We start from the raw sequence: 260,397 nt of genomic DNA on the forward strand, positions 1-260,397 counted from the left end.
TGACATCTGTTTGCAACCTTGCTCCTCACAGATTAGACTATGGAGCCACAAAAGATGTTGTGACATCATTGTTGGATACGACAGACAGCCATACTGTGGATTTAAAGTATTATGGAAGATCAGAAATTAGATTTGTGATATTCAAATCAGGGCTGTCAAACAATTAAAAAATTAATCATGATTAAACATGAGATTAAATAAATAATTGTGATTCATTGCAGTTTTAATCACACTGTTAAACAATAATAGAATATCATTTATTTAAACATTTTAGATGTTTTCTACATTTTCAAATATATTCATTTCAATTACAACACAGAATACAAAGTGTACACTGATCACTTTATATTATTTTTATCACAAATATTTGCACTGTAAAAAAAATAAAAGAAATAGTATTTTTCAATTCACCTCATGCAATTTACCATAGTGCAATCTCTTTATCATGAAAGTGCAATTTACAAATGCAGATTTATTTTTTTACATAGCTACATTCAAAAATAAAACAATGTAAAATTTTAGAGCCTACAAGTCCCATTCAGCCAATCACTAAAGCAAACAAGTTTGTTTACATTTAGAGGAGATAATGTTGCCTGCTTCTTATTTAGAATGTCACCGGAAAGTGAGAACAGGTGTTTGCATGGCACTGTTGTAGCATTGTAAAGTATTTACATTGCCAGCTATGCTAAACATTTGTGTGCCCCTTCATGTTTTGACCCACCATTTCATGAGCACTGTAGGAAAACATCCAAAAATATTTATAATACATTTAAATTGGTATTCTATTATTGTTTAACAGTGTGTGATTAATTTAAGTCGAGCTAATTTGTTTTGAGTTAATTGCTTGAGTGAACTGTGATTAATTGATAGCCCTAATTCAAATACATGAATGTACTGTATATATGGATTCACTCTGTCTTTAACCTTTCAAGGCTTTTAGGCCTTAGGCATGATGGAACCCACATTTAAAGCAAAACTTAAACCTGTCTTTGGACTTCATTTACGCTGTCCATTTTGCCTTCCAATTTATGTGGTTAGAAGTGAAAAGAGGAGGGATTTATTTTTTGTCTCTTTTGCAAAATCAGGATTGAGCCACTAAACACAACAGAGGTAAGAAGCTAGATAATCATGTGTATGTCAGAAGGTATGAGAGAACTGCACATCTAATCAATGATGACTATTGTCAAACTTGTCAATCCCCAACTGAGCAAATTTTTGCCAGTGTATCTGGCAGTATCACAGTCTTATTACTGTGTTTTGTTAAGCATGTGGTAAAGCAATAAAACAGCATTGCATTATACTTGGTAAAAGAGTGTGAAGCTACAGCAAAATGAGTCTTTCAAGTGCTTGCAGTACTTACTTCAAGACTTTTTGGAAAATATATTGAATAAGAACTAGGTATAGGAGAATTGGCAATGGTCAGTCTATTCACAGATCCTGTCACAAGTACAAGAATGCTTTAGAGAAAGATGTAAAATCCCCACCTACCCAGAAGCAGGAGGTAGAGAGAGAAAAGAAAGTTACTTGTATTAACAGCACAGCACGTTAATACATTTTAAAATGAAGGGGGAGGGGGGCGGGGGAACGACAGCAGAGGTGAGGATGCTAATAGCTGCCATAGTCCTGTAACACTGGTTAGGACTCCAATTCTTTAGAACAAGTGTGCAAAGCCAAGGGCTATCCTCTCAAACTGTTAGTAGCTCTGATTCAGGGAGTCCTTTTAAAAATAACAAAGTATCCTGCTCTGGAAAGATTGTGGTTTATCAACGAAAGTGCTATATCTGTGTAACATAGGCTGTGTTGTCTACTAGGACAATATTCTATGCACGGGGGGTGGATTTGAAAAAAACAAATTTATTGGAGCACCATCTCTAACTCCTGTGATCTTGTATACATGGAGACACACGTTGCTGTATAATAGTTAACTGATTCGGAATTCCTTATTTCTCTTGTAAATTACATATGGGACACTTTGGGACTCAGATGAATGATGCCCCTCGCAATGAGGTTAGGTTGAGAAGGTGTAACTGCCGGATAATGATTGTTTTCAAAATGACTGTTTGGTTTTGATTAATGGTGGGAATCTACTAGTCCTAAGTGTTCATCAGAGCTTATTTAAATGACCGCATCCCTCAAGTGTCATCACGGGGCCAGTCATGTGGCAAATGTTAAGCACCGCTAATCGTCTCGCCCGGGCTCCCTTTCTCAAGCCGCAGCAGCGAGCCTTTCCTCCCGCCCCGGGAGAGGCGTGGTGGGGACAGCGCTGGAGCATGGCCATTGCTCTCCTGCGAAGCGCCCGGCTGAGCGCACGGTGAGCGGGAGGAATCCAGTCCGGGTTTTGGGGCAGGGGACGAGCGGGCTGCCTGCAAGGAGAGGCGAGTAAAGCAGGAACGCACCGCTGCCGACAGCTGGGGCAGAGCAGAGGGGACGGGCAGGGCAGGCCCGCGCCGAGGTGGGGAAGCCGCGGGACTGGGGAGTCAGTGCCCCCCCCCCCGAGCCGATTGCACCCGCCTGTCCCATGGCTGCAGCGCGCCCATTGCGCCGCCCTGCTGCCCCCTCCAGCCGCTGTGTCCCGCTGTGAGCGCCGCCGGGTGTCTATGAGTGGCCGGCGCGGGGCCGCCGCCCTGAGCTGAGGCGCGCCCCGGGCTCCGTACCATGCAGGCGCGGCGCTTAGCCAAGCGATCCAGCCTGGGCAGCCGGCGGCGAAGCGTGCCGCTGGCAGCGCCCGCCCCGGACGGGGGCCGGGTCCCCAAGCCCGAGAGCGGCTGCTGGAGGCCGCCCCGCCGAGAGGGCTCTGCCGCGGCGCTGGAGGAGGAGGAGGACGAGGACGTGGTGGTGGAGGTGGAGGAGGAGGAGGAGGATGAAGAGGAAGGCGGCTTGGGGAGCCCGCCCGCGCCGCTGCCCATCCCCGCCAAGGGAAGCCTGAAGGTGCGTCCCGGGCCGGGGGGCTGGAGTCCCGCCGGCCCCCTCCCAGTTAGGGAGGGTCTTGAGTGCCCTCCCTGGCCTCCCTCTGCCCCTGGTCCCGTGGGAGGCGTTGGCGAGGTGTCCCGCTCCCGCTCCGGGGTGTCGCTGCCGGCGGGGCGGGGCCGCTCCCTAGTCCGGAGCGAGAAGCTGCGCGCGGGGGCGGGCTGCCCCCCTCTCTGGGATGCGGCCTGGAGGGGTGCGTCATGGGTGCTGCCCCCCGGGTGCTGCCCCCTGCCCGTGGTGGGGTGACGGAGCAGGTCGTGGTTTGGGAGAACTGGGGTGTTGGGGGCAGCACCCGTGACCCCACCGCACCTCGGGGGGGAGGGGGGTGAAGATGGGGAGCGTGCTGTGAGTGCCACCCTCTTCTCTGGGGTTGGGCATGGGTGATAGGGGAGGGGCAGAGGTGCTGCCCTTCTCAGGCTGGAGGAGGGGAGCTTTGGGGGTGAGGGTTATGGGTGCACTTCAGGGCTGGGTGCACCACCCCTCAGTGCCCCAACCTGTCTCTTTCTCCAGGGTGAGGCATGGGGGGGCGGGGGGATGTGGTGGGTGCTGCTCCATTCTCTGGTGTGGGTGTATGTGTTGTGGATGCCACCCTGTTCTCCAGGCTTGGGCTCAGAGAGGGGCATTGTGTCTGCTGCCCCTTCCTCTGGGTGAGAGGTGCTCTTTTAGCTTAAAAATGCTATTGAAAACTGCAATAATACACAGTCAGAAAGATATAAACTAGAGAATCTCAACATGTAAAATAATCCATTGTTTAGCTACAAGGAGCTATATTGTTGGCTCACTGCTGTTCCTTAGCTCACTGAAACAGGAGGGGTAAGTCTGGGTGTAGCAAATGAGGAGCTGTTTTGCTGTTTATAACATTAACAGCTGTGATCCCCTTTTAAATCTGATTCTGTACTCAACAAGTATTGAAAGTAGTGTGAGCTTTACTTTACTAGTGCTCAGCGTGGTAAACAACAAAAACAAGCGGGGTTGTTTTTTGTTTTTTTGTTAACCGTATAATTTTACAGGGGATTGTTGGTTTGTGAAATAGTGGGTACAGCCATTTTTCTGAAGTAGGAATTAGCATTTTATCAGGGATTTGGGAAAAGCAATCAAAGTCATGGGAGTCTTACAATTAAAATGGATGTGGTGATGTCTTCTAACATTTTAGGTGGTTTAGAATACAAAAAAACCCCACAAATATTCCCCTTCTTAAATGTATGTCTCAAGATTTATTGTCAGATGATGTTGAGGGATTTGTAACTTAATTTTGACCATCACTTTAGATTTTTCAGGAGTAAAGCTGGACATATAAGTGCCCATGTGTCACATGAGACACAATTGCCAAGAAGTGCTAGGATATGAGGGTTACAGGTAGCTCTGGTAAGCTGCATTAAATGGGTGATTTTAAAAAAAATGTTTAATTTCCATATTAATTGAATATTAAGATTTACTCAATGCCTACACAAGAGGTTTTCATGGGGTGCGCAGAGGAATGTTGAGCGGCAACGACAGTCCTGCGTGGCGGGGCTCGGGGAGGGAGTGCCACCTCCACCTCGTGACTTACCTCAGCAGGCCACACAGCCTGTGGGTCAGTGTCAATGCCTCCATGCCCAGTTCTCGCTCTATCCCCAGAGACTGTCGCACTCACCTTCTCCCACTCTGAAAACCCAAGGCGAGAGGGGCAGGTATTGAGGGAGGGCACACCCAAAAATTGTGCCTCAAAGAGGGGAACTCAGCTCAAAAAGTTTGAAAACCGCTGGCCTAGACCCTGTGTGGAGGCCTGATTCAAAGTCAATGTGATTATCTCCATTGAGCTCAGTGTGCTCGGGATCAAGACTTGTCTGAGCGTTTTAGAAATGCCTGTAGGCCCTGAACCTGCAAAGGTTTATGCACTTGCCTAACTTTACTAGCATGAGTAGCTCTATTGATTTCAATGAGACAACTCATGGTAAATAATAATAGTAAATGGTAGTAAAGTGAAGCATATTGCATAAAGTAAGTCTTTGCAGGATCAGGGACACAGATAGGTAGAGATGTTGTGGGACATTTATATTGAAGCCAGATAATTATATACACTTTTTTTTTTTTTAGTTTTAACAATTCTATTTAATGATTTTCTAACAAAGAGGAAAAAATATGAAAACCTTATAGAACTTGTGAAAGGTGCCAGGTTGATATTAGTCCTTTGCATATCCACAGAAAAAAGCAAGACAAAAGCATCAACAATGCATGATACCTCTACGCTATTAAAGTGTTTCAGTCCTTACTCAGAGGGATTGTTGTAGGAGTGTGAGGGTAAATCCAAGCAAGTTCAATCATTTGGCCTGTCTGCAGAGCCTTTCGCAAAGGTGTCAATTGGAGTGATAGTTTTTGTGACACATCACTGTGATCTGGACTGAGACCACCAATCCATATTATTCAGGTTTCCAAGCAGTTGACACTTTGTAGCTACTTAGTCACTACAGATCTATGTGACACTTGAACTGGTAATCTAGAGATGAAGGGCTCTGTGATCGATTACTAATCCCATGTATCACCCCATTCCACTGAAGTTACAATTATTAAAGTCTTTGCATGTGGCATGGAAAGTGAATCTTTTTAAAGCATATGATATGAGGCAAATTACATCTTGTATCACATCGGAGAAGGAAGCTAATGGGGAAAGACTAAAGTGGAATACTGGTAAAATTAAATATTATCTGGATTATATAGCTATAAATTGCATACAGCGTGGATTTCCTGAATATACTATTTGCCAACACAGAAAACATTCTTTTGAAAAGTGTGTTATGTGAATACATATGAAAGTATTCAGATGTGAGTGTTTCTGTCTTGCATTGATTGTATGTATGTGCCTAATGTTCACTGACAAGCACGTGAGTCTTATAGATCAGATCACAGTAGTAATTTTGTTTTTTGATCAGATACTGTTCAATGTAGTTTACTTGGTCTAAAGTGTTATCTCTTTCACTAAATAGTGGCTTTCATTGAGTAGTAACATAGGTGTTGGTATATTAGAAGAGAGTATGCATAGTTGTCAAACTGCATTGTTTCAGTGTTTTATTCTTGACTAGTTTCAGAGTAACAGCCGTGTTAGTCTGTATTCGCAAAAAGATGTATGCATCCGATGAAGTGAGCTGTAGCTCACGAAAGCTTATGCTCAGATAAATTGGTCAGTCTCTAAGGTGCCACAAGTACTCCTTTCCTTTTATTCTTGACTAAGTATTATAAACAAAATATTGAGTTATAATTTAACACATACAAGTATATAAGTGGGAATGCCCTTGTTTATAGACTGATAAACATATGCCCCCATGAATCAATTCTCAGGACTCTAATAAAATAATTTTAAAACATAACACATTAAAAATAATGAAACAGACAAAATGAACTCAGAATAGAACTCCCGCTCACTCTGACCCCGAAACCATAGGAGCAAATAGGCCTTGCATCATGCACTAAACGTCAGAAAATTTAGATTCTTGGCAAATACGTAGCCAAGGGCCTGTGACCAAAAACATTCTATCTCCTGTTCCCAGAACTCAGAACTGGGAACTCTTAGCAAAACTGACCCCAGTTGATGTCAGCTATTGAGATGATGCATAATAGATGTTTCAGATGTAGTCAGGACCTAAATCATGATGGGCTTTATAAATAAAATTCAAAATCTGGAAACAGTGGTTTTCACTGCATTCCATGCAATGCGGGTGCAGTGTGTTCTGTCTTCAGAGAACACCATTCAGTAAGAGGGATGCAACATTGTCATTGTCTCTTGTAGGTATCTAAAGTGTGTTTATCAACTTGATATTGAAGGATCAAAGAACTTTACATTAGCTGAAGATTCAATGAAGTGGTCTTCATTGAATGGTTTATGTGGAGTGAATTGCAATAGTCCAGTTTGTTGGCATGGGGGCTGCACTGGAGTTAGGGCTTGAAAAAAATTATTTTATATCTAATTACCGATTCGTGAAAACTGCTTGTGCCACCATACCCCCAAAGCCATGCCCTCTCTAATATAAAGAAATAAAACTGTTGTATACTGTATTTACCGGTGACAACATCAATCAGCTTTCTATTTAACATATTTTAAAATGTGGAGGGAAAGAGGATGACAGAGACACTAAAGAGAAGTCAAGAAGTCATATGCCACAATGTGTTATAGGAAAGAAAAAGTAGAGTGACGTCAGGGAGAGAAAATAGATAGAACATGCAAGCAAAGAAGCTATTGTAAGTACGGCTAGTGGAAAATAAGGGAAAAATTGACTACATTTGATTTTCACTAACGCTCATCTAAATATATTTGCTGACTAGTTTAAAGACCTTATTAAATATGAGTTGATGTATAGTGAAATTAATCAAATATCTATTTCTGAAGTTGTTGGTTTTTTTTAATGAGTCCCTTTTACCTTATCTCTTTTTAGCATGTGACTCATCATAGTATTTTCTTGTCTTCTGTTATGGTGGGAAGTGTTTGGCAAATAGGTTGGTCTTGCAGCATGTACTGAAGATGGCTAAGCTTTGGCTCAGACTTTTTTCTCCTCCAGTAACATACTCCAGTGTAGGGCATTCTTGACCACAGACACTTTATCTCCAGCTCTTATGAGCTTCATCCTAGGCCTCACTGCTGCATTTTCCCCAGAAGAGGTCCAAGATAGAGAGAGTCGCTGAGTTAGCTGGGACCTGACCTCATGATAGCCTTGGTTTTAATCTATAAGGATTTGTACCCTCCACCTCCTTTAAATGCCAAATCAAAGTACAGGTAGGATGTGTCCTCGTGAGGAAGTACACTGCCACAACATCGCACATAAACTGAAGCCTCTTTGTCATTTGCACCTTTAACCCCAGATATAATGAATGGCAATAGTCCAGTCTGGAGGTGAAAAATGCATGGGTCACTGTGGCCAGATCTTGCCTAAGAGGAAAGAATTGGAGGTGGAAGAAAGCCTTGGGGGGAAGGCACTTTATGCCACCTGGAACCTAGAAGAGGCATGAGGGTTGTATGTGGTGGAAGAGAGAGATGGAGACTAAGGGAATAAAGAGGGATAGTGAAGTGACCTTTTCAGAACCTTAAAGATCTTGTTTAGTGAAGTTTCCAGGGTCTTGTGTTATCAGAACTAGTTTATCCACGTGCATATGAGAACAATAAATACTAGGTTGCTGATTGTATAACTTCAGTTTGCCTATGAAACTGTTCTTCTGTGCCACAGCTGAAAATTCATCTTCAACTATAATAGCAGCCATTTGAAATTAGTCTGAAATTAATATATTGGAGTTGTCGCTAGTATTGAATATCTAGAAGTGCAGACTAATTTTTACTGTGCCAATCTAATTTTCTGTGTGAAATCCTCTTGAATCCCTGTGCATCCCGCAATAAGTTAGAGTAATTGTTAGGGGCTGTGGTGTTGTGGCCTGTGCTGGCTACATTAAATCCCACGGGATCATAAATAATAGAGTATGTGTATTGAGGTTGCACTCTTCATATGATAAGATTATATCAATACCATACAGTTTTTATGAACAGAGAATTGGAAGGAGGACTGGCTGGCGAGAATTCCCTTGGTGAGTAGGAATACTAAAGGACATGTTCATCCCTCAGATACATATACGTTACTCTCGTACATACATAAAGCCAATGATCAGAGGGGTAGCCGTGTTAGTCTGGATCTGTAAAAGCGGCAAAGAGTCCTATGGCACCTTATAGACTAACAGACTTATTGGAGCATAAGCTTTCGTGGGTGAATACCCTCTTTGTCAGATCCAGTATGTCTGTTAGTCTATAAGGTGCCACACAACTCTTTGCCAATAAAGCCAATGGGAGTTCACTGGGCCTAAGGTTAGAATTTAGTCCTAAATGTTCATCAAAGAACAGAATTTCATGGATCTCAGTTTCATTTCATTTTGCTAATGAGCAGGTTAGCTTGCATAGGCTGGCTCATACGTCAGCTCTGAAGTTTACTGCTACTTTCTGCTTAGTTTTGTAACTGAATATTTTAGGTACTGTCTGGTAGGGGTTGAACATTGAGCAGTTTGGAAACATTAACTGCAGCAGTTTGGAAAAGAAGCCTTATGCATGGATTGGCTAGAAAGATTTGTACATCATAGGCATTCCTGATTAGTAGAGATGGGTGAACCGTGTTGCATTCAAAGGGTCACAGATCTCCACCTTATTTTTATAGGGTTGTAAAACTAGTTAGTTTTTGAGTCTTTTCCCCAATAATTTCATGTTGTGTGCATGTAAGTATTTAGAAGATTCAAAATAAAATAATGAGCTATAAAACCCATTTCATATTTATTTTACAAGACAGTGCTTTCAAGGGGTTACATTCAGCAATCTTTCCACATATAAAAGTCCTCCCCCACTTGCTTCCGCCAGCCAAATTAGCATTTCCAACTCCAACATCTCCCACAGCCATCCCCCACCCCCATTTGTCCCCAAGAAAGGCCTAGAAAAACAGATGAGGCTTGCAGTGGGTCTTGAGGCTAAAATTTGTCTTCTGGAGGAAGACAGGAAGCAGAATCCAAAACTGAGGACCCCTTGCTGAGAGTGCTTTGCTGCCAGCTTCTTGCAGTTGTACATGGAGCGGGCTGTAACTCTGAGCACTTACTATGCCCTCAGCTGTCACAGTAATGCACACTTTTTTAACTAAAGAGAAGCCTATGTTAATATATTGAAGATAGAAGAGCCCCCAAACGTAGGCTGGCAGCCTGTATTTTTGTCGGAGTTGTGTGAGGGGTGTGTGTGTAAGGGTTGTTTTTGTTCTTTCAGTAGCATTTCTCTCTCTTTCCCTCTGTTCCCTCTTTCGCAGTCTTTCTAAAGCACCACAGGAATTCAATACTTTTTGTAGTAGATCAGGCCTAGATGGGTTGATGTAAGTCCCCTTGCATCGAACTGTGTGTGCATGTGTCTATGTTCAGATTTGTCTCCAGCCAACATAAGCGCCCTGTTACAGTGATGCAGTAAAACCACCTCCCAAAATGGCATGGATCTATGGTCAACCTGCTGAGGTCGACTCTGTGTGAGTGAAGATGCTCCATGACCTCCGTCAACCCTAACGGTCCTCCAGCAGCTGTCCCGCAATGCCCCATTCCATGCGACCATGATGGCTCTGGTCACAATTGAAAACTCCACTGGCCAGGGGTCACAGAGACTGGAAACCACACCTGTTTCCCTCCAAACCTCAGCCTGTTTTTGAAATGCCAAGCTTGGCGAGCACGCCTAGCTGCTCACCCTTCTTATGAGCAACTGTCCAACCAGCTAGGCTGGCTCCATGCACTAGATGCGCTCCTGCATGGAGTAGACAGGGGGTATTAGATCTCCTGGGCCTGTGGGGGGAAGAGGCAGTGCAGGCACAGCTATGGAGCAGCTGTAGAAATGTGGCAATCTACGAACAGACTGCATGGGGAATGGAGGCAAAGGGATACGTTAGGGATCAGCAGCCTTGCCATGTGAAAGCAAAGGAACTTGGTTAGGTGTCCCACAGGACCTGGGAGGCCAACAATCAATCTGGTGCTGAGCTGCAAACCTGCTGCTTTTACAATGAGCTGCATGCCATGCTTGGCGGAGATCCCACTACACCCTGCAGGTCACTGTGGATACCTCGAAGGAGCCAGAGAATTCTGCTGTGCACAGTGAGCAGAGGGGAGCTGATGCAGGGGGTTCCAGCCACGCTGAGAGCCAGGAGCTGTTTGAGATTCTGCCACAGTCTAGCCAGTCCTGCAAGGGAGCGCGGGTGAGCCTGATGAAGGGAAAGGCAACGCGAGTAAGTGTGCAAATGCATTTTTGCTTATAAAGTCTAAATTTAAAGATGGTGCCGAGCCCATCCCCAAGTTAATAAGACACAGGTATCAACTTTTCATTATTTTACTCATATGAGAAGAGGTAGAGGTACAACAAACAGAGGTAGAGTTGGTTTCTGCTTTTCCCTAGTAAGCGGGAGTGTGGGAGAGCCTGCGGAGCACTTTGTTTATGTACATAGGGTCCTTTTATCCTCCTGAAAGAGACCCTGCAATTTTCTCCTAAAGGTTTCTATGGACGGCTACCTTATATCTTCCTCCATGGAAGGACATTTTCCCATGCCATTCTGAGTTTGGCTGGCGTCATTGCAGTAAACAAGCTAGCGGCATATGGGTCTGGATGGCTTCGGGATACCAGCAGCAGCTCTATTCTCTGTGCCTTTGTTAACCTCAGAAGTGAGATATCAGCTGAAGCTGCAACCACCTGTGCAAAATAATACGAGTACTCAGTGCTATTGCCCAATATTAATACGCATGGATAGGGACTGAAATTGTATTGTTTTATGCAACAGAAAAGCGTCTCCCGAGCAGGCCACACACACCATAGCTGGGGCTGGAGAGCAGTGCGAGCCGAGGCACTCCAAAGCCGAAGTGAGAATAAGCATTTTTTATTAAGTGTTTATAGGAACAAGGGAACTGAGCTTTGAAACTCATCTTTCCCTTTCCATTGTGACTGTGAATCCAGTGGCACATCTCTTTGTCTTTATCAGCAGCTTCTGGCATGAAAACCTTGAGTGGTGCTCCCTCTATGCAGAACGTCTGGCCCTGAGGAGGAGGGGAAAGAAGAGGAGTAGGGAGGACATGTTCTGTGAGATACTGCAAGCCAGTGTTCCATCAGACCATGATCCAGAGGCTTTGAGGGCCAATATGACTGACAGCATGGAGAAGGAAATAGGACAGGAGAAAATCCCAGCAGGAAAAGGAAGGGGAAAATGCACGAGGACATAATGGCTCTTCTGCGGCTGGAAACCCAAATGTTGCACATCCTGGTTGACCTACAGGCCCCAAAATCCCAGACTCCCCTCCCTTTGCAGAACTCCATGGTCACTACTTCCTACTCCCCCAACATTCCATGTAGCATCATGGGCCATATCCTTACTCTTAGCACTCCACACAAGGGGACAGCAAGGAAAACCACAGCTTCACATACACTCACCTGTGAGAACTGCCAGTGGCATATATGTAACCACAGTGGACTACATCTGTGCACCAAAATGGACAGAAATGTTTACTTTTCTTCCAATTTTAAAGTTCCACTCTGCTAATGTATCTTAAAAGTTTGTATTGCATTGTTTTTCTGCACTGTTTTTCCTACTCATAAAGTTCTATTTTTTGAGAATCAAATTATTTTTTAGTTCACAACACATATTGCAGAATGCATAGTGGTACTCAAAGCACACATATTTGTAAATGTACTGCAAGCACTACACAGTTCTTAGCAGTGCCCAAAGTTCCAGATCTGGAGAACTGTCTAGCACAGAATGCTACTGTGGCTGACTGTTAAAGTGCTGTGAAATTATACAGGACACAATAGGCAGCTATAACCCTTGGGATATTTTTCTTGCTGAGATCCAATCAAGTGAGTAAACACCGCCAGCCTCCCTTCAATTTACCAATAGCACATTCAGCTGTCATTCTGCACCTGCTGAGTTAGTCACCTTGATCAATTGGTCCTTCAGCCTTCATATAGATTGCGCCAATCACAACATGTCTTCCATTCTTCTTGTATTCTGGCCTTCCTTCTCCATGTGCAGCCATGTCTTTTCACGATAAAATCTTCCCATTTCTTTGGAGGTCAGCTGAGTGGTTGTTTCAATTCCCGTGGGTACCACTTGGCGACAGCTGAAGTCCATTGATTGTCAGTGAGCCTCGCTGTATGCCCGGCCCATCGTATTTTACTATGCCTGCTCTCAAGGATGACATCCTGCACTCCATTCTGCTGTCTGATCGCTTCACTGGGGACTGGATCGCGGATTGAAATTCCCAGAATTCTTCTTTCCATCATCCTCTCAGTGACAGTTGCTGCTCCTCTGTCTTCGTCAGCGCCCATGGGCGCTGTGTTAGTAGTTGAATCTTTCCTTGGTGCAGTCGAGAGGGCCAATATATGGCTTCATGAGTCCGGGGAGCCAAGGGGAAGGCTGGGTCCCCCAGAATCACTATCAGCATTTCCATATCACCAATTGAAATCCACTGGTTGGGGAAAAAATGCCACAGCTTGCAGCTTTCTGAACTGTCCTGTATTCTTAAAGATGCAAGCATTATGCACCACCTCTGACCGGGCAACATTGATGTTGATGAAATGTCCCCAATGATCCACCAATGCTTTCATAATGGTAGAAAAGTAATCCTTTCTATCGATATACTCTGTGGCAAGGTGGGCTGCTGCCAAAATAGGAATGTGCATGCTATCTACTGCCCCACTGCAGTTTGGGAACCCTGTTGCTGCAGATCCATCCACTATGTCCTTCACGTTGCTGAGAGTCACAGTCCTGTGTAGAAGGTTATGATTAATGGTTCTACATGCTTGCATAACAATGGCCCCTGCTGTGAATTTTCCAGCTCCAAAATGATTTCCCACTGACTTGTAACAATCCAGTGTTGCAAGATTCCAGAGTGTGACCACCACTCAGTCCTCTGAGGACAAAGCAGTTCTCATTCTAGTGTCCCTATGGTGGTGGACTGGGGCAAGTTTGGCACACAGATCCAGAAATGTGGCCTTTTGCATCTGAAAGTTCTTCAGCTACAGCTTATCATCCCAAACCTGCATTACAATGCAATCCCATCAGTGCTCAATTTTTGGGCCTAAAAGCGGTGCTCCACCACCTGCGGCTGCTCCATGAATGCGAATACCCACCTTGAACTGTTTTTTGCCATGTCCCTCAATAAATTCTTCTTGAAGAAATTGTTATGTCTTCCCCCATTGTTGCCGTACTTCCTTTGGGTCTGTAGCTACAGGCTGAAATCTGTGTCTGTATTTGCAACGTTCATGAGAACGGTGCAGACCTTTGTGGGCTCTATGCTTCTGTCAGAGATGGCAGACACCGAAAAGTGCTAAGCAGGTTTATGGGGTTTAAAAAGAAAGCCACAAAAATTACGGGATATGGATGGCATTATGGGATGGAGGAAGTTGCATGCTGGCTCCCAGAGATCCCTGGATGAGTCATTTCTGTCTCACAATACATTGCCAAAAAATTCTAAAGGCATTGTACTAGATGGCTGCTTGTGGTACACTGTGCATTGACACATCCAGTCCTTGTGAGTATGCACACTGCTGATGCACGTATGCATGCGCCTAGGCGATTTACAGAGTTCAGCAGCTATACATGAACACAGCTTGCATTGATCAAAGTTTGTAATGTAGATATGGCCATAGTTCAGTTGAAACTTTTAAACTTATAGTGTTTGAGTGGGTTCAGACTTGGGCAAAATGAGTTAATGCGTTGTTATTGATTAGTCATATGCTCATTCATTCAGCTTTCATGTGTACTTTGCAATATACTTATATAAGGGGAACTTACAAGAGACAAACTTCTGCAAACCCAAACTCTTTATTTCAGTGGGTGGGATTTTAGCCATGTGGCTGTTATGAACAGTGATGGGAACTGGTAGATGAAGGCCTTAATAGTGAGTTAGGATTGTGCACTGCAATTAAACTGACCAGAGAAAACTGAAGTATATTCGTTTTGAGTATTGACTGTATAATAATTAGCAGTAGTAATTAAAATAAATTGTGCATCAATGTCAATTGACATAGCACTTTACAAATACAAAGTGTGACACATTCCCTTCCCCTAAAAGAAGGGCTTGTAAGTTTGGTATATTTTGCAGATTTGGGGCGGGGAGGTATTTTTCGTGCTTGTTCATGTTTTTCCATTAGAAATTCAGGCATTGTCTACTCTTGAAGACTATATGGATGTTCTGAGAGCAATTAGGGTTATGACACTTTTGATGTCAAAGAAACAAAGCTATTCAGACTGTTCTAATCTTGGCTTTTGTTTACTTTTATTAATATATATTTAAAACACATAGGGAACAGCTTTTTTTGGTTATGAATTAAACTTCCCACTTCTTCAGTTAAACAGATTTAGCCTGTATCTTAGTGGAGCTTTTCAATTGTGTTAAACTAATATGATTGAAAAACACACCTTTTTGCCTGTCAAGACATAACCCAAGTTAAATCAGTGCAGACTAGACCAGCCTGGAGAGAGCTTCCAGTCTGCATTTGGGTCAGCTAAGAAATGCTCCACACAAAAATGGAAATCCTGACATTTCTGGTATTTCTAAGGAGAAAAACCCAAACAAGCAGAAACTAAACTTTGATTTTCAGGCTGCCTCTGTACACCAAAAAAAGCAAAACTGGTCACAAACCCTATTTCTATTTCCCTTCACACTATAGGACACATACCAAAAAAAAAAAAAAAAAAGAAAGGGTGGAGGAAGGAAACTGTGTGTTAGGGCATGTCTACACTACAAAGTTAAGTCAATGTAAAGCAGCTTATGTTGACCTAAGTATGTAAACTACAGTGTTCCTCCCACCACTGTAACTCGCCCTCTATGCTGACCTAATAAATCCACCTTGATGAAAAGTGTAAGGCTTAGGTCGACGTAGTTTGGGTGACACATTGTCTATATACACTGTGTGACCGAGTCAGGCCAGATGGCTACAGAAGAGTAATAGAAGGCAGATATATTAGCCCCAAGTTAAGTAGGTCCCTTTTCCCTGAGTAAGGTAACAGGGAAGGTTTCAGAACAATCAGGAACTTTCTGGAGACAAGACAGACAGGCTGACTAGAACACCTGCAGCCAATCAAGAAGCTGCTAGAGTCAATTAAGGCAGGCTAATCAGGTACCTGGGTTTAAAAAGGAGCTCACTTCAGTTTGTGATGTGTGTGTGAGGAGCTGGGAGCAAGAGTTACTCGGAGCTGAGAGCGAGAACGCGGACTGTTGAAGGACTGAGGAGTGCAAGCATTATCAGACACCAGGAGAAAGGTCCTATGGTGAGAATAAAGAAGGGGTTAGGAGGAGGCCATGGGGAAGTAGCGCAGGGAGGTAGAAGAAGAAGGTAACTGAGATGATCAACTGATACCAGGACATATTTTCAACCAAACCAGGTCGGACCACTGAAGCATATCACCACATTATCACAGACCCTGGGGCAAAGGTAACTTTAAGGTCCTATTGGGTCCCAGCGGCAAAAAGGGAGGAGATCAAGGCAGAGATAAAAAGGATGTTGGAGCTGGGAGTCATCGAAGAGTCCCACAGTCAGTGGTCAAGCCCGCTTGTGTTGGTGCCCAAACCCAATGGCACCACTAGGTTTTGTAATGACTTTCGCCGGCTGAATGAGATCTCCAAATTTGATGCCTACCCCATACCCCGTATTGATGAGTTAGTTGACCGCCTAGGCCTGATTTTTGAGCACCCTTGATTTAACAAAGGGATAATGGCAGATTCACCTTGCCAAAGATGCAAAAGAAAAGACAGCATTCTGTACACCAGAATGTCTGTTTCAATATACTGTTCTTCCTTTTGGATTGCATGGGGCACCTGCCACCTTCCAGCATCTTATGGACAAGCTCCTACGACCCCATACCAGTTATGCAGCGGCATACCTGGATGATGTGATTATTCACACCCCCGACTGGGAAACCCACTTAGGAAAGGTGGAAGCGGTCCTGGACACGCTAAGACGGGCTGGCTTCACAGCCAACCCAGCCAAGTGTGCTATAGGGCTAGCTGAGGCTAAATGCCTTGGCTACATTGTAGGAAGGGGCATGGCCAAGCCCCAACTAAACAAACTAGAGGCTATCCAAAATTGGCCCTTGCTGAATCAGAAAAAGCAAGTCCAGGCATTCCTGGGTGTGGTGGGGTACTACCGATGATTTATTCCCCATTTTGCTACCAGAGCGAGTCCCCTGACAGACCTGATAAAAGCCCAGGGTCCAGACATGGTGAAGTGGACAGATGCCGCAGAGAAAGCATTCATGGATCTACGGACAGCCCTCTGCAGTAACCCTGTGCTTATAGCCCCAGACTTCAACGAAGAATTCATTTTACAAACAGATGCATCTGAAGTAGGATTGGGAGCTGTCCTATCGTAGATGGTCGGAGATGAAGAACACCCAATCCTCCACCTCAGCAGGAAACACCTCCTGAGAGCAGAAGTATGCCGTGGTTGAAAGAGAGTGCCTAGCTGTGAAATGGGCCATGGAAACACTACAGTATTACCTTCTGGGATGGATGGTTTACCCTTGTGACCGACCATGCACCCCTCCAGTGGATGCAGTGAAATAAAGAGAAGAACGCAAAGGTGACCAGATGGTTCCTGTCCCTACAACCTTTCCAATTCACCATACAACACCGGGCTGGAAGCCACCATGGCAATACAGGTGGTTTGTCACGAGTACACTGCCTGACGTCTCAAGTTGCCCAACCCCATAGTGTTGAGCAGGGGGGAGTGGGGGAATATGTGACAGGGTCGGGCCAGATGGCTACAGGAGAGTAATAGAGGGCAGATATATTAGCCCCAGGTTAAGTAGGTCCACTTTCTGGAGACAAGACAGACAGGCTGACTAGAACACCTGCAGCCAATCAAGAAGCTGCTAGAATCAATTAAGGAAGGCTAATCAGGTACCTGGGTTTAAAAAGGAGCTCACTTCAGTTTGTGGTGCGCGTGTGAGGAGCTGGGAGCAAGAGGTACTAGGAGCTGAGAGTGAGAACACATACTGTTGGAGGACTGAGGAGTACAAGCATTATCAGACACCAGGAGAAAGGTCCTATGGTGAGAATAAAGAAGGGGTTAGGAGGAGGCCATGGGGAAGTAGCGCAGGGAGTTGTAGCTGTTGCACAGCTGTTCCAGGAGGCACTCTAGACAGCTGCATTCCACAGGGCCCTGGGCTGGAACCCGGAGTAGAGGGCGGGTCCGGGTTCCCCCCGAACCTCCCAACTCCTGGTCAGACACAGGAGGAGTTGACCTGGACTGTGGGTTCACAAAAACAGCCAAACTGAGGGCTGCTGTGAAGCTCCAAGGTGAGCAAATCCGCCAATAAGTGCAAGATCCACCAAGGTAGAGGAGGAACTTTGTCACAACTGTTCCTTGCATCGCTTGTTCCCTGTCAGGGTGGCTGACAGCCAAAGCTGTTAAATTGACAGGAATGTCAATTTCAGTGCTGGTAGGGTTTCTGTTTTGAAACTGAGGGCAGCGGATGGTCCAGCTGTGAGCCCTAGCAGTGCTGACAGCTGGAGCCTCGCTGCCCAGCGCTGAGAGCCTGGGCTGTGGGCTCCCCACAGAGCTCCCAGGTGGAGCCTGGCTGCAGCCTGGGCTCTCAGCTCGCCGTGCCACATGGAGCTCCCAGCTGGGAGCTGAGCTGGTGAGCTGAGAGCCTGGGTGACAGCTGGATCCCAGCTGAGAGCTGAACTGGGGTGGGCTGAGAGCTTGGCCAGGAGCCCAGGCCCCAGCCGGGAGCTGAGCCACAGTGGGGGGGAGGTGCCTGGGCTCTCCGCACCCCACATTGCCCCTCTTAAGTTGGTGCAAGTGCTCTGGGTGAGTTCATGCACCAGCAACAGGAGGACAGTGTGGACATGAAAAACCAAGGCAATTACTGCAGGGGCTGTAAATCAAGCCAAACTATGTTAGGTCGACTTGTAGTGTAGACATGTACTTAAATTCTGTAACTAGCTATAGTCCCAATTACGCTTTTGAAGTTCACAGCACATTATGGTGGAAGGGCAAGTTCCCACCTTTGCTTCACCTGTTGTCTAGCCGGAGACTTTTTTTTTCATGATTTGTGTTATAAAAGCTGTATCTTTGTTATGGAAAAGATAGAAACTTTACATTAAAATGTAGAATGTGCAGCATTTTATACAATGTAATAAAAATTGCAGATTGATATTAAAATTATGGAATACACAATTTTTCCACCCCAGTTTACTTTTGTTTTTTATAAGACTGTTTTTCTTCCCATTTGTCTTTGGAGGATGTTGCTTTGTGTTTTATTGAAATACGTAAATTTTCCATCATGTAAAAATCGCTCCAGGAACATGAACAACACCTACAGGGTACTCTGTCAGGACAGGGAGGATTCAGGTGCAGAGGGAGAGGAAGGATGTTCCAATGGTTAGAACACTAGACTAGGACTTGGGAGACTGGGGTCCAATCCCTGCTCCACTGCAGACTTCCTGTGTGACCATAGGCAAGTCGAGTAGCTTCTCTCTGCCAGAGTTCCCAATCTGGGGATTGCAATACCGCCCTACTTAATGGGGTTGTTGTGTGGATAAGTACAGTAAAGAGTATGAGGAAGTAAGATGCTACAAGGGTGGGCCATAAAAGTACCTTTGATAAATAGATGTTGTACCAGGGCAATTCATGAATTTCTGCTTACAGTCTTAGTAGTTGCCTGAACAGGATGTCCAGAAATTCTTTTTTGATTGCTTGTAACGTTAAAAAAAATCCTTTTACCAGACACAAGAAGAGACTCTAGTCCTCAACGAGAAATTGGTATATTCGTGCTACATTTGCTAACCCTAGGGTTAAATCCTGGCTCCATGTGAGTTAATGACAAAACTCTTATTGACTTTGTTACTAACTTTTTTTTAATGTTCTATATATTTTTCAAAGGGGGGTGAGGGGGCAGAAAAGGAAGGTGATGGCCGGGTGTGTGTTTTCCCTCCACTTTCCCATAACTCAAAAGAACAGTATTTATCTGACATTAAAAAAACAAACAAAACAAAAAAATAAACACACACACACAAAAAAACAAAACAAAACCAACCACCCCTTTGATTACAGACAAAGCATGAAAATTTCAGCGCCAGAAGAGAATGTTTTGGAAAACTACAAATGGGTGAAAACAAAGGATTGTAAGAGAAATAATATAGCAGCTTTAAATACAGTGCTGTGATGGGGTGTACCTGGCATTTGCCGCTCCCTACAGGTGGCACTGCTACAACACACCACAGGAAAGGAGCAATAAAGGTGGGTCCTTGAGGCCTGCCTAGAGAGGCCTCACAGAAGTAGCCAATCAGAGCCCAGTAGGCTCAGATAAAAGGAGCTGCAGGGGCTTAGCATAGAATCGTAGAAGATTGGGGTTGGAAGAGACCTCAGGAGGTCATCTAGTCCAACCCCCTGCTGAAAAACCTCTAAGGATGGAGATTCCACCACCTCCCTAGGTAACCCATTCCAGTGCTTCACTACCCTCCTAGTGAAATAGTTTTTCCTACTGTCCACCCTCGACCTCCCCCACTGCAACTTGAGACCATTTCTCCTTGTTTTGTCATCTACCACCACCAGGGCCGGCTCCAGCATTTTTGCCGCCCCAAGCAGGGGAAAAAAAAAAGGAAAAAAAACCCAGATTGAGCTGCCGCCGAAGTGGAAGGGAGGGAATGAAGGACTCGCCGCCGAAGACTCGGACGTCCTGCCCCAATAACTGACTGAGTGCCGCCCCTTTCTATTGGCCGCCCCAGACACCTGCTTCCTTCGCTGGTGCCTGGAGTCGGCCCTGGCCACCACTGAGAACAGCTGAGCGCAGTCCTCTTTGGAACCCCCATTCAGGTAGTTGAAGGCTGCTATCAAATCTCCCCTCACTCTTCTCTTTTGTAGACTAAATAACCCCAGTTCCCTCAGCCTCTCCTCATAAGTCATGTGCTCCAGCCCCCTAATCATTTCCGTTGCCTTCTGCTGGACTCTCTCTAATTTGTCCACATCCCTTCTGTAGAGGGGGGACCAAAACTGGATGCAATATTCCAGGTGTGGCCTCACCAGCGCCAAGCAGAAGGGAATAATCACTTCCCTCGATCTGCTGGCAATGCTCCTACTCATACAGCCCAATATGTCATTAGCCTTCTTGCAACAAGGGCACATTGTTGACTCATATCCAGCTTCTCGTCCACTGTAATCCCCAGGTCCTTTTCTGTAGAACTGCCACTTAGCCAGTCGGTCCCCAGCCTGTAGCAGTGCATGGGATTCTTCCTTCCTAAGTGCAGGACTCTGCACTTGTCCTTGTTGAACCTCATCGGATTTCTTTTGGCCCAATCCTCCAATTTGTCTAGGTCCCTCTGGATCCTATCACTACACTCCAGTGTATCTACCTCTCCCTGCAGCTTAGTGTCATCTGTGAACTTGCTGAGGGTGCAATCCATCCCATCATCCAGCTCATTAAAGAAGATGTTGAACAAAACCGGCCCCAGGACCAACTCATGCGGCACTCCGTTTGATACTGGCTGCCAACTAGACATCGAGCCTTTGATCATTATCCGTTGAGCCCGACAATCTAGCCAGCTTTCTGTCCACCTTATAGTCCATTCATCCAATCCATACTTCTTTAACTTTCTGGCAAGAATACTGGGGGAGACCATATCAAAAGCTTTGCTAAAGTCAAGATATATCATGTCCTCCGCTTTCTCACTATCCACAGAGCCAGTCAGGTTGGTCAGGCATGACTTGCCCTTGGTGAATGCATGTTGACTATTCCTGATCACCTTCCTCTCCTCCAAGTGCTTCAAAATGGATTCCTTAAGGACCTGCTCCATGATTGTTCTGGGGGCTGAGGTGAGACTGTAGTTCCCTGGATTCTCCTTCTTCCCTTTTTTAAAGATGGGCACTATATTTGCCTTTTTCCAGTCGTCCAGGATCTCCCCCAGTTGCCACGAGTTTTCAAAGATAATGGCCAATGGCTCTGCAATTGCATCAGCTGACTCTCTCAGTACCCTCGGATGCATTGCATCTGGCCCCCTGGATTGTGCATGTCCAGCTTTTCTAAATAGTCCTTAACCTGTTCTTTCACCACTGTGCTCACCTCCTCCCCATACTGTGCTGCCCAGTGCAGCAGTCTGGGAGCGGACTTTGTCTGTGAAGGCCGAGGCAAAGAAAGAATGTCTGTTCCTGTCTGAAGCTAGAGGAGTGAAAAAGAGTGTGCCTCTCTGGCCAGAGTACCCTGACAAGTAGCCAAAGTTTATGGCTGGCTGAATATACACTGAGATTGCAGAGGGAGAAGGCCCAGAGGATGTTGGCCCTGAGATAGGACTGGCAATAGACAGGGTCGGTTAGGAAGAGGCTCAAGGAACTAGCAGTGAAAGATTGAAGTGAGCAGTTTGTGGCTGCCGTGTGTAGGGTACCTGGGTTGGGGCGCGGAGTAGTGGGCAGGCCCTGGTTCCCCCACTGCCACAGGTAAAGTGGCATAAACCTCCAAAGGAAGCAGGGCTTATTTGGGAGCTGAAACAAAGGGCTGCATTTAAACAAAGCTGGGCTGAAGACCCTAGCCAGGGCAAAGAGACTTTTATTTGCTGGATTATTTTTAATACACTGGAAGGGGGACATTTGGACTTTGTGACATGGCTGAAGGGGCCAAATCACTGAAAACACCTCCCAAGCCTGCGGGGGAGAGGGAAGAAGGGGGGTGAATGCCAGGGGCAAGAAAAGGACTGTAGTACCACACCCAGCCACTAGAAATCATTCAAGAGGGGAGTGCCCCATTGCAAGTGTTTATGGGATCCTGCTGTTGTTATAGCATGGAGTGAGATTGAGAGATTAACTCTTTGATCTTGGTTTGTTAGTTTGTTTACTATCAAGCTCATTTTAAAATTGTTGGTGAACTGTCTTTTGAGACATGGGTACTGTATGGTAATAATTCTATTGAACAGTAATAGACACTTTCCTCACAAGTGAGAACATATGTTGTACTGCTGGTTTAAAAAAAAAAACCTTGTGAGTATCTAATAAAGTACAGGGATACCATATTTGTAAAATTTCCAAAGAAGTGCTTTGTTTTTAAAAGAGTAGTAAGCAGTTGGGCCATTCCTAATGCTTAAGTCACCCAAAAGAATACTGAAAGGTGGTAAAGTAAGGGAAAATCTGGACTTCACATCTCATATTTGCAATTATATGTGAAAAGAACACAATAGATTAAAAATGAAAAGTGATTGAATATTCATCAGCTCACCTCTCGCAGACTTGTACTGTCACTGTAGGCTGTAGCTCCTTGCAGAACAGAACATTCAAGTATTTTGCTTTTTTAGTACTGATGAACAGTGTGTAATTTGATCGCTTTCACCATTTGGCAACTTGCCAAACTTTCTAACTTGGAATAATAATGATTGTGATGACATTTGTCTCACAGTATTAAAAGTACATGGCTGGGTGGTACACATTGTTTGACAATAAAACTAATGAGGGCAGGAAATTGCGATACTGTAGATCAACTACTGTTGCTTGAACTTTGTGAAGAGCAAAAAAAACCTTTTTTTACGGTCACTAATTTTTTGTAAAGAAATAATCCAAGGGTGAAAATCCCAACTGCAATGAAGTCAGTGGCAAAACTCCCATTGACTTCAGTGGGGCCAGGATTTCACCCATGAATGTATAACACCAATCCAGTAACCACATAATTTTTTTTTAACAATAGCCTTAATATTTTCTGTTTTAAAGTATATCTTCAAACTACAGTAGACAGTACCAAATAATCATTAGGCACAGGATTAAAGAAAAAAAGTAAAATGCTTATGTGATTAGATCCTGAAATGTGTAACTTTATAGACAATCATTTCAGAATCATTCACTGAGCTTTTCTTAACATAATTTCAGAAAGGTTGCTTGGATTTTTGATAAGCAGTGCGATTATGACAAGCAATCAGAAGACTGAATTTGGTATTGGATGGCTAATTAGGAAATTATCTGCTTTAGCAGATAGTGGTTTATGCCTGCATCACATTTCCACGTGCACAAATTGTATGATGATCATACATTGTAAAGGTTATAAACTAAATATTTGACCTGAGTTGATCATTTTACATACTCAATATCACTTTGGAAATAACTTTTAAAAGATTAATCTTCTGGATAGCAAATATTTGTGATTGCAGTGCTGTCTTTGCAAGCCAAACTTTTTCAGAGTTAATCGTAATTAATGTAAGACCATCAAATGAACCAAAAATTTGAAATTAGATTTTTACTATATGAGATAGTATACTCCTAAAGAAAACACTCTCGCTTGGGTACCTGCTGCTCTCTGTCCAGATAAGTATCCTTATTCAAATGTACTGAGGTAGAGCAAAGAGATATGGATATTTTTCTTTTCTATATATTGATAGCTCCCTCTGCGAACGCATTGAAGCACCATGTACTTGATGGAAGCCCTAATGTTCTCTTTCTCTGGGAAGGCAGGTTGCTGTCTGTGTGCTTTCTGAAGCCCCTTTTTCAGTAAAAAAAGTTTTTCTTTCCTCCAGTTTACCAGCAGTCATTAGGAAGACAGTCTCTCTTTTCTGGAGCAGGGGAAGAAGTCTGAGGTCTCCCCTAGCTGTAATGGTGGCTTCTGCAGTGCTTCCAAGTGACAACAGCCATGCCCAGAAGTGAAATTGAAGGGCCTCCTCCTTCTGCTCTCAGACTCTTGTACTGGGACCCTCTTCCCCCCTAAAAAAGCAGAATGACTCTTTTGGGGCAAATGGATCTTTGGGGAGCATCTTTTGGCTGTTCAATTCTCTTACCAGACAGTCTCCTTGCTTGTTCAGCTGCCGTAAAGAGCATGTCTTTCACTTGTATCAAACAAGGTAAATCAGAGAGGAGAAAATGTGTGATGTGGATCCCCCTAAAATTTTCCCTATGGTGCCCTCTAAAAGGGTCTCAGGGCACTGAGATCAGTACCCAGTATTGACCCCAGTACCTTTAATTGACAGTACCTATATATTCTGGCTGTTCCAACAGTGGGACACAACTAAGAACCAGCTCAGCCCCTCCTCTTGCACTGGAACCTCATTGTGTAAACAGCCTCATTGATTCAGATGAAGACGACTTCTCCCTCCTGTGGGCCAGGAGGTTAAGATTTCAGATCCTCGTAAGAGGTCCTGACTCCACTCTCTGTCTCCCATCTGGCCCTTTGCAAATTCAAGTAACGTGGCATCTCCTGGTCTCAGATTTTGAAGACCTGTCCCCAAAGCCGACCCTCTCCAAGCCTTCAACAGATCTTGATGACATAGCCTCTTAGCCTTTCTCCCCACCTTGGAACTTGATCTGGAGGCCTCCAGAAAATAGATGGAATAACCTAGCATTACTTGCTGAGTCAGTTAGGTGGTAAAATCACATCTGCAGGGGAAATTTCTCACTCCTTCTGGGATCATTATAAATGTGATGGCTTTTGTTTCCTCTCCCTTCATGCAGTTATTGTGGATTTGATCGACTTTATCAATTCCATTTTAGAGACAGCAGAACCAACCTCTCAATTTTCACTGACCCAAAACCACTAAAGGTGATAAGAAAGACAGACACAGCAGCTTTTCCTGTTACTTGTGGGGAAAGAGGAGTGGTCTTGAAATGCTTGAAACTGGAGAGGAAGAAGGGTAATTAGCACAGCCTAACTACATAACTGTAGTGCTCAGGGCATGACATTTTCCACAGCCCTGAGTGATGTAGTATTAGGTGTAGACCAGGCCTCAGTCACGTCTAACGTATGTTGTGGTCAAACATAAGCCAGAGTTAAATAATGACAATATATTCAGGAATGTTTGGTGTGCGAAACTGACTTGGGCACTCACTGTAGAGGCAGAAAGAAAGGGGTTATGAAATTGTGTATGCCAATAAACATGGTATAAAATAAAAGAAATAACACACGACAAGTAGGCTTGTTTTCTGTAAATAAGGTCTGTCACATCTCTTCTTTAAAAGTTTAGCTAGGAAGCCAGGCTTATTGGTGGTTCAGAGGATCTCTAATGACTTTTCAAAAAAATAAGAAAATCCAGGCTCTATGTATTTAGATCCTTCCGGAGTTTCTAGTTGCAAGGACCAATCTTTAGATAGATCTAGGTATCAGAATTTGCAGGACTCTGATAAGAAGAGGCTTTTGTGGATTTTGGTGCAGGTAATCCGTTAATCCACTTCAGATCAATATAAATTCAGGTACAGAACTGGTGCCAAAACTATAGACTTTTAAAAGCTGGTTTCTGGTTTTTCACCCACATTTTGAAGATCTAAATATTGAATATTATTTGTTGGAGTCATTTTCAACTATTGTGACCTATTCTCTGGCTTCCCTGCATTCCACTATTTCTGCTTCCATTCATCCTAAAGAGTTTATGGCGGTCATCTTCTTTGCCATTGCTAATTTACATCTATGCTCATCTCCTCCTACAAAGCCTTTCACTCTCTCTATGCTTTGCTCAGATTTGTCTCCTGACTGCTCCTTTTTGTCTCTTTCACTCATTTCCTTCTTCTGTATTGCCCCTTGTGCTTGAAACTGCTTCCAAGTTAAGGATCTCCTCCCCAAATTACAATAATATGTATGCAGTATTGTAGCTGGGTTGGTCCCAGGATGTTAGACACACAAGGTGGGTGAGGTAATATTGTTTATTGGACCAATTTCTAAGAGAGGGAGACAAGCTTTCAAGCTTACACAGATCTCTTCTTCAGGCAGATCTGTGTAAGCTCGAAAGCTTGTCTTGCTCACCAACAGAAGTTGGTCCAATAAGTGATATTACCTCACCTATCTTGTCTCCTTAATACTATACAAATTTTGTATATATTATAAATCAGCATTCAAATGTATCTAGTCAAGAAGGGTTGGCAGAAGACTTCCATTCTGAATTATTTCACCTCCACCCAACCATTTTATAGGGTTGTTGTGGGGTGCTAGCATTGGTACCTGCTTATCTTTCATATTTACAGCACACATAATTATGTGCCTTAGTAAAAAGCCTACTAAAATAATAATGTATATGGGAAAAGGGATCTGTAATGTGTTTCCTTTCACATCTCTTCTCCTCTGTCCACAGCACATATATAACTCTCTGGAATGGTGGAAACAAAAGGCCAATGGTGTATGTGAATCATTTTTGTTTGTGTGTGTCGGAAAAGGAGATGGCAGAAAGGGGCTCTATTGGCTTCCTGAAGTTTTTCTTGGATCCAGGGTATTATCATCTGTCCTCTCTGCTGTCAGTTCTCACAAAAGACTTTATGCAAAAAACAGCATTTCCAGTTATCTCCAGCTGCTGGCTGCCCTGCATGGGACAGGCATGTGCCCAGGTGAATGATGGAGTCAAGCCTCTGCCCCTTTTTGACCTGAATGTCTAGTCAACATTTGGCCCTGGGGATGTTCCAGTTGGGAGTAGAAATGTAATGCTGGAGTCTGCTACTTTTCTTTGATGCCGTCTTGCTTATTTACAAGGGAGGTACAAGGTCCTGCTTCTTCGAACACAGGAGGAACGAGAAACAAAAAAATAATTTCTTAGCTTACAGCCAAGTCTTTTTAGTAGGCAGCAGACACAAAAGCACTGTTTCTCTAGCCCCTCACGCCCTTCCCCCCAGCTGTACACCAGGCTGACAGGCTGCTCCTGGCTTGCTTGCTTTTTCCATCTAATTCTGTTCTCTCTCCGTGTTCTCCTCCAACCTCCCCCCCTCCCGTCCCCAACCATTGGAGTGGTTCACATAACCCTTTTGTTCACCTGCCTGTCTACAGCCCCACTTTGGTTTTCACTAGCCTTGGTTACTACTTACAGGATAACCCCAAACACACTTCCAGTCCCACTTTTTCACCAAAATGTGTGCTCTGGTCCTCAGCATCCAGCCCTCTCCTGGACAGTTCAGAGAAATAATGATGATTCATTTGCTCCATGAAGGAGACAAAACACGTCTGTTTACCACATGAACTGAGCTGACATTCACTTCTCCACAAACGCAGCACTGCTGGTTTAGATTAACAGTAAAACAAGTTCATGAACAAAGGAAGATGGGATTTTAAGTGATTTCAGGTATAAGAGATAAAGTTAAGAAATGGTTACAAGCAAATGAAAGTGAAAACACACACATTAAAATCTAAAACTTAATCTAGGAAGTTTTGGTTCAAGGCTTTTTTCAAGATGGTCTTTCTTACCCACAGTCTTCCAGCAAGATGGTGACTGACTGTCTCCTTGGTCAGGATCTCTTCCAGAGCCCCAAAGGTGCTGGTGCTTTTGTCATCTTAGATGAAAGAGAGAACTAGGTGTTCTTTACCCCTTTATTTTATACTCTATTGAACCTTTGCAGTGGATTAGTTTTAGGGTGACCAGATGACAAGAATAAAATATCGGGACATGTGGGGGACAGCCACAGGTTCACAGCCCCCACCTCACTGGAGCCATGGAGGAAGGAGGATACATAGCCTGAGGAAGCTGCAGGTCGGGGGTGCATGGCTTACGGCACCCGCTCCAGCCCTGCTGCAAGCTGCGGGTTGGGGGCGCATGGCCCCAGCCCCTGCCACAAGCCCATGGCCCCAGCTCCCGCCCCCAGCCCCATCGCAAGCTGTGTGTGGAGGGCCCCAGCCCCGCCGCTTACCTGGGGGACGGTTCCCACCCACTGGGAAGCACCTGGCAGGTTCCTCTGGCTGCTAGGGTCAGCGGTGGCCAGTGGGGTCTCCACTCCATGTGCTGCGCCTGCCACAAGCACTGGCTCCAGCTGTCATTGGCTGGAAGCTGTGGGGACGGGACTTACTTGGGGGCGTGAGTAGCACACAGCGCCCCAGAGTCACCGGCAGCCACGGGGGGTCTGGCCCTGTCCGTGCCTGCAGCTTCCATTGGCCGTGATGGAGCCAGTGCTTATGGTAGGTGCAGCATGCAGAGACAACCCCCCGGCCGCCCCTCTGCCTTGGGGCCGCAGGGTCCTGGTGCGCACTGTTTCCTGGGAGCCACCCCAAATAAGCACCGCTGGGACTCCAGGTGATTGCTCACCAGTGTACTCCTTCAGCCGCGAGCCAAAATATCGGGACAAATGGCTTCCTGACCATATATTGGTCGGGACGTGGGACAAACAACTAAATATTGGGACATCGGGTCACTCTAATTAGTCTGAAGGATACTCCTCAAATTAAAGTTTATTCAAACTGTGAGGAAGATGACATGGGGTCTGGTGGCAAAGGAAGCTCCATGCTCTTTCTTCTACCACTCATATTTGCTGAAATGCACATTGTTCTGTTTCCTGCCATTTCCTCCCTCTGCTGTCTTGATGACCATATTTGCTACTTACATGTAAATTGAGGTAAACGCATATTCCTTTGTTTAGAATAAACCTGTTTAACAACTTTGCCTAGGCAGGGCTGTCTGTTTTTGAACATGTGCTAATAACTTTATGGGGGAATTCATCACTTTACATATAATGTTGCTATATACATTTCATTATTATTGACCAGGGAGTTGTTAGTTTTCAAATGATACCTCAGAAAGCATATTTTGTACAAATATTATTACAATAGGGTGTTAATTCAGGGGTGCTTTGCATCACAGGGGGTTGGTGATTAACTTCTCCTTACTGTTATGCTAATTGAAGGGCACATTCACACCCATCAACCTCAATAAGATTTTAAGTCTAATCATAACAAAAGTTTTACCCAGGTCATAACATATCCGTGTGTGTGTACACATTCACTTGGGTATGTGTCTGCTCCATCCACGACAGCCAGTTTGCCTATACTAGTATCATATATGTACACACACATACCCAAAAAAAAGTAAAATGATGAATGCTGACTCCAAATCTTAGTGCTATAGTTTGGAAGGGGGTAATATTACACTGTTGGATGCCAGGTTATTCTATTTTTAAAATTACTAAAAATATTTAGTTTAGAGAAACAAAGAATGGTAGGCTGGTTCTTAAATTGTTTCTCTTACTGCCAAATCAGGGACAACCAAATCAAAAGGTAGTCTTCTGAATAGTCTGTATCAATAATTCCTATTTTAGAGATTGTGGCTCCCACTGTTTTAGTAACAGGGGTTCTTTTACATATCTTTAGGGGACACCAGGGTCAAGACCAAGCAAAATAGCCGTGATTAATAATTGTGCTTATCTTATTAAAGAGAGAAAAAGAAAACATTAGACAAAACAGAAGACTGTACACAAATGATGAACTGGTTACTTCAATTGCAATTTCTTCAATATGTCTCTCTGTGGAGAGCTTTTAACAGAGATTATACCCTTCAGAGTGAACCATCTTGGAGAGGGGGGAGCACTTTGGTAAATTACCAAAGTATATTGTTACCCACAAATGATCATGCGTCCATTTGTTAGATGTACATCCTTTAACAACTAAGTGTTTATACATGGGCAAAATTTTGTTTCAGGGCAAGTGGACTTATTGGTTATTTACAAGGTGACCAAATAGCAAGTATGAAAAATTGTAACAGTGTGTGTATGGGGTGGGGGGGAAACAGGTGCCTATATAAGAAAAAGCCGCGAATATCGGGACTGTCCATATAAAATTGGGATATCTGGTCACCCTAGTTATTTGTAACCAGCCAGTTTATAGTTGGGTAAAGTAAACAATCTTATCTACATCTTGTGAAATAGAAGAAAATATTTAAATCCGTTACTTAGAAAAAGCCATTTAAGGATCTGCGACAGGCCAGTTATGAATATTAAGAATCTTAAATACTACTAAATCCCACTGTTTCTCTGTTTATAAATGTTGAGCCCCTTTCTCCTCTTCAGAAGTACATGGTCTAATCGTCTGGAAATTACTAGGAGAAACTGTTAATATTTTAAGTAACAACAACAAATTCATGTCCCAGTGAAACCATTACAAGAGTTTAAATCTAATCCCTTGGCAGCATCTTAGTTAACTTCCTCTCTCCAATCAATTCTGAAGTTTTGGGGATGTTTTCCTAAGGTTGGTTTCTTCTTGGGTCTATTTTCTTATGTTTGCGGTACCTTGCTTGTAGAGATGGACAGGATGAGTTGTAGAGTGCTTGCTGTCCAAGCATGGTAGCAGAGGGTGGATGTGTGTGTGTGCACATGTGCTTGCTTCAGAGATTTTTAATAGTCTCTTTCTGATTTTCAGGAAATTTATAGGAAAACACACCATCTTCAGGCTTGTTTGCATTTAAAGTTTGTTGCTGTCACTCTCACTGGCTACATGCCTCTGGATTTGGTGTAGCTGATTCCCTTCGGCTCCTGAATATGCAGTCTGTCTAATGAATATGCAAAGTTGTTTAATTGCCTTTGTTGTTCTTGTGGTAGGAAGGCATCCAGTTAACTTTTACAGTTTTAACTTTTTTTAAAAAAATTTTTTATTCAGTCCATTTTCTGAAATATTCTTTCAATTTTATTAAAATTTGACAGGAAATAAAATTTTATTTTCAGAAAGTTCAAACACTCCAATTCTTGATATAGAAGCTTTTAGTTCTCAAAACAATCTTTTAAAATAAAACTTCCCAAGAATTATTTAATCTTAAATTGTTGATTGTATGTAACAGGTTTTGGAAACATGATTTTTTTGTCTTCCTGGATGGATGAGAAATGCTTGAGGACTACCAGTAATTAATTAATTTTTCCATTAATATAAATATGAATACTTAAATGGCTTCTTACATTAGTAATTAGTTTAGTATCAGATGACCTTGATATAGTTATACAAACAAAGGTTTTCATCTATAAGTAGAAAGAATCAGTATCTTCTGGAAAACATTTTCCCACTATAAATGTTCTCCAGGTTTAAAGAATGAGGATTTTATTGTGTTTGCAAAATAAAACGATTTCAATAAGGATACTTCTCTAGAATTCCTTGTGTGGGTTCAAACTAAGGTTTTTCTTTGCAAAGGTGAGGTTGAAAAGACTCACTTTAATGGCTTGGTTTACAGCTCTGATAAAACGTCCAAAGCATTACTTCTTTTTAAAGTTTTTCAAATAAAACATCCACCTGTTCTTTGCACAACCAGGCATTCTTCTCAAACATAAATATCGTACAAAATCTGTTTTCTTCAGATAAAGATCATATCTATACCAAACTGATATACAAGAGGGATGTTGTCCTATTCTTTGATAGGTCACTCTGATTGGCTTGTTTGCTTTTGAGCAAATGGCTGCTACATTTACAACCTACCATTTGCAGTATATTGTTGTTAGACTCTTATCAAATATTCTATACAAAGCGTAAAGCACAATAACACACTTATACATCTTTCAAAACTCCGTATAAAATAAAATAGTATAGAATGTTTAAGTGCAATAGAAGTTACAAAGCTGCATTCCAGAATCTGTGTAAATGCCCTTGGAGGTAATAAACTCTCTTTAGCCATACAACCCTGTTTATCTTTCCTGACATTTGCTGGTTCTTGGGAGATAAGGTAGAAGCCTCCTGGGATTCTTTTGGTTAGCTTGAATATTTCACATAATTTAAATAAAAATATATGCATGAAGTATTTTCCTCTAAGCACTCTGTGCATGAAAATAGTAACTATATCATAAGCTTCAGTAAAGGCATAGGCAAGCTTAATGACAAATAATTTTATGCATATCTCTTCTGCATTAATATTTCTCTCCTACAGTGCCATAGCACTATCTTGTGAAGCCAACGGATATGTATTTAGTATTCAAAAATACAGATAACTATTAGTTCTTATTCAATCAAAAAATTAAGACATGGATTTGTCTTAGCCATGGTTTAAAAAAAAAATCCAGTCCCATTTATATATGAAGAGAACACTTACAATGGTCCTAATAATGCATTATTTCATGTATTGTTAGCAAGCTGGAATTTACAAATGCTTAGAGTGATTAGACTAAACTGACTTGGTTTCTGTGTAATGAGCACCCACTGGTAAGGCAAATAATTAAATGCAAAATGTAGTCCAAAACGTAGTAATACATTAACATTCAGGGCAGAGCTTTCCAAACATCGTTACTAGAATCTATCTTACCTAATTGTATTCTTGTGTGAATAGAGAGTTCTGGCTGAATAGAAATTCAGATAGTACAATGTAGTTCTTTCCTTCCAATGTTGCTGCATTCTCAGGGAGGCAAAAAATGAGACTTCACCTCACATGAACATTAAGAGAGCTTGAGCTGGAAATACATTAAAAAGTAACTGGAAACCCTTATTCTTCCAGGAATTCATTTTTAAAGAGTCTGTTACTCGTTTAATGTTGTCTTGGCAACAAGAGGTGCCTATCCTATGCTTCTTGTTGCTGCTAGTGATATTTTGCTATGGACTGTACTTCTATTTTTTTCTTATATAGGAAAAGAGAGATGATTATTACTGACCCCACCACACAGCTATGTTGACTTAGGCCTGGTCTATACCAAAAAGTTAAGTCGACCCATTTATATCTCTCAGGGATGTGAAAAATCCACACCTCCTGAGCTGGTGTAATTAAGCTGACCTAAGCCCCAGGGTAGACAGCCTTTAGTGAATGGCAGAATTCTGTCAACCTAGCTAATGCCTCTCAGGGAGTTGGATTACCTGTGCTGATGGGAGAACCTCTGCCATCAGTGTAGGTAGTGTCTACACTGAAGCAGTAGAGCGGAGCAGCTGTGCTGCTGTAGTGCTTCAAGTGTAGACAAGCCAGGAGACCAGATTGTGACCTAAAATAGTCTTACAGCCATCTGTCACCTTTTTTGGCTAAACTTTGTGTGTGTGTGTATGTGTCCCATTATTATTATACTGGAAGATGCTAATGGCTGCCAGCAATTTGATTTATAGGTGATTATAGACCTCCTTAAAGCTGGTGGCCATGCTAGCCACTCTTCATTCAGGCTAAATGAAGGAAACAGTTAAGCTCCTTCATAGAATAAGATAACTGGAGAGAATAAGAAGTTACCCCACAAGGGACTGGGCGCATGGGAAGGCCTGAGCAACAATTAATTCAGGGGAAATAAAAGGGGTTTCCCTGGGAGTTACTGCAAATGCAGGAGCTGGGGCTTTGATTGTTTGCAGCTCTATGTGTCAGAGGCAGGGAAATTTGCTGAAGGCAACAAAAAGGAATGAGGGAGTAAAGAGGACTCCAGCAGACATGAGAGAAGCAGTTGTGAGTATGGCACCAAGAGGGAGCAGAGACAGAGCTCCTTGGGGTGCAGGACTGGCTGGAAAACAGGCTTGGATTTCTGCTCCCTGTTTGTTCCTACTGTGTTCACAAAGCCTTGTTTCCCTGTACATTCTTTGTAAATGAACAAGATTGCATCAATGAAGTATCCAACTCATACCAATTTATCCTCCTACCAGAAACAACCCGGCAAAGCCCCAAGTATTGACTAATCTCTTGGGACAATGGGACAACAATATATTAGTCCCTTTAAGGTATATGAGAAAGCTTACAAGTTCAACCTTGGCGTGAAGTTTTTTTTGTCAGTATTTTCTGCATTATGGGTTACTTGCAAAAATTGTGTGGCCCCACTTCTTCCTATTATAGACCATGTGGATTTTTGTGAATAGCCTATAATGCAAAGAACACTCTCAATCTTTTCTTAAAATTTCAATGCTGGCTTGCATTCTTAAATGTGTAATACATTAATGGGACCTCCTGATTTGTTAACCAGATAGTAAGTGTGTCCTGAACTTATGAACTTCCAAGGACACAGGGAGAGAGGTTTGTAGCAGATAAACATCAAAGCAGAAGACGGGTAACTTATTAGGGCTTGAAAAATCCACTCAAAAAGAAGGATAATATAGCAAGAAGGAGATCTGGGATGGGGGAAAGAATTTGGAGGAAAAATAGGAGATAGAAAATACATGGGAGGAGATAGAGAATGCTATATAGGCAACAGGAGTGGGAAAGAGAGAGAAGGGAATGGAGGGAAGAGAAGGAAAAAGGGAAAGACTCTGAAGACAACGTGTGAAATCGTACACCAGGATCAGTTATAAGAAAGAAAAAAGAGTGAGGCTAAGAACGGAAACCGCTTACAAACAAAAGCAAGAGTGATGTATTAAGTAAAGCTGGCTGAAGAATATGGAGCCATGCTGTGGCGATTAGTGTTTTCACTATTAATTGGAAGGAAGTTTAGAATGGAAACAGACCAATAGACTTTATAGTGACTTGCATGAAAATTAAGAATCGCTGTTAAACTAAATAGCATCTTGCTTTACACTCAAATCTTTTTAAGGTTGTGCATAAACCTGGGGCTCAGAATTAGATTGCTGATTATTGATCAAGTAGACCATGTTAAACTACCCAAAATAGGGGAAATGTGGCAGCGTTGTTACTTGTGAGCCAGAGGAGCTCAGGCCCAGATCCACAAAGGGACTTAGGTGTAGTGATGCTCAGTGTTTTGGCACCTAACTTTTAAACCCCTGGGAAATCACTGGAACAGCACAGCGATCCACAAAGCCTCAGTCAAGTGCTAGGCTCTCTATACAATGCAGGGGAGAGATGGGCACCTTAGAATGTGGTCCACAGAAGCCAGCATGCCAGGAGGGGAGCTGTCTAAGCTAACCCAGGGGAGATGCTCATGAGAGAGGAGTCTCCCATGGAAATAGGTGCCTGAGGCTGATCTGAAGGGGGGTAGCTGTCTGTGCTTGTGATCCATGACCAGGAACCCTTCTCCTGGAGTCAGGTGGCTTAGGCACCTAAGTCACTTCCTATGAGAGTGAGTTAGGCACCTACCTCACTCCACACAAAATAGCTGGAGGTGGAGAAAGTGGGGGTGGTGCCCACATAACTTTTTGCCCACTTTGAAAAGGTATTGGAGCAAGAGAGCTGCTCGTAGGTCTCCCATTTTCCAGGTGTGTGCCCTAACCACCAGGCTATAGGGTCAATCTCTCTCAATGCCTCTTTCATTTTTTTTTATCCAAAGTGGAACAGTTTCAACAGGACAGATGGAGGGATCCCCATATGAGACTGTCCCAGGGGTGGGCAAACTTTTTGGCCCGAGGGCCGCATCTGGGTATGGAAATTGTGTGGCGGGCCATGAATGTTCACGAAATTGGGGGTTGGGGTTCAGGAGGGGGTGAGGGCTTTGGCTGGGGATGTGGGCTCTGGGGTGGGACCAGAAATGAGGAGTTCAGGATGTGGGAGGGGGCTCCAGGCTGGGGTTTGGGGTGTGGGCTCTCTCGGGTGGGGCTGGGGATGAGGGGTTGGGCGTGCAGGACAGTACTCCAGGCTGGTACCGAGGGGTTTGGAGGATGGGATGGGGATCAGGGCTGGGGCAGGGGGTTGGAGCACGGGAGGGTGTCAGGGCTGCAGGCGCTCACCTCAGGTAGCTCCCGGAAGCAGTGGCATGTCCCCTCTCTGGGTCCTATGCGGAGGTGCAGCCAGACAGCTAGGTGCACTGCCCCGTCCTCAGGCGCTGCCCCTGCAGGTCCCATTGGCTGCCAGCTTCGGGGGCAGCGCTTGAGACGGGCAGCGTGCGGAGCCCCCTGGCTGCCCGTACGCGTTGGAGCCGGAGAGGGGGGATATGCTGCTGCTTCTGGGAGCCGCGCAGAGCCACGGCACATGCAGAACAGGGCAAGCCCCAGACCCTGCTCCCTGTTGGGCGCTCAAAGGCTGGGTTAAAATGTCTGAAAGGCTGGATGCAGCCCCCGGGCCGTAGTTTGTCCGCCCCTGGACTATCCCATAGCTCAGTGGTTAGAGCGCTCTCCTGAGAGATGGGCTACCCCTGTTCAAATCCTTTTTACCCTTTAGGCAGAGGGGGGAATGGAACCTGGATCTCCCACATCCCAGATGAGTGCTCTAACCATTGGGTAAAAGTGATAAGGTAGGAATCACCACATTGTCATCTGCTCCCCACCCCCAAATATATGCCTGCTGGATCAAGCCCCATGGGTGAGATAGGTGGATGAGCACCTGTCTCCCTCCCCGGTTTGTAGATTGCTCTGGGGCTTAGGCAGGAAATGGGCATCTGGATGCCTAGAGCAGTGGCTCTCAAACTTTTGTACTGGTGACTCCTTTCATATACCAAGCCTCTGAGTGCGACTCCCCCCTACCCCTTATAAATTAAAAACACTTTTTAATATATTTAACACCATTATAAATGCTGGAGGCAAAGCGGGGTTTGGGGTGGAGACTGACAGCTCGTGACCCCCCATGTAATAACCTTGCGACCCCCTGAGAACCCTTGGCCTAGAGTGAGGCAGCACTGCACATACTCTGAGGAAAGAACTTAGGCACCTAGGGAATTTTTACAATGGACAATTAGATTGAGCGAGGGTAGGCAGCAGCCATGCAGAAGTTTTGTGGACCACAGTGATGCCTAAGTACATTTGTGGAGTTGGACCCCAAAGAGCAGCTGAGTCTGGTTTATGAGGGATCTTGTTGGCCTTAAGTAGGGGTGGAGTAATAGAATGGCTTAATTCACCCATGGGCTGTTTGGGTTCTGGCTAAAAGTGATAAAAAGTGATAAAAGTGATAAAAGCCTCATCTTAGGGGCTCAGAGGGAACATGCACATGCAGGGGTTTCTCTAGGCAGTTGTTCCCTTGAAGCATTTTCCCTACCAGGGGTTGTCACTAGAGGCATTCCTCTGTATACTTTCTTTATCCCTTATAGAGGAACTGATGTGTAGTATAACAATTTTGATGAGTTTCAGAGGTATGTTCTATCTTTGTATGATGTGACACTCCACCCCTGAAATTAGTGCAAGAATGGTCATAGCCTTGAAGCTATCTAATTTACTCCATCCCTGAGAAGAACTCCCACAGCGTGTTGAATTGGGGATTTTTCGGACCTCATTTAGCCATGCCAGAATCCGATAGAAATCTGTGGGTAAGAATGAGAGAGCTAAATTGCCCCTGGAGATCAGAGAAGTCTATTGGCCTCACATTGCCAAACGGCTGCTTGCCAGAATGACATAAGCAGTGTTCTGTCAGGCTTACATATGCACATTTCTTCTGCAAGCAGGATGCTGTAACACATGCAGCCATGTCCTCTGCTTAAGTAAAATGGTGTAACTCTACTGGATACTACATCCGTTTACACTACATAAAGCCCTGGTCATGGTTATTTATGTTGCTTATAAAATTGACAGTGTAGCGTGATGGGTGCAGTGATACACTTTATCATATATGCTGTTTATCATTTCTATGGCTCCATCAGTATACGTAGGACTTCACCAAGAAAATTAAAGAATAAAGTTCACTGTCCCATACAGTGTACACACTGGGTATGTCTACACAGCAAAGAAAAACCCATGGCTGGCCTGTGCCAGCTGACTTGGGTTGCATGGCTGTTTCTTCTTTGAATGCTTGCTCATGTTGATTCCAATTAGTTGTGCACGTGCTGCGTGCACAGTAGCCAGAAGGTTTTTCCCCTAGCAGTACCCGTAGAGTCAGCTCAGGCGCCCCTAGTGTTGCACCTTAGTAACACCGTATATAGGGCCCTGCCGACCCACTGCCATTTCAGTTCCTTCTTACTGCCCATGACACCTACGCTCATTCTCTCTTGCTTCGGCAAGCCTTCTCCCTAGTAATCTTCACACTGTTTTTTCTGTAAATAGTTAGTTAGATTATTCGTTAGTAGTTGTAGTTAGTTTCGTCATTATACCGCTAGAATTCCAGTAGGGAATTGTTCTGGGGGTATTCTCTCCCCCCCCCCTCCCCCCCGGTATTGGGGCATGCCTCGGTCCCTGGGGTTTAAACCCTACGCAGCTTGTAACAAGTCTGTGCCCAGGAGTGAGCCTCCCACTTCCTGCTTGAAGTGTCTAGGAGAATCACATCAGAAGGACCATTGCCAGTGGTGAGCTGGAGCCGGTTCACTAGAACCGGTTGTTAAATTTAGAAGCCCTTTTAGAACCGGTTGTTCCGCGCAGGACAACCGGTTCTAAAAGGGCTTCTAAATTTAACTGGCCAAAAGTGGCGTCTTAGGGGTCGATTCCATGGGTCCTCCAGCCCTGGAGCACCCAAGGGGAAAACTTGGTGGGTGCAGAGCACTCACCAGCAGCTCCCTGCCCCACCCCCGGCCCCAGCTCACCTCCACTCTGCCTCCTCCCTTGAATGTGCCGCCCCGCTCTGCTTCTCTGCCCCACCAGGCTTCCTGCAAATCAGCTGTTTGCGTGGGAAGCTGGGGCAGGCTGAGAAGCAGGCTGCGGCTTTCCACTCAGGCCCAGGGAGGCGGAGGTGAGCTGGGGCAGGGGGGAGGGGGCATGAGGAGGGCCGCCCGTGCCGCAGCAGGTAACCCCGGGTGGGGGCCCGCGCAGGGGAACCTCTCCTCGCCCCAGCTCACCTCTGCCACCCTCAGCCTGAATGTGAAGCTGCCGCCTGCTTCTCAGCCCTCCCAGGCTTCCCGCCGAACAGCTGATTTGCGGGAAGCCAGGGCGGGGGTGCGGAGAAGCAGAGCAGGGCAGCATGTTCAATGGAGGAGGTGGAGCGGAGGTGAGGTGATCTGGGGCCGGGCGCGGGGTGGGGAGCTGCCGGTGGGTGCTCTGCACCCACCAAATTTTCCCCATGGGTGCTCCAGCCCCGGAGGGGTGGGGAGCGGCCGCTCCCCCTGCTCCCCCCCAGCTACGCTCCCCCGCCCCTAGGAGCCAGAGGGACCTGCCGGATGCTTCCTGGGAGCTGCCCCAGCTAAGCACCTCCGGGACTCCCCACCTCGCACCCCAGCAGGTGCCTCTGGCTCTTAGGGGTGGGGTGGGCACCCACTACGGTGGCCCACGAGACCCTCCTGCCTGGTTCTGGGGGCAGTCAGGGGACAGGGGAGGGGGGTGGATGGGGCAGGATCCTGGGGGGGGGGGGGCGTCAAGGAACGCGGGGGGGTTGGATGAGGCAGGAGTCCCAGGGGGCGGGCACCAACCCCCTCGTGGGGTGAGAAGGGAACCCGTTGTTAAGATTTTGGCAGTTTATCACTGACTGTTGCAAGATCTGTAGGGGATTCCGCCCCAGGGCTCAAAAAGAGAGGGACCAACAGTTGAAGATCCTTCTGATGGAGACAGCCCTCTGTCCCCACTCGGAGCCGAGTCTGGCTGAGCTGACGCCTAGCACATCAGCATCGGTGTGCAGTGCTCCGGCGTTGACGCAGGGAACTGTGGCGCTGAGAAAGGACTCAGATAGAGATGCTCAGCACCGACAGGGCTCCCTGCGCAGGGGCTCCACGCATGGCAGTACGCGGCACCCTTCCCAAGCCCTGGTGCACTGCAAGAAGAAGAAGCCAGACGGGGGCTCTCACTCACATGAGACTAGGATGGAAGGACTTGGGCGCAGTGAGACCCAGGTTGGGCCACATAAGTGCGGCCCCACCTAGCCTGGCACCGTTGACTCCAGTCCTGAGAGGGGGACAATTGAGTCCGGCTCCGCAGAACTCCCCTCCCTGGGAGAGATGCGGAGAGGTGTTGGAGCTGCCCTCCACCCCAGAGACCTTTGAGGCAATGAGAACTCATCACCTTCACAGCACCGCCTTCCCCACTTAGGCAAGACAGGGCACTGAGCTCAAAAGCAACGGTACCCCTGAGACCCTCGTTGTCATCCCGAGGCAAGCCAGCGATGGTACCACTCAGTCACCATCACCTCCGCACCGGTCACTGCACCAGTCCCCAGTATCCCAACACTGCTCCCTTTTGGTCCTCCCACAGTTAGTCCTCCCAATCGGAGGTGGTGGAGTCCTTTGGACGGAGCCAGCACAGATCTGGGAGCCAGCTTTACCCTGCTCTGCTGTGAGAACCCCCACTCCTCGGCTGTTCACGCACAGCCTCTGACGTGTAATCTGCTCCCAGCTACTTGCAAGCGAATGACACTAGCCAATATCTCCAGTCCCAGAGGCAACCCTAGGAACCTCCGTCTTGCAGTGTCCAGTAATGCCCGCTGGACGCTGCAGGCTTTTATAAGTTCTTCAGTTTAACAAAGAAATTGATATGTACCAGGCTTGTTACCCCAAAGGGAGTCTCTGACACACTTCAAACCAAACACACTGCTTCAGGTAGAATAAACAAACAGATTTATTAATTATAAAGAGAGATTTTAAGTGATTATAAGTTAAAGCATAACCAATCAGATTTGGTCAAATGAAATAAAAGAAAAACGCATTCTAAACTGATCTTAACTTATCTTTCAGTGTCCTTAAAAACTTAGATGCTTCTCACCACAGGCTGGCTGGTTACTTTTCAGCCAGGCTCTCTCCTTTGATCAGCTCTTCAGTCGCTTGGTGGTGTCTAGATATAGGTGGAAGAGAGAGAGCATGGCAAAATGTCTCTCCCTTTTATCATGTCCTTTCTTTCCTCCTGCTTTGTCCCCCCCCCCCCCCCCGCCCTTCAGAGTCAGGTGAGCATTACCTCATCGCAGTCCCAAACTGCCCAGAGGAAGGGGTGACTCCCTTGAGTGTCTAACAGATTCTTCTGTTGCTGCCTAAGCCAGTGTCCATTGTTCCTGTGAGGCTGGACTGGGTTTGTCCCATCCATGCCCTGGCGAGGTGTGAACTGCCTCCCTGTTCTTGGAGAGTTTTTGCAAGGGCTTGCTTTAAGCCATGAGGATACATTTTCAGCCTCATAACTATATACATGAAATTATAACCTGTAACCTTACTATAACATTACTATAACAATTACTATAACATCACTATAACGACCATGCTCAGTGCATCATGAGCCTTCCGAAGACACCCAATATGACAAACTTTGCATTGGATACCACACAATCATTTTATAAAGATGAACATGGGGGTGAAGGTATAGAGCGTCATAGCGATCATGTACTTAAATACTGTCATAATGTAGCACACACAGGAGCCAAATTAAGATTGTGCAGGCATTAACTCTGACATTTTGGGGGGAGGGGGTGTGTGTGTAAATTCTGATCCCACAGCAATATTGTTGGAAATTGAGGGCACTAATGAGGCCCTTGAAGAGGGACTTCTAGTCTATTTTTTAAATGTTTTTTTAAATATAATCACCATTACCACAACCAAATTTATACCATCTGTAACTTATTTCTTAGTTCTAGTTGTTTACATGTTGAGTGTTTTGCTTTCCAAGACAGTGGAGAGGCAAATTTTCTCAGTAGCATGTCAACTGGCTGTGTGTCAAGAAGTATAAAATGACTAATGCTTTCTACTATTTACATTTTTAAAGTAACTGTTCCAGTTTTCTGTTGAAACTGCCAATAGTCCTGCCATGGAAACATTAGGATGAGACACACATTAAATCATTTGTCCTAAGTATTTATGTGCCTGTGGTGACATGTGCTTTTCATAGCAGAACAAATTGGCATAATTATCTATCCTGTGAACCGAAAATAACATACCATTCTTGTACCTGCCGATGTTTAAAAACTATACATAGAGATGTTTGGGAGAGACAATCGTCTTTCTGCTCTGTTATTAATTTGTCAGGAGACCTTTTTTGGAGGGGAAAAGAGGTAGTTTACTTACCATACGTCTACATTAGAAGTTTTACTTGTAAAATTTCCACTGACATACAGCTGCTAACATGGCCATCTCACTAGAGTGCAATCTCATTTATCTGCATTTGCAAGTGAGCCCATCCTCAGTGATGTGTTGTATTGGCAGAAGATGTGGCTGGGTATCCCAGTGTCCCCAGCACCACTGGCCTGTACACTGCCTTCTGGGAAAAGATTGTAGTGCATTATGGGATACCAGTACTCCTCTCAGGGTATTATGGAACTTTGGGGTCAAATTCTCACAAGCGCCACTGTACCATCCCATAACCTGCTCTTCCTTGTGCCAGTTTTCGATCTCTGCCATCTTACTGAGAAAAGTATAGATGCTGAACGGATCAGCAGAGCTATCATGTCTGTTTTAGAGACCAAGTAACTGATTATACTGTGTTTGCAGAACTCAGACAATTCCTATGACAGCTGGGTGTGCAGCAATGAATTGGAGATAACTGAGGATGTCTGGATGATGCAGGCAATGAGTGGCCTTTGCTAGTTGCTGCAGCCATTCACTGACCTACTGCACATGGTAGAGTGGCAGTTCTGGGCTCACGAAACTAGCGTGGAAAAGTGGAATTGCATCATGATGCAAATATGGGCTCATAGCATTGGCTGCAGGATTTGTGGAAGGCCACATTTCTGGAGCTGTGTGCTGAGCTTGTCCCAGCTCTTCAATGCAGACACTCCAGAATGAGAGCTTTATTTGACAGTGAAGAAATGGGTGGCTATTGTTCTAGAAGCTTGGAACCCCAGATGGCTATCAGAGGGTGGTCAATCAGTTCAGTGCTGGAAAAATCTATGGTGGGGGTGGTCATCATCCAGGTGTGCCAGGCCATTAAATGTGTTCTGTGGCACAGGATGTAACTCCAGGCAATGTGCAGGAAACAATGGATTCAACAAAATGGGCTTCCCTAATTATGGTGGGGCCGCAGATGGGATGCATACCCTGAACTGTCCATTCCTTCCCTCTCTTCCTCCACCCCCCCATCCCACTTCAGAGTACATAAACAGGGAAGGGGTACTTTTCTATGGTTGTGCAAGCATGGGTAGATCACCATGGATGTTTCACTGACACTAACACTGGCTGGTCAGGAAAGGTTCTTGATGCACGCATCTTTAGGAATACAGGATTTCTTAAGAAGCTGCAAGCAGGGACATTGTTGCCAGACTGCCATATCCACATTGGTGGGGTTGCCATGCCAATCATGATACTCACTGAGGGAATCTTTAATTGCACACTTTGACAGGGGGCTGCAGCCAGACAGTGTACTGCCTGATGTGGTATTTTGTTTTACCTTGTGAATTTGCATTATCTCTGTATTATGAGATAAAGTAAGACAATCATGGCTTTCACAAAATAGAACTCTATTATGCAGAAATAAACAACAAATGAATTACAGTATTAATTCAGTATACAAAATACAGTATAATGTGGGCTGCATCCCACATCAGCATATGTGTACTCATAGCAGTTCTCCTTATTGTTCATTGGAATCATGTGCTGGTACCTTCAGGGGGTATGTGGTCCAGGCCCCGGGAAGAAGGAATTGTCCATACAACATAATGGCTGCTGTGATGTAGGCTTTGGGATGTTTTGCTCCATAATACTTTGGAGCACTTGTGTTTCCTATCTAACGAGCTGCATGAGGTCTTGGTGCACATTTCAATGCATAGCTGCTGACTTTTATTTTTCCTGTGGGGTGCTCCATCCCCACTCCTCCCCGCCCCTACTCTGCCCTTTCCCCAAGGCCCCACCCTCACTCCACCTCTTCCCACCCCCCTCACTCTACCCCCTTCCCCCAAGGCCCTGCCCTCTCTCCGCCTTGCTCTTGTGCTACTCTGCCCCCTCCCTGAGGCCCTCGCTGCTCTCTGCCCTCCCCCAAAACCCTTCCCCAGTCGCCTATCAGCTGTTTGGCAGCACCTTGGATTAGCTGATCGGGTGGCACTGCCAAACAGCTGTGGCAAGCGGGTGCTAAGCACCCACTATTTTTTTTCTGTGCCTGCTCCAGCCCCAGAGCACCCACGGAATCAGCACCTATGTCTCAGTCCACCTCTCTGTCCTTCTGCCTTTCCCCTGTATGTGTTCCCTGGTTTCACAGGTTTCGAACTTGGACCTCTACAGAAGTTCCAAGAACAGGTCCCCTCCTGTCTCCACCCCCCCCCGCCCCCCGATCAACGTCAGTCTTTCAGCAGGCATGGCCGGGGTGGCCCTCAAGAATGTCCCAGCCGAGCGGTCACTGATAAACAACCAGAAAGGCAGCCATTGTTAGATTTAAGGGGTTAGCAGACATCAAAAAATGAATGCCACAGCTGCTTAAAATATTTCACATAAAGATCTGTGTAAAAAAAAATATGAACAGGATCACAGTCACATCTGTTTGCTTCAGGCTCATGCACCAGCACATGCCATGGTGAGTGTATAGGGGTACTTTTGAAACCCTTTAGGAGTGATGGGTGCAGGGCTAGATGTGGGGTCCAGGGTAAATGTAGGGATAATGCAGTAAACACTGTTGAACTTTGGCAATGGGATCCTGGCAGCTATATCGCTTTCGAGGATACAAAAGGCCCAGAGAAAGCAATTGCTCAAGATGGCTCGAGGTTGCCTGGGCCCATACACATTTGGCTTCTTCACAGTGATCATACCTCTGGAGCTTATTGCAGAGTGTCTTATTGCAGTGGGAGAAACAAGGCTGCTCTTCCTAGAAATGCACGGGCAAAGATCAGCGTACTTGCTGAAAGTTTCCCAGCAGGAGAGTGAGTTTGTATGTGTGTGTGGGGGGGGAGGGGGGGGAAGGGTGAGAAAACCTGGATTTGTGCTGGAAATGGCCCTACTTGATGATCACTTTAGATAAGCTGTTACCAGCAGGAGAGTGGGGTGGGAGGAAGTTTTGTTTCATGGTCTGTGTGTGTATATAATGTCTTCTGCAGTTTCCACGATATGCTATGCATCCGATGAAGTGAGCTGTAGCTCACGAAAGCTCATGCTCAAATAAACTGGTTAGTCTCTAAGGTGCCACAAGTACTCCTTTTCTTTTTACGAATACAGACTAACACGGCTGTTACTCTGAAACCTTTCCCCAACACTGTGCCAGAGGACAAAAAAGGATGTCTGGGCCAAAGTAAACCAGAAACTCTGCAAGCGGAGGAGAGTTGTGGTAGTTGGCTATTTCTGTGAGCCAGTCCAAACCCCATGAGCCAGCAGCGGTTTCTGCCTCTTTCCTGAATGTATGCACAGCATGCAAATATTTTGTTTTGTACTTGGATTTTCAGACATGAAATGCAAAATATTGTGTTTATGGTCTAGAAAACCTTCATCTCATAAGCTTAGAAGAATATTTCTGCAACATCATGTAGTGAATGCCCAGGTACCAGATTGCTTGCAAGCATTGTTTTGTATTTTTGATGTATTTATTTTAAATGCTCAGGTATTGGTTTGTGTATATGTCTTTTCTGGTTTTATTTTTATTTTAAAAATGTTTTTCCTTTGAAAGGCTTCTTATCAAAGGCTTCTGCCAAAGCATGTGTTTGGGAATGTTTTTTGGTATCTTAAAGAATTTCTGTTTTTGTTTTTTTTTTGACTATTGCTGCCTTAAAATAAACCACCTACTTTAAAACAGAATCCCTTTGTTCTCTGCTACTTGCAGTTGGCAGCCATTTTGAGAGGGAGATAGGGGCCAGATAAAGGGAGGTGAAGTGTTGGGGATCATAAAGAGAGCTTTAAAAAGTATGCATTAATAGGGGCAGTAAAATACGCCTATCTGAGTCCCTATCCCTTTCCTTGATGTGTTCTGTCTCTGGGTCCAGCTGCATCTCAAATAGCTCCTGATTATCTGTGGGCTCTGCATCCTCCATATCCCCCTCCTCAATGAACTCTTCCTCACTGTGCATTTCTGGGGTTTCTTCTGCTGGATGTTGCGAGGTGTCCACTGTCAGAGGTTGGTGATGGGGTCCCAGCTCAGTATGACATCCAAACTCTGCCTAGTAGAAGCATCTCAGGGGGACAGCGCCAGACGAGGGTTGACACATTTCCAATGGTTGGTAACCCGACCCCTGAGGCCCTGCCCCCTGCCTCGCTTCTTCCCCTGAGGCCCCGCCCCGGCTCTGCCTCTGCACACCACATGCTGTTGCCGCGAGCCTGGCCCCAGAGGTGGTGGCAGCGGCTGCTGCTGAACTGTCTCCTTCTGCTTAGGGTTGTCATAGATGAAAAAAACAAACAAACCTGACATCGTGGCTTGTCAAACTCAGACACACAAGCCAAAGCCTGGACTCTCCGGGTGAAAACCGGACAGGTGGCAACCCTGCACCGGACTATTTGTCACCTGTCTTTGCCCAGTCTTGGAATTGTCCCTGTCATACCCCAGCTTCTGCATCTTCTTTGCAATGTCCAAATAAACATCCAGGCAGCAGCAGCGGGAGATTTAGTTGTAGCTTTATGTGGAACCATACCTGTCGGCGTGCAAAGATGGGCTAACAGGAATAGAGATATTTCCAAAACATCCTGAGTGTTTTAAATGTGAGAATGGGGAGGATGGGCTTCCAGACACCGTGACCCTGGGCAGCAGAGAGCAAGGATGCAAGCAGAGGAGTCACATGTGAGATTACTGCCAGGACTGTTTGTGTCCTCCACTTTACTGATCAATAAGAATTCAAGTGGTGCATAGGCATTCAAGAAGTCAGCCCCCAGATTTCTACAGTGTGGCCTTGGCATCTTCCTCTCTATTACAGAAGTGCAGCCACTCAGATCAGGATGACCTGTGGTTTCTGCAGGCTGCAAGTCCACATTAAACAGCTGCATTCTGGTTTATTTTTTTTGCAGTTTGAATGCATTCCTTAGGCTTCTGACAAGTGACCAGTTTGAGGGTTCAGTAGCAAAAGTTTGGGTGCCCTGAGGTAACATGATCAGGCCCTTCTAACTAACTTCCTGTGCCAGCCCAGCCCTGCTCCTCCATTGCCCAGGAGTGGGGAAGTTGAGAGAACGGAGGAACTGGGCAGAGGTGTGATGTAAGGCTGGCAGGGGACACTTGTAACTGGGCCTGAGAAAGTTAATGTGTATGTAATGCTGATAGACCCTGGTCGTCTGCGGGTGGGATCGAACCTTGGGCCTCTGGAGCTTAGTGCGTGAGCTTCTATAGCATGAGCTAAAAGCCAACTGCCTGTTAGCTAAAGCGGTAGAGCAGACTTATTTAACTCTCTTTCTAAGTGGTCTTGGTACCACTAGATGGGACAGAACACCACACCATGGAGGTATGTGGGTTACATGTTGAGCTGGTAAGAGTGTTGAAGGCTCCTCCACTCCAGGAGCTGCTAGCATGACCCTCTGGGCTTTTTTCCCCGGCCACAGTCCCAGAGGGTACTCTTATACTTGGAGAAGTGGAAGTGTCTAAAGCGGGTAGCCCTCCCTTTTGTAGCGGGGGAGGCTCAGAGTGAATACTGACCACCCTCATGTATTTAAAGGTCACAACTTTTTTGTAACCCTGACCCATGTTGTGTGACTGGAGTTGAGAAATAAAGGCTGGTCTCTTAACAGCCCTCCTGTGTGTTTGCACCTTTGCAGCGCGAGGGTCTGAATCTCCCTGTAGAAGAGGCAGGTGGTGGCAAATTATCATAGCTGCTATGAAACAGCCTCTTTGGAATGGCCAGTTTCCGCTTAATGGTCAAACAGGACCTGGCCAGTAATTCATGCTCTTGCAACCAAGAAGCAGGCTCTTCTGTGGGGAAAGGGGAGAGAGACAGATTTAAATATGTTATCTTTATTTTCAAGTAAAACACAAATTATTAAATTGCTTCTTAGGAGCCTCCCAGTTGTTTTCAGTAATATATACACCTGGAGATATAAAAACACACTTCACATTCCTTCCAAATGATAATATTTACAGTTATGCTGTGCCATAATCGTAGTAAATATATAAAGTTTTGGAGGGCTATCCATTTTGAATCATAGCACCTGTTCATGGAGAAATCCTATTTTTTCCCAGTTAGCTGCTGTCAGAAGTTTTTTAATATTGGTTAGATTTCTTGGTTTCATTTTAGAAAGATATCTATATAAATTGTGAATTCTCCTGTTTATTTCCAAATAAATACACTCTGTGTGTGTGTGTGTGTAAATACATAATATTTATTTATTTGATTTATTCTTAGGTTAAGAATTATGAGTTATCTGAAGCTGCTTACCTTATAATGCAGTCAGGAATTGCTTCCCAAAACAGTGATGATATTGTCTGGACTGCCTTTGTCACTAGTAAATTTTTGAAGAAAAATGACAGCAATTTTAGAGTCTATGAAGGGCAAAGAGGTAGTGGCCTACTTAGTGATGCTAAATTGAAATGGCTGCCTTAAGGGTGTTGAATTTCTTCCCCTTTTAAGATAAATAAAGGAAAATGTAATAATAATTGCTTTTAATTTTGCAGGCAGGCAGCATTAAGCGTGAAACGACCTTCACTACATTTCAACAGGATGACCTAAAAAGTGACATCAGTCAAAAATTACCAGACCAACAGTTTCTCCTGTTGGCCATGAGGGAGGAAGATTTAAAAACTGCAGACACCAAAAAAACAAACAGAATTCATGAGCACGAAAAAGAAAACACTCGTTCTGTCTGTCTTCTTGAACAGAAACGTAAGGTTGTTTCTTCAAATATTGATGTGCCTCCAGCAAGGTAAGGACAGACTTTTAAAAGCATGTTTTGTTTTGTCTTTTAATGGAAGAGGGGAGGAAAGTTTGATTACTGGTACTGTTGGCATAGTGAGGCTAATCGTCATTCTCCAGCAGGTCATACTAAAGCATTAAACCGTTCTTCTGAAGTGTCTGCTGGAGAACTAAACATACCAATAACAAAAAACGGAAACTGAAAGCATTTGAACCTTACCAGCATGTGTTGCTTCTGCTCCCTCTCTGAATGGTTGTGCAGGGTATAGTGAGTTTCAGTCCACTTCGCTGCACTGCTAGTAGTGTGCTCTGGAAAAGATTCTTTAAAAAAGAGAAACAAATATTGAGTGACAATAAAGGGAGGTGGGGGAGAGCAAAATGGAGATGGAATAGTATTAACAGAGAAATGGACATAAATACAGTGTGAGGTTGTCATTTTACATCCAGGACCAGTATGGTGTAGTGCATACCTGAGGCAACCTAGAAGAAACCTGGGGAAGGATCTGTGCCCCTGACAAGTAAGAGATTGATGACTGAGGCAAAGCCAAGGATCTTCGCACACCTATCCCATCTGCCTGCATGCTCGCTCTCCAGGAGTGGCTGAACGTTCCTAAAAGTGTGTGGGAGAGCCACTGGTGCTCAAATTGTGGCCCTGCCCCCCCCAGCTGCCCCTTCCCCCTGAGGCCTCCTTCCTGTGCTGCCTCTTCCCCCCCAAGATTCTGCCCTCCATTCTCTCCTCTCCGCCCCTTCCCCACATGTTGCTTGCCCTTACGGCCTGTAAAAAGTAAGAGGGCCATGGTCCTCTGTCCCCTCGTTCCAGCACCCCTGTTGCTATCTCACACCGTACCTGCACCTGCAACATGGAAAGGATACTCAAGGGAGCATGTGGGGTCTTACTCTCTATTACACCCCGAGGGCTGAGTCATCATGAGGCCTATTGAAGAGGGGAGAGAAAGTAAATGAATGAATTGAGGGAAATAAACCTGGAGGGGAAGGAGAAGGTAACAAAGGAAAGAAAAATCTGTGTGTTCCCAGGAATTGGGATGGGGTGTGGATAATTCAACTAAAAAAATTTCTTTGTGGTGTAAACAGTTGCGTGTACTTTTACTTTGTACATTTTGTTACACTTCTCCTGCCCACTGTGGAACTACCGTAATGCACACAAACGTAGTTGGTTAAACTGCTCAAGATGAGGATTTGGAGATAAATAACTGTCCTCCAACTTGACAAATGCCCAGGTGAGAAGGAGATGACACTATGTTTATTTGTATGTTTTCTGGAGTTTAAGTAACAGCTAGAGAGGGAATTTCATGCTGTGTGTCTGTAAAAATGGAGGAATATAGATGGTTTGGAATCTATGGTTTGGAATCTTCTGGAACTTTGTGAAGTCAATACACTGTTTAAGGATGAGAGCAAGAGAATGCTTTCTCTAGAAAATTCTGAAAATTAGAATGCTAGAAAACATCACGCACATATACACGCGTTTGTAAAGTTTCTGTGATGGTTCAAACTTCTCCTGATTCTCCTCTCTGTAATGGCTAAAACCACTATAGGTAATGTTGTAGTGAATGTCCTGGGGTCCAGATTAACCTGTAGTGTTCTTGTATGTTTTTTCTTTTTTAAATTTTGGCATTGAGGTTTCAGCAAAGGCCTTGTAAAATGTCTGCATAGTAAATTCATTTGTATGTAATAGTCAGTGGAATGCTTTCCAATATGTCTAGTTGTCCAAGTTCGTTTATTACAAGTTCTGCCTTTGAAGTATATTGTGGTACTGGGAGTGGAAAAAGGATGATGCGATTGAGCTGCAAAGTTCAAGACTAGATCAGAGCTTCCCCAACGTCTGAAGGGGGTGGTACCACTGGTTTTGCTCTGCCCTAGAGATAGAAGCCAACTGTGGAAACCCGTGAAGTTCACAAATGTTCAGAGCTGGGATTCTGTTTCAGTTCCATCCCTAATAAACAAGTGAATGTTTAAAATTTGACAACCATAAGGCCTAGTCTACACGAGGGGCGGGAGGATTGATCTAAGTTACACAACTTCAGCTACGTGAATAATGTAGCTGAAGTCGACGTACTTAGATCTACTCACCGCGGTGTCTTCACTTGGGTGAGTCGACAGCTGATGCTCCCCAGACAACTCTGCCTGAGCCTCTCACTCTGGTGGAGTACTGGAGTCAATGGGAGAGCGCTCAGAAGTTGATTTATTGCACCTAGACTAGACGCGATAAATTGACCCCCGCTGGATCGATCACTGCCCATCGATCCTGCGGGTAATGTAGACAAGCCCTTAGTGAATTTCAATGTTTTCATGATACTCATCACTGTATTATCTGAGTGCCACCCAAACATGACTGGACTTATTTCAATACACTGCTGTGAGTAAGGCAGTATTAGTATCTCCATTTAAGGAAACTGAGGCACAGAGCGTATGGGCCTTTTGTTCAATCATAGAAATATAGGGCTGGAAGGGACCTCAAGAGGCAGGACCAAGTAAACATAGGCCATATCTGACAGGGGGTTATCCAACCTGTTCTTAAACATCTCCAATGATGGGAATCCACAACCTGACTTGGAAGCTTATTTCAGAACTTAACTGCCCTTATAGTTAGAAAGATTTTCCTAATATCTAACCTAAATCTCCCTTGCTGTAGATTAAGCCCATTACATCATGTCCTATCTTCAGTGGACATGGAGAACAATTGAAAAATGTCCTCTTGTAACAGCCCTTAGCATATTTGAAGACTGCTATCAGGTCCTCCCTCAGTCTTCTTTTCTCAAGACTAACAATGCCCATTTTTAACTTTTCCTTATAGGCCAGGTTTTCTGAACTTTTTATCGTTTATGTTGCTCTCCTCTGGACTCTCCTACAGTGAGGTGCCCAGGATTGGACAGAGTACTCCAGCTGAGGCCTCACCAGTGCTGAACAGTGCAGAACAATTACCTCCCATATCTTACATGTGACACTCCTGTTTATACACCCCAGAATATCAGCCTTTTTAGCAACTGCATCACATTGTTGACTCCTATTCAATTTGTGATCCACTGTAACCTCCAGATCCTTTTCAGTAGTACTACTGCCTAGCCAGTTATTCCCCATTTTGTAGTTGTGCATTTGATATTTTTTCCTGCCAAAAATAATGCTTTGCACTTGTCTTTATAATATTTCATCTTGTTGATTTCAGACCAACTCTCCAACTTATCAAGGTCATTTTTAATTCTAATCCTGTCCTCCAAAGTGCCTCCCAGCTTGGTGTGCTCCACAAATTTTACAAGCATATTCTCCACTCCATTATTGAAGTCATTAATGAAAGTACTGAATAGTACTGGACCCCAGGACACACTCCTCCACAATTCCACTAGATATGTCCTTCCCCCCACCCCCCACCCCCCGTTTGACAGTTAACCATTGATAACTATTCTTTGAATAGTCTTTAAACCAGTTTTGCATCCTCTTTATAGTAATTTCATGTATATTACATTTCCCTAGTTGCCTATGAGAATGTCATGGGGGACTGTCAAAAGCCTTAGTAAAATCAAGATAGATGACATCTACAGCATTCCTCTCTATGCACAAGGCCAGTAACCCTGTCAAAGAAGGAAATTAGGTTGGTTTGGCATGATTTGTTCTTGATGACAAATCCATGTAAGCTATTTCTTGTAACTCTCTTATCCTCTGGTGCTTACAAGTTTGTTTAATCGTTTATTCAAGTGTCTTTCCAGGTACCAAGGTTAGGCTGACTGGTCTATATTTCTCCAGGTCGTCTTTGTTCCCCTTTTTAATGGTTGGTACTATGTTTGCCCTTCCCCATTTCTCTGTGACTCATCCATCCTCCATGAGTGCTCAAAGATAATCACTATCAGTTCCAAAATTGCTTCAGCTTAAGTACCGTAGGATGAATTTCACCAGGCCCTGCCGACTTGTATACATCTAATTTATCTAAATATTTTTAACCAGGTTTTTTTCATATTTTGGCTATCTCCCTCTTGTTGTTAATATTAAATTGTGTTAAGTATCTGATCACAACTTAAATTTTTAGTGAAGACTGAAGCAAAATAGGCATTAAAGACCTCATTCATCTTGATGTCATCATCTGTTATTAGCATTCCTTCACTGCTAAGCAATGGACCTATACTTTCCTTATGCTACAGGGTTAGGTTGACGTAAGCTGCCTTGCATTGACCTAGCTGTGGAAGTGTCTTCACTTAAATTTGGCTCCTGCCGACGTAAATGCCTCTCTATGCCGAGTTAGTAACACCACCTCCCCAAGCAACATAGAGTAATGGTGGATGTAATTAGGTCGATACAGTGTCAATGTAGAAACTGCATTGCTTATATCGACTGTTACTGGCTTTCAAAAGCCATCCCACAATGCCCCACATTGAGAATACAATTGATACAAGTGCTCCTGGTGAGGATGGGCACCTCTGACACAAGGAGCCAAGTACGCGTGCACACAAACAATTTAATAACTGTGGTGGCTATATGCCAACATAATTTTGTAGTGTAGGCATGGCCTTAGTCTTTCTTTTGCTCTTAAGATATTATAGAACCTCTTCTTACTGTCTTTTACATCCCTTGCTAAGTGTAACTCATCTTGTGCCTTAGCCTTGCTTGTCACATAGCAAGTCTGTTAGAACAAGGTATAGAATCTCTGTCTTCTAAGTGCGAGTGAAGTTTATTCTTCACCACCACAAGACTGTACTTCCTCAGTGAGACGGGGGTTTTATCTTCCCGCTGCAATAAGACACTCTGCAATGAGCTCCAGGGGTATGATCACTGTGAAGAAGCCAGCTGTGTATGGGCCCAGGCAACCTCGAGCCATCTTGAGCAATTGCTTCCACGAAGAAGGAAAAGAGAGAATTAATTTAATGTTTACAAGTACCTTAGTAAAACTAATTGCGATTAGAAGAAATACATCTGTTCATTTAGGAAACAGTGATCTCAAAGAGGGGTTTTGCGTGTGTGAGTGAAGTATGCTAGAATTAGCCTTTGTATTGCAATGGAAAGTGTTCTGGTTGCCAAAATGTCCTAAAAAGTAGTTTGATGATTCATTTTATGCTATAAGTAAGTAAATTAGATTGTTCTGCTTATATACATTCCAGTCAGCTAGTGTTCTAGCAGAATTAGTGAATGAAGAGGAAAACTAATCTAGATTTTAGACCTAGTAATACAATGATGGATACCTTGGTGACAATTGCTACAATTTTGAGGCAAATTCTAGTAGTAAAAGTTGTAATTATTTGGGACCTCATTATTTTCTTCACTTTGGACCATATTGTCCCACTCCTCCCTAGTGGACAGGAAAGTCTTTAAGGCTTTGCCAGGGGGGAATGTCCAGTGTCTTTTCCTACAACCCCCTCCAGCAAAGTGATTGTGAGTTCAAATCCATATTCTATGTATTGGTTGAAATTGCTGCAAGTGTGGGGGGCTCTGTGAAGTCCCTGTGCCTTTTCACATGGTCTCCATCAGCTCTCTCCTCTGGGAATCTTTGCTGCATTTGGGGAAATAGGGGAAAGGGGTAATTTCTCAGAGCAGCACTCTCTGTCCAGTGGTCCCTTGTCTGGCTCTGTTTGGTCTTGTCTTCTCCACCTCAGTAAATTTTAGTGAATCTACTGTATGCAAGTTGTTGCAAACTAAATGGCTTGTTTGTTTGAAGGATGCAATAAGAAACTAGGCAAGGATTGCAGTAATTTTGTTTATAGAAAGCATTATCTTGTTTATTTAAGATCTGCTTACAGTTTAGAAGAAAACACACAAACTTCTGCAACTGTGTATGAGGACTGAAGATAAGGATACAGACCACTACAGAAGTACAACTTATTTATTTTTTGTTTTAATAATGTAGTGGAGATTATTTAAGGGGATATAACTGAGGAACTTTGTGTTTTGTTTCTGGTGCCAAAGTCAACAATTAAAATGGAACTTTATAATAGCTCTGCAAACAAAGGGGGGAGTACAAGGGATCAGAGCTTCAGAGCCACACTGATAATAGTACAGAATCCTTAACACAGCATGCAAATATCTTAAAAGTAGCTCTTTAACATAAGCTTCTTCAGAATTAGCAGAGTACTCAAGTGAGCTAATATCCCTTCCTTTTCAAAAAACCAAACCAAACCCAACCACATATTGTTTTTCCCATAATATCTCCGTTATAAAGGTGTAGGTAAGACACAGAAGTTCTTTCAGTGAATAAGAATGAAGGTCTTAGTGAGATGTGTAAGTGTAATGACAAAGAATCATTCTGCAAATGCAGTCATTTATAAATGTCACTTGACAGATGAGCATCTGCCTTTGGACTTGCAACTTGATTATTTTGTTTGGGTTAGGAAACTTTAGAAATGTAGAAAAGCTTAAATCCAATCCAACAGCTGTTTGGAAGCTTAGTTCTGAGTTATGCTTTAGTTCCACTAGATGGCAATACAGAGCACTTTGGTTTTGTAAAAATGTAACTAGGCTGGCCAGAATACAAGAATTCTGTTTTGTAAAAAAACAATTGAGATTTTGAAATTTGTTTTATTATAGTGTGGAACAGAGACTTTTCTCTTATTTTTTCATGAAAAATTTTGAGAGGCAAACAGATTCCAGAATAGCCTGTAGTCTTGTGGCTAGGGCACTCACCAGGGATATGGGAGACCCAAGTTCAAGTCCCTGCTTAAGATCAGGCAGGACTTGAACGTGGGTCTCCCACATCCCAGGTGAGTTGCCCTAGCCACAATTCTTGACCAGCTATCAATGTAACTCTGAGTTTAAAGGAATAGTAGATAGATAGATTAAAATATATTTGTGTGTTTTTGAAGATCCTTTAGATTATTACATGTGAAAGAATTTAGAAATCTTACTTACATTTCAGCATTAATGGTGATTCTTTACTTTTTGCATTTGACTCCGATTGGACGCTTTCTGGGTCTCAGTGCATTATCATGATGCTGCAGTGTTTGGATTGCAAATGGGATTAAAATAAGAGAAAATCATAGACGCTTTATTGTTGATCTGAGGCCTTGTCTACATGACAGGGAAAAGTCGGTCTAAATTACGCAATTTGAGTTACGTGAATAGCGTAACTCAAGTCGACATAGCTTAGATCTACTTACCATGGGGTCCACACTACACGATGTCGACGGGAGAGCGATCTGTGGTCAATTTAGCGGGTCTTCACTAGACCCTCTAAATCAACTGCTGATGCATCGGTCACCGCGTGTCAATCCCCCGGTAAATGTAGACAGGCCCTTAGATTTCATTTTTGCAAAAAGTAAATGTGGAGCTTACATCAACATGAGAATTTCTTTTTTAAGATTATTACATTTCTTATATAACCTATGTTGCCATGCTAACATACAATGATTTGAGCTGGATATTTCTTTCTGTTTTAAATGTTTGTATAAATTTGACATAAGTGATATGGAGGGCTTTTTCTGTGCAATTTGAGGGAGAGGGGAAATGCAGTATTAACATCTTTCTAGTTCAACAACAGGATTAGAAAGAATTTGAGGGAACTGTCAGTCAGCTGCCAGCTGAATATCCCTTCCTGAAGTGTAGCTTTTTCTTACATGTAAGTGCCTTTGTGTTTACTTCAATTTTAGTCAGTCTGCTTCTGCTTCTGTATATGTGTGTGTTACATAATTGTTTTGGAGAGTTTGGGCCTGATACGTACAAGTTTTTCCAGTTGGACCAGGAAAAAATTAGGGGTTCATTCATGTAAAGTAATCTTTTCCTCAGCATTATCTTTAGTCAGCCTACTATTGAACTTGCTTCCACAATATCTCCTTTTATTAAACCTTCATGTGGCTCAACAGGTTGCAACTTGCACCAATGTATAAGGGAGTCTGAGTATTAGTATAACATTTTTAGAACCTCCCATTATTCTGAATTTATCCCCCTGGTTTTGTTCCTGTGTTTTACACTGTACTCCTGGGGAAATTCTGTGCCAATTTTTTTTTTTAATTCTGTGCGCAATATTTTAAAATTCTGCAAAATTCTGCATATTTTATTTGTCAAAATAACACAATTATACCAGTTTCAATTATTTTGGTAATTTATTTAAAAATACCTGTCAACAAGTAACAATATAGACAACAAAAAAGATTCAGGAAATATTTTTTGACTAATAGATTCCTTACTAGGCATATTAATACAGAACTTTGAGTAATAATTCATTAAAACTACAATACAGAAACATATTTCCTGCACCCCTAAGAATCGGTGCAAAGGGTTGGTGGAGTCAGGGGTAATGGAGGAGCTAAGGGAGAGGGAAGTAATTGCTGGGAAGGCACATGGGAGTGAACCTGGAGGGTTGTTGGGGGTCGGCGGGTGGGTGGGAGAAGTAGAGAATGTTTTTTCTTGCAGGGGAGGGATTGTTAGCGAGTTGGGGAGCCTCCCCCATGCAGACCCTGACTGGCCCTTACCTTCTCCCAATCGGTCGGGCACATCTGCCCCTTTCCCCATATGCCCCTGCACTCCAACTCTCATTCAGCCCTGGCTTCAGTCTGTCCCTCCCAGTAGGCCTTCTGAACCCCTGTTTAGGTGATACCCCCCCAACAGACCCGTGTGCCCTGTGCTATCTGTCCCCTTCTCCCCTCCTGCCCCCCATATCCCATGCTTCTTCATCTGGCCCCACAAACAGGGCTCTGTGAGGAACGCAGCCTCTGCTCTCTCCCTGTTGGCTGCTGACTGCTGCAGCCAGTGAGCGGTGAGCTGGCTGCTTCTATTTTGGTGTCAAAGCAGCCTCTGGTGGGCAAAAGAAGTAACTGCAGCACCTCCCCAGCAGAATGTATTTTCTGCAGCAAAAACAAGTCTGCAGGGCACATGAATTCTGCATGTATGCAGAAGCGCAGGATTCCCCCAGGAGTAACATTTGTAGGCTGGCTGTCCTGTTCTAACCCTCACAAAAATGACTGATCATGAAATTATCCCAGTGAGAAAAATGTAAAAATGGCAAAATAAAATAAATATGATCAAGTTAAACATCATAATGATGAAGTCTCCGATGTGTTCAACATACAGTTTGAGATATTTCTAAGTATAAGGCTTTGGAAGCAGACTTAGAAGATGTCTATTTATGTAATAGGTTTACCATTCTTCCAAAAATCTTCCTGTTGAGCACTGAAGATGGTTTACTATGGCCCACATCCACTTGTCTCCTTCTGTAAAAGTGGTTAGCACCTTATCCTACCATGAGTCAAGACAAGAGGCTGAATTGTTTTCACTGTTTGATTATACAAAGTTGCCAGCAGGACTGTGATCTCATTACCAAGCATATTCCAATTAATTCTTCTAATGTGCACAGAGGAGAAATGTCTCTTAATCAGCAAAGAACATTAGGCAGTGACTCTTGAAGAGCTGCAATCAATAGTCATTGCTGCTTTATCTATTAGCCATCAGAGTGAATCCATGTCTTGTTCTCAAACTTTAATTCTTCAAAAAAATGATGTGTAATTTCATAATACTGCTAAACAGCTGGCAATGTTCAATAAAAGTAGCTTCCTTGCGGTTTGCATTAACCATTGTTCAAAAAATCACTGTTGGAGTGCCAGACATCTGTGCTTCTCATGCAAGAAAAAAACCAATGAGTGTGGGTTTTAACTTTTGCCTCTATGAAGAAAACATTACCATGTATATGGGTACGTTTAGTATGTTCATGTCTATAGTGAATTTTTGTAAAACATTTTCAAATGGGAAAAAAAACAATTACATCCTAGATTAGACAGTAGTCTCTCATGTTATATCAGGTGGTCAGGAAAGATAAGATTAGTATTCAGACAGAAGATGTTACTCTCTATACGATACCAAAATTGCAAACAATGATCCTTTCTTTTTAACCAACTTTTAGAAGTTAATGAGTTTCATTATGTAATAGCAACTATGGTGTATTCTGTGCAAGATTCACTTTATTACAAACTGGAGGTAGGAAAGGTGACAATTTTGCATATTTATCATAATGTTGTATCTGAGATTTTTACATAGATTTTATTTATAACTGTATGACCAAACTCCACACTAATAAATGACCTTGCAACCTTATTGCCTTCACTGAGAATAGAGTAAAATTTGACCAGTGGTCTATATTTGATGAAGGGTCTATATAGATGAAAGGTCACCTTTCAAGGATTTTCTAATTACAATTGTTACAAGACGTTTTACATGCATTAAACATCCATTAAGGATTATTGGGTACTCAAATGCTGTAGTGATGAGGGACATATGAATCAGGCATTTAAAATAATCTGAACATCCATATATCAAAGTGACTTGAGATACATAGGTAGGTAGAATATTTATTATTTTAATGTCCTTCTCTTTTACAGAAGCATTCTATAAAAGGATATATTTATTTAAGGCAGGTACCACATCTTCCTCTATGTTTTAAAAGTGGCTAACACATTGTAGGCACTAATGCAAGATTAATAACAAATCCTCCTAGTCATAATAATCCACTTGATAGTAGTAAATATTTTTTACAGTAACATACAAGGCAGGAGTATTGTGTTAGATGAATTAGATTTGTTTAAAGGGATGCATGCTTTCTGCTGAGCTGCTAGCATTTTCTTTGAGAATATTATACTCTTGTATATTTATAACAGCACTTGCGTGGTTAATGTATTGTGCAAATGGAGTTAGTGAAAAGCTTTTTTTTATTTTTCAGTATGATATGCATATTCGTTTTCTGTACGGATGCATAACCATTTCTTATAAGCTTGCAATGGTAATGGTGGTTCTGTTTTGTTCAAGATCCTTTTAATGCACTTTACCTGCCAAATGGCTGCTAATTTACTGTATTTTTTTGAGAATATAATGGGCAACGTCTCTGGTTTTAAACATATTAGCTGAGCTCGTTGCTTAAGCACTTTGCATAGGCTTTTTATATCGAGTTCAGTGAATTCTCTCATAGGTTTGTCAGTTATTGGTCCAGTCAGTGGAAAATATATACCACGTAACTTTAATCAAACTCTAATTTCCAGTGCTTAGAGAAGTATGTACGTTCCATTCATTTGAATGGACAGTCTGTAGGAAACTACTGTTGCAGCGTGATCTTGTCTAAGTACTATTACTGGGGGAAGAACTACCTGCCTAATTTCAACATGGCTGACATACAAGTAATAGCAATTATTGAATAATAAGATGATGGTTAGCAAGCAGCAGCTTAAGCACAGGTGGTGGTGATGGTATCTGATCAGTTCAGGTTTCAAAACTTCTTGGTGTATATGGAGAAAAAGAGACAGGCCATAATTTTACAGATTTAACAGCTTTATGTAATGATCTCCATATTGGACATCTTGTTCATACACTTGACTACACACATAGTGCAAGTGCAAGCACAATATGAGAGCGTGTGTTCAAGTGTGTCTGAAATATCCACTGGAGTGTGCACCTGGTTCACTTACAGGCATATGTGTACACTGACCTTCAGCCGCTCTTTTAGGTTGGTGTTTATTAAAACCAGGCCCAAAGAATACAAGACAGGGGCTAGCACCGGCTCCCCAATCTGTTTTTTTCTGTAAGCAGTCAGCCCTTTAGTCAAACCTCATTGGTTTAAATCAACCTTTTTTTTCCCCCCACGACATATTTTTTTCGTTTGAAATTCATTCTTTCTCCCCGATTTTTACTTCAACTGAACACTCTCCCTGTGTCTCTCCCTTCATTTGTTTGCTTTGCTACTGGCTGTCTCCTCTTCAGTTCTCTGGTTTTGTTTGTTTTTCCTCCAGGTCCATTTGTTCCTTTACCTTACCAGCATATTGCCCTATGCTCTCTGTTTCCTCTTCCCATCCCAGGTACTCTGTTTTCTCTCTCATCTCCCTCCATCCTGCCTCAGGTTCTCTCTTCTGTTCCTCATCTTTGTTGCCCCCAGTTTTCTCTCCTAGTTTCCAGAGTCTATCTTCCTTTAAGGCTGCTGTACAAGGCAAGGAAGGGATAGTAAGAAAGGAGGGCAACACTGACCCTTTCCCCTGCACAGTGCCACTTACAGGGAAGGATGGGAAGGACTGCATCAGATTTAATGGAGGATGACTGCTCTTTTGGTCAGTTCCAGGAGGGAGGAGAGGATAATGGAGATGCTGTGCTTGGCCAACCTTAGTGTGCATTTTTGCTGAAAAGTGTCTGAAAATGGGACCCCCCTTACTCCAAGATCTGCTTACTTGGGTTATATAAAAAAAAAAAAAGACAAACATTTTATTCCATTTTACCCCAGAACCAGCATAGCTAAGGCCACGTCTGTACTACACCATGGAAAGGGTTTTTCCATTGCAGTAGGGACTCCACTTCCCTGAGTGATGGTAGCTAGGCTGATGGAAGCATTCATCCGTTGACCTTGCTACATCTACACCAGGAGTTAGGTTGGCATAGTGCTCCGGGTATGACTTTTTTATGCCTCTGAGTGTGGTAGCTATGTCATCCCCAGCTTTACATGTAAAACAGGTCTATGAGGAAGTGAGCAGAATTCTGTTCCCAAGAGAAGAGGCCTGCCTTTGGTTTCATTTTTAATCTTATCTTGGGAAACGTGATTTTGTGTCCTTGTTACTTCCAGTTCCTTGAATTAGTTCTTCTGGATCTTTGCAAACTTCTCAGTGTCTCTTTCTCTCCCACAGCCTTGTCTGGGTTTCTCATCCTCTCACTTCCACTCTTGTATCTGAGATACAAGATGGGTGACATATAGGGTTTCCAACCCTCCAGGAGTGTCCTGGAGTCCCCAGGAATTAGAGATTAGTCTTTAAAGTTTATGTCATGTGATGAACCTCCAGGAATATGTCCAACCTAAATTGGCAACCCTACTGAGGTAATATCTTTTACTGGACCAAGGTCTTCCTCAGTTCTGGGAAAGGTAGAGTGTCACAGCTAAATACAAGGTCAAACAGATTGTTTACCATAAGCAGCTAGCACATATTCTAATGAACCATTCAATGTGAAGTGGCCTGTTAACACCCCTATAGTTGTAGGACAAAAAAGGGAGGTTAGTGCATTACAGATTGTTGTAATAAGCCATAAATCCAGTGTCTTTATTAAGACCATGATTTTTAGTGGCTACCAAAGTGCTTTGCTAACTTTTTTCCCCCTAACTTTGCTAGATACTAAAAATTATTATCTTAATAAAGACACTGGATTTATGGTTTATTACAACAATCTGTAACCTAGTGATCTCCCTGTTTTGTCCTGTGACTACAGGGGTTTTAATGGGCCACTTTCACTTTGAACGGTCCCTTGTTTTACCAGAAGTAGTTAAAATATGTGCTGTTTGACCTTGTATTTAGCTGTGACATTCTGACTACCTTTCCCAGACCTGAGGAAGAGCTCAGAACTTTGGCTATGTCTACATTGGCAATTGAACAACAAAACTTTTGTCTTTCAGAGGTGTTAACCTCCCCTTCCTCCCCCTGCCCAAAGACAAAAGTTTTTCTGGCAACAAGAGCCAGTGTGAACAGCGCTTTGTTGGCAGGAGTGCTCTCCTGCTGACAAAGCAAATGCCAGTTGTTGGGGGTGGAAGTATTTTGTTGACAGGAGAGCCTACAAACAGCGGCTACGCTGCGCGACTTTTAGTGGCATGGCTGTAGCGACAGCCATGTCACTAAAAGCTGTGTAGTGTAGACATAGCCCTTGTCTCTCTCACCAACAGATGTTGGTCCAATAAAACATGTTACCTCACCCACATGGTCTCTCTAATATCCTGGGACTGACACTGCAGACAAGTCTTGTATCTGTCATTAGTCCTCTTTTATAAATCTCTCTCCAGCTACCTTTTCCACTGATTTGTTCCTGCAGAACACTTCAGTGGGATAGAATCGTAAGACTTGAGAGGTCATCTAATCCAGTCCTCTGCGCTGATGGCAGGACTAAGTATTATCTAGACCATCCCTGACAGGTGTTTGTCTAACCTGCTCTTAAAAAATGAAGAAGTGGAAGAGAGTGTTGCATGTAGATATTGCTTACTCTCACTAGTTGAGAGGAGACTTCTTTAACTTGGTGTGCCAGTGCACCTGCAGAACGGGCAGGTGAATAGGTGATATCAGTATGCTGTTTCAACTAGGGATTATGTTCTCATTATTACCCCTTTTTTCCTCACATCCCTTTCTAAGAAAAATGTGGTGGTCCCTTTGTAATTAGGGCCCTACAAAATTCACAGTCCATTTTGGTCAATTTCACAGTCATAGGTTTTTTTAAAAAGTAAATTTCATGATTTTAGCTATTTAAATCTGAAATTTCATGGCGTTGTAATTATAGGGGTCCTGACCCAAAAAGGAGTTGTGGAGGGATCACAAGATTATTGTAGGGGGGGGTTGCGGTACTGCTACCCTTACTTCTGTGCTGCTGCTGGTGGTGGAGTTGTCTTGAGAGCTGGGCAGCTGAAGAGTGGCGGCTGCTGACCAGGAGCCCAGCTCTGAAGGCAGAGCTGCCATCAGCAGTGGTGCAGAAGTAAGGGCCTGGTATAGCATTGCCACCCTTACTTCTGCACTGTTGCTGGCAGGGCACAGCCTTGAGAGCTGGGTGCCCGCTAACACCCATCACTCTCTGGCTGCCCAGCTCTGAAAACAGTGCAGAAGTAAGGGTAACAGTACTGTGACCCCACTACAATAACCTTGCGACCCCCCTGAAAATCCCTTTTGAGTCAGGACCCCCAATTTGAGAAATGTTGGTCTCCCTCATGAAATCTGTATAGAATAGGGTAAAAGCACACAAAAGATCAGATTTCATGGGGGTAGACCAGATTTCACGGTCCATGATGTGTTTTTCATGGCTGTGAATTTGGTAGGACTCTGTTTATGATGAACCAATGCCAACAGGTATCAGCATAAATTGCAGCACTGTAGTACTGAATAACTATTAAAGAACCATAGTCACATTTTCTCTCTTACACACACGTAATGTGCTAGGCTCTGTCATCTTGAGAAATCACTTACTGTATTTTAACCTCTGTGCCTCAGTTTCCCCACCTGTAAACCGGAACAACAATACATATGTACCTAACAGAGGTGCTGTGTGGGCTAATTAGTAAACATTTGTAAAATACTTTAAAGATGAAGAATGCCATTCGAGTGTTTCTGATAGTTTACTTTTAGTCGTATAATTTTATTTACAGTAAAAGCTGTTTTATCTGGCACTTCACCAACCGGAAAGCTCTATAAATTGCCATTTCTGATTTTCATTGAAACTGGTTTATAGTCCAGTTGGCGTGGGGCCAGCGAGGGGTTGGGAGGGGCTGTGGAGCATAGGCTCTGGGAGGGAGTTTGAGTGTGGGAGGGCACTTGGGGTACGGGAGGGAATGTGGGGTGCTGGATCCCAGGGCCACTCACCTTGGGTGGCTCCCCGCAAGAGGTGATTTGTCCCGGCTGCTGCTAGGCGGAGGCATGGCAGGTGGCTCTGTGCGCTGCCCCCGCCCTAAGCACTAGTAACACAGCTCCCATTGGCTGGAACTGTGGCCAATGGGAGCTGCAGGCGTGGCACCTGCAGGCAGAGGCTCAGGCAGTGCACAGAGCCTCCTGCCACGCCTCCGCTTAGGAGTAGCTGGGACAGGTCGCCGCTTGTGGGGAGCCGCTTGAGGTGAGCAGCCCCCGGATCTGGCACTCTGCATCCCTCTCCCTCACCAAACTCCCTCCCTCTTAGTTAACCTGCATTTTTTCACTTTTCGGCACCCCCATGCCCCCAACATGCCAGATAAAACAGCCTTTACTGTATTTAGCCTTTACTGATTTTACATTTTTTAGTATATATTTTTATTATTGTAAATGTCAAGATTACAAAAAAGGGACATTTAGAGTATTACTTTTCCATAACTATTTATTAAAGGAAAAATATAGTGCAGAATATCAAAATGTCTTGAAGATTTTATTAAATTTTTAGTAGAGCAAGAAATTTGAGAAAACTTACATTAAATAAATAAAATATAATTAATATTAAAACAAACTAAATATGTATTAAACTAATAATAAATTAACACTAAATTAAGTACAAACCCATGTAAGTTTTTATATCTTGTTTTAAGTTCAGCCATGATATGTGGTATGAATATGTATATTTATGTTTGTTATGCATATAGGAAGCTTTGTATTCCATTACATTGCCTGTAAATGCAATTTAACTCACGTCTTTATTAGTTTGTTTCTGGTTTTTATTTTTGCAAGAACCCAGTCTTACGGAAATACAAAATATCATGAAGTGGCAGAGTCAGATTGTCATTATTATAATGCAGAGTTTGCACAGGCAAACTATATATTTTGTGACAATTTCTGCTCTCTTTTTTCATCCACAAAACCTCGCTGAGGACACAAATTGGCCCTATGAGATTAATTGTATTGTGTGGATCTGGTGAAATTAAAATCCACAGAAGAGAAGCTTTGTGTCATCAGAACCCTTCAGTACAATTTCTGTCTCATAATGCACTTCCGGGTCTGTTATTCTTTTCTACTGTATGTGATACTCCAAGTATACTTTAAATCAGTGCTTAATTTGTAAAGAAAGAAATGCTGATGCTCGAGCAATAATCATGATACTGTTGCTAGAACAAAATGGTGTCCTCCCCACAGAGTGACCTCCCGGACACCTTGCATGCAAGTGTAGAATTGTCTGATTTACTAAAAATATAATGGCATGCCGCTGACAGAAGAGGTGTTGGTCCTGCGCCCTGGCATGAAAAGAGGTGCTGGGGGTTGTGCCGGGGCAAGACCCAGCATAAATTAAGCTATGTTTTAAGTCAGCATTTCACGTATCAGGATCAGATTGTGTACTTCTGAAGATGCACTCTTTGGGCAAACTCAAATTACAAAACTGGAAACAAACCACTTTCTACTCCCTCTTTTCCCTGTTGTGCGTTTTATAAAATATTGCTGAATAGCTTTCTCAGCTAATCGGTATCCAGCTGATTTATACCATTTTTTTGTTTTTCTACCTCAGAATTGCCATCTCTAGTGCTATAAATAGAAGTAAGGTTTATACAGCTTTTAAAAGAAAAATTGCATCAACAGTTTAACTTATGTAATTAAGAAAAACTAAAAAAGTTTTATATTTGGAACAAAACAGGCTTATTAATTTATGCTTTTGCTTTATTGCTGCTATAAATCCTCTTGTTCTTTTAGTTTTTTACTGTTTAGTTATACTGTGATTTTTTTAATTAAAACCCCCTCAATATTTTAATACAATTTTGGGGTCCTCAGCCTTAAATGTAGTCAGATGTCAATGGAAAAATAGTCTCAACTCAGAACATTGTCAAAATTTATCCCTAACTTGACTCTGCCTCTAGTAAAATACTTATCCATGCATTTAATCACTTCCATCACCATAACTGTGATTCTCTCTCTATTTCCCAAATCTCACAGTCCGAGGATCTGTTCTCTGTTACAAACCCAGAGTAACTCCATTATCATTAGTGTAACCCATAGCCTCTAAATTTCAGAAGTCCAGAATGTTTTAGACAAACTATTCGGTTGTTCCAGGAATCAAAAATAAAGTGGAAGCCATTAAAAAGTCAATATTATCCTGTTGTTACCACCCAATGATTACAGGTATTCGTGTTCTGTGGGAGAAAACTTTGATAATCTAATTGTGGAAGCTTTTGGCAAAGTACAACATTTCTAATAGCAGCCGCTGTATATCTCTCCACTGAATGAAACTCAGAGGACCAAATCCTCACCTGGTGTAAATCAGTATAGCTGCATTAGAGCTGGAGCTATGCTGATTTACATCAGCTGACAGTCCGGCCCAAAATTGTCCTCCTAGTTTGCCAAAACTGTCTCCTGACTCCTTCCATTATACATTTTCCCATATATCTGCCTATCATTGCTTAGTGTTTTCATGTCTAGTCTCCAAACCTTCCTTTTCCTTCAACTTCAGCTAAAAACTTTAGGAAAAAAATCCTTCCTTCACACCATTCACCTAATTTAATAAATCTTTCCATTCTGTCCTTACTATGACCAGTTTGCAAGAATACATACTTGCATCTTAACCTTTTGTAAAGCTCACCTTGATTTTTGTTTCTCCTATTCCATCTTTCTCATATTCTCCTTCAGTTGTTCATACAGGAGATGATGTATCCAACTTGCTTTTAAAGTGTTATTTTTATTCTTCCTCTTGCTTTTTTTGAGACATTGAATAAGTGACATTCTGTGAAAATAAATTGTAGAGTGTTGTGTTGTACTAATAAAGTGTTGTATTGTTTAAAGGTTCCTCTTGTTCTTTTACTGTACTCTTCAGTGTATTTATTTGCTTGGGAAACATCCGAGTAACTTCTTTTTGCTATAAGGCAGTTGAAAGGGAAGCTGCTAAAAGCATTGCAGCTTTGGAGAGGGAAGGGAATTGTTGGAAGAATGGGAAAGTTGGCCAAACTTGTGAACTTAATCCTTATTTTTCACCATCATTTTCATGAAATCATTAAAGCTTTGTATATCCTGATGAAATCTAACATATGTTACTGAAAATAAGTATCCATTTGTCCGAAAGAGGAGTATTTTTATTTCAGCTCTTTCTAAAACTGACAAAAGTCCAAAGTTCCTATCTGCTTGCTTGCTTTTTGCTATGTAAGAAATTTTTCATGCAGCTCTGATTTGATGATCTTCAACCAGAGTAGAGAGAAACAAATTTCTCTTCATAAGCCAGCAGAAGATTTAGAAGGGTCATGTATAGATTTGAGTATATTTTTATGGCTCTTGTTTTTTTAAAACAAGTAAAATAGTAAATCACAAATACAAATAGGTAATAATTCACTCAATATTCAGTACAGTGCAGTCACAAACAGGACAGACTGAAAACATACATAAATCTTCTTTAAGTAAACACTGACAATTTGATGTTTCTTTCTACAAGCCAAAAATAAAATGCTTTGCCTGACCCCCAATATAGCTTTTTTCTTTTTAAAACACCCCGAAACTTTTAACAAAATAGATGCAGACCAAAACAGATCTTCAATTAAAGATGGACTTTTCTGTCACTGACCCATGTGTCTGTCAAAGGTTTCTATACGTTTCTAGATCTAACACTTAAAAAAAAAATTATTTATACTACAGTAGTGCCAAAATGTACTAGGCTGTCTCTGGACTTATTATTTGTGTTTGTGGAAGCACCTAGGAGTCCTGGTCATGAGCCAAGACCTCATTGTGCTAGGCCCTGTACCAGCATAAATAGGTACCTTTCATGGAAACTACATCACATAGGCTGCAACCTTGCATACTGCTGAGTGCCCACAATGGGAGCTGAGGGAGCTCAGCACCTCACTGGATGTGACTTCCAGGGTGGATTTGATTTAAATCAATTTGATTTAAATCACTAGTCAAGAAGACTAGATTTAATCATGGATTTCTACATAAAAGTGCATTCTTGTTGGTTGTTATAACCTTAATACATATTCTTCACAACTCAAAGATAGATGTACGTTTCATTTTTGGAAGGTACACGCTATACATTTTTAAAGTGATTTATTCTGAAAACTTCAAATTAGTTTTACAGCTATATCAGAAAATGAATGATTGTTTGGTAATTTCATTTACCAAAGGTAATTGAAGCAGATATTTATGAAGTCATTGGGAGGTGAACTATCTTCAATTCAACAGGTTAATCGTTAATATTTGGAGGATTTTCTTGCCATGCTGTATTAGGGGAGAAAATCACCAGACAGACGTTTAAATTGTTTTGTTTAACTAAAACAACAACATTAAGTATTCTGGATTTTTTGCTTCAACAGCAAACATAATATGTTAACAAAACAAGCATATGTCTTTCGCTTCTCACATTTATCTTCAGACTTCTTCTCCTTGTCCAGATGTATTAGGTCCCCAACAATCTTCTATTCATTGAACTTTTTGAAACTTTGCTCTTTTAGAGAGAGGAAAGGGATTGACTCTGTGTACACAAATTTGCAGAGGGATAATAGAGTTGCGGTCTGTTATTTCTCACCTCTATATATTATTTATTTATTTAAAAACATTTTTGCTGTTAACAAGCATGTTACCTCTGGAGACACAAATCCATAGTCTGAGAACTGCAAAACAAACTAAGCATCTCTGATGGTATTTTCCAGACTGAACACTGATTCCCATTCGGTATGTAGAAAGATTAACCTAAATAATCTATTCAGAAGCCTGTGGAACCCCATAAAATTGGGTCCCTAATCCATGAACTATTGGAACTCATTTACAAAACTTTTCTTAAACATTACATGAATATATTGTCTCATACTATAGAATTAGAATTTATAATCCGTATTCCATGATGAGATATCTTGGAGCTATAATGTATCTTAATTAAAACTATCTTTAGATAAAATGCTTTTTGAGGAAAAAACTTATAAAAAAATACCCAATTTTAAATTAAAAAATCAGATTTTTTTTTAATCATTGATTTTTATCCACCCGGATCAAATCCCCCTGATATTCATTGAGTATCAAATTTGGAACTTAAGTTCAGCCCATCTCTCATTGTTCTAAAGCTAACAAGGAAAATGCCTCCTTTTATTTGTTTTGGTAAATATAGTTAACATTTTAGAGGGAGTGATGTACTCTGTAGCTTTAGGTTTTATATAAAATAATTTAGTTTAAAAACCATTCAACATTTCACAGATATTATACTGTTAGCTATGCCCTGCTGAAGTTCATGGATGGATAAATGCTTTAAAACGATCATTAGTCCAGAAAGAGCAAGAGTGAGAAAAAGTGACTCTGTAGTCCAATGGCTAGGGCAGCCTCCTGGAAGTCAAGAGACCCAGGGTTCGGTCCGGTCCAGTCCCCCTGCTTCGATCACTGTTCACATCCTTTCTCCCTTTGTAGCAGAGAAAGGGAATTGAACCTGTGAGTGCGCTAACCGCTGGCCTAAAAGTTAGGTCTACTGCCAGAGCCACTAACATCTCTTCTTGTCTGGAGTGAGGCAGGACCCTAACTCATTCCTGCCAAAAATACATAAGGTTCCAGGAGAGGGGTTCCCATTTATGGATCACTAAACGGAGATTGGTGCCTTCCTGCAGCCCTGATTTAGGAGCCTATCTCCATGAGAGAGGAGGGGTTTAGCACACCCCTCTCATCAACATCTCCCATTGGCTAGCGGAGGCAGTTTACCACCTAGCATGCTGGGTTTTGTGGATCACATTCTAAGGCACTTGTCTCCCCCTCTGCATTGTATTGGGGGCCTAGGTACCTAACTCAGGCTTTGTGGATTGCAGTGTGTGATTTTCTAGGCACCTAAAAACTAAGCACCATGATGCTCACCATTGTAATGCTTAAGTCCTTTGCGGATCCAGGCCTTAATCTCTCTATACCCCATCTGTAACATGGGGATAACAGTGCTTTGTTATGAGGAAAAATACATCAAAGATTGTGGGGCACTCCGATACTATTGTAATTGGTGGTTACAGAAGTATGGTAGATAGATGAAATATGGATGTTTTTAAGTGGCAAAAGTAGTAATGGGTTCTGAAAGCAGAGTCCAGCATTTATTGACTTGGAAAGGAAGAGTGGTATTTTACTTAAGAGTGGTCTTATACTTTGTTGTATGCCTCGGTACTGGATCTAACCCAATTTGTTGTTGTTTGGTTGGCTGAAAGCCCAGAAATACCAGTTTTGTGCACCAAGGGGTGGCACTACAGGTAGTTTTAGAATGGGAATGAATATTAGACGCTTGAAAAAGCAACTCTCGTACTGTAAGCACTGCTGGCTCTGCAACTTAAACTGAAATATTGGATTAGTCTTTTTATTTATTACATTGCTGTGTATCAGGTGGCTGCAGTTTAGAAAAAGGTTAACACCTTTTTTTACTTCAGTTACAACCATCTTAACGATAGATACTGATTACAGAAGGGAACTGAACATTTGCTACCTTACCTGCTGTGTTTCTCTGACAGTTAATTATACTCCTCACAGTATTTGCTGCTGGACACAGGGAGGAATGTTTTGTATATTCAGTGCTTTGAGCACTGGTTGTTTACAAAAGATATAAAGTAGATTCATTGTTTTGGGCTCACCAGGAAGTAAAGAGGAATTTTGTTGGCAATCGTCCACATGTCCAGCTTTGAAATTTGATTACCATTCATTTGAACACTGATGTAGCTTTTCTGCACTGTTATAGCTTTTGATAGTGGACCCTGTGGAACACAAAAGGGTGGTGGTGAAGAATTAAATAATTTTTAATAATACAGTATCAAAAGATATCGTAAGAGCCTTCTAGATCTGACTTTGAAAAGACCATACCTTGAGGTAGCTTGGGTGAATCATAAGGATGACTTCTGTCCTCCCATCCACTCCAGGAAGATAAAAGACACTTATTGAAATTAGATTGGGGAAGTCTGATAGGTGACCTCATTTGTCCACCTATTACCGGAAGATTTTTCCGTATTGAATATGTTCCCTATTGAATATTTCCAAATACTTTGTCCAGTTGAAACTTACAGCATCTGAAAAATAATCTCTTTGAGGATGGCCTTCATTGATAATTGTGTGACTAGGTTAGATGAGGATCACCTACCTTATGCATTCCAAAACATGGATGTGTGTGTTGTGTTCATAGATTCATAGATAGTAAGGTCAGAAGGGACCACTATGATAATCTAGTCTGACCTCCTGCACAACGCAGGCCACAGAATCTCACCCACCCACTCCTGCGAAAAACCTCTCACCTATGTCTGTGCTACTGAAGTCCTCAAATCGTGGTTTAAAGACTTCAAGGAGCAGAGAATCCTCCAGCAAGTGACCTGTGCCCCATGCTACAGAGGAAGGCGAAAAACCTCCAGGGCCTCTTCCAATCTGCCCTGGAGGAAAATTCCTTCCCAACCCCAAATATGGCGATCAGCTAACCCCTGAGCATGTGGGCAAGATTCACCAGCCAGATACCCAGGAAAGAATTCTCTGTAGTAACTCAGATCCCACCCCATCTAACATCCCATCACAGGGCATTGGACCTATTTACCATGAGGTATATGAGTATGAAGTATGTAATAATAACTGACAATAGAATTTTGCTGAGAAAATGTTCTCTATTTTATACCTGAATCTCTTTATTTTGGGGTAGGAGAATGGTAATTCGCTCAAAAAGAAAGCAGTGTCTCAGGTAGTGATTATTTTTAAAAGTTGTAGTGTCTATGTTAGTGAGTTTAGGGTAGCAGCTCAGCTAACAATGATGCCTAGAAGTTATTCAGCATTTTGCAGATAAAGGGCTGTACAAAATGAACTAATTTTACCACACCTTGGTAAGTAAGCATAACCGTTTTACAGATTTGGGGAAACTGAGGTAGAGAGATTAAGTGATTACACAGTGTAGCAGAGCCAGGGTTAAAAATGGTGTCTTCTCCTGTCTCCCAGCTATCATCTCTTACTGATGAGTCCTCTGCTCTCTTCCAGCCCCCACAGCTGTCCATCCCTGTTTAGACTCTGTCTGTCTGAGGTCCTTCCTGGAAATCCCACCATAACTCAAGTTGAAAACAGCAAAAAAATAAACTGCACCTAAACCCCCTTCTGTCTCCTTTCTCTCTCTCTCTCTCAAACCCGCTACCTTCAGTCCTCTCACAGATGCAATAAAACATACACTAGCGTTCCAGATTCTTGTGTCTGGAATCTGCTTCAACTTTCCTCCTTTTCCATATGGGGAGACCAGGGTCCAAAGAGGTTAAGGCCAAACATAAAAAATGTCTGTTGGTTTTGGGTGTCCAACTGGAGATATTTTGGACCTGATTCATAAAGATGCTGAGTGCACACAACTTACATTGACATTAGTAAGAGCTGCAGCTGCTTAGAACATCTGAAAATGAACCCAGTGTGTTCAAACTGAGCACTCAAGACCAGAGGTGACTTATTGAAAATGTTAGCCTAAGTGAGTTGTCTAAGGCTACAGAAGGAATCTGCCAACGCTGGGAATAGATCCAGAAGGTTCTGGCTCCCGCTCCCATTTTAAACAATTGTAACAGTTGTTGCCATTACATAACCAATCCTTTGGAAAATAAAGATGAGGTGTGGAGCATTTAGAGTACAGATACATGGTGCTCTGAGCATAAAGAGTTGAGGGACCTAATTAAATCCGTCCCTCTTACGTTTTGTTTAAAACAGGACCTTGGGCCAGATCTTAGAGTGTGGTACATCTGTTTTGGGTCAGGCCATTCTTCATCATCTGTATTGCAGTAGTACCTAGGCATGCCAACCAAGGATCAAACCACTACACAGGGGCATAACACAGGCCATAGAATTTCACCCTGTAATTCATGTGTCATGCTCCAATAACTTGTGGTGGAACTAGGGCATATCTTTTGGAAAGGCAACCCACATAAAACTTTCAAAAGCACATACGTCTCATTTTCAGAAGTGTTTGCTTGCACTTCAGAGTCAAAGTGTCATGGAAAGTCAATGGGACTTGGGCTCCTAAGTCACTTAGGTGCTTTTTGAAAATTCAACTCCAGTCCTTTGGTAAGCTCTTCTAGTGGTTAGTTACAGGAGTTAAAAAATTATCACTTATTTCTAGTCTGAATTTGTCTAGCTTCAACTTCCAGCCACTGGATCTTGTTATGCCTTTGTCTGCTAGATTCTCCTTGATGGCTTGGGTAATCACTGTGTAGGATTCCTCTATTAGCCTTTCAGAGTAGCAGCCGTGTTAGTCTGTATTCGCAAAAAGAAAAGGAGTACTTGTGGCACCTTAGAGACTAACCAATTTATTTGAGCATAAGCTTTCGTGAGCTACAGCTCACTTCATCAGATGCATGCATGCATCTGATGAAGTGAGCTGCATGCATCCGATGAAGTGAGCTGTAGCTCACAAAAGCTTATGCTCAAATAAATTTGTTAGTCTCTAAGGTGCCACAAGTATTCCTTTTCTTTTTCCTATTAGCCTTGTAAGTACACCTCAGTCCTGATGGAAGCAGTCCTGGCCCAGATTTCCTGCAGACTTTGTATGGTTTGGTGGACTTCTAAAGTCCTTTATAAGGTTAAATTAAGCTAAAGCACTTCACAGCAACCACATCAGTCAGGTATGTTTTAGGATGAGCAGAAAAACTTAACAGCAGGAGCAACTGCACTTAGGTATCCCCAATATTCTTAGTTGTGAGTTGGGTAAAAAAAAACACATCAGCAAATTGTTTTGTGCATGTGTGTGTTTGGGAAAGGTCTATATTTGAAGTACAAAACTTCTGTACTAGTTTCCTTCAAACTTATATTTCACTGAGATCTACAAACCAGCGAAGTGTGAACCAATTAAGTTAGTCGTGGATTTTATACATGCACAAATTTTGAAAATAACATACGGGGAAAGTGGTTTGTTTTTGTACTTGCAGAACTCAAAAACTGCTGAACAGATTTAGCTGAAACTCAGTCTAAACAACCCACCCACCCCTCTGGGTTGAAACCAAATATGCAAAATTTCAGGCCAAAAGAAATTTGTTTGAGGAAGTTTGAGCAGCTGAAAAGGTGGGGAGTGTTTATAATGAGAGATTTGTTTAAAGTGTAACAATAGCTGCTACTAGTTATTTAATGGGAGAAGTGAGATAGCAGTTTTAGCTTCACTGGCAAGTGGGGTGATGGATATACCGCATGATGTGGACCGTTGAGTGAGCTGTGATGTTTAACCTCCATGTCCTAATCACTCAAAAGAGTAGATAAAACTGGTCTTTTTCACTGCACATCATTAAATACAACAGAACCATGTGGATTTTTGAAAGAAGACTCAGAAAGTATACAGATGAAGAAAGTGTTTCTGTGACTTATACTTTAATACTTTGGAAGCCTGTTTTCAGTACACTCAGGTATGTCCCTGCAATTGTTGCTCTGTGTTTCAACAGCTCTGATGTACAGTAGGTGCGTGGACTAGACATATCAGAAAGGTGTTTGAGCTGTTGGGAGGTTGTCTGGTTGACAGTTTGGTACCTCTGATGTGTTTTTAAAATTGAAGCACAACAGTTTGAAAAAACAAGTATTTCATAATTCCTTTGAACCCCATTAGAAGTTATGGTTACACAATATCACATAATATATTTAGGAAGATTCCTATAGACAATACTCTGGTGTGTTAGTGGCCAAGAAGTTAGTGCCCCTACCCTGTCTCAAAAGCCTAGCACTGTGGTATGAAAGACCTACTACAGATGGATAGTTCTAAATAGCCCTTGCCACAAAAAGAGCCCTTCTCTCAGTTCAGAAGCAAAGGCTGATACGAAACACATTTTCTAACCCAGTGATTACTTTGCATTATTACTAATAACAGATTTTTTGCACTTTTCACAAACATTTTCAGAGTGCCATTTTTATGACCTTGCAGCTGCTTCTCTTTTGAAGTTTGATGTATGTTTTGCATTCTCTGGGTAAAAATAAAATCTTGTAAATGTTCTTGGACAAGTGAAAAATTATAATAGAGTGAAAAAGGAGTGTCCAGATGGCTTAATATTTTTGTCTTTTTTGTAACACAGTAGTTCTCAAATTTTTTCACACTATGGCCCACTTCTTCAGATAGAGATCCTCTTGTGGACCACCTTCCCATCCAATCTTAATATCACGCATTAAAGAGACAAGTGAAAACAAGTTCTCTTTACAGAAACAGAGAAACAGTGCTGACACAAAAATGTACATTTCCTCTTCATTTATTAGTGCCAAATTTCCCCTTGTTGCCTGTGTTCCTCATTGGCCTAATCACTCCAGGTCACTAGTAACTTGTTCAGTTTTCCTTTTTGTTTGCTATACCTCTGATTCTGATATCATCTGCAAATTTGATTCTGTTTGAATTTGTACCAAGTAAACACCAACAGAGACATGCAGCAGCTTCTCAAGATACAGGGAGTTCCTTGATTTAACTTTTATTAAATTTTTTGAGTCAAATTGAGCCTTTAGGCTGAAATAGGTTACATCTAGGGCCATCGTTGCCATTGTGACAGAAGTAGCTCCATGCACAGCAATTGATTTGATGACCATAGTTTGAGCATCACTGTAACAGTGTTTTAAGGGGACAACTTTTATTTTTTTATTCAGGTTCTCCACATTCAGTGTCTCATCACTAAATAAATATGTTGTGAAAATCTCTCAAAAATGTTAACCACACTGTAAAAGCCTTAAGAAATGTGCATAGGCCACTTTAATATGCAGAAGAGAACTCCTAAATGTAATTTTGAAGTTTGGTATTAGTCAAAAGAAATGAAGCTACTCTATTTCCTACTGTAAATAATTATATAATGGTGTGGCTTGCCAAATGGAGGAACTATATTTAACAACTTATGCAACTAAGTGGAGTAACATGTTCCTATCCTGTAATTCTTGACTAATATTTAACTAAAATCAGGCATTAAAAGAAGTTCTGAACTTCCAAAAATAAACTGAAGCATTATCTTGTTATGGCTAAGGAACTATATTGAAAATAAATAGAAGAAACTTGAGAGAGCAACTTGGAAAATTTAGAATAATTTTGATTGTTGTGCTGCTGTATGTCACAGTTCAGGGCAACTGCACCTCTATTTCCCCTCGTGGTCCAGCAAAGACTCGCAATCTCAGGCCTCCAGCTCCCGAGCTGTTGCCTCTTTTGGATAGAAACCTGTGTCTTTCTCCCTTCTGACTACGATACTCCCAGTCTGCACAGGTCCCTGCCTTCACTGTGTTTTTCCCAGCAAAGATGGTTTGCCTAAACAGACCTGCTTGCTTTTTCTTCAGAGACTGATAAGAGTGATTGCTACAGGTATAAATTACCACACGATTCTTTCTAAGCAAGTCTACTTTATTCTTAAGGTAAAAAGCATTACAGTAAAAACATATTAAAACCATTAAACGGAATCTATATGTTTGCTAATAAGCTTAGTAGAGTTCACCACAACTCTAACGTGCTCTGGCAAGTAAAGTCTTTCAGCCCCCCAGCCTAAGGGTTTCTTTGTGGTTACCAGTTAATCAGAAGTTTAGTCCACCCTTTTATACAGATTAGGGGTCTTTGATCTGGAATTTCCAGAAGCAGGTACGGAACATACAATGGGCCTCTCTCCCCAGGGCGTATCTTGAAAAGGTTGGCTTTGGAGGGTAGAATTTGCATTGCTCTCATCTGTGTCCTAGGAAATCCACCATAGGCACCAACTCCGTGGGTACTCTGGGGCTGGAGACCCACAGGGGAAAAAATGGGTGAGCACCCACCGGCAGCCCGCCTATCAGCTCACCCTTCCTCCCCCCCACTTGCAGGCCCTGCTGTTCAGTGCCTCCCCACACCTCCTGCCCACTATGATCAGCTGTTTTGGTGGGGGTGAGAAGAGAGGGGTGGGGGCAGGGCCTGGGGCAGAGCTGGGAGTCGAGCACCCCCTGGCACATTGGAAAGTTGGCGCCTGTGCAAGCCCACTTCAGACATATGGTTTCAAAAAGACCTTTGAACTTGTTAATGCCGTCCAGAGGTTGCATTAATCTTTTCTTCCTGCTGAAGAAGTTCCATACAATCTCGCAATAGTCTATAAACCTTTGCATTTCTAATGCAGTGTACCCCAAAGGTGTTAAACCTGATTTGATAAGGTTTAACTTACTTCAGTAAAGTGTATTTGGGATATTATAGGCTATTGTCAGTCTGTCACACTATATTTTAATTGTTGTGGACCAGCTGTGAGATACCATTAAACAGTGTTCAGTAGCGTTACTCAAAATATTTTGATAGAGCTACATTCTGTGCCAAGGTGGTTCATCCTCTAACTGTTCGATTACTGGGCTCAGGCTACTGTTTTTAAAATTATTATTAATGTAATATTTCCCGAGCACTTTATAGACAAGTACAAGAAAACAAGCTCCCAGGCTCAAGGAGAGAAATTGTACAAACAAAGCTGTGAAGAAGTTGCTGGGAATGTATATTGTTCTCCCCTTCAAGGGTTTCTGAAATCCTGTGCTAGCCTGATGACTCCTGTACCTTGCCTGCTAGTCTCCGCTGTATCATTATCTCTATTTTATAAGTGGGGAAACTGAGGCACGGAGTGGTTAAGTGACTTGTCCAGGGTTACTCAGAAGGCCAGCAGTGGAGCTGGAAATAGAACCTAAGTCTTCTGAGTCGCAGTCCAGTGCTTTATTCACAAGGAATCACTGGCTCACTAGCATATTTCTATAGAGCAGGATTGCTTTCATCCTTATTAAATTCTATAGGAATTTTCCATAAGGCTACAAAACTATGAATACTAAGTAATAGACTAATCAAATTGAGAATTGTTTTGTGTGTCTGTTGCAAGAAGCAGGAGCACAAATCCTGCACAGGACCAGCTTGTGAATAGCGCTAAATCAGTGATACTCAGATCTCAGTGGTTCAGGAACCAAATTAGCAGTCAAAATTATCCAAAAGAGCCACAGGTTTTCTTATTCTCACAGCAAAATGAGTGACCAAGTATTATTTTATTAACTACAATTGGTTAATAACATAGTAAAAGCATCCTAATAACTTAGATGGGTTAATAATTAAATCACAGTGTTTTAATATCATGCTGCAAAGAGCTGCAGTAGACACATTAAGGAGCCACTTGTGGCTCCCAAGCCTCAGTCTGACTGTCACTGTGCTAGATTGTTCAGGGTCTTGCTAGGTTGTTTCCATTAGGAGGAGAAATTGATTGTACAAGTTGGTATTTCTTTAGTGTAATCCTGTTTGTGTACAAACAATGTACACAAAATCATATTTCCCCAGACACAGGAGGAATTAACAACAGGAGGCAGCTTTCGTGTTCAGAAATCAAGTCTGCCTTTTTCACCAATTACTGTGAATGCATGAGCCCCTGTGCATCCAGATCTCCCACTGAGCTGTCTGCACCCAGATTGCCCCACACAGAAACCTCTCACTCCACACCTGGATCCCCCCTACACTAACCCCGTTCACACTTGTGTCCTGCTGGGCTGAGCCTGCCCACCCAGACCTGGCGCAGAGGGACAGGGCCCCGGGGTGTTTCTGGGACAGGCCCAGCCCTTGCAGTGTGTCAGGGTCAGGTGCAGCCTCATGCCGAGCCCCTGTGCTAGGGGAAGTGCGGGCTTCAGGGTGATCTCCCATCTCAGTGCAGTCAGTGGCATGTGCTCCCCACTGCCATGCTGGAGCTACATTTATTTATTGACAAATAAAAATTGCAGAATTATAAAATATTGTGGGCATAATTTTTAATTTTTGGCACAGAATTTTAATTTTTTTGGCGTAGAATTCCCTCAGGAGTAGATAGTATAGCACATATCTCATTCAATTGGAGGAAAGAAACCTAATCTTTGTCTGAACTGATTCATGGTTAGAAAGCGATATAAGAATCAGACGTGTATCCTGTTCTATTTCATTCTGGGTCACATTGACTGTATCTAGCCACTGATACATAATATTTACTTGGTGTTTTTATTGACCCTATTCAGTGATATAACAACATTCAGTTCTTGAAGAATGTAAAATAGATTTACTGACATTCTGCAATGGTGGTGTATTTAACTAAGCATAATAAAAAATAAGTAGAGCGGGGCAGTGCATTCATAGTAATGTATTTGACAAATGTAGCTCTTCCTGTTTGTGAATTATCAGCAAATAGACTTGGATTAATACAGCTTAGTATGCGGTATTTGAAATGGTCCACTGAACACTTCATTCAAATGTGTTTCTACCTATGGGCTTTTCATTAACTGTTTAGTTTTTGATTATTAGCTATTCATTACTAATAGAGTCTGACTGCTCATTTCAGTTGCCTAGAGTTGTTTTTTCTCCTTAAGTGACAGATGACTGCAAAATTTATAATGGAGAATAAAGAAATCAAAGAGATTTCAATATGGCTGGATGAGCACTACTGGCAAGACCCTTTTGTACAAACTCATTTGTTCTAGTACTTGTGAGACGTTTGATTTCTGTGAACATTCTTGCAAGCAAAAAGTCACACAGATTAATCTTTGTGGAAAATCAAGTGATGAGGTTGAAAATTCCATTGAAAAGTATTTGTGGATTTTATTTAAATGCATATTTTAATAGTTTTTTCAATACTTGCCCAGCTCTGCTGATAAATATGTAGTGTCATTTTTTACAGGTAGAAAAAGTGTCTCTTTTTGTGTCTGTGCCAGAGCTATGACAGATCTAAGAGGAGGGAAAAAACAACGACCCTGTATTCAGTGGAAGGCAACATTTTTGTTGCCTTTTGCCTAGGAGTATCTGTACATAATTATCTTGTTTGGAGAAAAACTGTGTGAAGAAAAGCAGCTGAGGCTTCAGATATGAGTTATATGTGTATAGAGCTTTACAAGCATGATGTCATTCTAATTTGCACTGCTAGGGGATGAGCTCATCGGGGAGTGGCCTTGCAGATTTACAGCTGTGCCAATTCATCACTGTTGTGATTAACATTCTCCAAGCTTCCCTCTTGAACTAAACAACAGACACTCTGTTATGAATTATTTAAAGCCCAAAGAGAGCTCATACAAAATATAATCAAACACCAGTCAGAAGACACAAAAGAGTGAACTCTGTCTCTTGCTTGTCCTGCATTGTAAGCAACGGCATAACTGCTGTTCCCAAAGGGATACGCAGATAATTGCACTGTTTTCACACTTTGTTTTTCTAATATTTTTGGGCTACTTGTTTTTCACATCAATGAGACTTGCGTTATATTGGACAAACGGTGTATTGAGCTGTGCATGGGTAGTGTCTAGATGGGTCTTTTTATTATTGTTTTATGAAGATTTAGTATAATCTGTCTATGTGGATATTTTGTTCCATTATTTAACTGACCTCTCCTGTCTTTAATAGGAATTTATAAGAGAAGCAGGAACTATTAAAGCTTGGACTGCCAGAAAACTAGATCCTTATATTCCTAAAAGACAGACCTAGACTCATTGGAGTATGTTTTTTCCAAACAAGCCACAAGGAAGCATTGATGTGTTTCTTTTGAGAGCTAGTTAGTTCGTTTTGCACTTCATAGTTTTATTGTATGGTTATGGCAGAAATATGACTTCAAGATAGACTAGTAGGGTAAGTTTTTCACTTTACAAATAAAGTTGAGGTTAAAAATTCCACAGAGGAGTTTTGAACAGATTTTGCCTCTTAAAATATTCAATTCTGACTTGAGATCCAATTTGATTTTTCCACAACGTTCATGTCACTTTACAGGTGGGACATGACAGCAATTTAAAATCACATAGTTTAAATGAGAGCTATTGCTGCTATGTGACATCTCACAGTTGGCTGCGTTTTAGTAATGGGTGATGGGATTAATATATGCGAGGCAAAATTTTGTTCTCAGGCCTCTTAGAGGAACAGAACATCAGGGATGAGAACCGCTGTGCAAATGTGTGAACAGAAATTTGTCCAGCATTTGTAAAATGCTTTGGGATCATAATCTCTGTTTTATGAAGGAATGCTAGATATTATTGCAGTTACCCTCCAATGTCTCTTCTATCCTACTTCAGAACAATACCTTCTAAACACACCCACCGCCTGGGCTGAAAACGGGGCAAGCTGCCATCTTTCATGAGCTCTGATGGTCGTCTGCTACATTCTCTGTAGCAGCTTTGTTTTTTCTGATGTGAAATAACCCAGGTGCCTGACATTCCTCTGTTCATCATCGAGGATGGCTCCTTTCTGGTGACAGGTGAGGGGTGTGACTTGCTGTGGTACAGAAAGCAGTGGGGATAAAATGAAATATGAAGTCAGAACATACAAGGAGTAGAGTTTGAGGGCTTATATCTGGTTTGTATTTAACATTACCCCCTTTCCTTTATGATTCTGTTAGTGGAGCTTGGCTGAATACATGAAAGAAAACAATTAAGCATTTCATCTGGGATTTGGAAAGAGGACACTCTTAGATGAAGTAATTTAATACAAAGGCCAAGCTGTTTTTACTTGTACATTCATTAAAAAGTTGCTCAATTAGAAAATCCTAATTTCCTTTATTAGCGGCTGGTTAGAATGTGTCATGCTATACTATTTCTCCTGTCCAGAAGAAGGAAGGAAAGAATATTCTCTGTATACAAGAGGACAACAAGCCCCACAGAAGATAAATTAAAAACTAAATTTGCACTTTGATCCTCTGTAAAATGGCAGAGTAAGAATTGCCACTGAAGAACTCAATGGACTTAGTATAATTCCTATAGCCTCCCTAAATCTAACATATGAAGAGACAGCTTATCTTCCATGACAGTATTCTGACAGCCTGGACAGAATTTAGAAACACTTAAGTGACCATGAAGTACTTAAGGTTGGAAGCCTGTCAGCTTTCCCTGTCCTTTTCCTCCACATTGTGCATTAGCAATGTCTAGAGTACAGCAAATGGAATTTCAGTATGAGAGCCCAGCTCCTTATAATCAGTGTTATAGTTAACACACAAATTGGTTACCATGTTAGTGTGTGTGTTTTCAAAATAGTAATCTCTTAATTTCACACTGTGAATGGGAGGGATGCCAAACTATACTTATTCAGAGGTGAATTCTACATGCCTTCAGCAATGAAAGTATATGATTATCAACCCGGTATTTCCTACTGAACAAAGCCCATAATGCTAAGTAAATACTGTTTAGTTTCCAATATATTACAGCAGCTTATACACAGTTACATTTAAAGATTAATTTAATGAGCGTTTCCATTCAAAAGCAAAAAGCCTGTGATGCAGTTTCAGAAATTGCAAATCAAAGCCCTTCATTCACAAAACATTATGGTAATCTCCAAGGTAAACCTCAGTTATTTTGACAAGTCTCCTCAAGAATTTTAATTTGGGAGCTAATGTGGTAGATAAGGCATTGCACTGGGAGTCAGGAGGAACTGGGTTCTGTTCCCAGTTCTACCAGACCTGTTGTGTGATGTTGGGAAGGTCACTTCAACTTTCTGCCTCAATCTCTCCATATGTCAAATGAGGACAGTGATATGCTGAGCCGTCCCTTGGGTATGGTGAACCAGGCTGACAGCTCTGGGCCCTGCTCTTCAGTGTGCGTGTGTCATGCAGGGGGCGCTAGGCCAGCCCAGGGGGTGGGGTTAGGGGATCAGGGGGCCAGGCTGGCCTGGGGCGTTAGCGGGGGTTGGGCCCACACTCACCGGTGGGAAGTGCGTGTTGTATTTCTTTTTCTTGCTCAGCATCACGGGGCTCGGGCACAGTCTCTGGCAGCGGCAGCAGCGACCCCAGCCTGCCCTGCTCTGCCCCGCCCTACAGCTCCCAGCGTTGCCCACCGCCGCACCGGCCACCAGTGTCCTAGTGCCACCAGAACACACCAGCGCCAGGCTGTCCAAATCCATTGCCCTTCCATCCCGGACATCTCCTTTTTCCGGGACCCCCTAGCACAGGTGCCACCCCATGACTCTCCATCATCCCTCGCCTCCTAGCACGGGTGTCCCCGCCCCACACCAGATTTCATCTGTATAAAAAATGTTAAGGAGGGCCCATACAGGCTGATTTGTCCTGGGCCCCAAACCCCACTGGGGACAGCCTTGATGATATCTACCTATCTTTTGCTATATGCATTCAGATGTACTGATAAACACTGTATTTTCCACTGAATGCATCCGATGAAGTGAGCTGTAGCTCACGAAAGCTTATGCTCAAATAAATTTGTTAGTCTCTAAGGTGCCACAAGTACTCCTTTTCTTTTTGCGAATACAGACTAACACGGCTGCTACTCTGAAACCTGATAAACACTATATAAGAGCTAAATATTATTATCTATATGTTAGTTATAGGACATGCATAACCTTGTCAGTCAGCAGTGAGTACTTCTCCACATGTTGTTGGCCAAATGCAGGAGACTGTATTTCTTCTTATTCAGAAAGTTTATAACAGGAAACTGGCCGGATTTCATGTGTTTCATGATTGATTGGATCCACAAAACTGAGATTTATTTTAAAATAGCTACAAATTACATCGAGGTTAGGCTGACCTTTTTTAAAAGCTCTGTGGATATCATTCAGCAAGGTACCTCAAGAAAGAGTAACTAGTTCATTTTTGTAATTGTTAATATTGCCTATTTGATGTTTGTGGTCATGATTTGTAAACTGTATTTATATAAATACCCAACTCTTTAAAAACCCCAGCCCTTTCTAACGTTTACCTTGACTTGAAGTCATCCCCATGCAAGGCCTCCAAGACAGAGGAGCACTCTGCACTTCGTGGACAATCACACATTTTCAGGGATTGTGGCTAAAGCAATAGGGGGGTTTATTTGAGTTTGGGGGCTTAGGAGGCGATTTAATTCTGTTTTCATGCTTTCAGCACTGATAAGGATATGAAATTGGTTTCTGAGCACCAACCAGAAAGCATCCCCCAATTATAATAGTTAATAAAGCATATGGAAACTACAAATGAAGTACTGTTGGAAGTGGCTTGTGGGAAAGTGAAAATCATCATTGTGCTAGACTTTATCTCTTTTGTTCCCAGGTAGCTAAATTAATCTAGCTGGAGAGGATATATATTATATTTAAAAAACTAAAGAAATGTAGACATGGCATCCTATATTTTTAGCCAAAGCGTACTGAATATTTTTAAACCTCTCCCATTGTGGGCTTTATTTTGCAATAAAATGCATGTAATGTATGCAATGAGCTACTCCACCGCACTCCCCAGTGAGATCCAATAACTTTGTTTCACATACTTATGTGAACACAAGATGGTGTATTTAATATGAGAGGGTTCTGACTTCTGAGGTTTGGCTAAAATTTCCTATGAACTTCTAAATTCCAAGTAAACACAAACTTCACCCTCTTCCCACTGCTTAGCCTTTCCTTCTCATGGGCTGCAAGACATCAACACCTTTAGCTATCCTCTGGACCTGCTCAACATTCCCACTCAGCCCTGGTCTACACTATGGGGTTAGGTCGAATTTAGCCATTAGGTCAATTTTAAAATGAATGCGTCTACACAACCAACTCTGTTCCGTTGACCTAAAGGACTCTTAAAATTGACTTCTGTACTCCTCCCCGGCGAGGGGAGTAGCGCTAAAATCAACCTTGCTGGGTCGAATTTGGGATAGTGCAGACGCAATTCGATGGTATTGGCCTCTGGGACCAATCCCAGAGTGCTCCAATGTGACCGCTCTGGACAGCACTTTGAACTCCAATGCACTAGCCAGTTACACAGTAAAAGCCCGGGGAAATTTTGAATTTCATTTCCTGTTTGGTCAGCGTGGCGAGCTCAGCAGCACAGGTGACCATGCAGTCCCCCCAGAATCGCAAACGAGCTCCAGCATGGACCAGAGGGGAGACGCTGGATCTGATTGCTGTATGGAGAGAAGAATCTGTGCGGCCGTACTCCGATCAAAAAGAAGAAATGGTAATATATATGCCAAAATCGCACAGGAGAGTGGCTGTTGGAGAGAGGCTACAACAGGGACACACAGCAGTGCCGCATGAAAGTTAAGCAGCTCAGGCATGCCTACCAAAGGACAAAGGAGGCAAACGGTCGCTCCTGGTCAGAGCCCCATACATGCCGCTTCTATGATTAGCTGCATGGCATCCGAGGGGGGACCCTATCACTACCCCACCACTGTCTGTGGACACCTGCAAGGGGGGAGTCTCACGCAACAGGGAGGAGGATTTTGTGGATGAGGAGGAGGAAGAGAATGTGCAGCAGGCAAGTGGTGAATCCGTTCTCCCCGGCAGCCAGGACCTTTTCATCACCTTGGAGCCAATACCCCCCCAAGATGGGATCCCCGACCCTGAAGCCAGAGAAGGCACCTCTGGTGAGTGCACATTTGTAACTACAGTACAGGGTTTAAAAGCAATGGTGTTTAATGTTTGATTTGCCCTGAAGAATTGGGATGCATTGGCAGCCAGTACAACTACTGGAAAAGTCTGTTAACGTGTCTGGGGATGGAGCGGGAATCCTCCAGGGACATCTCCATGAAGCTCTCCTGGGGGTACTCTGAAAGCCTTTGCAGAAGGTTTCTGGGGAGGGCTGCCTTATTTCGTCCTCCACGATAGGATACTTTACCATGCCAAGCCAGTAAAAAGTAGTCTGGAATCATTGCAGCAAAAGCATGGCAGCGAATGGTCCTGGGTTTTGGTTGCATTCAAGAAACATTCGGTCTTTATGTTTCTGTGTTAGCCTCAGGAGAGTGATTTGATATTCATGGTCACCTGGTTGAAATAGGGGAATTTTTGTAAGGGAACAGTAAAAGGACCCCATTCATGCTGGGTTGTTTGCACTTGGCTAAAAGGGATCATCCCGGAGAATAGCCACGCAGTGTGGGGAGGGGTCAAGGGATCATCCCAGAGAATAGCCATGCGGTGGAGTGGGGGGAGATGTGTGCTGCACATCCACCCATAAACCGCAGCCCCTCCTTTTAAATGTGAAACCCAACTGGCATTGTTTGCTATGGGAAAGGATGGTGCTGCAGTTTGAAACCATTCCCACATGTTATGAAGGTGGAAGAAGCCAACCCCATGTACCAAAAGGCTTACCATGGCTGCCTGGAAACCGAATTCTGTTGCCCAGCCATGTTTGTTGTGTCACCATACCAGCAGGCGTGCAATATAAAAGGTAAAATGCGACTTTGTACCTAAAGCACATGTGCTGTCTGCTGTGAATTGCTTGATTCACTGTGAAAGAGTCTCCCTTTTGTTCTCAGAAATGTATCATCTTAGATTTTACTCTCCCTTTTTATCTCCCCCCAGGTGCAAATGTTTCTACGCTCCCCCTATCATCTCCGTCCCTGAGGTTATCGCAGATTAAAAGGCGAAAAGAAGGCACTCACGATGACATGTTTTCCGAGCGCATGCAGTCCTCCCGCACTGATAGGACACAGCTTAATGCATGGAGGCATTCAGTGGCAGAGGCCAGGAAAGAATTAAGTGAGCGCGAAGAGCAGAGGCAGGAGGCGATGCTGAAGCTAGTGGGGGAGCAAATGGACATGATGAAGCATCTGTTGGAGCTGCAGGAAAGCCAACAAGAGCACAGACCCCCCACTGCATCCATTGTATAACCCCCTGCCCTCCTCCCCAAGTTCCATATCCACCTCACCCAGACGCCCAAGAACACAGTGGGGGGAGGCGGGAGGCTCTAGGCACACAGCCACTCCACTCCAGAGGATGGCCCAAGCAACAGAAGGCTGTCATTCAAACAGTTTTGATTTGTAGTGTGGCTACAATAAGCAATGTGGCCTTGTCCTTCCTTCCTCCCGCACCTCACCCCACCTGGGCTACCTTGTCAGTTATCTCACTTTTTCTTTAATTAATAAAGAATGAATGCATGGTTTCAAAACAATAGTTACTTTATTTCCTTTGCCAGCTGTGATCGAAGTGGGGAGGGTGGTTGGCTTACAGGGAATTAAAATCAACAAAGGGGGCGGGTTTGCAGCAAGAAGAAACACACACAGCTGTCACACCATAGCCCGGCCAGTCTTGAAACTGGTTTTCAAAGCATTTCTGATGCGCAGTGCGCCTAGCTGTGCTCTTCTAATCGCCCTGGTGTCTGGGTGCTCAAAATCGGACGCCAGGTGATTTGCCTCAACCTCCCACCCCGCCATAAACGTCTCCCCTTTACTCTCACAGATATTATGGAGCACACAGCAAGCAGCAATAACAATGGGAATGTTGGTTGCGCTGAGCTCTAACCTAGTCAGCAAACAGCGCCAGTGAGCTTTTAAATGTCCAAAGGCACATTCTACCACCATTCTGCACTTGCTTAGCCTGTAGTTGAACTGCTCCTTACTACTGTCCAGGCTGCCTGTGTATGGCTTCATAAGCCATGGGAGCAAGGGGTAGGCTGGGTCCCCAAGGATAACTATTGGCATTTCAACATCCCTAACAGTAATTTTCTGGTCTGGGAAGTAAGACCCTTCTTGCAGCTGCTCGAACAGCCCTGAGTTCCTAAAGATGTGAGCGTCATGCACCTTTCCCAGCCATCCCATGTTGATGTCAGTGAAACGTCCCTTGTGATCCACCAGTGCTTGCAGCACCATTGAGAAGTACCCCTTGCGGTTTACGTACTGGTTGGCAAGGTGGTCCGGTGCCAAGATGGGGATATGTGTTCCGTCTATCACCCCACCACAGTTAGGGAACCCCATTGCAGCAAAGCCATCCAGTATGACCTGCACATTTCCCAGAGTCACTACCCTTGATAGCAGAACATCAGTGATTGCATTGGCTACTTGCATCACAGCATTCCCCCCAGTAGACTTGCTCACTCCAAATTGATTCCCGACTGACCGGTAGCAGTCAGGCATTGCAAGCTTCCACAGGGCTATCACCACTCGCTTCTCAACTGTCAGGGAAGCTCTCATCTTGGTGTTCCTGTGTTTCAGGGCGGGGGAAAGCAACTCACAAAGTTCAAGGAAAGTGGCCTTATGCATGCAAAAGTTTCGCAGACACTGTGAATCATCCCATACCCGCAACACTATGCAGTCCCACCAGTCTGTGCTTGTTTGCCGGGCCCAGAATCAGCGTTCCACTGTATCAACCAGCCCCACTGCCGCCATGATGTCCCAACTGCCACAGCACGTGCTTTCAGGAACGTTTGTGTCCATGTCGTCATCACAATCGTCCTCATGCTGACGTGTCTTAGCCCGGTTCTGCACATACTCCAAGATAATGCGCAAGGTGTTTACAATGCTCACAACAGCAGCGGTGAGCTGAGCACGCTCCATGCTTGCCATGGTATGGTGTCTGCATGGGTAACCCAGGAAAAAAGGTGTGAAACGATTGTCTGTCGTTGCTTTCATGGAGGGAGGGAAGGGCCACGGATGACATGTACCCCAAACCACCCTCGACAATGTTTTTGCCCCATCAGGCATTGGGAGCTTAACCCAGAATTCCAATGGGCAGCAGAGACTGCGGGAACTGTGGGATAGCTACCCACAGTGCACCGCTCCATAAGTCGATGCTAGCCACGGTATTGCGGACACACTCTGCCGACTTAATGTGCTTAGTGGGGACATACACAATCGACTGTATAAAATCGATTTCTAAAAATCGACTTCTATAAAATCGACCTAATTTCGTAGTGTAGACATACCCTTAATGTCTTCTGGGGCAATCAGCTGGCTCCTCTGGGGAACTTAGTAATAGGCCCACTGTCCTCAAATCCTTTTGTAAGCATCCTCAAGGGGCTAAATTGCCATCCAGCTCTGCTGCCCAACCCCTTTCCACATAATCATTCAGCTGGAGTGGGACTAGAAAATATTAATCCAGTTTTGCTTTTGCCATTAGCATCATTCAGAATTCAAAATGACCTTGACAAATTGGAGAACTGGTTTCTTTTCAACAAGAAGAAATTCAGTAAAGACAAGTACAAGGCACTACATGTAGGAAAGAAAAATCAAATACACAAATACAAACTGGGGAATAACTGGCTAAATGGTAGTACTGCTCAAAAGGATCTTGGGGTTATGGTATAGTGGATCACAATTGAATATGAGTCAACAATGTAATGCAATTGCTAAAAAAGCTAATATCATTAACAGTTAATTAATATATTATTATATTAACAGGAGTGTAATATGTAAGACATGGGAGGTAATTGTCCTGCTCTTCTCAGTACTGGCAAGGCCTCAGCTAGAGTACTCTGTCCAATTCTAGGCACCACACTTTAGGAAAGATGTAGAGAAACTGAGGGAGTCCAGAGGAGAGCAACAAATGATAGGTTTAGAAAACCTGACCTACAAGGAAAGGTTAAAAAAACTGAGCATGTTTAGTCTTGAGAAAAGAAGACTGTGAATATGTCTTCACTACCCACCAGATTGGCGGGCAGCGATCGATTTCTCGTGTCTAGTCTAGATGTGATAAATCGACCCCGGAGCACTCTCCCATCGACTCCTGTACTCCAGCGGCTGCGAGAGGCACAGGTGGGGTCGATGGGGGAGTGGCAGCAGGCGACTCACCACGGTAAGACACAACGGTAAGTCGGTCTAAGTATGTCAACTTCAGCGACGTTATTCACGTAGCTGAAGTTGCGTAGCTTAGATCGATTCCTCCCCTGCTCCCCCTGGTGTAGACCAGGGCTAAGAGGTGACCTGACAATAATCTTCAAATACATTGAGGGCTGTTTGAAAGAAGACTGTGATAACTGTTCTCTTTGTCCACTGAAGGTAAGACAAGAAGTAATTGGCTTAATCTGTAGCAAGGGAGGTCTAGGCTAGCTATTAGGAAAAACTTTCTAACTATATAGGTAGTTAAACTCTGGAATAGACTTCCAAGGGAGATTGTGGAATCCAGTCTTCAGAGTTTTTAAGAAAAGGACAAACACCTGTGAGGGATGGTCTAGGTTTACTTGGTCCTGCCTCACTGCAGGGAGCTGGACTGGATGAGGTCACTTTCAGCCCTACATTTCTATGATTCTATCATTCTGGGTCCTGAATGCACCAAATTAATAGAAAATACTTGTATAAATTATAACTAACTGCATCTAACTGTCTTGAATGTGTAATAATATGTAGCATTAATACAGTGTTTTGTGTTCAAAGCATAATATGAGCATTATCCAGAACTTTAATGCTTAAAAAGATGACCCATCTCACAGGCACAACCACTTTGTGCTGCTATTTAGGAATTCACTGTTTCAGGGGTTCTCTTTTAGAAGCCTACTGAAAATTGGAAGTGCACATTAGTGCAACTCTAGGCTCAGTCTGGAATGCACATTTTGCTGGTGTATATTTTTCCAAAGATAGTTTTAAACTGATGGGGAAAGGCTTTTGGTTTGTAAATGTGCAGTGATTTTTTGCTTAAACCATCACTCCATTATCACAACAGAAATTAAAACAAACTAACCACCCCACACATCATATTTTCGGGCCAAATTTAATCATAACCCTCACTGTTTAGTGCTCCGCTGGCTCTTCAGCGGCAAGTGTTGCCTTACTCATTTTATTCCCACAGCCATGCTGGCGTCAGTCAGTGCTGCTGATGCACACATATATTTTGGGTTCAGATCAGCCCTTTCTGAATGGGCTGTTAGTTGTGCCTGAGGAAGTTGGTGGTTGGCCCTCATGAACTAGCTCTACGTGCTCACAGGGATGAAAGGGGGAGTAAGACCTTATGCTGCTGCACTGCCTCCTAGGATCTTGGACCTGTGCACACAGTGGAAATGTTCCCCACTGCCAGCTGAGCAAGTGAGCAAAGAGGGAAGAAATGGCTTTTCCCCCTCCCTTCTTCATGCACTGCCCAGCAGAGCTGAGTCACTTCGGGAGTGTAGCAACCTATTACAGGTATTGACCCAGTAGCAATGCACCGCACCATACGTAGGGCTTGTGATGAGGCTATGGTAACAGTGAATAAGGTGTGGAACAGGTGTTAGCACTATGTACCTGACTTGTTAATCGTTCTTTTCCATCGCATTCCAATTATTATTTAATAACTATATTCCAGTAGTGCTCAGAGGCTCCAGTTAGATTCAGGGCTACATTATGCTGGTGGCTATTCAAAACACACAGATGTAACTGTCATCTGTCTTTGGGGGGAGGGGGGTCGGGGAACCAAAAAAAACAAACAAACAAACAAAGCTTTATGGCACTTCATCATCTGCAAAAACTGACAAAACCCATAACCAGACATGCTGAAGCACAAGCCTCTACAAGAATTGAGAGGAACTAAGATGTCTAATGGCCCTGAGATTTTTTGATGACTTGGAAATATTTTCAGCAGCTCCCTTCCTGAAAATTGTAATAAAGAATAAAATTGAAAGAGGGCATGATACCCTATAAAAACTAACAAAAAAATAAATATTTACAAATGTTTACAAAAGATTCCACAGTCTCTTTTCTAACATTAAAAATTACTTGAACAGGAAGAGGTTCTACAGCTGGAGACACAGGAAAATGGTCCCTCTTTTGTGTGCTATTGCTATAGAAAATGTAGAAGGGTTAGGTTATAACCTATGAAGTAAGAATTTACTAACAGCCTTTCAAGAAAGTGAAACGGAACCACCTTTTAATCCTTTTTCCTTTTGTAGTTTCTATTTTAAGGCAAGTCAAGTAATAAACAAATTAAGGTAGGGTCAGATCTTGCAGCCTTTTTTCCAGCACAAAAAAAAATCTTCACTCAAGTGAGCAGACCATACAAGACTTCTGTAGGAGTACTGACGTACATAAAGGTTTGCAGGATTGGGCCCTTACTTTTTATCTCAAGTATTTAAATAAAAGTAAATTGTTTTTAAAGGGCAGATTTGTTCACTAATCCAAACTCTCAGGTGTTATAATGTAAGATTTGTTCTGTACAGTTCACAGGTTGGCAGCACCACTCCTTTTTATGCTCTCCACTGGGCTATTCAGAAAGTATATAGAATATCCAGTGATGCATGAGACCATTAACATTTAGCACGTTTTGCTGAAAAACTGGACAGGGTGAAAATCACACAGAAACAGAACCAAACTATTTGCAGAACTACTTTTTGAGTGTTCTCTGCTGAGAATTTCTGCTGTGAAAAATTACTGGAAATTAAATCAAGTAGCAATTTACCATGGCTGTGAGCTTATTTCTAGGTAAAGCAGGTATTTATTTTCTCCTTCAACCTATAACTAAATACCTGTTGCAACTGTAAGGGATTAAAACAATATTTTGCCTTTGCACATTAACAAATTGAACTGAACCTTGTTAAATTTTGTCAGTTTCCATCTAACATAAGAGATGCAGGACACAGGATCTAACTGTAAAATGAAATACTTCTAAAATGTGTAGGGGAAAATACAACTGCCCGTTCTTTTATCATGTCTACTTTTTACTTAGTAGCACAGTGAGCTGCAGAAAATCTAAATAGGGTTTCATTTAGTAGATGGATCCCAACTGAGTACTGCCTGGGAAAATGCAGTCTGTATATGGAGCCATGTGACTGAATTAATTCTCCAGCTTATACACATTGGATATGTGTATATATAGCTTTCTAAAATGCAGTCTAAGAGCACATATGGTTTGCATCTGATAATTCTGTGTCTGAATGGTATATTTTGCTCCCACAAATTTGAAGCAGAAATGAGGCTTAATTCAAAATCAGGGTCTTGAGAATAAATGTCTGCCCCCAGTTTCATCCAGATGTGCAGTCTTGGACAAAATCTAGCCCAGCCAGCAGCAATCACTGATAAATGACTGAATGCATCCGATGAAGTGAGCTGTAGCTCACGAAAGCTTATGCTCAAATAAATTTGTTAGTCTCTAAGGTGCCACAAGTACTCCTTTTCTTTTTGCGGATACAGACTAACACGGCTGCTACTCTGAAGCATGATAAATGACTGTTGTCTTTCAGGTATGAGTCGTCCCACCAACCCCCCCCCCCCCCCCCCCCCCCGATTTTTGGGTAAATTGCATTTTTTTTCAAGAACAGCTTTAGAATATCCTCAAAACCTGGGTTACGGCAGTTAACTAAGATTGGACTTCAGTGTTGCAGCCTTTTTAGCGGTATTAGTAGATACATTATGCATTTACTCTGAAGATGTTGTACAAAGTATCTTATTTAGTGGCATGAAATCCTGAAGCTCAGTCTTTTTCCCCGCACTGGATTATACCCTCTCTCTCGTCTTCACATTACCTGCCAGAATTTCATTGCATGTCATCCTTACAAAGATGACACAGTCTATTGAAGGTTACATAAGTTAATGGTAGTATGTTTAAAACACAACTGGCAAAAACCAGCCGACTCTTGGTTGAGAAAAATGAGCCCTTGAAATTTAACAATCCATGTATTTGTGTTGTGATTTTACAGTGCATCTGTAACATTCACCATAGCAATAATGTATCTCCAAAATTGTGTCAGGGTGTTAATTTTAAACCCTTTTAATAAGAGGTTAATTTATAACCTCTAGCCTGAAATGTGAAATACACAGAAGCCAAATTCTTCCCTGGTGTAAGAGTGCATCAGCTTTTGGATGCCCTACTTGGATGCCTTTTCATGGGGCCTAATTTTCAGAGTGTCATGTAGAATGTTCTGAAAATCAGGCTTCTTTAAGATACCTCAAGTTGCACACCCAAAATCACTGGTCACTTTTTAAAATTTAGGTCCATGAGCGCACATTTTAACTATCATATCCTCTTGTGTTTAAACTTTTTTTTAAAGTATAAAATTATGAAATTCACCATAATTACAGTGGCCTGCCATGTTAAAATAATTTGCGTATTCATTTGAGTCTAGATGCTGAAAGAACATTCTTCAACTGAAGGCAGTTTTTTAAATGTGAATGTTTGTTTCAAATAGACATGGTATATTACAGTGCTGTTCTTTACATATATCAGTGTTGATAGATGTAAATGTCTATTGTTTGTCATGGATATGAGTGAGGTAATGTGGGGAAGGTAAGATTATGGTTGTGAGTTGCAAAGGTTGGGTGAAGACTTAACTAGTGATTTCCTGCCTTTTTATGCTTGTGCGTAGTACGTAAACTTGAACAACTGTAACTGTTTCTTTAACAACATTTTGTTTGCGGGCGATATAGATCAATGTATCTTCTGACATTGGTACTGTATGTAAGCGAGAATCAGACCGGCAGAAATAAGCTGTTTCAAGTACTCTGTACACAACATCTGGAAGTTATAATTCCCAGCTTAGGTAGACATACATGCACTAGCTTTGCTTGAGCTACTGCATTAAGAATAGCAGCATGGCCATGCGAGTGTAAGCCCACCCAACTCCCTGGGCATGTACTGGGATGGCTAGCTTGAGCCTCACGTGGTCTGTCTCCCCGAGTTGGGAATTACACCTTCCAGCAGCTATATAGACATACCCTAAGAATGAGAGAGAGATTGACGCTTCCTTACTTTTGTTTATGTGTAGGTAGATAAACCAAATGTTTGAATACTCTGCATTAGATAAAGGATATTACAAAGATGTACGGTCATTTAGGCTGGTATACTCCTCTAAACTAATGAAAGCAGATTGGAGCAAATCCTTGCAGTAACCCATGGTTTAGCTGTCCCACCAGTTGTGCACAGACAACTCCCATTTAAGTCAATTGGAGTTTTGCATGCACAAGTGCAAGATAATCAGGCCTCGGATGGTGGTAGAAGGGGAGAAGCACTGGGATTCTCTCCCTTTTTTCTGGACAGGGCCAACCAGAGGTGGGGCCAGGAGGGCCATTTGACCTGGGCCTTAAGGTCAAAGGGGGGCCTCAAATTTAGACACTTGTTAATTTTTTGGCATTTGATCCCTATGAGACCAAAATGTGACACACTCTCTCAGTTTAGAGCTGCAAATTTAAGCAAATAAGAGATGTGATTTGGTAAAAGACATAATTTTTTTGTTAACTGATATAGATTTTTTTCATATTAAAGAGTTAAAAATGTTCATAAATATTAATAAAAATATATCGGTTCTGATAGCACAAGATTAGACTGTGTATCGTCATTTTTTATTTTTATTATGACTAGGGACCTCAAAAGCTGGAAGTGGCCTGGGCTTCTCTGGACCTCTCAGAGGGCCTGCTCCTGGATGAGGATCTGTGTTTGAGAACAGAGATGTTGCAGGAATGAGTCATCATTTATTAGAGCATGGATCCATGGAGTCCAGAGGCCAGGCTTCCTGCCCTCTCCATATTCCTCTAAACTCCATCGCCTTAAAGGGATCCTGCAAAAGCAAGCCAGGGAGGTTGAACCCTGGGAAGTACCATGGGTACTCAGTTCCCATTCTGTGGGATGGTGTGATATTTCCCATACATGGTGCTCTAATTTCAAAGATGGAGTAAGTGGCATGATGCCTGGACTCCATTTGTTGTCCTGCAATGCATTACATCAACTAAAGCAATGGTACAGCACAAACTGAAGTTATTTAAAGAGTAAGGAAGACCTTTCACAATACAAATATATATGAGATTAAAGTTGTGTTTGAACTGGACTTGCTTAGCTATCCCTTAGGCAAACCGTCAAGGCCAACAGACAAACCACAGATGGATATGTTGCATAACTGCCCTGCTGATGAGCCATTGATGTATTGTTTGTGACAGAATATTCCTTCAGTGTTGCACTTAATATGAAGTACAGTTAATAGAATAGACGGACGAAAATAATCCCAATTTGAATCTGGCCTTGAGTTTTTCAGTTCTTGAAAACACAACCCTTTTTTGTAAGGCAGGAAAATCCATCCTAAACTATGAATTATCCTTTCAATAATATTTTGCTTGAGAAGTAGTTTCAGTGGAGGCTGTGACAATATATTGGCTACGTTCAAGTTGACTTGCACTGAACATGTGGCTGACTAGCCATAGAACTGAAAAGGTATTACTTTTTAGTAAAAAGATCCCCTTAGAGGATCATGTACTGACATAAATATCTGACTTGTTCATGGACTTCTGTGAAATGTTCTGTTATTGTAAGCGCAAGCTTTCTTTTTAAAATACAGCTTTAAAATAATTAATAGAGAAAGAAAAGAACAGCAGTTTATTATACAATACCTACCATACAGTAGCATATCATAAATTTATCTACATAGTCAAAAGATTATACTCCTGGGGGGGAAAAGGACAAAACCAAAACTAATAAATAAAAATAGAAGATGAACATAGAATAATGCCATTGTAGGTAATATTTGTTTTTCAAGCAAATGAAAGCCTTATGGTTTTGTTCTGCTTCTGCCTAAGTAAGCAACATAGACTCCAGTTCTGCACTTTCTGAAATCTGTGGCAAAACTCCCATTCACTTCAGTTCGTGTGGGATCTGCTCTGTTAGGAGCCCATATTTCTTCAAAATTACCCAAGCCTCTCCTGAAGTATGTAACATCCATTCTTATTTTGGTACCTTTAGCTGTTGTAACTGCTATTTTAATCCATTCTAGTTGGTAGGTGTGTGGATGTCAGGGAAGTTTTTCAAATCCTGAGCCAAGGTATACAAGCTGTTTTTCTCTTTTCTATTAAGTCAGTATCTGCAGCTCCTGATTATTTTTGTTGGTTCTCTCTGAGCTCCCTCCAATTTGTCAGTACCTTTCTGATAATATGATGCCCAAAACTGAATGCAGTATTCCAGGTGCTGTTCCTCCAGATCCAGGCAGAGGGAGTAGCACCTCCCTGCTCTATAGAAAGAGAAGGCTTTTGAATCATTATGTAATGTGAAAAGGCATTCACAATAGGCAGACAGCTACTGTATATTGTTCTGGGATCACACTTGGTGTCTGGAGGCTGGACCCCAGTTCACACACAAATAACCAGAAGTAGTAGTCCCAGTTAGGACGAGAACATGGTTTTTGAACTGTATAACCAGGTGCAGTGTCATTTATTTTAAGGAATAATTTCACAAATTCAAGCCAGCATAATCTGTTAAATTAAACCAATACTTCCTTCCTTATAACATGCTATAAAGAAAGACATTAGATCAGATTACCTAGTCTGTGAAGGCCACTTTGTGCAAACAGTGCAAAGCTGTTTTAAACTGTCCAGAGATACCCGGTGAAGAATTCCCACTGCCCGGTGGAACTCTCCACAAGTGGAGAGTTGACAGGCACAGCTTTTCATAGCCTCCTGCGCCAGACATCCCCCACTGCTGGTATAAGGAGAAGGAGTGTGCATTGTAGAGGTGGGACAAGGAGGTGAGTGAGCACTGGTTGAGCACCACCACCACCAGTGGTGTAATTTAGGGATGCCCTTATCCCACTGTAAATTACTTTGGGCCAGACAACCTAAACCCAGAATCCATAAGTGGCTCACTGCTGTCCCCTAAGCTCTGCTTGGTTGGAATGGAGAATCAAGGCCATAGTGGGGTGCAGAGGAGCAAGGAAAAAAAGAAAAGAAAGAAAATACAGTACTTCTTTTTAGAAAAGTAAACAAGCATACTGCAGAAAGGAAGTCAGGTAACCTATGCTAGTAATTTCTGTAAAATAGAGAAATAAAACTTATAGCTGTAATTGAGGATTTGAGTCTGTATCTATAAATTCAGAGCAGGGGAAATAACCTTACTAGACTGTTGTTTTTTAAAAAGAAAACGTTAGAAAGTAAGAAAGATCTAAATTCAAGTTACTGGTTCAACAAAAATGTAAAAGTGAAAAATGCTCAGCTAATTTACCCCAAACAAAGCTTCCCACTCTGTACAAAATCCATGTAATATATGTGCAGCATGGCAGTGTGACCTGGCCTGGAATTGGTCACCTCTGCATCGTTAGTATCACAGCCAGCTGAATGTCTTTTCAAATCATTATTTATGTAAAAGTAATTCATTACCTGTAAAGGTCACCTCTTCTCTGTCTGGAATAGCTAAAATCCTAACCAGTCTTGTCAGTTTCCAGTGAAGGAGATGGGTTTGCCTGGTATTGTAGAGAGGACTGGGTCAAAGTGGATATCTCGCAACTACAGAATGTTGACCCTCAGCATCATGGAGAAATACTATTACTTTCAAACTATTAAAGTTATAATTTTATTTTTATAAAAGCTTTGTTTATAACCCTAAACTTGGAATTTTCATGAATTCTAGCATGATTTTTTTAATACTATATTGTAATAATGAGGATGGGGAGCCAGCCAAAGGGCAGAAGTACAGTGGAGAAGAGAAATGAGGAGAAAGGGGTACAGGAAAAAGTCAAGGCAGGAGATCCAGAAGGGACGATTGGGGAGGAGTGTGTGGTTTTATGCAAATTATGTAATGTATATTAATGAGATGTGCAGTGCTCTAATTTGCATTAACCCTCCAGATTTTTGGATCTACAGCTTTAACAGGAATGCTTTAAAGATACTAAACTAATAAATTACTTTTCAAAAGCCTGCCTTCAAAAGAAAGATCCTCTCCTAAATGTATAGAACGTAGGTGCTGAGAAAATTATTAAAATACAGATTTTAGACAGAAGAAAATCTAATGGCCACATCCTGAGAGGTCCTGTATACCAATGGTTCTCAAACTAGTGCCGCCACTTGTTCAGGGAAAGCCCCGGTGGGCCAGGCCGGTTTGTTTATCTGCCGTGTCCGCAGGTTCGGCCGATCATGACTCCCACTGGCCGTGGCCAATGGGGGCTGCAGGAAGGGCGGCCAACACATCCCTCAGCTCGCGCCGCTTCCTGCTGCCCCATTGGCCTGGAACGGCAAATCGCGGCCAGTGGCAGTCGTGATCAGCTGAACCTGCAGATGCGGCAGGTAAACAAACCGGCCCAGCCTGTCAGGGGCTTTCTCTTTTCTTCTGCCCTAGTTTGAGACCCACTGCTGTATACTACTAACTGTCTCTGAATCAGTGGAGATTATAGGCGCTCAGCAGTTGTTAGGATTTGGTCCTAAGTGAATAAAGATAAACTGGACTTCGAAGGCAATAAAGTTAGTATAAGTCTAGAACAAGGGGGGAAATATTATAAGATGTTCTACGTGGTTATCTACAAGGGTATCTAAGGTTGTAGAAGAATGTATATAGTATATTATTTGGGAAATAGTATGCTATCTTGTAATTAAAGTCTGTCTCATAATATCTATGTAAAAGTGAGCAGAGTAAAGGTTACACATCCAACCATAAGTTTGGCATTTTCTGACTCTTGAGTACTAGGCTGGGTAACTTTAACATTCTCTTAATATATGTTTTTGTATGGAATAAGACTTCTGCAGGACATTCATGGAAATGACACTGGGGAGGTGGGGTGGTGTTGTGCTCTCGCACCAGTGTAAATCAGGAGTAACTTCAATGGAGTGTAGAACTAGTGCAAAGAAATGATTGGCTATTGTATTATTTTATGATTGTTTCATTATAATAGTGATATTATGCTTGTTGAGATAGTGCTACTTTATGGATAAGAATGAAGATATGCATTCTACCCAGCAGAACTTGCAATCTAAAAGGAAAAAATGATTTTAACAAAAATACTTTTTCTCACAACTGTAGTCTTTTATACACAAGTGTTATAATACTGTATCTATAAGCAGTCACTGATGAAAATAGGAGTGTTAGCAAGGAAAACACTTCGTCTGTCAAGACTAAGCTAATATGATTAGATAACTGTAGGCCATGACTTAGCTTGTTTCCTGTAATGAGAAATAGATGAATTTAGGCCAGTAGTGCTAAACAAGGAATTAGAATTAAGCCAAATGCATTCTACTGCTAGTATAAATCTCACCACTGGCTCCATTGTTTTAAATGCAAAGCAGTCAGGCAATAAAAGGCTCATATAACAAGCACATCATACTGGTATGAATGTTTAAAATTAAAAGCATCTCAGAAAAACAGTTTTATAGAGAGTATCTGTAAATAATCCTGGTATCTCTTATGTGTTTTGATCCACTTAGGTTGACCATTATACCTGTTCAACAGTAGTTTACAGCTTATATTACAGAGTGCACATTTATCAGAAATAAACAAGTTTTTGCATTGTTGTGCTTTCTAATAATCATTTTTATGGGTTCTATCTTCAAATTCTAAAATTGTATATTTATTTTGTTTAAATATAAATATATACACTAATTATCTTTAGCTCAAACCACATTACAAAATCTTACATATAATGTACTTTGTAATAACTATAAAAATAGAGCACTAAAATAAAATATTTTGTAGATAGTAAAAAAGAACTCACCCCCATTATCATACACCTGCATTCCACCCAGCCTGTGATTTTTTTCAAAGGCTTCTAGCACAGATCAGCACCAGTTTTCACTGGAACATATGGAGGATATTATCATGCCAAATTTCAGCTTTCAAATCCTATTCATCTTGGCTGCAGAACTGTTCAAGAGAGTAAGAGCTGTTTGGGGGGGGAGGTTATTTATAATATAAAATACAGATTTTTTCACTCTTCTATACTAAAAAAATGGCTATACAATTTTTGTTCGAACTCAAAAAAATCACCTCAGGAATATACCAAGGGTAGAAAATTTCATCTGAAAAGTTTCATAACTTTATGAGCAATTTAAAGCAATGGGTTATAATGGAAACTGTTATGCAATCTGTAGTGCAGTGGGCTAGTTTGCCTTTATTATATTTACTGTTTTGCTTTATATTCTGCTTTGCATTATATTCAGCAGTAATACAAGAAACCTACAGGCCGGTATCCTGTAAGACAGGGGTCAGCAACCTTTCAGAAGTGGTGTGCCGAGTCTTCATTTATTCACTCTAATTTAAGGTTTCACGTGCCAGTAATACATTTTAAGATTTTTAAAAGGTCTCTTTCTATAAGTCTATAATATATAAATAAACTACTGTTGTATGTAAAGTAAATAAGATTTTTTAAATGTTTAAGAAGCTTCATTTAAAATTAAATTAAAATGCAGAGCCCCCCGGACCAGTGGCCAGGACCCGGGCAGTGTGAGTGCCACTGAAAATCAGCTTGCATGCTGCCTTTGGCATGCATGCCACAGGTAGCCTACCCCTGCTGTAAGACATTAGCTTCAGCAAGTTAGCATAAGGCTTGAGACCTATGAACTTTGGACAGATAAACTTTGCACAGATAAACAGCCCAACAGAAAACCCCAAGTATCTAGGGAGCTGAAAATAGAGTTTATGGGGAAGTTCTGATCACAGGTAAATAATTCAACCACAGAAGTGTCCTGGCAAAGAACTGACATACATAACAGGTACAGGAGATACATTTAAGGCTAGCCTGCTTGCTTGCCTATATATCTTTTCTTATAAGTGTTTTATTTTCTTATGGGTTTGATTATTTGTCTTATTATAATAGGTTTATAGGTCCATATTAAAGTATATTTTGGCTGTAACACAAGGGACGTGCAGGCCACATCTTGTATGTTGAGATAAAGCATAAGGTTCATATATGGCTGCGACCTTTAACATAGAGGATGTGTTAAAGCAGATTGGCATATGGGCTTTCCTAAGTTCATACCCTTTTAAACTTAACAGGTACACCACAGCTTGGAACTTGAAAAGAACCGAAATAACCAATTAGGACAGAAATAGCAAATGTGATACCTAACCACAAAAGGACCATGGTAACGAATGGACGTATATGATAATAAGTTGAGATCACTGATATACTAATCTATAGGAAAAAGACACTCCAACATTTTTAAGGTGAGGAAATACAAAAAAGGAAAAAGGGAAAAATGCCCTACTGAATATGCATTGAACATAACGGTGTCAGCATAATATATTATAAAAGTGGGATCCCAGCCTAGGGATGGTAGGAAAAAGAGATATAGTCCTTGGGAGATGCCAGAATGATGGTCACTGGTGATGATGGGGAAGGTGATGGTGAAGAGGAAGATGATGGCTAACATTTCAGGTTGTTCTGCAAGAGATTGTGTGAGTACACAGACGTGCAGATGTACATTCTGTAGTATTTCTTCCTGTCTGACTAAGTTGGGGGTGTTTGTGACTGTGAAAAATGTATTATTAAACTATATTTATAAATATAAAAGAGTTCCTATAGTGAATATTGCAACTGTGCACATCAGGTTCCCAACTATATCATAATTTAAATAATATTAGGCCTGATCATGGGACAAGAACCTATCCACACTCAAAGTGATAACTGTGGATTCTTAAGAAATTAATATAATTAATACATCATCTAAAGATCAGGCAACAAACCTTACCTGTAGTGGGTCACAATGAATGTCCTGCTATTTTTTTTTTAAATTAGTACAAGTAGCCACATATAAGACTAAAGGTAAATGACTAAACCTGTGTTTAATCTGATTGCCCCACAAGTTTGTTGATAACTTTTCTAAGGCTGAATTGATATTTAATAGAAGATGAACCTGGAAAAGCTGGCATACACAGAGTAATGTTTTAGGACTGTCACATCATAGAGATGAGTCATTATAACCTTCTTAAAATATTTAACACAACACAATTCAGACTCTCCACTCCTCTGGCAAAACAATCATGGGGTAACATGCCTACGTATAGTGTCTCGAAGTTCACTAAAAGAATATGTGTAGTCCAGAACTTCAACAGATGTCAGTGCTTCATCTTACATTCTTTATTTCCTGAGCAAAGGCGCAATGCTATTTTCCCTTCTTTAGTCCGTGAGAATTTTAGTTTTATACCACTCCAACAAGAACTAGCACTGCTAAATTCTTCATATCCAGACTTATAAATAAAGCATGTGGGGTTGCACAGACAAATTACCTGTTTGGAATGATTTGGAAGCTCAATTTAAGGCACAGCTTTGCAAATTTAACTTATGTCATATAGAAGAGAAAGGCCTCCAAAGGGAACATGACAACAAATAGCTTTTGAGATGCTAATATAAATGAAATTAAGGAATTATTTTGCCATCTTTAATTATAGTAAAATTTTACCTAAACCAAAGATGAATCATCTCAAACTAAAATGCATTAGGGAACAATTCTAAGTCCAGCTGGGCAACAGAATGCAGGTTATCAGTAAATCACCATCACTGGGGTCATTAAAAAGCAGGATAGACACTACAGTAGTTGGAACAATCCAGTGAATGGCTGTAAAATGCATGGGAACAGACTGGAAGATCTCATAGTGGTCCTTCTTTTTGACTCTATAGAGTACTGCTAGATAGGATCAAAAGTCCTGCTTTGCCACAGTCAGGATAGGACAAGCCATGGTTTAGTTGGCTGTATTAGCGGAGACACAGTTGGTAGTGGGAGAGTGGAAATTTTCTTCTTTGTAGGCTGATGTAAATGTAGAGCAATAGCTGTAATTTTACATTTAGATGCTTGTAACCATCGCTACCTTCTCTCTCTTACTTGATATCACTTAATCCCTGCTCTCCCGTTAATAAACTTTTGCCATAAACCAATTCAGTGCTGTGTTCGAAGGGGAGGGTGTATTTACACCAGTTAAATTAATAAACTGTGATGTACTGACTGTTTAATAGATCAGCGAACTTAATATCTTCTGTGAATGCACAGTAATAGGGACTTGTCCATTGCAGAAAAATATTGCTGAGGAGCTTGGAGGCTGGAATGCTTTGAGGTGAGATTTGGGCCGTGAGAGCCTTGAGGAGTTTGCTGATGGGGAAGATGGACTGATCTGGCAGGGAGCTGACACACAGTCTAATGGCTAGCAAAACTCTCTCTCGCTGAGGCAGAGCGGTAACACAGTTGCTCACAGCTCTGGGTGTCCCCAGCAGTGTGTTACAGCCAGCTGTTGAGCTGTCCTCCATCCGGCCATATCATCAGGAGAACCCAAAGGTGATTTACAACGTCCTTACCCCTGAGCCCCTTCAGTAGCACTGAGCATATCCCTCGCTAGCTTGAGGATTTAGCGCGAAATTTAGATAATTCATTCATGAAAAATCTCTTGTGTGAATAGAAACTGGAAAGATTGGGATTGTTTATCTTAGAAAGGAGATGAATAAGAGGAAACATGCAAAAAGTATAATAATGAGTTTTAGAGAGCAGGTAGATGGGAAACTTCTGTTTTCCTCGTCTCAACACAAGGGGAAATTCAGTGAAACTGAAAGATATCAATTCACTCAACACAAAATTAGACTGTGGAACACATTGCAACCGGGTGTAGTTGAGGCCAAGAGTCATACTGGGTCAGACCAAAGATCCAGCTATCCCAGTATCCTGTCATCCAACAGTGCCAGTGCCAGGAGCTTCAGAGGGAATGAGCAGAACAGGCAATCATCAAGTGATCCATTCCCTGTTGCCCATTCCTAGCTTCTGGCAAACAGAGGCTAGGGACACCATCCCTGCCCATCTTGGCTAATAGCCATTGATGGAGCTAACCTGCATTAATTTGTCTAGGTTTTTTTTAAACCCTGTTACAATCTCGGCCTTCACAACATCCTTTGGCAAAATTCCACAGGTTGACTGTGTGTGTAAAGAAATACTTCCTTTTGTTTGTTTTAAACCTGCTGCCTATTAATTTCATTTGATGGCCCCTAGTTCTTGTGTTATGAGGAGGAGTAAATAACACTTCCTTATTTACTTCCTCCACACCAGTCATGATTTTATAGACCTCTGTCAACTCTTTTCCAAACTGAAAAGACCCACTCTTATTAATCCTAATTTGAAAGCCATTCCATACCCCTAATCATTTTTGTTGCCCTTTTCTGTACTTTTTCCAATATCTTTTTTGAGATGGGGTGATTCACATCTGCATGCAGTATTTAAGATGTGGGCATACCATGGGTTTATATAGAGGCAATATGATATTATCTGTCCTTTTCCTAATGATTCCCAACATTCTGTTAGCTCTTTTGACTGCCGCTGTACAATGAGTGGATGTTTTCAGAGAACTATCCACAATGACTTCAAGATCTTTCTTGAGTGGTAACAGCTAATTTAGACCCCATCATTTTATCTGTATAGTTGGGATTATGTTTTCCAATGTGCATTACTTTGCATTTATCAATATTGAATTTCATCTGCCATTTTGTAGCCCAGTCACACAGTTTTGTGAGGTCCCTTTGCAACTCTTTGCAGTCTGCTTTAGACTTAACTAGCTTGAGTAGTTTTGTATCATCTGCAAATTTTACCACTTCACTGTTTACCCCTTTTTCCAGATCATTTATGAGTATGTTGAATAGTACTGGTCCCAGTACAGACCCCTGGGGGACATCACTATCTATCTCTCTCCATTCTGAAAACTGAGCATTTATTCCTACCCTTTGTTTCCTATCTTTTAACAAATTACCGATCCATGAAAGGACCTTCCCTCTTATCCTGTGACAGCGTACTTTGCTTAAGAGCCTTTGGTGAGGGACCTTGTCAAAGGCTTTCTGAAAATCTAAATACAGTATATCCACTGGATCACTCTTGTCCACATGCTTTTTGATCCCCTCAAAGAATTCTAGTAGATTGGTGAGAGACTATTTCCTTTACAAAAACCATGCTGACTCTTCCCCAACAAACCATGTTCATCTATGTATCTGATAATTCTGTTCTTCACTATAGTTTCAACCAGTTTGCCCGGTACTGAAATCAGGCTTACCAACGTGTAATTGCCGGGATCACCTCTGGAGCCTTTTTTAAAAATTGGCGTCACATTAGCTATTCTCCAGTCATCTGGTACAGAAGCTGATTTAAATGATAAGTTACATACCACAGTTAGTAGTTCAGCAATTTCACATTTGAGTTCCTTCAGAACTCTTGGGTGAATACCATCTGGTCCCGGTGAGTTATTACTGTTTAATTTATCGATTTGTTCCAAAACCTCCTCTAATGACACCTCAATCTGGGACAATTCCTCAGATTTTTCACCTAAAAAGAATGGCTCAGGTTTGGGATTCTCCCTCACATCCTCAGACTGATCAAAAGAATTCATTTAGTTTCTCCGCAATGGTCTTATCGTCCTTGAGTGCTCCTTTAGCACCTCGATTGTCCAGTGGCCCCACTAGTTGTTTAGCAGGCTTCCTGCTTCCGATGTACTTCAAAAAAAAAAAATTGCTTTTACTTTTTGAGTCTTTGGCTAGCTATTCTTCAAATTCTTTCTTGGCCTTCCTAATTATATTTTTACACTTCACTTGCCAGAGTTTATGCTCCTTTCTATTTTCCTCAATAGGATTTAACTTCCACTTTTTAAAGGATGCCTTTTTGCCTTTCACTGCTTCTTTTACTTTGTTGTTTAGGTGTGGTGGTATTTTTTTAGTTCTCTTACTATGTTTTTTAATTTGGGGTATACATTTAAGTTGAGCCTCTATTATGGTGTCTTTAAAAAGTTGCCTTGCAGCTTGCAGGGATTTCACTTTTGGCACTGAATCTTTTAATTTTTGTTTAACTAACTTCCTCATTTTTGTGTAGTCCCCCTTTCTGAAATTAAATGCTGCTGTGTTGGGCTGCTGTGGTGTTTTCCCCGCCACAGGGATGTTAAATCTAATTATTTTATGGTCACTATTACCAAGCGGTTCAACTATATTCATCTCTTGTACCAGATCCTGTGCTCCATTTAGGACTACATCAAGAATTGCCTCTCCCCTTGTGGGTTCCAGGATTAGCTGCTCCAAGAAGCAGTCATTTAAGGTGTCAAGAAACTTTGTCTCTGCATCCCGTCATGAGGTGACATGTGCCCAGTCAGTATGGGAATAGTTGAAATCCCCCAATATTATTGAGTTTTTTATTTTTATAGCCTCTCTAATCTCCCTGAGCATTTCACAGTTGCTATCACCATTCTGGTCAGGTGGTCAGTAGTATATCTCTACTGCCATGTTCTTATTGTTCAAGCATGGAATTACTATCCATAGAGGTTCTATGGTACAGTTTGGTTCATTTAAGATTTTTACTTCATTTGACTCTACGCTTTCTTTCACATATAGTGCCACTCCCCCACCAGCACAACCTGTTCTGTGCTTCCAGTATATTTTGTACCTTGGTATTACTGTGTCCCATGGATTATCCTCATTTCCCCAAGTTTCTGTGATGCCTATTATATCAATATCCTCATTAAATACGAGGCACTGTAGTTCACTCATATTATTATTTAGACTTCTAGCATTTGTATATAATCAATTTTAAAAATTGTCACTTTTCAGCTGTCTTCCATTTTGTGATGTAATTGAATGGGACTCTTTTTCATTTGACTGTTTCTCATCCAGTCCTACCCATATTTTATCTTCCATCTGCTCCGCCTGACTAGGACATAGAGAATCTCCATTAATAGATCCTCCCCTAAGGGATGTCTCTGTCCGAACCATGCTCCTCCTCCACAGGGATATCGGCCTTCCCCCAGCCCTTAGTTTAAAAACTGCTCTACGGCCTTTTTAATTTTAAGTGCCAGCAATCTGGTTCCAGTTTGGTTTAGGTGGAGCCCATCTTCCCTCTATAGGCTCCCCTTTCCCAAAAGGTTCCCCACTTCCTAATAAATCTAAACCCCTCCTCCCTACAGTATCGACTAACTGGCCCTGCGTGTGGAACTGGAAGTATCTCAGAGAATGCTACCGTGGAGGTCCTGGACTTCAGTCTCTCTTACTTAGGAGCCTATATATAAATATATCTCTTCAGGGTTTAAACCAATCTCCAACTATTAGTGATTAGGATGAGATAGTCATTGAGGGGGATTATTCCACACCTATTATCCCACATCTACTGGGGGTTAGACTCAGGCTCTAGGTTTTTTGCTGCCCCAAGCAAAAAATTTTCCGCCCCAAGCTCAGGTGGGGCTGGGGCTCGCAGGCGGCGCTGGAAGTGGAGGGAGTGATGTCACCTTCTCCCAGCGCCTGCAGGGGCTATACCCCCTCCCCCGCCTGCCCACACAGAGAAGCCCCGAGATAAGGGGTGGCACAAGGCAGCACCTTGTGTGCAGATGAGGTGGCTCAGCCCCGGCTCCCCGGCAGGACTCGCCCTCTCGTCTCCAGGTAGCGGCTGGGCCCTGGCAGCTCAGCATCCCGGGGCCGGGGCTTCCCCTTCCCACTGCGGCCTTCGCCCCGTCTAAGTGGTGCAGCTCCGAGAGTGCAACTGCCCCGAAAAAAAAGGCTGGCCGGAGTGCCGCCCCTGGAAATGTGCCACCCCAAGCACGTGCTTGCTTTGCTGGTGCCTAGAGCCGGTCCTGGTTAGACTAGATGACCCTTGCGGTCCCTTTTAACCCTATGATTCTACCTATTGGGGATTCTTGTATCTTCCTCTGAAGCATCTGGCAATGGCCACTCTATAAGACTTGATTCTGGACTAGATGGACCAGAGGTCTGATCCAATGTGGCAATACTTATGTTCCTATGTATCTAGTATCTGCAACCCATTAACCACTGTATTAAGTCTGTAGGGCCACATACTGTTTACCCCTTTCTTCAAATGAATACTGCTATTTTTTTAAATAACCCCATTGATTTCAGTTGGGCTATTTAAGGAGTAAGGTACTACATTACGTGAATAAGGTTGACAAAATCTCACCCATAATCTGTAACCAGCCCAAATATCTTGGCTATCATATAGTTACTATGTCTAGAAACTGTGGCATATTTTAGATACTACTCTTTTAGCTTCAAAAAAGTTGGTTATGTATTGGCTCAGCTTGATAAAACACTTAAATGCTAAAAACAGTCAACAACCATTGGGGTCAGTTTTGAAACTGACCAAATCATTTCTGAGGGCCCAGTCCTAGTCTTCTTGCTCATGTGCGTAGTCCCATGAAGCTGGCCCTTGGCCATTTGATTTCTTGGCAGTTTCTGGACTATAGACTTGCAACATTAAAAAAATATATTTTGTAACAGTATCTATTTTATTAGAAGGTTTTAACTGTTCTTTGAAACTTTCAATATTTGAAGGATCTTGGGAGAAGAAAACAAATGAATATTATTTTGGAATTATAGAACAGCAAATTTCTATAGCTTAAATTTTACTAACAATTAAGTGGTAGATGCTGTTGTTCTGTGTAGAAGTTATCTCAGTGGCTACATACAATACTTTAAGACATGTTTTGGGAATGCTAAAATTAATTTGGTTCAAAGTGTCAGCTATAATTGGGATAAAAATTAGAAACCATATAGATTTGAAACCTGTTTGTATTTTGTCTCATGTTTTGGGAAAGAAACGAATCCTTATAAAATACTGGGGATGATGATACTGACCTCCTTTGTAAAGTGCTTTGAGATATACTGATGAAAAGAGTTCTATAAAAGCTAAGGCATTATCAAGATGGATTTCTGTTAGATTAGTCACTGCTAAAAGGATTATTCTGGAAGGTCAAGCAAGATTTCCTGAAAAATACTTTGAACGACAGCATCGTATGGAAGGGATATTGAGGCAGTGTGATATTCGTACTGCTCTTTCTTTACTGAACAAGCTGCTGCACATTAACTAGGAGCAAGGGAGTGATAATACATTCTGAAGATGCAGGATGACTTCTCTTTTCATAAATTCACAGATTCCAAGGCCAGAAGGGACCATTGCGATCATCTAGTCCAGGCGTCTCAACCACGCAGTCCGCCAAGCTCCCCGTGCCCCATCCTCTCCCCAGCACACTGCATCCACAGCCTACCTCCAGACCAGGGGTAGGCAAACTACGGCTCTGGGTTGGATCTGGCCCCTCAGGGCTTTGGATCCGGCCTGCAGATTTGCCAACCCCGTGGTGCTGAGGGCCCCGCACCGCTCCAGGAAGCGGCGGGCACCGCTTCCCTGCGACCCTGGGGGAGGGGGAGCAGAACTCCGTGAGCTATTCTTGCCTGTGGGTACCTCCCCTGAAGCTCCCACTGGCCGAGAATGGGGAACCTTCAGGGGAGGTACCCACAGGCAAGAACAGCTCACGGAGTTCTCTGCTCCCCCTCCCCCCGGGGCCACGGGGACAGGGTGCCCACTGCTGCACGGGGCCAGGGCCGGGGCCAGGGCAGGCAGGGAGCCTACCCTGGCCCCGGTGCGTGCCCCTGCCACCCCAGAGCCACTCAAGGTAAGCAGCGCTGGGTCGGAACCCAAACCCCTCCTGCACCCCAGCTCCCTGCCCTGAGCCCCCTGCCTGCACCCCAAACCCCGCACTCCCTCCTGCACCCTAACTCCCTGCCCGGAGCTCCCTCCTGCACCCCATCCTCCTGCCCGGAGCCCCCTGCGGTACCCCACAGGCAGGGGCGGGGGTGGAATGGGGGGCAGGGACAGCAGGTGAGGGGGTGATGAGGCCCTCGGGCCAATGTACGAGTCCTCATGTGGCCCTCCTGGTGATTCGAGTTTGAGACCCCGATCTAGTCTGATCTCTTGTATAACACAGGTCGTAGAACTTCCCCAGTATAATTTCTAGACCATGTGTTTTAGAAAAACATCCAATCTTGATTTAAAAGTTGGTATTCATGGAGAAAACAACTACGATCCTTGGAAATTGTCCCAATGGTTACTTACCCTTGCTGTTAAAATTTTACACCTTGTTTTTAGTCTGAATTTGTCTAGCTTTAACTTCCAGTCATTTGATCATGTTATTGCTAGATTGAAGAGCCTATTATCAAAAATTTGCTCCCCATTGTAACAGTTCTGGGGTGCAATGTAGACCAGTAAGGAGTTGTGGCACCACTTGCTTTGTAAGCCTGGGTACTGTACAATGCTTTGCTGCTATAGCTTCAACCTGGGATGATCTCAACCAGCCTACCAGCATGTAAGTCACACCTTGAGCATCTGCGTCCTAGACAGTCCTGGTTCAGCAGCTCTGTCTACAGCCCCACTCTGGCTTCCACCAGCCTTGGTTACAACCAGCAAGGTGACTCTAACATACTCCCAGTCCCAAATTTTCCCCAAACTCTGTGTTCTTCAATGTCCAGGCCTCTCCTGGACAATTTCGAGAAATAATAAGGTTATTTTGTTCATTTAAAGACACAAGAGCACATCACAGCTTATAAACTTTACAGGGGTAAAATATATTATCTTCCCCTCAAATGCAGAGTTGGTTTATAGTAAAATATAAAACAGATTTATTGACAATAGGTCATAGGTACAGTGGTGCCAAGTAAAAGGAATAAAGTTAGAAAGGGTTCCTAGCAAATATAAGTGAAAACACACACCTAAAAGTCTAAAACTTAGTCTTGCAAGGTACAGGCTTTGTTCAAGATCGTTCCTGTCACCAATTTTCTTTTCAGTCATGGCTGACTTTCCCTCAGTCAAGACCTTCCTCAGACCTACAATAAGCTGCTTCCCTTGTCTTCCTAAGTGAAAGATCTTTGCCTAAGCAGGTTTCTTACTTGTGTTTATTTTCCAGAGACTTCAGCCTCTGCTTGGTTGAAGGACCTATTTTTCTCTGTTTGCAAGAGCTCTGTTCTCTTGGGCTGTCTAGTGATGAATGCCAAAGACGGCTTCTGTCCTTGCTTATCTTCCAAAATTCCAGAGTGTCATTGTTTCAAGAGGCAGGATGACCTCATGCTGTTCTTCCCTTCCTGTGGGTTTCCAATCCCTCTGTATGTAAATTGGGTTTCCATTGTTTTGATTCCATCATGCTTCATTTTCATAGGAGTGAGGTAAATAGCTGCTTTCTCTCTTGTCTGGCAGGGAACCTGTTTCTCCCTGTTTGGACACAGACTTTAAAGCATAATATCACTAAGTGTCCATATTTCCTCATACAGTGTTAATACATACATTTCACAATTATATTAATCATCCGTGTGTCATTAGCTTTCAGAAAAGACCTCACTTCATACACTTCTAAAATATAGTAATATTGTATACAATGTTGATTCCATTGCTTATCACTTGAATTTCAGCTCCTCTGTCTTTATAGACCAGTAAACCTGTGAAGTGGATTCTTCTGAGGGTTACCTCTCAAAGTAAACTTTATTCAAGCTGTGAGAAAGGTGACGTGGAGTCTGGATACTCTTTCTTCCCTTGCTGGTGTTGCTAAATTGCAAACTGTTTTTTTTCCTGCAATCTCCCCCTCTTGTCAGTTTGAGGGCCCTGTTTACGGCTTATATGTAAATGTACCTTCTTTCTTGCTGCCTGATGACCAGGCTGGTCAGAGAAGCAAATACATTCTTTTGTCTAGGGGAGACCTGTTTACCAGTTCCCCCTGATATGCCTGGCTTAAACACATTTTAGTCATAACACCAGCATATATCCATAACTCTCTTAATACACACTACATACATACATCATACAAGACTATTATCAGTGAGCTATTAGTATTGAAAAGATACCTTACAAGATATATTTTGTACAGAGATTATTACAGTAGTGTGTAGGGGTGAATACAAGGGTGTTTATGGTTACGCACATGTAGGTACTTATAGACTGTAACCAAATCACCCCTTAACCTTTTCTTTAAGATAAATAGATTGAGTTCCTTGAATCTATCACTGTAAGGTTTTCTAATCCTTTAATCATTCTCATGGCTCTTCTCTGAACCCTTTCCAATTTATCAACATCCTCTTGAATTGTGGGCACCAGAACTGGACATAGTATTCCAGCAGTGGTCACACCAGTGTTAAATACCAACTCTGTTCCTACTCAAGATTCCCCTGTTTATGCATCCCTTTTGGCCACAGCATTACACTCAGAGTTATGTTCAGCTGATTATCTAGCATGACCCCCGAATCTTTTTCAGAGTCACTGCTTCCCAGGTACAATCCCCTATCCTAAGTATGACCTACATTCTTTATTCACAGAGATAAATATTTAGATTTATCCATATTAAAACATTGTTTGCTTGCATCCATCTTACCAAGCAATCTAGATCACTCTATATCATTCTATATCAATGATGTGTACTCTTCATTATTTACCACTTCTCCAACTTTTGTGTCATCTGCAAACTTTATCAGTGATAAATTTATGTTTTCTTCCAGGTCATTGATAAAAATTTTAAATGGTGTAGGGCCAAGAACCAATCCCTGCAGGACCCACTAGAAACAGACCTGCTTGATGATGAATCCCTGTTTACAATTTTATTTTGATACTTATCAGCCAGTTTTTAATCCATTTAATGTGTGCCATGTTAATTTAATAACATTCTAGTTTTTTAATCAAAATGTTGTGCGGTACCAAGTCAAACACCTTACAGAAGTCTAAGTATATTACATCAATACTATTACCTTTATCAGCCAAATCTGTAATCTCAATAAAGATAGATATCAAGTTAGTTTGACAGGATCTATTTTCCATAAATCCATGTTGATTAGCATTAATTGTATTACCATCCTTTAATTCTGTATTAATCAAATCTTGTGTCAGCTGTTCCACTATCTTTCCTGCAATCAGTGTCAGACTGACAGTCCTGTAATTGCCTGGGTCATCCCAGTAACCCTTTTTAAATATAATGACAGGTTTCAGAGTAACAGCCGTGTTAGTCTGTTTTCGCAAAAAGAAAAGGAGTACTTGTGGCACCTTAGAGACTAACCAATTTATTTGAGCATGAGCTTTCGTGAGCTCACGAAAGCTCATGCTCAAATAAATTGGTTAGTCTCTAAGGTGCCACAAGTACTCCTTTTCTTTTTAAATATGACAGCCTTGGTCAGGGAAAGTAACAGATTTTTCCCTTCCTACTATCCATTGCCCTCCAACTCATTCCCCAAAGGCCCGCACCTGTTCCTGGTGCATTTCCTCTGCTGGGCTAGAATTTCCCCCCATCTCCCTTCCTCTGTTGACACAGAAGTAATCAGATTGCACAATAAATCTTGGGCCTTGTAGTTAATGGCTCAACCAAATGGTTTCCAATTCCCTTTCTGCAAAGTCACCAGTATAAGCTATCCACTGAAGATAAAGATGCCTCTCAACAAACTCATTTGCTAGAATAGCAACAGAAAGCAAACACAAATGCGGCTGGGTAGGCGGAAGAGGGGAATACAAATGAAGTGAGTTAAAGCCTGCATTTCATAAAACAGTGCGGTATGCAGTATGAATTACTTTATAATGATTGACTAATCCAAAACACCAAGAGAGTTGTTCTGTTTTTAAATGTGCAGTAGAACCTCGCTGATCTTCATACTTTCAAATTCACACCAAAAATTAGTAGTCTCTCCCAAATGCCCAGCAAAAATGCAATAGCAAAGCCTTATACTGAATTGATTAGTTTAAAAATTAATTACCAGTAATTCATTATTTTAAAAATTAATGGCCAGTAAATTTATTAATGGGCTATGAAGTATAATAAACAATAGGAATTTACCTAGAGTTGTCAAATTCAATGATCAAGGTGCATTTTGTGAGTCATGAGCCTTGTTTTTTATTGTGTGTGCACTTGCTGACTGATTTGCAAAGTCCAGTCATTGGCATTGGTTCATTAATGTGAATTTTTGGGGTTCTCCCACCTAGATGTGAGTTTTCTCTCTGCTTTTTGATAGAGTTCCTCTGTGACAGCTGAATTCACAGCTAGTGATGTTCAGTAGTTTTGTTTTGGTGCAGTCTGTTTTCAGAAATTTGTTTCCAATCCATTTAAATTTTCCTGATTGTCTGTCTCTTGGAGTAGTTTGGCAGAATGTAAATGGAAGTGCTATTTGAAGTATCCTGTAATATAAAGATAGCTACTTTTACAGCCACAAAAATGGAACAAGAGCTCAGCCCTGAATATATACCTATTCTGGAGGCCTGATTCATCCCTGCTACTGGAGGCAAACCGTGCCTGTCTTAACAAGCAGGGGACACTATGCCCAGACAGGTTTTGCACTGCTGCTTATTGAGAGGTTCTGCCAGGCAGCTGGGTAGCTTTAAGTTGAAATTCAGGCTATATAGGAAACTCTCTGAATGAAGAAAAGGAGGACTTGTGGCACCTTAGAGACTTAACAAATTTATTTGAGCATAAGCTTTCATGAGCTACAGCTCACTTCATCGGATGCATACCATGGAAAATACAGTGGGGAGATTTATATACACAGAGAACATGAAACAATGGGTGTTACCATACAAACTGTGACGAGAGTGATCAGGTAAGGTGAGCTATTACTAGCAGGAGAGCGGGGGGTCGGGGGGAACCTTTTGTAGTGATGATCAAGGTGGGCCATTTCCAGCAGTTGACAAGGAACAGTGTGGGGAGGGGGGGTGGAATAAACATGGCGAAATAGTTTTACTTTGTGTAATGACCCATCCACTCCGTCTTTATTCAAGCCTAAATTAATTGTATCCAGTTTGCAAATTAATTCCAATTCAGCAGTCTCTCGGAGTCTGTTTTTGAAGTTTTTTTTGTTGAAGAATTGAAACTTTTAGGTCTGTAATCGAGTGCCCAAAGAGACTGAAGTGTTCTCCGACTGGTTTTTGAATGTTATAATTCTTGACGTCTGATTTGTGTCCATTTATTCTTTTACGTAGAGACTGTCTGGTTTGGCCAATGTACATGGCAGAGGGGCATTGCTGGCACATGATGGCATATATGACATTGGTAGATGTGCAGGTGAATGAGCCTCTGATAGTGTGGCTGATGTGATTAGGTCCTATGATGGTGTCCCCTGAATAGATTAATTCTCTGAATGAAGTTGCCTGGGATTCTGCTGAGAATCAGTTATCCTCACTCTCCCTGCTACAGCAGGCTTTTCCCACTTTTGGGAAGATGTAAGCACACAGTAGGCCCCTTAGCTAGCTGTCACAACCCCTGCCCTGGTAGACTTACCGTCCCTGTGGACCCTTGTGCTACAGATCATTCTAGGGCTGAATCTAGCCCCACATTTTCAATGTTTTTTTTTATCTTAAAGCAGGTGGTTACTTGGTTGGTTGGTGGGTCTGTTCTGTAACCTAACCAGTCTTTTAAGCTAATGGCCAAGTGATGATAAAGTGAAAATAGTGTGTGTGTGTGTTGACTTAATAGAATTAAGCACAAGTAACTAAAATAAAATAAAAACTGTCCCACTCAATTTTAGCTTTGAAATTAAAGAGTGCTTCCAGGTATCCTGTTACTCAGCTGAGAGTGCTGCTTATTTTACCCGCCCTACTTTTGTTTCTTTAGGCCTCAATCCAGAAAAGCACTTAGGCACATGAGTAGTTGAAATCACTGGGGTAATAGAGAGAGAGAGGTTCACAACATCTTTCATGCAAACCCATTTTCATTTCAGTATTTTTCCCTTTGATTTGGGCTGATTTGCTAAAAGTAGTCAACTTTAGTATACAGTAGGTGATTGACACAAACTTTCAGATCTAGTTCTTTTCTGATTCTCTGCTTGAGTAGTTTTGTTGCCATCTTCTAGTGTCCTGTGGACTAGGTAGGGTTGCCAGGCATCCAGTTTTTGACTGGAATGTCCAGTTGAAAAGGGACCCTGGTGGCTCCAGTCAGCACCACCGACCAGGCCATTAAAAGTCCGGTTGACAGTGCTGCGGGTTTAATGCAGGCCAGCTCCTACCTGTCATGGCACTGCACTGTGCCCTGGGAGCAGCCAGCAGGTTGGCTCCTAGGTGGGGGGGGGCACCAGCTCCGCACTCCCATTGGTCGGGAACTGCTGCCAGTGGGAGCTGGGGGAGGGGGGCAGTGCCTGCAGGTGAGAGCAGCACACAGAGCCTCCTGGCCCTCCCCGCCTAGGAGCCAGACCTGCTGGCCGCTTCCAGGAGGCAGTGCGGAGTCAGGACAGGCAGGGAGCCTGCCTTAGCCCTGCTGCGCCACTGACCGGGGGCAACCTGAGGCAAGCCCATGCCCTTGCCCCAGCCCTGAGCCCCCCAAAACATGGAGCCCCTTCTTGCACCCCAAACCCCTCATCCCCAGCCCTACCCCAGAGCCTACATCCCCAACCGGAGCCCTCACCCCCTCCCGCATCCCAACCCCCTGCCCCACCTCCGTGAAAGTGAGTGAGGGTGGGGAAGAGCAAGCCATTGAGAGAGGGGGAATGTAGTAAGCGGGGGGTGGGGGGCAGGCAAGACCTCGGGGAAGGGACGGGGAGGGCATTGGGGAAGGGGCGTGACTGGGGTGTTCAGTTTTGTGCGATTGGAAAGTTGTCAACCCTAGGACTAGGTGTTGGATCATATTAAAGAAGTTCTGTATTAAAATCACAAATGAGTTTGATTCCTCATAGTTTAAATTCCAGGGTATTACTAATTATGAGGTCTCTTGGTTTTTGGTCTCTTGTTTTTACTATTTCTCTCCCTCTGTGTGTGAAACTTGCAAGCTGCTAATTGTGTTAGTACATCCTAAGACAGAGTCTGTTCTCAAAGCAATACTTTGTAACAAAAACTACTTGCAGAGAGAGAGACTCAAAGTGATACTTTGTAACAACAGAAACAGCACACCGAGACTCCCTGCCCTTTTGTTGTATTTATCTCGCTTTGTTAACAATTGTGATTAAAATAGAGATAGAGGATGTATGTGGCTGGATGCTTGGTGTGGATAATAAATCAATGATCAGGGAGGTACTAGCCTAGGAGTTCAGTATTGATCGGCCAAAGAATGCGCAGAGTGGAGACAACCAGATGACCCCCGGAGGGCAGACTGGAATCCACCAAACAGCCTCAAGGATGGGAGAACCGAAGAACAAGATAACATCTGGCAGCATGGAGCCGTCAGGAATGTGCCATCTGCAGACTGATTCAGCAACAGCATGATGAAGCAATTGCCATAGACTGGCATAGGAATACATTCCTATAAAGATGGTCTCTAGAAACTGAAAACTTTGGGGTCTGAATCTGCAAACCAACTTCCAGGAGCATCAGATGAGCATCTGATAAGGCCCTGCTCCCTCCTCGTGTCCAGGCCACCTGGCCAGTGGCTTGGCACGAGCAACTCTAAGGCTGGTAACTATGATAACAACCTTGCAGAACCTGTGTGTGTGTGTGTGTGTGTGTGTATGAATGAATGTGTGAATAAATATGAAATTGAATGGAATGTTATAGCTGTAACTAACTGCTTATTATGATTCTTTCTGTATTCAGAAAGATAAATGTGGCATTTTGCCTTTTCCCCTTTAATAAGATCCTGCTGGTTTTTATTTTATTGGTATAACATAGGCCTATCATGAAACTGCTGAAAGAGTCATTTACTGAGATGTTTTCTGCCTTCCTTTCAATGTGTTTCAGAAAATCTTCAGAAGAACTGGACATGGATAAAGTGACAGCAGCTATGGTACTAACCAGTTTATCCACCAGCCCTTTGGTTCACAGCCCTCCTGTACGGCCCAATGGTAAACATACAACATAATACTCTGGGGGATTGTAAGAAGTGGTAGTAATACATTATACTGAGAATCTGAAAGTTACTTTTCCGTTTTGTGGCAGGCACATAGCACACCTGAATAAATATGGTAGGGATAACGTATCCTTACCTGCCCCAGTAGTAGTAATTCAACTGGAAAAGAAAAATAGCTGCCCAATTGTCCTGTTGTACCCATTGTAATTATCCACTAGTCGAGCTAGAGGCAAGCTTGAGGACTAGTGAGAGCATTCAGGTAAGTAAGGAGGAGCAGAATCCACCTTGGAGGGGACTGTGATTTACTCTATGTTTATACTGTGCCTAGGACAGTTGGGCCTTGACCTAGTAGAGGTCTCTAGGTGCTGTTGGAGAAAAGCCCATAAATGAGAATATGGCTTCTGAGTGGCAGTGGAGCTGCTCTGTCATCTGTAACCCTAGCTCACCCCTTGCATGGGAGGAAAGACCAGAGGAGGATCATTACATTGGTGGATCTTCTGACCGCCCTGAAACATTAGTTCTCCAGAGTATCAGATTATTTTATACATACACATGAAGTCAATATGGCAGTGATTTTCAGCCTTTTCCATACTATCCCCACCCACCCACATCTTCCCTAGTCAGGATATAGCCAGGACCTATTCCCATTTAGCAATATGAGAAGGCAGGGTAATTGTGACCCCCCCCACATCACCCCTAGGAGACCTGATTGCAACTTCAAGGCTGAAAAGCCATGCAGGAGGGTTCTGCATAAGTACAGGTCCCCCCCAGGCAGTTCTAGTTGCAGAATCGGGGACTTCATTCCCATCCTGTGCATCTGTTTCCAGGATCATTTCTCTCAGACAACATGCAACCAAACTCATGAATCTCATAAGTAGGGCCCTACCAAATTCATAGTCGATTTGGGTCAATTTCATGGTCAGAGGAGTTTAAAAATCATAAATTTCATGATTTCACACATTTAAATCTGAAATTTCATGGTGTTGTAATTGTACGGTCCTGACCCAAAAAGGAGATGGGGGGGGGGACAAAGTTATTGTAGGGAGGGTGGCAGTACTGCTACCCTTATTTCTACGCTGTTGCTGGCAGTAGTGCTGCCTTGAGAGCTGGGAGGCTAGAGAGTGGCAGCTGCTTGCCGGGAGCCCAGTTCTGAAGGCAGAGCTGCCGCCAGCAGCAACACAGAAGTAAGGATGGCCTGGTGTGATATTGCCACCCTCACTTCTGCGCTGCTGCCTGCAGAGCTGGGTACCCAGCCAACTGCTGCCCCTCTCCAGCCACCCAGCTCTGAAGGCAGCACAGAAGTAAGGGTGGCAATACCATGACTCTCCTAAAATACCCTTGCAACCCCCCTGAAAATCCCTTTTGGGTCAGGACCGCCAATTTGAGAAATGCTGGTCACCACCGTGAAATCTGTATGGTATAGGGTAAAAGCACACAAAAGACCAGATTTCACATGGGGAGACCAGATTTCACAGTCCGTGACAGGTTTTTCATGGCTGTGAATTTGGTAGGGCCCTAACAATAAGACACTTGATTACATGAACACAAGTATGAAACAATTCATAAATCTGATAAGCAACTGGTGTTTTCAACATCTGATAATGAAATTGATAAGAAAATGTCATTGATAGTTTGAGAGGGCTTGTAAGGGTTTAAAAATTTATAATATTATGTGGCAGAGATCCTGACGCTGTGATGCACTTGTTGGAGGTCCATGGAGACTTAGCCTGTCATGTGTGCTGGCTCTTCCTCCTCACTTCCAGCTGCTGACTATATACTAAATACTTTACGCTGCCAAATGTGTTAGTGTAAATGCAAATCAGGTCCACTTTGTGTTTGTTTTCTTCTTGTCAACCTCATTTAGTCGTTTTCTTTTGTATTTGTATTTCAAAAATGTTTTTGATTAAATCTCCATCTCACTGAGGTAAAGGGAAGCTATAAAACCAGAGAACACAAAGCACTGCCATAAATGTGTCAGAAAATTACATTTGAAAGCACGTTTCCTCCTTTGTTTTTCTGAACAAACAGCATTTTTAAATGGTGCTAAGTTCACAAGTTGATACCAGATGTGTTGCTTAGCTTGGTTATGGGACTGAAGTGCAACTCATTCAAAAAACAGAAAAAAGGAGAACACACAAGAATTCCAAAGTGCTGTAACCACAAACTGAAACAGTTTTGCATTATGTACTAATGTATTGTTTTGTGCTTTGTCAGCGATGAGCTAATTATTTGTACATTTTCAAAAGGAATTGTGGAACTCACTAACTTGCCCACATTTTGCACTCTGACCCTGATCCTGCAAACACTTAAGCACATAAGTGAGTATAATTATACATGAGCTTAATATTTGCAGGATTGGGCCCTGTGTTGTGAGCAATGGATATTTTTAATAATTTCTCATGCTTTAGGGCCTGATCCAAAATCTGTGGAAGTCAGTGAAAGATTTCTATTGACTTCAGTGGGTTTTGGATGAGGCTTTTGGTAACGAGTGAAGGAAATGATTCTTGTGCCTGTACTACCACTGAGAATGAGACTTGTGTGTGAAAAAGTGAGGAAGAGTTTGTGAGGGACAGGAAACTGCAGGTACTGTCAGCTTTGGAAAAATTCCAGTCTCACATTTAATACTGAATTTTATTATTTACTTGCTAAGCACCAGCAGAGTGCTTGGCACTCTATGAGTGGGGGAAGGGGGTTCCCGGGAGGGGGTCCCCTGCCCCAGAGCAGGTATTTCTAAATAAATAAATAAAGATCTGATACATAAACACACTGGCAGACCATGAGGTTGATGTTGGAGCAGTTTTGATTGTTTGGTGTTTTAACAGTAGGCTGATGACAGCATTTTTACAGATATGGGTTAGTGTTTTGGGGCTGGGTATGCATCTTCTCGGGGTGGGGGTGTCTGAAATTACAAACCAAGGATTTAGGCGTACTCAGAAGTTTAAGATTGGGGAATGTGTATAGCACATTTAGGGTTTCTGCCAGTCAAAGGGAGGGGATTTGATTTTTTAATGTAATTTATCTATCAATTTGGGCCCTATTCAGGGAAAACATTCCTATGCATGATTGTAGTGAAACATATGCTTAAGTCGCACTGAAGTCAGTATGTCCTAGGAATGCTCAAAATTAAGCATGTGCTTCAATGCTTTCCTGAATCAAGCACTCATCAATCTGACTGCTCCAGATATAGTTATATTCCAGAATAGTTTTTTGTCTCCCCGCTTCAGCTTTTTCTTTTCTAGAAAGGTGGTGTCAAGGCTGATTCCCCACTCTGGCACTTAGAGTGCAAAAGGTGGGGGCCCGCAAGGATTTTAAAAATTAATGCTGGCCACTCCAGGCTGGTATTAAACTCCCAAGGTCACAACTTCTCTCTGTCCTTGGATGGGTAGATGCTGCCACCATCCAAGTGCAAACCCCTCCCCCCCCTTTCTAGAACCCAGTAAGGAAGACTTGGGAATTCCTTCCTGTGGGGGTACCCTCAAGCCCTTTCACCCCCCCTTCCCGGGAAGAGCTGAGCAAAAAAAAAAGGAAATTAGCTGTTGTCACCAGTCAATTAAACAACATATGCACAAACCTTTTAGGGACACAAAAATCCAGTCCTGCCACCAAAAGGGACTTTATAGCTAACTGGCTGGCTGGGTGTCCATAAAAGGGAGCTACCCACCCCCCTTCATTTATCACAGGTGGGTTTTTTACTGAAACAAATTTTAGTAAGATCAGTTTGTCCTCTTTGCAAACTGAGTTATCTGGCTTTTCTCTGCCTAAGGTAAACATGGTAACTGAGCACCAGATAAAAGCAAACGGATCTCCTTAGCTTTAACTCATGACATCCGTTAACTCCTGTTGTTGCTGTTCTTACAGAATCCTTGAACGGATCTTGGAAAGAAGGAGGATTTGTGCCTTCTAGTACCAGCAGTAGTGGATACTGGAGCTGGAGTGCACCCAGTGATCAGTCCAATCCATCCACCCCATCTCCGCCTCTGTCTGCTGACAGCTTCAAACCCTTTCGAATGCCCTCTCAGCCTGATGATAGTATTGATGAAGCCGAAACCAGCAATCTCCTTTTTGATGAGCCCATCCCTAGGAAGAGAAAGGTTCGCCTCCTGTGCAGCTCCACAGTGCTACACATCCGGGATCCTGTTCTGCTGGGGAGGGGGAGGAAGAAACCCACAAAAGATCACACAAGCAACTCTGCAGGGAGTTTCAGAGGCTACACAGATACTCTCCATAGCCCCGTGTATGTGCTAGCCCATGCAGCATGTCCCCCTTAACTCCACCCCTCTGGCTAGTACACATGCTGCCATCAGCACCAAGTGTTTGCTAGCAGATGTTGGGGACACACATAGCTCCTGCCCAGAGAAGCAGCAAGATGCTCCCTGAAGAGACCCCTGGCCACGCAGGGGATTTCTGCCCTGCTTTGGCAAATTCCTTTGGGACAGGCTGTAACAGGCAGCCTCTCCCTTTTCCCTTTTTGCCATCACAAGGCAGGATTTGGCCCTGTATTTCTAGTTCACTGAAAATGCTGGTAGCTTATCGGATGCCCTAATAAGGTGAAGCACTCAGAACAAACATGAGGGGCGGGCGGGGAGACAAACTGAATCTGTATCGTGTCATCAGGCCAAATCAGGGAAACTTCACTGAAATCAACCTCACTCCGCCAAGGAAGGATCCGTGTGGCCACTCACAACTAAATAAATGAAACTAAACCAAATGCTTTAATTTGGTATGTAACTCCCCTTCCCCCATCACTATGCCAGCAAGCAAAGTGCCTCTCTTGAAGAAGAAAACAAAGAGATGGCATTAGTCCAAGCTTTCTTCACTCCTAACACAGCAGGATAGATTTTACGTAGCAAGATGAAAAAGAGCTTTGTGTGAGAAAGAGGAAAACAAGGTATTTATCCTTTCTTGGTGACTTCTTCTCTTGATCAGATCGAGAGCAATAATTGCCACACTGCTGGCAGGATGAAGTTTTAATGATTGTTTTTAAACCCGATCAGATTTTATCTTTTTGCTACAGGAGTTGCTCATTTGCTGTCCCACAACCACGCTTGCCTTTGTTGGGACATCTTTTGCTAGGGTGATATAAAATACTGTTCCCTGTTGCTAAATAAAAAAACAGTATGGAGAACACATTTGCTATGATAAATTAAAAGTTAGTTATTAAAATAAATCCAGAGATAACTCTGGGGGTTGTGGGAGGACAGAGAGAGAAAAAGAAATGCTGTGATTTTTTTTATTACCCAGTTAAAGCTGTGTTTGTCATTGTTCTGATTGTTCAGCAATGATTAGGCAGATGTTTTTACAACTGCCATTCTTACGGTTTTATTATTCATATTTTACATACCCTCCACAAACATTTTATACTTGATGGTCTGTTTTGGTGTTTTCAGTTTTTGGCCTGTACAACAAACATCAAATTTGTATAAGGAATGAATGATATTACATGGGGTTCACCTATAGCAAATTCACTTTCTCCTATGTTTTCATTCTGACCCTGACTAGTAATTGTCTGATTGTGACTTTGCACTTTGGAGAAAAATATTTATGATCTAATTACTGGTTTGTTAGCGCTGTCAGTCCACAAAGTGTAAATGTGAAAATACAGCGATTGATAACTTCACCAATTAGGAGTAACAGAATGCCTAATCAGTTAGTGTCAAATTACTTCTGTTTCATGGAGTCACATCTTGGACAACGTCATCTACTCCACTTCCACCCCTCAAGAAAGTTGAATGTTTACATTTTGCCATAAATTCAACCCATTCCCCACCAAATCACTTACTTATTTCTGAGTGGGAGGAGTTAAAAGCACTAAAGAATGATCAGGCAATTGCTTGACTATCTTAATACTCAGAACTCACTAATTTGGCGAAGAGAAGGTGCCTATAACAGTAAAACGGTTTCTATAGAAATGGACTATTCCATTGCCAGGGAAAGCAATAAATTCTTGAAAATTGGCAGGTTTCATGAGATCCAGTCTCAGGCTGACTGTTGCCTTTTTAACACACTACCCTGTGTGTGGAGATGTGGGTGTGTCTCTATTTAAATTCAGTTTTATCCAGTGTTTTGATTTATCATTCTACAAAGTTAGTGGGAGGTTGCCCTTTGTTATACTTAACATTATTTGTATTTGTGGCCTTATTTTCCTAGATGCTGAGCACCCACCGTTCCTAGGGAAGTCACTGGAAGCTTTGGGTATTAAGCTCCTTTGAAAATCAGGCCACTTACCCTTCACGTGTTCAAGAGCCAGATTCTGCCTTTTCATCCCATATAGATCGACTGAAGTCAGTGGGCTGCAAGGTCTTTAATTAGGGGTAGAATCTGGCCCTAAGTTTTCTTGCAAAATGATCCAGGAGGTGTTGCAGGGGGATCCCAATTTCTGCTGTAGTTACACCAAGTGTAAATCCAGAGTAGCTCTATTGTATTCAGCAGAATTACACCAGTGTAACTGACAGCAGAATATGGCCCGGTTTAGGATGGAGTAACATATAGTTACGGTGTATTACCTTTCATGTGAACATATGAATAATAGCACATTTTTTTAAAACCTGCTTTTCTTATAACTTGTCAGAACTCCATGAAGGTAATGTTCAAATGCCTATGGAAAAACTGTGGAAAGGTACTGAGCACAGCTGCAGGGATTCAGAAACACATCCGGACCATTCATCTTGGGTAAGAGGACAATCGTTCTTTGAAGAGATTTGGTACTGACCCATTTTCAGATTCTTCAGTGCTCACACAAGCAGGGCCAGGTGGAGGCATAGGCATCCTGGACCAGCTTCTGGAGTCAAGTGATTACATCAGAATTTAAGGTGCCATTCAAAAAACAAACTAACAATCCCCTTCACCCCAGAAATGTGGCATGAGTGTAACCAACACAGTGGTTTCAAAAAGGAGTCACTTTACCTACTTCTAAGTCCTAAACTCCTCACTTCCAACGTTTCTGAAAACTCAGTCTGTACACTCAGCGTAAGGGTATGTCTATACTACCCACCGGATCGGTGGGCAGCGATTGATCCAGCGGGGGTCGATTTATCACGTCTAGTCTAGATGCAATAAATCAACCCCCGAGCGCTCTCCCGTCGACTCCTGTACTCCACCACTGCGAGAGGTGCAGGCAGAGTCGACGGGGTAGGCAGCAGTCGACTCACCACAGTGAAGACACTGCAGTGAGTAGGTCTAAGTACGTCAACTTCAGCTTCGTTATTCACGTTGCTGAAATTGCGTAACTTAGATCGATCCCCCCCCAGTGTAGACCAGGCCTAAGTGAGGTAAATTTGGTGCAGTGACACAGTATATTTCATGTGCAACAAAGGGATTTAATCATTTTAAGTTGAAATCTCAACAGAGCCTTTACTACAGATGAATGACTGATGCCTCCACAATCCATTTTAGGGATTTCTAAGGCACTTCTTCTTCTAGCATCAAAGTCCCATTCCAAGTTAGAGGAAGTGGCTTTCTTTACTAGTGGAAATACGACTAATGAAACCGGTGACTGCCCACCTTTGCTATCACTTCGACTAGTACGACAAATACACTGTATTTTCCATAGCCATACTTCACGTGAGGATCTCGAAGCACTTTACTGACATTATCTATTTACCGCGAGGCAAGTATCTCAATTTACTGATGGGTAAACTGAGGCACAGAAGTTAAGTGATGGGTCCATGGGCAAAAAAATGAGTCAGTGGCAGGGTCAAGAATGCCACATAGAAGACTGACTTCTAGTCCCCTGCTCTAAATACTACACAAGACTTCTGCCAAGCCCTTCCCTGCAAATGAGTAAAATGTTTATATGATACACACATCACTCTTTATAAAAGTAAGCACAGCTGAAGCTTAAATGTTCATATATTTAATTTATTTGCTATGTATCTGGGACTTCAAAAATTAACCTTGAATTGCAACAATCTTGCCTTAGTATAGTAATATGTGTTTTGTCTTTTCTTGAATTAGACGTGTAGGAGAGTCTGACTACAGTGATGGAGAGGAAGATTTTTACTACACAGAGATCAGGCTCAACACAGACTCCGTAGCGGATGGCTTAAGCAGCCTTTCTCCAGTCTCTCCATCTCTAGGATCTCCTCCTCCTTTTCCCACCCAAGATGCAAACCGTCCTGAAATGTCATGTGCCAAAACTGAGACTAAATTGATGACACCTTTGAGCCGCTCAGCTCCTACCAATCTCTACCTCGTACACACAGATCATGCTTACCAGGTAAAGTTAGTGACAGTAAACTAACCTATTTAATAGAATTCAGTGATCACACACCTGCTTGAGTTTAACAACCAAAGCCCCTTTACATCAACTGGATAATGTTTTTTGTATAAAGAGAGACACTGGGAGAGACTGATACGACCTGGCCCATATTGGATTTTTCTGCACACGTCCTAGTGGCTGCCAAAACATTTCTGATTTGTCTGTTGTGAGGTGGGCAGCTTTGCATACAAGTGGTTGAGCAGGAAAAATAAAAAGATGGCTATAATATCTACCGCTCTGACTGGTAATTCTTTACAAATGGCAGAAAAACCCAAGCAGATTCCAACTTCTATTAGAGAACTTTCCAACTTAATTCAAACAGCATGTAAAAATGGGCTAGAAATTATTTTGAAAACTCTTGCTTTTAACATGCTTTGATCTCCTGGACACCATATAATTTCTAAGAAAAATACGGTCTTTGAAGTATTGGGGTCCATGGCCTGCTTATGGACATGAGACATGAATTCTTACCACGTGTAATAAATTTAATACTTTTTTTCATATATTGTGTGTGTATTTTGCACAAACTAAAAACCTTTGTTATGCATCTGCAAGCACCAAAGCAGTATAATACACTCACTTGGATCTGATATCTAGTCTTTAGTGAGACCACCTCCAGCTGTACGTTAACTACAAGTAGAGCCCTACAAAAGTCACGGTCCATTTTGGTCAATTTCACAGTCACAGGATTTTTAAAATAATAATTGTCATGATTCCAGCTATTTAAATCTGAAGTTTCACAGTATTGTAATTTTAAGGGTCCTGACCCATAAAGGAGTTGGGGGGGGGGGAAGGTTGCAAGGTTATTGTGGGGGGGTTGCGGCATTGCTACCCTTACTTCTGCGCTGCTGCTGGCGGTGGCGCTGCCTTCAGAGCTGGGCAGCTGGAGAGCGGTGGCTGCTGGCCGGGAGCCCAGCTCTGAAGGCAGAGCCACCGCCAGCAGCAGCGCAGAAGTAAGGGTGGCCTGGTACGGTATTGCCACCCGTACTTTTGCGCTGCTACTCTGCCTTCAGAGCTAGGTGCCCAGCTAACAGCCGCTGCTCTCTAGCCGCCCAGATCTGAAGGCAGCACAGAAGTAAGGGTGGCAATACTGTGACCCCCCCCCCCGCAACTCCCTTTTGGGTCAAGACCCCCAATTTGAGAAACGCTGGTCTCCCCCGTGAAAGCTGTATAGTATTGGGTAAAAGCACACAAAAGACCAGATTTCACGGGGGGAGTCCAGTTTTCACAGTCTGTGATGAGTTTTTCATGGCCGTGGATTTGGTAGGGTCCTAGGTATAAGATAATTGGAGGTAGGTTTGTCAGTGCTTTGGGTTTTCCTTGGAGGTCTCTCATTCAAGTATTTTGGGAAATAGCAGTGATGACACCATTATCTGAGTGAGCATTGAACCAATGCTCCGGCATGGTGCTAATGGATACACCATCTTCCCTTCAAACAAACTTTTGTTAGCCACTTGATGCTGCTAATCTTGCCAGTTGTCTTTGGGTTTCAAACATTCCTGTCTTAAGGAAAATTATTGCAGAGATTGTGATAAAGCAATTCGGATATCACTGAGAGTTACCAGATCTCCTTGATAACTTTCAGTCAGGCTTTCATTATGGATATGGCACAGAGACATTACTGACCTCATTGGCTGATGCCCTCCTGTCCTAGATAAGATTGTGTGTCGGTGTTGATTCGCGTAGATCCATCAGCAGATTCTAATAGCAGCTAGTCACATACAGACCTTAGTTGCCTAGATATTGTTGTTCAGACAGTCCTGATCCTTTCCCCTTTGAGAAATCCCAGAGACTGGCTTTAGACAGTGCTTATGTGTCCTGAGAACTATCTTGTGCAGAAGTCTGCAATATTCTAGTTTGTCATCTCTCCTGCTGAACGTGACTGTGAGTCTAGTGAGGGAGACACTCAGATATGGTGAGTGGCTGCAAACAAACATGATATTTTAAATTGATATTGGCTGGTTGAAACAACTAAAGAATGCAAGGAAAGCTCATTTTTAAATGGTCTAAATGTAAAACAAGAACCTTGTGATGATAAAGGTTGATTCACAAGAGGCATAGGAAGCCAGTCCTAAAGGCAGCTACTCATTCACCCTGATAAGCAGAGAGGAACAAATTGTGAAATACTGACTTTATACAATAAGAAAGGAGTTAAGAAGATGTGTTGAAGGAAACCCCAAGTACCTCAGCAGAGCACATCTTTTAGCCAGGCTCCAACAGCCCATAGAGGAGGAGGCAGCTCAACAGAAAGATGCTCATCACAAATGTATGAGCACATTATAAAACCTAGATGGAAGGAAAAGGAGTGAGCTGAGGGGACAATCGTGTTTTTCAAAATCTTGATTTAGCTTTATTTTTTTCAATAACTGCCCTTATATGCTGAGAATGATTTCAGCCCACTGTTTTAAACAGGGAAAGCTGTTTTTCCGTATGTTTCTCTTATAATTGCAGAATAACTACCTCATGTTGCTGATCATTAACCATTTTGGTATCTGAAATTTCTCTCCTTAGTAGTTTCAACCAGAAAGTAACATTACTTTAAAGTACTATCGTTCTAGTTAAAGTTTTTGTTAGAATTGACCAGATGCTGATTTTTAGAACTTTATATATATGGTAGTTGCGCTGAGGAATTAGATAGTTTGGGGAGGAAATTGTTAAAGAAATCCATTTTGTGAGAAAATCCAGCTTCCTAGAGATCCCCAGACATGCTTATTTAATTCTCCAGTTGTAAATAGAATGGCAAAGTAATTTCCTTATTTTTTTTTTGTTAGCAGCAAGACTTTGTATTGCACAGTAAGGTGTGACTTCTCCTGCTATGCAACTGTGGTATAGTAAAATATGGATTGTCTTTGTAATTACTCCCTGGCGACTTCTACGCCAAAAAAATTAAAAATTCTGTGCACAATATTTTAAAATTCTGCATATTTTATTTGTCAAAATAACACAGTATAATCATGCCAGTTTCAAATATGTTAGTAATTTATTTCAAAATACCTGTCAACAAATATGTTTGTCACAATACAGACAACAATAAAAGATTCAGGAAATCTTTTCTGACGATTCCTTAGTAGGCATATTAATACAGAACTTTGAGTAATAATTCATTTAAACTACAATACAGAAACGTATTTGACGCACCCCTCAGAAGCAGTGCAGAAGCTTCGGGGAGTCAGGGGTAATAGAGGAGCTGAGAGAGAAGGAAGTAATTGCTAGAAAGGAGCCTGGGAGTGGTTGGGGGGAGTATGGAACATGGGGTTTTTTTGCAGGTGGTTCTGGGGGGAAGGGATTCTTAGGGAGCCTCCCCCTGCAGGCCCTGGCTGACCCCTAGCCTCTCCCAAGCACATCTGCCCCTGTCCCCATGTGTCCTTCCTTCCCCCTACCCCCACATGTCCCTGCATCCCCACTCGGCCATCCCCTGTCCCCATGTGGCCCTTCACCCCCCACTCAGCCCTGCTCCAGTCTGACCCCCCACTAGCCCTTCTGGTCTATGTACTCCCCCCACCCCCAAGCAGCCCTGTGTGTCCCCACTCTGTCTGTCCCTCCAGGCAGGGCGTTGTGAGGAACGCAGCCTCTGCTCTCTCCCTAGCGGCTGCTGACTGCTACGTCTGGTGAGCAGTGAACTGGTTGCCTCTGTTCTGGCACAACAGCAGCCCCCGGTGGGTGAAAGGTGTAACTGCAGAGCCTCTCTGGCAGAATGTATTTTCTGTGGAGAAAAAAAAAAATTCTGCAGGGCACATGAATTCCCCCCGGAGTATTGTAATGGAAACGTTTTTACACCAAGTACATACAGGAGAAAAGTGCCAAAAAAGTATTTAGAAATTTGGTCACATTTTTTTGTGTACTCAGTGGAGCAAGTGAGAATCTTTTGCCTCTTTCTTTGAATATTAATCTGGTCCTGATGAAGTATATTAACGTTTTATTGTAACTTTGCCTTAATGAAAAGTTTCAAAAGAAAAAAAAATTATACATGGATTTCTGAGTTCATACCCAGTATTGTTTGATATAAGACCTGAGCTTTTAGAGGTTTCCTTATAGAAGCCATTTCTCAGGAGAGCTATAGCCTTTTTTCTGCCCAGTTAAATAACGATCACATATAAAGACCTTGTTCTTTCTTTGTTGCCCTGTTCGTGCTTATCCCCACAGAGAACAAGGGTAGAATGCTTGTCACAGCCATCATTGTGGAATTATTTTGAGCTGCTGAAAACCTGGTTGATTTGCAGTTTCAAAGAGCAAAAGATCTTGTTGCAATGCTTTGGAAGAGGAGCACTTCTTTTTGTTGGAATATTTTCTTTTTAAACAGGCTACTCCTCCAGTGAACATTCCAGGGTCAACAAAGTTCACTCCAAATGGCCGTAGCTTTAGCATCTCTTGGCAGTCCCCTCCAGTTACCTTCACGGGCATTCCGGTAAGTGGAAGATGAACAAAGACGGTACCTAACCAATGAAAAGTTTTAAAACTTACCAGTAATGCTCTTATGATTGAAATTAAATGTGACAGAGATACAGAGAAACAGATAAATTCCCACAGGTCCTGATTCTCCTCTTACACCAGCGGTTCTCAAACTATAGGTTGGGACCCCAAAGTGGGTTGTGATCCCTTTTTAATGGGGTTTCCAGGGCTGGCATTAGACTTGCTGGGGCCCAGGGCCAAAGTCCGAGCCCCCACCGCCCAGGGCCAAAACCAAAGCCTGAGCCCCACCACCGGGGGCCAAAGCCCAAGGGCATCAGCGCTGGGTGGCAGGGCTCAGGTTACAAGTGATCAGGAACAGTCAGCATGGATTCACCAAGGGAAGGTCATGCCTGACTAATCTAATCGCCTTTTATGATGAGATTACTGGTTCTGTGGATGAAGGGAAAGCAGTGGATGTATTGTTTCTTGACTTTAGCAAAGCTTTTGACACGGTCTCCCACAGCATTCTTGTCAGCAAGTTAAGGAAGTATGGGCTGGATGAATGCACTATAAGGTGGGTAGAAAGCTGGCTAGATTGTCGGGCTCAACGGGTAGTGATCAATGGCTCCATGTCTAGTTGGCAGCCGGTGTCAAGTGGAGTGCCCCAGGGGTCGGTCCTGGGGCCGGTTTTGTTCAATATCTTCATAAATGATCTGGAGGATGGTGTGGATTGCACTCTCAGCAAATTTGCGGATGATACTAAACTGGGAGGAGTGGTAGATACGCTGGAGGGGAGGGATAGGATACAGAAGGACCTAGACAAATTGGAGGATTGGGCCAAAAGAAATCTGATGAGGTTCAACAAGGATAAGTGCAGGGTCCTGCACTTAGGACGGAAGAACCCAATGCACCGCTACAGACTAGGGACCGAATGGCTAGGCAGCAGTTCTGCGGAAAAGGACCTAGGGGTGACAGTGGACGAGAAGCTGGATATGAGTCAGCAGTGTGCCCTTGTTGCCAAGAAGGCCAATGGCATTTTGGGATGTATAAGTAGGGGCATAGCGAGCAGATCGAGGGACGTGATCGTTCCCCTCTATTCGACACTGGTGAGGCCTCATCTGGAGTACTGTGTCCAGTTTTGGGCCCCACACTACAAGAAGGATGTGGATAAATTGGAAAGAGTCCAGCGAAGGGCAACAAAAATGATTAGGGGTCTAGAGCACATGACTTATGAGGAGAGGCTGAGGGAGCTGGGATTGTTTAGTCTGCAGAAGAGAAGAATGAGGGGGGATTTGATAGCTGCTTTCAACTACCTGAAAGGGGGTTCCAAAGAGGATGGCTCTAGACTGTTCTCAATGGTAGCAGATGACAGAACGAGGAGTAATGGTCTCAAGTTGCAATGGGGGAGGTTTAGATTGGATATTAGGAAAAACTTTTTCACTAAGAGGGTGGTGAAACACTGGAATGCGTTACCTAGGGAGGTGGTAGAATCTCCTTCCTTACAGGTTTTTAAGGTCAGGCTTGACAAAGCCCTGGCTGGGATGATTTAACTGGGACTTGGTCCTGCTTTGAGCAGGGGGTTGGACTAGATGACCTTCTGGGGTCCCTTCCAACCCTGATATTCTATGATTCTATGATTCTATGATTCTACAGGCTTCTGCCTGGGACTGAAGCTCTTGGGCTTTGGCTTTAGTCCTCCCACCTGGGGCTGCAGGACTCCAGCAGGCTCAGGCTTTGGTCCCCCCTCCTGGGATCATGTAGTAACTTTTGTTGTCAGAAGGGGATCATGGTACAATGAAGTTTGAGAACCCAAGTGTTATACTACATTGGGAGTAACTGCATGTAAGTCAATTTACAATCTTTAAATAATTAGAGAATTGGGTCTGTAGTATATTTTTAAAACTATCTGATTACAAAAGAATGAACTGGGTAGCTAGAGAGTCTGTAAAATCTTCTACATTTGCCACTGCATGTATCCGTTGTGTATATTCCTAAAGGATTAATTATAAAACCAGAGGAAATCAGCAATTTGATCATTCTCCTAGAAGGCTTATTAGAAAGGTATTTATGTTTTAAAGAATCTAGCAGAGGTGTTGATGTCCAAAAGATACTCTTGGAGGAATTCTGTGTCACTGCGCGTGAACAGAATTCATTCCCCCCGCAGATTCCTTCGCTTCCCTGCAGAAAAAATGACTTTCTGACAGGGAAGCAAAGGGAAGCTGCAAGGGCAGTCATGGTACAACGTTTCAGGCAGCCAGAGCAGCTCACAGAGAGGTAAATCACTGCAGGGCTGGGGACACCCCAGTCAGTAGCTCCTACCCTGAGCCAGGATCAATTGCTAGTCCTGGCTGGGAGGAGAGGCTGGGGCTGTGTCAGATCCACCCCCAGAAACCTCCCCTAGCTGCCGGAAACTCAGCTTCCTGCCCCTATCACTCCTCAGCTGTGGGGAGGAGGTGTCACTCTACGGGGAGCTGCTCCTCCATCCACCCAAGCTCTGCGCATCTGGACCTCCCATACCCAGACACCCCTGCCAAGCCTCACCTGGTACATCCAGAACCCCACCCCACTGAACTTCAACGTATGCACCAACTCCCACCCCTGCACCCAGACCACCCTTCACTGAGCTCCCTGCACTCAAACCCCCACCCTGAGCCCCCAAATCCAGACCCCCACACCACTGATTGCCAACTAGCTGCACCCAGACCACCCCCACACCAAGCCCCACTCCTCCAGCATACACACCTGGCTGAGACCCCCACATCCAGACCCCTCCGCTGAGCCCCAACAACCTGGAAGCTCCTGCAGAATCCCATTGCCCCTGTACCTGGAACCCCCTCAACGAGCCTCTGTGCATCCAGATCCCCCCCACTGAGCTGCCTGCACCCATATTGTCCCACACAAAATCCTCTCACCCCACACCCGGATCCCCTCACACTGAGCCCCTCCACACTTAGATCCTGTCTGGTTGAGCCTAGCTGCCCAGTTGCTGGTGCAGAGGGGCATGGCCCCAGGGTGTTTCTGGGGCAGGGCCAGGCCTTGTGCTGTATCAGTGTCCGGTGCAGCCTCACCACTGAGTCCATGTCTGGGAGGGTGGGAGGACTGCAGGATGCACCTCCACCTTCGTGCAGCCAGCGGCCTGTGCTCCCCACTGCTATGTTGGAGCCTCCACATTTATTTATTGACAAATAAAACTTGTAGAATTTTAAAATATTGTGCATGTAATTTTTAATTTGTTAGCACAGAATGTCCTCAGGAGTAAATAGAGCACTGCAAATCCTGAACAAATGAAAGAAAAGAATTGTCCTAACAAAACTGATGTATTTTTAAGTCATGATTCTAGCCTCAGATACATGCATGCAACTTCTGTTGATTTCACTAGGGAAAATTTTGCCTTTATATTGAAAACATGCACTTAGTATGTATTGAAATTATTTGTTAATGGTGGAGCATTAGGTTTCAAGATCAACTTTGACAAGGATTATAAGATACTCACAGGGACTTGTGATGAAAGTAAATGGAAATTTTGCTTGAGTAAGGACTGTTGAATCAGACCTTTTGCTTAATTTTAGAGAAACTTTCCACAATCCCATCCAAATAAAATACAGTAACTCCTCACTTAACGTTGTAGTTATGTTTCTGCAAAATGCAACTTTAAGTGAAACGATGTTAAGCGAATCCAATTTCCCCATAAGAATGAATGTAAATGGGGGGTTAGGTTCCAGGGAAATTTTTCTTGCCGTATAGTACAGTACGATAGTTGGGAGGTGCCCCCTCCTTACACCACACAGGCACAGCCCATTGGCACTGGAGACAGTGAGGCAGGCAAGGAGGCTGAAGGTGCTGTAGGCTAGGAGAAGCATGTTGCGCAGCAGCAGCGGCAGCTTCCCCAACGCTGCAAGCACCAGGGGTGGGGGGCTCAACCCTCGGCCCGCCCACTCCACTCTTGCCCCCAGCCCTTCCCTCCGCACGCCACATCCTCACTCCCTCCCCTGCCTGTGGCAATCAGCTGGCTTGCGATGTTCAGGGGGCAGGAGGGTGAGGGGAGGAGCGAGGACTCAGCGTGCAACCTCCCCCCTTCCTCCTGCCTGCGGCAATCAGCTGGTTGGCAGCATTCGGGAGGGAGGGGGAGCCTGTGCGCCAAGTCCTCGCTCATCTGCTCTCCCTCCTGAATGCCACAAGCCAGCTGATTGCCGTGGACAGGAGGCGGGGGGAGGAGGGGGAAGGCGCTGATCCGTGGGGTCTGCCAGCGGGCTGGGGGGACTGATAGGAGGACTGACAACTGTGGACAAAGCAAAGCAGGCAGCCAAACGACATTATAGCGAAGCATTGCACAACTTTAAATGGAGCATGTTCTGTAATTGAGCAGGGATGTAAGATCGAAACAACATTAAGCGAGAGGACATTAAGTGGGGAGTTACTGTAAAATCAAATAAGGGTCTAGAGAGGCAACTAGATAATAGATACCTAATTCAATGTGTATCAAAAATTTAAATTAAAATAATTAATTTTAAGATGCAGAAAATCTATTAGTGAATAAATAGAGTACAGCATATTCTCGTTTTAATTTTTTTTTATTAAAAAATGTTAAGCAGGCTTCTGAGCAGCTGGCAGTCATTTGAAATGAAATGCTTTGATATCCAACATAAAAATTACACAATCAGAATTTTCATAGTGTATCACATAATGCACACGAGTCATCCAGAGAGCCACACTGGGCTTTTTCCCCCCAACAATGTATATTAGACACAGTGATAACAGATACGGCCTCCCTGTCCTCTCTTCACCAAGTGAATCAGAAAAGCCTCTTACTCTCAACCTTTGGTAAGTCTTGGAGATTTTCTTCAGAGGCTGTGGGCTCTTGCGGAACGGATAAAAATGAAAGTGGTTGAATCAATTACACTGCACTCTGCCAATGAATATTTATTAAATTCCATCAAGGAACAACTAAACAGTGAAAGCCATCATGCTGGCAGCAATTTGAACAAGAGTGCCTCGACAGAGCATGCCATGCGTAAAGTACTCTCGGAATTTGATTGCACAACAATACAGTTGATAGAGTAATTATTAAACTAGCTCCTTTTGTGGAGTAGCAGAAATTGGCGCCAGTAGTATTGGGAATCCAAGAATGCAATTAGTGACATTGTAAATCAGACACTAAAAGGGAAGGGATTAGACATGTAGGTATTTAGTTGACTTCAAGCAATAACATTGATCCTGCAGCTATAGAGAGTGAGTGTTCCTAACAGAATTTAAGAAACAAATAATAATTTTCTGGGGAAATTATAAGATGCTAGTGATTTACAATATAATTTAAAACAATCTCCTGTGAAGACCTAGAGTAACAGTGTTGATAGCACAATTACAGGCCATTCGGGGGCCCATGTCGGCTATTTTTATCCCTCTTTCTCCTGACAATCTTGCAAATGCTGCTCAGTGCAAAAATAAATAAACCACCAAGTCAACCACACAACACCACTACATGGACACATTTCTCTGTTTTATAATTCTTAATAGGCATTAAAACATATGGTTAGGTGAAGTGGACACGAATATTTTAAAGATGCATGTGGAGGCTGTTTTCTTCATCTTTTTCTATCTGAGAGAGACAACAGGTATTGTGAAAAATAGCCCATCATTCTTTGTCTTATTGTTAATAATTACTAGCGTTTAGCAGATAGTGCAGTTCACAGCCTCAAAGGACTTTGCACACATTGCTGCGGCCAGGCCCAAACTAATGAATACTAGAGAGTTCAGCCCAGATCCTCAAAGCACCTGTCAGGCTCTTTAGGCTCCTAAGACCACCATTTAGGCACCACTGACATTCTCAAAGCTGCTGCTGAGGTGACCACGGGTCAGCATATGCAAAGTCAACTGAACCCTGATGCTGTCCCATAGTTAGTGTGCAGCTCTGACCCTACCTCATGCTGAAGCTCCAGAGATGGGATGCTCAGATTAGTCAGGGGGATGCCTGTCTCACCAGTCCTGTAGACAAGCTCTGAGCACACCAAGACCTGATGTCTGTCAGATCCTGCTGGAGGCAAGCCAGCGATTGGTGGTGGGGTAGAACAGTGCCCACACATTGAAGCACAGGGAAATGTAGGATGAACATGAAAGGGGTATTGCACATGAGAGAGAGAGATAGTTTCGGTTGCTAGGACATGGGTTTCTTAAGTGTCTGAGGAACACCCCTACCTACATCTGGCTCGGCACCCAGGCACACCAGGTCAACCACTTCAGTGCCTAAGCCTCTCTCTTCAGCAGTTCATTTCGGGCTACCTTAGGCATCTCTGTGGCTTCTGAAAGTCATTTCTAGGTGTGCTGGGAGCCCCGGAGTGCAGACTGGGATCATGGGACCGCTGTGCCCCCTTAACTCTCCAGCTTGGGCTGTCTCTCACATTGCTTTGCTAGTGACAAGCAACAAACCACTCCAAGCCCTGTTATCACTCAGCACAACAGCACTGTGGAGCCCCACACCGAGCTAGATTGCATGAATGCACCCAGAGCCACTCATGAATCACACAGAGAAAGGTACTAGCCAAATCCCACCCCAGCTCCCAGCACTGTACCTCGGGAATACAATGCTTTGCACTGCTCAAGATAAGCAGTGCAAATTTATTAATTGGTTCACCATTTCATCAATGGAAAGTGGATATACACCAGCCTTTGTAAACTTGAGTAAACACCCTTACCAAGCACTTCAGGCAAACTTACCACGAAAGATAAATTTAAAGTGATAACCAAAAAGTCAGAGTTAGTTACCAAAATAAAATATAAACATGCAGTCTAAACTCTCAACGCTATTAGACTGGGCAACATCTAGATTAAGCAGTTCTCTCACCCCACTGGATATTGCAGTTCACAGGGTTGACCCTTGAAACCTGGGCCAGTCTTCAGTCTTCTCAGTGTCCTTGTTGCTTGCAGCGTAGGTGGGGGAAAGAGAAAGGCCAAGCAGCAGGCTCCTGTAGTCTGTTTTATATCCTTAGTCCATTTGCTTGGAGAACACAAGTCCAGGCATGTCTGGTGGGCATTGCTGAGTGTAACGATGCTGCCCATGGGAGCCAGCTAAGGTCACTCAATCAGAGTGAACTGCAAACAAAACGGGGAAAATAAACCCCAAACGCTGCTGGATATTCCAATATTTAGATTTACCAAGCCAGCCCAAAACTGCCTCTATATTACCTCACTGGTTACTCAGAAGTCCAAACAACGCAGTTCCCTTAAAGTACCCACCTGCAGGCCTCCATCCAGACACACGTCAAACATATGATGATGAATTCTGAAAATCTTATTTTATCATATAAAAGAAAAAGGTTCTCCCAAAGGACCAAGCCCCAGACCCAGGTCAAATGATAACTCAGATCTTACCCAAAATACATGCTTATAGCCAATTCTTATTAACCAAACTAAAATTTATTAAAAAAGAAAAGAGAGAGTTGGTTGAAATATCAATATATATACAGACTTGAGTTTGAGGTCCAGATACATAACAGAGATGGTGAGTTTGTAGTTGCCAAAAGTTCTTTTAGAAATAGTCCATAGGTTATAGTCCAACGTCAGTGACTGGGGATCTCAATTCTTATAGCTTGGGGTTTCCCCTTCTTGAAACCCAAAGCAGATCTGAGATGAAGAAAGATTGTGTGCCAGGGTTTTTAATACATTTCCAGCAGCCTTTTGGCCTGAGAAAACAATAAGCTTAACTTTTCTTCTCCCAAACATCCTGGCAATTAGCACAGGGGAATTTATCCATAACCAGTTCAGATACAGGTTACCACAGCCTTCAAAGCGACATATAGACCATAATACTATTTCATTCAAGTGTCTTCCTAAATATTAATACTCCTTTTTTTGATCTTTGAATCAAAGCCATAGTAATAGACAAGACTTGTTTGCTTACATCACAAGACCTGAGCAAACAGCTACCCTTCTATCTCTAACAATACAGGCTTGCATTTCAAAGCTCTATTCATTTACATATCTTCCTAACAAGTCTTTAAAGTTCAGCCATGGGTCATGTCCGTCTGTGAGTTAATTAACTCTTTCTGGCCCTGTGTCACCTTTCAATGAGATATTATATTACATTCATAACATCACACTGAGTCACCTGTGTGCTATTCCCCTGGTGTAGCCTTATTCAGATGAGTCATTGAATTGTAACTTCCTTGCTGGACAATGGCTGTTGATGGTTGTTTCATACTCACCCAAGCATTGCTTACTTTCCTTGCTGTTGTCTCTGGGCAGCTAATAGCTGGCCGATTCCCCAACTTACAGCATGTTTTACTGACAACGATACAACATAACTTCATACGCACTAATGGTATACATATTTAGATAGAACAGTGACCTTCAGCAGATCATAACCTTTCCCGATACCTTTCATGGCATGCTTTATATGCAAGATCCTCATTTATATATAAATGAGGAATATGGGGGTTACAGGGCGCTCCCCCAAGGTATAGAATGTCACACTAGGTTGCCAGGCACCCCATACAATGCATGGGAGAGTTAGGCACCTAACTCAGGGCTGAGAATTCCATTGAGTGGCAGGCTGCTTCATGGTTAGACACTCCCATGCTGAGTAGAGCAACAACTGTGTATGTTTAGGATCTGGGCCTGCCTTCCTCCCTACTTATCACAACACCCAGCGTTCTCCCTAATCCTTAAAAGTAGGGTGGGAGTGTGAAGGGTTCCCCCTGGGGTGCCACTTGGAACTGGGGTACCACTGAGCCTGCCTGACCCACCAGTCTGGGCTCCCTTTCACCCTGTGGTGCTGTGATAAGTTGCCAAGCTCTCCAAGCTTGCTCTTTCACCAGCATACACACAGATAGTGACACACCCAGCTGTAGCATCTGATGCTGAGATTAGCTCTGCATGGGAAGGCTCAGTTAAGGTACCTCCCAGTTGTTAAGGCACGCACCCCACCCCCCAAGAGTGTGAACCCAAAATTATACCACCTTTTGCTGCACAGGGAACTGTACAGCGTAAGCTCATAAAATGAGCTCCCTCCCTCAGCGTGGAGAGAGAGATGTGCAACAGCTTTCTGCTCCAAGTTATAATTTTTAGACAAAATGAAAACAAGTTTATTAACTGCAAAAAATAGATTTTAAGTGCTTATAAGTGATAGCAAACAGATCAAAGCGGATTACCTTAAACAAAACTGCAAACTGGGCTTAACACACTAGATAGGTAGGATATGAACTAGCGAATTCTCACCCTGAGTGATAAACAGGCTGGCAGATTCTTAAGGCACAAGTTGCCTTGCTTTCCCAGGTTTTCATACGCAGGCTAAAAATCCCTCTAGCTTGGGACCATCACTTCCCACAGTTTAGTCCTTGCCCCTCAGGTGTTTCCAGGTGTGTTGTTATAGGGAGAGAGAGGTCCCATCATGAGGTCATTATCCCCTTTTTCTATCTTCTTCCCACTTGCTGGAAAGCTCTTTTGCTGTGAGCTGGGTCAAACAGTTCCCATTGTGTAGTGCTATCTCTGAGAGGTTTCCACTGTACACATTTCCTTGTGCTTGGGCGCATTTCCTCAATAAGCCATGAACATTGTTTGGCCTTTTTACTGGTGTCCTGAAAGGCTGCTTGTGGGTGTTTTCAACCTCATAACATGTTTCAGTAACACACACATAGCCAAACTTCATAACTTCCCATACGATGATAACACATGCAATCCAACAAGATATTACTGTCTAGCAGATCAAGACTTTTAGAATGCTACCTCACAAGGCCTACTTTGTGCAAAACATATCCTAATTACATGACTGTGGTGAATTTTGGGTGCCAGGATGTCACAGGGACATCTAACAGAGAACTGATCAATGTGAGAGAGGAGGCCTTCCTCTGTCAGTTCTACATACTCTGTGGCCTTAATCCTTGAGTCTGGTCTGAGTGGAGTCTATACATTGGCACGAGTAAGGTTAACTGCTATGTATGATTCTCCATGTGGAACAGAAATAAATAAGTCTCACACCAGTGGTGTACCTGTTCCCATACTCAAAAGAGGCATGTGCATAATGAAAAGGGGCAAGGTATGGGCACTTGTAAGGAGATCAACTGACATGCAGATAATCCAGTGGGCAGGGATGACATTGGAGTTTGCAGCTTGGTACCAGAGGGCCTAATTTGATGGCCACGCAGCATTCTTATTAATGCAGGATTGAGTTCCCCAGGCACCCAAGTGTGCTGTCAAGCTGTTTAAAGTAGCTCATGAGCATGAGTGCCAGCCTCAGGGCAGACTCTTTACAAACCAGGGCACAAACCCCTAACTGGCTGTGTTCTACAATTAGTAGCACTGTCAAGTGATTAAAAAAATTAATTGTGATTAATCACACTGTTAAACAATAATAGAATACCCTTTAAATATTTTTGAATGTTTTCTACATTTTCAAATATATTGATTTCAATTACCACATCGAATACAAAGTGTACAGTGCTCACTTCATATTTTTATTACAAATATTTGCACTGTAAAAAACAAAAAGAAATAGTATTTCAATTCACCTCATACAAGTACTGTAGTGCAATCTCTTTATCATGAAAGTTGAACTTACAAATGTAGAATTATGTAAAAAAAATAATTGTATTCACAAATAAAACAATGTAAAACTGTAGAGCCTACAAGTCCACTCAGTCCTACTTCTTGTTCAGCCAATTGCTCAAACAAACAAGTTCGTTTACATTTGCAGGAGATAATGCTGCCCGCTTCTTGTTTAAAATGTTACCTGAAAGTGAGAACAGGCGTTTGCAAGGCACTGTTGTAGCTGACGTTGCAAGATATTTACGTGCCAGATATGCTAAAGATTCATATGTCCCTTCATGCTTCAACCACCTTTCCAGAGGACACGCATCCATGCTGATGATGGGTTTTGCTCGATAACAATCCAAAACAGTGCAGACCAATGCACATTCACTTTCATCATGTGAGTCAGATGCCACCAGCAGAAAGTTGATTTTCATTTTTGGTGGTTCGGGTTCTGTGGTTTCCGCATCAGAGTTGTTGCTCTTTTAAGACTTTTGAAAGCATGCTCCACACCTTGTCCCTCTCAGATTGTGGAAGGCACTTCAGATTCTTAAATCTTGGGTTGAGTGCTGTAGTTATCTTTAGAAAAATCTCACAATGATACCTTCTTTGCATTTTGTCAAATCTGCAATGAAAGTGTTCTTAAAATGAACAATATGTGCTGGGTCATCATCCGAGACTGCTATAACATGAAATATAAGGCAGAATGCAGGTAAAACAGAGCAGGACACATACAATTCTCCCCCAAGGAGGTCAGTCACAAATTTAATTAACACACACATTTTTTTAATGAGTGTCATCAGCATGGAAGCACGTCCTCTGGAATGGTAGCCAAAGCATGAAGGAGCATACGAATATTTAGCATATCTGGCATGTAAATACCTTGCAATGCCAGTTACAAAAGTGCCATGCGAATGCCTGTTCTCACTTTCAGGTGACATTGTAAACAAGAAGTGGTAGCGTTATCTCCCGCAAATGTAAACAAACTTGTTTGTCTTAGTGATTGGTTGAACAAGAAGTAGGACTGAGTGGACTTGTTGGCTCTAAAGTTTTGTATTGTTTTGTTTTTGAGTGCAATTACATAACAAAAAAAAAACCTCTAGATTTGTAAGTAATTTTCAATTCTCCTCATACAGGTACTGTAGCGCAATCTCTTTATCATGAAAGTGCAACTATTGCTTTTGTTTATCATTTTACAGTGCCAATATTTGTAATAAAAAATATAAAGTGAGCACTGTACACTTTGTATTCTGTGTTGTAATTGAAATCAATATATTTGAAAATGTAGAAATTTAATTTCAACAGTTTAACTATTCTATTGTTTAACAGTATGATTAAAACTGTGATTAATCATGATCAATTTGTTTAATAAGTCAATTTTTGAGTTAACGATTAATCGACAGCCCTAATAATTAGATTTCACCAACCAAGTGTGAACTCCTAAAGCTTGATAACAACCTTACCATGGAGTCACAGACAGTCCCTTTGGGTAATCCTGTCTATCTTGCTACCTAGCCAAGCCTGCCTTTGTGATAGATGGTCACTTACACCAAAAATCACAATAATATTCAGGTTACTCCCAGTCCCAAAGGATCAGTTACCCCAGGTCAATCGTACCTCAGATCTCAAACCAAAGACCATGCTCATAACCAACCCTATAATATGAACTAAAGATTTATTAACTAAGAAAAAGAAATTAGTTACTTACAAAGTTAAAGCCGGTAAACATACACACACACAAATGAGATACAGTTTTAGTTTCCAAAAGGTAATAGTAGCTGCTATAATATGCAAGTTCTAGAGTTTCTTTAGGGCTAACCTAAGCCAAGCCGCTTGGGGATCCCTGGCTAATATATTGCCCTCTGAATTCCAAGCAGCATAGTGACAACAATTCTTCCTTGATAGGGCTTTTTATGCCTTCCCCCAGCGTTCAAGCTGTGATAGGATGAAGGCTTGTTCACACACCTTCTTCATGGGTATTGGGGAAGCAGTCAACAAAGTTTGTGGGCACTGATGTTCCACAATGGCTTGTCTGGTGTCTAAAGGCCTTCTTTAGTTGGGGAGAAGATGACACCTCATGATAAACTAGCATTTCATACTTCATAATGCTTCTCTACTGACTGTGGGGTTTCACAGTTTTAGCAAACACTTTTATAGTTACAGAGCAAACACTTAAACATTACCTTATAACATGGAGATACAGATATTATAAATGAGATTAATACTTGCAGCCTCCTACAAGCATTTCATCAAATCTAAACACATTATTATAATGTTAATATCTATTTTAACAATACTTACACACCGCTGAGCCAGACTGGTTTCCAGCTATGCATTTGTCAGTGTTCATTGAGACCCAGGGGCCTTGGCAGGAGTTGGCCACTTGGTCTGCCAGCGTCACATGTGCATGTCTGCTGTGTGCCAAGAAGATAAATCATGGCAGCCATTAAGAGACTCAGAAGGGTGGAACCAGAGATCTGTGAGTATGGGATTTCAGAGTTAGATTCAGCTCCTGATTCTACTGGGAATTGTACTTACAGAAAATCAGAGTGGAGATCGCTAAGTCCCCTGCTCCCAATACTTATCGGGAGGGGCATCCCCCACAGGAGAGGAACCAGTTCTGATGCCTCCCTCCTTACTGCTGCCAGCATAGGGGGCATTTTGGGACTGGAACACAGTGCTGTGGCAATCCCCAACAAGAGGATCATAGACAGCTGGTGGTGTTTAGCGTCACTGCCAAACTGCATCAAGGCTGGGACAGAGAAGCAGGGGGCGATAATCCTCTCCCTGACAGCTGCATCATCGCTGCACCCAGCATAAGCTGGACACAGTGGAATATCTGGCCTTCAGTGTATGCTACAATTCAATAGAAGCATACTGGAACATTTCAGCATGGTGCCAACAATTGCCCAAACCACTGCACAAAAATAGACTACAGACTTCAGCTACCTGTCCACACCAGTAAAACAGTGTTTCTGTAACCAAACATCAGTAGTCTCCTCTGATCCATTTATAACACCACAGTTGGGGGAAGCAGTTGTTTCAGTAGGATTCATTACCCCACCCTCCATGCAACCATTTGTTAGCCAAGACTGTATCTACACCTTCCAGCCTGCCTGTGTGTATCAGATCATTCTGGTAAAGTCTGAGCCACTACCCTTAATACCTTAGCGGGACATGCAAACAAACCATCACCAGCAGGACATGGGCAATGCACTCTGCATGTCCTGCCACACAGCAAGCTGGGAGGAAGATGGACTGACCAAGCCAGTTGTTCAAGCACAATTAAGGGATCCCATCCACATGGCACAACAACAGTTTAACAAATTGGTTACAGAATGGCAGCCATGTGCCAGCTTAGGACTCCAGAAAGGACAAACGTGGTTAGCAGGCACAGTTTCCAATCAAGTATTTACCATACTGCACATGGTCACATGCCATGTTTAGTATCAGCCACACCACTAACTGGTTGGAGCCATTCCTGATTTCCACCAGTGTAACTGAGATCAGAATCTTGTCAGAAGTAATTCAATTAAATGATTAGTCGTTATATTACCGTAAACCAGAGTTTTTCTTCACTAAACTGTTCTCTGCTGTGCCTGCAGTTAGATAAGAGCTTTCTGCTCAACAAATAAGCGGGAGTGTAGAAGCCGTGTCAATCATATGCCAACAGCATTACAAAAATTCTCTATATGTTTTTAGCAATGGCATTGCTAGAAAGCAGTTAGCCAGGCTGAAACAAAAAATATTTAGTTTCCCTGTCTGGGTCAGGTCCATTCTAATTCTTCAAAATGGATAGTATGAGAATTTCAAAAGGCAGCAGTGGAAAATGATAATTTACAAAGGACTGTTACTTGCACGATCTGCAACAATTTGTTGGAATCTATACTCAAGGGCACAGAAATCTCCATATTCAGAAACATCTTAAGGAAAACGCATTTCTCTGTGTACACCAAAATGAGCATTCAGATATATCATGGACATTTAACTCTTCCTCCTAGGGTTCTTGTAGTTGGTTCTTGTGTTGATCTCCACCACACAGGAGTGGAATCACGTCCTGAGAGGTCAGAGTTCACAGGAAAGGTTTAGGGCCACCAAAGTTGGCATTGAGTTGATTTGAGTTGCCCGTGGCCAGACCCTGTAGTAAGTTTACTCAAAAGGGGGTGCATGGGCAAAAGCCATCTACCACCCTGCTCTGCCAGGGGCCCAGAGCCACCCAAAGATAGGAAAAGACTCCTAAGAAGGTTTTGAGGGCATGGGAAATATGATGATTTAGTATATCTCCTTGGCAGCCTCTGCCAGCAGGGATCCTAGGGAACCATAAACTAGAATGGACATCCCTGGCAGAATCGCCAGGGGAAAGCTCTGGTCACACTTACAGTTCTCCCTCCAGGGGGAATCCCCCTTTGATGCAGCTGCCCCAGGGATGCAGGTGTGTAAACCACACCCTGGAGTAAATAAGTGAAACGCCTTGATTGCAGTGGAGGTTACTTGTTTTTAATCTTAGCCAGGCTACATCCCCACCCCTGAGTTAATCGTACTTTTCCCTGATCAAATGACAAGTCGTTAACTATTCATCATGAGCATTCACTATTCATTAACTATCTCAAAGAGTGAGAACTATTTAGGGTTCTTAACAAGAAAAACTCAGAATCATCCATTTTCTTTATTTCCCAAAATACACAATCATGTTACTCTGTGTTCTAGTTGGTTCTATTCATGCTGCTGGAGGGTCACAGGAAGAGGGAAGGAAGTTCATCACGTGCAGATAAAGCTATGAGGCCACTTTTCAGAACAGACCCCCTAACTTTTGGAGGGTTAGATGTCACATACTCACCTTACTTGACTATCTTTCCCACCAGGAACTGGGATTTCCTAGGAAACAGCCAGTGGTGGACATGCCAGCTGCAGTGCCAAAGAATGTGTTTATATTGTATGTACATACATGTGTGCTTTATTAACTGCATTTTTGTGTGTGTTGCCAGGTCTCACCAACTCATAATCGTCCTGCAGGGACTGGAGAGCCGAAACAACAGACCCACACAGTTCTCTCATCACCGCCCAGAGTGTCATTTGGCTTAAGGTATGAGACCATTAGCTCCTATTGACAGAGCAATAGGTTCAATATTTGGAGGGAGCCAAATAGAGTCAATAGAACACAACCGCAATAGACACACCATTTTTCTCTCTCTCATTATTACAGAAAGTAAAGGTTTTGGGGGAATTGAATCACTGAGAGTTTCTAAAGACATGCTATTAGGCAATACCCCAGATGAATCTGAGCCATGAAGTTCCAAGTCAGACCTGAATTTCACTAATATTCAAGGGTGTTTGGATCCAGTGTTCTAGTGTGGAACATCTCTAAACTTCACTACACTGCCTTGCATATTCCCTTGGATCCAGGGACATCTTCATGCCCATCAGCATTCATGCAGCATTTTTACTTAATTCATGTAGCCATGGAAAATGTATCTTACAACAGATCATTTAGGTCAAGATATTTTTGGTTTCACTAAGAAACCTAGCACTTTGCTCTTGGCTGTGGACATGATCCACCTCAAGTCAACGGATGTTGAATCAGGCACCGCATAAATTCATGACACTGTTTTTGCTTTTTATGTTCAAAATCCCATGCTGGATCTAAATTTCTAACATTACAAGAGACACATGTTAATCCTTAATAACCTTACATTTGATGGTACTCTGAAGAAATGTAAAACGACATTAAAGGAGATACCATGCTTATCATTTTTTCAGGTCTTCCCAATCAAATCTGTTCTATTTACTAGACAAACATTATTTTTTCTAAAACTCAGCCTAGGATCTGGCAGTCAAGCTGGGTTCTTCCTGGTTTGTGTGCTATTCCCAGCAGTGAATTTTCAGTGATCAAAATGTTGCTGCGACTCATATTGCTGATGCAGGAGGCAGAGCAGAATCCAGGTAACTCTCCCCTAGGTGTTCTGCAGTGTTTACAGTATTAAACTTCATTTTGTCTGTAACATAAGCAGATATGACTCAAAGATACACAGGGACAAATCTGGCACTTGTGTAATGGTGCAGCTATTTTAGAGTTGCACCTGCTTACACTAGGGCTAAATTTGGCCCATAGGATGCAAATACGTTGAATAGGAAGGTGCCATTTTAACAGTTACTTTAAGCTTACCCTGACACTTATTCCACATTGTAGCTTGTGCTTTAGGGTTTGTAGTCAAATATCTCAAACAAAGAATCCTTGTGCAGTGCTAGCTTTGGAATATCACGTGACTTACAGAGAGCTACCATTAAAACAAAACCAACATTCACTATCTTCTGTCATGTAGAATACGGTACCAATCTCTTTACAGTGAGAGTCAAAGTAAATCCAGGGCTAGGTACGAGCATGTAGATTGTCTTCTGAATTTAGTGGCTTTTCCCCTAAATGGAATAGCTACCATATGGGACAACTATCATAGAATACCAAGGCCTGCCTACAGCTGTGCAAAATTTTTATACTGCAAACCTAAACGAAGCAAACCTCTTGCCTGCTGTACTCCAGACAGCACTGCAGTAATAGCTGTGATTTTCTATTACTGCATGACACTCTGTGGTATATCTGACTCCAGGGTTATATGTATTATAGGGACTAGTCCTGGATCGGCAGAGGTGGACAACGAGATCTAATAAGTCTTTCTGGTTGCTAATTTCTTGGATTCTCTTAAAGATACATCAGTGGAACCAGAGGAGCATTTTCTAATCGAGTTTATTACGAATGAGAAGGGAGAAGAGGGCAGATTGTCCAGTCCCCTCACACACCTTACAAAGGATTGGGTTGGCTAGAGGCCTACTTGAAGCAACACTGCAGAGCGAACCCACCAGCTACTCTCTAACCCAGGGGTGGGCAAACTTTTTGGCCTGAGGGCCACATCGGGTTTCCGAAATAGTATGGAGGGCCAGGTAGGGGAGGCTGTGCCTCCCCAAACAGCCAGGTGTGGCCTGGCCCCCGCCCCCTATCCGCCCCCCCGCATTTCTTGCCCCCTAACGGCTCCCCCAGGACTCCTGCCCCATCCAACCCCCGCGCTCCCTGTCCCCTGATGCCCCGCCCCACCCCGGGACCCCTGCCCCATCCACCCCTCCCTGTCCCCTGACTGCCCCCGATCCCCTGCCCAGACTGCCCCCTGCCACCCCATCTAACCCCTCCTCTCATTCCTGACTGCCCCCTGCTCTTGACTGCCCCATCCAACCCCCCCCTCCTTCCTGACTGCCCCCCCCAGGGACCCCTGCTCCTATTCAACCCCCTGTTCCCCACCCTCTCACCGCCCTGACCTCTATTCACACACCCCCTGACCACCACCCTGAACTCCCCTGCCCTCTATCCAACCCCTCCTTCCCCCCACTCCTTTACTGTGCTGTCTGGAGCGCTGGTGGCTGGCGGTGATACAGCTGCACTGCCCAGAGCTCCAGGACAGGCAACTGCACCGCCTGGCTGGAGTCAGCCACGCCACCGCACACCACAGTGCACCGGGTCAGGCCGGGCTCTGCAGCTGCGCTGCCCCCAGCAAGAGCTCGCAGCATTGCCGGCGGTGCAGTGAGCTGAGGCTGCGTGGGATGGGGCAAGCCTCCCGGGCCAGGAGCTCAGGGGCCTGGCAGGAGGGTCCCGCGGGCTGTAGTTTGCCCACCTCTGCTCTAAAGACTACAGCAGAGAGGGGGGAGGGGTCGGGGTGTGTCATTCAATAGCAGATTTCACCTCACTCCAAGTCTGACTACTTCAGCAGAATCCTGGTAACTTGAAAATAGGAAGAGACCCATTGAAAATACCAGGCTCTTTCAATGTCATGCTGCATTTAGATGATTTTGTCTCTTTCAAAAAGTGTGTGGTGATGAGGGATGCTAAAAAACTTCTTGTTAACTACGTGTCCCTTTTTCTTGGACAGGAAACCTAGAGGGGAGGGGAAAAAATGCCGAAAAGTGTATGGGATGGAGAACCGAGATATGTGGTGCACTGCCTGCCGTTGGAAGAAAGCCTGCCAAAGGTTCATCGACTAAAGACTGGAAGCGTGGAGGACCCGGGGGATGGGGAGTACAATAGCAGGATCCTGTTCCTGGAGCTGCCCCTGCCTACCCTCCAGTGCTGCCTTTTAAACAGACTTGTAGTTCAAAACAAAGCACTTGTAGCCAAGGAGAAGCACTTAGCAAAACCAGTGTGGAGCAATAGAGCAAAAAAAAAAGTCTTATCAAGTATTGAACCCAGAGCAGCTATTAATGTTTTTCTTAAATAACTTGTTGCTAACTTCTGTGAACTACTTGCTCCCCGTGACTGTTCTTTAACTGTGTCAATGTCTATGCTGTGAACGTCTGTATCAGTTGAACCAAGCACCGCGTCTTGCCCTGAAGTGAAGATTTCTTTTTAAAAGCTTAAATTAACACTTTAAGACATAAGCTACAGTTCACTCAACAGCAGCTGTACCAAGAGTGGAGTCTGTTAAATAATTCTGCTGATGTGAATGATCTTGGTTGGATTCCTCATTTTCGGGTGTTTTTTTGAGGAATTCAAATCTTGATATGTCAGAAGGACAAGCAACAGCACTCCTGGATGATTTTTTAAAAGCAGTCACAAACCAGAACAAGAGTGGCGGTACATTTTAAATTAGATTGTAATACTCCAGAGAAGGAAAAAAGGAAACTCCAGCAGATCTCAGCCACAAGTAAGTCCAAGATTTGAGGGAAAGCGTTTCAATGATCATTGAAACATACAGGAATATAATTTGGGTTCCAGTATCTTTTCTTATCACCAGTCCCTTTTCCTAGCAATGACCATCTTATGCTGATGAACCCTATTAAGAACTGGTAAATGCAGCCTTTTGGATTCTATGTAATATCTATTCAGGGATGCAGACAACCCAGCAGTTCAGCTCTTGCTTTCTTTTCTCTTGTGTATATAAGATGGTTACTAAATTAATGGCTCACTCATTCTTTCCATTAGCAATGCCAAATTTTATTTGTGCAAAAAAATGTATAGAAAACAAAACCCCCCAAGAAGTGCTCCCACCACATCATCCCAGCAAGTGGAATGTGACAGCAGTGAGCAACATATGTATATGTTAAGTAAAGTCCTTTTATATTTAAAAAAAAAAAGTCACTGAGGTCAGAAATAGTCAACTTCCATGCAGACGGCACTTTGATGGATGTGTGGGCTTTGGTGTATTTAGTTCTTCAGTCTGTTAGAGGGTATAAATGCAGAATGCTGATGTTTTATCCCTAGAGAGATGGGGTTATTTATTTTCTTACTAAAATAACTACTGATGTATAAAGTAAGGCGGAAATGCCATATGAATGCGCATCACCAACTCCTGCCTGTTTAAAAACAAAAACAAAAAAAACCCCATAGGTATAGGCACCTATCATATTAACAGGGCTATACAGGCCCACTACCAGTTGGGCTTGTTTTTCATGGAGTCTGATAAACTGGATCACATAGCTCTCATGACAGCATTACTTAACTTGCATTGCTGCCTATGGCCATTTAAAGAACAAAAGCACACACTTTTGAACATAGTATAGCGCGTAGTGTTAAAGAAAAGGCAATACGTGTTTGAATGGAAAGAACAAAAGAATAGTAAGAGCCTGTGTTTTTTTTAAACAAATTTGCTGTGTTGCATGCCTAATTTGAGCATGTTATTTCTGCAACAGTGTTTACAAATCACGCAATTTTCATGCACAAATGGCTAGTGAAGGTCACTTGCGTGCATACAGTTACCTGATTTTTATGCACAATTGTGCACCTAACTTGTTTAGAAAAATCAGACCCTAAAATCCAGCAAGGATAATAAAACAAAACATGAAATAAATTAACACAACAGAAGGTAAAGATCGGCAGATATACAGCGCCATCTGCACTCTATTGTTTGCACTTCCTTATCTTTTGGTGAAGTCATAGGTCATGGCTTTTCCTTCTATGATTTTTCTTTTTTTTTCCCCCAAAGATTTATTTAGGGAAATACCTCTTAGCAATTTGTAACTGGTTTCTAGTTACTTCCTTTTAAATGCTGACATTGTTGTCAGTGCCTTTACTATGGTGGGACACAGAATGTGGAGCTTGCTCCACTGATATCCCTCCTTATTTCTAAAAGCCTCTCAAGATGCTTATAAAACAATATTGACCACTGTTGACCCCATATTCATTACTTATCCCCATCATTGTTCCCTTTTCTTTGTATTCCCCTTCTCCCTTATTTACTCAGATCTCTTGAATTTTAAAGAGGATTTTAAAATATATTATTGTAATTGGTTTGTAAAATGTTGTACACCATCATGAGCACCTTGGCGGGGGCACTTCATAAATGAACATATTAATTAGAGAATCGAATTTCCACAACATGGGGCAAATTCTGGTTGGCCCCAGGAACCAGGTACAGCACTTGTCCCAGCTTTAATACTGGAGGAAAGTGAGTTAGAGAGAAGGCACAGACCTTATTAATTGCATGCATGCTCCGCTCACTCTGCTCTGGCTTGTAGAAAGATCTACTGGGCATGCTCAGAGGCTTAACATAAACGTTAGCGAGGCCATTCCCATAACGTAATTCACATAGCCACTCCCGTACTGCTAACTTTATATCTGTTCTTAGAAAGATAGGCACAGAAATAGACCACCAAAGCATTGTTATTGTCCACCTCTGGCCAGAGTTACACTTTCATTCTGTTCTTGATAAGAATAAGATTATTTACAAGTGCCATGAATCGGCCACTGCCTGGCCGAAGTGCTTGGCACATATGTCTGTATGGACTGCTTCCCTACACTGTTTAACCACACCAAGTCATGCTTCTCTGGAGGGTCTGTCAGGTGACCCCTGATTTTTCAGAGGAGTCAGAATCTGGTGATCGGTTTCCATCATGCATTCTCACAGTTGGCCATGGGTTCTTTGGTATGTGTACACACACACACACACACACACACACACACACATACACACACCCCCCACTAGCAACCAGAACTTGACCCTTAAAATAGAAATATTGAAGGATATATATAAAATTCTTTTAATCGCTTAGTAGAAATGATGCTGGTGACAGAAGTTGATACCACATGATCTTATCAGACTTTTATATTGACAGATATACCACTGGGTCCTAATTTTTGCTGAAGTGACTTTCCTGCTACAGCAAAACAAATGTCTTTTTGGGAAAAAGCCTGAAAAATGAAATTTCAAGCAAAAGGGAAACATTTTAGATAAGCATTTTAAACATGATTAGCTTGTCTCTATTCCTGCATAAAATGCCAAATATGGAAAATATATAAAATTCGGATAATCTTATTCACACAGCTGTTTCCATCCAGGTCAATGGATCTGATTCTGCACTGCCTTGCACCTTGTGTAGTCCTTTACAGGTGTGCAAAGTAAGCAAAACTTCCATTCTGATTTGCATATTTACACTTGCTTTTCATAGGTGTCAACTGCTATTCAAGTTGGTGCAAACATGCCCAGTGGGTCTATCTGTGTGAATAAGGTGAGCAGGCTTCATACCTGGTCAGACTCGAGGGCTGGAGATTTTATGCAATGCAATCATCTAATTGGGATATCTGAATACTGATTGTCTAGTGATCAATCAGTTCCCTGCTCCCCCTCCAGCTGTTTTGTTAGCAATAAGCAATGATACAACAAGAAGCCAGAGATCTTTATGGAACATGTATATAGGCCAATGTTACATGCTGAGACCTCTGTGTTTTTCCAGTATTAGGCTGGTTACCAGCTTGCATATGTGAGCTCCAGGTATCACTCCAAACTGGGTCTCCTCCTGAAACCTGAGCCTGTTTCTTTCTCCAGTCCCACTCACTGATATTACACCCCCAAGTTTTCCCTGAGAGCAACACCCTACATAGCAGTATGGTGTCATTCTTGCCATATCTCCATTGCCGTGTTCTGGTCAGGGACTATCTAGAGCAGGTTTCAGAGTAGCAGCCGGGTTAGTCTGTATCCGCAAAAAGAACAGAAGTACTTGTGGCACCTTAGAAGCTAACAAATGTATTAGATCGTAAGCTTTTGTGGGCTACAGCCCACTTCATCAGATGCATAGAATGGAACATATAGTAACCAGAGCAGGGGCTCTCAAACTGGGGGTCATGACCCCTCAGGGGGTTGAAGGTTATTACATGGGGGATCACGACCTGTCAGCCTCCACCCCAAACCCCACTTTGCCTCCAGCATTTATAATGGAGTTAAATATATAAAAACGTTTTTTTAATTTATAAGGGGGGGTTGCACTCAGAGGCTTGTGTGTGAAAGCGGTCACCAGTACAGAAGTTTGAGAACCCCTGATCTAGAGGCCTGGAGTTCTGGTGGATTAAATGTACAGATGTAACCAAGAGGGCTTCCCTGCAGGTCCATTGCTCTCCCATAGAGTACATTAAGAGAGCTGCGTACTGCTCAAGAGCCTGGGAGAGGAATGTGAAATTAGAAGTCTCCTGACCAGTTGGGAAGGTTTAACAGGTTATGAGGGCTTGTCCCCACTCCTGATTGGACCAAACTGCACAGCAGTCATCACTAAAATCAAATTATACTGCTCTTCACTATAACCAGTGGTGGTTGGAAAGAGGTTACTAAAATGACGTCTTGTTTTCTATTTCCACTTCACTGAACTTACCTAGAGGTAGCACTGCTGGAACTGAAATCTGAAGAAACTAATGGAGTTAATCCTAGACTGCCAGGACTTATCTTGTACATAGTTACTGTCTGTTCTAAAAGCTGTTATAAAACCCTTCTGGAATCCCACAACAACAAAATCTCCACTACAATAATGTTTTATACCACCTTCAGTAAAACAACAGAAAACTAGTCAAGGTGACAGTTTAGGTGCAGAAGGTAGATGCTAAATTAAGCCACTTGTGGTGTCAAGATCCTTGTGCTTCAAAAACCTTTTAAGGTTGCAAAAAGTGGTGTCTTGAATTGTGGTTGATAGCATCTGCTTCCAGTATTCCCCATCTGATACTACAGTACTGTTTACATAGACTTCTTTATCAAATTTCCATCATATACAAGATACAAGGATTTTTCTGTGACATTCAGCAGGACAATTTCTTTCACTGTCTGAAAATCAAGCTTTGTTCTTTCTGCTTCATACAGTATATCATCTCTAACCAATCCAGAAAGATTCTACAGTCAGAAGGTAGCTGGCACTATTTTTGATGATGCACAGACTGAAGAAGAATACAGCTCACTCATCCATACCCTTGTTTACTCCACATTGCTGACAGTAGTAAGAACTTGTTTTTGTCAATAAACTTGTCAGATAATACATAAGGGAATAGACAAATGCAGTAACAAGCCACAGTTCAATAGAACTGCTTTGCTAACCTTAACCAATTTTAAGAAAAAAAAATTCTGATAAAACCTTTGCATCTAAGTTTGAGATGACTATTGTATGTTTCCCTGAGAGAAATAAAGAAATAATTATAATATGAAAAACAAATTAGCCGTAGAAATAAATTTAGCTTTCCTATTATATGGGACTACTCACATAAATCAGGATTTCAAGATTTTGTCTGAATTCTTAAAATCTAACCCAGTGCTGCAAAGGAGCTCCTAAATTACATTTGTAAATTCTCAATGTTCATCATCTTTCCCCTCTAGGAAATGTCAGAATTTAATCTTTCATTTTACACTACTCTACTGTAGAAGATAGAGATATCCCTGATTCTGAATCTGTATCCAGTCATGTTAAGGAAGAGTTCTCCTTGCCATTTAGTTATTTCAGTAGCAAATAGTAGTGCAGCATTTGGTATGTAATGTTCAGATAAACAGAAGTTACAAAGTTACTAAGAAGTTTCTCTATAGAGAAATACCTTGAGAAAAATAATGAAATGACGTAAATAATGTGGATTTCCTCAGGGAAAATAAAGGGGCAATAGATGCAAAAAAAAATAGGTCTGTTTGAACCTACAATTACTAAGATTTTTAATATGTATTTTATTTTATTTTTCTGGACAGAATTATTTAATGAAATAAGGACTATACTGCCATTTGAATTATTAAAATCAGAAATGAGTGTTTTTGTGAACATGACCTTTTCTTGCCAACACAGAGTATTTAAGCCTGTGTATGCTTCAAATAGTAAAAGGAAAGGGGTTTTAGCTGATGTAAAGTTATGGGAATGGAGTTTGAAACATGACCTGATACAATAGGTGGTCTACATATTTGTATAAAGCTTTCTAGAATGTAATGTAAACATGAAGTCTTGTCGCTGTACAATCACCCAGTTAAACATGCATTATCTATAACTGGGTTACTGTTTCTTTAAGTGGCTCACAACAAAAATGTATACTTTGTAGCATGCTATCCTGCAACTACTAAGTACTCTGGTTTGCAAGGTGCTAATTTCCTTATGGTGCGCAAGATATTTTTAACTAGATACTTTTCATATCTACTAGAGTACAAGCTTAAATGAAACTCAAGATCATGCATGCAAAGAAGAAAATGCATTGTATTGAAATGCACACAGTTCTCAAACTTCTCAATTTCTACACGAAGAAATGACCCCCCTTTTTTTTTTTAGTTCTGTTGTAATATCTCCTTATCAGAATCTCTTTACAGAATTAACATCATGACCAGGGATCCAACTGGGCAGACATACGCTCAAGTGAGTAAAATCATGCATGTGCATAAATATCTGAACATTTTAATAAAGTTTTTAGCTTGAAGTAATTCTCATGCTGACACGCTGTTAATGATAGTGACTGATCTTTCTCTCTGAGTGTAGGTAAGGTAAATCTGCAAAGCAGGGCACACTCAAAGTTTACTAGAGGTTGAAGAGATGTATTTCAGTAGCAGAAAAGCACTTATGCAAAGCACATGAGAGTCTCAGCAATGGGATTACTCATATGCTTAAAGTCTAAATTTGTTTGCATGCTTTGCTGACTCAGGACCATAGAGACACCTTATTCTTATATAGTCTTGTTTTGAAATATATTGCAAGACAACCTGGCCATTTGTAATTTTGTGCTGTTTGTTACAGATTCAGAATACTTTTACACTAAGAAAAGTCTCATGCAGAGAACTGGCACTTTTTTTTTTTAAGACATGGTTTAGAATTCCAAAGTTGCCCTGTCACTATCAAACTCAAAGAAAGCCTGTCAGCACACGCACATGACACATACAGGTCACTCACATTATGACATACAGTTTGATCTCCGCATTGCCTATGCACTCAACACACCCATTGACTTCAGTAGGAATTCTGGGTGCACAGGAAACAAAGGATCAGGCCCATAGTTCTTAATTTGTCAGTTCACCTAAAAACTTTCAAAATGCAAATATTTTGTATCATCATGATTGATGTTGTTCTGTGTAAGTTTTAGTGTTTCTAAAATGATACTGGAAAGGAATCAGACAGCAGCCTTCTTTATACGATGCAATACTTGCTTACTAAACAAAGGGCTAAACTATAGAAACAAGTGCTCGAAAGCATGCTCTTGAAAGCTAACTTACCATCAATAACAATAGGTTAGTACAGGCAAAACTTCAGAGCTGTAACAATGCTGGCATCAATTTACTAAAAACTGTGAAACAAAACTCAGATTCCATGAATGAACCAAAAGGGTTGCTGCTTTATACACCAACAGCGCACACACTGTAACAAAGCAGAAGAAATAATCCCGAACACCTGGGAGGAAGTTAGAAATAGCGACTATCAAGTCTTTCTGAAAGGAAAAATGTTGCCTTTGGTAGCATAGAGATAGTTTAGTCTGAAATTAACATTTCAATGTCATGAAGACAAGCCTACTTCACGGACATGAATTCCATGTTATGAAAAGAGATTTTGCTTGGTCTCTTGAGGTTTTTAGTATATTTATAGTCTCAGTTGTAAAGTTCTTAAAATTGTCAACTATTTAGCTTGAAGGCGTAGTACATTTTGACAACGATTTCTGAAATGATTTCTGAAACACTGTGTCATACCAGTTTGAGCCTGATCCTACAAGGCGATCTGCTCAGACTTCAGTGGGACCCTGTGCTAGAAAGGTCCTCACAGAAGGATCATTTGCAAGAACATTGTTCACAGGTAGAAACACTTCTTATAGCTGGGGCAATCAAAAGACAACCTTACAGATATTCTGGTATTATGTCATACACAGCTTTCACTAAGTTTATTAAAGGGGCTTTGTCATGTGGCTTAAAACCCACAATTTAGAGGTTATGGGGGAGGGCCATTTAAACCAAACAAAACTGTTTTAGAATTTTAAATGGCAGTTTAAATTATTTGTTTTAATTAGATTTACGAATCCCCTGAAGAGCTAGCAACTCATACATTGCAGCACTGGGTGCTGGAAAGTCAAACTGATTCTGTATTTCACTGTTTAAATAATGAAATATATGAAAGTAAAAAATTGAACTTTTAAAATCTGATTTTACTGATTTAATAATCGCAGGTAGCAGTTATGGAGGGAATGTTAATTGTTTAAAAAAAGAACAGCTCTGGAGCCAGATGCTGGGTGCTGCTCTTGCAGTATAGAGCAACCATAAAGCCAGTGGATCTGGATCCTGTGAATTCTCTCTGGCCAGGGAATCTTTGAGGGCCATAGAGCCACCACAGCAGTTCCTGTGCCAACCCTCCTCCCCCGCCCCCCATCTGCTTCCTGATATAGAAGGGATGCAGCCAAGGGAGGGATGTCATGGCCAGGTTTTCCTACACCCCCATCAAACCCTGGCTGACAGAATCCCTCACATACGTAGCACCACTGGCGTCAGAGACTGTCTGCATGAGTTCAATGAGCAGGAGCTGCACCAAGATTTTGTGCTTTTTGTTGAGGACCAAAAACAAATGCACCTGAAAATGTCTGGCCTGAAAACTAATGAAATCCAACCAGACTGGAGAAGTTTTCTCCCTGCCTAAGGATTGCCACTTTACCAAAAACTGTGCCAGCCTTTATCTTAGATGGTGTTTATAGTCTTCACAAGCTCCTGCCAGACAAAAAACCCTATGATGGCCTCAAGCATCCGATATTGCTTAGAGGGTCCAAATGATATTAGCGGTGCTGCTAACACCACACAATCATCTATCCACTTACCAAATAGTATTCTTCCAGCTTTTCCCAGTTATGCCAAAAACAATTCAAGTACTGAAGTAATTCATGGGAAACTCCTGTCTTCCCACACTGAAAATATTCCTTAAGTGTGGTACCACCATCAGCATGTGAGCATATTTTATTATAAAGCCACATCTAACCCCCACTTAAAAGCGCTGGGAAATTGCCATTTTGTCTGCTTCAAAGTCTCTCTGCTCCCTCAACAAAGCTCTGGGCCTGGCACTATTAATTGATCTAGGAGTCCTAGTGAGCAGCTTCATCTAAAGTCAGTGGCAGCATCACTCCAAGAGAAAGTAGAATTCAGGGTGGGCAAAGTAACAGCCTCAAAGCATCAGGTGCAGACTCCTCATGTGGATGTGCAGGAGAATAGCCCTTGTCTTACTGAGTGCCGTCATGTATCACATTTCCTTAACAGCAAGAAAGACAAATTCTCCCATCCTCCAATTAATATATTTGCCTCACTCTGAGAATCCCATAGTTAACTGAATATTAAGACAAGCAGCAATCTCCTAAACAGGATGTTTCCTTGCTTCACATTTAAAGAAACATGATTAACTTTCCCCTAGAAGAAAACCAAGATAATGGGCAGACTCAGTTACAGAGGTACTACTTGAGGGAGGCTTGAGCCAAGAAGTTAAGATCTTAATCCAAATATCCTCAGAACTGGAGCTTGGTGGGATTTAAGTGTTCTGTTTGGGCCCATCTCTACTTGTTCTTGCGCAAGAGCGGTGACCAACGCCTTGGAGAGGGTATAATACAGGGGCTCTCAACCTTTTCCTTTCTGAGCTCCCCCACCCCCATATGCTGTAAAAACTCCACACCCCACCTGTGCCACAACAACTGTTTTTCAGCACATAAAAGCCAGGGCCAGTGTGAGGGTTGGCAAGTGGGGGGCCTCATGAAGCTAAGTTGCTTAGGCATCAGGTGGCAAGGTTCAGGGCCCCGAGCTTCAGTCCTGCGCGACAGGGCTTTGGCTTTCTGCCCTGGGCAGAAAAGTGAGTCTAAGGCCAGCCCAGCTTGGCGAACCCCCTGAAACCTGCTTATGGCCCCCCAGGAGGCACCAGACCCCTGGTTGAGAACTGCTGGTATAGTAGACCTTATGCACTTTGTACCTTACAGTATGCAGCATGACAATCTAGTCTGGTTACATCTGGATAACACTTCTGTATCCAGATACTTGTGGCCTCCTCACTGTACACTGAGTACAGGTTCTTTTCTGCTGCCAAAATATTGTGCTATTCTCAAATCGCTTTTAAGTAGAAGATTCTGTCAGTGATCAACACCACTTGTATTTACTGTTTTTATCACATACTAGTCAAGAAACTTGCCAGAAGAGATTATTCATTAGCTTAGGTCATTTTTTCCCCCCTCTAAAGTATCTTAAAGCAAATGTGATTTGCATATTTATTAAACTGCATTACTTATTTGTATACATGTACATTTTTAAGTAACTGTTGTAAATTAATTCATGAAAATGAGCCTTTCATGGACACTATTAAGATGATTCTTTCTACAGAGTAGGTCAGTCAAACAACTACTGCTGGTTATTATTTTAAAATAAGATTAATATAGCAATAATTAGTGCTAGCATTTCTTGGGGATGCAGGGAGAGAAGCACATATTGCACATTCTCAAGTCCATATTAAACAGGGCATTTTCTCTAGAGCCAAGAGATCCGACACTAGTGTCTATCTTCAGTACACAACTGCAGCATATTTTGCTTGTCAGCTGCACAATTCATATTTTTACAAAACACTATTATATTACATTACAGGGCTTTGGTCCAATCACGCAGTCTCTTCTCGAGAGAATAGTTCCTACTCATGTGAACAGCCTCATTGAGGACAATAGAACTACTCATGCAAGTAGGGACTATTAGAGTAAGGGTTGCAAGATGAGGGCCCTTAGTTTTCATTTGACATCAATGGCTATTAGCCAGGATGGGCAGGGATGGTGTCCCTAGCCTCTGATTGCCAGAAGCTGGGAATGGGCGACAGGGGATGGATCACTTGATGATTGCCTGTTCTGTTCATTCCCTCTGGGGCACCTGGCATCGGAAAACAGGATACTGGGCTAAATGGACCTGTGGTCTGACCCAGTATGGCTGTTCTTATGTTCACACATTCCTCCAGAAGTTTTTAAAAAAAACAAAAACACAACAAAAAACAAGCTTATGCCAAAAAGCTGGCTAAGTAGAACTGTGGAGTCTCTTCCCCCTTACTCTAGAAAACAGGATTTTGCTATCAGTATTTATGAGAGGAAGGATGGTCTTGAGCATAGGTGCTGGACTGGGGATTTAAGAGATCTTGGCTCAATTTTGATTTCTTGTGTGACTTTGGGCAAGTCACTTAATCGCTTTTTGCCGCTGGTGGGGATGACAATACTACGTCGCTTACCATTTGTCTGTCCTGGCTATTTAGACTGTAACCTCTTTAGGACAGGGCCTGACTCTTATCTGTGTTTGTACAATGTTTAGCACAATGGGGCCTAATCTTTAATCCTTCTACTAGTAGTAGTTAATTTGATTTGGGGGGCATGTGTGGGAAGAGAGAAGTGGGGCCAGGTCAGTGGTTAGCCAAATAATCTTACGTAAAATGAGACGTAGGACCACAGCCTCAGCTGTGCCAGGGTTCTATTTGTCGTGGCTTTGATGAGCATCAAGGGTAGCTTTGAACTATCTTTGTACTCCCCTGACTGCAGGGGCTGCCAGGAGCCAGTTTTTGGCCCATGGTATAATGCAAGGAAGTCTGAGGTTCTTCTAAATTTTGCCAGTTTGTAACAGCCCCTGAGTCCATTTATGTTGGTGGGGAATTACGGGAATGGAGCAAGCTATGGCCACTGGGGCTGGTGGAGGTGGCACAGAGCTAGCTACACTGACTCTGTGCCCATCTGGGATTTCCTATGCTGAGGGGAATCCTCAGCTGGCTTGTTAGTGCAGCATTCTAACCCCTTTGCACCATTAGAACAGCATAAAAAGGGGCAAAGGGGTATCTTGGATCTAGTCCATAATGTCATTAAGAAACAAATCTGTCCTAACCAACGTCAAATTGCACTAAATTTCATAACATCCCACAAATATGAAGAAGCACTTATACAATTTTGACCTTTTCCTGTAATAAAGGAGTCATTTTAATGCACAGAAAGAGAATATCAATATTATAGACTGTGTATGGCTTTAGTGTAAGACAAAAGGCCAAATATTAGTCAGAATTGGCCCAATCTTGCCACCATATTTAGGCAAAGTGCCTAATAAAATCAGTGAGTATTTTGCTTGCATTGGGACTGCAGGATTCAGGTCCTATGGCCTTATGATTGTTTTCCTACAATAGGGAAATTCAATCTCTGTTCAGTGTTTCTCATCTATTTCCTGCCAAATGTTGCTTTGGAGACTATAAAGTAATTTTGAAATTTTAAAAACATTTCAAGAAGCAATTCAGTCTTTTTTTTTAAAACTATATTTTTAAAAATTATTTTCTCTTCCACTCTGTGCAAAAGAAGTGATCTTTAATTAGAGTTACTCAGCATTGCACTTTTGTATATATTTTTCCTACTTGTTACGCCATGTATTTTTTTATATTAAATAATTAAGAGCAATGGGTTTTTTAAAATTTTATTATTACTACCAGCATCTTGCAGAGCTTTGACCTATAATTTTTAGAAATTGATCCCGAAATATGGAGAAATCTGATACATTTTTACTAAATTAATAAAAATTTCTTAGTATACTCTCTGGATCAGAAGAGTTGCTTTTTAATGGTATATACACAGAAATACTGTAACTTCTGAAATTAATTGGCACTTGGTAGATTCAGTACACAAATGGGATACTACAGCTTTAAAAAGGCAAATCTCCTCGCAGGTAGAAAAGGTGTAGCCCTGGAACTTGTACATATACAGAACTTGCACTGGTTAAGTAAACTGTATTTTTTAATTGGTTTGGTTGAACTCCTTTGTGATCAGTCTTTTAAAATCCATTTAAACCTGGTTTATAAAACTGTCCACTCTGGAGTTGACACCAGTTTAGCTGAATTGATTTAAAAACACACCCTTAGGTAAACCGGTGCAAGTCTCTATGGATTCGGCCCTGATTATTAAAGGGAAGCTGCAAATCTTTACTCATGCAAGTATGAGTAAGATCACAGAAGCCACTGACTACTCATGCTAGTAAATGTTTGCAGGATAAGCCTCTAAAGGCTATATTCTCCATCACTCCCCACGTGGAATGCTCTTTGCATTAAAAAAAATATATATCTGCCCCTAAACCTACATCCAGATGGATTTAAGGTCGTCCCCCCCCCGCATTTTTTGTCTTTCAAGATGAGCACCTGTTGATTTAAAAAGCAAGCAAAGACCATCAGAGCCTTCTGTAGGTGTTGTAGAACACACTGAAAATAAACACTATGTCTAACTGTTTACCTCACCCAAATTGTGTTTATTTCAAATTTCCAAATCATCCCTTGTACTTCAGAGCACTAGAATCTACAGTGACTGGAAGCCAGAGCAAACTGGCTGGCTAAAAAGAAAAAAAAACTCTTTATTTTGCCTCCTCCCTTTTCTGCCAAGGGCAGATCCTTTCTAGGTTACCCTCCCATAACACAAACACAACTGGCTGAGGTACTGTGGGATCACCCTAGGATCTGAAGGTTTTGAGATTACAGCATGGAAGCAGAAGGAATCTGAACCCCTAATTCTATCCAAAAGACACACACGCGTGCCTTCCTCACCAGTACCATATGAATAGGTAGATGATGGTACAACACCTAGCTTCCTCTGAAGCTGATGCTCTGTTAACTTGCCAGTGTTAGTTGATCTGTAACGGCACAATTCTTCAGCTGTTACTGACAAACTCTGAAACCATTTTGATAATTTTGCCTGAGTAGTAAAAGCAGGATCGGTCCCTACCCAGTGTGAAATTGCTGTCTTCTCTCCCTGCAAAGGCTAAAGATGTGTCTGTGAAACCCAACTTCCACTTGCCCAAGGGTGGTGAAACTTATTCTGAACTGCAGTCCCTTCATGGCAGCACACAGAACAGCTTTGCCACTGAGCTAGTTTCTGCATTTTCATTTGTTTACACAAAAACTGAAGGAAGAAAAAAAAGACTACTTTATGTATCTGATCAGTGCAGGTGAATAACTCCCATGCTAAGGGGAAAGTCTTCAATGCCATGTGCGAGGATTTAAATGTGCAACTCCTGTTGGCAGCAAGGGGTAATTTTGTGACTAATCCACCATACACGCTGGTAACAAATTTCCCTAAGGTGTTACTGAAATTTGGAAGGGTGGGGGGGAGAGCTTTTTTAAAATCACAGTCCTCACCCTCCTCGCAATTCCAGTCACCAACCTTGTTCAGACAGCATGCACTAAGCAGAAAATAATATTTATGAGGCACACAAGGTGGGTGAGGTACTAGTGTTTATTGGATCAACTTCTGTTGGTGAAAGAGAGACGCTTTTGAGTGTCGGAGAACTCGAACGCTTGTCAATTTCACCAATAGAAGTTGGTCCAGTAAAAGATATTACCTCACCCATCTTGTCTGTCTCATACGCTGAGACTAATATGATTACAACACTGCAAACAATAGTATTTATTGTCAGTCTACTTGCTTAGAAGGCCTGATACTATTGGAATGCTGGGTGCACCTCCAAGATGTCTTTATTCAAGCAAAACTCCTATTGACTTAGGAGAGACTCTTTGGGCCTGTATACACTGCAGCTAAGTTTGAGGACCCAGTTACAACTGAGTTTAATTTAGACTTAACCCTGAAATGCATCTGCGAACCCACTTCTGTATCCATGCAACATACACCGCTCCCTGCACTTCAGGACACACTGTAATTCACAGGATCAGGCCTATAATTATTAGACATGCTTCTGTGCATTCTGCTGCCAGAATGGAAAGGTTTTAGGGTTAGGCCAAGAATGTAGAGATTGGGGCTACCCAAAATTCCTTTGTGAAGTCTGCCATTGCTTTGTATAAAAATTTTTAATGCACTTATGATTCTTTGTGCCCACATATGCATATTTTTGCATGCTGAATTCAAATCTTTCAATGCACTTTCAAGGAGTCTTATGATGTGTAAGGTAACAACTCTAAGCACAAATGATGGTGCAGATGTTGGAAAGCTAACTCTGCAGACAGTGCTAGTGAAGGCTCGGAGTTGCTCAGGACGATAGAAGAGGCTAGATTCCAAAGGGTTAACGAAATGTAAGTAGTAAGCACACTTGGTAGCGTTTTCAAATACTCAGCCATTGCCAAAAACAAATGAAAAGTAAGCAGCACTAGTCTATGCTGAGGACTAAAATTTCCGTGTTTGAAATGAAGCTGCTTTTTAGCTAGCTCATAACACCATATTTAAGACCAAGTTTTCCTAAGACTTAGGTCTCCATTGTATTAATAAGGGCAGCATTGCTCTAAACCCCAGACAAACCAGGCTAAACGCGTACATGCTGGTATACCTGAAGTTCAGCAAGAATCCGCTATAATGGGTTTGGAGATTGTATGTTCTAGTTCAGAATCTCACAAATTGGAGTCCACTCCAGGGGGTCCACAGCCCCCGCTGATCAACTCCTCCCTCTCCCTCCCAGTGCCTCCAGCATGCCCAGGAAACAGCTGTTCAGCAGCATGCAGGAGGTGCTGGAGGGAGGGGGAGGAGCAGGAGCAGGGACAGGGTGTGCTCAGGGGAGGGGGGAATTGGAGGGCAGGGGTGGAGTCGGGGCAGGGCCTGGGGCTGAGCGAGAGGTTTGTGGGTCCCCGAAAAATTTTAAAATCAAAATGGAGGTCTTCAGGTTACTAAAAAGTTTAAGAACCGGTGTTCTAGTTTATCTAGTAGCCTACAAGGTGATAAAATGCTTAAAGTATCTCACAGAGACAGTTAGGAGAAAAAAGTAGCCAACTCTTTAATAACACTGTTCAGTGACCGTTAATTTGCAAGATATATATTGGTTACTGATCTCATGCAAGTTTGTCAAAATGCAGTTCTGTTTCAAATAGATGGTGATGACCTTGCCTAGCAGAAGAAGCTTCCTTTGATCTTAGTGAATGAATGTATGCAGCTAAAAACTATGCATTTTCATACAGTCATTTATTGTATTTTGTATTGATTCAAAGCCAAAAAAAATGTCTAGATATCATCTTGCTCATGAGGGCCCCAGCCTGCATTCTTAACACACCCTGAATTCCCCTTGACTTCAAAGGGAGTTTTGAGAGTCCAAGGAATGAAGGATCAGGCCCTACTGTTTTCAATGCATGCTTCACTGGAGAAATGATTAGAAGATGGCAGGAAGACACGGTATTACATAGGACGTTAAACTACAGGCAGTTGCTTCTTCTGTAATACATGTCAAACCATTCTGGTGAATGCTTTTATCCTTGTAAGAATCAGATGTGCTAAGAACATTGTCGCTTTAAAGGTACAGTACAGTAACCCTGGACTACAAGTCTAAGATGGTTTTTGCTTATACACAATCTATTCAAACACAGGATACCAATATAAAGACAGCAGTGGCGATATTTTTTTTATTTATTCAGAAAAGTATGTGCTTCTAGGGGGTATTCAGTTACAATTTCAAAAACAACATACAGAAATGTTTTTATTTTATGGATCAGCTCACTTACGAATGTTGTAGTTTTTATAAAGGTAGCATGAAAACATATTTTTCAAGTTACATACATATTTCTTATGTTCCTGTGTTGTATGTGTAATATTCCCATCCCTTCTACAGCTTTTTTGTAACATTAGCCACTATAGTTTTGTTTTTTAGCAAAGCTCATGTCTGGTCTCCAATATGAAAATCATTCTTCTTAGCACTACTGTGGCCCTGATCCTGCAGCGTGATGCATGCTGGCCCTGTGCCAACACTGAGTCCATTGATTTCAGTAAGGATGTGGGCCAACATCTTCAGATGGTATAAACTGTCATAGCTATTGGAAGTATGACCATTTGTACCAGCTGACGATCTATCCCCAGCAAGGGCAAATAAGTCCATCTGCATAGACTCTCGATGCAGTCAAAGGGGATCTGTGGAGACCCAAGGTCTAACTAAACATATCACTGCCAGAGCAGGGCCTATGGCAAAACTAAAAAGGCACTATTACATTTCTCTGCAATCTTTGATTGCCCTTTGGGTCTGACCCAGGGCCCACTGCAGTCAACGTGAGCCCTTCCAATGATTGCAGTGGGAGCAGTTCAGGCCCTCTGTCATCAGTTAATATCACAAAATTCACTTTTTAAATATGAGAAAAAAGAGCTTCCAACTCTGGCGCTAATGGAAATATTGGAAACTTTTAATATATATTTGGAAAGTATTTGAAAAATAAATTGTCTGTCTTTTTTATATTACAACTTTTAGCCAAATACAAGTATTCTGATTACTACTTCTGTGGATATCTATCCGACTGTAAATAATCTCATAATGTTCAGGTACATAAACCTGGAGGGAAAAAAGGACTCTTCATCAGCTCTGCGTTTTGCTCACTATTGGTATATTGTGTATATATCTAGCTATCTATAGAAAAGGTAATGTGTTTAAATGTTGGGTGTTTTTTATTGCTGTTCCTCTAAGGAAAGACAACTCTTTTTTTATTCTACTTGTTTTATCTTTTATGAGTTAGATGAAAAAAGTTTTCTAATTTTTTGCACCAGAAATGGATAAATAACTGTTGCTATGTGTATCAGGACATTAATTTCTGATTGAAAATGTAAAATTAAAACTGGCCATAATGGGCACACCAGTTAAAATGCACTTTTCCCGTGGCACAGTGTACTCTCTCTCATTGGGCTTTCAAAGGACCATTAAATGTTTACATTTTTTTTGTTGCCCATTACAGTTTCAAACATTTAAATGGCTTCCCTGAAACTAGAGAAAGATCTCATGCATGACCGATATACCAGGATCCAAGAAAGGATCATGACAGTTAGATAAAATAAGGAATTTTTACAAATACCATTTTAGTGATCGTTTTCTAACATTTGGGCTCTCATACTTTGTGATGCTTCGATGTGTCAATAAATATGCTCTTGCTTAGCTAGTCTAACATCATTGTAGACCTGTAATTTACTGTTTATGGTTATGCCATGATTTGCACTGGTTTAAATTCAGTCAGAATGCTGGCCATCCAGCCAAAATATTCAGACTGTTACGATGTCCACAAAATATTAAATAAATGCACTTGTAATTGATTAACTACTATGGAGTATGTTCAACTATTTCATGTAATAAAAAGGCTTTGTGTATAACTTCTACTTGTAGGTTGTTTATTTGTGCAAAGTTTAATTCTTTTACAGCACGACTGTAAGCATACTGAGCCCAAACCAGTCACCAGAAGTGGGACTGGGCTCATCATCAGCCTGGTCATAAGTCAAATATTTACAGGTGATCTCCTGGTCTACCTTGGGACTGGAAATTTGGACCCAGAGTTTTAATTTTGGCTCAGAGAAGTCACTTTGCCTCTTCCTCTGTTCTCCCATTTCAGATTTGTGCCCTCAGAAATATTGACCTCTACCTGCTGAGCTGAAGCACGGCTCCCTCGTCTCAGCATGTTAGCTGCTGTACACTTGAACAGGCCTCACAGCACCTGTGTTCCAGTGAAAGCTCCCAAAATGCACCATTTAACCTCATAAGTTAAAGGAGCAGCTTCCTTAGCAGCTTCCTTAGCTTCCAGGATTGCCATACGCCAGAAGAGATCTGAGGTGCATTCCGGCAAGGCTACCTAGTGATGATCCATAAAATATATACGTAGAAGCAGCAGCATTAGATTCCCCTTTTGAACCACGATTGTGAATGTGTAGCCTAAGAAACATGAAAACTAACCTGAACACAGTCATTCAAATACCTTGCTGAGAACTCAATCCCAGGATAAAGTGTGGGCTGGCAGCCAGGCCACAGATTTCCCCTACTCACATTTTTTTTCCCTTCCGTTTTGACAGTTTTCCAACCAGATTGCCTCAAACCTCAGCCCTTTCTCGGAACCAAACTCCAGGAAGGTTTAGGTGAGGAAGACCCACTCTTCCCATCCCTACAACCATCCAATACATTGCTGGCTTCCACTAACATGCATCTGACAAGATTTCTTTTCATTTTCCAAATAGCTCCCATCCTTATAAGTGCTGTTTTGCTCCTCAAATATTTACTTTGAAACCAGGAGCGGTCAGCAATTACTATCAGTGAAAGATGGCTATTTGGTGATCTAGTTTAGAGAAAAAATCCCACTCCTGCAGGACAGTTATCCACACCCATATGGTCCTGTAGCTTGCAGTCTCAGTGGAGAAGTCCAGGACTGAATGGCATGGAGGGCAAACTACCTCATCACTCCTAGAGCTAGTTCCTCCAGAGCAGGGGTGAGGTACAGCAGCCGTGCAATGAGGGAGAAATGATTTGAAATAATATATCTTGGACTGCAAATGCTCTAAAGCAAATGCTTCCAATTAAATTCAACGACAATAAAATAATCTTAACATACAGTATTTAAAAATGTATCAAGATTTTGCATCATGTTCACTGGGTGAAATTGTACTTCAGTAGTTAGATCAGCCTCTGTCGTAAAGCTAGGGGGCTTTAATTTTTCCGAGCTGTATGCTTTGTGGGTACACTTTTATGTTCTCTCATCAAGAGAGAGCCAGGATTGAGCCCTGAGAATTTATGCTCCATTTAGTGGATAAACTCAAGGGATGACCTTTCTCTAGCTACATGGCACTTTTGTCACTATGGTCATCTGGATAATGTATAGCATCACCTAGGATAGCACTCGGGTCCTTCTGTTCGCAAAAAGAAAAACAGCTTTGGACTCACCACTTATGCCAAAGGAGAACTCCACTACATCTAGCAGTACCAAGGCCTATGAAACACATCTATGACAGTCAACCAGGTAAAGGTCAGTGAATATAATGAGTTAGCAATACATTCTAAAGCCGTGTATTCATCGTCTGCTCTCCAAGATCAATGCTACGAAGTTATTGTAATACAATCCTATTTTCCAGTAAATTTCACAGTAGAAACCTGCTGCCCTGCAAGTCACAAGATATGTGAAATAATTTTACTTAACAACAACATTATTTTGAGGCCCCTAACTTGGATAGGGTTGTTTGGTTTTTTTCCAGTTCATTAACTTTGACAACCATCTGCCAAGATTTCGAGCAATGCTCAGTCTCGATAGTTTGGAACCAAATTAAAATCCTTGTGGTTATAAAATTGCAGTGTTGGTTTGAAGATTTGTAGCAATGCAAAAAAAATGTAGTCAAACAGGAAAACATTCTGCTACCATTTTAAAATCAAGCTCTAGAGATGAATGACAGAGAAAGCATTTGCACCTTCCTGAAGTTTCATATCATTCCTCATCCTGATACTGTTAGTGATACATGGAAGGTTTTCTTTATATTTGCTGGGGAGGGAACTGACAGAAAGACTTTAAACGTATTAATTATAACAGTGGACATGTACTGTGCAAGTTTCCCTTATATCTCTACATGTCAGCCCTATCCTGCTTAGTAGCCTCCTAGCTCAGTCCTGTACTATAGTTACCCTGCTGCAGTAGCCTGTTCTGACTGAGACTCAGCCGTGCTGAACTTGGCCAGCGTGTAATGTGTTTTAGGGATATAGGAAAATGTAGATCAATAAAATCTATAGCATGACTCTGAAGATCCAGAGCATTAATCCACTGAATGTTACTGCCTGTGATTCATTCACAAAGATGTAAACCACATTTTCTCTGTTAAAATCGATATATTGCCTTGTGTTCCCAGCCATAGAGCTTTGCAGCTTTGTTCGAAAGTGCACCGAACACCATCATGTTTATTTTCGTTTTAAAATGACTTTGGCCTCTAGATGTGGTATTTTAAAGATGGAAATGGCAGAAAATGTGAGAAGAAAACAAAAACAACAACAACAACAAAAACTATGAACTTCTGGCGGGGGGGTCCAAATGAGTCATAGTTTGCAGGTATTTGTGATGTATCAGTGCTATGTACACATGGCTTGATTTTTACAGGTGTGAGCACCCACCAACCCACTGATATCAATGGGAGCGGCAGGGGCTCGGCCTTTGTGAAAATCAGGCAGTTTGTTTATCTGGGCAAACCTTTATCACATGCTGACCTCTTGTGGTATGTAGCGGATTTACAGTCTCTAAAAATTAAAGGCGTGTAAATAGAGACAATGCTAAGCGTTTGTGGAGAGATGTGTACAAAAGTGTATTTCACCAGGCCTTCAGGAGCTATGGTTATATAAATTGGGACTGTACCACAACCTACATAACATTAATAAAAACACTCCTCGTGACTCAGAAGCTAACGATGGATGTTTTTCTTCAGTCTTGCCCTCCCTTTCTTTAGAGGGCAGTGAGCCAAGTAACATGGCAAAAAACTACAATAGCAACTAATGTGGGCCAACCAAAGTCTGATGTCCTCTGTTAATGAAAATATTGATATCAACTCCTATTTAGTCCCTCAACCAGACAAACTGGTAAAAGACCCAGATGTTCCATCCCCACGTCTGCCCCCAGGGACTCCCTTGCACCTAGCAGCATGAAAAATTTCCTGTGGGTCTCCTCAGCTTTTTGGAAGCAGCTGCCAACTTTATCAGGGAATAATGGGCCCCTGGACCAGTAAAAGTTAATGGACCATCATGCGGAGAATGGGATTGCTGATGCTCTCATTTAAGACTGAATCCCACTCCAATAGATATAACTACAAACATTAAAGTCTTGTTTTTAATCTACCAAAAAGAGAGGCTATTTATAGAACAGTCATTTCAGAAGAAGAGCACTCCCCCACCTAAAATCCTGGTCCCAGATATACTCCATGATAGAATTCGTACATGCTCACAACTTTCCCCACACAACTGGAAACATAAACAAGTCATCACGCTAAGAGAACTTCTAGCGACACTTCTAAGACTCATACCCTTCACAGAGGTAATGTAGATCAAGGCTTTCCTAACAATCCTATCCAGCCAAACAGCATTGGACCACCAGCACATCTGGTCCTTTCTGGAGTTTGGTAGAGAGAAAGGGCTTAGGTCTGAGACTAGACTTGGTTGGAAAACTCAAAAATGGGAGGAAAACAATGTGAGTAGGGGAAGTCTGTGGCCAGGCCTGTTCTCCACCCCACCGCCAGGAATTGGCCCTACGTAAAAGGCTGTAAGAAAATCAAGAGCTACAGTTCTGTTGCAGAAGCGCAACTTTCAACACTGTCTGCAACTTTTTCACAATGCCACTCACTCAAATTTGGCCTGGCCGCCCCTCCATCATGACAGCAGCGACCTCTTGTGAGACCTTGAGGACTTTGCCTGCCGTGGCTGCCCAGCTGTGCCAGGGACCATGTTCAGGGAGGCCCCAGTGAGTGGGGCCGGGGTTTGTGCCTCCAGCAGGCCACAGTACTGAGACAGGGAGCCCCAGCAGTGCTAGCCCCCCCTCCCCCAGCATCTTCAGGGGTGTCTGGGCTGGGGCTGGCTCTAGGGCACAAGGACTTGAGCCCCACCTCCTACGCTCCCCTACCCTAGGGATTGGAGAAATGGGGGGTGGAGGGGTAAATCCAGCCCTCATTGGAGGTAAAGGACCCTGCTGCCACCTCAACATCTAGTAAGTTATAAAACAAGAGAGAGTTGAGTTCCTGCATGAACCTCCCCCACAGCCATGTACGTGCACCAAACTGCAACTTTAACAAACAGGCCACAACTTCTGGCCAAAAAAAAAACAAACAAACACACACACACCAATCACAACTTTCTGACAGCCTGACCTGTGTATCGTTTGCTTCCTGTTCAGCACCCAGCTTCTGAGAGCAGAGAATGAACCTCAGCTCCTGATTGCCCCATCATGCCTCTCAGCTTGTTAGCAAAAGAGGTCAAGTCGACAACGCAGCAGCAAAACCTGACGTAGCCCTGGCTTAGTACTCCATCAGTGGAGTGGGCATTAGCCAGCACACACACCAGGGGAGAAGGAGCTCTTAAGATGACAGGGTGTAAGAGGGTCATTTTTCCAAGACATTCTATCTAAAGCTTACAGTAGACTTAACCCCAGCTGCACGGACCTGAGCATTTGACTATCATCATAGAATCATAGAATATCAGGGTTGGAAGGGACCCCAGAAGGTCATCTAGTCCAACCCCCTGCTCAAAGCAGGACCAAGTCCCAGTTAAATCATCCCAGCCAGGGCTTTGTCAAGCCTGACCTTAAAAACCTCTAAGGAAGGAGATTCTACCACCTCCCTAGGTAACGCATTCCAGTGTTTCACCACCCTCTTAGTGAAAAAGTTTTTCCTAATATCCAATCTAAACCTCCCCCATTGCAACTTGAGACCATTACTCCTCGTTCTGTCATCTGCTACCATTGAGAACAGTCTAGAGCCATCCTCTTTGGAACCCCCTTTCAGGTAGTTGAAAGCAGCTATCAAATCCCCCCTCATTCTTCTCTTCTGCAGACTAAACAATCCCAGCTCCCTCAGCCTCTCCTCATAAGTCATGTGCTCTAGACCCCTAATCATTTTTGTTGCCCTTCGCTGGACTCTTTCCAATTTATCCACATCCTTCTTGTAGTGTGGGGCCCAAAACTGGACACAGTACTCCAGATGAGGCCTCACCAGTGTCGAATAGAGGGGAACGATCACGTCCCTCGATCTGCTCGCTATGCCCCTACTTATACATCCCAAAATGCCATTGGCCTTCTTGGCAACAAGGGCACACTGCTGACTCATATCCAGCTTCTCGTCCACTGTCACCCCTAGGTCCTTTTCCGCAGAACTGCTGCCTAGCCATTCGGTCCCTAGTCTGTAGCGGTGCATTGGATTCTTCCATCCTAAGTGCAGGACCCTGCACTTATCCTTATTGAACCTCATCAGATTTCTTTTGGCCCAATCCTCCAATTTGTCTAGGTCCTTCTGTATCCTATCCCTCCCCTCCAGCGTATCTACCACTCCTCCCAGTTTAGTATCATCCGCAAATTTGCTCAGAGTGCAATCCACACCATCCTCCAGATCATTTATGAAGATATTGAACAAAACGGGCCCCAGGACCGACCCCTGGGGCACTCCACTTGACACCGGCTGCCAACTAGACATGGAGCCATTGATCACTACCCGTTGTGCCCGACAATCTAGCCAGCTTTCTACCCACCTTATAGTGCATTCATCCAGCCCATACGTCCTTAACTTGCTGACAAGAATGCTGTGGGAGACCGTGTCAAAAGCTTTGCTAAAGTCAAGAAACAATACATCCACTGCTTTCCCTTCATCCACAGAACCAGTAATCTCATCATAAAAGGCGATTAGATTAGTCAGGCATGACCTTCCCTTGGTGAATCCATGCTGACTGTTCCTGATCACTTTCCTCTCCTCTAAGTGCTTCAGGATTGATTCTTTGAGGACCTGCTCCATGATTTTTCCAGGGACTGAGGTGAGGCTGACTGGCCTGTAGTTCCCAGGATCCTCCTTCTTCCCTTTTTTAAAGATGGGCACTACATTAGCCTTTTTCCAGTCATCCGGGACTTCCCCCGTTCGCCACGAGTTTTCAAAGATAATGGCCAAGGGCTCTGCAATCACAGCCGCCAATTCCTTCAGCACTCTGAATAACAATCATATTAGGCCTTCTGCTCTGCCGTAAGATTGCGATTTTACTAGACAACTCAAAGGGTAAGAACAGATTTCACTTTGAGGTTAAAGAGGCAAGGTATTACCGCCCTCCCGTATCGTGTAATCTATATCATCTTTACTTTCATGGGTCAAATGGCCTGGGACCAGAAATGAGGACTCCAGAACAGATGCGTCACAGCCATGAAAATAGTGTAGGCATGTGCACCACTCATGCTACTTGAAAAACAAATGATGGGTTGAAGAGGGAACAAAGCATTGATTCCTCCTCCTCGCTCCCTCAATGTACACAGTGATCACGACCATGCACATACAAAAAATCAGGGTCATGCTCTCTAAGACCAGATTCGTTGCTGGGTCCCCGATTTACAATTCCCTTCCCTTCGCCAACTCTTCAGCTGTTGCCTCCCAAAGTCCATGTCTCATCTCCCACTTAGGATGGGTCATATTTAGAAACTACACTTGATGAAGATACACCACTGTAGATACCACCATTTCTACAAGATGCATTTGGGGTGGGGAGTCTGGTATGGTTTCAAGGTAGAGAGACTTGGAAACTAGCAGAGGAGAGCGAGATGAAAGGAGAGGGGACTTGGAGTAAGTGGGTGATAAACTAATGCTGTTATATACAGAGAGAGCCTGAGAGATCAAAGGATCTCATTTATTTCCACTTTAGCCTCATTTCTGTTCCTTGCAGTTTCCTTCCTCTGCTGTACATTATCACCTCTATTATAAAACTCTGCCTGCCCGCAATTATCGCCCTCTTAATCTAGTGCCCGGCTTTTGATCCAGTGCTGTACATGCCTTCTCACCATACAATGCCTTGTGCTACCTCTGCACAGACAAAAAATCAGGTATTTTCCCACCTAATATTTCTCACCCTCTGTCCACGCTCTCCAGTTTAGGTTTCCTCTTTATAAAGCCGATCCAGTTTCTATGTCCTTTAGACAACCTATTTCTTTTTCTTACCTCAATATTGGGCTGATCCAACTCCCACTGCAGGAAAAGGGTAACTCCCTCTGACCTCAGTGAAAGTTAGACTGGGCTCTGATTAGATTATAAGGCTGAAAAGGCTATTTTTAGCATGAACATTATAATAATGATTTCATATTATATGATGAGCATAAACTAGAGATGTAGATTCAGTCATGCCTTTTGTTTGGGATTCAGTCCTGCTCCCAGTGAAACCAATGGAAGTTCTGCTATAGACTTCAATGGGAACGTATGAATGGCCATACTGGGTCAGGCCAATAGTCCATCTAGTCCACTATCCTGTCTCTGGCAGTGGCCAGTGCCGGTGCTTCAGAGGGAATGAACAGAACAGGGCAATTGTCAAGTGATCCATCCCCTGTCATCCAGTACCAGCTTCTGGCATTTAGAGGTCTGGGTAAGGGACACCCAGAGCATGGGGTGGCATCCCTGACTCTCTTGGCTAATAGCCATTGATGGACCTATCCTCCATGCACTTATCTAATTCTTCTTTGAACCCAATTTTACCTTTGGCCTTGACAACAGCCCCTGGCAATGAGTTTCACAGATTGACTGTGTGTTGCGTGAAGAAATACTTCCTTATGTTAGTTTTAACAGAACACAAGACCAGTGGAAATTAATATGCAGCACTTATGTGAAGGGATAAGAACATAGGATTGACAGTTCATTTATCCACTCAATTCTTCCCCTTCATTAAAAAAATAATAATAATGTATTTCCCCAAGGATCAACACAGCAATTCACACACAAGATTATATGTGAAACCAATACAGGGAATTCCAGTAATACACTGACCCTGATCCTCTGGTCTGGCCCAGTTGTGTTTGGTGCAAGACCTGGGGAAACGTGGCTTTATGCAGGCTATAGACGCCCCTTTCACCTGAGGGTGCCACGGGCTGGTTTTGCCCACAGTGTAATTAGAGCAGCCTCAGGGCTGCTGTATCTGACAGTGAGCAGCAATAGCCAAGGGGCTGTTATGCCAGCCAGGGATCACCAGAGTGTAGCAGTAAGCCCGCCACATCTCTTTGCTCTGGCCCCGCCCGCAGCATGACCCCACTCCATTAGGCCAGAAGAGTTGGGGCAGAACCAGCTATGCCAGCCCCTTTGTGTCACTAGAGCAGTGCAAAGGGACCACAGCAAGAGCTGGATTCTGGGCTGCTATATCTCAAAGCCTTTGCAATCCATACGGGTCAGCCTACGTTATGAGGTAGATTGTCACAACTCTTACCTGAGCTGACAGTGGAGTAAGCCCAGCCCCTCATACTTCACCCCTGCCTGAGTAAGGGCTGCACAGATCAAGACTCCTGATGCAGCTGCAGCTTGTTCAATGCTCCCCAGGGAGTAAATGGGAAAGGAAGATATGGAAGCGTGGGAATTTTGGCTCTGCCGCACCTCAGCTTTCTGGCTAGAATAGCTGGTCGGGCACCTGAGGGCCTGGGGTGGGGGAGTAAAGCTGCTCCACACGAGGACTGAAGTAACTTACGCCTCATCTCAAGCAAGGAGTCAAGTCTCTGGGGGCTTGCTCAGGGCTAGATGCATAAAGCACAACCTAGCCCAGTGGGAACAACAGAACCTCACAACCAGGTGGAACACTCTGAGAGGCAGTCAGTTCTTAAAGGCACAACCCTAACATCCTAGAGCAGCTGTTTTTAAACTTTTTGAGCTGAGCCCCCCCCCCCCCCTTTTGAGTTACAATTTTGGTTGTGCCCCCTCAACCCAGACAAATATAGACACATGCGAAAGTATGCTAGATAGCCTACTCAGAAACCAAACAGAGACCTTAACACAACTTTGATTACGTTACCTACACCTGTAAATTTCAGATACACAAATAATTTACCAATGGCCCAGCCAAGACTTCCTCCACAGCCAGCTGGTTCTACCTTACAGCCAGGCTGCACCGCTAGGGCAGGGCCATTACCTGCCCCCCTGCCCATCCTCCTTGGGTTTTCAGGTTGGGGGAAGGTGTGTGTGATGGTCTCTGGGGGCGGAGCCAGCACTGGGCACGGAAGTTGCCAGGAGCAGAAACTGGCGCAGCTGCGGTGGATGTTGACACTGACCCACAGGCTTGGTTGCCCACTGAGGTGAGTCAGGGGGTGGAGGTAGCACTCCCTCCCTACCCCACCATGGAAGCTGACCCAGGCCCCACCGCACAGGGCTGGCACGAGCAGGGGAGCTGGAACACTTTTTATAGTGGAGGTGCTGATGATGGAAACTATGGAAACCGTATATTTGGTGTTTGTTATTATTACTTCAAGCCAAGGAGTGCTGCAGCACCCCCAGTTCCAGCACCACTGGGCATGAGCCACTTGGCATCACTATTTGCCCCCTCTGAACATTCCTCCATGCCCCCCAAGGGGTTGTGCCCCAGTTTGAAACCCTCTGTCATAGGGATTACTTTGACTACTACAAATCCCTCTTCTAGATCATTCTGTCCAGCCAATCCAGCCCAGCCCAGCAACGTCTGCCTTCTCTCCCCAATTTAAAGTTACAAAACATACAAAGAATTCTTATCCTTGTTATTCTTCTGAAAATAGCAAGAAGTCATTGTTTCCTCTCTTTCTTCAGGAATATTGCAAAGGTAATGTTTCTTTGTGTTGTTTTTAATACAGTCCAGCAACATATTCCTCAGTATTACATAGATTCTAACAAAGATTAAAACTGAAATGAAATGCAAGTGGTTTTGTGGGGAATAATTGTAACTAGTCCCTACAGTTGAAGGCGCAGAGCCTGATGAAAAATGAATAGGTTCTTTAACTTATTAATTTTGACTAAATTCCTACTGAACACCTACAGTAAATCTGCAAGTTGCTAAGTTAGAAAAATATTAAATCGAAACTTATATTTCTCTTTTGACAGCTGAAATCAGCTGGGATGCACTTGCTAGCAGTACTCAAGTTTAAACTCTGGCCCAAGCCTCCATAAATCTTGCATAACGCTTATGCTTTTCCTTCTTCTTGGCTGCTAAGTATCGGTCGATGTCCCCCGAGGCAAGTCTTCTGCCAGATCCTTGCCCACATTACTCTTCAACAGTTTCCAATGTGGACTCCCCAATCTCCTAATTAATCGCAGATTGATAGCTCTTACAGGGATTTCCCCAAACATTCCCCAGCTAGGTACCATGGGCTCTAATTATTTTACAAGGAAGCGTTCACTCCTCCCACACCCACAGTTACTCACAAAATCATGTCACAATCCCATACTTTATTGTGCCTAAAAATTTGCTGCCCTAGGTGACTGTTAAAGAAATATACTGGGTCAAATTTTGTTCTCATTTATACTGGTGTAACTCAGAATAAATCCACTGAAAGCAATGGGAGTTACACTGGTTTAAAACTGGGGCAGATGAGCAGAGAATCCAGCCCATTTTCTAGTACTCTTAGTTTAGAATATTTCCTGGGAAGGGACGTCCACCACACAGCTTCAAATACTATCCCGCCGAGGCTCCAGATATTCTACAAGTGATCCCCTGCTTTCCCTTTCTGTTTACAAAAACTGTAATGAAAATATTCCTGTTACAGATCATTAATGTTAGCAAGCCAACAAATGGCTGCAAGTCTGACAGGTGTTGGATGAGGAGAGGAGGTGTCAACCCAATTAAAGGCTTTCACTACCTTCTCTCACATTAGCAGCAGCTAAAAGCTGTGGCCGAGATCATGAACTGCAGATGTGGTGTGCTCAGCGCAAATCAAGCCTGTGTCCGCCAAGGTGGCTTTTAGTCACTTACGCATTAGTCTCATCCTGGGACTGGGAAGGTTATGGCCCCCACCTCACCCCATTCTCAAGCCACAGAGGAAACAGGAGACTGTTACAATGGTTGGTTACGGAGTCTGGATCTCTAGCTCAAGCTGTAGCAATGCATGCTTTTAGAGCTGGAGGTCTCCAGATCAATCCCATGTGACATCAGACCAGTCCCTTGTATAAACTAGAAGAGCCCCCGAGGCCGTTCCAGCAGCTCAGGATTGCTGGGGCAGAGGGATTCCACAGCCAGGCCCTCCTCTGCTGGTTACCAAGAGGCATAGAGTCAATATAGTTGCTTTATACCACTGGGGCAGTCCTCATTTGCAGAAGAATCTTCTAGTGGCCAGATCCATTCAGGCCATTTTGGACTCTGTGAGATTACAGCAGAATCTCACACACACACACACACAGGTGTGCTCAGAGATAGACAGGTTGCAGCCTATGTCATGCTTCAGGATTTCTTCTTTTGACCTCATACCAATGGTCACAACCTAAGCCCATCAGAAAACCCCTTTGCTTCATAGGAGCTGGGATAGTCTGGCCTATTGTAAAGTTTGAAGTTGGGTGGTGCTGAGGTCTTACTTTTTCCAGCCAAGAGGCCAAAACCAAGGCAATTTAAAAAGAATTTGGGAATGTGTGTATATGTACATACATACGTACACACACACAGACAGACAGACTGAATCTATATATTTCATGTAGAAGGATTCCAAAAAGTTTCATAAACTATATATAGGATTATTTTCACCACTGCCAACATACAGAGTAAAATCCAGCCAGAGTTTATCACATCACAACCCTATAAACAGCAGTTTACACAGGGAAGTGAAGATAATGTTGCATCCAGCTAACATGCAGGGATATAGACAGGTAGAATGTAATCCAGATGGAATTTGGCCAGGACATGGAATACACATACTCCCCCCTCTCCCTCCGACTCTAATTAAAAGTTCCCTTGGAATGGGATGGCCCATTTATGACTATATACAACAATCCCAAACTTCAAAGATGCCACCCCAGGTGGTCTTTCACCCTTGCATACGAGAGTAACTAATACAGTTGTTCATATCTAATGATCACATAAACAGCCTTAATGCACAGATATGATGGGGGGGCGGGAGGGTGATGAAGCATGCACTACAGAAGAGATTCTGAGCCCAGGAAACACTGTATGGTTGCTATAGCTGTTGATCCAGACAGCTGGAAAGAATTAGTAGATTCTCACTGCAGGGGTCACAACTGCAGGTGTCAATGGGAAATTCAGTGCAGCTGTCTCAAGACACAGACAAAGACAGTAAAATAAAGAAGAGTAGTCAATCCCTCTGAGGTCAGATTCAGGAGTTAGGTAACCTGAACAGGAATATACACCATTAATAATGTGGGACAGTAGAACAGGACATGCCGTTTTATATAGTGATAGACATGCAGACTTTTGCTTCAGTTTTACTGTGATATTTTCTCCTCTTACTATTGTCTTCTCTTTGATTTATTTAAAACCACATAGGCTCCTCAAAAAGAAAAGGAGTACTTGTAGCACCTTAGAGACTAACAAATTTATTTGAGCATAAACTTTCGTGAGCGACAGCTCACTTCATCGGATGCATTTGTTAGTCTCTAAGGTGCCACAAGTAGTCCTTTTCTTTTTGCTGATACAGACTAACACGGCTGCTACTCTGAAACCTGTCATAGGCTCCTCAGGACTTCCAAATGACATACCCTCAATCTCACCCCATTTCATGAAATTTCAGTTTTATTCCTAATGTGCTTTTAAAATCTGATTTTCATACTCATTTTGCTTCTTATTTTCACGTCTCTTTTACTGGAGATGGGAAATAAATGGGTATTAATGAAAAAGAGGAGAATCAAGTGACATTTTAAGTGACATTAGTCTCATGGATATTATTACAGCAAAAATGAATCCAAGCCATTATAGCCCTGTTAGGAAAACATTCCGGCACTGATTCACATATTCAAAAATAGTAGCCTAAATTCACGCTCCCAAATCCATATTAAGGCTTTAAATAACTGGCCTGATTTTCACAAGTGCTCAACCCTTGAGCATGTCAGAAATGTTCACATATATATTCATATGTCAAGGTTTTTTTGGACACAAAATGCAGCTTCCACAAAATCAAAGTTTTCTGGAAAATTGAAATGAAATACTTAGTTCCAGGTCTAATCAACCCAAATCAAAACATTTTGGGTCAATTCAGCATTAATCTACATTCACCTGAGCTGCGACAACACCTCAGGAGAATTGCAGTTCAGGATCCTCTTGTCCCCACTTTCCTTTATGGGTGAGGCTCCCTGGCTGGACTACATCTCCCATGACACACCACTATCTCCTCTATGGTTGAACTAATGCAGCACAGCACAGGAATCATGTGACCATCATGGGCGATGGAAAGAAGAATGTGGGGCATGTGGCACTTGACATGGACACTACCAATGAGGCACCATGGTAACTCAGGCGGACCCGGATTAGCTTCTAACCATGTTGAAACTAAATGTTATAATTTGGGAGCATTTTGGAACTTTGTGTCCTGATTTCGACAAAAACAGATGTCAAAATATCAGCATTTCCTGTGGGATGGAAATTCTGATTTTCAGTCAGCTCTTCTAAACATCTCCAGCTCCCATTGACCTCAGCTGATCTCAGCACTTCTGAAAAGTCACGTCCTAACCATACAACTTGTATCACAACTCAGAGTTATGCTGAAAAATGCTGTCTCTCAAACAATACCCATGTGGAACACAAAGAGGCAATCTCATGTAATATTCATGTTGATTTTTCCTTAGCATGCATCCTTCCTTGAACAAACAATGTAGTCTCCATTTACACAAACAGCATTAACTCCCTTTTGAACTGCTCAGGCAATAAAAAAGAAATGGAGACTGTTCACAACCTCTTAGGTAGGAATTCTTCCTGCATGAGGCAGTCCCCAATGAGTACAGAGCTGGCATAGCAGCTCTTACATCCCCTGCTCTGCAGGGAGGATCATGTTGAGGGTGAAGAAAGGCATGTCTGTGCTCCCACTATCCTCAGCTGGTGAATGGTCCCAAGGGCATTGCTGCTAGCCGGCACATGCTAGAGTAGCTCCTAGGCTGTTCTAACCTGCATTCAAGGCGATGGCATGCAGAAAATCAGAGAGTTGAATTCAGCTCCCTGGTGGCTCCCCTGGTCGCAACAGGCAATCTGACCTTGGGTTTTTTAATGTCATAGAATCATACAAGATTAGGGTTGGAAGAGATCTCAGGAGGTCATCTAGTCCAACACCTGCTCAGAGCAGGGCCAACACCAACTAAATCATCCCAGCCAGGGCTTTGTCAAGCCGGGCCTTAAAAACCTCTAAGGATGGAGATTTCACTACCTCCCTAGGTAATCCATTCCAGTGCTTCACCAGCCTCCTAATGATATAGTTTTTCCTAATATCCAACCTAGACCTCACCCACTGCAACTTGAGACCATTACTCCTCGTTCTGTCATCTGCTACCACTGAGAACAGCCTCGCTCCATTCTCTTTGGAACCCCCATTCAGGTAGTTGGGGGATGCTATCAAATCCTCCCTCACTCTTCTCTTCTGCAGATTAAATAAGCCAAGTTTCCTCAGCCTCTCCTTGTAAGTCATGTGCCCCAGCCCTCTAATCATTTTCCTTGCCCTCCTCTGGACTCTGTTCAATTTGTCCACATCCTTTCTGTAGTTGGGGACCCAAAACTGGACTCAGTACTCCAGATGTGGCCTCACCAGTGCCGAACAGAGAGGAATAATCACATCCCTCGATCTGCTGGCACTGCTCCTACTAATGCAGCCCAATATGCAGGTAGCCTTCTTGGCAACAAGGGCACACTGTTGACTCATATCCAGCTTCTCGTCCACAGTAATCGCCAGGTCCTTTTCTGCAGAACTGCTGCTTAACCAGTCGGTCCCCAGCCTGTAGCAGTGCAGGATTCTGCACTTGTCCTTGTTGAACCTCATCAGATTTCTTTTGACCCAATCCTCCAATTTGTCTAGGTCACTCTGGACCCTGTCCCTACACTCCAGCTTAGTGTCATCCGCGAACTTGCTGAGGGTGCAATCTATCCCATCATCCAGCTCATTAATGAAGATGTTGAACAAAACTGGCCCCAGGGGCACTCTGCTGACACTGGCTGCCAACTATACATCAAGCCGTTGATCACTACCCATTGAGCCCGATGATCTAGCCAGCTTTCTATCCACCTTATAGTCCATTCATCCAATCCATACTACTTTAAGTTTCTGGCAAGAACATTGTGGGAGACCGTATCAAAAGCTTTGCTAAAGTCAAGGTATATCACATCCACCACTTTCCCCAAATCCACAGAGCCAGTTATCTCATTATAGAAGGAAATCAGGTTGGTCAGGCATGACTTGCCCTTGGTGAATCCATGTTGACTGTTCCTGATCACCTTCCTCTCCGCCAAGTGCTTCAAAATGGATTCCTTGAGGACCTGCTCCATCATTGCTCTGGGGACTGAGGTGAGGCTGACTGGTCTGTAGTTCCATGGATTCTCCTTCTTCCCTTTTTTAAAGATGGGCACTATATTTGCCTTTTTCCAATCAGCCCGGACCTCCCTCGATCATCACGAGTTTTCAAAGATAATGGCCAATGGCTCTGCAATCACATCTGCCAACTCCCTCAGGACCCTCGGATGCATTGCATCTGGCCTCACAGACTTGGGCATGTCTAAATAGCCCTTAACCTGTTATTTCACTACTAAGGGTTGCTCACCTCCTCCCCACGCTGTGTTGCCCAGTGCAGCAGTCTGGAAGCTGACCTTGTCTGAAGACCAAGGCAAAAAAAGCATTGAGTACTTCAGCTTTTTCCACATCATTTGTCACTAGGTTGTCTCCCTCATTCTGTAAGGGTCCCACACTTTCCCTGACCATCTTCTTGTTGCTAACAAACCTGTAGAAACTGTTCTTGTTACCCTTCACATCCCTTGCTAGCTGCAACTCCAATTGTGCTTTGGCCTTCCTGATTACAGTGCTGCATGCTTGAGCAATATTTTTATACTCCTCCCTAGTCATCTGTCCAAGTTTCCACTTCTCATAAGCTTCCTTTTTGCGTTTAAGCTCACCGAAGATTTCTGTTAAACCAAGCTGGTCACCTGCCATATTTGGGATGGTTTGTACATCAGGATCCCTGCACCCTCAATAAGGCTTCTTTAAAATACAGCCAGCTCTCCTGGACTCCCTTCCCCATCGTATTAGCCTCCCAGGGGATCCTGCCCATCAGTTCCCTGAGGGAGTCAAAGCCTGCTTTTCTGAAGTCCAGGGTCCGTTTTCTGCTGCTCTCCTTTTTTCCTTTTGTCAGGATCCTGAACTTGACCACCTCATAGTCACTGCTACCCAGGTTGCCACCCACTTCTACTTCCCCTACCAATTCTTCCCTGTTTGTGAGCAGCAGGTCAAGAGACGCATGGCCCCTAGTTGGTTCCTCCAGCACTTGCACCAGGAAGTTGTCCCCAACACTCTCCAAAAACTTACTGGATTGTCTGTGTACTGCTGTATTGCTCTCCCAGCAGATATCAGGGTGATTGAATTCCCCCATGAGAACCAGGGCCTGTGATCTGGAAACTTCTGTTAGTTGTCCGAATAAAGCCTTGTCTACCTCATCCTCCTGGTCTGGTGGTCTATAGCAGATGCCCACCATGACACCACTCTTGTTGAGCTCGCCTCTAAACTTAACCTAAAGACTCTCAACAGGCTTTTCTCCAGTTTCATACTGGCCCTCTGAGCAATCATACTGCGCTTACATACAGTGCAACTCCTCCACCTTTTCTCCCCCACCTGTCCTTCCTGAACAGTTTATACCCATCCATGACAGTGCTCCAGTCATGTGAGTTATCCCAAGTCTGCTATTCTGATCACATCATAGTTCCTTGACTTTGCCAGAACTTCCAGTTCTTCATGCTGGTTTTCCCAGGCTTCCTGTGTTTGTGTACAGGCACCAAAGAGCCCTGCTTTCTCAGTATGACTCAGGAGCCTCCCCTGTTGCACCCTTCTCCTTGTGTTTCCTCCTGGTATCCAGGGCCGGCTCCAGGCACGAGCTTTCAAAGCAGGTGCTTGGGGCAGCATTCCGAATGGGGCAGCAGACCATGTCCCGAGGCGGTAATTCGGCGGCAGCTCCGCAGCGACTGCTTCAGGCGGCAAAATTGTTAGAGCCGCCCCTGCTGGTATCCCACTTCCCCACTTACCTCAGGGTTTAGGTCTCCATCCCCCCGCGAATCTACTTTAAAGCCCTCCTCACTAGGTTAGCAAGCCTGCCTATGAAGATGCTCTTCCCTCTCTTCATTAGGTGGATCCCATCTCTTCCTAGCAATTCTTCTTCATGGAACAATATCCCATGTCAAAGAATCCAAAGCCCTCTCTCTGACACCACCTGCGTAACCACACATTTTACTTCTACAATTCAATGGTCCCTACTTGGGCCTTTTCCTTCAACAGGGAGGATGGACGAGAACACAACTTGCATCTCAAACTACTTTATCCTTCTTCCCAGAGCCACATAGCCTGCAGTGACCCGCTCAAGGTCATTCTTGGCAGTATCATTGGTGCCCACATGGAGAAGTAGGAAGGGGTAGCGGTCCGAGGGCTTGATCAGTCTCAGCAGATACTCTGTCACATCCTGAATTCTAGCTCCAGGCAAGCAGCACACTTAGAGTTTCCCGCTCTGGACGGCACATGGATGACTCCGCCCCCTTTAGGGGGGAGTCCCTGATCACTCATCTCCTCCTCTTGGGAGTGGTGGTCATGGAATCCCCATCCCTAGGGCAATGCATCCCATGCCTTCCAGTTGATAGGGTCTCACTCTGATCCCTTCCCTCAGAGGACTCTTCCAAACCATTCTCCGCTGTAGTACCTGTGCAGAGAGCCTGAGGTTTATTACCTCTATCTGCACTGGGGGTACATGGGCTTTCCTCTTTCTTCTTCTGGAGATCACATGCTGCCAATTTTCTTCCACATTCTGCACTGCCCTTTCTGATTCTTCAGTATGCTGTGCCTGAAGTACCAAACTCTGACTTCTATCCAGAAAATCTTCATTTTCTCTGATGCAACACAGGGTTGACACTTGGGTCTTTAGTCCCTTAACCTTCTCTTCCAATATGGAGAGCAGCTTTCACTTCCTACAGACGAAGTCACTTCTATCCTCTGGGAGAAAGACAAACATGGCACATCCTGTGCAGGTCACAACAGTTGATTGCTCACTATCCATACTGTCTTCCTCCTAAGAGCCTCTTCAGATGTTGTATTTATTGCTAACAGAAGCCTGAAAGGCAAAAACTCTGTGGGAACTCCCCCCAGGCAAATTCCCTCGGTTTGCTTCTCCTCTGTTCGCAGCTCCCTCGGTTGGCAACTGGCTGCTTTTCTAAACATTTCCAAAGGCTGTTCTCTCCACTCCTGTAGCATCTGTACATCTAGCACTTTCTAGGATCCCCCTGACTTCCCAATCTCTTTATTTTTAAACGACTCTCCTCCTGTCGGATGTCCCTCATGTGAGATTTAACAAGGTAACACACTAGAGAGAGTCTGTTTGACAACAGACACGACTCGGCTCCCCTCTGAACTAGCTTGGCTGCCAACGTGACAAGGGCCAGACCTGATTCAAAATGCAGAGCCTATACTTGAAGGTATGGAAGCCATTTTGGAATACATAACACCCTTGAACCTGCACAGTAATCTGCCCTCGAGGGGCTGAGTAGGAAGCAAACAAGACAGAGCACTGATTTTTTTTATGCCACCTTGTTTTGTAATAGAGAAAACAGATGTATTTACACCTGACAAAGCAGGTGTGCAATCTATAAACTTCTGGACTAGCACCATGTCACAGTAATTAATTACAACATTCAACTGAAAACTTTGTGCTGAAAACAGCTCCCTGTAGCAAATATAAGTCCCTATTTCTTTACTGTCTGTATCTTTCTGAAATTAAAATAAATAAAAATTAATTATGCTGCATAATCAATATATTTTTAAAGGCTTGTCACTTGCAGTGGCTGTCCATTTCTGAAGTACTACAAGTGAACTGTTAAGGGGGATGCAATTAATGCCCTGATTAGGCCTTGAATCAGCAAGATTACTTTTGAAACGCCTGCCCTAAGTGATTTAGGAGCATAAATCCAATGAAAGTCAACAGCACTTGTGATCCTAAATCACTCAGGCACTTTTGCAAATCCCATCTTTAAGCACATGCCTACATTTAAGCATTGGAGTCAATGGGACTGCTCACTCAGGACTATAAAATGTTACAGTTGCATTCATTTTCTTGTTTTTCAGACATTCCATTTTAAGGCACTGAGTCTAAAGCATTCTTCCCCCATGTGTTCTATGACCATGCCCACATTTACTTTGTTAATTCTAACATGCCATGCTTTGAAGCAGACTTACTGAAAGTGCTTGGAAGTATTACCCTAGCTGACAACCCTCTTATCAATTCTTGCTCCTGGCTGAGCAAATTTGACCTAGCCCTAACCTCAACCTTAACCCTGTGAAACTGTCAATAATTGCTTTCAGCCTTGTCTCATAGAATAGCTCAGGGTGAAGTACCATGAGAATTCTTTCAAAATCACAGTTCCTATTTAGGATGTTTCAGAAAAGGACCAAGTGTTAGGTGAGAACCCTAACCCCTTCCTCTGGACTTCTCCCCCAGTCACCACTCATGTTATTCCACGCACACTTTCATTTTTCCCAGGGGATGCTCCACCCCCACTCCACCCCCTCCCAAGGCCCTACTCCACTCCCTGCCAAGGCCCCATCCTTGCTCCGCCTCTTCCCAACGCTGCTCCAACCCCTTCCCCCAGCCGCCCTCCCCCCCACACACAGCTCTCCGCCCTCTCCCAACTGCCAAACAGTTGATTGGTGGCGCCATCAAACAGCTGTGGCTGGTGGGTGCTGAGCACCCACTATTTTTTTCCCCATGGAGTCAGCGCCTATGGTCCCAAGGCCAAACTATGTAATTTGCTAGTGGAAGACATTTGTTATTACAAAATGACTATGGTAAGTGGAAAAATTGACATACAACTTAAATAGAGGATCACAGATATTACACAGAGAGAACACATTGCACTGAGAAACATGTTTACAATACATCCAGTCTACACAGCTGGCAGTTACAATAATCAAAGCCTATCTATAGGTGTTGCACTAAAGTCTCAAAGCTTTAAAATCCATCTAATTCTAGACACACCCCTAAAGGAGAAACCTTGATTTTACACAGTGCGTGGAAATATTTTTTAAAAATCTTCAAATTAGAAATTTAGGGTTTTTTTAAAAAAAACACACAACCCCTAAGTAGAGCAATTCATAGAATATCAGGGTTGGAAGGGACCTCAGGAGGTCATCTAGTCCAACCTCCTGCTCAAAGCAGGACCAATCCCCAATTTTTGTCCTAGATCCCTAAATGGCCCCCTCAAGGGTTGAACTCACAACCCTGGGTTTAAGCAGGCCAATGCTCAAACCACTAAGCTATCCCTCCCCCCTGCATAGTGGAAGCTCAATGCCCAAAGAGATTACATCATTATGGCGTATAAAGTAAGATTTCAACAGTTGCTCACTGGTTCCAATTTGTCTCAAGCCAGTAGCAACTGAAAGCCAGGGGTTGTTTGCAGGCTTGCATGAGATAAATTGGTGGTGGGTCTCAGTCCAGGAGAAAGATCTCAGAAGTCCGATTTCTACATCGATAACCCCCACTAGCTCAGCAGGGAATCCAGGGATTGTTGTGTGACCCTGGAAACTGAACTACCCTTTCACCCTCCGGTTCAGAGCGAAAGACTAATGCAGGGTTATAGTGGCAAGCTCACACTGCCACTGCTTGTGCGGCATCTGTCCTATTGGCAGACTGAAGATTTCACTTTCCAAGGCATCTTTCACAATCTGCCACTTTGCACAAGCCCTAATTTCACTTTAAAAAAAAAATCTAAGTAAAAGAAAAAGGCTCAAATATACTCAGTTTAATTGAACTTGTGATTCAAATCTGCTTTGTGTTTCTAGAATGGACCCAATCCTGCAACGATCCAAGGCCAGCAGACCCACACACTCACACAGAGCCCCATGAGCTTCATTGGGGTTCTCCCACATGGTTCTCTTCGCAGGATATGGACCATAATGATTAATTATAGAGGGAGGCATAGAACAGAACCCTGAAGCCACAAATTCTGGAGCATTTGGGGATGAAGCACCAAATTTCTTGGTGACATTTGAGATATGGGCTGCACTTCACAAGTCTGTTTGGTCATCTCGAAAGAACATGATGATAGAGCTAACTGAAACAAGCACCAGAGTTGGCCTAGTGGAAGACCACTAGAGTGAGACTCAGGAAATGTCGGGTCTATTCCTGGCTTACCAGTGGCCAGCTGGGTGACTGTGAGCAAGTCATTGCACCTTTATGTGCCTCAGTTCCCCCAACTGTAAAACGGGGGTAATGATACTGAGCTCCTTTACAAAGCATTTTTAGATCTACTGATGAAGGGCTATATATAATCACGGGCTATTATTATCATTATAGATTTAAAGGGGGAGGGATTGTCCCCTTTTTGCTTCCTTAGGATGTATAAAGAAGTTCTGAGAGGTGATTCTTTTTAAATGCAGGCTCACGAAGAGAAGACCGAAACTAGGCAGAGTGGGGGGAAGCAAGAAAAAATTAAGGTGGGGGAAACCATGGGATCTGCTATATCAAACTTTGGAATACCAATTACAATATACTGCATTTTAGAAAAATTGTAGACCATGAATTTTAGGAACCAAAGAAAATCAGAACAAAACCCCACACCCTACTTCCTACTTACTAGTAATTTTAAAATAAACTCTCAGTGAAAAATCATGCTTATTAAACAGTCACTGTCAAAGTTAAAGAAAAAAACCCCACATTTCTAAAACCACTATTGTTACAAAGACCACAACTGAAAGGCATTAGAGTTTAAAGTTCCCTTTTTTCAGTTTTGCTTTGTGCATTTGACAGCATTTTGCATACCATTTCCCCTGTTATTTTTGTGAGTCTCCACGTAATAACAGAGAAGTGCCATTGTAGAACCACGGAAACTAGCCAGGAAACACACGGACACCTGAAATTACCCTGACTTCCCACTGAAAGCCACCCAGCCAACATGCACTGGAAACTCTAGGCCCCGCCCACAGTCATGTTTGCCCTAGATACACAAACATAACATTAAAGCATTTTTTAAAGATGTGTCACCTCTGGGCACATGGTCCCATTTGATTGATCCTTTGCCCACTCCACCCACACATGAGCCAACTGAACTGATGCTACCTTCCACCATGCACAGAAAACTCAGCCTGTGCCTCCTCCAGCCAACTGATACTGTGATCCCCAAGCCCCTTCTCCCCAGAAAACTCACACTGTGTCTCCACCCCCCGATAACAAGCAGCTACTGGGCTTCCCTCAACTCACATGGAGACTTCTTTCCAGGGGGAGAAGAACTCGAACAGAAAGCTTTGCTGCTGAGTGCAGAGAGGCCACCCCGTGCTAGGCTTCCCCCCAGGGGCAGGCAGGGGCAGTGGAGCACCTTGCTGCAGAGAGAAAGGGAGAGAGAGCGCCCACTTGGAGCCGCTCTTTCTCCCATGTCACTGCAATACAGCAGACGAGCTGCTGCAGTCAGGCAAGAGATAGAGCAGCCGCTCCTAGCACTCCTGACTCCCACCAGAGCCAAACTGCAAAGAGATGGTGGGGCAGGGGCAGAGGGGTGCTGCAACTTCATTTCAATCAAAATAGCCACACCTTGTCAAAAAGATGTCATGAAAAAAGAACGTTCAGGTTGCAAAATGGAGCAAAGTTAGTAAATGCCAGAGTTAAGGGTGCTGGTGCAACTTTAACTCAACCCACTTGTGCATTGTGATCGTCTTTAATTACATGAGCACATACTATTTTTTCCACAGGACCCTTGGATCATTCAGTTCACAGGATGGATAGTGCACACTTAATGAGCAACTGTTTGGCATTATTCTAATTGCCTTATTTACTGCACACCATTCAACCCCTGCTCTGAATACAGAATTATTAATTCCTTCCTGGGCTCTTCTACAGTGCTCCTCACTATAGCAACCAAGAGCGTCACAAACAGTGAGTTTATCTTTATAACATCCTTGTGAGATGAGGGGGTACTATTCTCCCTACTTTACAGATGGGATACACAAAGAGATGTAAAGTTAAAAGTATCCGTTAATTTTGGGCGCCCAATTTGACATACCTCCAACCTGATTTTTCAGCATACTTAGCATTATATAACATTTTATATGTTCAAAGCTCCCATTGACTGCAGTTGCAGCTGTGAGTGCTCGGCGCTTCTGCAAATCAGACCCCAGGTGTCTCAGTTTGGGCACTCAGAAAGTGAGGAACACACAATTAGTGATCACTTCTGAAAAGTTTTGTGTCAGTGACTTGCCCAGCACAGGGGTATGCACAGGAATAAGAATTTGACTGCTGTTAGAGGGGCACATTATGTTCCTCCTGCCGCAGCCCCAGGGCGGGAGGAGCTCTCGTGCGCTCCCCGCCCTGCCCCCAGGGCTGGAGGAGCTCTCAATTCCTCCTGCCCGGGCCCCACAGGAGTTCTGTGCCCCTGCTGATTATTGGCGGGGGCCTGGCCCAGAATCATACAGAAACTCTGTGGCAGAGACAGGGATTGAATCCAATTCACCAGGGCAGTATTCAAGTGCCCTAACCATGAGACCATCCTTTTTCTTCCTGTAATCCCTGCCTCATTCATCACCCACACTTAGCTTCTACAACAAATAAGGCAGGGGTCCTACATACAAGAGTCTCCTTCACTGTACAGCTGTGATTCATCCCCTGACCACCACCCATTCAGTGTACTGAGTGAGGCAGGGGTCCTGTGGAAGAAATAGTATGTGATCATGTAATTAAAGACTGTAACATAACATAACGCATGTGCACAAGGGAGCCAAATGAAGGTTACATAGGCAACCTTAATTTTGACCTGTTCTAAATTTTGAGTGCTTGATGTTGCAATCTTAAGTGTTCTTTTAACATAGGGGTTTTTTTAATGTAATTTCTTAGGTTTTATTAAAAGCAAACTCAGGAAACAGAAATTCCACCATGTGAAATCATATTGACACCCACATGGTTCATCAACAGGGTTGGAACCTTTAGTTCCACAACACAGATCTCTGCTATTTGCGCTAACAGTGTAACAGATAGCAGTAGTGGGTTATTATCCTCTATGTAGAACAGCATTAGAGGAGGGTGGGACACACACTTTTCCTAGTGGTTTTAACAGCTGTTTGCTGATGCCAAAGGACTGGTGAGACTCAGGAATCTTGGGTTCTATTCCAGAGGTCAGATGACTTTGATGCAGTGGTCATAGACCTACCTGCCTCTCTTTCCCCATGACCTGAATCCTTCTGCCCCAACCCTTCCAACCTGTCCTCTTCCTGTCTCTTCTAGCAACTTGCCCAATATTACACAGCAGGTCTCCTGCCTCCCAGTCCAGCTCCCTAGCCATTACGGAACACCTCCTCCCACTTCCTGTCTCTTTTAGTTTCCGCCCCTCTGGCTTCGCATCCCAGTCCTAGTCTCCCCCTCTAGGTGGCCTGTCCATGTCCCAGTCTACCTCCCTGCTAGGCTCCTCATCCTATCTCAATCGAATCCCTCCAGGCTCCTGTCCCAGTCTCCTTGCCCAGCCAATCTCAGTCCCACTCCCACCCCCTGGTTTATTGTCCAATCTGTCTGCCCCACTGGCTCCTAGCTTTCCCCCTCTTCATTGACTCCTAATCCCCAATCTTCTTGCCTACCAGTTCCAGTCTTCCCTCTACCCCTCAATCTCCTGTCCTATTCTCCCCCCAGTCCTAGTTCCCACCCTCCTCCAGGTTCCTTGTCCCATTATACTCTACAACACTCCTTCAAATCTGCTTCTTCACCTTCGCATTTGAGTTAGAAGGCATCCTCACTCCTTGCTTCCTGGGCACCAGCAGAGGGAACATTGAGAGTACAGAGGAGACAGTCTCCGTGCTCTCAATTCCTGTGTTTGGTGCCACAACAGCCAGGAGTAGATACCTCAAGGAAAGTCCTGCTTAGCCCCTACAGCTCTGGGAAGGAGCATGCTCAGTGCAGATGGAATCTTCAGAGAATTCATCTGCCAAATTCTATAACAAGTTTTTGCTGAGCATGTGAAAACCGAGATTTTTCAGAAATTTATAAATTGGTCAAATTTGAATAGATTTTTTCCTGGGAACAGCAAAAGGCACATCCTTGGCACAAATACCATCCCATCTCAAGCACATGCCAAACCATGGAGGCACCAGAGTTTCTCCCCAGTGAAATGGTTGTGTAACTTCTTTTAACATGAAGGAGAAAAAAAAATATTTTTCCCTAATCTCATGCTCAGAAATAGCAGAACCATTTTTGCTGAAACTTTCCCCAAAAGTCCAGGCAGACATACGGTACAGGAAATTTCAGTCTGAATGCTTAAATCTGGCAAAGTTCTAAGCAGCTGTGCAAAGAGGGTCTTATCATGGGAAGTGATAGGCAACCTTAAGAACTGGCAACACTATCAGCTCTGCCTATAATACTGTGGGAGAACTAAATAAACATGACAGTATCAGTAGCCATGTTGCCAGCTCTCATGATTGCAATATGCGGTGTTTTTTCTTAAAAGCCCCAGACACTGGAGTCCTGTAAATGGCACTGCACCCCATATTCTTCTTAGTGATATTATTATGATATTATAGCCTAATTATGATGTATTTTATGCAAGACGGGTCATGTAAGGTGTCATTTGAAAAGTTATGATTTGCTGAATATGATTATCCTATTTGGATGCATGTATCATTTTTTATCTGCAGTTATGAATACCGACTATTCATCTGTACTTCAAATGTAGTTGCAACTGGGTAACGCCCACTTGACAAGATGCTTCCAGCCTAGACAGCTGATTGGGAAGGGCCTATTCAGGGCAATGAGCCATTAGGGAAAACAACAGGCCTTAGGAGAAGCTTATCGCCAACCCGGTGAGCCTTCCTGAGAACCCTACAGACAGCCTGTAAGTAATGGCTGCTATGACTCTACAAGGACATGTAACCAGGCCACATGATGCTGGACTCCAGCTTGGTATGTCAGTATTTTTCCACAAACCAGTCTGGGAACCAAGTTTTGAAACAAAGGATTCCTGCCATATGCTAAAACTATATAAGGCAGGGAGTGACATCATCTGTTGTTCTTCACTCCCCACATAAGAGGACTCCGGGAAACACCTGAGGAACAAAGACTGAACTGGGGGAAGTGCTGGACCCAGGCTAAAGGGATTTCATGGCTGCAGACAACCCTAAAGACTCAAAAACCAGAAGGCAAATGAAAAGACCCCCAACAGGTTTTTAAACTGTCATGAGTTTAAAGCCAAAGCTGTGATTTTGGGGTTTCCAGTTATTTTTGAACACTTGGGGCTGGCAATACTGCAGTAGCCTCATCAGGCTGCCAAGCTTTACCTAGTTTACCACATAGCTTCCCCACTCAAAGACACCCACAGATGGAAAAGCATAAAACTGTATGATATAGGAGTTTGGATACTCCTTTGGTGGCTGATTTTCTCCACAATCTTCCTATTTTTAATTTTCTTATTAATTCTATTTTACTGTCCCATCTGATCAATTGCATCCCCAGTTAAAGGGGAACAATAATATTTTTTTCTGCCCCAATCCTTCCCAGCAGCCACCTACACCCTTCAAAAATCCTAGGGCCCTTTAGATTGAGTAAACTGAGCCCCCAGTGGCCAGTGTAGTGCAGCACCAGCTCTCTCTGCAGAAAGGAGTCTGCGCTGGTAAATGGTTTCTATAGCAGCAGCAAGGCTGGCAAACAGGGCTGGGCACAGACAGCAAGAGTTTCCAACCTCCCAAGGCATTTAGGCTGTTATTCTTCTGCGCTGTTCCTTCTTCTGAACAATACATGTAGGAGATGCAGCCTGGTAAGTCCTGAAGCCCAGCAATGCTGTCTGCTTGTGTGTGAATGACCAGTGTGCTGTCAGTGCTGGGGGGAACTGGGAGAGGACTGCCCTTGGGACTAGATTGTAATGAAGATCCTGCTCTGATGGAGGCAAGTTGCAAAGGAGACCAGAGGGTCATTTTACTTTATTTTGAGACAAAAATGAGCTGTGGCATAGAATAAAAATGCTTCCAACTGAATCAGACCTGAGGCCCCAGACAGCTAGAATCTATGTTATTAGTAAAGAAGCAGGACAGACAGTGTGGGGAAAGGGAGGAAGGAGGAACGACAATAATTACCTATATTTATATTGCACCTTTCATCTGGAAGGATCCCAAAGCACTTTATTGACTGATGGCCCAATTCATCAGTGACATTCATCCTGCACAACCCAAATTCAGCCCTGAGGATCAAATCCTGAAATCCTTCACCACGCAGGGAATTTTGACCCAGTATGGACTAAGGACAGCCGTAACTTGCCCTTAAATTAATTAACTTCAACACGTGGATCACTCAACCTAAGGCTGCCATCTGTCCTGTTATTTCCAACATTATATTGATTTCCTCGGGGAGATTCCATGCGTCACCAGCAGTATTTGTGGGACCAGCTCTGGAATCAGTTCTGAAGCTTGAAAAACATAATCCTGTGGGAAAATTGGGTTGTGATGTGCTAAAACAAAATCCATGTCACCCCCATTGAGTGGCAGGATTTTACTTCGTTGGACAAACTTCCAAAAGTGGAAACTCAAGCATGACTACTTAACGTTTCACTTTCCTATGCATGTGAATTGGAGTGTGCATTAGAAATATTTAGGCTGCTTGATTTTTAGGATATTTTCATCTCTAAATGCAAATTGATATACAAAGCCACCTCAAACTGTGTCTCTTTTTTTAATAAAATATGTGAATTTCATGCAAAACATTTAGTGCTTGGTATTAATCACAATTAAAGATAATCTTATTTCTGAACATCTGTGAGAGAGAGACAATAGAGTGAGTCAAAACTGCCATCAAAGTAAAAAAAGAGTTTAGAAACCTAAAGATGTATATTATTTTAATATAACACAGCATAGTCAAATATAAGACCAAAAAACCCCACAGGGCGAGGAGAGAGAATGTTAGCCCAATTCTGCTCACTTTGTTCATGTGCATAATCCTATCACGATATTGAAATCAGTAGAATTAGACCCATAAACAAGGTGAGCAGAATTTAACACTTCAAGATGCATCTAAACATTAGGAAAGTTGAAAGTGTGCATCAGACCTTTGAATTTTAAAGATCATGTCAATTAAGTATCCGCATCAATGATATATTCCTAGTGTGTGCTTAACTGAGTGTACTGTGTCATTTCTAATTCCAGAAAAGTCAAAGAAATTCTCTGCTTCAAAAATGACTCACGCACGCAACCTGGCACCTAGTTTCAAGTGAGTAGAACAGCAGTATAACTTCCCTTAGGGATTTCTGTGACTTTGTTTCAAAAAGATATTTAGCACTGTATTATAGTCTGACTATATATGCACATTACCTACTGCTGGAGCCCAATTGGCTCTTTACTTGTATAGATTTGTCAGACCATTTGCTTACTATAAAGCTACTACCAACTCTTCCCCCCAAATTAAACTACCTTTTAAAATTGCTTTCCTGGTATATGTGAAGATTAGAATCCTCTTGGTGTTCCTTGTTTAACAGAAAAGTTATTATTTGTATAGTCTCAAAAGTGTGCTAAGTGCCTTGTAGTATAGACAAATGTCACAGAGTCCTTGTCTCAAAGAACTTGCAGTCTAAGACAATGTACAGGAGAAGGAGGTGGTATACAAATTAGGAAACAAGTTACAGACTAACAGTTTGATTTTTTGCAACATGCTGAACACTCTGGCCCTGATTTAACAAGGCATTTAAGCATATGCTTAATTTTAAATATGATTAATTCCAGTTGATTCAGTAGGACTATTCACTTGCTTAAGTGCTTTGCTGGATCGGGGCCAGAGTAAGGATGTTAAGCTTTTTTTCCCTCCCTCCTTATTTTTCTAAGGCCAGGTCTACACTATAAACTTACATTGGTATAACTATGTCACTCAGGGGTGTGAAAAATACACACCTCCCGAGTAATGCAGTTATACCAACCTAACCCCCAATGTAGACAGCACTATGCTGGCAGGAGAGCTTTTTCCATGCAATAGCTACTGCCTCTCACGGAGGTGGATTAACTATGCCGACAGGAAAAGCTCCTCCCATTGGTGTAGTAGCATCTTCACTGAAGTGCTACAGCGGTGCCTCTGCTGTGTTTTTGTAGACCTGCCTGGCCTAACCCTCCTTGATGGAAGAGAATAGGTGAGATAAGGCTCATGGAAGAAATGTTTTGGGGTTTTTTAAGATGAGAGTGGGGGGTAGGACTTTTAAATATGCTGAAGGGAAAGTCAATGGGAGTTTGGTTCTTAAGGGTATGTCTACACTTGCAGAGTTTTTGGACTATAAGTTTCACCAGTGATAGGGAACCGGTGAAAATAAAGCGCTGGTTTGTGTACTCACTTAATTCCTTAGGCGTCAGAGAGTGTTTACATTAGCAGCACTTCGCAGAGCTCTAGGGCAGCCATCCCACAGAGCTGCTCTCTCCAGTTTGAAAATGGGTCTTGTGGGAAGGGAGGGGGGTGATCGCAGGACATCCTGGGTGCCTGCACAGCCTCCTCTCCCCAGACACTGATCAGCTCCAGTAGCTCAGCATTGCTCCAAATACGGGAACGGGAGCAGGAATTGTCACCTGGCCAGATAAGTGAGCACTTGCCAAGAAAACACAAAGGGGAGTTTCAAAGTTCCCAGGGCTTTACAGGGGGAGGAGTGGATGTCTGTTTACCTGGCATCAGAGCAGCAGAGCTGCTGGCTAGAGTGCTCACCTAGGCACTAAGAAAAGAAGTACTTGTGGCACCTTAGAGACTAACAAATTTATTGAGCATAAGCTTTCGTGAGCTACAGCTCACTTCATCAGATGCATGCAGTGGAAAATACAGTGGGGAGATTTTATATACACAGAGAACCTGAAACAATGGGTGTTACCATACACTCTGTAACGAGAGTGATCAGGTAAGGTGAGCTATTACCAGCAGGAGAGAAAAAAAAAAACTTTTGTAGTGATAATCAAGGTGGGCCATTTCCAGCAGTTGACAAAAACGTGTGAGGAACAGTAGGTGGGAGGAGGGGAAATAAACATTGGGGAATAGTTTTACTTTGTGTAATGACACATCCACTCCCAGTCTCTATTCAAGCCTAATGTAATGGTGTCCAGTTTGCAAATTAATTCCAATTCAGCAGTCTCTCGTTGGAGTCTGTTTTTGAAGTTTTTTTGTTGAAGAATTGCAACTATTAGGTCTGTAATCGAGTAACCAGAGAGATTGAAGTGTTCTCCAACTGGTTTTTGAATGTTATAATTCCTGACGCCTGATTTGTGTCCATTTATTCTTTTACGCAGAGATTGTCTGGTTTGGCCAATGTACATGGCAGAGGGGCATTGCTGGCACATATCACATTGGTATGTGCAGGTGAACGAGCCTCTGATAGTGTGGCTGATGTGATTAGGCCCTATGATGGTGTCCCCTGAATAGATATGTGGACACAGTTGGCAACGGGCTTTGTTGCAAGGATAGGTTCCTGGGTTAGTGGTTCTGTTGTGTGGTGTGTGGTTGCTGGTGAGTATTTGCTTCAGGCTGGGGGGCTGTCTGTAAGCAAGGACTGGCCTGTCTCCCAAGATCTGTGAGAGTGATGGGTCGTCCTTTAGGATAGGTTGTAGATCCTTGATGATGCGTTGGAGAGGTTTTAGTTGGGGGCTGAAGGTGATGGCTAGTGGCGTTCTGTTATTTTCTTTGTTAGGCCTGTCCTGTAGTAGGTGACTTCTGGGTTCTCTTCTGGCTCTGTCAATCTGTTTCTTCACTTCAGCAGGTGGGTATTGTAGTTGTAAGAACGCTTGATAGAGATCGTGTAGGTGTTTGTCTCTGTCTGAGGGGTTGGAGCAAATGCGGTTGTATCGTAGAGTTTGGCTGTAGACAATGGATCGTGTGGCATGGTCTGGATGAAAGCTGGAGGCATGTAGGTAAGTATAGTAGTCAGTAGGTTTCTGGTATAGGGTGGTGTTTATGTGACCATCGCTTATTAGCACTATAGTGTCCAGGAAGTGGATCTCTTGTGTGGACTGGTCCAGGCTGAGGTTGATGGTGGGATGGAAATTGTTGAAATCATGGTGGAATTCCTCAAGGGCTTCTTTTCCATGGGTCCAGATGATGAAGATGTCATCAATGTAGAGTAGGGGCAAGTAGAGTAGGGGCATTAGGGGACGAGAGCTGAGGAAGCGTTGTTCTAAGTCAGCCATAAAAATGTTGGCATACTGTGGGGCCATGCGGGTACCCATAGCAGTGCCACTGATTTGAAGGTATACATTGTCCCCAAATGTGAAATAGTTATGGGTGAGGACAAAGTAACAAAGTTCAGCCACCAGGTTTGCCATGACATTATCAGGGATACTGGTCCTGACGGCTTGTAGTCCATCTTTGTGTGGAATGTTGGTGTAGAGGGCTTCTACATCCATAGTGGCTAGGATGGTGTTTTCAGGAAGATCACCGATGGATTGTAGTTTCCTCAAGAAATCAGTGGTGTCTCAAAGATAGCTAGGAGTGCTGGTAGTGTAGGGCCTGAGGAGGGAGTCTACATAGCCAGACAATCCTGCTGTCAGGGTGCCAATGCCTGAGATGATGGGGTGTCCAGGATTTCCAGGTTTATGGATCTTGGGTAGCAGATAGAATACCCCTGCTCGGGTTTCTAGGGGTGTGTCCGTGCAGATTTGTTCCTGAGCTTTTTCACAGAGTTTCTTGAGCAGATGGTGTAGTTTCTTTTGGTAACCCTCTGTGGGATCAGAGGGTAATGGCTTGTAGAATGTGGTGTTGGAGAGCTGCCTAGAAGCCTCTTGTTCATATTCCAACCTGTTCATGATGATGACAGCACCTCCTTTGTCAGCCCTTTTGATTATGACGTCAGAGTTGTTTCTGAGGCTGTGGATGGCATTGTGTTCTGCATGGCTGAGGTTATGGGGCAAGTGATGCCGCTATTCCACAATTTCAGCCCATGGACGTCGACGGAAGCACTCTATGTAGAAGTCCAGTCTGTTGTTTTGACCTTCAGGAGGAGTCCACCCAGAATCCTTCTTTTTGTAGTGTTGGTAGGAAGGTCTCTGTGGGTTAGTATGCTGTTCAGAGGTGTGTTGGAAATATTCCTAAAGTCGGAGACATCAAAAAGAGGATTCTAGGTCACCACAGAACTATATACTATATACCTAGGCACTACGGGATATCCTCAGGAGGCTAAAAGCTGTGTAAACACAAAGAACGTGTCTTCACTTGCACATCACCACAGAAGCATCACCAATAAGAGCTGTACGCCTCTTATGGATGTGGTTTTCTTTTTGCAGTGAAACTTCTGAGTTTCCCCGCATAAAGTCATTGGTAAGTGTAGACTTTCCCATGGTTTTTGTGCAAAAAAGGGACTTTTTCCACTTGAAATGGCAAGTGTAGACATGTCCTAACTCTCTTAGGCCTTGTCTACACTGCCACTTTACAGCGCTGAAACTTTCTCGCTCAGGTGTGTGTTTTTTCACAGCTCTGAGTGAGAAAGTTTCAGCCCTGTAAAGTGGCAGTGTAGACAGTGCACCAGCGCTGGTAGCTGTGCTCCCAGTGCTGGTAGCTACTCCCCTCGTGGGGGTGGTTTTTTTACAGTGCTGTTTTTTTACAATGCTCCTAGCACTGTTTTACAGTGCTCCCAGTGCTGGTGCCGTGACTACACAGCCCGGCAGCGCTTTAACATTGATAGTGAAGACATACCCTTAGACGCTTTTGAAAAACTCCATCTTTGCTCAGAATGAGATTTCCAGCCATATTTTTCTCCTTTACGCCCTATGACTGGAAAGGTCTTAATGGGCCATTTCACCTTGAATGGTCCCTTGATATGAATATGTGTTAACTCCTTATGCTAAACAATCGGTTTTACCTTGTATTTAGCTGTGATGCTCTGAGTACGTTTCCCAGACCTGAACAAGAGCTCTGTGCAAGCTAGAAAGTTTGTCTCTCTCACCAACAGAAGTTGGTCCAATAAAACAGTGGTTTTCAAACTTTTTAGGCTGCCTACCCCTTTCCAAATAATGTAGTCTACCACATACCCCCAGCTGAGATAGTCATAATATACCTATGATTAGATTGCCAGGTCTTACTAAATAAAGTGCCTTGTCCGTCATTACAGGATTTTTCTCACGTACCCCCTGATGAGAGCTTGTGTACCCCTAGGGGTACGCGTACCCCAGTTTGAAAACCACTGAAATAAAAGATATTACCTCACCCACCTGGTCTCTTTAATTTCCAGCCATAGGAAATCCAGTAGAGGAAAGCGTAGGAGAGGCATATGTCATGCAGCAGAGTCATAAGGAAAATGATATTGCATTGTGAGCACTGATGATGTGTTTGTCTACAGATGTGTGAGAGACTCCGCAGGGGTACCCAGGGTTGTGAGGCGTTTATGTTTTTGAAATGAATCACTTCTCCCCATAGCCTACGATCACAAAACTAGAATTTTTCTTTTTAAGGAAGCTTGAAATTCAAGCTGTTTCTGGGTAACTTGAATTATTATAGTTAACATTGCTAACACCTTTCCACGCCTTAAAAGGGGGATAAAAGAGAAGAGCTTCATTTGAAGGCCTCAGATTTCACTTTTGTGTCACTTTACAATACTTCAGAGCAGTAGAAATGTTTCCGTGATTTAAAATCCAAGGGAAATAGTGTTTCTTTAAGCTAATCCATTCTCTGTGGTGTTTTCAGCCCAGCCCACTCATCAGAAAATTGTGATAGGGTATAAATACTAAAACTGGCTAGAAACAATAGAGATGGATTTGTTCCTTTTCAGTGTCTAACATAAGCATAATGACGAATGTTTTTTAATATTCTTTCATTTTTAATAATACAGTGGAATTAACAAAATGAGCCAGGAATATTTTTAATGCTCTATTGGACTACTTCACTCTCTCCACTGGAGAAACATGCAAGAGGGGGCCTTAGAAGCTCTGGCAGAACCTCCTGTTGAATATCCCCTCACAAGGAAGGAGTTTAGGCCCTGTGAAGTGTGGGGGAGCCATGTACACAAAGCCTTCCCACTACTCTACAGCACTCTAGTCTCTCCCACCCCTTGCTAGCCTGGCTCTGCTAGGAACTTTTACACTCTTCCACACCTGCAGCTGCATGTTTGTATCCCCTTCACTCAGAGGACTGGAGCCTAGGGCCCTCAGCTATTTAGCAAATAAAGTTTTAGGGCCAGATTATGGAGGCTTCAGGGCCATAAAGGGGCCACAACTGTCCTGTGGAGAATTTCCCTATGTTGGCAGCTATGCAGGGCTGTCATAAATGGCCCCCCGTTGCAGTGTAAGGACTATGCAGGGGTGTATCTGCATAGTGCTGAATGTTACAGGGACTTCTGGGCTGCTTCGCAGCCCTGCTGTAAATAAGAGCAGCTCAGGAGCTGCTAAAACACATGCTCGTACCTATCCCAGCCCCCGCAGCAGCCCAGAATCCAAGAGGAAGGAGGGTACAAAAGATACATGAAGTCACCTTCCTCCAGTCCCACCCAAGGCTCTGCTTGTAGTGCTATTGTGCAGCTGTAAAGCGGTGGCTCGTTGTTCAAGCTGCAGATGTGGTGGCTGGATAGACACAGGGGCCATCAATAGTGTGAAATGGTAGGTGGAGAAGTCCCAAGAGGTTGAGAGACAGCTGCCAGAACAACCCTTGTGGGCGGGGGAGGGGGAGGGGGAGGGCAAGAAGATGAGACCAGAGTGGAGTGATTCAGAAGAATGAGCACAGCTGAGAGAACACCCTGTCCTGGAGGTCACACTTTGCAAATAGCATTGAATACTTAGCACAGCATTCAAACTATTAACGCCAGATGTGGCACATGACTCTGTCATAGCTTTTGAAAGGCATGAAATAAGAGACCTACAAAAACCAAGCAGAGGAAGCAGCTTAACATATATCATGGATTTTATTTTCTTCAAACCAACCCCTCCCCCCTCCCATCTATGTCATTGATTGGTTGAGCTCCTGCTGTCTGCAAACTGCCATCTGAGAAGTGTGGGAACTCCAGGTTGCTGAAGGATGGAGATAAACTTGAATTGGCCCTTATGACTACACTGCAATTAGACACCCTTGACTGGCCCATGCCTGCTGACTCAGGCTCACAGGGCTCGAGCTCTCAGAGCTGTTTAATTGTGGTGAAGATGTCCCAGGCTCTAGTCCCTGCCGAGGTGGGAGCCCAATCAGTCGGCAAAGGCGAGGCACAAGTTTTTAATTACAGTGTAGACATATCCTAAGAGGAAACACCATCCTCAGCCTGAGGCAGAGGTGAATGGCCTGCATGCTGGTTCCAATCAGCTCTTGAATTTGGATAGTGGAGGAAGGGGGAGTTTTAAGTTTTTTTTTTAACCTAAGGTGGGAAAATGTTTGTTTGAAAATAAATCAGTAAAGATGGATCTCAGAAGTACATGTTCGATTTATGGTATAAATATTGAAGTGTCATAAAAAAGTCAAAAAGTTAACTAAGGCTGGAAGTTGCAGTCAGTATAGAACCTGAAGCTCTGATATATATATGTTAAAGTCAGAACTAAAGGCAGAAAATATGGACTTTCATACAGATCCCATCACAAGTTTTTCTGTCCCAACCACTGCAAACTTGTGTATTAAGGATAAGATAAAATAGACTATGGCTTTGCTGAAACCAAAAGGTAAGATCTGTTTCATCTAGTGGCTCAAGAATTATTAAAAAACTAAACCACAACAAAACATAGGCACAAAGGAGTTTTTGACATTGATTGTATTGCCATCTGAAGGCCCATTACTTGGTAAGAGGAACCAGTAGCACAAAAGCAGAAGATTAGACACCTCATCTTCCTCCTCTTTTTTGTAACAGGTTTATTTGCCAGCTTCCATAAATGAGACAGTTACTTTCATAGGGGCTAAGGTTGATTTTCAAAGGGGCAGTGACAAACAGATGCCACTGTGGGTATAGCCTCTAGAGCAGTGGTGGGCAACCTGCGGCCCACCAGCGGCGGCCACTTCCCACAGCTCCCAGTGGCTGAGAACGGCGAACTGCGGGGAGCCATGCCTGCGGATGGTCAATGTAAACAAACTGTCTTGCAGCCCGCCAGCAGATTACCCTGACCGGCTGCGTGTGGGCCGCAGGTTGCCTACCCCTGCTCTAGAGTATATTGGAATATGCTTTGTAAAAAAACCCTCACCTTTGCTTTTCTTTCTCTCTCTGCAGACAAATGGACACGCTGAGTTCAATTGAGGCAGAGTACATAAAGAATCTACAGAAAGAAGTCTACCTACTGGAACTTGAGACATCATTTCTATATCCTTTAAAAAAAACAAATCTTTATTATTTAAAAAGCTATTTATTTTCCCTGACAGAATACCATATTGCACCTGATAAAGAATTACAGAATGTTGCAGCATTCACTTGGGGAACTGTACTTAATTCTCCTGCTAGAAAAAAAACATAGTTGAATCATTTCATTTACTGTAGGACACGAAGAGGATTCCTTTTGTGTGGGGCTCCATGGATGATTCTTCCTTGTTTGGAATGTGTGTGCGAGTCCCCTTATTTGGGAGGATACATTTGATCCCTGCAGGTCTCATGGGTATGCTCTTATCTTAGTTTGAGAATAGACTGAATTCTGTAGGGAAAGGACTTTCTCACCGCTGGGGATGGAGTACAGCAAAGACCATGACAACCTCTGTGTCAGATTGAACTTTTGTCTTGGATACAAAGTTCAGTTGCCTGTTTGGAAACTATGGCTTGGTCTACACTACCAGGTTAGGCTGATGCAAGGCAGCTTACGTTGACCTAGCTGTGCATGTCTCTACACTTAAATTGGTCTCCCACCGCTGGAAGCTCCCGGTTATGCCAACATAGTAACACCACCACCCCAAGCAGCGTAGAGCCGTAGTTGATGTACTTAGGTGAATAGAGTGTCTCTGTAGACACTGCATTACTTATGTCAGCCCACACTGTCCTCCAGCAGCTGTCCCACAATGCTCCTGTTCTGGTCACCATAGTGAACTCCACTGCCCAGGGGTCACAGAGAGTGGAAGGCCCTCCCCTCCCCCCAGTTTTAAAGCCCTGCAAACTTTTTAAATTCCTTTTCCTGGTTGCCTGGCAGGGTGAGCACATCTAGCAGCTCTCCATTGTTGAGTGCAACTGGCCAGCTGATCACGTCAGCAACACGCTCCAGACACACTCCTGCATGAAGTAAACAGGAGATATTGGATCTCCTGTGCCTATGGGGAGAAGAGGCTGTGCAGGCACAGCTATGAACCAGCTGTAGAAATGCTGAAAAGACATGTATGAGCAGATTGCTCAGGGGATGCAGGAGAAGGGGTATGACAGGGACCAGCAGCAGTGCCAAATGAAAGCCGAGGACCTGCGGCAGGCATACTCGAAGGCCAAGGAGACCAACAATCGATGCACTGCTGAGGTGTGCCACTTTTACAAAGAGCTGCATGTCAGGTAGTCTGCAATCCTGTGCCAAAAGTTTCTAGGGAGGGCTGCCTTATTTCTTCCTCCACAGTAGGACACTTTCCCACACCACTCAGCAGTTACTTCAGCAGGCACCATTGCAGTACACAGATGAGCAGCGGTGGCAGGTGAACCCCTGCTTTGGGGAGGCTAGCCTGCAAGCCCCGCCCCTGCCACCCAAGACCCCGCCCCCCCACACACTGGAGCCCCGAACTCCGCCCAAAAGGAAAAGCCCTGAGGGCCCCCCCTCCGACCGGAGGAGCCCGCACCTGCTGGCCCCAGCGCCAGGCCAGCCCCAGCACTGGGCTGAGCTACCGCCCACACCCCTCCTGAGCCCCAGGCCAGCCCCAGCGCTGGGCCGAGCCACCTGCCCCTCCACCCCCCGAGTGCCGGGCCAAGCCACTGCCCTCTCCCCCCCCCCCCCGACCCCGAGCGCCGGGCTGGCCCCAGCAGTGGGCCGAACTGCTGGTCCCACCCAAGCGCCAGGCCAGCCCCAGCACCGGGCCGAGCTGGCAGCCTCCTGGAGCGCCAGTTCCTCCCACCTCCCCCCCTTCAAGCCGCCGGCCCCAGCGCCCGGCCAAGCCTCCTCAGTCAGCTGGCTGCTGGCTCTCTGCATTGCTGCGTTGGGGAAGGGGTGGGGCCCAGTTGTCTGGCAGCAGGTCAGCGGCAGCGCCTGGCCTATTATACCGGCTGCCCATGCATATAAGCCTGGGCGGCTCGGGACACCAACAGCAGCTGTGCTCTCTCTGTTTCTGTTACCCTCGGGAGTGAGATGTCAGCTAAAATCCCCACTTCCTGTGGAAAAGGGTGCCACTATTCAGTCCCATTTCCCTATACTACTAGAATCATGCAACTGAGAACTTCCCTCTTCATTTCCCCAACCTCTGAAAGGCCACGCTCATCATGGCAGGTGCTGTGGCACCATGCACAAGCAATCCCAAGCAGAAGTAAGAATGTAGTGCTGTTGAGCTGGTTGGTGTACAGCTTCATGAGTCAGGGGAGCAAGGGGTAGGCTGGGTCCCCCAGGGTTACTATTAGCATTTCCCAGGGGTGAAAGTAATATTAAACAAACACTTACCGGTATGGGGGCATGGCTCCAGGCCCCCAGAAGGGGCAGGACCTCAGGCAGAAGGGGAGGGGCTGGGGGTCAGTCCCCCAGCCAGCCCATCTGCGCTGCCTGGCCCACGCCACCCGGGGCTCCAGTAGCGATTTAAAGGGCCCAGGGCGCCAGCCACTGCCACAGTAGCAGCAGTGGCAGCCAGGAGCCCCGGGCCCTTTTAAATCGCCAGCCTTGGGGCAGCTGCTCCTTTTGTCCGCTCCCTCTCCCTCTTCTCCCCCCCGGCATCAGCGGCCCGGAGGGGAGCAAAAGGCGCAGCGCTTTAACGTCGGCTGCTTACAGACCAGTACTGGCTTCTTACTGGTATGCCGTACCGCCTACTTTCACCCCTGGCGTTTCCACATTTCCAATGGTAATCTGCCAATTGGGAAAGAAAGTCCTTGCTTGTACCCATCATGCATTGCCAAAACTTCCCAAAGGACTGTGCACTGGGGACAGTGGTGAGTTGCACAGTGGGATGCCTACACATCTGATCTGCATGCATCCGATGAAGTGAGCTGTAGCTCATGAAAGCTTATGCTCAGATAAATTTGTTAGTCTCTAAGGTGCCACCAGTACTCCTTTTCTTTATTCTGATTGTAGTAATTTTAGCAACAAAATGAGAAAACCACCACTAATATGCTCCCAGTTACCAAATGAATGTTGGACATAATAAAACTGTATTAGTCTGATCTTTTGCCCATCTGAGCAAATTGTTCCTTAACCATACATTGTAAACAAGAGAGCAGGCTAAAAAGGCTACCAGTATTCAACCAAAAATAAGCACTCAAGCGGAAAAAGTGTTGCAGAAGATGAAGGTAGTTTTCTAATGTTGTCTAGATTTCTTTAACTCCCACTCAGTAAATCTCCTTTTTAAATACAACCCGAATGCAGCACACTAATCTGCTTCTTCATTCCTGCTGGCCTCTTGCTCTCTCAAGCTCTCCCCCCATTTCCTTTTAAATGTACATTCCCTAGCTAGCTCACACACACACACAACCAGTTTGACCAGGCAGTAGAGTCACCTCAAGTCACACATCTTACATCTCTCCAGCTTAACAGGCCTTATTTACTCTGGAACTGTTAGTAGTTATTGCTCTTACAGTTCTGGTTACAAAAGTTCTAGTCTATAAAGAATTTGAAAATAAAGATACTCACCAGTGCGCACACGCTGAATATCCTCTCCCTTGGACCAAACACTAGGAAAATTCACTCCCTCCTCGCCTCTGAAGTGCAAAGGGGAAAAATTTAGGGACTGTCCATAAATTATGTACCACATTTTTTGGTGATTTTTCAAGACCAATCCACCCTTTGGAATACTTTGTAACACTGAAACAAACATGCAGAATTAAGGGCTCACCTACCTCCTTACACATTACATAATTCCTGGACAGCCCCTTATAGCAACTCACTCCATGAAGAAACCTTGTTACAGCATGGTTCCATTTTGCTGTGCAAATGGACCCCTAACTATGTTTTGACAATGGGTTGTGCAATTGTCAATTGCAATGACTTGTGCAATGCTTTGGCATGATTCAGGAATGAAACAGAGAGGTCTTGTTTATACTACAAAATGGAAGTGTGTTGTTACCAGTCAGGGGACAATCTTCTATATTGACTCTGAAGGCTGTAATATTCAAGATGCTGTATAGGACATCCACAGAGAACAGAAAAGGGGGTGGAATCAGGAGCCATGTAATGATGAGTATGGCCTACATGTGCTACTCACACAAGAGCTGTATCAACTACAGCTAAAAACCTAGCATCACCTAGCACCTAAACAGCTGTAACTTGGGTACATTAGTCCCCATACCTTCATCAGTGGCATTTAAATAGGGGCAGACATTTCCTGAGCACCTAAGGAGTGGCTTTTGTCCTTGTCTTCATATGCAGATATATAAAGGACCCGTGCAGGATTCAGGAACTTGCTGAAAAATACTTATGCCCAGATCCTCTGTCACTGTGGTACCTGAGCTAGGGTTGCCAGGCGTCTGGTTTTTGACCGGAACACCAGCTCAAAAAGGCACCCTGGCCGCTCCAGTAGGCAGCGCAGTGGGGGGAGGGGCTAAGGCAGACTCCCTGCCTGTCCTGGCTCCACGCGGCTCCCAGAAGCGGCTGCTGGGTCCCTGTGGCCCCTAGGTTCATGGGCGGCCAGGGAAGCTCTGCGCACTTCCCCCACCCCTAGTGACAACTCTGCAGCTCCCATTGGCTGGGAACCGTGACCAATGGGAACTGCGGGAGCAGCGCCTGCAGACGCAATGGCAGCACGCGGAGCCTCCCTGGCTGCCCATATGCCTAGGGGTGCAGGGACCTGATGGCCACTTCCTGGGAGCCATGGGAAGTGCCAGGACCCCGCACCCCCTCCTGCACCCCAACCCCCTGCCCCAACCCAGAGTCCCTTTCCACACCCAAACTCCCTCCTGGAGCCTGCACCCCTCACAAACCCTAACCCCCTGCCCCAGCCCTAAGCCCCCTCCTGCACCCCAAGTCCCTCATCCCCAGCCCACCCCCACAGCTGGAACCCTCATCCCCTCCCTCACCCCAATGCCCTGCCCCAGCCCAGAGCTCCCGCCTGCACCCCAAAGCCCTCATTGCTGGCCCCACCCCAGACCCCACACCCCCAGCCAGAGCCCGGACCCCCTCCCACACTCCGAACCCCTCAGCCCCAGTCTGGAGCCCTCTCTTGCACCCTAAGCCCCTCATCCCCAGCCCCACACCAGAGCCCACACCCCAAGCCAGAGCCCACACCCCTCCCGCACTGGAAACCCCTCATCCCCAGCCCAGAACCCCCTCCTGCACCCCAAACCTCTCAGCCCCACCCCAGAGACCGTACCCCCAGCCGGAGCCCGAATCCCCACCCCCTACCCCAGCCCAGAGCCCTCTTCTACATCCTGAGCCCCTCATTTCTGGCCCCACCTGTAGCCCACATCTCCAGGCCAGAGCCCATAACCCCCACCCCCCGCACCCCAACCCGCAGCCCCAGCCCAGATCCCTCTCCCATATCCCAAGCCCCTCATCCCTGGCCTTATCCCAGAGCCCACACTCCCAGCCGGAGCCCTCATCCCCCCAACCCCCTGCCCCAGCCTGGTGAAAGTGAGTGAGGGTGAGGGACAGCAAGCGACGGACGGAGGAGGGATGGAGTGAGCGGGGGCGGGGCCTCAGAAAGGAGCAGGGCCTCGGGGCAGGGGTGTTTGATTTTGTGCGATCAGAAAGTTGGCAACCGCTATGTTCCCGCTCAACAGCCTAGTGTCTTTTGTCAGCTGTTGGCTGTGTGTGTGTGTGTGTGTGTGTTTTCTCTCTGCATGCTGCATTAGCTCTGGCCAGATAGCAGACTTTGATGGAACTGCCCAAGAAGACCGGAGTCGGGTCAGTGGCAAAGGCACTTGGCCAGGTTTATTACCTACAAAGCACGGTATTAGTGCCCTATACATGCTACAGGTACACTCAATACATGTTTCAGAGTAGCAGCCGTGTTAGTCTGTATTCGCAAAAAGAAAAGGAGGGAGTCTACACAGCCAGACAATCCTGCTGTCAGGGTGCCAATGCCTGAGATAATGGGGCATCCAGGATTTCCAGGTTTATGGATCTTGGGTAGCAGATAGAATACCCCAGTTCGGAGTTCCAGGGGTGTGTCTGTGCGGATTTGTTCTTGTGCTTTTTCAGGAAGTTTCTTGAGCAAATGCTGTAGTTTCTTTTGGTAATCCTCAGTGGGATCAGAGGGTAATGGCTTGTAGAAAGTGGTGTTAGAGAGCTGCCTAGCAGCCTCTTGTTCATATTCTGACCTATTCATGATGACGACAGCACCTCCTTTGTCAGCCTTTTTGATTATGATGTCACTGCTATGGGTACTCGCATGGCCCCACAGTATGCCAACATTTTTACGGCTGACTTAGAACAACACTTCCTCAGCTCTCGTCCCCTAATGCCCCTACTCTACTTGTGCTACATTGATGACATCTTCATCATCTGGACCCATGGAAAAGAAGCCCTTGAGGAATTCCACCATGATTTGAACAATTTCCATCCCACCATCAACCTCAGCCTGGACCAGTCCACACAAGAGATCCACTTCCTGGACACTACAGTGCTAATAAGCGATGGTCACATAAACACCACCCTATACCGGAAACCTTACTGACTGCTATTCCTACCTACATGCCTCCAGCTTTCATCCAGACCACACCACACGATCCATTGTCTACAGCCAAACTCTACGATACAACCGCATTTGCTCCAACCCCTCAGACAGAGACAAACACCAACAAGATCTCTATCAAGCATTCTTACAACTACAATACCCACCTGCTGAAGTGAAGAAACAGATTGACAGAGCCAGAAGAGTATCCAGATGTCACCTACTACAGGACAGGCCCAACAAAGAAAATAACAGAATGCCATTAGCCATCACCTTCAGCCCCCAACTAAAACCTCTCCAACGCATCATCAAGGATCTACAACCTATCCTGAAAGATGACCCATCACTCTCACAGATCTTGGGAGACAGGCTAGTCCTTGCTTACAGACAGCCCCCCAACCTGAAGCAAATACTCACAAGCAACCACACAACAGAACCACTAACCCAGGAACCTATCCTTGCAACAAAGCCCGTTGCCAACTGTGTCCACATATCTATTCAGGGGACACCATCATAGGGCCTAATCACATCAGCCACACTATCAGAGGCTTGTTCACCTGCACATCTACCAATGTGATATATGCCATCATGTGCCAGCAATGCCCCTCTGCCATGTACATTGATCAAACTGGACAGTCTCTGCGTAAAAGAATAAATGGACACAAATCAGACGTCAAGAATTATAACATTAAAAAACCAGTTGGAGAACACTTCAATCTCTCTGGTCACTCGATTACAGACCTAAAAGTGACAATACTTCAACAAAAAAACTTCAAAAATAGACTCCAACGAGAGACTGCTGAATTGGAATTAATTTGCAGACTGGATACAATTAACTTAGGCTTGAATAGAGCCTGGGAGTGGATGGGTCATTACACAAAGTAAAACTATTTCCCCATGTTTATCCCCCCCTCCCACTCCCCACTGTTTCTCAGACGTTCTTGTCAACTGCTGGAAATGGCCCACCTTGATTATCACTACAAAAGGTTCCCCCCTCTCCCCCCAGCTCTCCTGCTGGTAATAGCTCACCTTACCTGATCGCTCTTGTTACAGTGTGTATGGTAACACCCATTGTTTCATGTTCTCTGTGTATATAAATCTCCCCACTGTATTTTCCACTGAATGCATCCGATGAAGTGAGCTGTAGCTCACGAAAGCTTATGCTCAAATAAATTTGTTAGTCTCTAAGGTGCCACAAGTACTCCTTTTCTTTTTACTCAATACATGTGTAACCCTTCTGCCGGTCAGAGTTGGCAGCAACAAAGGCAGGGTTCAGTATCTAGGGGTTCCGTTCCAATAACACAATGCAAAACCGGCTCGAGCCCCGACCCAGTGACCTGGGACAAATATATACCACTACCCCTGGTGTGCCTCTAGGAGGCAATACTTCCCCTCTCGCAAGCACAGAGTCTGAGTGTAGCAAAAGCCTTTTAATAACAGAGAAAAACAATGTGGCGTTATGTTGGGGAAACACCACCAACAGGATTCATAACACAACCCGTGAGCAAAACCCACCCCAAGCAAATTGGGTCATGTCCTTTCCCTTTGGTTCTTGAGTCCAGCAACTCAAAAGTCCCCCAAAGTCCCAACAACCCCAAAGTCCAGTAACCGAAAAGTCTCTGTCTCTGTCCTTGGTGAGTCCAGAGTCCAAAAGTTCATCTACAGAGTTTTAACGCCCTCCTCCCCCCGCAGCCTGTGGGGAAATGGGGGGGGGTAAAGGGGCACCTTACGTGCTCCAACGGCCAACTGCCCTGCCTCTCCATGGGTTTCTGCTACAGCCTTCACCACCAGCTGCTCCGCTCCGCCAGCTGCTCCTCTCCGGTAGCCAGCCCGCGAGCTGCTCACTCATATATCTTCAGGTCCCCTACTACTTAACACAGTACCCAGTGATTTCAGCTCACAGTAGGGGAGCCCGAGTGCTGGTGCACCATGGGCACAAAGTGAATTCAGCTCTGCAATCTGTAACCAGACTCCTAGTAGAATCAAAATTAGCTCTGCTATTACACAGTGAAGAAAGATTTAGTTGGGGATTGGTCACCCTCACTCACTTTCTCCAGGCTGGGACAGGGGGTTTGGGTGCAGGAGGGGATGAGGGCTCTAGCTGGGAGAGTGGGCTCTGGGATAAGGCCAGGGATGAGGGATTTGGGATGCAGGAGAGGGCTCTGGGCTGGGGCAAATTTAGTTGGGGATTGATCCTGCTTTGAGCAGGGGGTTAGACTAGATAACCTCCTGAGGTCCCTTCCAACCCTTATATTCTATGAAAAGAGAAGGTGCAGTGGCATTTAAGGCCCTTAGAAAGGGCCCATACCACAAGGTACAAACATCTGTCCCCAGCCTCTCTCTATTCACTGAGTTTTGGAACCCATGTCCCTTGCCTAGCGAGTGCTACTTAGTTGATGGCAAGTCCCTCCATCATAACAAAAAGCCAAGTACAGTTCCACTGTCCTTGATTCACATAATCGGGAAAATAACACTTTATTCTTCCTGCCCCAATAACAGAGAAACTGGGGATCCCACAGCAGCCAAAGTGACCACCTAGGCGGGGTGGGTGTGCCTATGCAAATGAGATCAGCCCCTGAAGTTCTTTTCCACAACCCGCCACAACTCACCACCAGATGTCAAGGTAGAGCTCATCCTAACTGCTTACACACGTATGCCCATGAGAATGGACTTTCTGCTCCCCCTCGGCCAGAGAGAGACACACCCTCTGTGACCCCTCTTTTATAGACTGATACAAGCAAGTTACATATTGCCCTTGATGTGGTTAGTTATCACCCTTTACCCTGTACACTTTAGTTCACTCAAAACATCACTATCCATCTTACTATCATCCTGACCTTATCTTTAGGACAGGTCAGTGTGTCCCTGTATCATCTTCTGGGAGTGTGTTTATACCATAACTTGGTATTGGGGTGTTCTGGCACAATCCTCCTGGAATGTGTGTACACAAATGTCCTGTTCCTTCCCCACTCTGAACTCTAGGGTACAGATGTGCGGACCTGCATGAAAGACCCCATAAGCTTATTCTCACCAGCTTAGGTTAAACGCTGCCACCACCAAAGTGTTACACAAAGAACAGGGGAAGTGCCCACTTGGAAATGTCTACCCCCTAAAATATCCCCCCAAGCACTACACCCCCTTTCCTGGGAAAGACTTGATAAAAATCCTGACCAATTTGCAAAGGTGAACACAGACCCAAACCTTTGGATCTTAAGAACAATGAAAAAGCAATCAGGTTCTTATTAAAAAAGAATTTTAATTAAAGAAAAAGTAAAAGAATCACCTCTGTAAAATCAGGATGGTAAATACCTTCCAGGGTAATCAGATTCAAAACACAGAGAATCCCTCTAGGCAAAACCTTAAGTACAAAAAGACACAAAAACAGGAATATACATTCCATTCAGCACAACTTATTTTATCAGCCATTTAAACAAAACAGAATCTAACGCATATCTAACTAGATTGCATACATACAAGTATTATCCAGACCATCCTTGACAGGTGTTAGTCTATCCTGCTCTTAAAAATCTCCAGTGATGGAGATTCCACAACCTCCTTAGGCAATTTATTCCAGTGCTTAACCACTCTGACAGTTAGGAAGTAGGGCTGTTGATTAATCGCAGTTAACTCAGGTGATTACCTCAAAAAAATTAATCGTGATTAATCGCTGTTTTAATCGCATGGTTAAACAAACCATTGAAATATATTAAATATTTTGGATGTTTTTCTACATTTTCATATATATCTTGTATTCTGTGTTGTAATTGAAATCAAAGTGTATATTTTGATTACAAATATTTGCACTGTAAAAATGATAAACAGAAGAAATAGTATTTTTCAATTCATCTCATACAAGTACTGTAGTGCAATCTCTTTGTCCTGAAAGTGCAACTGACAAATGTAGATTATTATTTTTTTACATAACTGCACTCAAAAACAAAACAATGTAAAACTTCAGAGCCTACAAGTCCACTCAGTCCTACTTCTTGTTCAGCCAATCGCTAAGACAAACAAGTTTGTTTACATTTACAGGAGATAATGCTGTCCTCTTTTTATTTACAATGTCACCAGAAAGTGAAAACAGGCATTTGCATGGGACTTTTGTAGCCAGCATTGCAAGGTATTTACATGCCAGATAGGCTAAACGTTCATATGCCCCTTCATGCTTTCGCCACCATTCCAGAGCACATGCTTCCATGCTGATGAGGCTTGTTAAAAAAATAATGCATTAATTAAATTTGTGACTGAACTCTTTCGGGTAGAATTGTACATCCCATGCTTGGTTTTACCTGCATTTTGCCATATATTTCATATTATGGCAGTCTCAGACGACCCAGCACATGTTGTTGTTCATTTTAAGAACACTTTCTCTGCAGATTTGACAAAACGCAAGGAAAGTAACAATATGAGATTTGTAAAGATAACTACAGCACTCAACCCAAGATTTAAGAATCTGAAGTGCCTTCCAAAATCTGAGAAGGACGAGGTAGGGAGCATGCTTTCAGAAGTCTTAAAAGAGCAACGCTCTGATGCAGAAACTACAGAACCCAAACCACCAAAAAAGAAAATCAACCTTCCGCTGGTGGCATCTGACTCAGACGATGAAAATGAACATGCATCGGTCTGCACTGCTTTGGATGGTTTTCAAGCAGAACCCATCATCAGCATGGGTGCATGTCCCCTGGAAAGGTGGTTGAAGCATGAAGGGACATATGAATCTTTAGCACATCTCGCACGTAAATATCTTGTGATGCCGGCTGCAACAGTGCCATGAGAACACCTGTTCTCACTTTCAGGTGACATTGTAAACAAGAAGTGGGCAGCATTATCTCCTGCAAATCTAAACAAACTTGTTTGTCTGAGCCATTGGCTGAACAAGGAGAACAACTGAGTGGATCTGCAATTTTACGTTGTTCTATTTTTGAATGCTGTTTTTTGTACATAATTCTATATTTGTAAGTTCAGCTTTCATGATAACGAGATTGCACTACAGTACTTGCATTAGGTGAGTTGAAAAATACTATTTCTTTTGTATTTTTACAGTGCAAATACTTGTAAGCAAAAATAAATATAAAGTGAGCACTGTACACTTTGTATTCTATGTTGTAACTGAAATCAATATATTTGGAAATGTAGAAAACATCCAAAAATATTTAAATAAATGGTATTCTATTATTGTTTAACAGTGCGATTAATCAAGATTAATTTTTTTAATCACTTGACAGCCCTATTAGGAAGTTTCTCCTAAAGTACAACCTAAACTGGCCTTGCTGCAATTGAAGCCAATTGCTTCTTGTCCTATCCTCAGAGGTTAACAAGAGTAATTTACCTCCTTCCCTCTTGTAACAACCTTTTATGTACTTGAAAACTTATGTCCCCTCTCAGTCTTCTCTTCTTCAGACTAAACAAACCCAATTTTTTCAATCTTCCCTCATAGTTCATGTTTTCTAGACCTTTACTCATTTTTGTTGCTCTTCTCTGGACTTTCTCTAATTTGTCCACATCTTTCCTGAAATGTGGCACCCAGAACTGGACACAATATTCCAACTGAGGCCTGATCAGTGCAGAGTAGAGTGGAAGAATTACTTCTCATGTCTTGCTTACAAGATACATCCCAGAATGATGTTCGCTTTTTTTGCAACAGTGTTTTGACTCATATTTAGCTTGTGATACACTCTGACCCCCAGACCCCTTTCCACAGTACTCCTTCCTAGGCAGACGTTTTCCATTTTGTACGTGTGCAACTGATTGTTCCTTCCTAAGTGGAGTACTTTGCATTTGTCCTTATTGAATTTCATTTACTTCATTTACTATTTACTTCAGATCATTTCTCCAGTCATCCAGATCTTTTTGAATTTAAATACTATCCTCCAAAGCATTTGTAAACCTTCCTAGCTTGATATCAGCCACAAATTTTGTAAGTGTACTCTCTATGCCATTATCTAAATCATTGATGAGGATACTGAACAGAACCGGACCCAGAACTGATCTCTGCAGTATGTCACTCAATATACCCTTCCAGCTTGATTGTGAACCACTGATAACTACTCTCTGGGAACAGTTTTCCAACCAGTTTTGCACCCACTTTATAGTAGCTCCATCTAGATTGTATTTCCCTAGTTTGTTTATGAGAAGATCACATGAGACAGTATCAAAAGCCTTCCTAAAGTCAAGATATACCACATCTATTGCTTTCCCACTATCCACAAGGCTTGTTACCCCGTCAAAGAAAGTATTAAGTTGGTTTGACATGATTTGTTCTTGACGGATCCATTCTGACTGCTACTTATCACTTTATTATCTTCTAGGTGTTTGGAAATTGATTGCTTAATTATTTGCTCCATTATCTTTCCAGGCACTGAAATTAAACTGACTGGTCTGTAATTCCCCAGGTTGTCCTTTTACCCCTTTTTACAGATGGGCACTATATTTTCTCTATTCCAGTTCTCTGGAATCTCTCTGTGATCGGTTCGGTCACAGAGACCCCCTTGGGACTGTCACCAGATGTGCTGAAACTACCTCTGAGCCAGTTTTCCCTGCCAGCTTGGGACTCCAGAACCCTGTCTTGTTGAGCCAGACACGCAAGCCTGCTGCAACACAGACCCAGGGTCTGAACCATGTCCCCAAAGCTGCAGGCTTTAACTGAAAACCACTCAGCAGGTATTCCTGTCTCCAGCACCCAGACACCCAGCTCCCAATGGGATCCAAACCCCAAATAAATCCATTTTACTCTGTATAAAGTTTATACAGGGTAAACTCATAAACTGATAGAACTCATAAGCTGAACCTATAACACTGATAGAGAGATATGAGCAGCTGTTTGCTCCCTCAGGTATTAATCACTTACTCTGGGTTAATTATAAACAAAAGTGATTTTATTAAGTATAAAAAGTAGGATTTAAGTGGTTTCAAATAATAACAGACAGAACAAAGTAAGTCACCAAGTAAAATAAAGCAAAAACATGCAAGTCTAAGCCTAATACATTAAGAAACTGAATACAGGTAAATCTCATCCTCAGAGATGTTCCAATAAGCTTCTTTCACAGATGAGACTCCTTCTTAGTCTGGGCCCAATCCTTTCCCCTGTTTCAGTTCTTGTTAGTTCCAGCTCATGTGGTAACTAGGGGATTTCTCATGACTGCATCCCCCTTTGTTCTGTTCCACTCCCTTTAATAGCTTTGGCACAAGGTGGGAATCCTTTGTCTCTCTCTGGGTTCCTACCCTTCCTTCTAAATGGAAAAGCACCAGGTTAAAGATGGATTCCAGTTCAGGTGACATGATCACATGTCCTCTGAGACTTCATTACCCGCTTGCTGGCACACACGTATACAGGAAATCTTACAAGTAAACAGAGCCATTTACAACCATTTGTCCTGGTTAATGGGGGCCATCAAGATTCCAAACCACCATTAATGGCCTACACTTTGCATAATTACAATAGGACCTCAGAGTTATATTTCATATTCCTAGTTTCAGATACAAGAATGATACATTCAGACAAATAGGATGACCACACTCAGATTATAAGCTTCGTAATGATACCTTACAAGAGACCTTTTGCATAAAGCATATTTCACTTACATCATATTCACACTTATAAACATATTTTTATAAAAATATGGAGTGCAAAATCACACTCTCCCATCTTCCATGACTTTTCAAAGATAATCGCTAATGGCTCAGATATCTCCTCAGTCAGCTCCACGAGTATTCTAGGATGTATTCATCAGGCCCTGCTGACCTGAAGACCTCTAACTTGTCTAAGTAATTTTTAACTTCTTCTTTCCCTATTTTAGGGTCTGATCCTACCTCATTTTCACTGGCATTCACTCTCTAAGATGTCCAATCGCTACTAACCTATTTGGTGAAAACTGAAACAAAAAAAAGTCATTTCCACATTTTCTGTTATAGTTTTTCTCCCCTCATCGAGTAATGGACCTACCTGTCCTTGGTCTTCCTCTTCATAGAATCATAGACTTTAAGGTCAGAAGGGACCATTAGGATAATCTAGTCTGACCTCCTGCACAATGGAGGCCACAGAATCTTACCCACCCACTCCTGTAAGAAACCCCTAATCTTTGACTGAGCTATTGAAGTCCTCAAATCATGGTTTAAAGACTTCAAGGTGCAGAGAATCTTCCAGCAAGTGACCCGTGTCCCACGCTGTAGAGGAAGGCGAAGAACCCTCAGGGCCTTTGCCAGTCTGCCCTGGAGGAAATTCCTTCCCAACCCGAAATATGGCAATCAGCTAAACCCTGAGCATGTGGGCAAGACTCACCAGCCAGACACCCAGGAAAGAATTATCTGTAGTAACTCAGATCCTACCCCATCTAACATCCCATCACAGACCATTTGGCATATTTGCCACTAATAGTCAAAGATCAATTAATTGCCAAAATTAGGCTATCCCATCATACCATCCCCTCCATAAACGTATCGAGCTTAGTCTTGAAGCCAGATATGTCTTTTGCCCCCACTGCTTCCCTTGGAAGGCTGTTCCAGAACTTCACTCCTCTGATAGTTAGAAATCTTCGTCTAATTTCAAGCCTAAACTTCCTGATGGCCAGTTTATATCCATTTGTTCTTGTGTCCACATTGGTCCTGAACTTAAATAATTCCTCTCCCTCCCTGGTATTTATCCCTCTGATATATTTATAGAGAACAATCATATCTCCCCTCAACCTTCTTTTGGTTAGGCTAAATAAGTCAAGCTTTTTGAGTCTCCTTTCATAAGACAGATTTTCCATTCTTGCTTTTAATGTATTTGTAGAATGTTTTTTTGTTACCTTTTATGTCTCTAGCTAGTTTGATCTCATTTCGTCCCTGCACATTTGAAGCGTTTTGTTTATATTCATCCTTTGTAATTTGACCTGGTTTCCACTTTTTGTAGGACCCTTTTTTGAGTTTCAGATCATTGAAGATCTCCTGGTTAAGCCAGAGTGATTTAACAATAAAGATATAGATTTTAATAGAGTACAAGTAATGAAGCATTAAACTCAGAAATGGTTACAAGAAAAATAAAGATAAAACACTTTCTAAACTTAACAAACTAGACTTGGTTTAAGGTGAAGTCCCTTACCACATATTTTCAGTACATTGCTAACCAAACCCTCAGGCCAGGATCTGTTCCCAAAGTCTATATGCTGCTTTTTTCTTTTCTTTTTTTTCTTTTTTTTTTTGGGGGGGGGGGGGGGATTTGTCGTCCTAGCTGGAAAAAGAGAGATGGATAGGGAGAGAGAACTTGTGGTGGTTTTGCCCCTCACTTTTATGGTTAAGTCACCCTTTGAAATGCATTTTCCTGAGAGTGACCCCCTAGATAAAGTTTTTTCCAGCTAAGAGCAAGGAGACATGGAGGCTGGTGGGGGAAAGGTTTTATGCTGTTGTTTGCTAAGATGCCAATCTGTTTGTTCCTCCCCGTTTTCCTTGACAAAAAATGGCCCCTTGATAGGTGATGGCCCATCAGCATTGATGACACCTGGCTAGAGGCATCAACTTGTCTTTTGTCTTTGAGAAACAGCATCAGTTAGTTTGCTTTTTAGTCTGAAACATCAACTTCATACTTGCATGCAGCTCATCTTCCCTGGAAATTAGATGAAGAGAGCATGAAAATAAACAGGGAACAGCGTACGAATTTAAAGTAAACTGCTGATGCTGACATTGACAAGAACTGTCCATAACTTTCAATGGCGGAATCTCTCTTTCAGCCTCTTATAAAAATAATCAGACTACATGAAGGTAGGAAAATCCATATTTAATAAGAAACTTCCATAAACATGTCACGGATGGCTCTTTCAATGTTCACTTAAGCCTATTTAGAAAAAAGATCCTGACAGATTAGAATAGCTTCCAATACAGTACTGATGTAGTTGTAATTACCTATAGAAACAACAAGTTGCAATGGTATGAGATTTTTCTCAGACTGAAAAGTACTGTGAAAAATAATATTGAGTCTGAAAAAACCAGAAAAGGCAATTTAGAGGTCTTAGGAAAAGAATGGAGAGAAGTAGAACATGGAACCACCACTAAAGTAAACAAATAAGGGACTTGATGCCAAAGTGTTAGAGACTTTTTGGGATTTGTTTTCAAAACAAGGAGGGCTTTTTGTTTTGTTTCTGGTTTTAAAATGTGTGAATGAATATCATGAAAGTGAAAAATGGAAAAGAATTGATTTGAGCCAGGCATAGTGCAGGTAGGCACTGTGCAAACTTCCCCATGCAGGACTACTACATCATCTCTGCTCCTTATTTGCTAGTGCTACACTTTACCTTCACAGAGAGCTAGCAGATGCTAGTTAATCTTCACAACAACCACCCAGTGAGATAGATGATTGTAAGCATAACTAGCCCCACTTTATAGATGACGAGAGATTAAGTGACTTTCTGAAGGCCATACAGTGAGCCCGTGCCAGAGACCTGGTTAGAACTGAGGAGCTCCTGACTTCTAACCTTGTCTTATACTCCTATATTCCAGACCTGCATCTTGCTCCATCATTTCTGCCAATTGTGCCGAACTGTGTGGTGAACACGAATTTATGATATAAATGAGGACCTAGGAGGAGACTATTACTGTTTCACTTGTAACCCACCCGAGGATTTGGATCACCTCAGGCACCACCACACTGCATCATTTAACCTCTTTACAGTAGCAGTTTTTATTATACTACTTGGTCCATGTACAAAGCCTTCCTTTGCAGGGTCTCAAAGCACTTTACAAACATTAATTAAATCAATGTATGTATTATGCCTATTCTACGTTTGAGAAAACTGCGGTAGAGAGATCAAAGGTGCAGATTGGCCAAATTTATGGATTCTCTACTGTGGGCACTTGGGCCGGGATCCACCAAGGTATTTAGGCACCTAAGTCTCAGGCTTAAGTAACTAAGGCCTAGTTTTGGCTCTGCTGCCATCCACAAAACTCCCACCAAACCCTGTAGGTGCCTCAACTCACTCTGTGCCTAAGTTTTCAGTCTAAGTGCATGTCTACACTACAAAATGTAGTCGACCTAACTTACATCAGCATACAGCCACCACAGTAATTACAGTAATCGTCTGTGAGTGTCTACACTTTGCTCTTTGTGTCAGTGGTGCGTGTCCTCACGGGCAGCGCTTGTACCGATTGTACTGTCAGCATGGGACATTGTGGGATGGCTTCTGAAAGCCAGTAACAGTCGATATAAGCAACAAAGTGTCTACACTGACACTACGTTGACCTAACTAACATTGACTCTATGCCTCATGTGGAGGAGGAGTTATTAAGTCAGTGGAGTGGGGCAGTTATGTTGGCGGGAGCAAAATTTTAGTGTAGACACTTACATAGTTAGGTTGACATAAGCTGCCTTGCTTTGACCTAACGCTGTAGTGTAGACCAGGCCTAACAGTTCCCTGGGTTGCTACCTCTTTCTAAGTACCTAGCTCCTCAGTTAAGCCCCAGAGCTTTTCACACACCGGGGAAGACAGGCTTCACCCACCTAACTTGTGTGCAAGGCCCAGTCCAGTAGGAACGCTCAGAGGCTGTTTACTAGATCAGGTCTCATTCAAAATGGCCACCCGAGGAAGAGATAGGGACACTGCCTACCTTGTCACTTGCAGCCTAGTGGTTAAGGCACTTGAATCAGGTCTCCCACATTACAGGCAATTTCCCCCTCTTTCCTAGAGGGAGAGGAGGGAGACCCCTGTTAAAGTCCTTTCTTCCTCCTCTGGCAGAGAGTGGGGAATCAAACTTGGGTCTCCCACATCCCACATGAGTATGCTAATCCCTGGGCTGAGAGTGATAAAATGGTAGGTTTAGCTGCCGCCACCACTGCTATTTTCTGTGGTGTGAGGCAGATGCTGAACTAATTCCCGCAAGAAACTGCTTAGGTGTCTAAGGCACCTAACTCCAGGCAGTGGGTTTCCATTCATGGGTCACTAGCAGAGAGAGGTGCCTCCCTGCAGCCTGGACTTAGGGTCACCTGGGAAGGGCAGGGAAGAGGGCAGGCAAAAAAGCAGTTTTCCCTAAGCTCCACGTTTGAGAGAGGCCCCAAAGCGAGTGGCATTGCGACCTGATGTACAGGGTTGTAGTGCCACTCAAGTTTGGCCCAGCCACCCTCCCACCCCCTGATGAAGGGGTGGCTGGGCCAAACCTGAGCGGCATTATAACACCTGGAGCAGGAGTTGCCTCTGCAGGGCAGGCTTGCTCTCAAACCCTTCCACCCCTCCCCAGGGCCTCCCCTCAGTGTTTTTGCACGCTTGGGGTTTTTTGGGGGGGAAGGGTGGGGGACCCTACAAAACTCTGTGTGGCCCTGGACTTGGGCCACTGTCTGAGAGAGGGGGCAAGCTTAGCACATATCCCTATGGCCAGTGTCTCCCTTCAGTACCAGATTTACAATGGCACCTCTTCCCTCCGAGACCCTGCCCATTGCTTGGCTCCTGCTTGCTCTTCACCCCCTTCCTCCTGTGTGAGTAGCAGGCTGTGCCGGGGTGAGGATGGGGTGGGAGAAGAGGCTGAGTGGGAGCCTGGCCTCAGGGTGGAGCCTCGGGGGAAGGGTCTTGGGGCAAGGCACAGGTGGAGCAGGGGGCAGGGCCATGATCCAGGCGCTGGGGCCCACAAAAGATTAATTCATCCCCATCGTCCTTTGGCTAGCTTGAGCAGTTCCCCGCCCAGTGTGCTAGCTGTTATTGATCTCATTCTAAGGACCCCATTCACTGCATGGGGAGCTGAGGTGCCTAACCAGGCTTTGTGGATTGCAATCTATTCTTGTGATTTTCTAGGAACCTAAAAGTTAGCTCCACCACACTCAGCACTGCAATGCCAAAGGCCTTTTGTGGAGCTGAGCCTTAAGGACTGCGTCCAGAGGGGCAAAGACCCACGCTCCTGTTATCTCTTCATTTTGTTAAAATGATACATCACAAGTTTCATTAAAAAGTACAGTGCTTCAAAAATCCTTTAAACCTCCTATTTTGAAATGCATCGGTTTCATTTCATGAACATTGACTTTTTTTGTTTGAGGTTGGGGCAGGATATTCAGCAGGAAATACCAGCTGACACAAGTACTCTAAACACATCGGTGCAGTAGATTTAACTTACCGTACTTAATTTAACTACAACAAAAACTGGAACTGAAACTTGAACTGTCATTATCATGAGCTCTTAGAGCACGGTGGCACTGACATCATCCGTCCTTTCCCCTATGAAAAGCACACTTTTGCTTCACGTGCTGAACTTTATGCATGGATTATTCAATAGGACTGCATCTGCATAAGTGTTTGCAGGCTGGAGGCCCAGTCTGAATTTAGTAACACTGTTGACCTTTGTCTTTATTGATAAACATGCTTCTTTATAACCTGAACAGGAAAAGGGAGACAGTGATATTTAAGTTTATACTGCATTTTGTAGTACCATAACTAGAAGTTGCTGAGTACCCCAATTAGCTTAATCAAACCGATTTCCTCCAATAACGAATACGGTATTAATATTAAGAGAAAAAGCCACTGTTTTTCCCTTGCAAGAGCTTGGCAGCTCATAAATAAAGTATGAGAAAAAACAAAGGGAGTAAAACTGTGCCAGGCCGCAAAGTACCTTGAGGTTCATTTACTTGTCAGAAGGATTTTCTAGGTAAAGGAATCTGCTTGCTTACATGAAACAAGAAGTGAAGCAATTTACATGTGCATCATTCATTCTTTCCCATGTAATTTTTCCATCGGGCTATAATTTAGTATGTCACAAGGCGTGAGAAGGTCAACAGCCGCATACTGAGTAGGTTCTGATTATATCAGTAACTGCGAACAAGTCTTTAACAATTCTTGGTTTTTCACTACTAGAGAGTAAAAGACATGGTAGATAATTAAACCCTTGGAATCAAAGATTTGTCGCTTAACATACTTAGAGGGGAAGGCGTGGGTGCTGTATGATTCTAAGACCAGGTCTACACTACAAACTTATATTAGTATAACTACATCACTCAGGAGTGTGAAAAATTCACACCCTGCAGCAACTTGTTATACCAACCTAATTCCTGGTGTAGACAACACTGTGTGGACGGGAGGGCTTTTCCTGTCAACATAGCTACTGCCTCTTGAGGAGGTGGATTACTACTCCGACAGGAGACGCTCTCCCATTGGCATAGTAGCGTCTTCACTGAAGCACTGCAGTGGCACAGCTGCACTGGTGCAACCGCACGGCTGCAACTTTTTAAACGTAGACCTGCCCTAAGCAACTTGCTACAGCTGCGTGAAGAACAGTTCCACTTGAAGATGACATTAAAGGAATGTTTCATGCTTCCGGCTACGTATAAAAAAAAATATGATTTGGGTATTTCTGCGTAACCAGCTGTGATACCTTTCTGGTTCTAACCAGAAGAGAAAAAAATCTTACAAATGCCACACGGATTTTTCCCATTTAGTTTGTTGGCTATTAGTGAGAAATACAATTTTCAATAGAGGCTAATGTTTGCAGAAGCCTCCCACTGCCATTCATCTCCCCCCCCCCCGCCCCATCTTCTATATTCCACTTAGAATTTGATCCTACAAGGCGCTGGCAACCTATGCGGACTCCAACTCCCACTGAAGCTAATGAGAGAGAAAAGGATCAGGATTCAGGCACCGGGCCCTAAAACAAGAGTGCAAAAAGATTTTAATGGTTTAGTATGAGCATTTATAGAGGGCTTGTTTTGACCCCCATTTCCTTACAGTGACAAGTGGGAATTTATCTACAAAACCAAGTTCTGGCCTCCGTTACCCCCATGCAATTCCATTGCTTTTCAAGTGCAGCTGAGGACAGAACTAAAATGCTTAGGTTAAAGTCTGTGTTATATGTCCTTCTGTTCCACACAATCCAAGCTGTAAACCATTTAAAATATGCACTGGCTCATCAATAGCTTCGCCTTTTGTCTTGTCATTAGACATTCATCTGTTTACCACCAAATCCAAAAGAAAGACAAATTACACTTACAGATTTACTGTATGAAAACCAAGGAGCAATAACCATTGTCTTCTGTTTTCCCTACCAATCGCAAAGCGGTATTATCTGACACTAAGTTCAAGTTCCTGGAGAAAATTGAACAAAGCATCCCAGTGACCATCAGTTTCAATCTCCACTCCAGCAAAAGGAGCCACACAGACAGCCCCTAATGCCCCTGAATTGTCCCAGTGAAGTCATGGGTCCTTTGTGGCACTGAGGCCCTAATGACTGCAACTTCAGTTTGCAGAGGTTGTGCACCATGAAAGGCACCAGATACTCTTTTCAAATTTTAACAATATAATGGACTGGTGCAATGAAATCACCATCACTGGAGGATCTCGCTGTTACGGTCTATCCCAGCTTCTGGAAGAAACTTACTGAAGGACTTCCTTATGTGCACGGGTGGATTTTTCTTTATGAAGCATTTTACAGGCAAAAGTGACATCAGTGATTTGACAAGAGATTAGTAGGTATATGAATGCATACAGCTACATATATAGCATAGGTATTTCTATATTTTCCTGAAAGAAAGTTGGAATTTGTACAGACTTGTTTTCATTACAAAACAGGAAGGCTGATTGGTATTGTGGCCAGCTGCTGACTGTGTGTGGTTAAGTGTTTAAGTTTCTTGTTAGCTTCAGTTTTGTTGAGTTTGTGGGCAACTAAATGGGACCCTGTTTTTTATACTGTAGAGTATAATAAACCCAGTAGCAGGGGATACACAAGCTTCCCTCAGACACAACAGGCACCTTGAGGGGTGTGCACAGAATAAGAACTTAATTAGAAGGGAAGTATCCACATAAGTCTGAAGGAATCCTACTTGAAGGCCAGCATTAAGTGAACATTTCCTGGGAAGCAAGAGTATTGCCAAACCTATAGCGGCCATGCCTGCTCACAGGTGGCTGGTACACTTTGTATTTAGGAATCCCATTACGGCAGAGGTGGGCAAACTACAGGGGTCAGATGGACCCTCCTGCCTGGCCTCTGAGCTCCCAGCCCAGGAGACTCACCCCCGACCCCTCCCTTGCTGTTCCCCCTCCCCCGCAGCCTCAGCTCACTGCACCACCGGCGCAATGCTCTGGGCGTCGGGGCTGCGAGCTCTTGCCGGGGGCAGCGCAGCTGCAGAGCCCGGCCTGACCCGGTGCTCTGTGCTGCGCTGTGGTGTGGCTGACTCCAGCCAGGCGGCGCGGCTGCCTGTCCTGGTGCTCTGGGCAGCACGGCTGTAGCACTGTCAGCCACTGGTGCTCTAGACAGCGCGTAAGAGGGCAAGTGGGGGGTTGGATAGAAGGCAGGGGAGTTCGGGGTGGTGGTTGGGGCCAGGATGTGGATCGGGGTCGGGGTGGTCAGAAGGCCGGAAATGGGGGGGTTGAATGGGAGCAGGGGCCCCGGGGGGCAGTCAGGAAGGAGAGGAGGGGTTGGATGGTCTGCAGGAGGCAGTCAGGGGTGAATGGGGCAGGAGTCCCGGGGTGGGGGGGGGCTATCAGGGGGTGAGCGGGGAGGGCCACGCCTGGTTGTTTGGCACAGCCTCCCCTGACCAGCCCTCCATACAATTTCAGAAACCCGATGTGGCCCTCAGGCCAAAAAGTTTGCCTGCTCCTGCACTAGAATTCTTTGTGAGCGTGGGAGTAAAGAATGGATCCAATAAGAGTGGAGTCTTTAATTGTAATTATTTATTTAATACTTACCTATTTTGCACAGCCTAGGCCCTTTTTCCTTGCTTTGTTTCTCAGTTTTTAACCCTTGCCTATTTTTCCTAGTATAAATACGGAACCCTTTCAGCACCCTCAAGATTAGTAAATTTATGTTATCGTCGAGCACATAAAAAGTCTTATTCTTAATTATTCCTATTTGTAGGAATTACAGTCAGAAATAAATACTGCTCAGCTGGAACTTGGAAAGAAAGAGAACAGCACCAAGTTTTTTGATGCAGAAAATCAAGCCATGCATAAACATCTGCAAATTCTATCAGGTAGTAAAGGATGATTCCCATGTGTGGTACTTATCCAATAGCTCATCCTAGAGAAAAATACATACCTATCCCGGACAAATTATGTATATGAATGAGTATGTTAAATAAAATAGGATGAAGTGGAAATACCAGAGGGTTATTTTGGAATATTTGAAAGTAGTCTGTCATAGAAAAAGCTTTCACAGAAACCAAAATTGTGCTAGATGTGTACAGAAGGAAAAAGGCAAGGCATCTAATCAAACACATGACAGCTAGTGAGCATAACAAACAATATTGCCTTGCCTATACCAGGAGATCGATGTGTTGCTGGTAACAGGTGCAGTTGAGCTGGTGTGGAAAATGTTGTAACCACAGATACAGACAATTAACCCACGATTAGCACCATTTTTAGAGACCACAGTTAAAAGCAGCAGCTATTTCCATTTCATCATGCTGATTACTTTTATTTAGTAACTGGAGATTTTAACTACTTCCAGTTAAGCGTGTTGAGCACCAGCTAAGTTCAGCCATTTGCGGACATGTGTTGTCTGCAATGGGTACATGTTCTCACTGCTGACAAGCCCTTTGGAGAAAGGGGTGAAGGATAAGGAATAGAATCTCATGGTTACTTGGTTTTGGCACATGCATATCTTGCTGGTTCCATATACCTCCTTGGCCAGTCTGATGAAGTTTGCTCTCTTCTTTTAGGTAATATGAAAGAGGATTTTTAGGAGGGATTTTAATAAGAAGAGTGGCAGTTTGAGAGTTCATTCCATGCATAAGAGAAATAGTTCATTACAGTCTTAATAGTGACTATGTTTTTTTAAAAATAACGGTGGTGCTGGTTAAATTATTATTTAACACAGTCTATAGCAGTGTTTCTCAAACTTTTGTACACACAGCAAGCCTCTGAGTGCAACCCCCCTTATAAATTAAAAACACTTTTTAATATATTTAACACCATTATAAATGCTGGAGGCAAAGTGGGGTTTAGGGTGGGGGCTGACAGCTCACGACCCCCCATGTAATAACCTCATGACCCCACCAAAGGGGTCCCAACCCCCAGTTTGAGAACCCCTGGTCTATAGTATGTCATAGTAAAACAGGCCCATTCTAGATCGAAACGTTCTGTAATCTTCTGGTTTTTTAACCACTAGTCACTTGAGCATCCCACTAAGCAGTTTCAGAACTCAGTGTGCAGACTGAAAGGAAACGGATTTTAGTTTATGGAACTAGCATCTGAAAGACTGGTGATTTCACACAGATGCCAATACTAGAGAAAAGCTATTATTAATGGAGGATGTTATAAAGCTGAAGAAACTTGCTGAGATTGTCACTCAGGACATTTCACACAAAGAAGCAGAACTACTAGGAGTCCAGCAAGAGCTACAGAGGGCCATGAATTCCATGAAAGAAAGAGAGCATGATCTCCATCATTTGGAAAACCAAGTAAGTAATCCTAGCTAAATACCCCTTTTCATAATTAAATGTATACATCAGACTCTCAGATGTCTAGACGTTAGAAATGGGGAATGTCTGTTAAATCATCCAATCCACTCCTGCAGGGTGGTCCCCCCACCCCATCTGGCCTAGTTTGAAAGTACTTGTAGGAGGGCAAGCTTTCACCGTTCCCTTTCAAAGGCATCCACACAGTATAATTAGATCTAAATTTCTCACTATCGGAATATTTCCCCCAAATATCAAAGTCTTAGTGTACACTTGAAAGTGTCAAGGAACACCCAAAACTTTGACAGTCGGGAGTTGAGATCATCATGAGCATCATCTCAGGAGGACTTCAAAGCCTGCTGGACGGTTCTCCAGATAATAGACAGACAATCAGAATTTCAGCATCTAAGTCTCTGTGCACTAAATCCTGCTGAGCTAGTCAACAGTTTAGCATAATCAAAGACGTGCAGACTGGGTCTGTCAGCTTCCTTGATTTTTAGTCTTTATGGCCACGATTCAGCAAAGCCCTTAAACCACATGCTTAATTTTAAGCATGCATATAAGGGATTTGAATCAGGGTCCATATGCTGAAGTCAACAGACTTCACAGTATAGGTCTGCTTCTGGTTAATCAGGATTCAGGTCTGACAGACTGGATTTTATTCAAGAGTTCTAAAAATTAGAGTGAAGAATTTAGACTGAAATAAGGTCTCCCTTATCTAGCAGTTATTTAGGAATCTTTGGATGCATAGAGTAACCCATGAGAGCAGGGACTCTGTACTAGTACACAAAAAGAAAAATCAACAAAATAAAGGAAAGTTTGGCCACATAGACACGATAGCTAGATAAAGAGCCACATTAGAAATAGATTAGTCACTTAGTTTAGATTACCTTGATTATTTAAGTTAGGGCTAATTCATATGGGAGTTTTAAATGGTCATTGTTAGGCTTAAGTGTTAACATCACATTAATACAAGTGAGACAGCTCACAGCTTTTATGCTGCCTGTTTGCAGACTCCTGCAGTGGTTCATGTGGAGGATTTGTTCATTTTTTTGTCAAAATGTTTAGATTTTGAAGCATACTTCTGCATCAGATTCCGCACCTGTAGAAAATGAGTCGCTACCTCTACTCCCACACTATACAGATCTGCCCATATAAAAGTCACAACACGGAGTAACAATCCACAATATTTATTGACAATTCCCTGGCAGACATTTCTCTCAACCCTTTGAAATTGGGTCAGTTTACATTTAAAAAAATAATACTATTCACCCTTCAAGTGAAGTCATGGGAAAGGAATAGCCACGTACACTACACCAACACTCAGAAATTCATATAGATTTTCAAGTCAGATTCTAGTCTGACTCTTGCCTAATTCAGGTGATAGAATTTCACCAAGGGTTTTCTATATAATTTCTGGTTCAGCTAGACCATACCTTTTAGAAAGATATCCAACCTTGATTTATGTCTTCATGTGATGGAGAATCCACTACATCGTTAAGTTGTTCCAATGGCTAATTACCCTCCTTGTAAAAGATTACGCCTTGTCTCTAGTCTGAATTTGAGCCTCAGCTTTCAGCCATTGGATCTTGTTCTGCCTTTGTCTGCCAAATTAAACAGGCCTCTACTCTCTTCCTGCTGAATTGCAGGTCTGTCATTGACAGTCCAGAACACAAAATCCGATGACTTGCTGTAATTTAGCTAGACTTCAGTGAATAGCTAAATGGGGAAAGTGGTCTGTTAGCTGCTGCCAACCACCAACCATGAAGGATAGAGATGGCTGGGGGGAGGGGGGAGAAAAGGAAAAACAATTAACAAAAGTCTTTGCAAACGGATTATTCCCATTCTTATTGAAAAGATTTTTTGAACATTTGTGTATTGCAAACGTAAATGTCTTGCCACACTTTTTTCAAACATTGCTTATCAGTGAACTGAAAGCTCTTTAGAACACCTCATTTGTGGCTGTCCCGTGCAAGCTGGCTGTTGGCTTCACTTTGCCACAGTTCACTTATGGATTGCTACCTGCAGTTTGGAATATCACAATACTGCATTTCATTTCATAGGACATGACACAAAATGCTGTTGCTAAGGAATTACATGAGTATATGTGCCTTACATTTTTAGGGAATATTGTTTGGGAAAAATCCATTGTGGCACAACTCCCCATATTACTTATCTTGATTTTCTGCTGCAAAAAAGCGTTTCATATAGTTAGACAAGAGCTGAGAGAAATGTTTTTTAATTTTTTACCTATTCTGTCAAAGTTCAGGAAGTTCTGATCAGCATCAATTTAAACTCAGGATAATATTTAGTCTATATTCAAGTGTGGGAGGAAAAACTAAACTATTATTTCTGGCTTCTCAGTAGCAGAGAACACACAAAATGTAACAACCCACCCCACACATACAGATGGCTCTAGTTTTTGCCTGAATACTATTCTTATACAGGGTAAGTGTGGGTCGGGGAATATACAATCCTTTCTCAGCCACAATCCCAGCAACCAGATAAACAGGAAGAGAGAGATTAAAAATGAGTTATTTCACCAAATTCAGTTTTGTTGTAAATACCTGCAGCCTTACTGAAGTCCATAGATATCTACCTGTATAAAGCTTACGCCAGAGAGTTAAAATTGACCCTGTCTGTCTAGAGAGCACAGAAATCTGTCAGTGCTTCTTCTCAATTTCACCCTTAGGAGATACAAAGATGGTTCTAAAACAGCACTCAATTTAAATATACGTTTGAGGCCTCCCTTAGGCCTCTGAAAATCTCCACTGGAGGCTTCTGTAGAACAGGAGGAAGAGGAAAAATGGCATACCTAAACTGTTCTCTATCCCAATACTAAGATAAGGAGGAGACATCATGGTTCTTCAAGATGCTCAGACTTTACAACTACAGCAGAGAGCTCACGGTCAGCACACAGCAGTGGAGAACAGACATTTACACTAGCAGAGGCCCCATTTCTGTCGGGCATTCGGCACCCTATCTAGAACACTTCTCAAGTTGGGAATACTGCTTTTGCACTTAGTGTGATTTCCATAAGGGAATCTCAAAGTACTTTGATGAATACGAGCCTCACAATACCCTGTGAAGTAGAATAGTTAAGTATTATCCCCATTGGAGAAATGAAAATGGTCTAGCAAACCCTAGAGCAGTGGTTCTCAGCCTTCCCCATACCATGACCCCCATGTTAGTATAGAAAAGTGTTTTGTGACCCTCTTGCATGTAACGATTAAAAGAAAAGGATGATCTGTCCATGATCCACAGCATCGGTGGCCTACAGAGCGCTCACAGCTGGAGCTAACAGAACTATTCAGAGAGCCCCTTTTGCTTCCCAGAAATAGGGCCGGTGCTTCCAACATTACGGTAAAGGGGAAAAAATTGGGAAAGGCAGGTTTCCATGCTCACGGGGTCTTTAATCTCTACATGGTTATGTTCAGCTCCACCGGCAGATTCAGCAACACCAGAGTACGGAAGCAAAGCTTGTGGAAAATAGATCAGAATGCGTAAGAGTGCAGGCGTTGCTCCACCAGCTGGAGGAGAAATACTTCACTAGCTCCCAGTCCATGGAGCAGCATATTGCTAAAGAACTTCGGTAGGGACATCTGCAATTCTACATCAGAGCTTGTGATTTACTTATTTCAGTAGCTAATTTGGGCGGGGGGGGGCATTCTTTGGAGGTGCTGAGCATCTGCAATTTCCAGTGGCAACAAGGCCCTTGGTGTTAGTAAAACTGACATAATGGAACATGTGGAGAGCATGTTATATTTGGGGGCATTTTTAAAAAAAGTGAATTTGGCATTTAAGACAATTTTATAATAGTGTCAATAAAAACCTGTGTTTATCCAGGCATATCATCAGCCAGAACAATTTAAGCTTCCCCACATTGACTTCATAGGAGTGTGAGGAAAGTCGCCTATTCTTTACATTGAGACTCTCATGGAGTTGTGAATTATGGTGGCGGTTTGGGCAATATGGGCACATGAGGTATATCTGAGGCATGAGATGGAGACTATCCATGTGTCTCCCTGGCTTAGTCCCAGAAGAGCTAGGCTTCCACCACACAGCAAGTAACTGCCTGATATATGGGGCTGATGTTATGACCGTCTCTACAGTGGTCAGTTCCAGAGAATACGGGCCCCCGTTTGTTGTCTTCAATCCTGGGAAGACTGAGGTTTGTATACGGGGGGAGATAGGAAGCTCACTCTTCTCTATTGTGTCCTCATGTGTTGGATTTGTTTGGAGTGAATCCGATTAAGAATCTTGGTGTCACTTGCTCTGATTCTGTTGTACAACTCCAAGATGCTTTGGCTAGAGGAATTCATGAGGGTGGTGTGCGGATATCATTTATTTCAGATGGTAAATGATCTTATTAAATGGCCAGAGACATTCTATCATGGCAATTCTTGACCACCACCAGACTGGTTCAAATTGAGAAAGTAAAAGATGGTGTTTTTTTTTTAAAATCTAATCTTTTAATCAAGCTTAGAATTGGCCCCCGTAGGTCTGAGAACAGCAGCACAAGAGGCAGGACAGCTCAGGAATCAGTATAAATGGATTAGAAAAACAAGCTGGTCTTTTTACAAACATTACCAAAGCATCAAATCAACCCATGAGGCACAAGTTAGTCTTACAAAAATTGTAGTCCTACAAACAGAAGAAAAGTCTATGAACTGCAAACTTGCCTATCCTTTTCCACAGAAAATGGGATCACTGCAATTTAGATCAAACTTTAAAGTCAGTAAAAATACTACAGGAAGATTGCTCCTTATAAAATGTAATCAGCAATATTGGATTTGGGGCTAAAGTTGGAACTATTTTTATTTAGTGAGGAAGCTGAAAAACTACGACAGCAGCTCAAAGAAAAAGAACTTTCTGCTGATGAGGATAAATATTTACGTAACAAAATGGCAGAAGACTGTGGATATCTGACAAAAGAAAATGGCCTCTTACAGTCTCAAGTTCTGGAAGCCACCAGGCAGCTAGATAGAGTAAGTTGTTGTTTTGTTTTTTTTATGGTTTGTTTTAAATAAGGCCACGGGGGGCATGGATCAGCATTCATGTTGCACTCCCTGTCAGTACCCAGCCCAAGCCGGGGAAACTAAAGATCCAACCAGAGCACCAAATTCGTGATGCATCCTGGTCACATGCTACCTGAGGCACATTACACGTACAGGTTTCAGAGTAGCAGCCGTGTTAGTCTGTATTCGCAAAAAGAAAAGGAGGACTTGTGGCACCTTAGAGACTAACCAATTTATTAGAGCATAAGCTTCCATGAGCTACAGCTCACTTCGTTGGATGCATTACACATACACTAGAAGAAAGCCATTCAACAGCAAGTAGAAGACAATGACTACCCTTACAGTTTTAAGAACTGTTTTTTAAAAAGTCTTTTAAAAAAATCTTTGTACATCTTGTGGCTTTTAAATCAGCTGGACCCAATAAGCATAACCCTCCTTCCTGGAGTTGCTACACTGCAGATGTGTTTTCCCACTACAACTATACATTGTGCTACTCTGCACTATGCTCACTAGTACTAAAGTTGTGCATAGCAGTCTCACTTGGGACAGGGTGTTGGGATTCCCTGCAAACCTTTTTCAACTAGGATTCCCCAAAACTCAGTTTGACTCCAGATTTCCTTCCTTAGGAATCTTTAGGTGGCATACAGCAAAACTACAGAATTGATCAGACTGAAGTGTAGGGGGTGGATATAGTGCGTACCACACATCCAAAGTTACTCAGAAAACCTCTTCCTTTGTATACATTTACACATTATATTGCATCACAAGTTTTGCGATTGGCTTGGTTACTTTGTAGGAACCAATCCCTGTACAGCAGTGATTCTCAACCTTCAGCCCAGTCTGCACAGAGCTGCGGCCCATGTGAAATCCTCAGGGCCATACAGGTAGTATTGGATGCAGCCCACAACGGTAAATAGGTTGAGAAGGGAAAGTTACTGCACAAGGTGAGTAACTGAGGTTCTACGAGATGTGTCCCCCTGTGGGTGCTCCACTCCAGGTAATGGTGCATCCCTGCGCCTTCGCTCAGAGTTTTGCAGCTGTTGGCACTTGAAGTATAGCACGTGCAACCGGGAGCCCTCAGTTCCTTCTCAACCACCCCCGGCCTGAGACGGAGCTCAGCAGTCCTGCTGAAAACCTTTCATTTGTTAGATAAGTCTTAGATAGTTAGAAAGTTTAGTGTTTAGATAATTTAGGCTTCAGTTCAGCTTTGCCTGTTTAAAAAAGAATGTTTTTCCTTAGCTTTCCCCATAGCAAGTTTATTTCGGAATGCCTGATTTGCTGGGTTTTAAAAGATGTTCGACCTGCAGAGAGGCGATCCCAGTCTGATGGACACACTCAGTGTGTCCGGGAGAATCTCATGTTCCCCCGAAATGTGCCCATTGCTCTTAATTAAAAGCTAGGGCACGAAGAGATAGGGCCTGGAGGCTGAAACTTATATTACTGAAAAAATCATTGAGAGCAGCCTCCAACCCGAGACAAGAAGGACTTTCCTGACAAAGGTTCCCAGTCCCTTCATCACAGAGGTCCCCAAAATCTAAGAAGCCAGTTAAAAAACAGCCAGCTTCATCACCTCAATGAGAGCAGACCAAAAAAAACCCGGTCACCTGCTAGATCGCTCTCAGCGGCGTCGACCGCACAGAGCACTTATGATGCTCCGGGCATCTCCGGTAAATAGTATTTTTTTTGGTAAATGGTAAATAGGTTGAGAACCACTTGCTGTACAGCATGCTCTATCCATGCACTCTTCATGTATAACCTGATCTTCACATTTGGGTTTATCTCATCCATTGTCCTATGCACCAGGGTGCTTCTTCCTTATCTTAGCTAGCACAGACATTCTGATTCCAGCATACACCCTGTCAAGCCCCTATTTACTATGTAACCTTCCATTCACCTTCCCAATCATGCCCACTAAGAAATGAGGCCAGTTACTTGTGTCAAAGCCAGCCCTACATTTCCACTCCTTTTATTTTCTTGGTTTTTATGTTAGTATTTGTTTCATTCATATCTTACTCCATTCTCTGTGCTTTTTCACGTTTACCAACCAGCAACATATCTGCAAGACCACAGTAGTTGTGATCATTTGACCCACCATTAATATTAGGCTCAAAGTACAAACTGGGGGAGCAATCACACATTCTCCGGCAGACTCCCCAGGGTGTAATCCCACCCAATAAACTTTCTCTGTCTTTAAAGTATCCTTTGGTAATTTTAACATTGCTTTTATTTTAATTACATTATGAAAATATGGTACAATATATACAAAATCTTTCCATTTATCACCACAGGAAATCTAGATGTGAAACAGAGTATAGACCAATTAAAATAACATTCTCTGGGTCCATACCAGGTGGGGGCCTCTTCAGCCACCACACAATACTGGTCATCACCAGCATAGGCAGTTTTTACTTTACCAACATCCCTGTGCGTCAGCCATACTGTACAATTTGGAGGCTGTTTCCTCCAAAGTGAACCCACATGGCAGCAACTATGTCTGTAAGATGTTGCACCTGCACATATAAAAGTGTCCCCTATGTGCAAACAGTCGTACAATTCTGGGACTATCCAGACCTTGCATTGTCTTACAGCAGTACTTGAGAAGGGAAAAAAACTTCTTCCACACCATAGTTGTAGTGCTTTCCAAAATACTTTCACTGGAAATGCTGTGATCAATGTTCCATCCACGCCCAAACTTCATGGTATTGGACCCTCATTAGTTTTCTTAACCTGTACCAATTAGTATTGCCTCCCTTGCATGAAATTTTTAACTTTTCTGTGGCAATATAGAACAAAGAAGGTTGCCTCTTGTCACTTAAGGTCTTTACTACTTTACATAGCGTAACCCATATACTGCATGTAATTGGTTTTGATTTTTACCTTTCATGATAGTTAATTTCCTATCTTGTATATTAAAAAACATTTTAACTATTTAATACGTACCATGTTGTAAAACTTATCAATAAATTCTTTGCTTTGTTGATTTTCAAAACACAATACTTTAGATGCTAATTCTGGCTGAAACACTTGCTCATGTAATGGCTGTAGTACGTCTGCGGCTGACTTCTGTTGAACTGTTTGGTTCCCACATCATCTCTGCCAGCTTGGTTTCAGAGCGACATACCAATCCCAGTCAGACCAGCTTCCATGTCAAGCTCCCTCTAGTTTCATTGTTGCCCCACCTTGGCAGGCTTATGTATTTTAAAAAAAGTTTACTTTTTGGTCCATAAAGTCCTTTCAATAGTTTTTAATAATTTTGACCAAACCCCAGTAACTGCAGATTGGTGAAATTCAACAACACTTGGCACATTCATAAACTGATCATTGAACAATATTTCTTTAATAGATTTAATGCTAAGCTGTTAGCTGAATTTGTTTCAAATCTAGGGCATTTCAATCTTTTATATAATTGATTAGTTTTAATATATTCTTTATTCTATTTAATTATTCTTTCTCCATTTACAACACATCACATAGGTTTTTACTTCCTAATCACATTTACATTACACTGCAGTTAAACAAAACTTGTGCATAACAGTGTTAATGGTTAAGCTTCATTTCTTATATGCACTGATCTTGGTGCTGGGTTGGAGTCTGCTTCCAAAACGCACAGCCATCTGAAAAAGAAAAAACAACCTTTTGTGGTTCCTCTTTGGAGCCTCCATAGGATTTTAATTAAAGAGAATGTTTTTACATTTGTTTTACCCCTTTTACAATATACACTACATGTTCCAAGGGAATGCACCTTCCTTCCATAGGGCAACCGTTCGCCTTTATTTGCCATGAAATCATAGAATCATAGGATTGGGAGGGACCTCGAGAGGTCATCTAGTCCAATGGCCTACACTCATGGCAGGACTAAGTATTATCAAGACCATAATGGAGATTCCACAACCCCCTTAGACAATTTATTCCAGTGATTAACCACCCTGACAGTTAGGAAGTTTTTCCTAAGGTCATGGTCTTAAAGGCGCTCCAGGCCCATAAAATGGAAGCATCGTGGGAAGGGCCATTCACGGTCCAGGAGCGCCTGGGAGCTGTTAATTATCTCATAGCATTCCCCACCTCCAACCGAAAGCCTAAGGTGTACCATATTAATTCTCTAAAGCCCTTTTATTCCAGAGAATTAAAGGTTTGTCAGTTTACAGCCCAGGGAGGAGACGACGCTGAGTGGCCTGAAGGTGTCTACTACGAAGGGAAATGTGCTGGTGGTGTGGAAGAGGTGAACCTCTCCATGACCCTTGGGCGTATGCAGCGACAGCAGATCCAGGAGCTGTGCACTGGCTACGCGCCAACGTTCTCAGCCACCCCAGGACTGACTGAACGGGCATACCACTCCATTGACACAGGTAATGCTCGCCCAATTAGAGTCCAACCTTACCGAGTGTCTCCTCAAGCTAAAACTGCTATAGAACGGGAGATCCAGGATATGTTCCAGATGGGTGTAATCCGCCCCTCTGAAAGTGCATGGGCATCTCCAGTGGTTCTAGTTCCCAAACCAGATGGGGAAATACGTTTTTGCGTGGACTACCGTAAGCTAAATGCTGTAACTCGCCCAGACAACTATCCAATGCCACGCACAGATGAACTATTAGAGAAACTGGGACGGGCCCAGTTCATCTCTACCTTGGACTTAACCAAGGGGTACTGGCAGGTACCGCTAGATGAATCTGCCAAGGAAAGGTCAGCCTTCACCACACATCTCGGGCTGTATGAATTTAATGTACTCCCTTTCGGGCTGCGAAATGCACCCGCCACCTTCCAAAGACTTGTAGATGGTCTCCTAGCGGGATTAGGAGAATATGCAGTCGCCTACCTTGATGATGTGGCCATATTTTCGGACTCCTGGGCAGACCACCTGGAACATCTACAAAAAGTCCTTGAGCGCATAAGGGAGGCAGGACTAACTGTTAAGGCTAAGAAGTGTCAAATAGGCCTAAACAGAGTGACTTACCTTGGACACCAGGTGGGTCAAGGAACTATCAGCCCCCTACAGGCCAAAGTGGATGCTATCCAAAAGTGGCCTGTCCCAAAGTCAAAGAAACAGGTTCAATCCTTCTTAGGCTTGGCCGGTTATTACAGACGATTTGTACCGCACTACAGCCAAATCGCCGCCCCACTGACAGACCTAACCAAAAAGAAACAGCCAAATGCGGTTCAGTGGACCGAAAAGTGTCAGAAGGCCTTTAACAAGCTTAAAGCGACACTCATGTCTGACCCTGTACTAAGGGCCCCAGACTTTGACAAACCGTTCCTAGTAACCACAGATGCGTCCGAGCGTGGTGTGGGAGCAGTTTTAATGCAGAAAGGACCTGATCAAGAATTCCACCCTGTAGTGTTTCTCAGCAAAAAACTGTCTGAGAGGGAAAGCCACTGGTCAGTCACTGAAAAAGAATGTTACGCCATTGTCTACGCTCTGGAAAAGCTACGCCCATATGTTTGGGGACGGCGTTTCCACCTGCAAACCGACCATGCTGCACTGAAGTGGCTTCACACGGTCAAAGAAAATAGCAAAAAACTTCTTCGGTGGAGTTTAGCTCTCCAAGATTTTGATTTTGACATCCAACACATCTCAGGAGCTTCTAACAAAGTGGCTGATGCACTCTCCCGTGAAAGTTTCCCAGAATCAACTGGTTAAAATCGTCCTTGAGATGTAGAAAATATTGTTAGTCTTTATGTACTTGGTAGTATATTTAGAGATGCATGTGTCTTATTAACTCTGTTTTTCCTAGAGCTCCAGGAAGAAATCCCAGCCAGTGTTTCACCCTAGCTGAGATTTGGGGGGCGTGTCATAAATATAAAGGGAAGGGTAAACCCCTGTAAAATCCCTCCTGGCCAGAGGAAATCTCCTCTCACCTGTAAAGGGTTAAGAAGCTAAAGGTAACCTCGCTGGCACCTGACCAAAATGACCAATGAGGAGACAAGATAATTTCAAAAGCTGGGAGGAGGGAGAGAAACAAAGGGTATGTCTGTCTGTCTATATTTTGTCTTTGCCGGGGATAGACCAGGAATGAAGCCTTAGAACTTTTAGTAAGTAATCTAGCTAGGTACGTGTTAGATTATGATTTCTTTAAATGGCTGAGAAAAGAATTGTGCTGAATAGAATAACTATTTCTGTCTGTGTATCTTTTTTGTAACTTAAGGTTTTTGCCTAGAGGGGTTCTCTATGTTTTGAATCTAATTACCCTGTAAAGTATTTACCATCCTGATTTTACAGGGGGGATTTTTTTTTATTTCTATTTACTTCTATTTCTATTAAAAGTCTTCTTGTAAGAAAACTGAATGCTTTTTCATTGTTCTCAGATCCAAGGGTTTGGGTCTGTGGTCACCTATGCAAATTGGTGAGGCTTTTTATCCAACATTTCCCTGGAAAGGGGGGGTGCAAGTGTTGGGAGGATTGTTCATTGTTTTTAAGATCCAAGGGTCTGGGTCTGTAGTCACCTAGGCAAATTGGTGAGGCTTTTTTTACCAAACCTTGTCCAGGAAGTGGGGTGCAAGGTTTTGGGAAGTATTTTGGGGGGAAAGACGTGTCCAAACAGCTCTTCCCCAGTAACCAGTATTTGTTTGGTGGTGGTAGCGGCCAATCCAAGGACAAAGGGTGGAATATTTTGTACCTTGGGGAAGTTTTGACCTAAGCTGGTAAAGATAAGCTTAGGAGGTTTTTTTCATGCAGGTCCCCACATCTGTACCCTAGAGTTCAGAGTGGGGGAGGAACCTTGACACCATGCTACAGAGGAAGGCGAAAAACCTCCAGGGCTTCTTCCAATCTGCCCTGAAGGACAATTCCTTCCCAACCCCAAATATGGCGAACAGCTAAACCCTGAGCATGTGGGCAAGATTCACCAGCCAGATACCCAGGAAAGAATTTTCTGTAGAACTCAGATCCCACCCCATCTAACATCCCATCACAGGCCATTGGCCCTATTTACCATGAATATTTAAAGATCAGTTACCAAAATCATGTTATCCCATCATAGCATCTCCTCCATAAACTTATCGAGTTTAATCTTAAAGCCAGAGAGGTCTTTTGCCCCCACTGCTTCCCTTGGAAGGCTCTTCCAAAACTTCACTCCTCTGATGGTCCTATCCTCAGAGATTAACAACAATTCTTCTCTCTCCTCCTTGTAACAAGCTTTTATGTACTTGAAATCTGTTATGTTTCTCCCAGCCCCCCACCCTCCGGTCTTCTTTTCCAGACTAAACAAATCCAATTTTTCAATCTTCTCTCATAGGTCATGTTTTCTAGACCTTTAATCATTTCCATTGCTCTTCTCTGGACTTTCTCCAATTTGTCTGTCATGTTAGCCATATTAATTTTCCCGTGAAGTATAACTGTTTTTGGGCTTAAAGAGTTTCCGTGTATCCCTATCAAAGTAATTGTCTAAGTACTCAGAGCCACCTTAAGGCACAGTGTCCCTAACATTGCTACTCTTATGACCACCACCTCATCTTGCTGGTACTCCAGAGGCGCACTTGCTCTAACTTTTCATTCTTGTCCTGCAGCTCTTTCAGCTGCTATTTCATTACTACAAAAAGGATCCAGAGTCTGGTTCTAGTCATCCCTGCCATAGCCACAACCATGTCTGCTAATGACTAGTCCTTATTTTAAAAGACATTGAACTTCATAAAAACATTGAGGTAACAAAGCCAGATAACATCAGCTACTTGTGTTTGGCTTGAGGGGGAAAAGAATTAAATTTAGCAAAGACTGCCAGGAAACACTGGCAGCTATTCGAAAAGGATCAGTTTTGCAACTCTGAACACAAGATTCAAATGGATTTTTAGTGGAACCTTTTAAAAAGCCAATTATTTTTCAACATACAAAATGGGGGTTTACAAGCCAAGAGTGTTTGTTTAAAATCTTGCACAATTACACAAATGTATTTAGTTCTTTTAAATATTTTGCTCAACACTCCTTGTGTTGCTCTAATAAATTTTTTACACAAATGTACCCAGATTGCATTCCCCACTTGTACATTTGGAGGCAGCCAAGTTCAAATGGGAACTCCTTATTTCTTTTAAATACTTTTGACTAAATTATCCATAGTCCAATGATTCAAATCAGATTGTGTCTCTGCCTACAGAAGTAATTTACAACTGATTATTTACAGACTATTCCTTTGTGAAAAGGGCCCATTTTCCTTCAGAATGGCTGTAAAGGATTCTGGGGACAAAAGCATATTGATGGTAGTGGTTACCACCTTGGCTCCTATTACACAATTTGTTTGACTACCAGGGTTCCACCAAGCAAGACTGCACTAAGTTGTACTGCCATAACCAGGCTTTATCAAACAAGCATTTTTTCCTCCTTATTTAATATTCCATCCTTTTATTACACCAACCTACTTAATCCCTTCAGAACTCTGTAAAGTTTTTAACATTCTGCATAAGTGAACCATTTAACTCCTAACTCTCTTTCCTTAACTCACTTATCTCCCAGAAAGAAAAGGAGTACTTGTGGCACCTTAGAGACTAACCAATTTATTTGAGCCTAAGCTTTCGTGAGCTACAGCTCACTTCATCGGATGCATTCAGTTTTTCCCCGGAATGCATCCGATGCAGTGAGCTGTAGCTCACGAAAGCTTAGGCTCAAATAAATTGGTTAGTCTCTAAGGTGCCACAAGTACTCCTTTTCTTTTTGCGAATACAGACTAACATGGCTGCTACTCTGAAACTTATCTCCCAGAGTGACACATTTCTCAGCAGATTTTTCTCCGCAGCTCTGATCTTATCTTTGTTTTTTGCACTCATTCTTTAGCTACAATTACTGTTCTCTCCAGGCGTCTTATTCTTTAAAATTTCAGTGGCATTCAACAGACCTTTTCAGTGCTGTACCAAGCATTGTTACATAGGTATTCACAGTACGTCCCTCTATTCCCTTGAATTTCTCTTTAGTTGAGAACAATATGGTTTATGTCTCTTTCTTGCATTTTTTGTCTAATACTATTTGCTGGAGTCCCTTTTCCATCCGGTTCTAATCTCCCCCTATCAAGCATTATCATCTGCAAGCAGGTCTGTAAAAATGCGTTTTGTGAGAGTAAGTTCTAACTTCTGCAAAAGTCATCCAAGATAGATTAGGTATAAAAGACTTATGCATGATTTGCTGTAGGAGAAGCAGCTGAGAGAGGATGAAAGCACCTGCCATACAAGGAGGATTTCTGAACTAGCCTGTGAAAAGGAGAAAGAACGACAACTTGAGATGGAGCTCACTTACCTGAAGAGACTATTGCAGGATGAAAGACAGAAGGCTCTTACTGCACAAGAGCAGGTATTACATATTTGTTTTGAGTTTTTCAAATTAATTGCATTAAATACAATACTAATCCAATGGCATCTGAACACCTTTAAAGAGCTGGAGTTCAAGTAAAAGATTAATTTCCTCCCTTGTTAGATTTTTGATTAATATTTTCAATGAAAATTCTAAGCTCAAAAAGGAGCTTAAAAAAATCAAAACCTGACCTATGTAAAATTGGTAACAGGTTGCCAGTTTAGGGTTACATTGCATTAAAATAGCTCTTGTATAATGTTAGAATGGATGACGGAGTTGTATAGAGCTCACTTTGGAAATATCTAGACTCCCAAGCACAGAAGTTCAAATTCCAACAAAGCTGACTCAGTCCCTTAGCCTTCCAAAGTAGATAATCTACATGCACATTCTGTAAATACTTTGGGATCCTTTGGTATGAAAGGAAGTTGTATAAGTTCAAGAAATACAAAATTTCATTTGCAATTATAGCATATGAAATTAGTGCAACTGTACTAAAAAAAAAATATATGACCATATGGACTACACTACAATATATGACCATATGGACTACGAAAAACACTACAGCCCAACTGTTTCAGAGAGCTGTTCCAAAACAGTATTCAAACCAAAAATTTCATCAAGTGAGGTATTTTTTGGTTTGCCATTCTGAGCTCTGTGAATTAATTTGGCACTCAAAAGTATTCATTGAATAATTTGCAAAACAACCTGCAACTTGTCCCCTGAAAGTTTAGTCCAAAAACTGTCTCTTGAGCTATTCACTAGTATTTGCTAGGAGTGATTGTAACAATCTTGATACAAATGAGAAACCAAGACAAATATTTTCATGAATAGCAGCAGTGTTCTCAAGTTAAGAGCAAGTCAAATAAGAGCAATATATGCTCAAAAATATTTACAAGTCTGTCTTCAGTTATTTGACTAACTAGATTAATCTAATCATATTTGCATGCTCATTAGTATAAGTTTTGCCACGATCAGCTCAGTTTGAATATTATGGAGCTGATTTTCATAATTGCACCTGCACAAATTAGTATGCTGTTGCCTTCAGTTACTGCAATTGGATACAAATCAGAACTCACGGTGCATACAAACATCTTTATTTGCACATGTAATCATACTAATGTAGGAATTAGACATTTGTGTACAATTCTAAGAGTCATTTTGAAAATCATTTGAATTGCAGGTAAAGTCAAAGGTATAAGTTCTCCCACACATGGAAAAAAAAATAAAAAAAGACATTCACAAACAGCACAGAAACACTAAGACATCATATAAAACTCTCAATTTTTGTGGGGAAATTATTAAATAAGGCACTATGTCTAACTTCTGACAATTCTGTTGTCTATCCAGCACCTTTAAATAGCTTATTTTATAAATCTGAATTAAAAAAAACCCCTAGGTAATGCAAAGATGACTGGACAGTACTCCCATCTCCCTAAAAAAGGAAGCTTATTTGTTGAGCATAGACCAGTGGCTCTCAGCCAGGGGTCAAGGGACCCCTGGGGGGCTGGGAGCAGGTTTCAGGGGGGCCACCAAGCAGGGCCACTGTTAGACTCGCTGGGGCCCAGGGCAGAAAGCTAAAGTCCCACCGCATGGGGCTGAAGCCCAGGGCCCTGAGCCCTTCCACCTGGGACTGAAGACAAAGCCTGAGAAACTTAGCTTCCTGGTGGCCCCTGTGGCATGGGGCCCCAGGCAATTGCGCTGCTTGCTACCCCCTAATGCTGGCCCTGGCTTTTATATGCAGAAAATTAGTTGTGGCACAGGTGGGCCATGGAGTTTTTAATAGCATGTTGGGGGGGGGCCTCAGAAAGAAAAAGGTCGAGACCCCCGGCAGAGACAGTGTTCTTAGGCCTGTAAAAAACAAATGAACATTACCCCACTGCATTTACACTCTAAGACAGGCAAAAATTCCCTGGGAGACCTCGAGAAGATTCTTTCAGGGAAATTTTTTGGTATATGGCAATAATGAGTGGGTAATGCATTTTCACTGGCTGTTGACTTTCTACCACAAGTTTTAAATTCTTGCATTGATTGTAGCTGGTCATTACATTATTCTGAATGAAAAATGTTAAGACTGCCTCTACCCTCCTACTAAAGAGGGTGACTGCCATCTTTAAATTAGATTGCTGAGCAATCTGAAAGCACAGGAAATGAAATATCAGTTTGTTAGTGCTTCTACAATGCTTTGGGAATTTAAATGCAAAGTCAGTCCATTCATTGTACCAATAGGTACTACGTCTCCAGCAAGGAAGGAAATCTGTAAATCTAAATGGACAGTCACTTCAGAGCCAGCAAAAAGATTTAGAAAGGAGATGGTCAAGAGCTCAACTGGAAAATTCGAAACTGCGAACAGAAAAAACTCATTTAGTAGAACATATTTCTCAGTTACATAAACAGGTAAATAAATTCATGCTTCTTAAAAAAAAGAAGTGGTAGGAATATTACCCTACAAGTGGGTCACCCTTCTTCATAATGATGCTATAGAAAAAAATATGAAGTGGTAATTTAAAACCACATTTAGTTACAGACAGTCCAAATTCTCTTTTCTAGGCTTATGTCAAGATAAGTGAAATAACTCCCAGCATTTTTTATTTATGCTGGTGTAAATCTGGAGTATCGAGTCCAGGGCCTCTTATTGTAAGCAATGCAGTTAGCAACACCTGTAGTTACAAGATAGCCTGGAGCTTTCCATAAGACCCTTTTCAGAGTAGCAGCTGTGTTAGTCTGTATTCGCAAAAAGAAAAGGAGTACTTGTGGCACCTTAGAGACTAACAAATTTATTTGAGCATAAGATTTCGTGAGCTACAGCTCACTTCATCGGATGCATAAGACCCTGTTTTCAGTTGCTTATAATTTCACCAAACTAACATTGTGGGTTTTCCGATGGTGTCTACTGAAGCTGAATTTTTGGGGGAAAGTTTCAGCCAAACCAGCCCAAATGCTTTTCCGAATTAGGTTGGGGAAACACTGCTGTAAAAATTTAACATGGGAAAAACAATTGTTTAGTTGAGAAGCTCCAAGTGCGTCCATGCTTTGCAGTAGAGACATGCAACTTGGCAAGGGCAGTGTGTCACACCTATCAGGGATGTACCTGAAATGTTTTGAAGACTGTCTATAAAGTTTAAATAAGGTTAGTTGTTCCTTGTGATAACAGGACACCTGTTCTCGTTTGAACCAAGCCACTAACCAAAGCCAAAAATCAGATTTATAAAGGCAACGTTTGCCCTTATGGTTGCTGGGTTGTCAGTCTGTCACAACACGTACGCTATGCAGCGTACCAACAGTAATTGCCATTATCAAATCAGACCAGTGGTTAGTCTATCTAGTCCAGTCTTTTTTCTCCAGCTTTGAGATACTTCGGAAAGTGCAAGAAATCCAAGGAAGAAAGTCTGCTTCTAACAGGATTTATGGTTCACAGATTTACTGATACGCAAGGCTCTAGTTTTCACATCTAACATACGTTCCATGCCCTTTTACCTCATTCAAAATAAAGATCACATTCAAGGAAGAATCTGGGCAAAGTGATACCTTTTATTGTGTAGTTCTGTGCATAACTCTTACTTGCCATTGGAGTGTTGTCTTACTCTATATCCTATTTACATAAGCATGTAAACCAAAAGGCCAATATACAAAATAAGGGATCTATTATAGATACGTCCTTTTCAGCAGCTTGAAAGGAAAGATTACTCAAAGTTTGACACAAGTAGGGTTAAGTGTTATGGCTTAGATGATGTAACTTTAGGAACCAGTAACATTTACACTAGTTCAGTTTATGTATTGTTGTAAATCAAATTTCACCCTAGAAAAAAGTTTTAGGGCAAAGTGCCTGACTAGGCCTTAAACTGCATTCTACAGAATTAAATGCTAATGTCTTTTTCTTTTCAAATTACCTAGATTTCGGAGAAAGAAGATGAAATCCGTCGCATGCATGGACATGTTAGTACTATGTCCTATGACCTGAATAGTCTGAAATCTCAAGTGGAAACAGAGCATAGCTTGCAGAGAGAAAGATGGAAAGAGTTCTCCAATATTCTAACAGCATACAAGTCACCTGCTAAATAAGCTCTATTTAGGGAAGCAGTTACTGAAAGTGAGCTAACCTAATAATTTTAAAAATGAAATGGACACTAACAATTAGTTTCTTAAATTCCCATTGTAAAAAAGAGCATGTCCTGAGGCACCTAAATAAAGCATACTGCTCTTCAAGAATAGTATTCTGCATTTCTACACAACAAATGAAACTAGATCCTATCAGAATCACTTGGAACCTGGGGAGATGGGCTAAGAACCCTGAGTGGAGGCAGCATGCTCAGCCCTTGTGAAGCTGGCTTCAAATTAATTAAAAAGCAACCCATTTGGCCACTTCAAGGAGTGGCATTGGTGTAATTGCAAAGGTAGCCCCATGCAGTCATCACTCCTGTCCTAACCAAGGTGGCAGGCTCTGTCACGAGCAGTCAAGGCTGATTCCCCACTCTGGCACTCCGAGTGCAGAAGGTGGGGGCCCGCAAGGATTCTAAAAATTAATACTGGCCACTCCAGGCTTGTATTAAACTCCCAAGGTTACAGCTTCTCTCTGACCTTGGATGGGTAGATGCTGCCACCACCCAAATGCAAAACCCCTAGGAACCCAGGAAGCCGCACTTGGGAATTCCTTCCTGTGGGGTGCCCTCAAGCCCTTTTACCCCCCTCTGGGGAAGAATGGATAAAGAAAACAAAGGAAATGAATTAGCTGGGGGTAACAGCTAAACATATGCACAAACTTCTTAGGACTCCAAAAATCCAATCCTGTTCTTAAAAAAATTTATTAAAAACAAAAAGAAAGAAAATACATCTGGAACTTAGGCTTTTGCTAGATTAAAAAATAACCCATTTACAAAAATTAAATATCAGAATAAACTTCTGAGGTCCAGCTTAAAGGTTACACGCAAAACAAAAAGCATTTAGGGTTAGCACAGAGGAGTCCACAATCCAACAACAAAAAAAACCAAACAAACAAACAGAAATAAACCTAATTGCATCTTTCTAAACATTCCTGATATACTTACATATCAGGGTTGTTAACTAAGTAGTTCTAGATAGGATGTGATGATTTTCATATCTGGCCTTCAGCTTCTCACAGCATAACTGCACCCTGTTCCCCTCTTTCCTGGAGGGCAACAGCAGGACACAAAAGGAAAGCTTCCCCCCCCCCCCCGCATTTTAAAACGTTCTAGCCTTCCCATTGGCTCTTTTGGTCAGGTGCCCACTCCCTTCCTTTTACCTGCACTTTAACCCTTTACAGGTAAAGCAAGTAGAGAACAGCTACCAAGAGGGACTTTATAGCTAACTGGCTAGCTGGGTGTCCATAAAAGGGAGCTCCCCCCCCCCCCCCCCCCCGCCCTTCATTTATCACACAAGCCCTTGAAGGGACAAACATGCTTCCTGAATTTAACACTAACAATAATGGATTTTCCATTTAATTTTTAATTATATGAAGAGAGCACTTTAAAAAGTAATTGTTTAAATGAATGTTCTTGCCACACAAACACCCTCTACCAAAAGCAAATGCATCAATACCTATAAAACTATACTATATTTCTGAAGTTCATTGTAGCAACCTTCTTGAAAGCCTGAGAAAGAGACAGTTACCTTTTCTGTAACTGGTGTTCTTCGAGATGTGTTGCTCATGTCTATTCCACAATAGGTGTGCTTGCTCGCCACGTGCACCGGTGTTGGAAGTTTTTCCCCTAGCAGTACCCATGGGGAAGAGCTCCGCCCGTGACTCCTGGAGTGGCGCCTGCCTGGCACGGTATAAGGGGAGCTGCACGCCCCCCCCACACTCAGTTCCTTATTGCCAGACAACTCTGACAGAGGGGAAGGGGGGCGGGATGTGGAATAGACATGAGCAACACATCTCGAAGAACTGTCTTTTCTTCTTCTTCGAGTGATTGCTCATGTGTATTCCACAATAGGTGATTCCAAGCTATATCTGTTGGAGATGGGTAGGAGTTCACAAGTTCCCAGGACGGAGGACAGCCCTGCCGAACCTGGCGTCATCCCTGATTAGGGAGACGATCGCATAGTGCGAGGTGAACGTGTGAACCGAAGACCACGTGGCGGCTCTACAAATGTCCTGGATGGGGATGTGGGCCACGAAGGCAGCCGCCAAGGCCTGCGCCCAAGTCGAGTGTGCCCTCACAATGGGTGGTGGGGGGACACCCGCCAGCTCATAGCTGGAGCGGATGCACAAAGTGATCTGATTGGAAAGCTGCTGAGTGGAAATCGGCAGACCCCTCGCGCGCTCAGGCAAGGCGACGAACAGTTGCAAGGACTTTCTGAACGGCTTGGTCCGCTCAAGGTAGAAAGCCAGAGCCCACCACACATCGAGCGTGTGGAGATGGTGCTCCTCACTGGACACATGAGGCTTGGGGCAGACGACAGGTAGAACATGTGGTAGACGGAGACCACCTTCGGGAGGAACGCGGGGAGTGGATGGAGCTGGACTGTGTCCTTATGAAAGACCGCGTATGGCGGCTCAGAGGTCAAGGCCCTGAGCTCCAAGACTCGCCCGGCCAACGTGATTGCAACCCGGAAGGCCACCTTCCACGAGAGGTGAGACCAGGAGCACATGGCCAGTGGTTCAAATGGGGGCCCCGTGAGATGAGCCAACACCACATTTAGGTCCCACTGAGGGACCAGGGGGTCTAGAATATGGAAAAAGATGGTCCAGACTCTTAAGGAACTGGCCAGTCATAGCATGGGAAAATACCGTGTGCCTTCGTACTGGCGGATGGAAGGCCAATATGGCTGCCAGGTGCACCTTGACTGATGAGGGCACCAGGCCCTGGGCCCTCAGGTGGAGGAGGTAATCAAGGATAAGCTGGATCAAGGTGGCCATCAGGGAGACACCCTGGTCAACTGCCCACCTAGAGAACCGGGATCACTTCACCAAATAAGCGCGGCGCGTGGAGGGCCATCTACTTTCAAGGAGGACATGCCGAACCTATTCTGAGCATGTCCTTTCCTCTCCACCTAACCACTGAGCAGCCACGCCATGAGATGAAGCACCGCTAGGTTGGGATGGAGGAGGTGGTCCTGGTCCTGAGAGAGAGCAGGTCCGGGAGGAGCGGCAACGGCCATGGTGAAGCTACCACCAGGCCCGTGAGGGTCCCGTATGAATGCTGCCTCGGCCACGCTGGGGCAATCAGGAGGACCCGGGCCTTGTCCATCTTTATCTTCTCCAGGACCCTGCTGATTAGAGGGAATGGGGGAAAGGCGCAGAGAAGCCAGTCTGACCAGGACAGGAGAAAGGCATTGAGGTAGCGCCCCTCCTTAGGCCCCCCCCGGAGCAGAACCGGGGGCATCGCTGGTTCTGCCGAGTCGTGAATAGGTCTATCTGGGGAGTTTCCCACCTTCAGAAGAGCCAATGGGCCACTTCCAGCAATCCGCCCTCTCGTTCCAGGCGCCCAGTAGGTGGAAGGCCTTCAGGTGGATGTCGTGGGCTATACAGAAGTCCCACAGCCTAAGGGCTTTGTGGCAGAGGATCGGGCCCCGCCTTGCCTGTTGATATAGAACATCGAGACCGTGTTGTCCATGAGGACCCTGACTACCTTGCCCTCCAGGTGCGAGCAAAGGCCATGCACGCCAGCTGCACCGCCCTGAGCTCCTTGATATTTATATGTAGGGTCAGGTCTTGAGCCTACCACAGGTCTTGGGTCTGAAAGTTTCCCACATGGGACCCCCAAGCCAGGTCCGACGCATCAGACACCAGTTCCAATGACGGGGCCCTGTCCCTGAACGGGACTCCTTGGAGCATGTTGTTGGAGCGGACCACCACCATAGGGAGGTGATCAGAGTCCAGCACGGTGAGGAACTTGTCCATCCTGTCCATGGCCAGGGAGAACTTCGAGGCCAACCAGAGCTGGAGGGGCCTCATCCTGAGTCTGGCATGACCCACCATGTACGTGCACGCCGACATGTGACCCAAGAGTTGCAGGCAAACGCTGGCTGTTGACATCGGGAACCTTGTGACCGAGTCGATGAGACATTTCAGGGTCTCAAATCTGTCTGGCGAGAGAGAGGCCCTGGCCGACACTGCGTCCAGGAGCGCCCCGATAAACTCTATGCGTTGGACCGGGACTAACGTGGACTTGGTGTTTACCAACAGGCCCAAGGCGGTGCACATGGACAGGAGGAGCATCACATGATCCCTCACCTGCAACCGGGAGGTGACCTTGACCAGCCAATCGTCCAGATAGGGAAATTTCTGGACCCCCCGCCATCTGAGGTAGGCCGCTACCACCGACATTTATAAACACCCTGGGGGCAGTGGAGAGACCAAACGGGAGGACTGAATTGGTAATGATTCTGTCCCACCACGAAACGGAGGAAGTGCTTGTGCCCCTCGAATATGTGGATGTGGAAGTACGCATCCTGTAGATTGAGGACAGCATACCAGTCCCTGGGATCCAGGGAGAGGATGATGGAGGCCAGGGAGACCATGTGGAACTTGAGCTTCACAATGTACTGGTTCAGACCTCAGAGGGCCAGGATGGGCCTGAGCCTCCCCTTGGCCTTCGGGATAAGGAAATAATGGGACTAATATCCCTTGCCCATGAACTCCTCGGGCACCGCCTCTACTGCTCCTAGGAGCTGCTCCACCTCCTGCTTGAGCAGAGCTTCGTGTGAGGGGTCCGCCAAGAGGGACATGGGCGGGAGGTGGTTGGGTGGGGAGGAAGTAAACTGGAAGATGTAACCACGGGAGATGGTGTTGAGGACCCATCGATCCAAGGTTAGCTGCGACCATTCTGGGAGGAAAGCACACAACCGGTTGGAGAAGGGAAGCTTTATTGGGGATGGATCCCTGATGAGGACCGGTGGGGTGCCCCCCAAGCATCCCGTCGAAAGCGCCTTTTCCCTGCCTGCTTGCCCTTGGAGGACCCAGGCTGGGGGGCAGACCGAGAGTACCTCTGAGGGCATCTCTTATAGCACCACTGCTTCCTATGGGCAGCTTTGTACTTCAGGAGAGTGGCCTGGGCGGGAGCCTGCTGTTGCTTGAACTTAAGTTTTGCCGGAGCCAGGACATAGAGGCCCAGAGTCTGGAGGGTCGTGCGGGAGTGTTTCATGCCATGCAGCCTTGAATCTCTTTCCTCCGCAAACAGAGCTTTCCCGTCAAATGGGAGATCCTGCATGGAAGACTGCGCCTCGCTGGACAGCCCAGAGAGCAGGAGCCGTGACGCCCATCTCATGGACACCGCGGAGGCCATTGAAAGTGTGGCCGTGCCTGCAGAATCCGAGGCTGCCTGCAGGGACACCCCAGCAGCTGCTGCCCCTTCCTCCACTAGTGCCTTGAACTGCTTCCTATCACGCTCCTGGATGAAATCCTCAAACTTGGGCAGGGAGCCCCACAGATTGAATTCGTACTGGCCCAGGAGAACCTGATGGTTTGCCTCTTGTAACTGGAAGCTCAAAGATGAATAAAACCTTCCTTCCGAAAGAGTCCAGTCTCCAAGAGTCTTTGTTTTGACCCTGCCGTTCCCTGTGGTTGACCAACTAGACCACCAGGGAGTTGGGCGCCGGATGGGTATACAAGTACTCATGCCCTTTAGTGGGTACAAAGTACTTGCGTTCCGCCTTTTCAGAGATGGGGGCCAACGAGGCCAGTGTCTGCCACAGGGCATTTGAAAACTTAGCCACCCCTTCATGGAGAGGCAAGGCCACCCTACCTGGTGCCGATGGGGACAACATGTTAAACAGAGAGTCTGAGGGCTCCTCCATCTCCTTTGCCTGGAGGTGGAGGCTTGCTGCCATCCTCTAAGAGTTCTTGGTGGCCCCTGAAGTCCTCCTGCAGGATGGAGGGGGGCAGGGCCGCAATCGCCTCCTCCAGGTGGGGCGAAGAGGCCAGCACCAGAGGGTCCACCACCTGGTTGAACTCCAGGCACGGTGCCAAGGACGTACGTCCCACCGACTCCTTTCTCTGGGGTCTGGAGAAGGAGGCCAACGGTGCTTCTGAAGCTCCGGTCACCCCTCTGGAGCACAGGGCCAACATCGGCGGTGCTCCGGGCACCGACATGGACTTAACGTCCCAGGCCACCTGGAGGGCTTCAGGCGTGGACGGCGTCCGGACATTCAGAGAGGCCTGTTCCGAAGGGGCTGGGCTACTCTGCTCAATGTGAGTCGGAGGCCTAGGGCTTGGTTGGGAAAGAGGACTGCCCAACATGGGCCTTGCCTCTGTCCCAGACTTCCCTCGGTGCCGCTGCAAAGAGCTGAGATGGGTGGGGAGTGGTGAGAGTCGCCGCATACCGACGCCGCGGTGCCAGGTACCGGTTCGGAGCGGGATGCCGGGGTCAGGGTCAGCACCGACTCCATCAGGATGGCCCGGAGCCTAATGTCCCTTTCTGTTTTGGTCCGAGGCTTAAACGACTTGCAAATCTTGCACCTTTAGCCAATATGGGTTTCTCCCAAGCAGTCTGCGTGCGGGTCACTTCTTGGCATAGAACGCCTACAAGAGCCACACGACTTAAACCCCGGGGCACGGGGCACGCCCCGGCTCAGGCTCACTGACTGACTAAACTAACTGAACAGCTAACTAACTACAGGTACTAACGCTGAACGAACGAACGAACAGTTCTGGGGATGAGCTACAGCAAAGCTGGAGCAGAGCAGTTCTGACACACCTTCACTGGCAGCAAGAAGGAACTGAGGGTGGGGGGAGCTTGCAGCTCCCCTTATACCGCACCAGGCAGGCGCCACTCTAGGGGTCGTGGGGGGAGCTCCCCCCCATGGGTACTTCTAGGGGAAAAACTTCCAGCACCGGTGCACATGGTGAGCACTCACACCTATTGTGGAATACACATGAGCAACCACTCGAAGAAGAATTAAAAGTTAGTGAGCTTTTGGCATTCAAGATCAACAGGAAAAATTCTTTGTTGAACTAATCTAGTATTATATCACCTATATCAACTCAAATTAAGGAAGAAATGTCAAGTTCATTCTCAGCTTTCTCAAAAAAAAAATTTTTAGCCCAAAGTAAATTGAATTATGTCTCAAAACAAAGGAGACCATTTTGGAAGTTTTGAACAAAATCCATTTAGCCCTTTTCAGATGAGTAGAAAAGTTTCCATAAGAAAAACAAAACATGTTTGCACTTTAATTTGAAAACCGCTTCAGTTTAAAGCATCAGACTCTCAGCTCTACACAGTTATAGATCTGTCCTTTTGAAAAGGCAGAGACATTCAAAAAAGTTTAAGGTTTCTACAGCAGTATTAGTTCAGCCAAACTGCAGTTAAGAATGTATATCTCTGGCCTCAACAGATACAACCTTGCTCTGTATTTATCCATTCAGAATGCTGCTGCAAATATTTTCTTAGCCCTTCCCTTGGACCCCCACCCATCACCTCTCTCTGCATTGCCTCTCTGCCCCCCTTCTCTAACACATCAAAGATAAGCTATTTGTCTTCACTTCCAAGGCCCTTCAGAACCTATCCCCACTCTACCCATCATCTCTCAATCACTATCAAGATGTCAGCTCCTGCTCCTGATGAGTCCATGCTACCAGCCTCCATTGCTCACTTGTTAAATTCTCAGACTCAAATTCAGTGTTTTCTCTCCCACACGTTTGGGAGGAGCTCCAAGTAAATATCAGCAAAACTCACTATCTTTCAAATCCCTCACTAAACAACTCCTTTTCCATACTTACAAAAAAACTTGACAGCAATTAGGTAACTGGTGTGCTGAGACCACTGTGCATCATGCCAACCTCTGTTGTCCCCATCTGCATCTATCTTTTATTTTCAGCCAATATTTGCTTGGCATTAGCTTGCAAGCTTAAGACTGTAAGTTCTTTGGGGCAGGATCAGTCTGTTCTGTGTTTATACAGCACCTAGCACAATGGGGTCCTCATCCATGACTGGTGCTAGAGTGATACAAATAATTAGCAGCGACAACATTTAACAGCATGAATACTATGTGGCACTTAACTCATGTTTAAAGCACAGCGCAAATCTTAAAAAAAAAAAAAAAAAAATCCACTGTTAGATGACCTGTGGATCTAAATTCCTAACTCAAGCTGCATTAACATAGAAGTCTGCATTTAGAATTTTTACTTTAAAAAAAGTATACTTCCAACTTCATTTATAACATAGTAAATTCCTATTAAGTAGCATCATAGAAAGCCAGATAATCAATTTTATTTTTAAAAAGTATTTGGGACTGAGGATTGTATAGTAGTTGGTGTATGTCCTAGCCGATCTTACACACATCAAGGAGGGGAGGGGGAGTCTGTCTTGCCTAACTTGAGAGCATCCACATTCTAATAGTGAAAAAGAAATGAAGGCATATACTAACGTTATGAACCTTGAAGTTTTATATTTTTATTCTACAAGTGTGCTAGTGATTGTTTGCTGCTTGAATTTTGACAAATACAAATCCAATTCATAACAGGAAAAATGTTTCACATAGCTGAAAATCTTAATGAAAGCAAATGCCAAGCAAATACTGGGTTCAAATTGTTATAAATTAAAAATACAATGTACCTAAAATGAAGTAAATTTGGTTACTCACTACTGTACATTTTATTCTCCAACCTGCATGAAACTCCTTGCTTGATGTCAGTAAAAAGTATATTAGAAGGGTTTGTTTTGCTACTACTTTCCCACATATAAAACTAAGTTTTTAATATTCTCTGCTTGGCCCTATCTAAGAGTGCTACTGAGGTCTTTAGAAGTACTCCTCTCTTCACGTGGGTGCCAAGTTTTTTTTTCTACCTTGGAGTTATCAGGACCCCAGTCTTCTGTCGAACTCCTATTGCCTTTATTACAAAGACACAGGTTTGTAAATAAAATTCTGTATACTACAGCCAAACTCAACTATTTTTATTCAGTACATTGATATCTAATCTTGATCAAGTTTTCTGTAGCACCAAATGTACAGAAGATTGTCTCAGTCCCAAATAGCATATAATCTTGTTAAAAAAGGAGGCAATAAAAATAAATTAGCATGTAGTAAAGGAGAAAAAAAAAGTGTTGGATTTTTTAAACTAGCTAATAGAATGCCATGAGAGACTAAGATACATAGTAACTGACAACATAATTGGCACTGCACTTCAACAAAATTTGAGCCCACCTCCCAGGGATTCAATAAATGTAGTAGACTTCTTGGGTTTTCCACCAGAGTGGTAGCACCAAGTTGTTAGTCTTAAACCCAGTAAACTGGCCAATATATTCAAGAGGAGAGCATCTAACACAAAAAAGACGTCTTCATCACAAGAGGTATTCAAATATTCCAGGTTTCAGAGTAGCAGCCGTGTTAGTCTGTATTCGCAAAAAGAAAAGGAGTACTTGTGGCACCTTAGAGACTAACCAATTTACTTGAGCATAAGCTTTTGTGAGCTACAGCTCACTTCATCGGATGCATTCAAATATTCCACAAATCCAACTGCTTTTTCACCATACCATTACTGCCTCCAATGGTTGATCTATATCAGGTTCTCTTTTCTTCATTTCCTCTTGGCACCAGAAAGTTCTCAGAGAAGATAACCAGTTTATCCCATATTTATTTCTTGTCAGATTTCCAAAGTCAAACTTCCCAAACCTTTTAAAAATAAAGTAAAATGATTTAACCAAAAACTGACTATTCTTGCAAAATGAGACATGCAATTTGTTTGCACAGTGTTCAATACCATGAGGCCTTAACTCCCTGTTTGGAGGTCCCTAGGCACTACACTAGAAAATTTTTAGGTAAGATGGGAAACCTATTTTGCTGACCAACATGGAAGAATAGTTGCCCCTTACCCTAACAAGGTAGGACAGACCCATAAGCTTAACTACTTTAGCAGTTTTAAGATTTTGGTTAAAAGATTTCTTAAAACCTCAACTGTAGGACATCTTTACTACTAAGCCACTGTTGGGGTAATAGAAGCCATATCTACTCTACAAACCATGGTCAATGCAAACAATATTAGCATACAGCGGTCAAAGTTTGTAGCTCACTTGGGCACATACAGACCTGGCTGCTTGCACTGGTGCTGGGCACACTCAACAGGAGTACTTGTGTCTATGCAGAAGAGCTGTGCACCAGGGGTAGATACCCAGTGTGCCAAATACATTATCTGGTGCAATTCTTTTTGGGAAGTTCTTGGAATGTGTTGGATAAAAATGAGTTGCCCAGAGATCTTTGGAACCTAGGCATCAAGTTCCCAGCATGCAACTTTCTCCATCCCATAAAGCCATCCATATCCCATAATTTTCATGCATCTTTGAAAAAAATTCCACAAACCCATGCAGCACTTTTCCATCTCCACTATCTCTGACAGAAGCATGGAGAGCTCTGCATTATTCTTATGAACGTTGCAAATACAGGACACATGATCATCCTGCATTTGCAGACCTGCAGGAAATACTGCAACCATGGGGGACATGACAATTTCTTCAAGGACAGTCTGCCAAGGAATATAGCAAAAAACCAATTTAAGGACTTTTGGGGGCATTCCCAGAGCAGCTGCAGATGGTGCACTGCTGCTTCTGGGCCCAAGAAAGTAGCACGGGTTAGTGGGCTTGCATTGTAATGCAGATTTAGAACGAGAAGCAGCTGCAGAACTTTTGGATGCAAGAAGCCACATTCCTCCATCTGTGTGCCCAGGTTGCCCTAGCCCTCCAGCACAAGGACAGGAGAACGAGAGCGGTGTTGACAGTGGAGAAGTGAGTGGGCAATTGCACTGTGGAAGCTTGCAACACCAAATTGCTATTGGCCAGCAGGAAATAATTTTGTAGCTGAAAAAACTGCAGTAGGGGCAGCTGTCATGTGAGCACATAGGGCTACGCAGGACTGACTCTCAGCAACATGCAAGAATAGCAGATGGATTTGCAATAATGGGGTTCCTGAACTGCAGTGGGGCAATAGATAAGCATGCACATCCCTCTTTTGGAACCAACTCATCTTGCCACAGAGTACATCAACAGAAAGGGATACTTTTCCATGTTCATGCAAAGCACTGGATCATGTGACCTTTTTCCTGTCCTCTTTCCTTATGCATGCATTCTGCAATATTTGTTCTGAACTAATAATAATTTGATTCTCCAAAAATAGAACTTTGACTGGCAAAAACAATGCAGAAAAACAATATGCAAAATAACCATAGGCAATATTATTCTAGTTTAATAAATTAACAGGGTGAAATTTTAAAACTGGAAGGGGAACAAACATTTATGTCGATTTGAGTGCACAAAAGTAGTCTGTTGTGGCTACACATGCACCAACTGTGGTACACACAGGTCAGTGTATGTGAAACTGGTTTTCCTTCCTGTCTCCCAGCATGGAGTGCTCAAGATAAGAATGCAGCCCATGATGCCACTAGGAATGTTACAGGGGGTGTAGTAAGCAGCAATTATGGAGTTCTCCAAGGACTGCAAAGGATCAAGAGTTTGGGGGTTTTGGACCCAACCAAGGTTTGCAGCATTTGGGTTTGCTGTCTGAGAAAGTGGTGCATTTCCCTCTCCTGGGACTCTTGGGCATTTTTCCTGTCCTCTTTCCTTATCCATGCTGTTGGTCATATTAGCCCTTCAAGCCTTTTGTTCATGGTCCAGTGCAACACTGGCATGCAGGATCTCACAGAACATGTCCTGCCTAGTCCTCTTTCTCATCCTCATCAGGGTTAGATGTTCTGTGGATGTCGAGGAGGCACAAGACAGGCATCCCAGGGGCTGCTGATAAAAACAGACAGACATGCCATTGGATTTACAGTCCCAATGGAAAAGGTAAGATACCTTTCAAGACACCCTTTCCTTACTCCCATAGGCATTTTTAATAAAAAAAACTTATTGACACTTCAGCTTTGGTGCGCCTTGGCTCAGCATTGCCCTCCATCTCCAACCATGGTGAGTGTGGCCCACCAGTGGCAAGGGCAGAAAGATTTTTGGTTGCACAAAGCTATACAATTTCACTTCCCGTTCCATGTGAAAGAATATAGGGCAATGGACCTGAATACTGGCATTATTTTCACAGGCAGTGGGGACTTTAGCTGATCTCTCTCTTCCCTAAGGATCAAAAAGGCACAGAGAATACAGCTGCTACCAGCAACCTAAAGCTGCCTGGGCCTGTATATCACTAATTTGTTTACAGGAATGGTGCCAGCCGAACTCACCATACAATGGCATGGGAAAGTGTCTTATTGTGGAGGAAGAAAGAATAAAGTCATCCCTAGAAACTCTTGAGAGAGGATTTATGCCTGGTGGAATTGTGTGCCACTGAGCACATGCTGAATTCATGTGTCCTGCAGATGTGGATGAGGGGTGGGTTGCAGCTGAGTGGGGGGTGTAGGGAGACATGGGGATGGGAGCAGATGTGCCTGAATAATTGGGAGAGTCTAGGAGTCAGCCAGGATCTGCATGGGGGAGGCTCCCTAACAATCCCTCCCCTCCACCTGTCCCGTCCCCCCCAAGCTCCTGTTCCATGCTATCCCCACCCACACCCAACCCTCCAGGTTCACTCCCAGGCTCCTTCCCAGCAATTACTTCACTCTCACTCAGCTCCTCTATTACCCCTGACTCCCGTAAGCCTTTGCACTGCTTCTGAGGGGTGCGGGAAATATGGTTCTGTACTGTAGTTTGAATGGATTACTCAAAGTTCTGTACTAATATGCTTAGCAAGAAATCTGTCAAAAACCATTTCTTGAATCTTTTTTGTTGTCTGTATTGTTACAGACATATCTGCAGGTATTTTGAAAAGTTACCAAAATAATTGAAACTGACATGATTATATTGTTATTTTGACAAATAAAATATGCAGAATTTTAAAATATTGTGCACAGAATTTTAAATTATTGGTGCAAAATTTCCTCCGGAGTAAGGATTGCAGAGTATCTTTCAGGAGGATAAGAGGGACGTCCCAATGTATGTTAAAGTGCTCCACATGCCTCCCTCCCCACAACCCAACAGGGGAATGAAAAGTAGATGCCAAATCTACCTCTTCTATACCTCTCTCTCTCTCTCCTCAAGTGTGTAAAATCATGAAAAGTTTACACTTGTTTCTTGTTAATTTGGGGACAGGATGGGCATCATCTTCTTAAATTTAAATATTGTAAGAAAAAACTGCATGCACATACTTACCCAAGTTCCCTTCCCCTTCATTAGGCTCATCTGTGCTTGTCTGGGGGGACTGGCTAGACTGTGGCAAAGTCTCAAATAGATCTTGACTGGCAGCATAGAATCCCCTGCTACATCCCCCTCCTGCCCCCATTCACAGCAGGGGTGTCTTGGGCTTTTCAGTTGTCAGTGGGGGCACTGATGGGGTCTCCATCACATATGACATGAAGTTAGTTGCAAAAGAGATCTGCAGGGCAGCACTAGATCTATTGGTTGTCTTCCTGACCTTGTGGTATCCCCGGTTAAGTTCCTTTGCTTTCAGGCAGCACTGCTGCTGATCCCACCATATCCCCTTTCCTTCTTCCCCTGTGCAATCTGCTTGTGGATGTCCACGTTTCTACAGCTAATCCATGTCTGTGCTTGCACAGCCTCTTTGCCCCACGACCCCAGGAGATGCAATACCTCCCATGTTCTCCAGGCAGGAGTACATGGAGCTGGCATAGTTGTTGAGCACTTGCCCACAACAAGGGTAAGCTGCTAGGTGTGATAGCCAAGGTGGACAATGAGGAAAAGGCATTTCAAAAACACAAAGGGGAGGTGGTTTCTGGTCTCTGTGACCTCTGCGCTGTGGACTTTACAATTGTGACCAAAGCAGTCACAATCACAGGGAATGGGACAGCTGCCGGAGGACTGTTTGGGCTGACACAGGTCATGCAATATCTACACTCTCACTTCATTGACTTCAGTAGGTCGACCATGGCTCTACGCTGTTCAGGGAGGTGTGTGTGTGTGTCTGGGGGGGGGGGGTGGGGTGGGGTGGGCCGGGCCTCGTAAGAGGGTACTTACATCAGTCCAAGACAAATCTAAGCGAAATCTGGAGGGCAGATCATGCACAAATAGGTTGACGTAAGGTGATTAATGTCAACCTAACTCTGTAGTGTAGACCAGGCCCTAGACTGGCCCAATTAGAGACTTGATGAAAAACTGG

General features: G+C 43.4%; 2 protein-coding genes across 12 annotated transcripts; both read left to right on the forward strand.

Annotated features, from left to right (window-relative positions):
- Positions 1 to 2,169: 2,169 nt before the first annotated feature.
- Positions 2,170 to 166,877, forward strand: ZNF704 (zinc finger protein 704). Of its 9 annotated transcripts, none has more exons than XR_006288467.1 (12): positions 2,332 to 2,928; positions 48,177 to 48,424; positions 117,321 to 117,424; positions 121,288 to 121,520; positions 123,998 to 124,098; positions 125,383 to 125,644; positions 129,987 to 130,091; positions 145,579 to 145,676; positions 148,504 to 149,274; positions 153,688 to 153,820; positions 155,142 to 155,200; positions 165,447 to 166,877. XR_006288467.1 is itself a non-coding variant. In XM_043539434.1 (9 exons), exons 1-9 carry the CDS (start codon positions 2,656 to 2,658, stop codon positions 148,613 to 148,615), a joined length of 1,536 nt encoding a protein of 511 aa, XP_043395369.1. In that variant the 5' UTR covers positions 2,170 to 2,655; the 3' UTR covers positions 148,616 to 166,877. The 9 variants fall into 9 exon arrangements, 1 of the variants encoding a protein (XP_043395369.1); XR_006288466.1 differs by having other exon boundaries at positions 155,155 to 155,200; XR_006288465.1 differs by having other exon boundaries at positions 155,142 to 166,877.
- Positions 166,878 to 193,754: 26,877 nt separating this feature from the next.
- Positions 193,755 to 246,809, forward strand: LOC102945466 (protein Daple-like). 3 transcript variants are annotated; one of them, XM_037891604.2, is made up of 11 exons: positions 193,755 to 193,902; positions 195,281 to 195,344; positions 203,254 to 203,343; positions 206,346 to 206,424; positions 226,533 to 226,647; positions 227,891 to 228,075; positions 231,510 to 231,664; positions 232,898 to 233,060; positions 242,197 to 242,355; positions 244,582 to 244,749; positions 246,247 to 246,807. In XM_037891604.2, the coding sequence occupies exons 1-11, from the start codon at positions 193,893 to 193,895 to the stop codon at positions 246,412 to 246,414; spliced, it is 1,356 nt and encodes a 451-aa protein (XP_037747532.1). In that variant the 5' UTR covers positions 193,755 to 193,892; the 3' UTR covers positions 246,415 to 246,807. The 3 variants fall into 3 exon arrangements, with proteins under 3 accessions (XP_037747532.1, XP_037747534.1, XP_037747533.1); XM_037891606.2 differs by lacking the exon at positions 244,582 to 244,749 and having other exon boundaries at positions 193,766 to 193,902; positions 246,247 to 246,809; XM_037891605.2 differs by lacking the exon at positions 195,281 to 195,344 and having other exon boundaries at positions 193,774 to 193,902.
- The last annotated feature ends 13,588 nt before the right edge of the window (positions 246,810 to 260,397 follow it).

Source organism: Chelonia mydas, chromosome 2 (assembly GCF_015237465.2).
Source record: "Chelonia mydas isolate rCheMyd1 chromosome 2, rCheMyd1.pri.v2, whole genome shotgun sequence".
Classification (NCBI taxonomy): Eukaryota; Metazoa; Chordata; order Testudines; family Cheloniidae; genus Chelonia; species Chelonia mydas.

Coding starts and splice junctions, on each gene's coding strand:
- ZNF704 (XM_043539434.1), top strand. CDS start 2,656: ATGCAGGCGCGGCGCTTAGCCAAGCGATCCAGCCTGGGCAGCCGGCGG. Junction 48,425..117,320: donor ATTGATGTGCCTCCAGCAAG/GTAAGGACAGAC, acceptor AATGTGTTTCAG/AAAATCTTCAGAAGAACTGG. Junction 145,677..148,503: donor AGAGTGTCATTTGGCTTAAG/GTATGAGACCAT, acceptor TTTCTTGGACAG/GAAACCTAGAGGGGAGGGGA.
- LOC102945466 (XM_037891604.2), top strand. Junction 228,076..231,509: donor TCCATCATTTGGAAAACCAA/GTAAGTAATCCT, acceptor GGTTATGTTCAG/CTCCACCGGCAGATTCAGCA. Junction 242,356..244,581: donor CTCTTACTGCACAAGAGCAG/GTATTACATATT, acceptor TTGTACCAATAG/GTACTACGTCTCCAGCAAGG.